This window comes from Phyllostomus discolor, chromosome 6 (assembly GCF_004126475.2).
Source record: "Phyllostomus discolor isolate MPI-MPIP mPhyDis1 chromosome 6, mPhyDis1.pri.v3, whole genome shotgun sequence".
Lineage (NCBI taxonomy): Eukaryota > Metazoa > Chordata > Mammalia > Chiroptera > Phyllostomidae > Phyllostomus > Phyllostomus discolor.
The window spans coordinates 48,487,336-48,749,171 of NC_040908.2; the positions used below are offsets into that span (position 1 = coordinate 48,487,336).

At 45.0% G+C, this 261,836-nt stretch overlaps 8 protein-coding genes and 1 long non-coding RNA gene across 19 annotated transcripts; 4 read left to right on the top strand and 5 right to left on the bottom strand.

Annotated features, from left to right (window-relative positions):
* Positions 1–42,805: 42,805 nt before the first annotated feature.
* On the top strand, positions 42,806–56,369 carry LOC118501435. The gene is made up of 3 exons (XM_036029960.1): positions 42,806–43,514; positions 54,996–55,138; positions 56,349–56,369. The coding sequence occupies exon 1, from the start codon at positions 42,806–42,808 to the stop codon at positions 43,499–43,501; it is 696 nt and encodes a 231-aa protein (XP_035885853.1). The 3' UTR covers positions 43,502–43,514; positions 54,996–55,138; positions 56,349–56,369.
* Positions 56,370–83,290: 26,921 nt separating this feature from the next.
* Positions 83,291–83,890, bottom strand: LOC114498684 (melanoma-associated antigen B4-like). Its single transcript, XM_028514795.1, has one exon. It carries the CDS (start codon positions 83,888–83,890, stop codon positions 83,291–83,293), a length of 600 nt encoding a protein of 199 aa, XP_028370596.1.
* Positions 83,891–87,535: 3,645 nt separating this feature from the next.
* On the top strand, positions 87,536–121,745 carry PAIP2B (poly(A) binding protein interacting protein 2B). 7 transcript variants are annotated; one of them, XM_036028091.1, is made up of 6 exons: positions 87,536–87,716; positions 88,359–88,415; positions 102,518–102,559; positions 112,726–112,874; positions 114,900–115,076; positions 116,263–120,645. In XM_036028091.1, the coding sequence occupies exons 4-6, from the start codon at positions 112,737–112,739 to the stop codon at positions 116,317–116,319; spliced, it is 372 nt and encodes a 123-aa protein (XP_035883984.1). In that variant the 5' UTR covers positions 87,536–87,716; positions 88,359–88,415; positions 102,518–102,559; positions 112,726–112,736; the 3' UTR covers positions 116,320–120,645. The 7 variants fall into 7 exon arrangements, 6 of the variants coding, with proteins under 6 accessions (XP_035883984.1, XP_028371880.1, XP_035883985.1 ...); XR_004903723.1 differs by lacking the exon at positions 102,518–102,559 and adding an exon at positions 120,742–121,745 and having other exon boundaries at positions 87,537–87,716; positions 116,263–117,599; XM_036028090.1 differs by lacking the exon at positions 102,518–102,559 and having other exon boundaries at positions 87,537–87,716; positions 116,263–116,347; positions 116,629–120,645.
* A 2,976-nt stretch (positions 121,746–124,721) lies between these two features.
* NAGK (N-acetylglucosamine kinase) lies at positions 124,722–133,895 on the bottom strand. Its single transcript, XM_028516413.2, has 10 exons — positions 133,784–133,895; positions 132,040–132,124; positions 131,786–131,884; positions 130,842–130,983; positions 129,946–130,056; positions 129,122–129,234; positions 127,331–127,418; positions 126,271–126,368; positions 125,687–125,765; positions 124,722–125,047 (listed from the first exon to the last, which is right to left on the bottom strand). The coding sequence occupies exons 1-10, from the start codon at positions 133,810–133,812 to the stop codon at positions 124,857–124,859; spliced, it is 1,035 nt and encodes a 344-aa protein (XP_028372214.1). The 5' UTR covers positions 133,813–133,895; the 3' UTR covers positions 124,722–124,856.
* A 21,794-nt stretch (positions 133,896–155,689) lies between these two features.
* Positions 155,690–164,485, top strand: TEX261 (testis expressed 261). Of its 3 annotated transcripts, none has more exons than XM_036028097.1 (6): positions 155,708–156,071; positions 157,400–157,479; positions 158,640–158,793; positions 160,643–160,710; positions 161,445–161,547; positions 161,737–164,485. In XM_036028097.1, the coding sequence occupies exons 1-6, from the start codon at positions 155,924–155,926 to the stop codon at positions 161,850–161,852; spliced, it is 669 nt and encodes a 222-aa protein (XP_035883990.1). In that variant the 5' UTR covers positions 155,708–155,923; the 3' UTR covers positions 161,853–164,485. The 3 variants fall into 3 exon arrangements, with proteins under 3 accessions (XP_035883991.1, XP_035883990.1, XP_028372335.1); XM_028516534.2 differs by lacking the exon at positions 155,708–156,071 and adding an exon at positions 156,282–156,477; XM_036028098.1 differs by lacking the exons at positions 161,445–161,547; positions 161,737–164,485 and adding an exon at positions 161,313–161,438 and having other exon boundaries at positions 155,690–156,071.
* Positions 164,462–172,616, bottom strand: ANKRD53 (ankyrin repeat domain 53). 2 transcript variants are annotated; one of them, XM_028514794.2, is made up of 6 exons: positions 170,759–172,616; positions 170,302–170,431; positions 169,774–169,973; positions 168,336–168,500; positions 167,798–167,918; positions 164,462–165,845 (listed from the first exon to the last, which is right to left on the bottom strand). In XM_028514794.2, the coding sequence occupies exons 1-6, from the start codon at positions 171,058–171,060 to the stop codon at positions 165,141–165,143; spliced, it is 1,623 nt and encodes a 540-aa protein (XP_028370595.2). In that variant the 5' UTR covers positions 171,061–172,616; the 3' UTR covers positions 164,462–165,140. The 2 variants fall into 2 exon arrangements, with proteins under 2 accessions (XP_028370595.2, XP_035883988.1); XM_036028095.1 differs by lacking the exon at positions 170,302–170,431.
* An 870-nt stretch (positions 172,617–173,486) lies between these two features.
* Positions 173,487–197,170, bottom strand: ATP6V1B1 (ATPase H+ transporting V1 subunit B1). 2 transcript variants are annotated; one of them, XM_028517419.2, is made up of 14 exons: positions 196,952–197,170; positions 189,544–189,599; positions 180,783–180,881; positions 180,519–180,612; positions 179,866–179,943; positions 178,803–178,942; positions 177,809–177,910; positions 177,081–177,178; positions 175,959–176,082; positions 175,649–175,799; positions 175,345–175,427; positions 174,454–174,558; positions 174,125–174,254; positions 173,487–174,042 (listed from the first exon to the last, which is right to left on the bottom strand). In XM_028517419.2, exons 1-14 carry the CDS (start codon positions 197,067–197,069, stop codon positions 173,879–173,881), a joined length of 1,542 nt encoding a protein of 513 aa, XP_028373220.1. In that variant the 5' UTR covers positions 197,070–197,170; the 3' UTR covers positions 173,487–173,878. The 2 variants fall into 2 exon arrangements, with proteins under 2 accessions (XP_028373220.1, XP_035883989.1); XM_036028096.1 differs by having other exon boundaries at positions 180,783–180,912; positions 196,952–197,091.
* A 2,271-nt stretch (positions 197,171–199,441) lies between these two features.
* VAX2 (ventral anterior homeobox 2) lies at positions 199,442–225,772 on the bottom strand. Its single transcript, XM_028517625.2, has 3 exons — positions 225,478–225,772; positions 207,980–208,167; positions 199,442–200,402 (listed from the first exon to the last, which is right to left on the bottom strand). The coding sequence occupies exons 1-3, from the start codon at positions 225,713–225,715 to the stop codon at positions 199,950–199,952; spliced, it is 879 nt and encodes a 292-aa protein (XP_028373426.1). The 5' UTR covers positions 225,716–225,772; the 3' UTR covers positions 199,442–199,949.
* Positions 225,773–225,825: 53 nt separating this feature from the next.
* Positions 225,826–236,753, top strand: LOC118501128. Its single transcript, XR_004903724.1, has 2 exons — positions 225,826–226,184; positions 236,451–236,753. It is a non-coding gene; the product is annotated as an uncharacterized LOC118501128 (long non-coding RNA).
* Positions 236,754–261,836: the final 25,083 nt, after the last annotated feature.

The window sequence follows — 261,836 nt, forward strand, 5'->3', positions numbered from 1 at the left end:
TCCATTGAAAAATATGTAATCATATATTCAAAAATATACTTGCATGTCATAAAAAGCTTGATGTTAACAGTGAGAGAGATTGAGGGGTTTTCTTCCTGCTTATTTTTATTTGTATGTCTACTTTTTAATTTTTTTATAATGACCACAGTTTTTACCTTGTGCCAAAGAAAACTTAAAAATTTATGTGTATGTCGCCCTGGCTGGCGTAGCTCAGTGGATTGAGCTCGGGCTGGGAACTAAAGTGTCCCAGGTTCGATTTCCAGCCAGGGTACATTCCTGGGTTGCAGGCCATAACCCCCAGCAACCATACATTGATTACATTGATGTTTCTCTCTCTCTCTCTCTCTCTCTCTCTCTCTCTCTCTCTCTCTTTCCCCCTCCCTTCCCTCCCTAAAAATGGATGAATAAAATCTTAAAAAAAAATTTATGTGTATGTCAAGATACAGTTCTCAGGTTTAAAATTTCACCTCAAACATAGAACATAATGGGTTGGCCAAAAAGCCCATTACGTTTTTTCTGTACAATGGCTCTAGTAGTGTTTAGTTGCTTTAAACTTCATTCAAAACAATTTTGTTGGACTGTATATTGTGACAGCTGTCATATCAGCATGCATTTAAAAAAACTTATCAAAATTGGTGAATTTTTGTGCAGCCATTTTAACATTGAAGATAGAAGAAGATACACAACATTTTCGGCATATTATGCTTTATCATTTCAAGAAAGGTAAAAACACAACTGAAATGCAAAAAAAAAGACTTATGCAGTATATGAAGAAGGTTCTGTGAATGAACATGTCAAAAGTGGTTTATGAAGTTTTTTGGTACTCTTGACATTTTGGCCAAATAATTCCTTGCTGTGGAGCTGTCATGCATTGGAAGATGTTTAGCAGTACACCTGGCCTCTACCCACTAGAAGCCAATAGTGGGAGATAGCTGACACACTCATAATACTCAAATCAATGAAGTTATTGGTGAAAATGAAAAATATGTCTTTTATTTTATGGAAAAAACTAAACAGGCTTTTTGGCCAACCCAATATATCAAATAAGAGACCCCAAATTTTGACTAAAGATTGCCAAAGTCACATAAGGATTCTTTTAAAATACAATCTCTCAGGCATATTAAATTTGTATGTCTTTTCTGGTTGGGAATTAACACAAGTACATACTAATACCATGGAAAGAAATAACTTGTCAAAATATTCACAACATCGGAAAGTGTGAAAACATTATTAAAGAGGGAATGTATCTAGGAAAGTATTTGAAACTCCTATTACAAAAGACTAGTTTCCCTATATAACACATATAAATCAGTAAGAAAAAAAATAACTCAATAGTAAAATGGGCAAAGGATATGATGAAGAAATAAAAAAAGCTCAACTTCACTTATAGGAAAATGTAAGTTGAAATTACATGAAGATACCTCCCTTACCGTATAAGCATAGATTTAAAAACATGACTATGTCGGTTAGAGTGTGAGTAATCAGCACGCCCATGTATTTCTATTTGGAGTGTAAATTCTCGTGATCTCTGTAAAAAGCAATCTGGCAATATCTATCAAAATTTCAAAAGCACATGTTCTTTGAAACAGCATTTCCACTACTAGGAATTTATCCAGCAGATATACTCATAATTGTACTAACATCCAAGACTACTCATTGAGCACTATTTGTTATTGCAAAACATTGAAAACATCCTAAATGCTCACTAATAAAAAAAATTAGTTAAACTATGGTACATCCATCCAATAAAAACACTACAAAGTTATAGAAATGAGCAAGGAATCTATTTGTATAATGATCAGGAATGGTCACTGAACTATATTTAGTGAAAATAAAAGGCAGAACACTGCATACAGTAGGTTGCTGGAGTATACTTTTTGTTAAAGAGAGAATTACAGAACCAAAATGGTGTTTCCTGTGCTAAAAGCCCATGATACCAAACCTAGACTTAATACCTCAACTAATTACAGTTTTGATCTTCACCAAAAATGTAATGTTCATCAACCTATCTGGAATTTTCTGGTCAAGCATCAGTAAGGTAATCTAATATGTGGGCTCTCATCCACTTCTTCCCCTTCTAAGGAAGAGAGGGCAATCTGCAAAGTAAAAATTTTGCTATTCCCTTTGCTTTAAAAGATGTCCTGGACTAAAAATAATCCTTTCTTTTCTTTTGCTAATGATAACCTTCCATTTTCCACAATACTTCTGTTTCAGGCGGGATGCTGTCCAATTCATGAATAGCTTAATAAGCCAATTAAATCTTCAAATTTACTCAGTTGACTTTTATACCTTTTAAATTTGAATTATGTGAATATGTTGCCTATTCAAAACAACTTTTAACAAGAATATAATAAAAATAAGATTCTTTCATATTTAAAGCTAAGGGAGGGAGAGCGTTAAATAAATAAGGCAATAATGTCAAAAAAGATAAAGATGTCCATTGCATTAGTTTCCTGGGCATGTAATAATAAACCACAAACTAGGTGGCTTAAAACAACAGAAATTTATTCTCACATGTCTGGTGGCCAAAAGTCCTAAAGCTGGGTGTTAGTAGAGTTGGTTCCTTCTGAAAGCTCTGACAGAGAAACTGTGACATGCCTCTCCCCCAACTTCCAGTGGTTGCTGAGAGTCCTTGGCATTCCTTGGCTTGTAGATAAATCACCACAATTTATAACTCCATCTTCACATCACCTTCTTCTCTTTATGTCTGTGGTATCCTTTTCTGCTTCTTCTCAGGACACTGTCATTGGATTTGGGGCCCACCCTAATCCCATATGGTCTCATCTAAATTCTTACTTTCAAATGCAATGATCCAATTTCCATATAAGGTCACAGTCTATTACATTCTAAGGTTCCAGGTAGATGTGAATTTTGAGGGACACTATTTAACACACTATACCCATTATCCATGCTTTTTTTTTGGCATTATATTAGAGGGTCTAGTTAATTAGGAAAGATAAGAAAAAATAATACAAGTATTAAAAAGAAACAGAATTATCGCTCTTTGAAGATATGATTGTATGTATAGAAAACTCCAAAGAATCAACAGATAAATAACTAAAATTTTAAAAAAATAACTAGAATTAATAAGATATTTAACAAAGTAACAACAAAGGATCAAATTACAAAATCAACCACATGCCTATACATCAATTAAAAAGGTCAGAAAGTGTAATTTAATAATAAATATTTATGGTAATGATAAAATTAAGGTACCAAGGATAAACCTTTAATTATTTTTATTGATTGATTTGAGAGAGAGAGAGATTGATTTATTGTTCAACTTACTTATGTATTCATGGATTGCTTGTGCCCTGATCAGAAATCAAACCCACAACCTTGGCATATCAGGATGGCACTCTAACCAACTAAGCTACCCAACCAGGGCCTGCCGAGAGTGAATCTTCAAAATAACATTTAAAATGATATGGAAGATTCTGTGTGGAGAAAATTATAACACTTTTTTGAAAGATATTAAAGAATATCTAAGTGAACGTGAGCTGTGTACCATGTTTATAGGCGGCAATAGTTAACAACATATGCACATATATAGCATATATCCCCCAAATATATGTATAAACTCAATTGAACTTCAATCAGAAACTTAACTGCAATTTTTTTGGAATTTGATAAGCTAATTGTAAAAGCTATGGAAGAATAATGAGCCAAGAATAGGTAAGACTTTCCTATGGAAGAGAAATTAGAAGAGAATTGCCCCACCAGATATCTAAAGGCATTGAAAATTATAATATCTAAGAAAGTGTGGCATTATGCAGAAATAAGTAAGCACTAATGGAACAAAAAGAGAGCTCAAAGAAAGACCTAAGCAATCTCATAGCATACTCCCAAATCCATTCCAGAAGATCCTTGAAAATGAAAGGCAAAACTTTAAAACTTTTACAAAAAGATATAGATAAGTATCTATGACTTCATGATAGAAAAAAATTCCTTACACAACATTCAAACAACACAGACTGTAAAGGTAAATATTAAAGAACTTAACTTAGAATTAAAAATGTTTATGCATTCTTTTCCTCTAAAAAAGAAAGAATTAAAAATGTTTGTCAGGGGGATCCAAGATGATGGTGGAGTAGGTGGCAGCCACACCCACTTTCTCCCAGGGCTAAAATATAGAGCAATCAGCCTGAATAACCCATTAGCTGAAGCAAAATCTTATAACCAAGGATTTATAAAAGAAGCCACATCGAGACAATTAGGACCTGCAGACACCCAAAAAGACCTAGCTCCAGCTCCCACAGGTGGCAACTGAGGTTCTGGAGAGCTACCTCAGCTCTGTATGTGTTGGGGGTGGGTTCACCCTGAAAAGTGTGGGATCTCAAGCCCAAGGCAGGCTCCCCAGCCCAGACCACCAGAGCCGGGAAGAGGTGCCACATAACATCTGGCTGTAAAAAGCAGTAGGGTTTCTTTTTGCCAGAGAGACCGGAGTCCACTAGAAACTCAGGCACACTCTTAAAGGGCCAACGCACAAAAACTCTTCTGCAGCCACTCACCCTGGGTTCTGGTCGAGTGAGAGTGGAACAGACTAGTGTGAGGAGACTGGGGTTTGTGGCTCTAAAAAGAAAGCTCAGGGCACAGCCGCTAGGAACCCCTGTACTTGTGCTTAGTCACTCTACCACAGATGCCATCTTTCTTGGGTGGAGCATGCCCCTCCATTTGACATCAGCCTGCGGCAAACCAATTCCCCACCCCTCCGGTCTCCCTATCAACCTAACCAGCGGCTCCTGTGCCTTGCTAAGGAGTCAGTGGCTGGGCCAAGGTATAGAGGTCTGGGCAGACTCAAAGGGTGTCAGTAACTAAGTTGTGTGGCTTAGGGACAGGGGCCATCCCTCCCACTTACCTGTGATCCTGATTGGCTCCTCTTCCTCCCAGTAGATAAGATAGTGCCACTCCCCAAGCTCCTGGTGGGCAGCCCCACCCACATAACTTTTGGTGGCTCCACCCAGCCAAGTTCCGGACAGAGTCTGGGACAATCTGAGTTGTGTGGCTCTGGAATGAGGCCACACCCTCCACCTTTCCCCAAGCCTAAACAGCCCCTCCCCCTCCCTCAACTCACAGTGGATCCTCTCTATTGAGATCTGGCTCATGGCAGAACCTAGAAGAGACAGAGTTGCATAGCTCTAGGATAGAAAATTTTTCTCTTGCATGCCCATGCCCCTCACTTCTTACAGCTTAATCTTAGTCTCTTTAGGTCTGACAAACTCTTCTGACTTACCCTGATGACTACTCCCTAGACCTCTGCTGCACCACAAATGTGTGCAAGCACCCAATGTATGGCAGCTAGATTTAGTATACCCTGGGACATAAGGTGAGTGGCCTCAAACCCAGCACTGGTTCCAAGACTTGAACCTGTATAGATCTGGAGAACACCTCTTGCCCCTACCTGGTGACTCACTGAGAACCTACGTATGCAACACAAGTATATCCCCAGAGGCTCTTTCAGTGACTAAGTCCAACAGGCAGCCAGCAGGCAGAGACAGGAAGAAGCTAACCTCAAGGTTCCTAGAAACATTTGCTGACATGCCCTCAGGTCCAGTGCTGGTAAAAAAAAAAAAAAAAAACCACAAAAAAACAACAAGCCTATGTGCACAGTTGATCCTTTCCAGACATACCCAGGCCCAGAAGAGGCAGCCACAAACTGTGGATAGCTTTGTAGGTCCAAATAGGTTTCTGAAGGCCAGTCATAGGCACTGTATGACATTGACCTGCACCAGAATCCCTCCCAAGAGACCCCAAACCTAGCGAACCTAGTGGCCAGCTTAACAACATTACAGCAGGATCTAACTAGCTTCACAAGTGACATATCCAAAGAGAGATCTCAGCAGACACCAGAACCTGCAGAGGAAAGTTCTGTACCTGCACAGAACACCCCGTCGTACACTGTTGTTGGGGTTGATCCTTGCAGTGAGCCAGCCTGAGGGTTGACCCCACTCACAAATAGGCCAATAGCAATCAAAACTAAATTACAATGTAACCCACACAAGGGACATTCCTGGAGCACCCAGTGCAGGTGATCAAGGAGACTATGCCACAGGAGCCCACATAACACCTACTATATAAGGTCCCCCTACCAAGACTGGGAGACATAGCAGATCTACCTAACACATGGAAACAAACACAAAGTGGCAGCCAACATGGAGAGACAAAGAAGCATGACACAAATGAAAGAATAAGAGAATTCTCCAGAAAGTGAACTAAATAAAATAGAGGCAAGCAATTTAACAGATATAGAGCTCCAGACAGTGGTTATAAAAATGCTTAAGGAACTTAGGGGAAGTAATGGATGAAATCAATGAAAACTTAACCAAAAAGTTAATAAATATATAAAAGGATGTAAAGCCCTGGTTAGGTGGTTCAGTTGGTTAGAGTGTCATCCTATACACTAAAAAAGTTTCAGGTTCAATCCCTGGTCAAGGTACAAGCCTAAATTGCAGGTTCAATCTCTGGTTGGGGCATGTACAAGAGGCAACTGATTGCCCTCAGATGAAGATTAAAAAAAAAGGACACAGAAAGCTTTGAAAATAAACAGTCAGAAATGAAGAACACAATATCCGAAATAAAGAATACATTAGAAGGAATAAACAGTAGGTTGGATAAAGCAGAGGATAGAGTCATTGTAGAAGAAAACACCAATCAGAAGAGTACAAAGAAAAAAAAATTTTAAAAAGGAAGTTTAAGGGACCTTTGGGACAACATGAAACATAAAAATATCTGTATCATAGGGGTACCAGAATGAGAAGAGAGAGAACAAGGGACCAAGAGCCTATGAGAAGAAGTAATGACTGAAAACTTCCCTAACTTCGTGAAAGAAATAAACACACAAGTCAGAGAAGCACAGAGAGCACCAAACAAGATGAGCCCAAAGAGGCCCACTCCAAGACACACTGTAGTTAAAATTACAAAGATAAAAGAGAATTAAAGATTAAAACCAGCAAGAGAAAGGCAATTAATTACCTAAAAGAGAACTACCATTAGACATCAGATTGTCAGCTAACTTCTCAAAAGAAACATTTCAGGCCAAAAGGGATGGCATGAAATATTCAAAGTGATGAAAAGCAAGGACCTATAGCCAAGACTACTTTACCCAGCACGGCTATCATTTAAATTTGAAGGAGAAATAAAGAGCTTCCCAGACAAGAAAAAGCTAAAGGAGTTTGTTACCACTAAACCAGTATTATAGAAATGTCAAAGGGTCTTCTTGAAAAAAGAAGCAAAAGGATAAGGAGGACACGAAGAAGGAGAAGAAGGAGGAAGAGGAAGAGAACAACAGCAACATAGTTATAAAAAATAAAATAGCAATAAATGCATACCTATCAATAATCACTTTAAATATACATGGCATAAACGCTCCAATCAAAGGCATAGGGTACCTAAATAGATAAGAAAACAAGACCCATATATATGCTGTCTATAAGAGACCCACCTTAAAAGGAAAGATACACACAGACTAAAAGCAAAGGAATGAAAAAGATATTCATGCAAATGGAAATTAAAAAAAGCTAGGGTAGCAATACTTACATCTGATAAAATAGACTTTAAAACAAAGGCTATAGTAAAAGACAAAAAGGACATTACATAATGATTAAAGGGAACACTCAAACAAGAGGATATAACTCTTATAAACATTTATGAACACAACATAGGAGGACCTAAATATATAAGGTGAATTTTGATGGCCATAAAGGAAGAGACTGACAGTAATACAGTCATAGTAGGGGATTTTAATACCCCATTGACATCAATGAATAGATCTTCCAGACAGAAAATCAGCAATAAAATGGTGGCCTTAAACAACACACTAGATCAAATGGATTTAATTAATTTCTTCAAAGCATTTCATCCCAAAGCAACAGAATATACTTCTTTTCAAGTGCACACAGAATATTTTATATGACAAACCATGTGTTAGTACACAAAACAAGTCTAGATAAATTTAAGAATATTAAAATCATATCAAGCATCTTCTGTGACCGTAATGGTATGAAACTAAAAATCAATCATAAGAAATAAAATTACTGAATAACACACAAAGACATGGAGGCTAAATAACATGTTAGTAAACAATGAATGCATCAACAATGACATTAAGGAAGAAATAAAAAAATATCTTGAAACAAATGAAAATGAGAATATAGCAACCTAAAATCTATTAGACACTGCAAAAGCAATCCTAGAGAGTGAAATTTATAGCATTACAAGCCTGTTTCAAGAAATAAGAAAAATCTCAAATAAACAATCTAAATTTACCTAAAAAATTTAAAAAAGAACAACAAACAAAGCTCCAAGTGAATAATAAGAAGGAATAATAAGGGGACTAACTAGTAATGGAAAAAATACAATAAAAATTAGATTAAAAATAAAAACAATAATGAATTAGAGCAGAAATAAATGAAATACAGTCTAAAAAAAATACAGAAGATTGATGAAACCAAGACCTGGTTCTTTGAAAAGATAAGATTTACAAACTTCTAACCAGACTCATAAAGAAAGAAAGAGAGAGGACTGAAATAAACAAAATCATAAATGAAAGAGAAGTAACAACAGACTCCACAGAAATAACAAAGGATTGTAAGAAAATATTACAAACAACTATATGCCAACAAATTGGACAATTTGAATGAAATGGATAAATTTCCAGAAACATACAAGCTTGCAAAACTGAATCAGGAAGAATCCGAGAATCTGAATAAACAGATTACAACTAGTATAACTGAAGCCAGTAATCAAAAACTCCCAACAAACAAAAGTCCTGTACTGGATAGATGGCTTCAGAAGTGAATTTTACCAACCATATAAAAAAAGGACTAACACCTATGATTCTCAAACTATACCCCCAAAATTTCAAGAGGCAGGAAAAATCCAAAACTCATTTTATGAGGCCAGCATTATCCTAATTCCAAAACCAGATAAAGACTCAACACAGAAGGAAATGTATAGGTCAAAATCCTGAATGAACATAGATGCTAAAATCCTCAACAAAATATTAGCAAACCAGATTCATGTACATTAAAAAGATCATACACCACAATAAGGTGGGATTTATTCCAGGCATGCAAGGTTAGTACAATATCTGCAAACCAAAAAACATGATATACCACATAAACAAAATGAAGAATGAAAATCACATGATCACATCAATAGATGTAGAAAAAGCATTTGATAAAATCCAGCACCCATTTATGATTTAAAAGTGGGAATAGAGGAAACATACCTCAACATAATAAAGGCCTTATATGACAGACCCGCAGCCAACATCATACTCAATAGGCAAAGACTAAAAGCATTTCCCTTAAGGTCAGAAACAAGATAGGAATGTCTGCTTTTATCACTCTTACTCAACACAGTACTGGAAGTCCTCACCACAGCAATCAGACAAGAAATAAAAGAAATCTAAACTGGAAAGGAAGAAGTAAAACTGTCATTATTTACAGATGACATGGTATTATGTACAGAGGACCCTAAAGATTCTACCAAAAAAACTACTAGAACTGATAAATAAATTCAGTGAGTAGCAGGATGCAAAATTAATATCCAGCACCCTGGCTGGTGTGGCTCAGTAGATTGAGTGCCAGCCTGCAAACCAAAGGGTGGCCAATTCTATTTCTCAGGAATTCTTAAGACAATGAAGAAAGAAATTGAAGAAGATCCAAATAAGTGGAAGTATATACCACTTTCATGGATTGGAAGAATTAATTTCATTAAAATGTCCATACTGCCCATAGTAATCTATAGATTCAATGCAATTCCTATCAAGATACCAATGGCATATTTCACAGAACTAGAACAAATATTTCAAAAATTTACATGAAATCACAAATAGCCACAGCAATCTTGGGAAAGAAAATCAAAGTTGGAGAAATCACATCACCTGATATAAAATACACTACAGGGCTATAGTAATCAAAACAGCATAGTACTGGCATACAAATAGACATATAGATCAATGGAATAAAATAGAGAACCCAGAACTAAACCCACACCTTTATGGTCAATTAATATTTGATGAAGGAGGCAAGAACTTACAGTGGAGTAAAGACAGTCTGTTCAATAAATGATGTTGAAAGAATTAGATATGTGCAAAAAAAAGTAAAACTAGGCCACCTTCTTACACCATACACAAGAATAAACTCAAAATGGATTAAAGACTTAAATATTAGACTTGAAGCCATAACAATTCTAGAAGAAATTATAGGCAGTAAAATCTCGGATATTTCTTGTAGCAATATTTTTTCTGATATATCTCCTCAAGCAAAAGAAACAAAAGAAAAAATAAACAAATAGGACTACATCAAACTAAAAAGTTTTGCATAGCAAAGGAAACCACCAACAAAACAAAAAGGCAAAAGACGATCCACTGAATGAAAGAATATATTCACAGATATATCTGATAAGGTATTAATATCTAAAACTTATAAAGAACTTATAAATCTTAAACAAGGAACAAAATGATAGCTGTCAGAGAGGGAGGGGGGCTGGATAAAAGAAGATGAAGGAATTAGCCAAAGAACATACATGCATAATTCATAGACACAGACAACAGAGTGGTGATGGATAGAGGGAATGGGGTGGATGGAGGTAAACAAGGGGGTTGGAGGGAATAGGGACATCTGTAATAGTGTCAACAATGAAAATAAAGAAACAAAAACCCAACACCAGAAACCGGATAATCAAATTAAAAAATAGGCAAAGGATCTAAATAGACACTTCTACAAAGAGGACATACAGATGGCCAATAGACATACAAAAAGATTCTCAACATCACTAATCATCAGAGAAATCCAAATTGAAACCACAGTGAGATTTCACCTCATATCTGTCAGAATAACTGCCCTTAATTAATCAACAAACAAATGCTGGCAAGGTTGTGCAGAAAAAGGAATCCTAGTGTACTATCTGTGGGAATGCATATTGATGCAGCCAATGGAAAGCAGTATGGAGTTACTTCAAAAAATCAAAAGTGGAATTGCTTTGTGACCCAGTGATTCCACTTCTGGGAATTTATTCAAAGAAACCCCAAACACTAATTTGAAAGAATACAAATATATATGCACTCTTATGTTCATTGCAATGTTATTTACAATAGCCAAGATTTGAAAGCAGCCCGTGTCCATCAGTAGATGAGTGAGTAAAAAAGCTGTGGTATATTTACACAAGGGAATACTACTCAGCCATAAAAAGAAGGAAATCGTACCTTTTGTGACAGCATGGATGACCTGAAGGGTATAACACTAAGTGAAATAAGCCAGTCAGACAAAGACAAATACTATACAATTTCATTTATATATGGAGTCAAATGAACAAAATAATCAAGCAAACAATATAAAAACAGATGCATAACTGTTGGAGTAAAGGAGGTAGGGGTCTGGGTGAAAAAAGTGAAGAGACTAAGCAAAAAGTAAAACCCTCATAGACAGACAACAGTGTGATCATTACCAGAGGGAAATGAGGGTGGGTAAACGTAGGAGAGGGTAAAGGGGGGATAAATGGTGATGGAAAGGGACGTGACTTGGGGTGGTGAACACATAATACAATATACTGATCACGTATTATATAATTGTACACCTTAAACCTACATAATTTTATTAACCAATGTAACCCCAATAAATTCAATAAAAATGTTTATCAAAAGATTGACATTAAAAAAGGTTAAACATTAAATCACAGCCCTGGCTGGTGTGCCTCAGGGGATTGAGTGCCAGTCTTCGAACTGAAAGGTCCAGGTTGGATTCCTAGTCTGAGCACATGCCTGGGCTGTGGGCCATGTCCCCAGGAGGGAGCATGCAAGAGGCTACTGCACATCGATGTTTCTTTCTCTCCCTCTTTCTCTCTCCCTCTCCCCTCTCTAAAAATAAATAAATAAATAAAATCTTAAAAAATTAAATCACAAAGTGGAATAATATTTATCACATAAGTAATTAAGAAAGGTTTATACCTGAATTTATAAAGAACTCCTGAAAATCAATAAAGTATTAAACAACCTGATAGGAAAATTAGGAAAGGATTTGAGAAGGCAATTCACAGGTAAGGAAATACAAATAACCCATAGAACTCCACTCGATCGAATTGTTTAGAAAATGCAATTGAACCCTCTATGAGACTCATTCCTTTCAGTCGACAAATATTTATTAAAGCATACTATGTGCAAGGTACTGTTCTAAGCTCTAGAGATGCAACAGTGAACAAGACACACAAAACCCCTGCCCTTGTGGAGTTTAGGTTCATCCTGGTGGGAAAAGGCAGTGTATTTAGAGCTCTGGAGAAAAAAATGAAGCAGTGAAGGCAGATAGTGAGTAGAAGAAGCATGTCAAATTTTAAAAGGGGTGGAGTGGGAATGGCTCAGAGAGAACCTGACAGTGGAGTAAGGCCTGAAGGAGGTAACAGCAAACCATGGGGATATCAGGGGACAGAACATTCCAGGCAGAGGAAAGAATAAGTGTGAAGGTCCTGAGGAGGCCAGAGTAACTGCAGCAGTTACTCTGCTTGGTACAGACCACTTGGTACATACCAGGCAAAACCTAAGAAGCCAAATGTTGGTGGGGATATGGAGTAACATTAACTCTTGTATACTCCTAATGGGAAGGCACATGGATAATAATTCCATGCCCATGAATAATCAATCACCTTGGAAAACTGGTATCTTCCAATACTACTATCCTACGTACGTAGGCTAAAAGCTTTATTCATGGGCATGTGTACCAGGACTATGAAAATGTTCATGGCAGCACTGACTTTCTAATAGCAAAATTAAGAGTCTCCTTGATTTTAATACCATTTTTCATTGACAGAAGAAAGGCAAAATAAAAGGTATATTTCATCACAGACTACTATAGAGTAATTAAAATAAATGAACTCCAGCTAAAGATATCTACATGGATGAATGTAGAAATATAATGTTGACTTTAAAAAATCAAGTTGCTGAAGAATGTTATGATTCTGTTAATGTAAAGTTTTCAAACATGCAAATCTAAGCAATATATTGTGTACAAGTATGTACATAAATGGGAAAATATTTTTTAATGTTAGAAATTAAGAGATCAAAAAGTCAGAATGGGAAGTTCAGGGAGTGGTATGGGATAAGCAGGAATAAAAGGAACTTCAAAAGTATTAACATTTTCTTAATTCAAGTGAGTGGTAAGTACATGGCATTAATTTCATACTTATGATTTTATCATATAAATATACAAACCTTTGGATATGCAATACCTTTTGGATACTTAAGATAGTATAGTTAAATTTAGAAAACTTCAGTTCTATAATACCGGGCTATCATCTATATTGCCATGTTTTACATTCTCTCCCCCCACCTTATCCACCTGAGAGTGGAAAACTTGGACCCTTTTACCATCCTTTCCCTATTTCCTCAAACTCTCAGCCCTGACAACTAATTTTCTACTCTGTTTCTATGGGTTTGAGGAGTTTTTTTTAAATCCACACATAAGTGATACCACAATATTGCTCTTTAACAAATACAAAATCCTTTGCCTAAACAATAAGCAAGGACTGCAAAAATTTGCCAAAGCAAGTATTTTAATCATTCCATAAGTTTTGAAATATAGACATTCTTAAACTTTCTTTTCCTTGTTTTATCAGGAAACATCTAATCTCCCCAAATCCAGATTTAAAAAAGAAATAAAGGTATTTTAGAGTTCTTTTGCCATCTTGTGGTGTTGTATAGTATTGCTGCTGAAAACATGAAATGCCTCTGGCCTGACTCCAGAATAAATTTCAATGCCAATTTTAGGGCTGATATTTCACCAGCTTTTAAATCATTTTGATCACCCTCAGTGGGCTGCCAAACTTTTCTATGTCTTTTTTAGAGCATGTGACTAACACTGGGCACAATCCAGTCTATTACTGACGCACTAGAGCAAGGTGAGACATACCTAAAGCCTCTCCAAGGCAAGCTGTTCCACCAAGCCTGCTCAGGGGAAGTCCGTGTGCCTTTTCACAGCTGGAACACTCTGAAGAGAGTTCTTTATGCTGAATTCATTCTGGGTTTCCTTAGTCTAACCCAGTAACACATTGCACCAAATCAGAATTCTTTAGTCACTATCAAATTTCATCACCTCAGGGTTGGTCTTCCCTCTCAAAGGTATTTCTCCTTCTCCTCCTCTGGAAGGGAGGAAGAAAATGCTGGCACTGGAGACATAAGTGCAGGTCCCAGGGAAACACTTCAGGGTGGGGGTCAGAGGCAAAGACTGAGGAGTCCCTTTGGCCAAGTCCACTTCCTTGCAGCTCCCTGGTGTTGGGAACTGCCAGCCCAACTTAAATACCAGATAGAACTTAAGTGCAACCACCTTGCCTGCCTTTATGCCTTGCTTGTGCTCAAAATAATCTTTGTAAAGTCATTAAAATATTTCTTCAAATACAGCATGCACAATTCTGTGCAACCAATCTGAAAGACCAAGTTGCCAGTTTCTCTAATTCTTCTTTACTCAGCTTTCTCTGTGACCTTATTATTTCTTCTTTTTTTCCTCTAGTGTTCTCAACCTGAGACAGTTTCTCCTAACCCCTGCCACACCCACTAATGTTTGAAGATCTGTAGGGGCGACTCTTTGACTGACCCAACAATTCAGGAACTACTGGCATTTAGTGGTTGAAGGTCAGATATACTAAAAACTCCTGCAATGTATGTGACTCTCTCTTAAAACAAATAGTCCTGCACAGTTGGTAAGAAACCACCACTGTTCACTTGTCTGGCCTCCTGAATTACACACAACTCTTCTTTATAAGTGGTCAGTAAAAGCCTAAAAATTATTCACACACTATATCCACAGACTGTTACAGGATGGATTATATACTCACAAAGTGAGGAAAAGGACAGTGGTAGGCCCCTGCCGCTGTTTAATAATATATATTTCTCTTCTTTTTACCTACATGAATTAGTTGATTTTTATTAACTTAAAAGAATATTGATGAAATTCCACTGTATCTATTTCTCTACCCATTTTTAAAATTTATTTTTCAATTACAGTTGACATATAATATTAGTTTCAACATAGTGATGAGATATTTATATACCTTAAAAGGGACCACCCCAATAAGCCAGTAAGTGTAGCACCCACCTGGCACCATACATAGTTATTACAATATTATTGACTATACTCCCTATGCTATACTTTACATGCCTGTGATTCTTTTTAAAACTGGAAAGTCCTATGTCTTAATTTTTTTTACCCTTTTTCACTCTTTCCAATCCCCCTCCTTTACCTTTCTTTCCCTCTGTTTTGTTTTTTTTTTTCATTTATTTTTTCCTCTACCCACTTTAAAAATGGTGTTTGACTCAAACTCGTTTATTAGTACTGGTAATAATAGTAATTATTTGAGGTTACTCTACATTAGTACAAAGAATTCTACATCATTCTTTTTTTTTAAGATTTTATTCATTTATTTGTAGAGAGAGATGAAGGGAGGGAGAAAGAGAGGGAGAGAAATATCAATGTGTGGTTACCTCTGACACACCCGCTATTGGAGACCTGACCTGCAACCCAGGCAAGTGCCCTGACTGGTAATCAAACCAGCAACCCTTTGCCTCCCAGTCTGGCGCTCAGTCCACTGAGCCACACCAGCCAGGGTTCTATCTCATTCTTTTTAACTACTGTAGAATATTTGATTTTATGGAGATATCCTAGCATTTACTTAACCAGTCTTTGTGGAAGGATTTTAAGCCACAGTATCACAATCAGATATACATTTAGAAAAGGTAATTCTGGCTGATAATTGCCAGATACAATTCATTGCGGACAATGGCTTGAAGATCTGCAATAGTGTATGGAGGATACCAGTGAGAGGATGCTACTATAGTATTCTTGGTGAGCAATAATTTACTTTTATTGTTAATCTTTAATGATTCCCCAGCAGAGCTAAGTCTCAGATGGAAGGAAAGAAGGGAGAAAGGAAGAAGGATGGAAGACGGAAAGTAAGGAAGGGAGGGAGAAAGAGTGGGAGGGAAAAAAGTGTATTCTTTGAAAAATATGACATATATACAAGGGAAAAAACAAAACAAAAATGTGCAACTTAGTAATTCATGACAGGATAAATATCTGTATAACTGTCACCCAGGTAAAGAAATTAAACATTAGGAAGACCTTCTCATGCCCTTTTTCAATAATGTCCCCTTTCCCTCCTCTTCAAAAGTCCACTATTGTGGGCCTGTTAGAATAATACTTCCTTGCATTTCATTATAGTTTTACCATCAAATCTTGCATTCCTAAACATTTTAGTTTCTTTATTTTAAAAAATATTTTATTTATTCATTTTTAGAGAGAAGGGAAGGGAGAAAGGGAGAAAAAGTATCAATGTGTGGTTGCCTTTGATACACACTCTACTGGGGACCTGGCCCACAACCCAGGCATGTGCCCTGACTAGGAATTGAACCAGCAACCCTTTGGTTCACAGGCAGGCACTCAATCCACTGAGCCACACCAGCCAGGGCATTGTTTTTCTATTTTTGAACTTCATATAAATAGAATCATACACCTTGTATTTTCTTGTATATTGCTTCTTCACTTAATATTGTGTTTGTGAAATTCACCGATATGGTTATATTTTCATTGTTAATTTTTACTGCTGTATAATATTCAATTTCTGAACATACTATAATTTATCTGCTCTATTGTTGGAGGACATCTAGGTTATTTCTAGTTTGGAACTATTATAAACAATTATACTACAAACATTCTCATGCACATTTCCTGGTACACATGTACATGTTTCTGTTGAGTACATACTAGAAGATCAGATGTCCCAGGGTGGCCTAAAACTCTCCCAATTTCAGTATTTAAAGTCCCATGGCCATGGCTTCATGTCAAGATGGCAGAGTTGGTAAAAGCAGTACTCGCAATCTCCCATGACCACAACAAAATTATAACTCAACTACAGAACCATCACTGAGAACTGCCTGAAGTCTAGCTGAACAGAAGTCCTACAACTAAGGATAAACGGAAAAAGCTACGTCAAGACTGGAAGAAAGGGTGGAGACGGTGAATGGGAAGGTGCCACACCCACATGTGGAGGTTAAAAAATCAGGAGGGATAGTTGCAGAGGTCCCACTTGAGGAGCGAGGAGTTTCAGGCCCATACCAGGCTCCTTAGCAACGGGTTCCAGTGCCGAGAAGTTCCAATAACTTCTGGCTGTGAAAGCCAGAAGAATATTGTGGCTAAATGAAATTGAGGGCTTCTGGAATCCCAGGCATTCCTCTTAAATGGCTGAGACTGCAAAAGTCGGCACTCACGCTGCCTGTCACTACCAGAACCAATAAGTAGAGACAAGGACTGAATCTTTATGGGAGCTTTATTCAGAGGCAGGCGATCTAAGAAGATGGTGAGTTATGTACCCCAAAACCATCTTAACATCTCATTGCAAGCCAACCTTTTTATAATGAGAAGAAAATGGTAGGTAAGGGGTTTGGAAAAGGTTAATCAGGACTTACAGTCAAGATGGAGGCAAAGGTAAACATGGCTCACCTACTCGAATAACCAGAGCAAAAATTACAACTAAACTACAAAACAACTACCACTCAAAACTGTCAGAAAATCAGGCTGTATGAAAGTTCAACAACTAAGGAATTAAGGAAGTCACATTCATTCAGATGGGTAGGAGGGGCAGAGATATGGATATGGAGAAGTGTAAAGGAGGAATGGTCCAATCCTGAACCAATGTGTGATGGATAAAAACTGAGAGGGATATCTCAGAAGCAAGGGATGCCAGCCCCACACCAGACCTCACAGCCCAGGGCTCTAGAGACGGGAAGATAAGTCTCCGTAATTTCTGGCTGTAAAAACCAGTGGGGTTGGGGTGGCACAAGAAACTGCTGGATTCTTAGCTGTCTCCTCGTAAAGGCCCACGACAGACTTAGGACTTACTCAGACTCACTCCCTCTGGGCTCCAGCAATGATGCAGTAGTTTGAAGGGCACCAGTGGCATATGGGAAAGACTGAAGTGTCTGGCATCAGGGTGCATGCTGGGGTACAGCTTCCTCCCAGACAAAACTCCAGAGGCCAGGAAGCAGCCATACTTCCTTTTCTGAGCCCTCCCCAACACAGAGACATTGTCGGGTGGCACCATGTCTGAGTCTCCATCAACCTGGTTCACACAAGTTACCCGACCCTAGTAATTACCTAAGTCTCCATCCCATTCAATGCATGGGCCCACACACACAGTTTATAGTGGCTTTTCTATATTAGCTGGCCTTGCTACTAAGACAGGGGAGTCAAAGTAGCTCTACCTAATACATAGAAACAAACACAGGGAGGCTGCCAAAATGAGGAGACATGGAAATATGGCCCAAACAAAAGAACGGAACAAACCTCCAGAAAAAGAACTAAACAAAGTAGAGATAAGCAATCTATTAGATGCAGAGAACTAAACAAAGTAGAGATAAGCAATCTATTAGATGCAGAATTCAAAACACTGGTTATTAGGTTGCTCACTGAGGTAATAAATAGGTAATAAATAAAGTAATAAACAGATCAACTTAGAATTTCAACAAAGAGATGGAAAACAAAGTAGAAATAGAAAACATTAAAGAGACGGTTAGAAATAAGGGATACAATAACCGAAATGAAGAACACATGAGAAGGAATCAACAGTACATTAGATAAAGCAGAGGATCAAACCAGCAATTTGGAAAATAAGGTAGCAGAAAACACTCAATCAGAACACCAAAAATCAAAAAATAAAATAAAAATGAGGATTGTATAAGAGGCCTCTGGGACAACTTCAAGCGTACCAACTTTCACATGATGGGGGTACTGAAAAGAAAAGACAGAAGCAAGAAATTGGGAACCTATTTGAAAACATAGTAACAGAATACTTCCCTAACTTGGCAAAGAAAGTAGACACACAAGTCCAGGAAGCACAGAGAGTTCCAAACAAGATGATCCAAAGAGACCCACACCAAGACACATCATAATTAAAATGCCAAAGGTTAAAGACAATGAAAGAATCATAAAAGCAGCAAGGGAAAAGCAGTTAGTTTATCATAAGGGAGGTCCCATAAGGCTGCTTGGTGATTTCTCAACAGAACCTTTGCAGATCAGCAGGGATTGGCACAAAATATTCAAAGTGATGAAAAGCAAAGGTCTACAACCAAGATTACTCTACCCAGCAAAGCTATCATTTAGAATTGAAGGATAAAGAGCTTCCCAGACCAAAAAAAAAAAAAAAAAAAACAAACTAATGGAGTTCACTACCACTAAACCAGTGTTTACAAAGTGTTTTTAAAAGGTCTTCTTTAAAGAAAGGAAGAGAAAATATGAAAAATATGAACAATAAAATGGCAATAAACACATATCTATCAACAGTCACTTTAAATGCAAATGGAATGAATGCGCCAATCAAAAGATATGGAGTGGCTCAGTGGATAAGAAAATAAGACCTTTACATATGCTATCTACAGGAGACCCACTTCAGATTGAAAGACATACAGACTGAAAGTAAAGGAATGAAAAAAAATATTTCATGAAAATGGAAATAAGCAAAAAAGCTGAAGTAGCAAAGCTTACACCAGACAAAATAGACTTTAAAACAAAGGGTATAACAAGAGACAAAGGATCCAGCAATTCCACTTCTGAGTATTTATCTGAAGAAACTCAAAACAAAAATTCAAAAAGACAGATGACTCGATATGCTCATTGCAGCATTATTCAGAATGGCCAAGATATAAATCAACCTAAGTCCCATCAATAGACAAATGAATAAAGAAGAGTTAGTACATATATACAATGGAATATGATTTGACCATAAAAAAAGAATGAAATCTTGCCATTTGCAACAACATGGGTAGACCTAGAGGGTATTGTGCTGATTGAAATAAGTCAGACGGAGACAAATATCATATGACTACACATATATGCAGAATCTAAAGAACAAAATATATGGAAACAGACTCAAGATACATTTTGATGGTTGCCGGTACTGAGAGGGGGTTGAGGGGATGGCTGAAAATGATGAAGGAATTAAGGGGCACAAATTGGTAGCTACAAAATAGTCATAGGATGTAAAGCATAACATAGGGAATATAGTCAATAACATTGTAATAATTATATGTAGTGTTAGATGAGTACTCGATTTATTGGGATGATCATTTTGTAAGTTATATGAATCACTGGGTTGCACACCTGAAACTAGTAAAATATTGTATGTCAACTGCAAAAAAAAAAAAGGAAAAAGAAAGTCTCATGGTCCTGTTAAAACTGATGGTTAATTTCCTAATATAAACCAAAGGAGTAAAAATGCTGCGTCATAGAGCATGAATATCTTTAACTTTAATAGATAACACCAAGTCATTTTCCAAAGTGCTTTCTACAAATTTACAAATGATGGTGTTCTGAACATGCTACCCAAAAACATGGATCTTAAAGCTGAAGGAGGTTGAAGTCACTCTGACCCACCCCTGTCCCCATCTTTGTTACCTCAAAGCAAGAGATAAATTTCCCATGTGAAAGGTAACCTCCCTGTACCAAAATAAAGGGAGGCATTCTGATCACCAGACTCAGAGAATATAAGGGCCAAGAAGGCTGCATAAACAAAGCTTGTTATTTCTTCACCATTTAGTACCCTTAGCCCAAACACCTCTGCCTTGTTAATGCTTCACAAATTTGTGTTTCTTTAAAAAGTATGAAGCTTCTTGCTCTGGTCACTTCTTTGAAACTCATATTTTTGTGGGCCTGCTGACAGTAACTATGTGTAAACATAATTAACATTGTTTTTCTCTTGTAATTCTGTCTTTTGTTACTGGGGGACTCAGTCAAGAACCTAGAAGGGTAGAGGGAAAATTATTTCCTTCCCCTACACACGCACCAGCAGCTTAAGATAGTTCCTGTTGCTCCACATTCTTACCAACACTTGGAGTTCTAAGTCTTTAATTTTAGCTACTCTGGTGAATGTATATTGATATCTCACTGAGGTTTTAATTTGCATGTCCCTACTTACTAGCTATTTGGGTAGCTTCTTTTGTGAAGCCCTATTTAAAACTGTTGCCTATTTTTCTTTTTGGGTTGTTTACCTTTTTCTTATTGACTTGTAGGCATTCTTTCTATATTCTATACACTGAGTATTATTCATTAGAGTTTTCTAAATATTAACATCTCCCTCACTGTTCCTTATCTTCTTATACTGGTTTAATGGTGCATTTTGATGAATAGAATATTTTTATTTTAATATAGTCCAATTTATCTATCTTTCTCTTTACAGTTAGTATTATTTGGATCCTATTTTTAAGGCTTTTACAATATAAAGGTTATGAAGATACCTCCTACATTATCACCCAAGAAACTTATCCTTTTGCCATTCACATTTAAAACTACAATCAACAAGAAATTAATTTTATGTTATAGTGTGAGTTTGGGCCAAGTTGTTTTTTTTATTTTGTATCTTTCTTTCTTTTTTAAAGAAATAATATCTGATTGTTTCAGCATCATTTACTGACAAAATTAGTCCTTTCCCCTCTTCCCTTCAGTTTTGTCAATATAAAGTCATTTTCATAGCCTTTGAAAAAAAAAAAAAGAAACAATAGGCCCCATGTAGATTTGTTTGCCCCAGGACAAAAATCAAGACTTACAGTTTCAATCCCTCTCAAGAATGTACTTAAACCAATCAATTTTTAATTTCTTGATCAACGCTAGTGATGTAATCTGCCTGATAAGACCCCAGTTACCCTTATCCCAAAGAAAGGTGCACTTGCCTGAAACAATCCTTTCTTTCTAAAATATTTTTATTTTATTGACATTTTTTGCAGAGAGAGAGAAAAACATATGTGCCTTTACCAGGGATCGAACCCACAACCTTGTTGTATTGGGACAACACTCTAACCAACTGAGCTACCCAGCCAGGGCCTGTATGTTTAGGTCTTACATTTAGGCCCTTGATATATTATGAGTTAAATACTGAATTGGTGTTTCAGATTCCTTAGGGTATAGTCCCAGCAGTGGAATCGCTGGATCAAAAGGCAGTTCCATCTTTAGTTTTGGAGGAAATGCCACACTGTTTTCCACAGTGGCTGCACCAGTCTGCATTACCACCAACAGTGCACTAGGGTTCCCTTTTCTCCACAACCTCGCCAGCACTTCTTGTTTATTGATTTATTAATGATGGCCATTCTGACCTGTGTGAGGTGGTATCTCACTATGGTTTTAATTTGCATCTCTCTAATGGCTAGTGATATTGAACATTTTTTCATGTGACTTTGAGCCCTCTGTATGTCCTCCTTGGAGAAGTATCTGTTCGGGTCCTTTGCCAAATTTTTAATTGGATTGCTTGTTTTCTTGGTGTGGAGTCATATGAGTTCTTTATATATTTTGGAGATGAAACCCTTGTCTTTATGCCAAAACCACACTGTTTTAATTACTGTAGCTTCGTGGTAAATTTTGAAATTAGAAAGTGTGAATCCTCATGTTTTATTCTTCATTTTCAAGATTATTTTGTCTATTCAGGATTCCTTGAGATTCCACATGAATTTTAAGATGTATTTTTCTATATCTGCAAAGAACACCATTGACATTTTAAGAGAGACTGCATTGAACATGCAGATCATTTGAGAAGTATTGACATTTTAACAATAGTAAGTCTTACAAGCCATGAACATGAATATGTATTCATTTTTTTAATGTTTTAATTCTTTTCAGTAATGTTTTGTAGTTTTCACTATGCAAATGTTCACCTAATTCCAAAGTATTTTATTCTTTTGGATGCTACTATAAATGGAATTGTTTTTGTAATTTCCTTTTCAGATGTTCATTGTGTATAGAAATGCAACTGATCTTTGTGTTTTGACTTTGTATCCTGATACTTTGCTGAATTCATTTGCAGAAATGTTTTAAACTAAGCTTTTCATAATTGTAGACTCATGTAGTTGTAAGAAAAAAATACTGAGAGACCCCTTGTATCCTTTATCTACTTTTCCCTCTTGGGTAACATCTTCAGAACTATAGTAAAATACCACAACCAAGATACTGACATTGATACAGTCCAGATACAAAGCATTCCCTTTACCAGAAGGATCCTTTGTGTTGCCCTTTTACATTCACACCTATTTTCCTCTTGTCCTTATCTCCTTCCATAACTTGGGGCATTAATTTATTCACTGTGTCTATATTTTGTCAGTTCAAGAATGTTACATAAATGGAATCATCTGGTATATAACCTTTGGAACTGGCTATTTTCATTTAGCACAATAGTCTGGAGATCCACCTAAGTTGTTGCATGTATCAATAATTCAGTTCTAGCCCTGGCTGGTGTAGCTCAGTGGATTGCTGTGAACCAAAGTGTCGCAGGTTCAATTCCCAGCCAGGGTACATGCCTGGGTTGCAGGCCGCGATCCCCAGCAACCGCACATTGACGTTTCTCTCTCTCTCTCTTTCTCCTTTCCTTCCCTCTCTAAAAATAAATAAATAAAATCTTAAAAAATATAAAAAAATAATAATTCAGTTCTTGTCATTGCTGAAATAGTGTTCCACAATATGGGTGTACTATAGTTTAAAGAACTGTGGAAGAACATCTAGGCTGTTTCAGGTCTTTGGCTATTATGAATACAAGTGCTAGGAACATAGTGTACAGATTTTTGTGTAAACAAAGTTTTAATTTCTCTAGGAAAAATAAATGTCCAAATATTATTGCTAAATTGTATGGTAATTGCATGGTTGTTTTTTTTTTAACTGCCAACATTGCCCTAACCCATATGGCTCAGTTTGTTGGGCATTGTCCTGCAAAGCAAAAGGTCACAGGTTCGATTTCCAGTCAGGGCATATGCCAGGGCTTCAGGTTCAGTTCCTGGTCAGGGCACATATGAGGGGCAACCAACTGATGTTTCTCTCCCTCTCTTTCTCACTCCCTTCCACTCTCTCTAAAAATAAATAAAATCTTTAAAACAGAAAAGAAATTTCCAAATTGTTTTCTGGAGTGACTGTATCATTTTACATTCCCACCAGCAAAGTATAAGTGATCCAGTTTATTAGCATCCTTTCCAGTATTGGTATTTGTTGCTATTTTTTATTTTAGCCATACTAATCATTGTATAATGACATCTCATTGTGGTTTTAATTTGGACTACCCTAATGGTTAATGATGTTCAACATCTTTTTCATGTGACTTGCCATCTTTATATCCTTTTTGTTGAAATGTTTACTTGTGTCTTTTGCCCATTATCTAGCTTTGGAATTCTTTATATATTCTATATACTAGACCCTTGTCAGACATGTGGTTTGCAAATGTTTTCTCCCACTCTGTAGCATGTCTTTTCTTCCTCTTAACAAGGTCTTTTGCAGAGCAGAAATTTTTAACTTTGATGAACTCTAATTAATCAATGTTTCCTTTTATGAATTGTGCTTTTGGTGTGTTTTTGGTAAGAACTTTTAGTCTAACCCTAAATCTTAAATGTTTCCTCCCATTTTTTCTAAAAGTTTAATAGTCCTTGTGCAGCATGGCTCAGTTAGTTAGAGCATCATCTCCTAACTGAAAGGCTGTGGGTTCAATTCCCATTCAGGGCACATACCTGACTGAAAGGTTGCAGGTTCAATTCCTGGTCCAGGTGCATATGAGAGGCAACCAACTGATGCTTCTCTTTCACATCGATGTTTCTCTCTCTCCCTTCCTTTCTCACTAAAAACAATGAAAAAAAAATGTCTTCACGTGAGGGTAAAAAATATTAAAAGTTTAATGGTTTTACATTTTATATTTAAATCTGTGATCCATTTTGAGTTAATTTTTGTATAAAAAGTGAGATTTATTTGGGCCCAAGTTTATTTTTTTTTTGCCAGTGGATATCCAATTGCTCTAGGACCATTTGCTGAAAAAGGTGTCTTTCCCACATTGAATTGCTTTGCATCTTTGTTAAGAGTCAACTGGGCAGCCCTGTCTGAGTGGCTCAGTTGGTTGGAACATCAACCTGCACATTAAAAGGTTGCAGGTTCCATCCCAGGTCAGTGCATACTGAATGCTACCGATCAATGTTTCTCTCTTCCCTGCTTCCTTTCTCTCTAAAAATCAACAAGAAGAAATATAGTTGGGTGAGGATTTTAAAAAAGAATAAAAATCAGTTGGGCATATTTATGTAGGTCTATCTGGGTTCTCCATTCTGTCCCATTAACTGCCTGTCTACATTTTCCCTAATACCAACAGTCTTGATTACTGTAGCTATATATTATAAGTCTTTAAGTCAGGTAGCCTGAATTCTTCCATATTAGTCTTCTTTTTCAAAATTTTTGTAGGTATTCTTGTTACTTTGCCTTTCCATATAAACTAATCTTGTCTACATCCACAAAAATTAGTGTTGAGATTTTAATATGAGTTACACTAAACCTATATATCATTTTTCAGAGGATCAACATCTTCACTATGTAGAATCTTCCAATCTACAGTATTTTTCTTTAAAAAAAGCCCTTGGATCATCTTTGATTTCTTTCATCTGTATAGTTTTCAGCATATAAATCATATATGTTTTTGTTAGATTTACATCAAAATATTTAATTTTTAGAGTAATATAAATAGTATTGTATTTTTAATTATGGCATCCATATGTTCATTACTAGCATTTTAAAATACAATTGATTTTAATATATTTTTCTTGTATCCTGCAACCTTTCTGCACTCATAAAATAGTGCTAGGCATTTTTCTGTTGATTTCACAGGATTTTTTATTAACACAATTATGTTATCTGCAAATAGGGACAATTTTATTTCTTCCTCTCTGATCTGAATGCCTTTTATTCTCTGTTCCAACTTCCAGCACTGTTATTGTTCCCAACCTTAAAGAGAAATCATTCAGTCTTTCACAATTATGGTTTTAGCTGTAGGTTTTTTGTAGATGCTCTTTACCAAGTTGAGAAAATTCTCCTCTCTTCTTATTTTTGAAAGTTTTTTTACTAGGAATGAAATGTTAAAATTTTATCAAATGCTTTTTCTACATCAATTAATATAACCATGTGATTTTTCTTCTTTACCCTATTAATATGGTGATTATGTTAATTTTGAGATATTAAACCAGCCTAGGGTACCCAGAATAAACCCTACTTTGTCATGTGCATAATTCTTTTTTATATCTAGCTGAATTCTCTTTGCTAATATTTTGTTAAGAATTTTGCATATAGCCCTGGCTGGTGTGGTTCAATGGATTGAGTGCCAGCCTGTAAACCAAGGAGTCGCAGGTTCGATTCCCAGTCAGGGTGCATGCCTGGGCTGTGGGGTGGGTCCCATGTTGGGGGTATGCGAGAGGCAGCTACCCATGGATGTTTCTCTCCCTCTCTTTCTTCCTCCCTTACCCTCTCTCAAAATAAGTAAATAAATAAATATCTGAAAAAAAGAATTTTGCATATATATTCATGAGGGTTATCAGTCAGTACTTATCTTTTTGGTACTTTTTGTCTGGTTTTCGTATCAGGGTAATACTGCTTCGTAAAGTGAATTAAAGGAAAAAAAGATATGATCATCTTTTTTTAAAGATTTTATTTATTTATTTTTAGAGAGGGGAAGGGAAGGAGAAAGAGAGAGAGAGAGAAACATCAATGTTTGGTTGCCTTTCATGTGGCCCCCACTGGGGACCTGGCCCACGACCCAGGCATGTGCCCTGACTGGGAATCAAACCTACGATGCTTTGGTTCGCAGCCCACGCTCAATCCACTGAGCTATGCCAGCCAGGTGATCATCTTAATTAACACAGAAAATGTACTTGACAAAATTCAACACACTTTCATAATGAAAACACTCACAAGTAAATGGATTGGGAGACTTAAAATTACTATGTCAGTAATTCTCAGAGTGATCTACAAAATCGACCCATAGGCAACCAAAGAAAAAAAACATACAAATTTGATTTCATCAAAATTAAAAACTTTTATGCATAAAAAAATAGTATTGTTGCCCTGGCTGGTGTGGCTCACTGGATTCAGTGCCAGCCTTCGAACCAAACTGTTGCTGGTTCAATTCCCAGTCAGGGCACATGCCTGGGTTGCTGGCCAGGTCCCCAGTAAGGGGCATGTGAGAGGCAACCACACATTGATGTTTCTCTCCCACTCTTTTTCCTCTCCTTCATCTCTCTAAAAATTAAATAAATAAAATCTTTTTTTAGAAAAAGAAAATAAGAATAGTATTGTTAACAGGAGAAACCTCATTCTTCTTGCCAACGCAGTAAAGAATTACAAATCAGAAAGCCTATTAGCATTCAGGCAAAGTTTATTAGTGCTAAAGTCTAATGGGAGAGCAAAAGCAAGAGTGACAAGAGCAAGGGTGGCCAGTGCCTGGGTGGCCAGAGGCCAGCTAGCCAGGGGCCCCTAGTGTGGCAAGAGAGCCAAGAAATGGAGACCTTTATTCTGAGGACTTATATAGCTGGCCAGATGGAGGTATAGGAGTTTATATATTGATTGACAGGTAAAAGTGATGCCAGCTTTTCCCAGGGGAGACTTGACTACCCAAAGGTAGATATGTGTGGGAATCTGTTAGCCTGAATCCTTATCTTGCTCCAGACTCTATTATTCCTTTTGTATACGTGGTAGGAGGCAGGCAATTAACCAAAGTTATTTTATGGACTTTTTCTTTGGGCACTCTGGTTCCCCTCTCCTTTCCCCTTCCAGGCCTTGGGATGAATACACAGTCTCGAGGTTTTCCTTTTCCCAGCTAGTGGAGATAATACACACAGACTTTCAAGGGCTCTCCCCCTCCTGCACTATTATAGTTTTGCTTGTGTTGTTCAGAATGCCTGGCAATCTTATCAAGCCAGACTCAGTACTGCTGAGTCAATAGGTGAGACATGTCTTCCTCCTCTTCCCTGCCTTGGTTTACCATCTTTTTTAACTAAGTGCTAAAATGTGTGGCCTGGCTACTAGGATGCTAGATGCTGGCCAGCAACAGCAGCACAGTCTCAGAGTTCTTTCTATGCTATCTCCTGCATCAGTATCAGCAAAGTAAAAAGGTAACCCACAGGATGAAGGAAAACATTTGCAAATTGCATTACTCATAGGCATTAATATCCATAATATATAAAGAAGTACTACAACTCAAAAACAAAAAATACTGTAAGCAACCCAATTAAAATCATGGGCAAAGGACTTGAATAAATGTTTATCCAAAGATGATATACAGATAACCACCAATAAGCAAGCACCTGAATAAATGCTCAACATCACTAATCATTAGGAAAATGCAAACCAAAACAACAAGACACCACTTCACATACATTAAGATTGCCATTCTAAAAGATAAACAAAAATTAACAAGGGTTGGTGAGGATGAGGTAAAATTGGAATCTTTGTGAAATTCCTTGATGGTAGGAATATAAAATTCCACAGTAACTGTGGAAAACAATAAGGCTATTCCTCAAAAAAAAATGTAGAATTACTTACTACATGACCTAGCAACTCCACTTCTAGATTTATACTCAGAAGAACTGAAAACAGGGACTTGGACAGATATTTGTATACCAATGTTTGTTGCAGTATTATTTCTAGCAGCCAAAAGGTAGAAACAACCCAAATGTTTACCTGTATGCCAATTGAACTTCAGTATATATTACCCTTGATAATCCAGTGCCTGCAAATTATTTAAGATTTAGAAAAACATTTGTTTTAGAAAAATGTTTTTCCATTGTCCTTTTTTCTCTGTTTTCCTTGGGCTAGAGTTTGGGAAATGAAAATAAATTTTTTTTCTGTGGTCTAAAGCTTTACTAGAGACTCATTAAGGCCTACAGTTCTATGAAAATGCAATACACAGCAAGCAATTGAGAAGGCAGAGCCATAGCTGCATCTGAGCCAGGGTGAGGATAACACTGCCAGGAAGCAGGGAGTACCAGGCAGCTTCTCACAGACAACAGACAGCTGCTCCCAGACCAAAGAATTTCAATGAGGCAACAAGAGAAACTCAGGAGTTATTACAGCACAGCTTCTGATTCCACAACTGAACAGAATTACATGCCTAAATAGAGTCTGGGTGGACCATCTAATCCTATTAAATCTAATGGGTATTATTTTTTAATGGTTTGCCCTGAAGCTTTCACAGGGAATTCTCAGTAAAGATTCTACAGAAGGTGACAGAAGGGTGAAGGGAAAAAAGTCTTATTACATGATGTGGGGCTATCTAACATGTACCCACAATGTTGAAATAAATAAGAATCTTTATTTTTCATTTCCTAAAACTGCCACCATGAAACAAGCCAACATGAAAATATGTTGAGTGCTTAAGTTAATGAAAAAATGGTAACAGCATAAAATTAATTAGAAAGACGTGAACACAATATGTTCATAAGCACGTTCCCTGAGGATATAACTAAGATTTTGCCTTTCATTTATGCCAAGAGTCACAAACTCAAATACCTATAGGGGACAAGCTGATAACATAAATAATTGAAGTGATCAAAATCAAATAAAATTCAAATATGAGAAATAAAATCAAACTTTATATTTAATGAACTATGATTTAGACATGTAACAAACAAGCATTTATGATGTTAAAGATTATAAATTTGAAACTGAAAAAATACAAATTTAAAAAAGGAACACATAATTATTAAATATTTCTTGTAGCTCATTACACCTTTGGTCTATAGCCAAGAGCTTGACACTCTTTTCCCTGTACCGAGATATCAAACAGTTGCATCCAACATGAGACAGAAAATTCAGACCTGAGTCCTTGAACTAAGAGCAGTACTTTTTAAAATTGAGTTTCATAAGCAAAAACAACTCCTCTTAAACACAGCCACTTGCAAACAAAGATGAAATTTTTGTGTTATGAGTTTTGAATTCAGGGTAATTCAAAGGTATTTACAAAATCCTACTGCTCTGATGTTATACTTAGTTTTTAGTGCTTTTACTTATAGCTGTCCATTTCCCATTATTGTTTTTAGTTGAGAAATGTTAGTACATTTTTTTAAATTTTATTTATTTATTTTTAGAGAGGGAAGGGAGAAAGAGAGAGAAAGAGAAAGAGAGAGAGAGAGAGAAACATAAATATGCGGTTGCTGGGGGTCATGGCCTGCAACCCAGGCATGTACCCTGACTGGGAATCGAACCTGTGATGCCTGGTTCGCAGCCCACGCTCAATCCACTGAGCCACGCCAGCCAGGGCATGAAATGTTAGTATATTTTAATAAAGCATACAATCAAAGAACATGCCTTGGAATTCAGTCTTAAACTCCATAATTTTGGGAATAAAGTTAAGGCAATAATTTAATTTTCTTTTTTTAAAAGAATTTATTTATTTTTAGAGAGAGGAGAAGTAAGGGAGAGAGGGAGAGAAACATCGATGTGTGATTGCTTCTCACATGCCCCCACCTGGGAGCCCGTCCCGGAACTCAGACATGTGCCCTGAATGGGAATCGAACCAGTGACCCTCTGGTTCGCAGGCCAGCACTCAATCCATTGAGCCACACCAACCAGGTCTAAGGTCGTGATTTTCATTGCTAGAAACCAGCTTCAGCGTATGAAAGCCATCCAGATGATTACTGATGAAAGCGATCCAAACTGTTCCTTACCAAAAAAAAAGTTTGTCAATAAGATGTATTTACTACCAATGGGAGAACTGAATCATACAAATGTGGCAGTCCTTGTGAATGTTGTCCCTGGAAAGAAATGTTTGCAGTGTTTAGATGAGCTATAATGTCAACCAAAAGAGCCACATCTTTGACATTCTTTGCTGGTAAACTGAGACAAAGATTTTCCTTTGAATGACAAGTACTGACTGATTCCTTTTAACAGTTAAAAAAGCATTTTCAGCCTAAACTACAAATAGAAGACTAGACTTGTGTATACCATGAATCCTGAAAATCCTTCAGACAGCTGAAGTTCAAGGATCCGTATCCAGTTTATGGTGATAATGACTATTTTAAAAATTTTGACCTAAAATTATTCGTGTAAAATCTATAATAAACAAATTATTAAATCCATGTCTTACCTTTTCAACATGTTATCAATATCCAGTGTTAACCTCAACTTTTCATTATTTCAGGAGTACTATCTATAATCAAGCTGATATATTTTTATCTGTTTTCATGAAATTTTGACAGATTTTTCTTTTTCTTTTTTAAAATTATATTTTATTGATTATGGTATTAAGTTCTCCCAATTTTTCCCCCTTTGCTCCCCTCCACCCAGCACCCCCCACTCCCTCAGGCAATCCCTCATCATTGTTCGTGTTCATGAGTCATGCCTATAAATTCTTTGGCTACTCCATTTCCTACACTGTACTTACCATCCCTATGGCTATTCTGTAGCTACCATTTTGTACTTCTTATTCCCCTCACCTCTTCACCCATTCCCCCAGACCACACTCCCATCTGGCAACCATCAAAACATTCTCTGTACCCATGATTCTGTCTCTGTTCTTGTTTGCTTAGTTTGTTTTTTAGATTCAACTGTTGGTAGATATGTATTTATTGCCATTTTATTGTTCATAATTTTGATCTTTTCTTAAATAAGTCCCTTTAACATTTCATATAATAATGGTTTGGTGATGATGTTCCAAATCATAGATTTGATTCTGGGGTTCATCCTCTCTACTCTTGTTTCATTACAAATTGTTCTTTATTTCAATTAGTGTATCCTTCATTTCTGAGTATATCTTTTTTATGCTGTGGAGGCTCTCTAATTGACTTGAGTATCATTATAACCAGTGTTTTGAACTCTGCATCTGATAGATTGCTATCTCCGTTTTGTTTAGTCCTTTTTTTTTTTTTTTGAGTTTTGATCTGTTTTTTTCATTTGGGCCATGTTTCTTTGTCTCTTTATTTTGGCAGCCTCCCTGTGTTTGTTTCTATGTGTTAGGTAGAGCTTTATGATTCACTGTCTTGGCAGCATGGCCCAGTATAGTAGATGTCCTATGGGGCCATGACACAGCCTCCCCTATCAGCCAAACTGGGTACTTGAGATGCGCACTTCATGTGGACTGAGTACACCTTCCTCTTGCAGTTTAGCCTTGATTGCTGTTAGCAGGTCAATGGGAGGAATTTACTTAGAACAGTCAGCTGCAAGGACTGACTATGATCACTGACCACGAGCCTCCACCTTCCATGGAGGATCAACTGTGCAAGGACAGGATGGTGGTGCTCTGGCATTGTCTGTAGCTGTCCACTGGGTGTGGAGGCTCTGGTGTTTCCTGGGTGGTGCAGACTGAGTCAGCCTCCACCTGTGTTCTGCCTCGGGCCACCCTGCACAAGCTACAAAGCAATCTGCAGATGGCTGCTACTTGTGCTGGGCTTGGAAATTCCCAGGTGAAGCCAATCTGTGAACCTAAGCTGGCTGTTGCTGTTCCCTACCTGAGGCCACTTAGCAAGAGGTAATGGGGCTGGTGGCTCACTGTTGCTTGTTTGAAAGGATTTAGGAAGTTGTGAAGAGGGAGTCAAGACCAGCTTTTCATATGGAAAGGCCACTATAACAGCTTGGGCTGGGCCCATAAGATCTGTGGGCGGAGCCTCAGGGAATCACCAGGAAGGGGAAAACAGTTTTTAGCCAGGTGGATGGGGGTCTCAGATATGGCACCTGTCAGCCAGCTCTGTGGTTCTGTTGTGGGACAGTTCAGAAGAGGAACAAGGGCCTCTGCCCACCTTTCTCTCTCAGAGAAAACTACCCTCCAGTTCTTACCTTGTTACCAGACCCTTCATTTCCTCTCTGTATGCTCGTGGTGCCTTTCAAGCTGCTACCCTGGTGCTAGAGCTGAGAGGGAGTGAGTCTGAGTAAGTCTATGTGTGGGTTCTATAAGAGAAACTGCTTGAGAATCCAGAAGCTTCTAACACCAACTCAAACCCCACAGATTTTTGCAGCCAGAAATTATGGGGATTTATCTTCCTGGCACTGTGACTCTGGCCCAGGGCCCTGGTGTGGGACTGGGATCCCTTGCTCTGAAGATATCCCTCCCGAATTTTTATCCACCACATGTGGGTGTGGAACCAGCCTGCTCTGTGTCTCTGCCTCTCCACCTCTCCTACTAGTCTGGATGGAGGTGGTATCTTTAATTCTGCAGTGGTCGGACTTCCATTCAACTTGATTGCTGATGGTTCTGAGTGATGGTTCTGTAATTTAGTTGTAATTTTGATGTGGTCGTGTGAGGCGGCGAGCCATGTTTACTAAACTAGACCTCCATCTTGACTGGACGTTCTTGACAGGTTCTTCCAACACACATACATCAGTTGTTTGATACTAGCCCTTTCATGGGCAATAAATCCAAAAGTGTTTCAACGCACTAAAATTTTCAGATACCACAAATATTGCTGACTGGGTGATATTCTATATACGTGTTTTCATGAACTAAAATTGAAAATGCCATAAATAATTTAAATTTGTAACATGACCCACCTTTAAATTTTTAGGTATATCTTCAATATGCTATGAACTAGTGATTTCCAATATTAACATTCAGTTACATATTTTTTATGTTTGAGGTACATAATTTCTGCTTTAATCAAAAGGCACTGCTTAGAAATTTACCTTACCAACTGTATAAGGTATCGATGCCCAAGAATTTTTTTTACCAAATAAATAACTACATATCATAGAAGCATCCCTTATTTAATTCCCATTCAAAAACAACCCTATTGTATCTTTTCTGTAAACTAGTTATGGTGCTTACTATGAATGGTTGATTTTTAAGAAGGCGTCTTAATTTGCATTCTTTCAACAGATATACTTTGTTTGCATTAAAACACAGAGGCCATAGCTGATGTGGCTCACTGGATTGAGTGCTGACCTGAGAACCAAAGGATCACCAGTTTGATTCTCAGTCAGGGCACATGCTGGGTTGTGAGCCAGGTCCCCGGTAGGGGGTGTGCAAGAGGCAACCACACATTGATGTCTCTCTCCCTCTCTTTCTCCCTCCCATCCCCTCTATCTAAAATAAATAAAATCTTTTTTAAAAAACAGAAATATTCTTTACTTTCACACATACATACGCAAAATACTTCCACACGCAAAAATATCCTTTTTTCTTTCAAAAAAAAAAATGAGCCTGACTGGTGTGGCTCAGTTGGTTGGGCATCATCTTGCAAAGCGAAAGGTCACTGGTTTAATTCCCGGTCAGGGCATGTGCCTGGGTGGTGGGTGAGGTCCTGAACTGGAGTACCTGCAAGAGGCAACTTCTCTCTCACATTGATGTTTTTCTTTCTCTCTTTCTCCCTGCCATTCTGGGAAGTACTTTTCTCAGTCTGTTGAGATCTTGCTTCCAGTCACATCCTCTGTTTGTCTCAAATACATTTTTATAAAATTTTTCTACAAGTTTGGACATTCTTACATCAACAGACCTGATGAAATGTTAACTTCCTGGCCAGAATTCATTGCTTCTTCTCTGTGATTCTATGTCACACTATTCCCAGGACAGTGTACAATGGTTCACTATGTATGAAGCTGCATCTCCAAAGAGAATACAGGACTGAGGCCTACTTATTCTGATGCTCTTCAAGTGCAAGATAGTGTTTTTAAGCAAATACTACATCAGTCTCATTATGAAAAGGGTCTCAGGAACCCTGTGAGACCACCCTTTGTGAACCACTCGTCTAGTTATGGGATAAGTAAACAGCAATGGTTTACTGACACAAAATGTGTGGATACCACCTTCCCCAGGCCAGCCTCCCACCTTGTTGCAGACAGGTGATTTTGTCAGCTCCACAGCAGGTGGAGAGTCTCTGGCCTCCAGGTTGCCCACAGAAGGCAAGAATAACGCATTGGCAGAAGCTAAGGAGGTTAAGTGAAAGCCTACGTATTAAATGGTAGGACTCTCAGTCCCTGTGCAGAAAAAAATTCATGTAAGTAGGCCTGAGACTCCTATCCTTTGAAAGGTCCACTTGCAAGTTTAGCTCTTGGCTACTGCCTGTTAACTTTGACTTCAGGACGGTTCCCACCATTCCCTAACTTACCAGAGTGGTTTGACATAGTTTGCACAAACAATGTGGATTGTGCTGAACACTTGCTTTCCTTGTGGGAGTCTGGTACATGGTAAGCAGAGGGTGCCTAGGTGAGCAATTTCCAATAAAAACCTTGGGCACTGAATCTTAATAACCTGCTTTGGCACACGACTTCACGCATGTTGTCACAATTCAAAGCTGGAGGAATTCAGCGCATCCTGTGTGATTCTACAGAGAACACCTGGAAATTTGTATCTGGTTTCCTTTGGACTTTGCCCCATGTACATTTTTCTTTTGCTGATTTTGCTTTGTAGCATTTCACTGTAATAAATCATAGTTGTGAGCATGACTATATGCTGAGTCCTGTGAGTCCTCCTAGTAAAATCACTCAACATGAGGGTAGTCTTGGGGACTCTCAACATATTCTATTTCATTGGCTCTGCTGCCAGAATGTAAACATCCAGGATCATCCCACACCACAAAAGACTGGAGGCTTCTGCCTGAAGATATTAAAAAGCCAAAGAGAAAAGAAGACTGAAAAAGACAGAAACAATGAAAAAAGCAAAAGAAAGGTTGATAAATAAAACAAAAATTAATATCTTTAAAAATATAAGAACTTACATTGCATTTATAAAATAAGAGGGTGCTATAAAAGGAAGCAATAAAGAGAATAAGAGCTCTATAAAATGAAAAATATGATAATCAAAATAAATTCAGAATAGAAGTGCTAGAAGTTAGAGTTGAAAAACTTGCCCAGAGAAGTAGTGAAAAAAAAAAAAAGAGAGAGATACAAAACAGAAGAGAGAAGACAAGAAAATTAAAGGATCAATCCGGAAGATCCAAAATCCAACTGAAGAAAAAGAGAGAACAGAATAAATTGAAAAAAAGAAAATATTAAAATAAATTTCACCAAACTAGAAAAAAAAGAGGCCTCAGGTTGAAAGAAGCCAAGATGCTTGCCAAGTGCGGATAGAGCACAGGGAATTAAAAAAAGAATCACATTAAGTTCATACAGGAAAATTCAGAATACCATTGAGAAGATTCTAAATGCTTTCAGAAAGGGAAAACAACCCCATAAGCAAGTTCATTACTGTTGATTCTTAGAGAAATGCAGTTTTTACCCAAAATTCATACTTGTTCAGGCATATGAAACCTAATAATATCGCTTCTTAACAGAAATACTGACACAGGCACACTAAAATTACATCTTTTAAAAATTCTGGGGAAAAACCTAGACTTCTATACTCAAACTACAATTCAAGTATAAGAGTAAAATAAAGACATTTCTGAGACAAGCAAGAACTTAGAAATTTTATCTTTTCTTGGAAATTTATTGGACTAACTGCTTCACCAAAATGACTGAGTAAACTGTCAACCAATGGGCCATGCCAATTCAACACCAACAGGAATCCCCAATTTGGAGTATGGTGAAGGAGAAGATTTTATTCCACCCAAAGACCTCACTTGTGATACAGCACAACTGTGAGAACAGCACCGCTATTAGGAGGCCCTGATTGGTCTGTCCTCATGCAAATAAGCACTCCAAATTGTCAAAGGTTGATTGATCCGAAAAGCACTGTTCTGATTGGTCATAATGGAGTCATTATGATTGGTTGATGAAGATGCTCATTGGCATAGAGCCGTGTAGCTCCAACTGAATGGGGAGAGCCTCAGTCCTATTGGTTTAAATACAATTCCCATTTTATTTGGAATTGTAAAGCATTCCAAATACAATGCTTTATAAGGGCTGGCTTAGATGGAACACGTGCCTACAGGAACAGTGCAGACAAGCAGTTCAGTGTGGGAGGCAGACTTCTCCTTGAAGTGCAGTTAGCATGAGAGGCCCCTCTTTAAAAATGGCTACTAAGCTCCACTTTTAAATTGGAGTCCAATTAGCCACCAGGAATCCTTCCTGACAGGTATCTTCTTTCTCAGGGTCTACAAAACCAAACCAGGATCTAGCTAACAGGATCCAAACCAAGACTGAGATGAAAGTCCTTGGAAAATAGCTGTGCACAAAATTAAAGAACTTTCATATTGCAGAGTACTTTCTTTTTCTGATTATTTCTTTCCATAGTGTCCAATTCTTATTTTATGGGCTTAATCTTTTTTTTTATCTCATTAAAGATGTTACTCTTTAGATCAGTGCAAATCTAGAAACAACAGATTCGAGTATGAAAAATGAGATCTACAGGAACAAAGTCTTAAGGAAAAAAAGAAACCTGATAGATTCATGTATTTGTTTGAGCATTTAACATTTGAACTTTGGAAAAAATGAACCATATGCTGATAGAAAATTAGGTAAATAAAAGAAACAATCTTAGTTTATCATTTGGCTCAAAGAGTAATTATATTTACCTAGTTATAATGATAAAAAAAAGTACCTCCTGATTTAACTAAATATTGAGACAAAACCTCAACTTTGTCTCAATATGGAAGAAGTAGGAGAAAGTAAAAGAATTGAATCTTGACCTTAATTTATCAATTCTCAATTTGTAAAAATAGGTCAGTTCAATAAATAATATCTAAATCATTAAAGCCAAGAAGTAGTTATATAAAGTTTACTTTTTAGAAAAACAGAGATAAATACTAGAAGAAAAAGTTAAAAGAGTTGAAAGTAGTTGCTTCCAAGGAGAGAAACAGGACAAAAGAGGAATGAAAATGTCTCCATGTCTCACATTTTTGGTAAATTTTTAAGAACTGCTTTATGTTTTTCAATTGCATGTATTACTACTTAGATTTTAAAGTAAATTTTTAAGAAGACAATTGAATGGCTAATTAAACTAGAAGGTTTTACTTCTCCTTATATACTGTTCAAATACTCCAAGTCATTTCCTCTTAACTCAGCAAGAGAGCTTTGTACTCAACACCCCAATAACAAAGAAAACTCTTCTTTCAATCATCTATTCAGTGTTTTGATCAAGTGTTCTATCTTCTGTTTATATTCTCTTTCTATGCTAATCACTTTTTAGGGAAAAAACCTTCTATTGAGGATGTTCTCTACGTACTGATATGAAAAAAATCTCTATGATACACTGTCACATGGAAAAAGCAATGGAAGAAAACTGCAAAAACAGCCAAGAAGGGGAAAATATAAATCCATTTTGGCTCAGATATATGTAAAATATCTCTAGAAGGATAAACAATAAACCAGTAATAATAATTACCCAGGACTGTCAAATTAGACCAATTTGAGGAGATGAGGAACAGAAGGAAGAGGAAGATTTTCCATTGTATACTTTTTTCCTTCTTCATCCTTAACACTGTGAAATTATTATCCACTCAAATTTTTTTTTAATTTTAAGTCATATTTCTTCATCATAGTACAAATTTAAAATATTATTTTCAAAACCTTGAGAAATAATGAAAATAAACAATAACCCCAAATCTCATCTCTGCAGAGATAACTACTTTATTTATTTTAATTTTTTTATCCTCACCCAAGGAAATTTTTTTCATTGCTTTCAGAGAGAAAGGAAGGAAGAGAGAGAGAGAGAACCAATGATGTGAGAGAGAAACATTGATTGGCTTCCTTCTTATACAGGCCCTCACTGGGGATTGAACCCACAACCTGAGTTTGTGTCCTAATGGGGAATCAAACTCACAGCCCTTCAGTCTATGGGCCAATGCTCCAACCAACCAAGCCACACAGCCAGGGCAAGAGAACTACTTTTAACATTTTGCTATACCTACAGTATAATCATATCACGCATATTGAACTTGCACTCTTACATGTCAATTTGAGGACCTAGCTGCCAGTCTTTTAATCCTCACAACAATAAACCTATTAACCTATATTAAGATTATAAAGGCTCATATAAACTAGAAAGCAGTAAGCCTTGTAGGTAAGCGGGGACATTAAAAACCATTCATCTGTAGGATTTGAGGATTATATCAAAAGCAGAATGGTTTCAATGCCTAGATATGTGACTATAGCCTTTTTTTCTTCTTTCAATGTAGCTCAAGGGTTTTTTTTTTAAATCAACAAATACTTGCTTATTCATTATTTCTCAATTTATTTTATTTTTAGTGTTTTCTATGTCTTATTTTAAAACAAGGCATATGTTTTCATTTCAAAGGGAAAAAGTTTCCATTAGTTTTTGTATGTTTTTTCTTTTTTTTTTAGATTTTATTTATTTATTTTTAGAAAGGGAAGGGAGGGAGAAAAAAAGAGAGAGAGAAACATCAATGTGTGGTTGCTGGGGGCCGTGGCGTGCAACCCAGGCATGTGCCCTGACTGGGAATCAAACCTGCGATACTTTGGTTTGCAGCCCGAGCTCAATCCACCGAGCTACGCCAGCCAGGGCCTGTTTTTTTTTTTTTTCTCTTTAGAAAGGTTAGGAAGATTATTGTTTTTCTTTATTTGTTTTTGTTTTTGTCATTTTATTTAATTGTTGTTCAAGTACAGTTTTCTGCCTTTTACTCTCCTTCCAGCCCACCCTCCCAGCCCTCCACACCTCCCTCCCGTTTCCAACACCCCCTTGTTTTTGTCCACGTGTCCTTTATACCTGTTCCTGTAAACCCTTCCCCTTTTCCCCTGAAATTCCCTCCCCTCGCCCCTCTGGTCATTGTCAGCCTGTTCTCTATTTCAGTGTCTTTGGTTGTATTTTGCTTGTCTGTTTGTTTTGTTGTTTAGGTTCCTGTTAAAGGTGAGATCACATGGTATTTGTCTTTCACCACCTGGCTCATTTCACTTGACCTAATGCTTTCCAGTTCCAGGTTTTTAAAGTTTACTATGCAGAAGAATTTCCCTCAAAGTGTCAAGGCTGAATATTAGATCAAGTATAATCTTTACTTCAGAGTCTCTTTATACTTCTTTTAATCAAAATGGAAAAATATTCATACTTTTAAAGAATTTATTCTTTTTACCTTAATATTGTATTATGACCATCTTTTGATTTTTGTCAGCTTTTTTCTACAACATGATTTGTAAAGGCTGCATAAGTTTACATTGTATTACTAAATGGATTAATATATAAACATAAGATGAATTATTATAGCATATATTCTAGGATTTAATTTATTGTATCAGTTTTACCATTTTTCTATCTAGGAACATTGTTTTCAAAGTTTCATTCATCATAAATAACATTAAAACAAACATCCCAGTAATTAACCCTACGCACATATAAATTATTATTTCCTTAGAATAAATTCCTAGAAGTGAAATTGTTGGGTAAAAATGTATCTAACTATTCAAGAATTTTAATGAGTATGGGCAAAATGCCCTCCAAAGACTTAATTAACTATTAATGAGGAAGTAAATCTAAGGAGAAAGTACTTAGAGGATGCTTTACTGATTCAATGTGAGTCTTCAGATACTCCAGTGAATCCCTGATTCTCAAATTGCAAAATTTTGTACATGTAACATGGCAAAGTCACAAAAGAGGGCAACGAACTTTGATATCAAAACAACTTCAAGAAAAATGTAGAGGTTTCAGAGAAAAAAGAAAAAGAGCTCTTTTAGCAATGACATGTCACTGAGAGATGACAGACCCAAGTTCTCAAAGCCTTCCAACTTAATGCCATTAAAAAATCATAGCATTTAATGTTAACATTTATAATAGTCAAAATTATTAAAGCATTTTGTCATCACATCCCTTTCGTGGAGAAGAAAATGCCATAATAGTCTCTGCTGGTGCTAACATTTCAATGAAGAAAACTGAAAGATTTAATGCAACCTATAAGCCTCCCACTCCCGGAAACTGTACATTCAACACTACTAATGCCATTCCAAATTTGGCATCTGAAAAGGTAGTTGTGGGTAAAAGCATGCTTACATATGCTGGGAAAAAACAATCTTTAAAAACTGATGATTCAAACAGTATACTTCTTAAATTTTTCTGTATTTTTCAAAATGTCTTTAATAAAAAAGTTATTACCATAAAATAAGAAAGCTCAAAACATATTAAGAAACAGAAGTGTCCATATTGCATTCAAAAACTATTTTGAGATCAGATACAGCACAGTATACAATTCTAAAAATCATAATGGACAAAACATAACATTTTACAAAAAAGAGCAATCCCCCACAAATTCTTGAAACTATTCTAGTCTCATAAATAAGTACTAAATAAGTTTTCTTGGCCATCACAAAACGTTCCCAGAGGCAAGAAGAAAAGAATTGCTACATTTTGTAGCATCTTCTCCTACCCCCCTCCATAAAATACACTTGAAGTTCGAATAAGAATTCACTAAGAATCCCGACAAGCAAGGACAGCAAAACACTACCAAAGTTCTGTAAGCTTTTGCAAAAAATATATTTACAGAAAAGATAAATTAAGGGTGTTTTATTGATTTTACAAGAGAATTCACAGCAGCATTGGCAATTTTAAAGGATGCTTTTAAGGTACCTACACTTTTCCTAATTACTGAATTATACAGTGGCATTTCTATTTTCCAACCCCCTAAAAAGAACAATTACAGTATTCTACAGTCTCCAATACACCTCATTTTAAAAATCCATAATTTTCTGATCCTCAGAAAGTGGCACACTAAATTCCAGCACCTTTTTCTCAGAGCAGCAATCTCTTTTACTAATCCTCACTGGGATAAGAAATAGGCACTCTTTTGAGAAAGAGGAAGATCGAAATAAACATCTGAGCTGATGTCCCACTTATTTATACATTCACTGGTTCTTTCTTGTATGTGCCCTGACTTGGGATAGAACTTTCGACCTTGGCATACCCAGATGATGCTCTAACCAATTGAGCTACAGGGCCAGGACCAAAGGCACTGCTTTTTTATTTAAACCAACCCACGGAAACTTGGGAAAGGGCAAAGCTGGCTGAATCAACGTCACCAGAACTTGGACCTGGAAACCAGCGCCAAGAAGCATAGCAACACTAAAACGTTCTATTCTGCAAAATGTCTACCATTCTCTCCACTCCCATCAACTCAAAAAAAAAAAAAAAAAAGCCACAAAAACTGGGAGAGCACAGTACAGTGCTGGTACGGGGTTGTCAGAGCAATTCACTTAAACTCTAAGCGTCTGTTCAGCCTGCTCCAGCGAAAGGACCCAGGCCACAGGGGTGAAAAGAAAAAGTCATTGCTACCACAAAGGGCCCGCCAGGCTGAAACGTGAGCAGGGTGTTGAGTATGCAGCTCAGTTTCCTGGTGCCTTTTGGAACACGCAAATCTCTGCACTGAACTTGGGACAGTCCCCAGTCTGCAGGCCCAGCAGGGCTCCAAAGAATGGCCCATTTTCCCTCTGCAATCCAGCGGGATGGGGCGGGGGCGGGGGCGCACTAGCTGTTCACACCACTCCAAAATCCGGAACCTGGGTATGCGGTTGTGAAAACAAGCCTAAGTAAAAGGGGTGTGGGGGGGGGGGGGGAGACTACGGAGAACCCTCAAAACTGATGACTCAAGGCACTATGCATGGTTTCTTTCTCTTATTTTTCTGTACTTTGAGAAATTCCTTTGATGGAAAACCTATTACTCTTAAAATAATAACCCTCAAAACGTGTTTAGGAAAGAAACGTGTCAATGTTGCAGTCACAAATGACTACTGTGACATCGTAAGTTATTTTTGGATGAGACACAGCATACTACGCAATTCTACAATGTTCTTTTTTTTTAAAGCAATCTTTTTTTTCCTCTTTTTCTTTTAAAGATTTTATTTATTTTAGTTTTAGAGAGGAAAGGGAGGGAGGGGGAGAGAGAGAGAGAGAGAGAGAGAGGGAGAGAGAGAGAGAGAGAGGGAGAGAGAGAGAGAGAGAGAGAGAGAAACATCAATGTGCGGTTGCTGGGGGTTATGGCCTGCAACCCAGGAATGTACCCTGGCTGGGAATCGATCCTGAGACACTTTGGTTCCCAGGCCACGCTCAATCCACTGAGCTACGCCAGCCAGGGCTTAAAGCAATCTTTAAGAGCTCGTGTTCGTCGGAGCTATTTCACTGACTTAGAAGAGAACACCAGGCCATTTGATGACCCTTCATTACCCCCACGCCACGTCCCGATACCCCTGCAGCATAAATGACCGTTGACTCATCATGGTTTCCCAAGACCTGCCCGCACCGCGCCGCGTCCACCGAGCCTGTTCAGACCCGAGAAGTGCTGCTAGCACTGCGAAGCCGAGCAACAAGTGCCTGTCAGGCGTTAAACTGCGATTCGCTGACCAGCTGGCGCTTCGGCACACACAGCTTGCTTAGTGCTAAAGACCGGGGAGAGATAATCACGAGGGGCGGGGGTAGTGATGTGGACTTGAACCCCGAGATGCAACGATGCCCAGGCGCGGACCCTGCGGCCCCGACCGCCCTGCCTGCCGACCCACTGCCAATTGCCCCTGAGCACCGGCGGGGCAGGAAGCGCTCACCGTCTCAGCAGGTCAGTAGCCGGCGCCACCGCGGGCGTCCTGGAGACGGAGCTGGGCGACGCGGCCGCGTCTGCCACCGGGGTTGTGGCCCCGCCAGGAACGCGGTTCCCGGGCATCGCCAGCGGCCCGCGCACCGCTCAAGCGCGACTCCCAGCACTCCGCAGACGTCGCCTCTCCGCCCCGAGGAGCCAGGCGTTGCTCCTCCCGCCCTGCCCACTCCCGCGGGCGGTCCAGCGGCGTGGAGCGCGGGAAACCGGAGGCGGGGCGGGAGCGGTTCCGCGGCACAGGAAGCGGCAGGCTCCGCGGTCTTCGCCCGCCAGGGTGAGCAGCCCTGGGTGCCCTGTCGCCAGGCTTGAAAACCTCTTTAAGGTGGGTGAGGACGGGGGCGGGGAAGCACACTTTGCAAGTAAAGATCTTGAGAGGGTCTAGAATATTCGGTACGGTTCTGATTTTTCGGGACCTCTCTCTTTTTTTCCTTTTAATACAAATATTCTTTGTGGCTGATAAAAAACAAGTAACGGGGAGCCCACATACGGCACATTCCGATATCAAAAGTTTCTACATTTTGCAATCTGGGTGGAGGGTTGGGGCGGAGTGGGGTTGTGGGGAAGTAGATTTCAGCCAGGGGAGAACTAAAAGGCTTGTTACCCTGGAAATCTGGTTACCATGATTCACAGTAGAGAACAGTACAGATGTCATTTTTTAAAAAATAGATTGTATTGATTATGCTATTGCAGTTGATCCAATTTTCTCCCTTTGCCCCCCCTCTGCCTAGTACCCCCATTCCCTCCAGCAATCCCCTCCACCCTTATTTCATGTCCATGGGTCATGCATACAAGTTCTTTGGCTTCTCCATTTCCTATACTATTCTTAACATCCCCCTGTCTATTTTGTACCTACCAATTATGCTTCTTAATCTCTGTACCTTTTCCCCCATTCTCCTTTTTCCCCCTCACAGCTGATAACCCTCCACATGATCTCCGTATCTACTATTCTGTTCCTGTTCTACTTGTTTCCTTAGTTTGTGTTTTTTTGGTTCAGTTTTTGACAGTTGTGAATTTGTTGCCATTTAATGTTCCTAGTTTTGATCTTCTTTTTCTTAAATAAGTCCCTTTAACATTTTATGTAATAATGGCTGGGTGATGATGAACTCCTTTAGCTTTACCTTGTCTGGGAAGCACTTTATCTGCCCTTTGATTCTAAATGTAGCTTTGCTGGATAAAGTATGGTAATGTAGGTTGTAGGTCCTTGCTTTTCATCACTTTGAATACTTTTTGCCCATCTCTTCTTGCCAATCTCTTCTTGCCTGCAAAGTTTCTTTTGAGAAATCAGCTAGAAGTTTTATGGGAACGTTTTTGCAGGTAACTCTGCTTTTCTCTTGTTGCTTTTAAGATTCTATCTTTAACCTTTCACATTTTAATTAAGATCTGTCTTGGTGTGGGCCTCTTTGCATCCAGCTTGTTTGGGACTCTCTGTGCTTCCTGGACTTGTATGTTTCCTTCACCAAATAGGGGAAATTTTCTTTCATTGTATTTTCAAATAAGTTTTCAATTTCTAGCACTTCCTCTTCTCCTTCTGGCACCCCTATGAATTGTAAGTTGGTACATTTGGAGAGGTCCCAGAAGCACCTTATACTATCCTTGTTTTTTTTTATTCTTTTTTCTTTTTGCTGTTCTGGTTGAATGCTTATTTCTTCCTTATGTTCCAAATCATTCATTTGAATCCCAGCTTCATCCCCTCCACTGTTGGTTCTCTGTAGATTTTTCTTTATTTCACTTAGTGTAACCTTCATTTCTTCCTGGATCTTTTTTATTTTGTTGCTGTACTGAATGAGTTCTTTGAACATCCTGATCACCAGTGTTTCATTTAGTTGTTTTTCTGGAGGTTTGTTCTGTTCTTTCATTTGGGCCACATTTCTTTTGTCTCCTCAATGGGCAGCCTCCCTGTGTTTGTTTCTGTGTATTAGGTAGAGCTGCTTTGACTCCATGTTTTAGTAGCATGGCCTATTGTAGAAAAGCTACCTGTAAATTGTGTGGGGTGGAGCCTTAGGTATTAGCCAGGGCAGAGCAACCCACTTCACTGCTTTGTGGCTCTGTGTGGGGGGAGGACTGTGAGAGGAGCAATGTCACTGCCTGGCTTCTGCAGGTTTGCCTCACACTCATCCCATGTAACAGGCACCCTTTCAGCTGTTGCCCGGGTATTAAATCCCAGAGGGGATGGGTCTGCCTGTGTTTTCCTGAAAATTCAACAGTTTCTTCCACTGCCCTAACCCCCACTGTTTTTTACAGCCAGAAGTTATGGTAATTTATCTTCCTGGCATTGGAATCCTGGACTGTGTGGCCTGGCCTGGGGCTTAGATCACTCACTCTAGCCTGCAAAGGTTCTTTTGAGAAATCTCTCCTGATTTTTATCCAGAACATGTGAATGTGGGACCACCTGTTCCCCGCTGCTGCCTCTCTATGCCACACTGTCTGTCTCTGCCCCTCCAACCCATCTGCATTAATGTGATTTCTTTAAATCCTTGGTTATCAGACTTCCATACAGCTCCATTTTCAGATGGGATTCTGGGTATTATTTGTTTGGGGGGCTAGCTGTAATTCTTTCTGTGGTTGCAGGAGGAGGTGAAGCATGTTTATCTATACCTCCATCTTGACCAGAAGTCTCATTTTTATATTTTGCTTAAAGACAAGATAATACATGTGACATAGTTACAATTTTCATAGCATAAAAAAATACATAATATGCAATGAAAACAAAGTCTTCGTCATCTACTGCCCCAGTTTTCTTTCCTTTTAGGCTACTACTGTTAACTAATTTCTTGCATATCCTTTCTGAGACCATATATATACACGAAACTAGTCCATTGAGAATAATTACTTATCTTTTACCCACATTGTCTTTTGGCTTAATTAATTGTATTTTTTTACAATGAATTATTTTTTGTTTTCATATAGTCACATGAATTGATTTTTATTTGTTTCTAGAATTCTCTTTTTTAAATCTTAGAAAGGCTGTCACTACTCCCAATTTTCTCCCATGTTTGCTGCTAGTATTGTTGATACTATCTACATGATTAATCTATATGCCAATAACCTACAATAAAATAATATGTTATAATAAAGAAATGAGGGCAAAGGATATATATAGGCAGGTCTCAAAAAAGGTACACAAATGACAAATAAGCATATGAAAAGATGTTCAGTGTCAGTAGCCATCAAGTAAATGAAAATCAAGACTACACTAGATACTGTGATATATCCACTAGAATGGCTAGAATCAAAAAGACAGATAATAACAAGTATTGGTGTCTTAATCCCTTCAGGTGGCTACAGCAAACATGTCAAAATCGTGATGGCTTAACTATAAATATTTATTTCTCACAGTTCTGGAGGCTGGGAAGTTCAAGATTAAGCCATTGGGCTGATTCAATGCCTGATGCTGATCTGCTTCCTGGTTCAAAAATGGCTGTCTTTTCCTCATATGGTGGGATGGTTGAGGAAGTTCTCTGGGTTCTCTCTTCTTTTATTATTATACTTTATTGATTATGCTATTATAGTTGTCCTGAATTTCCCCTTTTCTCCTTCTACCCAGCACCCCCACTCCCTCAGGCAATCTCCAAACTATTGTTCATGTTCATGGGTCATGTGTATAAGTTCTTTGGCTACTCCATTTCTTTCACTGTACTGTATATCCCCAGGGCTATTCTGTAACTACCTATTTTTCCTTTTTAATACCCTAATGTCTTCACTCATTCCCCCATACTGCCTTCCCTTCTGGCAATCATCAAAACACTCCCCATATCCGTGATTCTCCCTCTGTTCTTCTTGTTTGCTTATTTTATTTTTTAATTCAATTGTTGATGGATATGTATTTATTGCCATTTTAGTGTTTATAGTTTTGATCTTCTTTCTCTTAAACAAGTCCCTTTAACATTGCATATAATAATGATTTGGTGATGATGAACTCCTTTAGTTTTTTCTTGTCTGGGAAGCTCTTTATCTGCCCTTCAATTCTAAATAATAGCTTTGCTGTGTAGAACAATCTTTGCTGTAGATCCCTACTCTTCATGACTTTGAATATTTCTTGCCAATCCCTTCTAGCCTGCAAAGTTTCTTTTGAGAAATCAGCTGACAGTCTTATGGGAACTCCCTGTAGGTAACTAACTACTTTTATCTTGCTGCTTTTAAGATTTTCTATCTTTAACCATTGGGATTTTAAGTATGATATGTCTTAGAGTGGGGCTCTTTGCATCCATCTTGTTTGGGACTCTCTACACTTCCTGGACTCACATGTCTATTTCCTTCATCAAATTAGGGAAGTTTTCTTTCATTATATTTTCAAATAAGTTTCCAATTTCTTGCTGTTTCTCTTCTTCTTCTGGTACTTCTATGATGGGAATGTTGGACCTCTTGAAGTTGTGCCAAAGGCTGCTTATACTATCTTCATTTTTTCCATTCTCTTTTCTTCTTCTTGTTCTGTTTGGTTGGGTTTTTTCATCCTTATGTTCCAAATCGTTGATTTGATTCTGGGCTTCATCTACTCTACTCTTGTTTCCCTCTAAATTGTTCTTTATTTCAATTAGTCTATTCTTCACTTCTGGATTTTTTTATGCAGTTGAGGTCCTCACTAAGTTCCTTGAGCATCCTTATAACTCATGTTTTGAACTCTGCATCTGATAGATTGCTTATCTCCATTTCATTTAGCTCTTTTTCTGGAGTTTTGATCTGTTTTTTCATTTGGGCAATTTTTCTTTGTCTCCTCATTTTGACAGCCTCCCTGTGTTTGTTTCTATGTATTAGTTAGAGATGCTTTCACTCTGTGTCTAATGTTGTATGTGTCCTGCAGGGTCCAGTGGCGCAACCTCCCCTATCACTCAAGCTGGGTACTTGAGGTGTGCCCTTTGTGTGGGCTGAGTACACCCAGGTTCTTGTATTTGAGCCTTGATTGTTATTGTCAAGTCAATGGGAGGGATTTACCTAGGACCGTGAGCTAAAAGGACTGGCTGTTACCATTGACCACCAACATCTGCCCTCCAGGAGGGACAGCTGAGCAGGAACAGGGTGGTGGTGCTCCAGTGTGGTCTGTAGTTGTCCACCGGGTGCTCATGCTCTGGGTTTTTCCTGGTGGTGCAGGCCAAGCTCAGCCCCCACCTATGTTTTGCCAGTGGTGACCCTGCCTGAACTATAAAGCCATCTGAGATGGTTGCTACTTGTATTAGACTTGGAAATTCCCAGGCAAAACCATGCTGTCAATCTAGACTGGCTGCCGCTAGTGCCGGGCCTGGAGCTCACTGACGCCAGCTGTTGCTTGTCTGAGAGGATTAAGGAAGTTGTTAAGCATGAGCCAAGACCAGCCATTCATATGGAAAAGTAGCTTTGGTGGGCCTGTAATTTGGGTGGGGTAAAGTCTCTGGAGATCTCTGAGACAGGTCAAACAGTGTTACCTGGATTGATGAATCCTCAGAGATGGCACCAGCTTGCTGGCTCTGTGGGGGTAGGGCTTAGAAATGGGACTATGGCTTCTGCTTGCCTTGATGCCAGACATTTCAGTTCCTCCCTATGTACCACTGGTGTCTTTCAAGCTGCTACCCCAGTGTTGGAGTTCAGAGGGAATGCGTCTGAGTAGGTGAGTCCATGTGTGTGTTCTTTAAGAAGAACTGCTTGGGGCTTCAGCAGTTTCTTCCACCAACTGAATCTGAACTGGTTTTTGCAGCCAGAAGTTGTGGGGACTTATGTTCCTGGCACTGGAACCCTTGACTGGGGGGCCTGGTGTGAGACTGGGACTCCTTGGTCCCAAGATATCCCTCCCAGATTTTTATCCACCACGTGTGGGTAAGAGACCAGCCTACCAGTCTGGATGGATGTGGTTTCTTTAATTCCTTAGTTGTCAAACTTCCATTCAACTTGGAATTCTGACAGTTCTGGGTGATTTTTCTATATTTTAGTTGTAATTTTGATGTCGTTGTGTGAAGAGGCAAGCCATGTCTGCCACCATCGTGACCAGAAGTCTGGAGTCTCTTTTAAAGGGCACTAATCTCACTAATGAGGGCTCTGCCTTTATGATCTAATCACCTCCCAGAGGTCCCACCCCCAAATATAATCACATTGTGGATTAGGTTTCAACATATGAATTTTAGTCTGTAGCAATTGGCAAGTGTTATAAACTGAATTGTGTCTTCCCAAATTCATGTATTGAAGCCCTACCCTCAATGTGACTGTATTTAGAGAAAGAGCTTTTAGAGAGGTAATGAGGTGAAATGAGGTCATAAGGGTGGCACCCTAATCTAACTGGTGTCCTTATAAAACGAGGCACCATGGATATGCACACACATAGAAAAGGTTATGTAAGAGCACAGTGAGAATGTGACCATCTGCAAGCTAAGGAGAGTAACCTCAGAAGAAACCAAACCTGCTGACATATTGAGCTGGGACTTCCACCCCTTACAACTGTGAGAAAATAAACTTCTGTTGTTTAAACCACCCGTCTGTTTGGCAGTACTAGCAAACCAATGCAGCAAGAATATGGAGAAAATCGCCCTGGCTCCTGCCTGATGTGTCTCTGTAGTTGGAGTGTTGTCCAATAATGGAAAGGTCACTGGTTCAACTCCTAGTCAGAATACCTGCCCAGGTTGCAGGCTTGACTTCCAGTTGGGGCTTGTGCTGAGGAGGCAGCCAATCGATTTGTTTCTCTCTTGCAACAATGTCTGTCTCTCTCTCTCTCCTTTCTTTCTCTTTCCCCGCCTTCTCCTCTCTTCCTCAAATGAAAGCCCTCGCTGGCATGGCTCAGTGGATTTCATTCTCATGAAAGCCCTGGCTGGCATGGTTCAGTGGATTGAGCACCGGCTGGTGAACCAAAGGGTCGCCAGTTCGATTCCCAGTTAGGGCACATGCCTGGGTTGCAGGCCAGGTCAGGTCCCCAGTGGGGGGCGGGGGCACATGAGAAGCGGAAGCAACTGCACATTGATGTTTCTCTCCCTCTCTTTCTCCTTATCTTCCCTCTGTTTAAAATAAATAAATACAATCTTCTTTTTAAAAATTAGAATGAAATAAACCTTTTAAAAAGAAGAAGAATATGGAGAATTTGAAACCCTCAGACACTGCTGATGAGAATGTATAGTGTGGCCACTTTGGAAGACAATCTGGTAGTTCCTCAAATAATTAAACATAGAGTAACCCTATGATCCCAGCAATTCTACTCCTACGTATATAGCCCCAAGCATATGTCCACAGAAAAACTTGTACATGCATATTTATAGCAATGTTATTGATGATAGACAACAAATTGAAACAACCCACATGCCTATCAACTGATAGGTGGATAACAAAATGTGATGTATCCATATAATGGAATATTATTTGGCAATAAAAAAGTATGAAGGACTAACACATGCTACAATGGATGGAACATTAAAGACACTATGCTAAGGAAAGGAGCCAGTCACTAAGGACCACATTGTATGGTTCTATTTATATGAAATGTCCAAAATAGGGAAATCCATAGAAACTATAAAATATTAGTGGTTGCCTAGGGGTGAGGGTGAGATGGAAGGATTGGGGGGGGATAAAGGCTAGGAATACAGGGCTTCTTTTGGGGGTGGTGAAATGTTCTTTTTTTTTTAAATGTTCTTAAGTGTATTGTAATGATGGTTGCACAGCTCTGTGAATATACTAAAATTTATTGAATTGTACACTTTCAATAGATGCATTGTATGGTATGTGAATTATATCTCAGTAAAGGTGTTAAAACAAAATTAATATCCAGATTTAACTGGACAAGAAGTCAAAGTATATATCCAAATATTTCATATGTGAAGAAACTCAGAAAAGTAAATCTTGGGGAAACGTTTAGACTTGCTGCAAGGCTAAGTGAAAATTACAAAGGAGAATATTGGCAGAGCTAAGAAAAATGGCTAACATCATAAGTTAATAAAATAATTCATTGGGACAACTGTCTTAAAATATTAAGGCAAAATACAAGATCTATGAAATTATTTGTATGTCTCCCATGGTCTGTATTTGGGAATATATTCCCTCAAAATAATCCAACTAAGAAAAATCAATTTTTGTTAAATGTTTATAGTAGCACTATTCATAATACAAAACAAAACAAATCTGGAAATAACTCAAATACCTGATAATTCGAAGGGTGTTTGTTAAAGTAGCAAGTATGGACTGCATTAATAAATGGAAAAGTACATACAAAATAATAAGAAAAGTAGAATTCAAATTAGTTTGTAAATCCTGATGGGCACACATCAATAAATGTACATCGTTAAGTATAATGAGGAGAAAATTTAGTATTAAATGGTACCAGGATTTCTCTTAGAGAAAAAAGAAAAAGCTGTCATTGTTTGGGAAAATACCCTGACAAGCTGTTTCAGATATGAGATGAGACTCTGAAAACCTGCGTATAAGCAAAAGCTCTAGCAACACAAGAAAAGCTGCTCTGTGTGAAAATGTGGGAGGAATTTCTGTCTGCCCCTGAGAGAGAGGTGAGAAGAGGTGGGCCGAGCAAGGAACAGATGGGAGAGAGGAGTCAAGAGGAGGAGTTGCATAGAGTGAAGAGCTAGTGGGAAGTCTTGGGTGATAGGCTGGGGAAATGGACTTTTTAAAGAACAGGAGTTTCTAATAGATAAGTTTTAAGTTTTTTTCTCAAATATTAAAATATCAGTAAAACTTGGTGTGAATGAGTTTTAGAAAAACTGAGGAAAAGGCTGAATTTGAGGCCATTGGAACAGTGAAAAGACCACCCATGGATGCAGGGGCTCAGGGTCTGAGAGGACAGAGGAAATGGTAATCTTAGGAAGGGCTCCAAACGTCCAAACAGGGTGTTCAGGACAATCTTACTTAGATTACAAAGGCAAGGGGGGCTGTAGCTGACATTTGTCTTACATAAAGATAAGAAGATAATGTAAAGTAAATGTAGGTGTTTTAAGTTTATGAGAGGCTTAAATGTATGAATTTTTCAAAATTCTCATTTGTTCTAACAATACTGATACCCCATCCAATGACTGACTGAATGGATCCTGGCTAGGCCCCTGCCAAGGCAAAATTCAGTGGAAGTGGTGTTCAGATACATACATCCTCAATAATGGCTGGGGGAAATGGAACTGAATATGTAAGATGGAAAAATTTATAGCCATTCTCTTATAGCAGTAGAGCTGGAAGGAATATAGTTAGGCTGTCCAAATAAGAAAAATTGTTCTAGCCTTGGCTGGCTGGTTCAGTCGACTGGAGCATTGTCCTATACACCGGAAGATTATAGGTTCTATTCCCTGCCAGGGCACATACCTAGGTTTCAGGTTCAATACTGGTCAGGGAGTATACAGGAGGCAACCAATAGATGTCTGTCTCTCTGTCTCTCTCACTCTCTCTCTCATCAATAAACATATCCTTGGGTGAGGAAAAAGAGAGGGAGGGAGAGAGAGAGAAGGATAGAAAGAAAGAGCAAGAGAAAGAAACAGAGAGAAAGATTATTCTATGTTGAAGTGTTGTTAGAGCAAAAATAAGAAATGAAATATTCAAGAAAGCTGGTCTGTGAGAAAAGTTCAAAAGAATCACTATGTAAATGATGCTCAGTGACCACATTGAAGTTCTTAATTCCCCAGCTGCAAAACTCATGACTTCCACTGACTTAGCCAGAGGAGGGTCACTAACCAGCTCTATTTTACAGGTGGCAGGTCGGAGGCACAAGGTCTAGAAGTGATCTTCCCAAGGTTATGGAACAAGCCAGAGGATGAGCTGAAAATAGAACTGCACCTCACACTCCCGTGCAGGCCATATGATAACTTGTGTACTGTCAGCGAAGAGTTGAGGAATGAATGTCCTGGAGAGATTAGCATAGTTTTATGGCTAAAGGAGTCTTGCTCAACCATTGCTAAGGCTACTTGACAACAACAAATGACCTATCTAATCCTATAAACAGCAATATCCTGAGCACTTAAGCAAAAGTTTCAGAAAAAATTCCTCTTTGACAATTGTCATGCAGCCACCATTTCTGACACACTTAAACTACAGAGATCGTCATCTTCGACTGTCCATTCTAAAGACAAAACTTCCAATATCAGCAAGCTTACAGGATCTTGCAGAAGTATCTAAACATTTCAAAAGTGTAGGGTTTTTTGGAGACTTGGGCCCTCAGCAATAACTCTCTAAGTTTCCTTACTGAATTAAAGAACTAGAAAGTAGAATGGAATAGTCACGTAGTTAGAGCTCCAGGGCTTAGACACTAAATTTACATGTGTCTCTAAGTGCCCGGGCCATGGAGGGATTGCTCAGCTAGCTGCTATGTTATATCTGAGCTGCTGTGTTCATATTTTTAGGAAAACAACAAGAGCTAGTACCACCATTAAGTGACAGTTCTCTAGGGTAGATTCTTACCTTGCACTGATCTAGTCAACAGAAAACTAAAAATTCATGTTTTCAGGAATGCTGCTGATCCCATTCCCACTTTCAAGAAAGGGTTCTTTGTGACAATCGCTGTGTAAAGTGGGCCAGCTTTCCTCCAGCCCCCACAGGGAACACCGCAAACAGTCACAGACTGTGGACTTCTTGGCTGCGGAGTTCCTCCCCTTCACGAGAGAGGCTGCACAAGTACTGCTTCCGCTCACTCCTCAGACGTGCCTTTTTGTTATGAACAAAAACAGTAAATTAAAATGTGTGGAAAGTGATAGATCCAGTAATTATTCCTCAGCAAGCTCCCACCCAACCGATATGAGTGGTGGAAGCCAGGCCCCTTTCATAATATAACATCATATCTAACAGTATCTTACAGGGGCCACATAAAAAGAGGAACAATGGTACTGTCTGGCAAAAATGTACATCAAAAGTATCTACCAGTGAAATCAGGATTATTAGAAATGTTACCTTTTACAGGTAATCTTTTCTTTCTATATTAATAATCCAATTATTGTGAGGCAAAGGAATAACCCAAACATCCAAGTTTGCATAAAATGTTTGCTCCTTTAGACTCTGTTAGCATATATATTTTGTCTGCTGCCATTTTTTCCCTTTAAGCAGCACAGTGACATAGATTAGGACTTCCTAGGTTAAAGACACATAAATGTACAGGCTAAATACATTGGTGGTGGAAAGTGGATTCAGCTTTATTCAGAATGCTTTTTGAGTATTCTTGGCCATTATGCTGTCTAAATTCTGGCAATACACAGGATTTGTCTCTGCTTACCAAAACAGACAGGCTATGTTTCACACAGAGGGTAAAAAGAAATTTGAAAAATTCCATAGGGTCAACAGTGTATCTGGGTTGCCCCTTGGCTCACTTCCGCCCTTTCTTCTCAATTTGACTCATGTTCTGTTTTGCAGTTCTGCTTCATTTTGAACCTTGGTTTAGCAACTTCTGTATTCACAGTTCCAACATATGGACTATTTTAATTGATACAGGTATTTGTCCATCCATCTATTCACCAACGCTTTTGCCTTGATAAGGGATATCAGTACCCCCTACCCTTAATGAGGCTGCAGTAGAATAAAGGAGATAGTAACAGTGACAAACACAATGTAAGAATTTGTGAAATAAGTGCTAGAGGTAAGCTTTGGGGTCAGAAAGACTTAAGTTCAAATCCAGCTCTGCCTTTTCCTGAGTGACTTTGGTCAAATTATTGAACCTGTTTTGAGTTTCACTTTCACCATCTAGAAGAATGAGTGCTGTACTTATCTTTCAAGATGGCCCTCAAGGGTCCTATATTCATGCCCTTATATAATCCTCTTAAATGTGGACTAGACCTATTGACTTGCTTCTAACAAACAGAATATGCAAAAAGTGATGGGATGTTACTTTCACAATTAGGATTCAAAAGACTGACTTACTGGATTTTCTCTACTGCCTTCTCGGTTTACATGCTGTAATGATACCAGCTGCCATGTCAGGAAGCCCCACGTGGCAGAGAATGGAATGGGGCCTCCAGCCAACAGCCAGTGATGAACTGAATCCTGCTAGCACCGTGTGAGTCAGCCTGGAAGCAGACCCCTTCCCAGGTGAGGTTTGCAGTGACCGTAGCCCCATCTGATATCTTGATTGCAGTCTGTGAAGCAGGGAACCCAGCTAGGCCAGCCCAGACTCAAAATCCACAGAAACTATGAGATAGTAAATGTGGTTTAAAGTTTTGGGAAGAATTTATCACATAGCAACAGATAAATGATACAATAAGATAACATGTTCCTTGCAGAATTATTGTGAAGATCAGAAAATACCGTATGCTAAGTGAAATAAGCCAGTCAGTGAAAGACAAATACCATATGATCTCACCTATAAGTGGAACCTGATCAACAAAACAAACAAGCAAGCAAAATATAACCAGAGACACTGAATTTAAGAACAAACTGACAGTAACCAGAGGGGAGGTGGGAGGGGATAATGGGGGAAAAGGGGAAAGGGTTTTCAGGAACAACTATAAAGGACACATGGACAAAGACAAAGAAGGATAGGATCAAGGGTGGGGAATGGGGATGGCTTGGCAGGGGGAGTAGTGGGGGCGGGAAATGGAGACAACTATATCTGAACAACAACAAAAAATAATTTTAAAAAGTACATTTATGAGAATTAGAATAATGAGGAGGAGGAGGGTGACAATAGGGGATCCCAGCTAAGCTTATATTAAGATTCAGAACCTGAGAGAAATGCTACAATTGTGAAGAAGACATTTTTAGTGTTTGAGCCCCTGAGGGGTACAGAAGAGAGGAAGGTACGGAGAGCAGCATACTGTGTTTCTCATTCAGGCCCAGATTCTGTCTCCAATAGAAAGGAGTTTATGAACAAAACTAAAGTAGCAGGGTTGTGAGTCAATGAAGGCAAATAATGTCTGGGGGCCTTGGTGATAAAGTTTAACAAAGAACTGGGGAGAGGATTGTTCTTGTACTTCTCAAATTGGAGCCTGGAGACAGCTATAAAATGAGAACTGGGGGCCAGCGCAGTCGTTCGACTCAACGATTTCCCTCCGTGGACATGCAGAGAGCTACACCGTTGGCAGAGAGGAAGGGTTCTCACAGATGACACTGGCCACAGTGTAGGTGACAAGGCCCTGCCGCTTCTGCTGAGATTGGCACATACCTATTTTTGGGTTTGTGGTTGATGAATAATAAGGGAAGATTATGGGGGAGGCACAGAAGCACACTTCATTCCAGGCAGCTCCTGAGAAGGATAACTGAGGACCTACCTCAACATCAGCCAATGACATTTTGCATATAGGTGTCATAAAGGATGTGCAGACTTCTGACAGGCAAAGAAAGGTAAGTGGACATTCTAAACTGAGGGGACAGCACAAGCAAAGATGCAGAGCTGTGAACGTAAAAGGGAAACTTTTAGAGAAAAGAAAGTAGCCTTGTGTGACTCAAGAAAGGAGTGCAAGCTAGGTAACATTTTTCAACTCTGATTCTGATTTAGTCCCTAGAGCAGGGATTCTCAGGCATCTTGGTGTCAGTTTCCCTTTACACTCTTTTTTTTTAGTTTTTTTTTAAATAAATTACTTTATTGTTGTTCAATTACTCCCTTTATACTCAAAATTTTGATGACTTCAAAGAGCTTTTGTGGATAGTGTCTCTTGAATATTTGTACTATTAGAAATTAAAATGGATAAATTTTTAAAAATACTTAGCTTGACATCATCCCAAATAATAAATATGTTAACATAAATAGCACATTTTTATGAAAATTAACTGTATTTTACAAAACAACAAAAATAAGCATTCTCTTTTTTGAAAATCTTTTTTTGATGTCTGGCTTAATAGAAGACAGCGGGGCTTTTTTACATGTTTCTGTGTCAGTCTGTTGCGGTACCACACACCACACTGCCTCTGAAAACCGCACTGCACGCTTGTGAGAGAATGAGAGTGCCGAAGGGAAATCATGTTTTCATGTTATGGAAATGGTTTTGATCTTCCAGATCCCCTGAGAGGGTTTCGGAGACCTGTAGAGTTCCCTGGATCACACTTCAAAAATCACTGCCCTGGAGCAAGTGGAGTAGATATCACCAAGAGAAAAAGCCAGAATTTACAAATGTAGTAATAATGATGATAATAGTAATAATAACTTCAATACCTGACATATATCGTATGCTTATTATGTGCTATTCTAAGCACTTGTGAAAATCTAAGAATTATACTTTCCAGATGAGGACACTAAGGACAAAGAAGTTAAGTAATTTGCCCAAGTTTACATAGACAGTAAATGGTGGGGAAGCTGGGCTACGAACTCAGGCAGCCCTACTCTGGAGCCTGTGCTGACCACGTACAGCCTGCCTCTCTCAGGGACAAAGGCCTGCAGTGTAAATGACAAAGGGTTGAGTCATCCCACTCACCCACCCCTTCTCTCCTCTCCCTGCCATTTTAGATTTCAATGCTCTTTTCTCTTTCCCTGCCTGTTTAGAGAACTCATGTTTCTTTTCATTCCGCAGTAAGTCCTTGTCCATTACCCGTTGTTCATTATTCCTACCACTCCACAGAAACTGCTCTCTCCAAAGGCACCAGCGACATAATTTTCAGATGTAGCGGCCATGTTTCAGCCCTCATCCTCCTTGCCCTTTGAGATGTGGCAGATTATTGACTTTTTTAAAAAATTAAGATTCTCTCCTCTATTCGTTATTCTGACACTAGACACTTACTTCTATTTCTTTTACCACTTACTCATTTCTTTTCAGAAAACCCTTTGTGAGGTCCTCTTCCTTGTCCTGTCCCTTAAATATCTTTATTTCTCAGTGTTTGGTCCTAGTCCTTCTTTCTTTTCATTCTGTAACTTCTCCAACTGCCACATCATTCACCTTCATAGCTTTAAATACTAACTATCTACACTTGACACCAAAGACATTATGTACTGCCCAGCCCCCTGTCATACTGTTACAGGGTGCAGCCAAGAGGGGGGACGCCAAATAGGCATTTGAAATGGGGTCCAGAACTCAAGGTGTCCAGGAGATTTTAAGGTGTTTTCACCCCTTCCCCCACAGGTGTGAGTTTGGGGAAGGGGCACACAGAGCAAGAACATGCAGGGCAGCTTTGCAGCTAATCCATGGCATGGTCATTTAACATATCTATAGCCTTTGGCTGGTCACTTAGAAATGTTAAATAGCTATGGCCATGCTCAAGGCCAGGGGGATGGAAAGGGACCCCCCCCCCAAGATGTGACTGGGGTGCAGGTCCCCTGAGTTACAGTGCCTGCGTGGGAGCTCGGAGAAGATTGGCTCCATGACATGGGGTCACACCTGCCCAGACCCACGATGGCGACCAGAAAAGCTGGAGAAGACAGCAGATTGAGGGCAAGTGTGCCCAAGTGTAGGAAGAGTAGGAAATGGGGCTGCAGAAGAAGATTGGCACGGGGATTTAAACCCAGACATGGCAGCCATTGAGGAGAGAACCACACGGCTTTGGCAGAGTGGGGACTCCCCCTTCCCACAGCTTTGTAGGGAGGGAGAAGCATGCGGTTTTGGCTGAGTGGGGACTCCCGTGGCCCTGGGAGAGAGGACCACGTTCCTTTGCCAGAGTGGGGACCCCCACAGCTTTAGAAGTGGGAACCACCACCTGGTTTTAGTAGAGATCCCGGTGACTCAGCTGAGGGTGCCAGGAACCCAGGGAGGTCTCCCAGTCGAGAGGGATTACTAACTGGGAATAACCAGAGGACTGCCTGAGTCATGGACTTCTATTTCCTTTCCTGAGATACGGTACTCTGGACAAGGCAAAGGGGGAAGGAAGGAAGGACTGTGTCTGTTTGTGGGTGTTTTAAAGGACTTTAGGATTTTTGATAAAGACATTAGGTCACTAATTTAAGTTTGTATAGCATTAAATAAACATTTCCTTTACTTTTCACAAATCTCTGGCATTGAGAGACGTCTTTCCTCTGGTGGCTGACATAACGGACCTGGGGGCTTCTTTCAATAATAGTATATTGTTCCAGGCCCCCCTTGTTTGTTCTGTAACAATACCATCGTGCTCCATGAGCCAGATACTCGGAAGTCATTCCAGACTGCCACCTCACTCTACAATGGGCCTCATGGTTCTGCTGGATCTACCTCTGAAACATTTCTGAAATGTTCCTGACCCTGGCTCAGACCCTGCTCTTCTCCCACCTGGATTATTATGCTGGCCTCATTAGTAGTTTGCTTTCTTTTGGTTCTGGCTGCTGAGAGTTCATCCACAACAGCCAGAACTGCTATTCTGCACTTACCTGACTTTAAGTGCCAGCATTACAGCACATCCTATACAGAGTAGGCCAATAGCAGGTTTATAGTTGTGAGTATACAAGACACAGAGTTTATTCTTGTATTATTATTTATTAAGTATTATATCCATACAAACAACTATAACCCCACTTTTGCCACACGCTATATTATATCAATGCCTCCTGGACTTGTGCAGCACTGAGGCTTTGTGTTGTATACATTACTGTTGGAATCTTCCTTCTAAGTCTCTTGTGAGACTAAGCTACTCCACAGCCCGAAATCACTATGCCTATTGCCTTCAACATAAAGCCCGAACCCAGACACAGTATTCTAAATATTATGGCTGTGTCACAAACTACTCTAAATTTAGCAGTATAAAACAATAACCACTTTGTTAGATTTACAGATTCTGTGGGTCAGAGATTTGGAAAGGTCGTCGAGGGAACAGTTTGTCTTTGCTATGGGAGGTCTAGGGCTCTACCTGCAGGTGTCTCCATTGATGGTGACTGGGATGGTCTAAGGCTCATTCACTCGCATGTCTGGGACCTGGGCTGGGTGGAGATCAGGACTGCTGACTAGGGCACACATGTGCATCCTCTTCTTGTGGTTTGATTTCCCCATAGCTTGGTGGACTCAAGGTAAAAAGATTTTTTACATGGCATTTCAGAGTTGCAAGTGCAAGCACTACAGATGGAAGCTACATATCCATTTGTGACATCCTCTGAATTTACTGAGTCACTTCTACCACATTCCATCAGTTACAAGAAAATTTGCTAAGGTTCAAGGGGAGGAGACATAGACCTCACTTCTCAATTGAAAGCATATCAGGTCGCATTGTAGATAAGCATGTGAGATAGGAGACATTGTGGCCATTGATGGAAAATACAATCTGCTACACAAACTATGGCAAACCCTGCCTGCAATCCCAGCCTCCCTACCTGCCATCCCTCCTTGACCTGTGTGATTCAGTCAGACAAACCTCTGGCTGCTCCCTTCTGCACCTATCACTTCCTCTACCTGCACACTTTTACACTCCCTTTAACAGTAAGTTTTTAAGGGTTAAAAACAACAAGTGGCCTTAATGAGTTAAGCCACATTTTAGAAATGGCAGAAGAACAGAGAGAAGGATCACTTAAACAGAACACAAAATTAGACACAAGAATATACTGAAATTTAACATTTGATATATGATGGCCTTTCAAATAAAAGAGAAAGATATATGCCCAAACACCCATCTAAGAAGCAGCTTCATCTGGTAGATATTGGAAAAGTACAAGTTTTTTCAACTCTTTTATTTCCCCCAAGTTACCTGTTCTGCATGTACTCCTACTTGCTCCACCCTTGCCTGCTCCCTCCTTCTGTGCCTGGAGCTCCTGGACTCATCCCTCCCATAGGTTCTACTCCTGCGGTGTCTACACCATCACCATACAAGGCTGCTCAAATGTGTACACTCTACTGAAGGCTGGGAAAATGAAAGAAGTTACAATGTAGGAAGAACTTAAGAACTGGATGCAAAATACAGTTTTTCCCACAAAACTCTATGATATTTATTTAACATGTGAACAGTGTTCATTTAACGTGTATTTATTGAATGTCCACTATGTATCAGGCCCAGTTCTAGGTGCTGAGGATAGAATGATGTAGTAGTTGGTGGTGTGGCTCCACCCTTATACCCTTGGGCCTTATAGCACATACCATCCCACTTCTCATTAGCAGGACCTGCATCTGTTTGCCTGTTGACTCTTCAGCAGCCAGAATGTGGTATGGCTATTAGCAAGTGAGCTCATCAGGCTAGAAGTACAAAAGAATTAATACACCCAAGAAACAGCCCTTATTTGGAGATGATTAGTATATTAATATCTCAGCAACCACACCCACCAGGGTATATTCTTTGAGACCCACAGTTCTTCTGCAAAATTAAGCTCCAGTTACCCACAGTGGTAATTGGCTTGATAATGCATCCTTAATTGACTGGCTCCCCACATCTACCTCACTTCTCTACACTGCTACTGGTATTTCCAGAGATCATATCTCATATAAACAATTGCACTCAAATTCTAGTCTCAGGTCAGCTTCTGGGAAAACCCAAACTAAGATAAATGGTTTTAAAAAGTAGATATAAAAAGACAGAATCCCAACCTCATGAAGAAGATAAACAATAAATAAGTAAACAAATATATGATTTTAGGAAATGAGAAATGCTATGCCAGAAAACAAAGCAGGTAAGGGATAGAGTGCCTGGTGGGTGTAAGAGGAAGGGATAGTATTTACATAGGGTGATCTAGGAAAGTACCTCTAAGGAGGTGATATTTGAGAGTCTTAAATGAAGTGAGGGAGGGAGCCTCGCAAATGTCTAGTGAAAGAACATTCTTGGCAAAGGAACTGAGGCAAGAACAAGCCCCAGCAAGAAGGCCCTTTCCTTTTCTTCACCTACACTCACTCTTGGGTGATGTCATCTAATCACATGGGTTTAAATCCATCTATACACTTTCACCTCCCATAATCATACTGCCAGCTGGACATTTTTCCTGGAATCCAGACTCACAAATCTAACTGTACCTATTTCCATCTGTATGTCTAACAGACATCTCAAACTTAGGTCCAAAACAAAACCCTGGTTGTCTCCCCAAACTTTCTTCTCCCACTGAGATGCCTTTTCCCCATCTCAGTAAGTGTACAACTTCATCCTTCCAGTCTCCCAGACCAAAATCATTCAAGGTATCTTTGAGCAAGCCTTTTGCTCCTCCTACAATTAATTCCTTTCCAGTAACTGAAGAAATTGTTTCAAAATGAAGTCAAATTCTCTCACCCAGAGTAAAAATAAAAGTTCTTACAATGGCATACCAGATTCTACACTATCTACATGCCCACTTACTGTTCTTACCTCATTGTTACCACTCTCCCTCTTGCTTCATGAAACTCATGTAAACCTTCTTGCTTTTTATCAACTATACCAGGCAATTGGTGCCTATAGTCCAGCCTTAATACAGGATACACAGTAAGCACTCAATAAATATTTGTTGAATAAATGAACAAAAGAATGTATTAAATCAGACATATGTGACTCCTAATTCAGTATAATAAATCCTTAAAGAGGAAAGGACATTTCTTAACTTCTTCATCTAGAGCACCCTCACACTGATGTCAAGTCTTACATTATTCTGCAGAGCACTGTTAATTTCTCTCCTCTTTCTTGGGTTACAGGTTGTGCCCATCTGGCTTGCTGACAAAAAGAAGCCTGGTGGCCCATTATGGTCCTTCCTCAGTTGCACAAGACTTGGCTACAACTATGGCAGTAATTCTCCTAATGTCTACATTCCATTCTTAACTCAGAACAAATATCTTCCTTGTAGAAATAAGGGGACAGGAAAAGGGGTTGTATTATCCTTACTAAGAAACAGACTATTCTAAATCATGCTATTGGTGCAACTGGTTAGCCATCTGAGAAAAACAATTAGCTGGATCTCCTATCTCAATTCCTAAATAAAATAGATAAATTCAAGATAATTTTGTACTTAAATGTAAAACATTGAAACTGGCACTAAAAGAAAATACAATGACTATATAGATAAAAGAGGCCTTTCTAAGTATAAAACAAAAATCATAAATCATAAAGAATAGATGAGTTTAACCTTCACAAGAATTTAAGGAGGATCCAAGATGGTGGCAGAATAGGCAGAAGCTATACTCATCACTTTCCAGGACCAAACTGGAATTACAGCTAAAATACAGAGCAATCAGCCTGAATAACCTACTGAAGACTAGCTGAAGAGAAGTCATATGACCAAGGATTTATAGGAGAAGCCACATTGATGCTGGTAGGAAGTGTGGAGACATAAAAAGGGCTGGCCCCACTCTCACAGACCATGGTTGAGATCCAGGAGGAATATCTCAGCTGCAAAATTTCCCCCTGAGGAGAGTGGGGTTTTAACTCCACACCAGGCTCCCCACCCCAGAGCACTAGAGCCTGGAAGAGGCACCACATAATATCTGGCTGTGAAAATCAGTGGGGATTCTGTCTGGCAGGGAGAGACAGAAGTCTGCTAGACACAGGCATCCTTTTAAAGGGTCAACATACAAAGCCTTGTTCTCATTGACTCACCTTGGGCTCCAGCAAAGGGAAGGCAGAGCTATCCAGAGTCTTGGAAGGAGATACTGGAGTATGTAGCTCTGGGGAGAGAGCTGAGGGGACAGTTGCTGGAATCCATGGTGCTGAATCAGTCTACTGCACAGCTAATGCCATCTTTCTTGGGTGGAACTTGCCCCTCCTTACAGCATCAGCCTGGGGAATGCAATAACCCCACCCTCAGAGCTCCGTGTTGCCTCACCCTGAAGAGCTCACACCTTGCTGAGCAGTCAGTTACCTGGACTGGGGTATAGAGGTCTGAGCAGACCGAGGGGGTGTCAGTGACTGAGTTGTGTGGCTGGGGTTGGGAAATATTCCCCCCCACTACTTCCCCATGAACTTGTCTGATGCCTCCTCATCACGGGAGATTTGCTAGCCCCACCCTCTGGGTTTCCAGCAGCCACAACCTCTTGCCTCTTAGTGGCTCCACCCTGCTGAGCTCTGGGAAGTACCTGGGACAGATTAAGTTGTGTGGCTCTGGAATGAGGCCCACATTCCCTACCTTCTCCCAAGCCTGACAGGTATATCCCCCTTTCCTGATTTCTAGTGATCCCATTCTACTAAGATCAGTCTCCTGGCAGACTTTTGGACAGACAGATTTGTTTGGCTCTAGGACAGGAGAAATCTTGCATCCCTCACATGGGATGAATGGGATGCATGTTGTCACATGGGACAACATCCCAACCAGTGCAGAGCCTTCCCTTCACATAGCTAAATCTTGGTTTGTTGGGGCCTGGTAAACTCTGCTGATTTCACCCTGAAGACTCCCAGAGACCCTGCCCCACAACAAAGGTATATAAAGCACCCAGTGGTTATCAGCTAAACATGGTATACCCTGGAACATTTGCTGAGTGGTCTCAAACTCAGCACTGACACCAAGTTTGAAACTGTATCAGTCTGGTGAATACCACTTGTCCCTACCTGATGACTCACTGAGAACCTACCTCGTGCAACTGAAGTACCACCACACGCCCTTTCAGTGATGGAGACTAACAGGCAGCTGGTAAGTGGAGGCAGGTAGAGACAGATCTTGGGATGCCTTGGGACATTTGCTGACCTGTCCCCTGGCTGGTGTTAGTAAAGAACTGGCCTTGGCCACTGTAATCAAAACAGCCTGATACTGGCATAAAAACAGACAGATAGACCAATGGAACAGAACTAAGAGCCCAGCAATAAACCCATGTCTCTGTGGTCAATTAATTTTCAACAAAGGAGAAAGCAGCATAAAATGGAGTAAAAATAGCCTCTTCGACAAACGGTGTTGGGAGAGCTGGACAGCTATATGCAAAAAAAAAAAGAAAGAAAGAAAGAAAGAAAGAAAGAAAGAAAGAAAGAAATTCGAGCACCAACTTACACCATACACAAAAATAAATTCAAGGTGGGTAAAAGATTTAAATACAAGTTGTGACACCATTAAAGTCCTGGAGGAGAACATAAGCAGGAAAATCTCAGATATTTCACGCAGAAATATTTTCACTGATCCCTAGAGCAAGGGACATAAAGGAAAGAATAAGCAAATGGGGTCTCATCAAAATAAAAAGCTTCTGCATGGCTAAAAAAAAAACAGTATTAAAATGAAAAGAGAACCAACCATATGGGAAAACATATTTGCCAATGATACCTCAGACAAGGGGTTAATCTCCAAAATATATAAAGAACTCACATGACTCCACTCTAAGAAGACAAGTAACCCAATTAAAAAAATGGGCAAAGAACTTGAACAGACACTTCTCCAAGGAGGACATACAGAGGGTCCAGAGACATATGAAAAGATGCTCAATATCGCTAGCTATCAGAGAGATGCAAATTAAAACCACAATGAGATACCACCTCACACTGGTCAGAATGGCCATCATAAACAAAGCAACAAACAACAAGTGTTGGAGAGGTTATGGAGAAAAGGGAACCCTAGTACACTGTTGGTGGGATTGCAGACTGGTACAACCACTATGGAAAACAGTATGGAATTTTCTCAAAAAACTAAAAATGAAACTGCCTTTTGACCCAGCAATTACACTGCTAGGATTATATCCTAAGAATCCTGAAACACCAGTCAAAAAGAACCTATGCTCTCCAATGTTCATAGCAGCACAATTTACACTAGCCAAGTGCTAGAAGCAACCTAGATGCCCATCAGTAAATGAATGAAGAAACTGTGGTGCATTTACACAATGAAATGCTATGCAGCAGAAAGAAAGAAGGAGTTCCTACCCTTTGTGACAGCACGGATGGAACTGGAAAGCATTATGCTAAGCAAAATAAGCCAGGTAGTGAAAGAAAAATACCATATGATCTCACCTTTAACAGGAACCTAGTCAACAAAACAAAGAAACAAGCAAAATATAACCAAAGACACTGACATTGAGATCAGACTGACAGTGACCAGAGGGAAAACGGGAGGGAATTTCAAGGGAAAAGGGTGAAGGGTTTGCAGGAACAATTATAAAGGACACATGGACAATAACAAGGGGGGTGGGTGGAAACAGGGCAGGAATGGGGTGAGGGGGGAAGGCAGAAAACTGTATTTGAACAATAAAAAAAAGGAAAAAAAAACTAATTGACCTTGGTGTACAGCTTGGTCTTTCCCATGTGCACCTAGGCCCAGTAGAGGCAACCACAAACTGTGGATCACTTCGTAGCTCCAAATAGGTTGCCTAGGGCCAGTCACAGGCAGTATCTGACATTGGTCTACACCAAAGTTCCTCCCCAGGGGCCCTAGAACCAACACACTAGTGGCCATCTCCAGACAACATCATAGCAGGACTCAGTTAACTTCACAAGTGTCATAGCCAAAGGGAGATCTTGGAAGGCACCAGACCCTGCTGAGGCATATCCTGCTCTGTCTGGTCAACACCTGCACAGCAGCTCACTGTGGTCAGGGTTAATTCTCACAGCCAGCCTGAGGATTGACACCACACATAAATGGGTCAATAGCAACCAAGACTCAATTACAACAGGAGGGCACACACAATCCACACCAGGGTCATTCCTGGAATACCCAGCACAGGTGGCCAAGGAGACTGCACCACCGGGTCCCACGGGACACCTACTACATACGGTCACCCTGTTAAGACTGGGAGTCATAACACATTTACCTAATACATAGAAACAAACACAAAGAGGCAGTCAAAATAAGGAGACAAAGAAACATACCTCAAATGAAAGAACAGGACAAATCTCCAGAGAAAAAGCCAAATGAGATGGAGGCAAGTAATTTACCAGATATAGCATTCAAATGAATGGATATAAGAATGTGCAAAGAACTTAGAACTACAAGGAACTTAGTGGGAACAACAACAATGTGAAAAAGAATATAGAAACCATAAAAGCTAAACAATCAGAGATGAAGGATTCAGTATCTGAAATGAAGAATACACTAGAAAGAATAAACAGTAGGTTGGATGAAGCAGAGGATCTAATCAGCAATTCAGAAAACAATGTAGCAGAATATACTGCATCACTGCAGAAAAAAGAAAAATAGAATTTTTTTTAAAATGAGGACAGGTTAAGGGTCCTTTAGGACGACATGAAACAAACCAACATCCACGTCATAAAGGTGCCAGAAGGAGAAAAGAGTGAGCAAGGGATCAAAACTCTCTTTGAAGAAATAATGACTGAAAACTTCCCTAATCTGGTGAAGGAAAACAACAAACAAATCCAGGAAGCTCAGAGAATCCCAAAAAAGATAAACCTAAAGAGACCCACACCAAAACACTCAATTAAAATGTCAAAGGTTAAAGACAAAGAGAGAACCTTAAAAGCAGCAAGAGAAAGAGTTACCTACAAGGCAGCTCTCATAACACTGTCAGCTGATTTATCAACAGAAACATTTGAAGCCAGAAGGGATTGGCATGATATATTCAAAGTGATGAAAAGCAAGGACCTACAACCAAGACTACTTTACCCAGCAAGTCTATCATTTAAAATCAAAGGAGAAATAAAGAGTTTCCCAGACCAAAAAAGCTAAAGGAGTTTATTACCACCAAACCAGTATTACAAGAAATATTAAAGGGCCTGCTTTAAGAAGAAGGAGGAGGAAAAAAGAATTTGAGAAGCTTCTATGTGGATATTTAGGAATACATACAGATAGGATAAATTATAAAGAAAAACAAGGGAATGATTAGCACACTTCTATTTAATGGTTACCTTTGGGGAGAAAGTTACCCAGCAATTTTACTTCTATAAATTATCCTATTGAATGAGTAATACTAATTTCCAAAGATATATTTGCAAGAATGTTAATACCAGTATTTTTATAGTGTAAATAACACAAAAGTTTATTTGTAGGTAACTGGTTAAATGAACTATGACATACATGCAAACAATGGAATTTTTCTCATTATTAAAAATGATATTAATCTAGATGTACATGAAAAGATACTCACAATATTTGTTAAATAAAATAGGAGATTAGAGAATATCATGTGTACAATGGTCCCTGTGTGTGTGTGTATACGTAAGGTTAGACAAAAAAGAGGTATGTGGAAAGAACTATTACCAGGGGTTATCTCTGGATAATGGTACTGCCTTCCTTTTCATATTCTTCTGAGTCATGCGATGTTTATTTATACAACATATCTCTTTGTCAATAGTTGTTTTTAAAATCTTAAAATAATATTTTCACTAACTTTACAGAGTAAATCTAAGGTTAGAGCTGTTTGATAACATAGTTTCTGAATTTCTCTAGCAGTTTCTTAGGTCTCTCCTGATTTCAATAACCTAATTATTCATTTGAAGATTAATCTATTTTAAGAACATTGGGAGTAATGATTTTTTTCTTCTTAAGTGCTTGTATCTGTTATGTGATCCTTATCATGTTTCTTGTCTAGCATTTTAAATGATGTCATCATGACTGCTTGAATTATCCCGCAGTAAAATTGTCACCTCTTAAAGGTTTGTGTTTTAGAATTCTTGATTTCTCTACCCCACATGTAAATACCCAACAAATATTTATTTATGAACTTCAAATATTTATGCTGTGAAGATGTTTGTTGAGCCCATAAAATTTACCAACACTACCAATTTATCTTTTGCAAATCATTATTTTTATTATAATAGCTTGCATTCTGAAAGCAAATGTAGCTCATCTACATTTCCAGTAATCAGAAGTGTTCCACTATAGTCTGGGAATCAAAATTCCCAGGATGCCTTCAGGGTCCAAATTTATTCCTCCTGTAATGGAAAATCCAGGGCTGACCTCTCCTGCTGAGGTGGTAGTTTCTGATTGCACAATACTGTGTTCCTGTCCAGGGCCGCAGGAGCCCAAATACTCTTTTGAGAACCTCTCTCCTCACTAGAAACACATACTGTTCATTTAGCAATTAGAGCTGTCAGCACAGCAAGCTGGCAAGAGACAGCAGCTGCTGTCCTTGGGAAAGGAGCTGTTGGCAAAGATAGGACTTCAGAGTCTAGGGAAATAGGTAGGACAGTGATTCTTAATTTGTGACTTCCCAATCACTTACATATTTGCATCTTGTATCCTGGAAAATGACATATGTAATAATCATATGTATATGGTAGAGAGGAAGGTTAGACTGGAAGTGTAGGAAGCAAGTTCAGAACAGGAGTGGACTGTGGGTCTCCAAGGGCTCAGATCTAGGTGATGCTGTTCCATCCATTCATCCCTCCATTCAACACCCACCTACTGACCATCTATTCTATACCAGTTGCTGATCTTGGTGCCACAGACTAACTGGTGAATGTGGAGTGGTTCTTGTCTCTGAGGGACAAATAGTGAGTGGAAAAGACCAAAATATAAGTAAGAGCAACAACAGGTTTTTAACTTTATGGGACAACAAGAGGACATTTGAATAGGGATGGAACAAAATGTGGATCTCCACAGTTTCCACCTGCCCCTTTGTCCTATGGAGCCAAATTTCCTAATCATGTCAGCATGATTCCTCTGAGGTTTTCCATCATCTGACCAGGTTACCCTAAAATTCCTCAAATTTTTATGGTACACGCCATTTGTGCATTTTATTTTGGCCTGTAAATCGTATTGGCCCATGATAGCTAATTATATAATAGCTACTTGCTATACATTTTGAATTGAATAGTTACTGAATGAGAAGGCCCCTCATCTCTCGTTCTACTCCACATGAAAAAATGAAGAGAATTACCTTGCTCTCTGTACCCCTTCCTAGAATAGATGATCAAAGGCTCTGAGAAATGATATATTTTGTCTGGATAAAGGTGAATGATTAGTGTTCATCCCCTCACAGAATTCAAGATACAGACATCAGGGAAGGATCAACTGCAGTGCCTTTTGCTAGCCAAGACTCTTTAGATGGAACTGACAGAAACCGACTCCGAATTGCCTTAAGCAAAGAGGGAATTTGTTGGTTCATTTTACTGCAAAGTCTCTATGTTAAAGATCTTTGGCCAAATGTTTCTGGTCAACTTTGATAATTAATAACATATTTTCACCGGAGCCTTGATTTCTTATTAGTATAATCATGTATTACACAGCTGTATTTTAGTTTATGATTGAGCTACTTAGAAAAGCTAATGATTTAACTTTCTTATTTTTAAGTTTTATTAAGAAAATATTTTAAACAAATAGAAAAGTAGGAAGACTAGTACACTGAAATCATTACTTCAACCCCATACTAGTTAACATTTTGTTATATTGACTTTATCTATGTATGTATTACTAAACCATTTCAAAGTTAATTTCAGGTATATTAATCCACCCTTAAATATTTCATCTTGTAGCTTTAAAAAATTCAGAATATCCACCCTATTAACCACAATGCCACTGTTACACCATCAAAAGGAGAATAATTCTCTAATGCTTACTTACATTTTCCCAACTATTCCAAATTATTTTACAACTGTTTTAGCTTGTTATTTAAATGGTCATTGAAATCACTGTTAAATAACTACTGTTAGTATCACTTATATTCTTAATTGCATAATCTTCCCTCCTATTCTGTGTTAGGTTGGCACCTAACACAAAGGAACTTTGATTATATAAGCCCTCCTTACAAGTTCTACTATACAATTTCCTATTTTTTGCCATTGTTCATCTTCCTGTCACCTGGCTCCCAGCTTTCTAGCTTTATCTGCTTTTTGTCACCATTCAGACCTAACATTATTGCTCTCTGCTATCTTGACTTTGGCTTTTTCTTAGACAGCTTTTAGACCCTTCTGGATGTCTTCCTCAGCTGTTCTACTTGACCAAACTGGTGCCAACATCAGCAAAACTATGTCTTTGAGTTCTACTAGAATCCCATCTGGTGGGGGGATAGAAGAGTTTTACATTTAGCTCATGTGGGAAGAGTGGATTTCAAGCACCAGGGAAGATCTGACTACCATAGTTCAGCCATGCCAGTGTTGCCCTGTATTGCTGTGCTGAGCACTCTTCCATGGCCTTATTCCTGTTCCCATCTCTCCATCTGGCATCTTCAGGCTGAGCTTCATTTAAACATATATATTTGGTTCTGTACTTCATACCTCAACTACAACAAAGTTTTCCTGCATTACAGTTGTGCTTGGGAAGAGTCTTCCTTCTGAGGGTAGGTAGAAAAGGGCCAGCTAAGAACACTGATCCTGGGGAAGCTAATGATTTCATGCTCCATTAAATCAATGCTTAAAGAATATTTGTTCCATGTTTCTTTAGAGGAAGGGTTGTGCACTATGTAGACAGACATGGAGAAAGATTATAGGTGGTCACATATCACTTGCATACTTGACTCAGCAAAGCAAAAGCTTGTAGGTAATTGGACTCACCCTTCTTTAAAGAAAAATAGTTGAGAAGAGAAGAAGCAATATTGCTGAGGTTGAAATGGAGGGAAGGGCAAGAAGAGAGGTCAATAACCCCAAAGACCATTTCATTTCAGCTGTTCTCTAGGGCAACATGTCCTAAGCCAGCTGCTATTAGTCCCATGCTGCCCATACTGTTGGAGTTCCTTGGACTCTCCAGACTGAAGGCCAACAAGTAGAGCATCTCCTGAAGGACTCATGCCTGCCACCCACCAGCATTGCTTAGGCCCCTGAAGCCTCAGCTCCCCTGCCACCTCGATGTCAGAGATACCAGATGAACACTACCTACAGGGTGGTTGAGGAGCTGCCGGGTTATCACCCCCCTTCCTAGTACATGTATCCAATTGAACATGTGCCCAGCCTGAGAGCTTGCCAAACAGCTGCATTCCCTCTTCTAGTCTGAAGTGGAAGCTCTTCTCACAAACTGTAACACTAGTTCCCCAGCAAGACCCCAGCAACCTTTGTAAAAAACTCCTGCCAGGACTACGAAGGCCTTAACATAGTTTATGATCATATCTGGCAGTAGTGGAATTACTAATGTTCATTCACCCTTTTTCCTACTCTGAAAGCACCACAATAGAGCAACCTGGTAGTTGCTCTATAATGCAGAGGCTGCAGGCTTTGTATCTCTCTGCCCTGACCTTATCTGAGCCAATCTGGCATTTTACAGTCTTCTAGACTTTTAGTTTATAATAAAGTTATGGGGGTAACAATCTCAGAGGGACATCAAGTCTAGTAACTTCAGCCCTGTACCCATTTCTCATGGAAGATGACCCCAACTGAAGTCAAGTATTACCCCAGGAAGTGGGAATTCCAGCCTAAAATCCTCTTCTAGTCACCATTTCCTAAGGGCTCTGCATCTGTGGCTAGGGTACACATCCCATCACAGTGTGCAGCAGCTGCCACATGCAGGGAAGTTCTGTTTCACATCAGGCAGGCTACCTCATTCTAATGTTCTGAGTTTTCAATCTCATACGTTCTAGCAGCCAAATGGCCAGGTGGACACTCTCTCTAAAGCTCAGGGAGCATGTGCTCAGGGTGATGTTCTGTCACATACTTCTTGAATAGGCTCAACTGGCCCTAAATATGTTCTACAAAGTATAGAATCAAACACATCCTTCACATTACTGCTGTGTGAGACTTCCACACTGATGTCAAAAAATATGTGGGAAGTCTGAGGATTTAATGTATCCTCTTCAACTCCCAGTGCTTCCCTGCATATTTCTGATCTAGCCTCCTGTCCTGGATGTTTTTCCTAAGAAAACCTATATGCACCTCCACAGCCAATCTATTCATCAGTGAGGTTGTCTTCCTCCACAGTCATTTAATTTCTGACTTAGCTTCTGGTGTGCCTCCCAGTTTAGAAGGGTACACTCTTATCCACCTGAACACTGCCCAGCATACGGTAATGACCAAATAGCACATTTCATCTAAAGACCCAAAGGAAACCTATTAATATCACTTGGCAGAGTGCCTCATCAGTGCAGGATTTGTATTTAATAGTTTATTCCCTATCTAATCAGAGTGCCCCCAACACGTTCCTACATCCCCCTGCACTACAAACCTGAAACTCCACAGTCTCCATAGCAATGATGCTTCAATCACTCTCATGTCCACTTGACCTTGCTTAAGTCTTTAAGCCCACCAGACCAGCCTATGGATCACTATTGAGAGAATAATAAAGACAAGTATTGCTCACCTTAAATCAGTTCCTTCCCTACGAATTAACTAGCATCCTCTAAATTTTACTTCCAATCTGTTCTTCTTAGCTCTTGACTTTGCCATCCTTTAAGACTTTGTTCCTGTCCTTTCTTATTCACTGAGTGAATTTGGTTTTCTGGGTTTGACCCATCGAGTTCTTAGAGATCCTGTCTTGTATTCACTGCTCTGATACATCAGTCATGATGGGTTAAGTCAGGCACTGGTTGCAAACAACTCCAAGAGCTCAGAGTCTTTATATAATAAAATTTTGTTACTGATTCTGTATGTCCAGTGTAAGTTAGCAGGAGGCTCTATTCATTGTAGTTACTAAGAGACTCAAACCGATGGAGGCTCCATCTAAATACTTGTTACACAGAGATGTGGAGACAAAGAATGGGTAGTCCCACATACATGTGTGGTGGTTAAAAATCAGTAGGGATACTTCACCTCAGGGGCAAGGAATCCCAGCTGCACACAAGACCACCCAGCCCAGGGTTCCAATGCCAGGAAGAGAAGTCCCCATAACTTCTGGCTGTAAAAACCAGTTGGGGTTGAGGAAGTGGAAGAAACTGGGGGATTCTCAGGAGTCTCCTCTTAAAGGGCTTGCAACAGACTTAGGACTTACACATACTTATTCCCTCTGGGCTTTGGCACCAGGGTAGCAGCTGGAAGGGCACCAGTGGCTTATGGGGAGAAATTGAAGTATCTGGCACCAGGGCAAGTTCCAAGGGACAGCTTCCTCCTGGACAAAATTCCAGAGGCTGGGCAGCAGCATTGTTCTCTTTCTGAGCCCTTCCCCACAGAGAGCCATGGAGCAGTGACACCATATCAGAGACTCCATCAACCTGGTTCACATGGGTTGCCCCATCTTGGTGATTACCTAAGGCCCTACCCCATCCAACTTACTGGTGTGCTTTTCTACACTAGGCCACACTACTAAGACAAAGTCAAAGAGCTCTACCTACTACATAGAAACATACACAGGGACACTGCCAAAATGAGAAAACAAAGAAACATGGCCCAAATGAAAGAACAGAACAAAACTCCAGGAAAAATACTAAACAAAATGGAGATAAGCAATCTATGAGATGCAGAGTTCAAAACACTGGTTATTAGGATGCTCAAGGAACTCACTGAGTACTTTGACAGCATAAAAAAGACCCAGTCAGAAATGAAGGTTACACTAAGTGAAATAAAGAAAAAATTACAGGGAACCAACAGTGGAGTGGATGAAGCTGAGGATCAAATCAATGATTTGGAACATAAGGAAGAAAAAAGCATTCTATCAAAACAACAAAAAATAAACCCCAAAAAACAAGGATAGGCTAAGGAGACTCTGAAACAACTTCAAACATACCAACATTCAAATCATAGGGGTGCTGGAAGGGGAAGAGAAAGAGCAAGAAATCGAAAACTTAGTTGAAAAAAATAATGCAAGAAAACTTCCCTAATTTGGTGAAGGAAATAGACATATAAGTCCAGGAAGCACAGACAGTTCCAAACAAGGTGGGCACAAAGAGGACCACTCCAAGACACATTATAGTTAAAATGCCAAAGGTTAAATGTAAAAAAAAGAATCTTAAAAGCAGCAAGAGACAAGCAGATAGTTACCTACAGGAAGTTCACATAAGACTAGCAGCAGATTTCTCAAAAGAAGCTTTGCAGGCTACATACAAGTGACTGGCAAGAAGTATTCAAAGTAATGAAAAGCAAGGACCTGCAACCTAGATTGCTGTACCCAGCAAAGCTATCATTTAGAATTGAAGGGCAGATAAAGTGCTTCTCAGACAAGGTAAAGCTAAAAGAGTTCATCATCATCAAGCCATTACTAAAGGAAATGTTAAAGGGACTTATTTAAGAAAATGAAGATCAAAACTATGAAAGCTAAAATGGCAATAAATTCACAACTGTCAACAATTGACTCTTAAAAACAAGCTAAGAAAACAAGCAGAACTGGAACAGAATCATAGACATGGAGATCATATGGAGGGTTATCAGCTGTTCGGAGGAAAGGGAGAGAACAGGGGGAAAGGGCAGGCATTAAGAATTGCAAATCAGTAGATACAGAATAGACAGGGGAATGTCAAGAACACTATAGTAAATGAAGTAGTCAAAGAACTTATATGCATGACTCATAGACATAAACTTAGGGGTGAATTGCCAGGGGAAATGGAGCATGCCGGGTGCAGGGGGACAAAGGAGGAAAATTTGGGACAACTTTAATAGCATAGTCAATAAAATATATTTTAAAATAAATAACTGGATACAGTTTAAAAAAATGAATAAACAGCTGCTACATTGTCACTGTGGTAGGAAGATGTGTCATCTAGTGTTCTGGCTCTTAAAATACCTGTCTGGAAACAACACACATTGCTTCCATTCACATTTCATTAGCCAAAGCAAACCACATAAAGGGCAATATACCACGAGTCTAGAAAAATTAGCAGAGTATTTGGTACTGATTCTAATGACAGGTGTCAGACCCACTTGTTATGGCTCATTTGCTTGTCACCCTTAAATGCCCCAGTCCCTTCTGTCACTCCTTATTCTTGGGAGAAACTTTCATCCTCCACCATACTCACTCATCCCGCATCGGCTCTACAACCTGGCTCCTGCTCCCTGCATTGCCCCTAACATGAATTCCCTCATGTGTGATCTCTACTTTTGCCTCTGATTCTGGTCTCTGCCTTTTGGCTTTGGGCCCCATTAACACGGGAAAGAGATGCCCTGGCCATATACTATGCCTGGAAACCACCAAAACCCTTGTCTGCCCCGCTTCTGGCAGGGGAAGCTTAGACGCTCAGAGTCCCAGACTTGCAACTGGAGGACAAATACCGAAGCTGTGTCCAAGGAAGAGTGCCAAGGCTGAGAAACTCAGCCAAATCTAGTCATCATGAAAGGAGCCAGAAGCAAGTAACAAGATCCTGAGACAAGGTCAGTGAGCTGGGAAACATGAGAGTAAAGACCAGCAGGGAGGGTGGTGCAAATAGAAACTCCATAAACATGGTCTCCTATTCACACCTTAGGGTTTTCTAATTAAATATCTTGAATCAAAGGAATGCCCACACATGTTTCCCAAAACCAATTGGTTTGCCAGGGTTTCCTCATATATTAATAACTTGGTTATATATTATTCTTTGATGTTTTTAAGTTTTAGATTATCTATTTAGTCTATCACCTTTCTGCTATGTAATACGGAGAATTAGTCCTGTTATGCTGCTCACTACATACTTCCCTTCTCCTTATCCTCCCAGTGTAGTTATATCCCAAATTTTGTTAAATCTACATTGAATGTTAAAATGATTATGACTACATAAATATTCTCATAGGAGCAACAGAGCATAGTGAATAAGAGTAAGAATTCTGGAGATAGATTTGAATCCTGCCTCCACCCCTAGCTGTGTGTGATAGACGAAATAATGTCTCCCCAAAGATGCCTATGCCCTAATCCCCAAATCCTATGGCTATATTACTTTACTTGGTAAAAAGGGAATTCGTAGATATGATCAAAGTAAGGATTTTGAGATGGAGAGATCATCCTGTATCATCAGGTGGGCCCAATATAATCACCAGGGTCCCATTAAGAGAAAGACAGAAGAGTCAGAATGAGAGACAGAAGATGTGAGGCTGGAAGCAGAAGCCAGAGGGAGAGGGAATCCTATGCTGCTGACTTTGAAGATGGAGGAACAGGCCAGGAGCCAAGAAATACAGGTGCCTCTAGAAAAGGCAAGGAATGGATTCTTTCCCAAAGCCTCCAGCTAGAATGTAGGCCTGCAGACACCTTGATTTTAGCTCATTGAAAATTATCTTGGACTTCTGCCCTCCAGAAGTATAAGATAATAAATTTGTGTTGTTTCAAGCAATTAAGTTTGTGGTAATTTGTTACGGTAGCAAGAGAACACTAATACATACTGTGACCTTCAACAAGTTACTTAACTTCTTTGCCAAATATTTATTTGTGAAATGATTTACTGTGAGGATTAAAGGAGTTAATAAATATATTTATAACAGTGTCTAGCACATAGTAAGTGCTATGTGTATATTTGCTGTTACTATTTGCAACTAAGCCACCAAGAGTAGTATGATTATGTGCCTTTTGTTTTTTCTTGGAACTTATAATTTCCTCTTAGTCTTCGATGCATTTATTGCTAATTCATCCCCAGCTACCAATAAAAAAATTGCCTGTCAATATGGCCATACATATAGGTAACATATTCATTCCATTTTTTCTGGGTGACACTCCTAAAGCCTCACATTCTCCTCACCCTATAAGCAAGCAGGTTGCCTGCCACAGAGCTGTTGGCCCTTTATTGTTATTCTGGGGATTCCCTTCATTCTGTTCTGTTAGGTTTGCTTCCCTTGATTCTGTTTTCCCCTTTTTCTTTTTTTCCCCTCCATCTTTATTAGCATACAATTGTTTCTTCCTCTTTCTTGATTTTCTTTCTAACTTTGATGGTACACATTCTGAAATAGCTTCTGATGAAGGGTACCTGAGAGGTAAATTTATTGAGAACATAGTTATCTGAAAATATTTTTATTCTACCCTCACACTTAATTGATAGAATGGTTGGGTATAATTTCTGGTTCCATAGAATGAATGTTTGTGTCCTCCCAAAATTCATACATTGAATCTTAATACCCAATATGATGTTATTTAGAGGCAGAATTCCCTGCCCTGTGTGGGAGCCAGAGGTTTGGAAGACCTCTGTGTGTGCACCATAAATTTCTTCATGTCTTCTTGGTGTGTGTGTGGCATCTTCAGTATCGACATTCATCATCTGCAGAGTGACCACAACGCAGCTCCACCCCTTACTCTCTGAATGATCTTGGGTAAATTACATAATCTTTTTCCACCTCAGTTTCCTGTCTGTAATATGAGGGTAATAACACATTCATAATGGGTTAATACATGTTAAGTGCTTAAGGTGGTACTTCACACATAGCAAAAATTCAACAAGTGTTAGTTATTACTGGTGTAAATGGACCTTTTTTTATTCAAAGTTCTGGGCATCTGAGTTCTTTCAATTAAAGGACTCAGATTAATTCAATTACGAGATATATTTTTGGTATTTAATTTATATCTTTTGCTCTATTTTCTACTTCTAGAACATTTCTCACACTTTGTCTCCTATTTTCCATCTAATTTTCTTTTTATTTTGCTTTATGGGACATTTTCTCAACTTTGTTTTAGCTCTTTTGTGGCCTTTATATCCTTTGTCTTTTTAATTAACAGTAGAATCCCTGTTTTCTAAAAAGATATTTATTTATTTATTTATTTATTTATTTATAGAGGAAGGGAGGGAGAAAGAGAGGGAGAAAAACATTCACCGTTTGCTTCTAACATGCACCCTGACCAGAGACTGAACCTGCGACCCAGGCATGTGCCCTGACTGGGAATCAAACTGGCCACCTTTTGCTTTGTGGGATGATGCCCAATTAACTGAGCCAGTTGGTCAGGGCAAATCTCTGTTTTTTGTGGGTTTTTTTTTGTGGGGGGGGGGAAATAGTGATTTTATTTTTCTTAATTATATTCTATTGATTATGCTCTTACAGTTGTCCCAAATTTCCCCCCTTTTCCCTCTTCTACTCAGCACCTCTAACTCCCTCAGGCAATCCCCAAACTATTGTTCATGTCCATGGGTCATACATAGGTTCTTTGGCTACTCCATTTCCTATACTGTACTTTACATCCCCACGGCTATTCTGTAACTACCTATTTGTCCTTCTTAATCCCCTCACATCTTCACCCATTCCCCCATACTGCCTTCCCTTCTGGCAATCATCAAAACACTCCCTGCATCTGTGATTCTCCCTCTGTTCTTGTTTGCTTAGTTTGTTGTTTAATTCAATTGTTGATAGATATGTATTTATTGCCATTTTATTGTTCATAATTTTGATCTTTTTTCTCTTAAATAAGTCCCTTTAACATTGCACATAATAATGGTTTGGTGATGATGAATTCCTTTAGTTTTTTCTTGTCTGGAAAGCTCTTCATCTTCCCTTCAATTCTAAATAATAGCTTTGCTGTGTAGAACAATCTTGGTTGTAGGTCTCTGCTTTTCATGACTTTGAATATTTCTTGCCAATCCCTTCTAGCCTGCAAAGTTTCTTTCGAGAAATCAGCTGCCAGTTTTATAGGAACTTCCTGTAGGCAACTAACTTTTTTCTCTTGCTGCTTTTAAGATTCTCTATCTTTAACATTGGAATTTTAAATATGATGTGTCTTGGTGTGAGTTTCTTTGCATCTGTCTTGTTTGGGACTCTGTTCTTCCTGGACTTGCATGTCTATTTCCTTCACCAAATTAGGGAAGTTTTCTTTCATTATATTTTCAAATAGATTTCCAATTTCTTGCTCTTTCTCTTCTTCTTCTGGCCCCCCTATGATTTGAATGTTGGACCTCTTGAAGTTGTCCCAGAGGCTGTTTATAGTATCCTCATTTTTTTTGTTCTTTTTTTTCTTCTTCTTCTTGTTCTGATTGGTTGTTTTTTGCTTCCTTATTTTCCAAATCATTGATTTTGTTTCTGGATTTAATCCACTCCACTCTTGTTTCCCTATAAATTGTCTTAATTTGAATTAATGTATCCTTTATTTCTGACTGCATCTTTTTTATGTAGTTGAGGTCCTCACTAAGTTCCTTGAGCATGCTTATAACCAGTGGTTTTAACTCTGCATTTGATAGATTGCTTATCTCCATTTTGTTTAGGTTTTTTTTTCTGGAGTTTTTACCTGATTTTTTCTTTTGGGAAGAAAGAACATTCTGTGTGTCCTCATTTTGGCAGCCTCCCTGTGTTTGTTTGTGTGTATTAGGTAGAGCTGCTATGACTCCCAGTCTTGGTAGTGTGGCCTATTGTAACAGGTGTCTTGTAGTGTAGTGGCACAGCCTCCTCTATCACCCAAGCTGGGTACTTAAAGAGTTCCCCTCGTGTGGGCTGAGTACACCTTCCTCTTGTAGTTGAGCCTTGATTGATATTGGCAGGCCAATGGGAAGGACTTTTCTGGGACAGTCAGCTGCAAGGACTGGATGTGAACATTGACCATCAACCTCTGCACTCTGAGGAGGATCAGCTTTGCAGGGGCTTGGTGGTGGTGCTCTGACATGGTCTGTAGCTGTTCACTGGTTGCATAAGGCTCTGGAGTTTCCCGGATGATGCAGGCTAAGGTCCTCCCTAACCTGTGTTTTGCTCAGGGCCACACTGCCTGAGCTTGAAAGCAATCTGAGATGGCTGCCACTTGTGCTGGGCTTGGAGATTCCCAGGTGAAGCCAAGCTGTGAAGCTATGCTAGTTGCTGCTAGTGCCAGGCCTGGGGCACCTTAGCAATATATATGGGGGCAGGGGGCTTACTGAGGCCAGCTGTTGCTTGTTTGAGAGGATTTAGTAAGTTGTGAAGCATGTGTCAAGACTAGCCATTCTTATGGAAAAGTCTCAGTTAACAGTGTATGGGCCCATAATTTGGGTAGAGCAGAGTCTCAGGGGTTCCAGAGTGGGGCAAACACTTTTAGCCAGGTTGATGGAGTGTCAGATATAGCACCTGCCTGCTGGCTTTGTGGCTCTGTGTGGGGAGGGCTCAGCAAGGGGACTATGGCATCTGTCTATCTTTCTGTCTGGGAGAAAGTTGTCCCCCAGCTCCCACCTTGATGCCAGATAGTTCAGTTCCACCTGTATGCTACTGGTGACTTTCAGCTGCTATTGCAACAGGGTGCAGCCAGGAGAGAAGCCCCAAATAGGGATTTGGAATGGGGCCCAGAACTCAGGGTGTCCAGGAAATATTAGAAAGACATATAAGGTGTCCTCACCCCTACCTGCTTCAGGCTTGGGTTGGGGGAAGGGACAAATGGAGCAGGGCCATTGAGAGCTGTTTTGCATAGCAACAGCTTTGCAGCTAACCTCTGGTGTGGTCATTTAACATATCTATAACCTTTAACTGGTTACATAGATATGTTAAATAGCTATAGCCATGCTCTGAGCCAGGGGGTGAAAGTAACTCCCCCCAAAGATGTAACTGGGAGGCAACTCCCCCGAGTTACAGTGCCTGCATAAGAGTTTGAAGATGATTGGCTCCATGAAAGGGGGCCACGCCTGCCCAGACTCACTATGGCAGCCCAGTAAAGCTGGAAGGATATGAGAGTGCTGGCAAGTGTAGCCAATTGTGGGAGGAGTTGGAAATGAGGCTGCAGAGGAAGATTGGCATAGAGATTTAAACTGAGACAGCAGCCACTGAAGGGAGAACCACGCGGTTTTGGCAGAGTGGAGACTCCCACAGCCATTGTGCCAAGAGGACCATGTGGCTGTGGCAGTGAAGGAGAGCCATGCAGCTTTGCCAGAGTGGGGACCCCCACAGCTTTAGAAGGGGGAACCACCACCCAGCTTTAGCAGAGAACCCAGTGACACAGCTGATGGTGCCGGGAACTGAGGGAGGCCTATCAGCTGAGATGGATTACTGAGAAGAACCGGGGGCTGCCTGAGCCATGGACTTCTATTTCTTTTCCTGGGATATGGTACTCCAGACTGGGCAAAGGGGGAAGGAAGGACTATGTGTGTTTGTGGGTGTTTTAAGGGATTTTGGGATTTTGATGAAAACATTAGGTCACTATTTTAAGTCTGTATAGCATTAAATAAACATTTCCTTTCCTTTTCACAAACCTCTGGCATTGGGAGATGTCTTTCCTATTAAGGCAGTGGACATAAAGAACCTGGGGGGTTCCTTTTGGTAATAGTATATCACCTTTGACCCCCCTTGACCCCTTGTGTTGTGTAACACTACCCTGGTGCTGGAGGTCAGAGGTAGTGAGTCTAAGTAAGTCTATGTAAGTCTATGTGTGGGTTCTTTAAGGGGAACTGTTTGGGACTCTAGAAGTTTCTTCCACCAACTCAATCCCCACATGTTTTTGCTACTAGAAGCTAAGGGGACTTACCTTCCTGACACTGGAACTCTGGGCTGGGGGGTCTGGTGTGGGGCTGAAACTACTCACTCCCAAGATATTCCTCCCAAATTTTTATCCATCACACATGGATGAGGGACCTGCCCATTCTGCATCCCCACCTCTCCCACCAGTCCAGGTAGATGTGGTTTCTTTAATTTCTTAGTTGTAAGACTTCCATTCAACTTGATTTCTGATTATTCTGACTGATGGTTGTCCTATATTTTAGTTGTAATTTTGATGTGTGTGCAAGGAGGCAAGCCATGTTTACCTATCTGCCATCTTGACCAGAAGCCCATAACTATCAATTTTTGAATCCCTGTTTTTTAATTAGCCATTTGGTCATCCAGAACTTGCACAATCATAAATACTCTTTGAGTATCAAGAATGGATCAAATATTTGCAAATCATATATCTGACTAGGGTTTTTCTTCTTCAGTATGATTTATATCGGGTGTCAAATACATTTACACCGGGGGCAACATCAGCCTCGTGGTTGCCTTCAAAGGGCCAAAATAATTTAGGACTGTATAAATGTATCTACTCCTTAACTGTTAAGGAGTTGAAATTACAGTCAGCCCTTTGAAGGTAACTGCTAGGCTGATGTGGCCCCCCAGTGAAAATGAGTTTGACACCCATGAATATTCTCAAACATTCTTGGAAAACATGAGCAAATCCAGGTACATATTTTTACAATCTACACAACAAAAGACTAAATGTTGTAAGGAAAACAAGAAGTGACCAATTTTACATGTGTACCACATCTTTTTTATCCATTCATCTACAGATGGGACATGTAGTTTCTGCCCTGTCTTGGCTATAACAGACCAGCTGGGTACAGCATAGGTAATATAGTCAATAACATTTTAATAACTATATATGGTTCAAATGGGTGTTAGTCTTATGGGGGAGAACACTTTGTATTTTTTTGTAAATTTCTAATCATTATGCTATATACCTGAAACTAACATAATACACTATACCACTGTAATTGAAAAAAAATTTAAAGTGGCCAATTTTATCTCTATCTATCTATGTATTTATTCATCTATATATCTATCCACTTCTAAATATTTTCATGTAAATTTCTTTCATGTAGCTAAAGATATTATTACTCTAAAACCATGTTACCTTGTTCTGGATCACAAAAGTGATTGACAGTTTGCCAATTTGTATTAAAAAATAAAACTCTTACTTCTAACCTGACATAAATGTGTGATCCATTGATCCATGTCATTTTTAAACTTATATTCTGAATCTAAGGAAACATTCTGTCCTAAAGCACACCTTTTCAAAATGCACAAACCCCACAAAGATAAGCAAACAGGATATTGTGCATATTAGGAAACTGCTTAACAGGCCTTTCCAACCAAGAGGTGAAGACTCCATCTCAACGTCACTCAGGGTGATGGTAGTAACTGGATGTGGCTGTGGGGCAACCACTGGCCTTGGAAGGACATCCAGCCCTTGGTTCAGCTTGGGCTCTGGCTTGACTCTTCCTCATCTTCCAAAGCCTCTTTATAATGGGTAGAGGAGGCAGTGGGGTCCTTATCATTGAGCTTGGCCAAAAATTCCAGGATTTTCATCTTGCTGGTCTCAGTATAGGATTTTGGACCCCACAGGAACTCATAGTGTGGAGGATCACTGTTGGACACCTGCTGGTACATGAGGTATTTTTCCTGCACCAAATCTTGGGTGATAAGCTTCCTTGGATCCCCAAAAATGAAGTGACTCTTTCCGTCATAAATGCCCATGATTTTCAGGGATTCCCAGATCAAATTCTCAGAGGCCCATTTGCCATTTAAGAAGATGACACACAAGAGAAGCATCAGGATGCCACTTACAGGAAATCTCCAGCTGATGTCATCTTGATTGTTGACAAGGGTGCAGGAGTTCCCATTGGGCTCAACTTCTTTTAATTGTAGACCATAGAACAGATCCATGTGCTCAGAGGCTCTCCTGAGAATTTCAGGGAAGTTCTTGCTGCATGATTTGCAGACTAACTTCAACATGTCTGCCTTTTTAACAGGCTCTTTCATTATATACTGATGTAGCAGGCACTCTACCAACATACTCGCCTTCCTAATTAGAAGATCTTGACCTGAGCTCCCAGTGGAAGTTGAGGCCTGGGAGAAACATTTACTTTTAGGATTACGGCCTTTGGCTTTTCCAGCAGATCTTTCACATGACACACCTGCAGCAGCACTGGTGGTGACTGGGGCACTCAGCAGCACCTGGAAAGGGCCAGCACCAGTGGAGCTGGAGGGAGCATCCCCCAGAACAGAAGAGGAGGAGCAAGTGGCCTTTTCTTCCTCTCCTTTAGCAGCCAGAACACTGTTAAGACCCTGGGTCTCAGCTGTTTTTTAGCAGCATCTCTCATGAGCATGGAGCTTATTCTTCTGGCTACCAGGCATGATAGCTGTTGTTTAGGAAAGCAGACAGGAGTGTGGGCCAACAAAAAGGTGATTTTGGGCACCTTTACTCTGGGAGGGCTGTGGTTTCCACAGGTCCCACACAGGGTCCTCTCCTTGACTTGAGGCCCATCCTGCAAATCTACCCTCAGCTGGGCTGACTAGAGATTAATACCCAGAATATATGCAGAACTCTTAAAGCTCAAAAACAAAAAACAAACAGCCTGATTTTAAAATGTGCAAAGGACTGTATAGACATTTCTCTGAAGACATGAGCCTAACAGACATATATACAGATGTCTGTTAGGCTCATGAAAGCACACTCAACATCACTAATAATTAGGACAGTGCAAACTAAAACCACAATAAGATACCACTTCACACTTAGAAGCTATTAGAAAAAAAAGGACAATGTGAAAAAATCAGAACCTTTCTATATTATTGATAGGAATGTAAAATGTATAGCTGCTGTGGAAAAGAGTATGACAGATCCTCAAAAAGTTAAACAGGGGATTACCATATGATAGAGTAAGTCTGCTTCTGGATATATACCTAAAATAACTAAAAGCAGGGACTGAGCCCTGGCCATATGGCTCAGCTGGCTGGGGTGTCACCCTGTACATCAAAAGGTTGTGGGTTTGATCCCCAGTTGGGGCATGTATGGGAGGCAACTAACAGATATTTCTCTCTCACATCAATGTTTCTCTCTCTGTCTCTCTCTCTCAAATCAATAAAAATATCCTTGGGTTGTGATTAAAAAATAATAACAAAAAATAAAAGCAAGGACTTGAACAGATATTTGTACACCAATGTTCATAGCAGCATTAATTACAATAGTTAAATTCCATTGACAGATGAATAGTTAAACTAAAGGATACATATACAAATGTATACACTATTCAGTATATATAAATAGTATGGAAAACTATTCAGCTTTAAAAGGAAATGAAATTGTGATACATGCTACAACATGGATGAACCTTGAAGATACCATATCTAGTGAAATAAACCAGACACAAAGGAAAATGTTGTATAATTCTGCTATGAATTCCCCTATTGTAGTCAAATTCATAGAGACAGAAAGTAAAATGGTGATTTCCAGATAATAGGGGAAAGGGGAATGGGGAGTTTTGTTAATAAGCACAGAATTTTAATTTGAGATGATGAAAATGTTCTGGAGATGGGTAGTGGTGATGGTTGCAGAATACTGTGAATGTACACATGGACTATGATGAACTGCATACTTAAAACTGGTAAAAATAGTAAAATATATGTTATGTGTATTTTACCACAGTAAAAATTAGAAAGATACTCTTCAGGGATGAAGATTTAGCACTGTGGCAGCAATGGGATGTGGGGCAGGGTTGGTGCATTCCTTTTCTCTATCTCCAACTGACATCATCCCCTATAACTTTATGACTGGTTATTGTCTCCTATTTGTCCATTTGGACTCTTATTTATTCTGAATACCACTACCAAATATCCACATAGCTACTTCCCTCTTTGTCTTTTTTTTTTTGCTTCCATAGTTTCTAAAAAGAAGTCTGCTGTATTTCTTATTTTCCCCCTCTGTATGTAATGTACCTTTGTTCTCTATCTGCTTTTAAGATTTTCTCTTTATTATCAGTTATATCAAATAATGAATTTAGAAGAGACAATGTCAGTGGTAGAGAGGAAAACAACAGGAGCCGACCAACAACATCTCACTGCTATCCTGGTAATAAATCTTCATTGTTGAAGAGCATTTCTGGTTGTGCAGGGATACTATATGGACCAGAAGAACCTGTGTTTCAAAACTATGAGATAATGTAAACTTCTATCACACCATATGCCTATGGACCACCTTAGGAAAAGAAGCAGTGGATGGTATGGGGAAGTTATCTTGGAGACAGAGTTTTCTTTTTCCTAAAATAGATGTGTTTCTTGTAGGACCCATCTAAATTATTTAATCAGATAAAGCTTAAAACAATAGTCAATTCTGAAAGGACCTATATCTAAAAACACAAGTTGGAAATATATGAAGCAATGTAACTAATGTTCCTGGTGTTGTGCAATGTACTGGCCCTGCTTACCAACCTCCTCACTTTTCATTTCACTTTATTCACATCTCTGTTCAATGATCCTTCCTCAGAGAGCTTTTAAAGTAATCATTCTACCCAAAACAGCTATTTCCTCAAACATTTCTTAATCTTGCTTTATTTTTCTTCATAGCATTTAATCACGACATTTTATTATTTATTGGTTACTTGTTAATTGTTAGTCCCCACAACTAGAGAATAAGCACTAAGGGTGCATTTTGTCTTACTCATATCATATACTCAGCGTAAATCAGAGCATATGTTCAATAATCGTTGAATAAATGGATTTATCTAATTATTTATAATTAAAGTATTTACTTTATATTATTTACATGAAGTATACATTTAACATTTATTTCACCATTATGTTATGAATCTGACATTAACTGTCATTTTCAATTGTATCATTTATCCACTCATTGTGAAGTCACTGAGGCTCTACTTTGTGTTATGTATATAGGTAGCATGAGAGGTGTATAAAGAAAGATTTCCATAAAGAAGTCCCCACTTCCTGACGAACAAATTTAAAGTCAAAGTTTTTAGGGGGCAAAGATTGTACACCCTAAATCCAAGGGGAAAATAAATATTTATGTTTTTAAAAACACTCGAGAAGTTAGATTTGTTTCTGGAAATGTCTAAGAGTCGTTTTGCTTCCTTCCAACCCATCCAAGGAGCCCAACTCCCCAATTTTCCATCAGTGTCAAGTCAATTTTCCTAGCCAGCCTTGCTCAAAGTTCCTCCCTTGGTAATTGATAGGTGGGGAAATCCCACTAAGCACCCCCGCCTTTCCCCAGCACACACGTACTCATCTCCTTGTTGTACAGAGTGGCGCGACCTGTGGGAGGGGCTGCTGGATCGACCAATGGAAGGAACCCGAAGTAAGAGCCTGTGTAAACAAACGCAGAGGTGCTGTACCTTGGGCTCCTCCCATCAGGACGCCCAATGCGGTCCCATTGCCTATCCAGGACTAACCTAGCGTCCTTTCAGCCAATAAGAGCCAGAGTCTCCCGCAAGGAGGCGCCCCACTTGGAGGGAAAGAATGAAGGGAGCGAAGAGACAGATGTTAATACCAATCAGAAGCTGGGACTTGTGGAGGGAGTGGGTGGTAACTACTTCACATTTAAACCAATAAGCGCCACATGTGTCCTTCTAGGTTACTGAGCGGCATCCTCTTCAACCCAATAGACGAATAGGGCGGTGCCCAGCAACCAATGGCTAGGGTTCGGGGGCGGGGTGAGGAGTCAGTGAGCTGTAAGAGGCAACCTGGCGAGTGCTTCTTCGTGCTGTGGTTCACGCTTTAGTACTGGAGGCCGAGACTGTTCTGGTGACGACGACCTGTACGGCGACGGCTGAGGCTCACAGAAGAGCAACGGAATAGGGTCTGAAGGAAAGGCTTCAAGGCAGCCCAGGTGGGCTCAGTCGCCTGGGCTGCCGGGGAGGGGACCCGCGGGAAGCGCCGCTCTCCCGGTTTGGGGTAGCCCCGCGCCTCCTTTTCCGCCACCTCCGGGGTTATGAGGGGCGGCGCGTGCCCGCCCGAGCTCCAGTGGGGAAGGGAAGGCCGCAGGTCCCACGTCGTGTCAGCTGCGGTGCCCCTTCGCCCTTGGAAGCACAGGGCTTCTTAGTCCTTTTCTTCCCGCAAAGGCGCGCTATTCATCTCCCACCTCCCAAGTTCTCTAGCTACCCCCGAGCCCCCAAACCCCTTCTAACACTCGGACTGAAATCTCTGGGATGCAAGTCCCTTTACTACCTCAGTGGTACACGGTTAGGCAAATTAACCATTGCTGCATCGCCTGGTCCCCGTTCCCGCGGTTGCGCATTTTTGCCCCTCCCCCATTCGCGGCGGCCCGTGAGCTTTCTGCGTTTCTTCTATTCCTTCCTCCACTCCCTTTACTCCAGCCCTCATTCTTGATACCTAGTTTGAGTTAGGGACCATGGCCACTTATCTTCTGCTTTCCCTCACGCGAGTGAGTCCTTTACGCTCCCCCCCCTCCCCACACACATTTCATGCCCATCGCTCACGGAAACTAACATTTTCCACTTGCCTCTTCCAGGCAGCTGGAAGGTGAACACCGGAGAGGGAGACTGCATTGTACAAGGAGCTTTACAAGGTTGGAAACTTTAATCAGTTTTGTAAATGGTAAACCATTATTGCCTTCCTTAAAACGGCATTGGGTCATTATATTCTCTCTAGAACCTTTGTCCCAGTACAGTTGTTTTGGTGATAATTTCTGAAAATGCAGTTGAGAAGAATGTACTGGCAACAAGAAATTTAACATGTATTATTATTTTCAAGTAGATAGAATTGGGTGACATTTTAAACAGCTTAATTGAAGTATCAGAGAGTTTGCAGCGTGAGGGCCTGACCACTCTAGTTTGTCATAAATTATAGAACATACGTTAGCTATATAGCACAATGCAGTTTGATCACAACCAGCCTATGGATAATATGGCCATGAAACTGTTTAAAATTGACATTTCTATTCCCCTTTCACAGAGAATTTGTATTCGTCTTCATAGTATATCAGTTTGGGATTCAATAATGTTGATTCTAGCCATATGTTCTAGGTAATAATGCAAACTACATTGTTCCTAAATTAAATTATGCCAAGAATTTCATGGGGAAAAGGTAATTTGCCAACTTAGATTTGATTGAGACTTTAGAGAGGTTTAAAAATATCAACCTGGGTTCTGGAGGGTTTTGTAACTGAGAGTTATGTTTTGGGTAATGGGGGAAATTGAAGTATTGAGACAAGCCTGATGGGTCCATTAGGCTGTGTGTGTATGAGAGTGCATGTAGAAAAGGGAAAATACATGTATAACAGTGCTTAGTTTCATGATTTTACATAGTTGGAATTGTATTTCCTAGTTCTCAGTGGTGAATTGTAAGCAGTGAATTTAATATCATGTACACGCTATTTTGACCAGAATTTTGCAAGCTTCTGTGAAAAATTGTCACTGTTTTTCTTATTCTATCTGTAACGTATCAGTATGCTTGCATGTATGGCTAGACTGTATCTTGTATATTGAGTAGTACGTCTAGTAGAGTGGATTAAAAGGAATCTTTACTATGAGGAGGCAGCATTGTCTAATGGACCATATGTTTGAGCCCTATTAACAAATCACACTAAAAAGAGGAAAATTTTAAAGCTGTTCCAATAAATTACAGGTGTTTAAAATAATGACAATAAGAACAGTAAAAATAATTTATGACGGAATTATTAGCAGTCGTAAAGAAAAGTCCTGGACAAATAGCAAAACTATGAGTGGGTCACTGTTGTGAGTTGGTATAAGCTGCAGTTGGAAACCAAAATTCTTTTTGTACAGTCTTTTCATGTGGATTTGCACTTATAATTACTTGTTTGCAAATTTAAAGGACTGTAGTTAAGATGTCTTCCTAGAGATCTTGCCTTTAAGGAGTTCACAGTTTAATAGAAAGAGACCTGTAAACAAAGAATTAAATGTAGTACAGGATGTGAACAGGACCCAGAGAAGCACTGTGGCTCCGAGTCAGAACCCTGTCACATCTCCAACTGCTCTAGGCTTTCTGAAGTGCCATTTTCCTGAACTGCCTGTTTATTTCACACACCTTGGCTTCTCTCTAGGCGCTGTTCTCTTCCACAGTATAAATGCCTACTGAGGTGCTATTCAAAATCTTCTTGAAGCTTGCTGCTGGCCTCCACTCTATCCAAATAATTGTTTTCTGTATCTTTCTGTTACTTTGTTACAAATAATTATAGTTGATTCTCATTATTCACAGTAATTATGGTCTATAAAGTCACCTAGATCAACAAATTAGCAAATACAGAACCATTGCTCCCAGGGAACATATGTTCATACATACATATATGTGTCACATAGATTGTCAAATACTAAATACAACTCATCCTGGTAGATTCTGTTCTTTTATATTTACAAAAGAGAAAATGAGGTTCAGAAGTGTTAAGTGACTTGTCTGAGGTGGCCCCCTAACAAGTGCAAGAGTTAGGATTCAAACCCTTTCTTATTGGCTGCAGTGGAAAAGCTTCTTGCACTACACTGCACTGCCCCCTACTGTTTGTGTCTGTCAGTTACCTCTGTATGAGTGCTGAAAGAAAGAGCATTGCCCTTGTTCTACCTTAGCTGGAAATGTGAAGGGTGACTCAATTTTTGCCCATTCTGTGTATGTCTGCGAATGACTGCCAAAGTGCCATGAGTATTGATTTTAGGGTTATAGATAAATTTTAACAAGCAGGCAAATTCTTAAATACAGGATCCATAAATAATGATGGTCACCTGTACTTGTAAATGATCCCTGGAGTCTATTTTCTGGTACCTACCTCCCATCCACTGTAGATTCCTTAGTTTCTTTGAGAATTCATTCACTTATTCATTGATTCAACAATTTTTAATTAAGCACTTACTAAGTGAGGGTCTGTTCCAGACCATCATGAACAAATTAGATATTAAATTCCTGCCCTTATAGATGTTGTATTCAAGTAAGAAAGACAGACAACTAGCAGTGTAGAGCTCAGGGGAGAGGTTCAGGTTGGAATTATAGCTTAACTTGACCAAGGCAAAACCTAGTGTGCCCCCTCCCACTTCACATCCCCTATATACTGACTTCCAGAATATTTCTCTTCTGCTCTGTGCAAAACACTTCCTTTTGAGCCAAGTCATGCCCTAGATGATTTCCTTCAAGTTCAACCTATCCTTAGTTTGGGTTCTGAGCCCTGGTCCAGTCTTTTGTGGCCAAAGAAGTAGGATCAGTTTGGTGCTTTATCTGTCCCACAGACTATAGTATATACAAAAGGAACCCCTTGGAGGCAGTTTCTTCAGATGACAATTGAGACTACTGCATTCCTTAAAGTTTCCCAAATGTCTGCCCAGTTCAAATACCTATCACGTGATCATAGATAATGTTCAGTAAATCTTCCTTTTGGTATTGCATTTAGTATTATTATTATGTGGTTATTTTGTTCATATGGCTGTCTTCCTTCCTAGACTGAGCTCCAGGAGGCAGGATCCACATCTTCATTCTTCTGTCCTTGGCACTCAGTACTCTGCCTGTTATATATTAATAGATGTACAAATGTATGACTTGAGGAGTTCCTAACTCTTCCTAAAAGCATGGGAAAATATGAGGGCTTCCTAGAGAAGTTAGTGTTTAAGCTGGTTCCTAAAGGGTAAGTAGGAATGTCTTCCCAGTGAATAAAATCTTGAGATAGCATGCTAAGCAGGGACCCCAGGTGCAAAGGCAGAGTGATACGGAAGGTTACTGAACACTCCTAGTAGATTTTTTTTAAGCAAGCGAACAAAAAACACCTAAGGAAAAAACTATGAGTGGACTTGACCAGAGAGCATGTCACAACTGAGCAACTGGCTAACCATGACCACAGCTACTCATTAGGAATGTAAATTTTAGGGAGAAACATTCTCAACTTGTTGGCAGGGTATTAGTAATAGTTTAGAAATACAAGTGTTGAACTCTGGGAACTGTTACACTGCAGCAAAATTATTTATTTCATCATGAAGCTCATATGTGTCCCACACCGTTAAAGGTGTTCAGAATATAATCAAAGAACTCACAAGCTAGCAAAGAGACAGATGGATGGACTGGCTGATTTATCATGTGATAAGCAAGGTAGTAAAATGCTATAAGAAGAAAGGAGTAGTTAGTAATATATGAAGCACTGAGGGGAAATTTTCTCAAATGAGGTGATAATTGAGCTAGAGTAAGGAGTTCACTAAACTGAAATTGGGAACTTGTTGAAAATTCATATTTTATGGTAGGAGAGATTAATAACTATCCATTTTTGCTATATCTGTTGTGGGTTTTAATTAATAGTTATATTTATTTAAACAGTTTTTCTGAACACAGTGTGAATAGTTATGTCTTTTTTTTTTTAAGATTTTATTTATTTATTTTTTAGAGGGGAAGGGAGGGAGAAAGAGAGGGAGAGAAACATCAATGTGTGGTTGTCTCTCACATGGCCTCCACTGGGGACCTGGCCTGCAACTCCGGCATGTGCCCTGACTGGGAATCAAACTGGTAACCCTTTGTTTCACAGCCCGAGCTCAATCCACTGAGCTACACCCACTAGGGTGTGAATAGTTACATCATAGTAGAAGAATTTTGTGTCAAAATAAACTGGTTTAACCAAAGGTTTCTATAATGCTAGACTTCTCTAGAGCCTTTATTATATTATTGTCCATTGTGAACTGTGGATTTCCAAAAGGCATATATTGCATTTAACCATGGTCTCTCCTCTTTCCCCCTCCTGCTCCCATCCCCACCCCCAGAGCATACATAAACATCTTTTGGCAGTAGAATTATATGAGACATAGTTTGAGGAGTGATGAATTAAAATATATTTTTACCAAACCATGATTTATCAGTGTTCTCCATGTGCATTGTAAGATAATCTGTATAATCTTGTAGGAAGGAAGGAGAGATATTTGGAAAGAAAGAATGTATTCTAACTAAGCTATTATCACCCTCCTCATTAAAAAGTATGGCTTATTCACATTTTGAAATTTCACTGGAGACACCCTGGGGTGTTGCAAAACCAGAACAGAAGTCAGTGATGGGGACAAAGGCAAAAAGCTGCCTTGAAAATGAGAATCTTCCAACTTGAGAAGATACTGCTTTTTGTGTGTGTTCATATTAAGCCATATCAGACATTTATTTTGCCAGTCAGGTATTTCATTTAGAAACATTCTGAAAATTCATGCCCTCTTCTGACTCTGGAGTTTTGGGGGTTGTATGCCAACGTTCTCCTTTCAATAAGATTTGATTATATAAGCATTAGGGACTGAGGCCTTATACTATGTAATTTTAATTCATCTGCCAATTCTGACTGCGAGTAACTCCCGAGGAATTGTTAAAATTAAGGAAGCAATGATCATGTTTTTGACAGCTCACTGAATTTGAAGTCAGAAGATGTTAGGTTGAAATGTGTCTCTGCCAGCTTTCTATTTGATTGACCTTGGGCACAGCTACCTAACCATCTGTGGCCTCCATTCCCTTTCTGATGAAATGAAGATACATAGGGTTAGTGTGAGGATGAAGTGGTGCGCATAAATGTACTCCATAAACTCTGAAACACTACAGAAACATAAGACAGACTAAAGGAATGTATCCGGCTTAATCTGAATTCACATTTTAACTTTAGGTTTTGATTTTATATTACAAAAATAGTATGTAAAATTCTAGAGCATTGGTAGACAAAAGGGGGGGTGACTACAAAGCCCTCCATAGATCTACCATACTGAGACAATGGTTAACACTTTGATGGTTAAATTTTATACTCTCCATGCATATTCTTGTCCATGCATGTATGTCTATACACCATCAACACTCTGTCCTCAAACAGTTTGGTTCTCAACCAAGTTGTTCATGGAAAGAAGTCTCAGTTGTCAAAGAAAACTTTAATTCTCCACCCAACAACCCTTTCATGCTGGTACCTGTATGACCAGTCACGCATCTCTTAGGTGACAAGCAAAGGAGATTCCATTTTTGAACAAGGGGCTTCTCAAACAGCCTTCTGGAATGAATTAAGTTCAAGAACCGAGGTTCTACTATATGCATTTTTTTACATTAGAAATGGGTTTGTCTTGGGTGTTTGTTTAGTCATTTTATTTTTATGACATAAATCCCCTAAAAGCAGAGGCCCCTAACCTTTTTTGGCATCAGGGACCAATTTTGTGAAAGACAATTTTTCCACAGACCAAAGTGGGAGGAACAAGAGGCAGAGCTCAGGTGGTAAAGTGAGCGAAGCTTTCCTAGCTCACCCACTACTCACCTCCTGCTGTGTGGCTGGGTTCCTAACAGCCCAGGGGTTGGGGACCCCTGCCTAAAAGTACAATTGCTTGGTTCAAGTAATTATCAAGTCTTTTGCTACATGTTTGCTATATATATATATATATAAAATGAGAACTAGAAAAGGCACTTTCTTCTCAGCCTGATGAATGTGTGACCTTGTGGTAATTTAATATTCTGAATCACTTCAGGAGCTTCATCAAAGGCACATTCAGAAATGAACTAGATGTATGTACGCAGCTTTGCTTGGCACTGTTTGTAATGGCGTGATAGGAAAGACTCTAGTGTTTGTTAACAACCAGGAACTGGTTAAATAAACCTGGGTACATCCAAACCAGGGAATATTGTATAGTTATAAAAAAGAAAGAGGAAGATCTATATACTTATATAAAACCAATTTAAGATACGTTTTGATTTTTACAAAGGAATAATATATGGAACAATGTGTTTAGCATGCTTTTTGTGTTGAGAAAGAAAAAGGGTAGAGTAAAAATATATAGTCATATTTGCTTATAATTATAAAAAGAATTCTAAAGTGTTATATAAGAAGTGGAAGTGGGATTTTCTTTACATATATTTATACATACATATGAGGTCTGTACAGAAGGTATCCAGCCATGTAATGTGAAAAATAGAGACATTTATTGAAGAAAATAAAGATACAAGAACCATTGTACATAGAACAATGATGCCTCAGTCCCTTTCAAAGTAGGCACCTTGGAACCTCACACAGTTTTCCCAATTGCCATCAACTGCCCTGTCATATTTTCCTGAATCTTATGTATGGTCTGAAATCTCTTGCCTCTCAAAGGTGATTTTAGTTTTGGGAAAAGTCAGAAATTGCACGGTGCCAAATCTGGGCTAGAGGGGGGCTAAGTCACCTGGGCAATTTGACGTTTTGCCAAAAAAATCTGTAGGAGACTTGATACATGAGTGGGTTCATTGTTGTGCTGAAGCTGCCCATCACCAGTTGCCCATAGCTGTGGCCTTCTCAATCATCCAGATAGTTTCCATGGAGGAATGTTCACATTTAATGCAAAATATGATGCATATTTTTTGCTATACTCAGTCATTTTGAACGCAATGGCCACACAGTACCCATGCTCACTCAACTGTGTCTACCATTCCCATTAACTAGTACAGTGAAGTCATTGTTGTTCACACATGCACATTCCAGTCCATCCTCCTGGGCTGCCAGGTTACATTGATGTTATGCAAATCATTCTCATTATATTAACAATGGCTGGACTTTTTCTGGACAGACCTCTTACATGTATATATATGCATACATATATATTTAATCCTCAACTGAGAATGTTTATTGATTTTAGAGAGAGAGGAAAGGAGAAGGAGAAAGGGAGAGACATCGATGTGAGAGAGAAACATCAGTCAGTTGCATCCTATATGCATCCTGTTTGGGGATTGAACCCACAACTTAGGTATGTGCCCTGACTGGCAATCAAACCCTCAACTTTTTGGTGCATAGTGCTGTTCCAACCAACTGAACCACCCAGCCAGGTCTGTTTATATATATTTTTTAATTTTTTGAATTTTTTGAAGTGTTTATATTATCTTTTCATAAAATGAGTGAGTGAATGAGTGAATGAATGCATGAATGAATGAATGAGGTTATAAGATAGAGAGAAGGTAAAAGGACTAGAGGGCTGCGCATCCTTTTGGTACCTGGTGAATACATAGAAACAGTAGCAAAAATTGGAAGAATAGCCTCAGAAAGGGATTGGCAGCCTTTTTTCTTCTTTTACTCAGTTTTGTATATTTTAAAAATAAGAACAATAAAACAATTTAAAACGTTCCCAGGTGGCAGTCCCCATTGCTTTAATAGCTGTTTTCTTTTTCATATTCATTTCTAGTATTTTTCATATGCATACATATTAGTTTCTATTATAATCATACTTTTCATATTGTCAAACTAATATTTTTTTCACAGGAGGACCTTTTTAAAAAAAAATGAAGGTAGGGAAGCTTTGTCTAGCACACATGCCAAAAGTGGGATTATCTACCTCAAGAAGCAGGTATCCAAGCCTTCTAGTCTACATAAGACACATGAGAACAAAAGAAAGATTTAAATGAATATAAATGAAAGTAACATCTCTCTTGATTATAAAATAAACCATGTTCTTATTTTGTAATTACTCAGAAAAAAATACAGAGAAAAATTATCTTTAATTTTGCCACTCAAAACATTGCAGTTTTTTTGCTTTTTAGACCACTTTTATGCATATAAACATTTTAAAAAGTAGAATCATAATATATAGTCTTTTCTTCAGTTACTGTAGTTTAGGACTATTTCCGTGGCAGCAGGTACATTCTGGCATCATTTTTAATAGCTGAGTGTATATCATTAACTAACTATTGCCACCCCTGTGGTGAAATTCCTCGTACATGCATTTTAACAGACTTGAGCAAGTATTTTTGCACTGAATTCCTAGAAGTAGAATTTTCTTGAGGAAAAGAGTACAAAAGTTTTAATATAAATTTTCAAATTATCTTGTAGAAAAATTGCTCACATTTATATTCCCACACACATTTGAGAAAACTCCAGTTTCCTTCCTACATTTGTAATCCTTGCTGCTGTTTAGGCAGAAAAAAATCTCACTTTTAATTTACATTTCTTTGCTTTCTAGTGACTTTGACTCTTTTTTAATGTTTATTGGCCATTTTTATTCTTATAAGAATTGTCTGTTTCGTCATTGCCTATTTTCTATTGAAGCATTTGTCTTTTTAAAAGTAATTTTTAAGATTCCCTTATAGGCTAAGGCTATAAACATTTTGGTTGTTGTTGAGATTGTAAATACTTTCCCCCAAAAAGTAATTTGCTACTTAACTTAATTTTTGTTATCTTCGTAAATGGAAGCATTGTTTTTTCCTGTAGTGTACTCACATCTATTCATTTTTTTTCTTTTGTGACTTTTCATTTTGGTGTCTTATTAAGAAAGACTTTCATCCATACCAGAGTTAAAAATATTTATTTAAATGTATTTTTAAACATTTTAAACCTTAATTTGTATGTAATTTTTAAAAAGATTTTATTTATTTATTTTTAGAAAGGGGAAGAGAGGGACAAGGAAAGGGAGAGATACATCAGTGTGTGGTTGCCTCTTGCTCACCCCCTACTGGGGACCTGGCCCACAACCCAGGCCTGTGCTCTGACTGGGAATCGAACCAGCTGGCCTTTGGTTCGCAGGCCAGCACTCAGTCCTCTGAACCACACTAGCCAGGGCTGTTTGTAATTTATTTTTGTGTGAAGGTAGGCAGTTTGTTTTATATTTTCCCTCCCACCTTCAGTTTTGAGTGGCTGACTCGTTGTCTCAATGATTATTCTTTCTCCACTACGTGAAATCAACTTATAATACAGGCTATAACAAAAGCCCTATTTCTGGGCTTTGTGTTCCATTAATATGTTTATTTCTATGCTCATTGTGTGCCGTTTCAATTAATTTTATATTTCTCCTTATTTTTTAAACATTTTTTTGAAATTCTTTTTGAAGATTTTATCAGAATTTAACAAAAGCTTTAGATTAATTTAGGAAGAGTTAACATTTTACAGTATGCCCATCCATTTATTCAAATCATTTTTAAAAGATGTATTATTTATGTATGTATGTATTTATTTATGCTTAGAAAGCGGGGAAGGGAGGGAGATAGGGAGAGAAACATCGATGTATGAAAGACACATCAATTGGTTACCTCTTGAACGACCCCAACTGGGGGCCTGGCTAGCAACTCAGGCATATGCCTCTGCTGGGAATCAAACCGGTGACCCGTTGTTTCCAGGATGATGCCCAACCTACTGAGCCACACCAGTCAGGCATATTCAAGTCATCTGAAAATTCTTGCAATAAATTGTTTTGTGTTCTATATATTTATTAGGTTTATTCTGAAGAATTATAGACTTTGTGTGTGTGTGTGTGTGTGTGTGTGTGGTATTTGGGTCTTTTCTTTTTTATAACTGGTTGTTGTTGGTTTATATGAAAGCTGTTTATTTTGTATGTTTATTTTGCAGCCAGTCTTATTATTAAGTTCTCTTACTGTTCCTAATAGTTTTCAAATGATTCTTAGTCTTGCTGAAAAGTTAAAATCACATTGGCAAAGAAGGATAATTTTGCCTCTTTCTTTGTGATAGTTATACCTCTTATTTTGTGTTCTTGACAGATTACATTGAATGGTAACATTCAAAGTTACAAGTAGTCAGAATAGTGCATATTCTTAATCTTTTCCCTATTTTTAATGGGAATGCACTAAAGTTTTGAGATAGATGCTTATGTGAATGTATTGATTGCCTTAAAGAAACTTGATTTTATTCCTTTTTAAAATTATGTTCCTTTCCAAAATGATTTTTTAGAGATTTTATTTATTTTTAGAGAGAGGGGAGGGGAGGAAGAGAGAAAGGGAAAGAAACGTCAGTGTGAAAGAGAAACATGGATTGATTGCCTCTTGCATGCACCCCAACTGGGGACTGAAACTGCAGCCCAGGCATGTGCCCTGACTAGGGCTCGAACCAGGTGACCTTTGCTTAGTGAAACAGTGCCCAACCAGCTGAGCCACACCAGTCAGGGCTCTAAAATGATTTTTTAAATGTGTTTTTTAAACACATTTCTGGCAAATACCGACATGCTTATGTAGTTTTCTTTTTCCTTTGCCTAATATGATAAAATATATTTTTATATTTCTCAATTTTAGACCATCTTGCATTTCTGGGCTGAATCCTATTTGATCAAAGTGGTATTATTTCAAATAAATTGTTTGATTTTATTTGCTCATGTTTTACTTGAATGTATATGTTTGTAGCATGAAAATAGGTCTGTAGTTTTTTTTTAAAGGTAGAGATTTTATCCTCTTTTTTTAAAAGATGTTATTTATTTATTTTTAGAGAGGGAAGGGAGGGAAAAAGAGAGAGAGAAACATCAATGTGCAGTTGCTGGGGGCCATGGCCTGCAACCCAGGCATGTACCCTGACTGGGAATCGAACCTGTGACACTTTGGTTCACAGCCCATGCTCAATCCACTGAGCTACACCAGCCAGGGCTTGTAGTTTTCTTTTGTGCTAATTTTGTTCTTTTTAATGTGTTGGGTTATCTTTATACTAACCATTAGAGGACTCTCTTCATTTCTTTGTGCTCTGGAATACTTGCATAGGAATTACCTGCTTTTTGAAAGTAGGTGCTGTTATGGATTGTAGGCTGGTCTTGCCCAACATTTAAAATGCCATAATCTCAGTAATTTTAGTGTGCCTAGGAGCAGAACAGAATGTGATTTTATCTAGCGAGAGTTGACTTTAGTTTGATAGTGGTGTTCTTGGTGTTTTTTGATTACCAAGCTAGTACTGTGATGTCTCACTCATCCTCTGAGGGTGTATAGGACCTTTGTTTTGATACTGAACAGATACAACTGTTTAGTTCTGCAGTCTCGAAGATATCCAGTGCCCTTACTAGGGCTCTGCTTTGTTCTCACTGAAAGCAAGAAGTTATGCAGTAAAACTTTGCTGTGCTAAAAGCTTTTGAAGAATGGGGTATTCTGGTTTAATTTTATTAACTTGAAAATACCAAGGTGAAAAAATCCTAAACTTTAACTCTCTGTTGAATGCAGTTCTAAGATGGAGCAAATAATTCCACTTCACTTCTCTAGTAAGTTTGATATATTCAGACCTAGTTGATATTTTATTATAGAGGTCCTAAACTATCTGAGGATCACATTATAAAGATCCTTTTTTAAAACTTTAGGTGTATGGAAATGTATTATGTGTATTCAGGTTGGATGGGTACTGATGCCTAAGTATACATTGTAGATGAAATCTGTCATTGCACTTGTTTTCTTATTTAACTCATAAAAATAAAACATATTTGATTGAGGGTGGGAGTTGTGAGGAAATTTTGTTTTTAAATCAGTTGTCTTTATTTCATACTAAGGCTACTATGCAGTACCCTTGGCTTTAGACCTACAAAAAGAAACACATACATTTTATGTACGTATGTCCCACATACACACATATATACTTATACATATACACATATATATGATACACATGTATACACATATTTTTTAAATTATTCTTTTTATATAGACAAAGATAAATGTCCTGAACTTAGGCATCATATGGAAACTTCAAGTTGAAGAGAAAGCAAACTCTGGAAGCCATACCTTCTTGCAGAGGAGATTTGCTTTAACAAGTTTTTCTTGCTTGTCTGCTACATAATTTCTGTTGTTCTACTGCTCACTGCCTCAGTTTTTCATGATGATCAGCTGGCTCAGCATCTGTTGAAGGGATATCTGGTACTGCAAGCAGTGGGTTGGGCAGACTCCCTGTTTGGAAACACTCCTGTTTTGTTCCCTTTTTTCTTCAGAGAAGACTTTGAGTGAGAGAAAAAAGAGTAGAACTAGATTCTATAGACTAGACCAGTGCTTCTGAAGCTTGGCTGCACATTGCAAACAATTTCCAAGAGTGACTAGATCAGAGATAGTCAATCTTTAGGACTTCACAGGCTAGTAAATTTTAAAAAATATTTTTAGGACAATATACAGGACAATATAAGATCACAATATTTTTAAAATAAGGATTGTAAAAACATTCTTATTAATATCATTCTATAAAAGGATATTTTAAAACCAAAAGACATATGAAGGCCTTAATTCAGTGCAAAAAAGCAATTTAAACTGAATAAATTTAACTTCATGAAAAACACTGTTTTTTCTTATTTCACCACAGGCTGGTGAATATTCACTTGGGACTGGCACTCGTTTGGTCATTCTTACCCTCAAGAAACTTCTGCCCTGACTGGTGTGCTCAGTTGGTTGGGCATTGTTCCACAAACTGAAAAATCGCTGGTTTGATTCCCGGTCAGGGCACATGCCTGGGTTACGGGTTCAATCTCCGGTTGAGGTGCATGTGAGAGGCAAACAATCAATGTTTCTCTCTCATACTGATGTTTCTCTCCCTCTCTTTCTCTTTCCCCTCCCCTCTCTAAAAATAACTAAATAAAATCTTAAAAAAGAAACTTCTAAGGTTATAATAGGCTATTTCTAAAACAACGTATATATGTATAATGCATGCACTTGAATGCATATATAATCAAATGTGAAATGGGGGTGGAGGTGGGGGAGACCTTAGGCAGAGATTGTATTCAGGCTTCTATAGTGGCATTTCTTGTGTTATACATTTAAAAAAATAAGTTAAACTATTATCAGATCAGTTGAAGACATTTGAGACCCTTGTTTTGTTATTGATACTGTTACTGAGAAAAGTTACATGTATTTCATATGTAATAATTTGTCCATTGGAGTGTTTTTGAGTAGTGTTATCTGCTAAAGATTCTAGTTATCTGTATTTCCCTGTTAATAGCATATATCTTTTTTGGAGCTGGATATAGAGAAGTCAAGGTCTCTGTGATGTACAACCCCATTTGATGTTATCCTTGGAGGACAATTGATAGCCTTTACCTGCCAATGTGGAACTTGAGGGCAGGGCTGGGTACGAAGAGCTTGCCACTGACTGTAGGCAAGTCCATTGACCTTTAAATGCTTTATGGAGTGCATTTTATGTCTGTTCTGTACATTTCCAGTAGGACAACAGCAATGTCGCAGAACATCCTTGAGACATCATGGTTTCTAAAAGTTTGTGCATTGTTAGTAACTGTTAGATTAAAAAAATGAAATAAATACTAAAGGCAATTAATTAGGAACCTGCTTGATAGTTAAAGTTAAACAGAAGTTCTCAGAGCAATAAATTTACTGGTGCATGGATTTTTTTTTTCTTCTAACAAGCATAAGACTGGTGTTTTGTAGAACAACAATTAGGAAACTGCTCAATAGGAATTAGAACAGTTGAGATTCAGACTGTTTCATGTAGCTTTCCACTGTATTGGAAAAATTGCCCTTCGTCTTTAGTCTTTCTATAATCAGAATCACCTATAGCAATTAATAAGCAAAAATACAAATGTTGGGCCTCGTTTTAGGCCTAACGAATCAGAATATCTGAAGGGTGTGTAGTGGAGAGCTCCCACGTGACTCTGATATACTGTAGAGACTGAGAACCACTGAATAGAAATAGGCCTTCTCAACACTTGATAAACGCAGTCTTAATCCTACTTGAGTATGCTTCTATTTTATATCCTTGGCTCTGGTCTAGGGACTAGACTATGGAGTAATTATGTTTGCTGTTGTCATTCTTCCCAGAGTGTTTGCATCCAGACTTTCAGAGTCCATTTCATCAGTAGGGCAATTTTATAGGTCAGTATAGAATACAGAAGAGATTGTATGGGACAATCTCTATTGTGTCCTATATATATTGTCTTTCTTATCTAGTAGCCTTGAGTTTAAATTCTGTTTGTGATTTATTTTTGTTATTAATGTATTTTCTATTAGGAAACCCAAATAATTTTCCTCTTGACTTGTCAGGTAATAAGCTTTTGAGAGCTTCTTGTCAGCTTCTAATTTCAGGTAAGTTCAGTTTTCTGTGTGCTTAACAAGGGCATTGATATTCAATTAGCAAGCCTTTTTCTTGCATCTGATAGAAGATAACTAATGGATCATTGTGTGTTGAGGGCAATGTAGGAAAGCTTAGCAAGGTTGATGCTCCCTTATTGTCATTAAAGTTCATGCAGCTTCTCTGAGAACAAATGAAATAGAAATAGAGGAAACAAGATCATTGTAATGAGAGATGGACCTGAAAATTTTAAAACCTTTATATATATACCCTACCTGTCCTCCCTACCCACCCTCCATAAAAGCTGAACTCATCCTGCCTCCTTTCCACCTTGATCTTCCACCAAATGGTGGAGAAAAGCTGATGGGTTTGTTTACTTTGCAAAACAGGGAGACAGAAATTATTTTAGTGCAGAGTATAACATGCCATATAAAATGTTCTCCATGAATTTAAAAGGTGTTATAAAATTGTTTTTGAATTGCTTATGAAGCTTTAAAATATGTATATGTATACACACATATGTGTACATGTGCACATATGTGTATATGTATACATACCTGTATTCAATGAATACCTGTATTCATTACAGGTATGTATGTATACCTGTGAGAAGTTAGAAGATGAAAAAAAATCACAAAGCTGGAGTTTGCTAAGTTTAGCTAGCAACTGTCCAGTCAGGAAGACTTGAATTAGGCTAACATAAGCATTCCTGCCACAAGGAAGTCAAATCTGCCATGGAGTAAAGATGTTTCATGTGGCTTTGTGATGGACCACATCTCTCCCTATCACATCTTTTCCCGATTACTCTCCTTCCCTCAGATATGACTTTATGCTCACCATTGCAACTCTCTATTACTGACTAAGAATCCCAGGTGTTTAGATTTTCAATCAGGGAAATGTGTTAACTATTCAAAAGATCAAATGAGTATCCCCTCCTACCTTCCTGTGCCTGACATTATTGGTTATTCCTTCTTTCTCCTGCATGTGTAGTCTCTCCCTCTCCACTAGACCATTTCTATGAACATTTAAGCATGTTCTAGACTCTCCACTCATTAAAAAATAAAGTTTCCAGGGACCTGTCATCCCTCCAGCTTCTGTTACTTCTTATCCCTTTCCTTGACAGCTCAATTCCTTGAAAGAGTTACCTGCAAGTCACCTCCATTTGGCTTTCACCCTCTCTTCTCTTCATGGAAACTGCTCTTATGATGCTCATCAGAGACCTCCATGGCCCTAATTTCTGTGGACACTCCTCAGCCTTCCTCGTGACCTTTCAGCAGCCTTCAACACACCCATCTACTGGGTGTATTAGTTTCCTGTCACTGCTGTAACAAATTACCACACACTGGTAGTTTAAAACAACATAAACTTATTCTCTGACAGTTCAGGAGGCCAGAAGTCAAAAATCAAGGCTGGCAGGCTGCACTCCCTCTGGAGGCTATGGGAGAGGGAAAATCTGTTCTCTGCCTCTTCACCTATAGTGGCCAGAGGCATTCCTTGACTTGTGGCCACTTTACTACAATCTCTGCCTCCATGATCACATTTCCTCCTTCTCTTCCCTCTGTCTCAAATCTCCCTCTGCTTTTCTCTTATCAGGACACTTATCATTGGATTCAGGGCCTACTGGGACAATCCAGGATGACTTATTTATCTCAAAGTCCTTAATTTAGTTATATCTGCAAAGACCCCTATTCTATATAAAGTACCCTTCACAGGTTCTAGGGGTTGTGGGGGTTACCATCCAACTCACCATACTGGGGTTCTGTTTTCCCAGTATGGATTTCTGTGATGACACACTCTTCTGGTTTCCTTCTCAAAACTCTGGCTTCTTCTCAGTCTCCTTTTCTATATTATCCTCCTCCTCTAGCTGACTTTTTAAAATGTGCACACGCCATTTGTAATAGTGTCGACAACAAAAAAAACCACATTTTTTAAATGAAAAAAGCAAGTAACAAGGAAAAAACATAAATAAATAAATAAATAAGAAAATGTGCACACACATCAGGTCTGGGTTTTGGACCCTCTTCTCATCTCATTTTGTGCTTTATCCCTAGGTGATATCTTCCAGTCCCGTGGCTTCTGTTACCAGATTTTTATGTTTATCCAGACCTCTTCAGTTCTTGATGCAGATAGACAGCCCACTTAACATCACCATTTGAGTGTTTCAGAGGCATTACAAATTTAACATGCCCAAAATAGAACTCATCACCCTTTTTAAACCCACTTCCCATCACCACCCAAGAAAAGTTTGCCCTTCGCACGGAGTTCCTTAGCTCAGTGATGACATTACCATCCACCCAGTTGCTTATGCCAGAGTTATCCTTGATATTTTTCTCTTCCTGTCTCCCCACATAAGTTCATTACCACAGACAACTGAAAATAGTTTTGGAATCTGCCCACTCACTCTCTTACTACCATTACTTGGTCCAAGCAGCCACCATTTTTTTCATCTGGATTAGTACATTAGCTGCCTTACTGGTCTCCCATTATTCACTCTCGCTCTGTCCAGTCCATTTTCCATATGACAGCCTGAGCTATGTACAAATATAAATTGAATCATGTTGTTGTGCTATCTAGGACCCTTTTTAATGGTTTTCATTGCTTTTAGAATCCAAAGTCCTTTTTGTAGCCTCTAATGTCCTGCATGGTCTGACTTCCCAGTATGGATTTCTGTCTGCTTCAACACTCTTCTTTGCCTTTCTCTTAGTGGTTCTCCTTTGACCCTCCGACTCTATGCATACTCATGTCCTTTTAGTTCCTGAAAGTTTTTTCCTTCTTCTGAGTCTTTGCATGTTCTTTTTTTCTGTCTCCCTATTGCTAGCTAACTTATATTCTTTTGGTATCAATAAGTTCCTTGCTCAGGGAAAACTTTTCTAATTCCCTCACTCCTGGACTTAATTGGATCCCTCTGTTTTGTTTTGTTTTGTTTTTTTTCCACATAGTCCCATTTACTACTTCTTTTGTAACAGGGATCACAGTTTTTCTTAATTATTTGCTTGTCTCTTTCCTGAGAAAATGTAAATACTACCAGGGCAAGGACTGGGTAGCCTGTCGAAGCACCGCAAGCACAGCTGGCCAGGACAAACAGGCACTCAGATATTAATGAGCGAGTGTATCTAGATATAACCAAGAATAAACAAAACCTGAGTCTAGTGGCAGTGTATTTGAAGTAAAATAAAATTTAAAGCTGTTATTCACAATATTTAACTTTAAAAAAATGGTACTAACCAGACTGAATGAAGGTAGCAAAGCTGTAGGAAATAGTAAAGACTAGTTTTTACATCCACTGCTCAATGTACTTTTTCTAGGCATTCAGTCAAAAGTCACAAATCGCACTTAGACTTAAACAGTAGCTAGATTTTGCTGTAAGCCTGTTGGATCTGAAAGTTTGTGGGAGTTTAAAGTGTTGCATTGATGAAGCACATATTTTAGAAATGCTTTAGGTACATTAAAAGCACTAAAATTCTTTTTGTAAATAGTATTTTTAAAAAAATTTATTTATTTTTAGAGAGAGGGGAAGGGAGGAAGAAACATTGGTGTGTAGTTGCTTCTCGTGTGCCCCCTACTGGGGGCCTGGCCTGCAACCCAGGCATGTGCTCTGACTGGGAATTGAACCTGTGACCCTTTGGTTTGCAGGCCAGCACTCAATCCATGGAGCCACACCACCCAAGCCCTAAAATTCTTTATTGCCGAGAACCAAAGCCCCTATTACAAGCCATTTTAGATATGAATCCTTGACCATAGTAAAATGCTAATTCAGCTGATTGGCAGGCCTTAGCACCTCTATTTTGACTATGAACAGAGCTACGTGTTTTTCCCTCTTCTGCCAAAATGACAACTCTTTTCCATTTTTGGCCTGTTTGCTATGTATATAAGAGGGAAAGTGAGGTGGAGGGGGAATAAATTTCAAGTACTTCTTAGATTTCATATGGTAATATAGACACAGACCAGATATCAGCTCTTTTATCTACTGTTGGTATAATTCTAAAGAACTTCTTGAGCAATGACCCACTTTAAACTGCACATTTGCCCTCTCAGTAGAGAAGAAAAAAGATGTGACAACTGATTGTGTGGCAGAGCTGGTTGTCATTGTTTATTGAATGTCTGCATTAGTTATTTGTTACCATGTAACAACTTACCACAAAGATTAGCAGGTTAAAACAACAAACATTTCTTATCTCACAATTTCTGTGGGTCAGGAATCTGAGAGCAGCTTAACTGGGTGCCTCTACCTCAAACTCTCATGAAGTTACAGTCACACTGTCAACTGGGATGGCTGTCTTATCTGAAGACTTGATTGGGGGAAGACGAATTTATAATTCACTCACATGGTTGTTAATAGGATTCAATTCCTGGTCCCATGCACCTCTCCATGGCATGGCTGACAACATGGCAGCCTTCTGATTTGTGATCCTCCTTATGTAAATGAGCACTTTCCGCATCTCTGGAAGCTTTGGAGGCATTTTATTTTTTGTCCCTGCTACACTACAGTATCATAATGATGTGCATCCGTGTGTGCATTTGTGTGGGTGAGGATCAAATGAAATGATGAACGTGAAAGGTCACAGTAGGATGATGGTTAGAGAAGCTCTGCTCTTAGCAGGTAAGTATGGTAGATGGTGAGCTAGAGAAGACCTTGGGACTGAGAGAATGTTACACCTAACTCTGGAAGCAGGAAAGTCGGGGGTGTTCCAGGCAATGATCCTATCTTACCCAGTGCCTTTCCCAAGATGGAAGGCATTCCTCAAATGCCTTACTTCCTGGGGGTCTCCAGCATCCATCAAAGTCTCCCCAGTGCCACCCTGTACTAAAGTCGAGGGGCACATTAAGCACCATTTCACTGTCACCCAGTAAACCCACAAATGAGTGTTGTTCTTGAACTAACCCAGCAACTCAGGGTGCTTAACCCCTGAATCTAGTACCTTCATTGTTCTTACTATAGAAATGTCTGGATGGTTTTTTAAAGTGAGGCTGGGCAGATTATGTGCCTTAAATCAGAGCATAGATATGAAAGTACTTGTTAAGTTATTAAACACTGTTCAAATTAAGTTGTCAGATTGCTGGTATTTAGAGAAACCAAACTTCCCAATTGTGTGGAAAACACAGGTAGAGTGGTATAAAATACAAATTAACACTGTATAGCCAACTGTAATGAAACCATTTTCCTAGTACCAGCTGTCCCATATCTCAGTGTTTTCAACTTTTCTAAAGTGTGTTGATTTGGGGAACATCCCCATGTTGAGATTATGGGGATTTTCTATTCCTTTTCTCATGAACAAGTGCATCCTGCAGTTTGCTCTCCGTGTTCTGCCTTCTTCTTGAATTAGAAGTACTTTTCTGTTCGTTTTTCCTCTGTCTTCCCTTTTTCCTTATGGATTTATTTTTTGGGGAAAGCCAAATGTTTTAGAAAATTGAACTCTGCCTCTCTGTGAATGATTTTCATATTACTAAGGACAATTGTTGTACTGGCTGTAAGCAACTGGCAAATGAGTCTTTGGAAATATAATATGTACAGCCTGCTACCCAGCAAGGATCAGGGTCTCTAAGAATCACTGTGCTAGAGGTAGCCCACTTACTCACACAGTTGCCCTGTCATTTAGAGCAGATTTGTTTCTGTCATTGTTGTGCTGAAAATGGAAGTGGTAAAAATAAAGAGCTGGTTTTCTCTCTTCTATAGCATTATGGAATTACTATTATAGAGCCAGATCTGGAATATAAAGGCAACCTTTTTAATACAGAAACATTGAAAACACCCCTAACACAGTACGGCAGTATTCACATAGGAATGAGAAAAAGCAAATGATGGAGCATCATACTATTGCTACAGATTTCTTTTGTCTGTATTTAAAATATGTTAAACTGATACATTTCATACTAGGTGCCCCCATTTATACCAACAGTGAATTAAATGGGTTCTGTCTTAAATAAAATACTTTTTAAACTATCAGTAGTTGTTTTTCACTCTATTTTTTACTCTTCACAATTTTACCTAATGTCCATAATAGGTTAGAAAATTGCAAAAATTTTAAAGGGGAGTAAGCAGTAATTTTTTAGTGTTAACAAATTATCCAGAAGCAGAGAAGAACTTTTTCATGACTGCTGCCAAGATGGAAACGAATGAGGGAATAATTTGTTAAAGAAAACAAGGTGGGATAGAAAGGGAACGTTGGCTAGGTACAGTGACCCACAGGCATTTATAAAGTTCCTAACATCGAGCTGAATTACAAAATGTATTATCCTCCATCTTGCTTTTCAGGAATTGAGAATCCATTTACAAAAAGAAAAGTTTATGCATATGAAACAGAATAGCAAAGTAGTATTAACACCATGTCTACTACTACAAGAGTGTAGAGGAGGGGAGAGTTTGAGTAGAGACTGCAATGGTTTTTGAAGAATGGTTAAGACGTAAATATCAGAAGACACATTCCAGATGACAGCAAACACATCAAAATAGATTTAGAAGCCAAAGTGTAAACAATTTTTTAAAAATATGTATGTACTAGCTCTAGCTGGTATGGCTTAGTGGATTGAGTACCAGCCTGAGAACCAAAAGGTCACCAGTTCAATTCCCAGTGAGGGCACATGCCTGGGTTGTAAACCAGGAACCCAGTTGGGGGCAAGTGAGAGGCAACTGGTCAACATATCTCTCACATATCTCTTGCACATCAATGTTTCTCTCCCTCCCTTCCCTCTCTCTGAAAATAAATAAATAAAACCTTTTTTTAAAAAAAGGTCTTTTAAAAAAAAGCCATAAACAGACACTCACACAAGCTATCGATAAAAATTAAGGCCAGTAACACTGCCACCAAAAATTTAAGCAAATAAATAAAATATTTTAACTTATAAGTTATTTTGTGGAAAATTAAAATGAAAAATATAATAAAAGTTCTTCAAAAGATAAGGAAAAGATATATACTCTGATAGAAAATGGGCAAAGTACTTTAGCAGAAAAATTAGAAAACAAGAAATATAAAAGGTATATCTCAAAATATGCAGCCTCAGTAAAAACCAAAGAAATGTAAGTGTACACAAAAAATTGCAAGTTTCCTCTTATGATATTGGCAGTGGTTTAAAAAAATAATAATACTAATAAATACAAAGGAACAGTCACATACTACTGATGGGAATTTAAATTCTTATGGCAGAATGACAATAAATAAAGAGCCTTAGAAGAAAAGAACATACTTTCCAATATAGCAGCTCTATTCCTAGGAGTTATCCTAAAGCAATCATTAGAAAAAATGAACACAAGAAGTTCATGGAAACTTTGTAATACAGAAATATTAGAAAAACCCCCAAAGACCACATGGCTATATTAACATAGAAATGAGTAAAAGCAAATGATGGCACATCATGCTGTTACTATAAGAATGTATACTTGGAGAGAGTGTGTGTGTGTGTATTTGTGTATATGCGAATACAGTAGGGATATCAGGAAGGTTGTATGCACAACATTGTTAATCATTCTTCACTCTGGTTAGCTGAACAACTGGTGACCTTAATTTTCTCCTTTTTGCTTATGAATACAACGAAGATGTATTATTTTTTGAAATACATTCTAAAGAAAAACAAGCATCAGAATAAGAGACAGTTGCTTACAATGCTTATTAAAAATGCATTTTCTTAGTTCTGGCCAAGATGGAGGTGTAGGTAGAAACCCTTTGCTTCCTTGCACAACCAAAAGGAAGATTACAACCAATCTAAAAACAATAAACAACCAGAAGTGCCAGAAAATCAAACTGCATGGAACTCTGACAAACAAGGAGTTAAAGAAACATCTACCAGACTAGTAGGAGGGACTGGAGATGGGCAGCAAGGCAGGTGGAGGGGACCTGGCAAAGTGGAATACCGAGTGAGTGAGGTGGGGCTAGCTGAACGGGAAACTAAAGACTCATGCTAGCTGTAAACTACCTCAGGGGTTGCCACAGCCAGAAAAACTCCCAGTCTCACATGACAGAGCTCCTTGGAAAGTGGGGCTAGAGTCAAGCAAGAGAGCCGAAATATTCCCTCTCTGACCCCTCCCCTGCAGACAGAGCCACAATGCAGCAAAGAGGGTTGCCCTGCCTTGGAGAATACCTAAGGCCTCACCCCCTTACAACTTAACAGGTGCCCCGAGACAAAGAAATAGGGTCCAAATGAAAGAACAAAGGAAAACTCCAGAAAAAGAGATAAGCCACAAGGAGATAGACAACCTATGTGATGCAGAGTTCAAAACACTGGTAATCATGATGCTCACAGAACTGACTGACCTTGGTCGAAAAATGAAGGAACAAATGAAGGCTACCCAAAGTGAAATAAAGCAAAATATACAGGGAACCAACAGTGAAGGGAAGGAAACTGGTACTCAAATCAATGATCTGGAACAAAAGGAAGAAATAAACATCCAACTGGAACAGAATGAAGAAACAAGAATTCAAAAAAATGAGGAGAGGCTTAGGAACCTCTGGGACAACTTTAAACATTCCAACATCCAAATCATAGGGGTGCCAGAAGGAAAAGAACAAGAGCAAAAAGTTGAAAACTTATTTGAACAAATAATGAAGGAAAACTTCCCCAATCTGACAAAGGAAATAGACTTCCAGGAAGTCCAGGAAATCCAGAGTCCCAAAGAAATTGGACCCAAGGAGGAACACACCAAGTCACATCATCATTAAGTTACCCAAGATTAAAGATAGAGAATCTTAAAAGCAGCAGGAGAAAAGGTGACAGTTACCTACAAAGGAGTTCCCATAAGGCTAGCAGCTGATTTCTCAAAAGAAACCTTACAGTTAAGAAGGGGCTGGCAAGAAATATTCCAAGTCATGAAAAGCAAGGACCTACATTCAAGATTACTCTGTCCAGCAAAGCTATCATTTAGAATGGAAGGGCAGATAAAGTGCTTCCCAGACAAGGTCAAGTTAAAGTAGTTCATCACCACCAAGCCCTTATTATATGAAATGTTAAAGGGACTGATCTAACAAATAGAAGACGATCAAAAACTATGAACAGTAATATGGCAACAAACTCACAACTATCAACAACTGAACCTAAAAAAAAAAGAGAAACAAAAATTAAGCAAACAACTAAAACAGGAACGGAATCAGAGAAATGGAGATCACATGGAGGGTTTTCAGTGGGCGGGGGTGGGGGGAAGAATGGGAGGAAGGTAGGGAATAAGTATAACTGGTAGGTATAAAATAGATGGAGAGGTTGAGAATGGTTTAGGAAACAGAGAAGTCAAAGAACTTACATGCACCGCCCATGGACATGAATTAAGTTGGGGGGAGGGGGGTGGCTGGAGGTGTGGGGGATGCAGGGTGGAATGGGGAAAAGGGAAAAAATTGGGAAAACTGTAATAGTATAATCAATAAATATATACTTTTAAAAAAGAATGCGTTTTCTTTAGACATCAAGAAAGCTGTGTGATCTTGATTAGGTTCTAGAACCTACAGAATTTGCCTTGAAAAGATGCACCCCCTTACTTGCCTAGAAAGGCTAAGGAACCCTAAACATGTTATTGTTTTTCCCCTTCTTACCTCCCTCTCTCCCTCTTTTCTTCTTTCCTTCCTTTTTACAAGAGAACAAATCCGTTTTATTTATTTACTTTCAATCAATTTAAGTCCTTGAGGGGTACAGATTACACAGATTCTGTGTCCAACGACCTTAGCAGGAAGGTTGCTTTGGAATTTAGCATGAGCCATGCTACTGTTTCCATGAGCACGAGTTACCTTTCCCCAGGTGAATCTGGTTTTGTTCGATTTGCCACCAGGAGTAACCACATCTCTTGCCTAGACAGAATTCCATTTCATCTCCAGCATAAACATCTATAATTTTGAGAAGAGTTGTGTGTTCCCTCTGGTTCCAGGGCCCCCTCTTATAGCCAGCAGAAATGGCCTTGGACCACAGCCTTCCAGATGTATTTGTTGTCATGGAAGTCCTGTTCACAGCAGGCCTCCACAGGCTCCACAGTGGCAGAAAGAGGACATTTATTTTTCTTTAAACTTTTAAAGAATTATATATCTGTGTAGTTGATAACTACAGGATATAGTTAGTTTTTTAACAGGTGCAGATTAGCAGTTTGTGTTCATCTGTAGTTAATAACTTTGACTTAGAACTTCAGAAGCTTCTGGAAGAATCTGGATATTATAGGTTTTCATTTCCTTGATCCTTGTAACATTTTATTCTTTCTTTTGCTTCTGTTTAGGTTCTATCATAATGAATGGATCCAGTGTGGTAAACACATCACCCAGTGTAAAATCCAAAGAGGATCAGGGGTTAAATGGGCATGATGAGAAGGAAAACCCATTTGCAGAGTACATGTGGATGGAGAATGAAGAGGATTTTAACAGACAGGTAAAGAAAGAAATGGAAGGACAATGATGTATATAACTCGGAAGCTATAATATTTTATTGTCAGTCTGTTTCAAAAGAAATGGGCCATTGGCTTTAGAATAACTTCAAAATACATGGAGGCCAGGTCTCTGGGTCTGAGCTGACCAGGAAGCACCTTCAACTGGTAAGAGACCACAGTACTTTAAAGGAAGATTGTGATATTTTTCTACCACATTGATTGAAAGAGGATCTAGTGCCATGGTGGTCTGGTGTAGACTTCTGGGAAACAGCAGTTTTATGAAGACAGGCCAACCTGGCATGCCACAGATAGGAACTCAGGAACTGGCAGAGTGTGAGCCTGAGTTAGCTAAGGGTGTAATAGAGTGGGGAAAGGCTAGGCTGCTTCAACCAAGATTCAGCACTAATTCACCATCTTCTTGTCTCTGTAACAATGGCTCAGCCCAAGGTAAGCCATTGCAGGTAGATAGGTGGACCACATAGTTCTTTCCATGTTGCTTTGCCACCCCTGGGGTACTTACAGGTGAGTAGCTAAAGGATAACTGAAAGTCTAGCTGCTGGGAAAGGGAGAGAGCTGAAGCCAAGATAAGGGATCTCCTTTTAACCAAATGATGCAAAGTTCTCACATCCCTTCTGGGGACATTACATGGCTCTATATGGCATGGGAGAAGGGAAATACAGTATTAACTGAATAGCTTAGTGCTGTGGGAGGTTGTATCTGTGGATAAGGATAGATTTATTTATTTTTTTTATTTTGGGGGAAGGGGTAAAGGGAGAGAGAGAAACATCAGTGTGTGGTTGCTTCTCACACACCCGCTATTGGGAACCTGGCCCACAACCCAGGCATGTGCCCTAAATGGGAATGGAACCAGTGACCCTTTGGTTCATAGGCCAGCACCCAATCTACTGAGCCACACCAGCCAGGACAGGATAAGGATAGATTTAATATGGGGAACACACTGTTATGCTTTTGGAGAGAGTCAGGGCAGATCTTGAGTAGTCACATTAAATCTTGTGGCTTGGAAATATTTTTGTGGTTATTGTTATTTTAAGTACTTCATAACTTTATAATTAACTTGAAATTTTTAAAAAAAGCATTGCTAATTATAATTGTTGGAATACTATTTTTGAGTCTTGCTACCAGTAACTCTTCCTCTGAATTCATGAGGTTAACTGTACTGGCTAATTTGGGTGATTGTTTTTGCTGGACCCCCTCTGGTTGTGGCATGAGTGAGCTGTGAATTTGTCACCAGGCTCACTGTGGGAAATGGGAGGGCCAAATGTAAAACAGGAGGCCTGTTAGAATCACACAATCTGCAGAATGAACTCTTTTGTAAGAGTTAACAATGACTGCAAATAGGTATGAAATATCCTAGATATATATTGCTTTAGTTTAAAGCCATCTTTAAGAAATTTGGAGTTGTTTAAATATTCATATTATTTCTTGTTTTGAAAGAATACTACATTGATGACATTTTCCATTGATATGCCAAAAAGTATTCTTTGTAAGGTTCTGCAAGTATTTTTCTCCCTTGGGGGGCCTCATAACCAGAAAAGTGGGCCAGAGGCTGAGAGTTTGTTTTAATATAATGTCCACTATCCAGGTAGTAGTCTAGTTACAGAGTTCCTGTACCTTTTTTATAGTTGTAAAATGGGAAATTTAGGAAGAGTTGCCTCTTAACAAAATTGAGAAAAGAATTTTAAGCTTTAAAAATGACTTTTGGTAAGTGCCATATAAATGGGAAATATCTGTGTCACATATATAGAGGCCTTAGAAGATTTGTTAAGAATTTTGCTATTTTGAATAACTATTTTCTTAGTCCTGTTATTAGTGGACTTTGGTTGAAAAAATTAAAAATTATATTTTCTCCAGCTAGTCATTGGAAGCATCTTAATTCTTAGTAGATCACATGCAAGATCAGTCTTAATCTTGGAGTAATAACCTCTGAAAGAAAGAGGCGGAGGAAAACTGGAAGGGATGAGTGCCACTGGGACAGTGAGACTGAGCTCCTCACCTTTGCTTGCCAGGTGGAGGAGGAGCTTCAGGAGCAGGATTTTTTGGACCGGTGCTTCCAGGAGATGCTGGACGAAGAAGACCAAGACTGGTTTATTCCCTCACGAGACCTGCCTCAGGTCATGGGACAGTTGCAACAACAGTTAAATGGACTGTCTCTGAGCGATGGTCATGATTCTGAAGACATTTTGGTAAGAGCCATAAGTACATAAGTACACATGGGACACAACAAAAGGAATGTGGGATCTGGAGTCACAGACTTTCTTTCTGGCCCAACAACCTTGAGCAAATCTCTGCAGCCTCTGAGCTGCTATTTCTTCACTCACTATGTGGGCACCAATAAGAATGTACATTGGCCCTGACCAGTGTGGCTCAGTTGGTTGGGCACCATCCGGCAAAGCGAAAAGTAGCTGGTTCAATTCCCAGTCAGGGCACATGCCTAGGTTGTGGGTTCAGTCCCTGGTCAGGGCACATACGAGAGGCAACAAATTGATGTTTCTTACCCACACTTTCTCCCTCCCTTCCCACTTCTCTAAAACATAATAATAATTCTAAAGTAAGTAAATAAATAAGGTACATTGAAGATGCATTTCACCTGATAAAGCACTGTGAGAACATTAATGCCATAACATCACCAACTTTCATTTTCCCCAGTAGACCTTTCAAAGTAGAATTGGGATTAAGGACAAAGAATTGGAAGGAAAAGATTTGGTTTCAAATTATCATTTGCTGCCATTTTTTTACTATTCCTCAAACCTGTATTTATATTTTTGAATGATGCTGTTGTAAAAATTGTTGATTTTGGAAGGGACATATTCATAAGAGGCCATTTTCTACTTAACATTAGAAGACCAGATAAAGGAATCCCCTGCCTTCCATGTTTACATATGAATTCTGAGTGATTTAGTTCTCACACAGCCCATGTTCTGAATGATTGTTCCCTGCAGTTTGCTGAGGTATTGGGTCTTCACAAGAGAGTCGACAACCAAAGAGAGTACAACAAGATGAAAAAAAGATATATGTTTATAGGGATTGTGGTACCAAGCTGGTTTGATGGAGTTCTCTGATGTTCATCGAGTTAAGGTGCTCAATGAATTGAGTTGTTTTTGGAGTCAAACTTACAAGCCCCTAATGAAAGCATCATAAAGGGAACAGGAGTCTGAAGCAGAAAGGAGAAAATGAGGTTGGTCAGGGCTTAGTATGTCAGGAGCCATTGAGAGCAGCCCCACAGTAATAATAGCCTGAGTTGCAAGGAATTCTATTTTTTTCTCCCCTTGAAGCTAAGAGGAAGGTACTGGTAATAATGGAAGCAGGGAGAAAATAAGTTTTAAAGTGCAGCTTACTGTGGGATTTATTATCTCTTGGTTCTTATTTCAGAGCAAAAGTAACCTGAACCCGGATGCCAAGGAATTTATTCCAGGAGTGAAGTACTGAGCTAACAGAAAAGCTTTGAGGAGGACTTGTATGTTGCCACATCTGGGACAGTGCTGCATACAAAGGCAGAGCTAAAGGGGGGTGGGTGGGCTAGGGCTGCACAGTGGGGAAGGGGAATAGTGGTTTAACTTGACACTGTGACTGGAGTAGCTAATGTGCTCAGTCTTACTCTGCAAGCCTGAGTGTTTCTCTTTTGTTCTACTGACTTTCATTTTGAGCAGTTTCCTATTATTATTATTATTATTATTATTATGTTTTTGGCTTTTTGAGTTAAGGAAATTGCAATATTCTTTTTTCTCACTTCATCAGGAATGTTCTGCTATGTGTGTTTAAACAAAATAAGCTGACCAAGAAAATCTGGGTGTTTACAAATGCCCTCTCACCCTGCTGTATACTTAAAAAGGCAGTGCACACCTAGAAAACTACTATCGAGTCTGTTAAGCTGGATGGGAAGAGGGATGAGTGGAAGAAGCAAGTGTTGTAAAAGAGTCTGCAGCTCAGCTCTCCCAACCCCTGGGGGCTTCCTGCAATGAACTGGCATTACCAATGGCCTGCTGAACTCATGTCTTCCTGTCTTGAACCCTGTTCAAGAAAACACAGACTTAAGTACTGGTTTACAGTAACTCTTTTGATGATTGATTAAATTTGTGATCAGAAGGGGGAAATTGTAATGGGTATTGTCACTTGAATGGTACAGTTACTGTTCACCTACTCCTAAGCCTCTGTTTACAGCTGCCGTCAGACTCATCATTTCAAGGTACAAGAGCACTAGGGTAGATTTGCCTCTTTGCCTCTCATGGTCCTCTATCCCTTTCCACCCCCACCTTTCTCTGATTTTAAAAAAAGATATTGTTACCAAAGGTGAGTGAGAGGCATGCTATGCTGGACATAAGCTTCAGGCTGGAGAAGTCATTCTTGAATCCTGTTAGTTGTGTCTTAAGTTTATTTTGACAATTTTTTTTCACCCCTATGAAGATTTGATCCTTTTGATATCTTCCCTTAGAAAGGTTTATGCACTTTTACAAGTAACTATATTTTTTGGAATGCTAACAAGAAGCTCAGTTCACTGTTTTGATGCTTTTCCCACTTCATAGAATTATGCAAAAGAACTAAAAAAAAAAAAAAACCAATAGAGTGAATTCTACTTGACCCAAGTGACTGTGTGACCTACCAGGATAGTTTCAGCAATTACCAAATTTTGCTGTTCCTACATGCCCAGCTTTGCAAGTTTTCTTGATTGGGCTCTCTGGGTTCATTCCTTTCATCTTTCCTGCCTGTAAGTCACAGGGGTTTTTTGTTGAAACTCATAAGGAACCAAACTGGGCACAGATGCTGCCTTTGTGTGATAGAGATATAGGTGGGAGAGTCAGGTCTAAAGGACTGTGTGTCAGGTCCTTGCCATCCTCCCAGGAGGAGGACTTGCAGACACCTGAGCACAGTGGCTTCTGTGTGACCACTGCTGTGGGTGTGTGAGGCACATCGGGAAAGAGATCATGGAACTTGAAATGAAGTCTGTGAATTCAGTATGTGGAGGTGGGACAGAGGTGAGAAGGAAAGGACTAGGGTCTGGAAAGCTTAAGAATTTCTCTTTTTTCTTATGAGTTCTTTGTTGACCTTTTGAACAGCCACAGCCTAAGGTCAGATTTAAAATAGGAGCCCCCATCTTTTTCTCATACAAGTCTATTGGATGGCATTATTTGAAAACTGGCCTTTCCTTGCTAGGTCACATGTCAAAGGAGAGTAACTTAAGGAGCTTGTATTGCCAGATGTGCACATTAATTCTCAAAGCCTCTACCTCGAGGGAGAGGAACTCTAGCTTGTTTTCAGAGAGATGAATGAATAAAGAAATTTCTTTATCCCAGCTTCGGCTGCCTGAAACAAGGACAGGGCCTTGGAAATGCAGATATAGAAGTCTTTCTCTCTTCTGGGGCTGCTTTTCTTTCTGTAGTTTCCATTAGCTTGGCCAAGCTCAGAATTATAAAGACTTTTGGAAATGTGCTGTGATTGCAGAAAGAGCCATTCTCTAGACCCTGGAGATCTCCATCACAAAGAGTACAATGGATTCTTGTGTGGCTCCCCGTCTGGAAGGTGCTGCTGGAATCCAGATCTAGTCATTTCTTCATCCTGAAGAAGCCTTGCCCTCCTGACACCAGAACAGGCTAAGGTGCTAAGCGCTGTCCCTCTGGCATGGGGTTCCATTTTGGGTGTCAGTCTTCAGGGTGGTTTCACAAGGCATACTTTGTCAGGACTAAAATCTTCCAGCCCAGTGAGCAGTGAACCTGAGGGCTGGACTTTCCCAGCCTGTTCAGACACATAGTATGCTAAGTCCAGGATCAGAAAGCAGCTAGCAATGTGACCCCTTTTGAATGTTTCAGCTGATGCTTCCAATGGTTCCTCTTACAGCCCAGCTCTGTTCTCTATCTCTTTGGTTGTGAGGTGGGAACAGAGCTGTTACCCAGCTCACAGGCTCAGCTAACGTTCGAGTTTGCCAGCTCCTTAGCAGAAAATACACTTAGGTCTCATTGTACCTTGACTGGGAAGAGCTGGGAGCCTCTGGCTATCTCAGACTTTTCATCACAGCAGAGGGTCTGGGTGCAAGGCAGGCTGGCACCTTTACCCTTTAAAGGTGAGGCTGGTATTTATGTGATCATTCTGATGTTGAATTTAAGTTGTTATTCTGTTGAAACTTTCCTTATTGGCAACTGGGAGTTTGAGAATTTGTGTAAAAACAGAAGATGTATTTTTAACAGTTGCCAACCCTGGCTGGTCCCAGTGTTAGTTTATTAGTGGTTGATTTGTGATTTTTGTGATTATTGAATTCTAAAACTCCAAGATGAAAATCATTTTATCTCTTGCTCTTTAAGGAGAAAATCATGAACATAAAGGAAGTATCTTTTCAGTTTCTTCAGGCCCTAGAACTACAGCAGAGAATTTGATGGGTGCAGCCTAGACCTAAGCACCTGCACCTTTGGGTCTTTGGCCAGTTTCTGAATGCAACAGTTGACTTTTGGGATTATATAAGGTCAAACCACACAAGATCATAAATAAAAGCCTGGACCTTTATAGCACCTCAGTTTCCAAAGTCAAAATACCTGGGGATCTTTTAAGGTCCTAATGCTAACTATGGCTTAAAAATGTTTTTAGTGAAATACTAAACATTTTTCAAATTGTATGTTGCTACAATGTCAAAGTTTTGTCTTAATTTTGGAGAGCCTGGGAAGTAAGGTCATTTAGATACTCTGGAAATTACATGTCAGAGGAAAGTCGTTTGAAGTAGCCAAAGGAAACAGCCTGATTGAATCTTCCTACATTAGTGCTGCTGCAAACACCTGTAGAAACATTAGGAGCCCAGGAATCTACCTACTGTGATTGGGAGAGGCAAATGTTTGTTGATAGGGGTCCCAGCAACACAGGTAAATAATGTGTCTTGGTTTAGGTGATGTTGAGGAATGGGAACGGGCAGAAGAGACCTGACATTTGACTAAGATTTGGAGATATCCATCTTCTGGGGAAGATTGTATATCCCCCAGCACCTTCCTTAGGGATTATGCAAACCTCATCAGTTTGGGAGGTGAGTCAGGAGAACAGGGGGTTGACCCAGATCTGATATGCATCCAGAACCTTCATCTCCTCCTTCATCTGCTCACGGTTCCCAAGCAAATCATTGCTCCCTCATTGCTCATCAGGATCCTTAGCTGCTCTGGTCCCCCTGCCCTGTGTAGTGCACAGAGCGCTTTTTGCAGCCACTGCTCCCCTGCTGTGCGAAAGTCATCCACAGGCTTGGTTAGTCACAACTTTGAAAGGTATTTTTTCCCTTTGTTTTTAATGTTCTGTCTTTATTTGTCCCATCTGGCAGCTGTAATTGGTGACAAGGGACAGGGCAGTAGGAGGCTGACCAAAGGCAACATTTGTTTTTTGCTTGCTACGTGACCTTCTGCCCACTCTGCTACTCCTGTCCCCAGTCTAGTTTTTATAGGAGTCACAGGAATAGGACAGCTGAGTGCACCGATCTCCACTGGGCTTCAGCGAAGACTCTCCCCCAGAGGAGAAGAGAAATTTGAAAAGGGACAGGTGCACCACCTTTATTTCAAAAGAAAAGGCCCCCTTAGATTTTGATGTTGCTAGGAGTCTCCTTTTTGAGACTACCTCCTGACTGGCTACCTTTTTACTTTAAAATAATGAAGAAACATTCTAGGCAATTTACTATAAAATAGTACATTTTCACTCTAGCTCAACACTACGTGATAATCCTGACCTGTTGATTGAACCTCAGGAATGTTTAGCGCTTGATGGGTGGTTTGGGAGGCAGGGTCTTTTTAACTTTTATTTTTTAAAAAAACTTTGAGACATATTTTACATATAAAATTCACCCATTTCAAGTGTTAAATTCAGTGATTTTAGTAACCTTCCTGAGTGGTGCAGCTATAACTGTAACTCAGTTTTAGAACATTTTCATCCCCTGCAATAAGGTCCTTCATTTATTACACGACTGATTCCTGTTCCCAGCTCTAAGTGACACCACTTTGTCTCTAATTTATCTGTTTTGGACATGAGGTGAACGGAATCATATAAATCGGGGTCCCTTGCCTCTAACTTTTTCACTTAGCATATTTTGTGGTTCAACCATGATTAACTTGTGTTGGTAGTTTATTCCTTTTTATTGCCGCATAGTATTCCACAGAAACACACATTTTGTCAGCAAGGAGTCTCTTAAACTTGGATTTCAACCTCTCGTGGTCTGAACTCTCAGAACATAGGGCTCTAGGGAAAGCTGCTGTGCACGTCAGAGGAACTGCTTATCAGAACCAGCCTTGTCATCAGAAGCTCCACATAAGGAGCCTGAACTGCTGCAGAAATTTTTGTAATTTTGCAACTTCTTTTTTATAAGAAACTTTTTTGCTGTCTACATGTCAGGACTTTTGAAGCATCTGGTAATTAATTTATTCTAAAGTATGGGCATGTGTTTGGACAAGAAATTGAACTATTGATAATACTGTGTTGGTGATTTTTTCCTCTCCAACTGGATGAGTCTCTTAACTTTCTAAATACAGTATTGTCTCCGTCACAAAGCGGAACCTCTATTAAAGATCATGCTGCCTTTGTTGGACAGATTTTGGGGGAAGGAGGACCCTGGCAGAGTCCAGAGCAGAAATGCTGTGCAGCTGGTGAAACAAGAAGCCCCCAGAGGGTCCGTGCATGGCCCATCTTCTGTTGGTGCAGATGGCAAAGCACTAGTGGCGACCAGAGGCAGCTTAGCACTTCCAGCAGGCCTGGGTCTTGACTTTGGACCTTTATCCCTGTTTCACAAGTGTTTAAAAGCTCTTTATGTCCCCCTTTCCCTATAAATAAAATTACATGGTAGTTATTAATACTTCTTTGGAAGGGGTAGAGCTTTAAAATTGAAAAAATAATTTTCATAAAAATATCAAAAATGGAAAAAATTACTTAAAAAATTGCTATATAAACCAAATGGCAGCTGTTGAAAATTTCAATAAAAAATGGAATAAAATGTACTCGCTGGCAGTGGGACCCTTTTTTCTCAGTTTGGATCATTATATATCATATACAAGTAGTATATGTGTGGTATGTGTTTGTGAGAGAATTTTTTGTCTCAATATTGATTACAGTTTCAGTTGCATAATTTTCCATGCTAAATAGTGTTACAGGGAAGCATTGGGCGTTGGCCTGGATGTTACAAAACTGAGTGAATTCCACTTCCACCACTTTCCCTGTGATTTCAGTCTGAACCTCAGTTTATTTGTAAAGCTGCACACTTCCTTTCTGGGGCTAATGTGACAATTGTACTGAATTTAATTTCAAAATACTGCCTGGCACATGATAGGCACTTAATACATGGTGGCAATAATGTATAGTTTTGAACAAAGACATGGTAATAGGAAATCCTCGGGCTTAAAGGGAAATTGGCTAGCTCCTATTTTTCCTGTTTCTGGGCAAAACTCTTTTCTAGAATACAAGGACTCTGCATCTGCCTTTCAACTATTGAATGAGTTTGAGAAGCTGCTAAGGACCCAAGCACTGTCCTAGGTACCAGTGCCACTGGGTGACAAGATGTCCCTGCTATTGTGAAGATTACTCAGTTCACCTATAGCCTGAACCTCCCAGTCATTCTCTGAGGGGCCTTACTGTACCATACAAAGATTATGGGACCAGACCATAGCCCCTGGGTTCTGCTTTGAGTGCTGTCATTTTTTCATCTCCTTCCTAAAACCAGAAGAAAAATCTGAGCTGGCTTCCCAATTTGTAACTTTTTGAAATGCTATAGTTATGTATATATAGTGACTGAACTATTCACATCCTTGAAGATGTGAATGGTGTATGTTCATTTTTAAAATTTCATTAAGCTTATGTTACAGAAAAGCACAGATATTGTAAACATGCAGTTCCATAAATTTTCACCAGCCTTCAGTTGGCATAAGGTGTAAGAGTGTTCTTTTTTAATCCTTAGAGCACCCATCACTCAAGTCATTTGATAAATGTCTGCTGAATGAATGGAACAGATGAGGCTGTGCTGCCCACAAGATCACACAGGTGGACTAAGGCAGTGCTGGCCTCATGGGACTCCAGGTGTTGTTCTAAGCTCTCTTGCCTTGTCACAGGCATAATAGGCTCAGATGAGATGGATATATATTATCTCCACTGCCATGGCAGAACTGGATTTCATTAATCGCTCCTGATATTTGATTAGGGAAGAGTACGAGTTTAAAATTGAAGGGGGAAAACTCACCAAAAATCACTTCTTTCTGCATTACCTATGCGCAATAGAGCCTTACAAATGGAGAGTAAGCTACCTCATCACAACTCCTTTGGCCAAAGAAAGTAGGAACACACCTGAACTTATATACTTTAATAACTAACATTTCTTTAGTTTTTTTTCTGGCATTAAAAAAAGATCATGATGTCCTCCTTGCACTGTCCAGTTGTAGTAGTTGAGCCTGGACAGCAGTAAGGAAGATAAGGCTTCTATTTTAAAGTCTTCGCCAATTCAGTTTTATTTAGATTCTAAATCTAAAATACTGCTTGATCCTGATGCTGACATCATGTAAAAAATCTTCTCCAAAGCTGGCTGCTCATTAACAGGGTTATTGGAACAGAGATCTAGCAAAGGCCCTCTACTGTTACCTTTGCCTGCTTTTTGCCAGATAATGTATTGGGGACTTGCCAAGAGCTGGACCCCATTGGTTCAGACCACAGCTACATGCAAAGTGGCTGGCTGTCCCTTCAGAAGGGCCTTGGCTTGAGTTCCTATTGCTCAAAACTTCACTCTAGCCCAACCTAGAGCTGATGGAATGAGAGCTGATGCCACTACGCTGTGATGTAAGTGTTATCTGGCTTGGGAGACAAAAATATCCAAGACCCCTTCAAGAACCTCATCCAAACTCATGAACTGCAGGGTAGAGCTTCCTCAAGTACAGATCCTGGACCTCTGCAGCAGAAATTACATGAGATTTTTAGAAGTGAAAATTCATCTCATCCTTGACCTATTGAATCAAGGCATCTTACAGAGGGGGAAGAAACACAGAAATCTGAGGTTAAAATAAGGTCTAGAATAATTTATACATGTAAGTTTGAGAACTGATGTCCAGAAAACAATCCATACCTTCTAACAGCTTATACTCTAAACTCCTAGAGAGGCACCTACTATTAATCAAGACTCTGGTTTCCGTCTTCTCTAAGCAGCATAGGCAGCAGAACAGGAAGCTTTGGGCTTGTCTTAATCAATCAAACTACAGTATCCAGAGGACAAGAATCATGTCTGGTCTTCACTGATGTTCATCCTTCCTGGTGCCACACAACAAATGCAGCGTCACACCTGTTACCAGAGTCAGGCTAGTAGTCCCAGAATAGGTAGTTAACCTAGTTAAGTTGTACCTAGTTGGCCTTGGATCTCAGCCATCCTTATAAACCTCTCAACTCATTCATGCAGAAAAACTGCAAAATGTGCTGCTTACCCATAACTACCAAATTCAGTAAGGTAAAAATTCTCCCAGACAATATTTGCACCCTGTCCCCTAAAACCTACTTGGGACTAACAGGAGAGCGTGTGGTATGCCTAAGGTTATTCTTGGTGATATTCAGCAGGGAGAACATTTAATTCCACTGAAAATGCTCTGGCAGGGATCACTACCCACTTTGACAGGAAATCGAGGTCACAGGTTAACTGCAGCAGCAACATAAGTATGCTAACACAGCAGAGCAGGGTAGCACACAGATAAATTATACATCCAACTGCAGGGCAAGCAGACTATAATCCACAGGCTGAGCACCAGGGGAGGGGCTTTAAACTCTGGGTTAAAATCATTCCTGAACCCTCGGGGATACGTGCAGGCAGGTACACTGAGAATGTACACAGCAAGTGTGCCTCACAACACAATCCAAATGGGGAATGGGTAAAGTGCATTTATTTTCTTCTATACGTGTTTTTCTTTTTTAAAAAAAAGGAAACAGGAGAAAGGCCCCCTCTGTTCCAGCACCCAATGTCCACGGGGCATGGAGGGGGTGCAGCCAGGGCCAGCCCCCTAGGAGAAGGTGTGAGAGTAGAAGGCAACAGCATTGGCACTGTAGTCCATGGGGAGGAGGTGCCCGATGTGCCTGGCCCCTAGGCTGGCCCCACCCAGGGCGGAGGAGTACCTCAGCTTCATCAGGGTGAAGCTGGAGAAGCAGTTCTGAGCCTGGATCTCTCTGCCCTGGGTCAGTGCCAAAAGGAACCCTGGAGGGAAAGAACACAGAAGACATTGATGAGATAGACACTGTGATAGAGACCAGGGTGGGGACAAAGAGCGGGGAAAGATAAGGCCTGGGCCCTGAGGTATTCCTGTAGGGGGCCTAGAGTGGCCCACATGCCAAATCCCCAACAGGTGGTGCACCAGGGTGGCGAGGCCAGTGCTGAAACAAGTTGCCCCTCAGCGCCCAATGCCGGGAACTCCGAGGTAGCACCAGGGGTCTTTAGGCTACTTCAGAATATCTAATGGGAACCACAGTTGCCCAAAACAAGGCAGCAAGGGCAAAGGTGGCACATTTCTTTCCTTCTGACCAGGACTGTGTTGCCTAGGGGTATCACCACACGCTGGTCAGAAGCTCTGATTTTAAGTTAGATTTGTCTTTAATTTTTAAAAAGTGGTGCTTACTTAATAAATCCTTAGGAAAAGAACATCTTTGTAAGAGCTCCAAGGAGCTGGATGGGACCTTGTAAAGGGCTCCCTGGCACACCGAAGGTTGAGGGCCTTGAACGGAGGCATCAGTGGCCTGTCCAGGCCTCAGGTCCCACGTCCTCCCTGGAGCAGGCAGCTCTCCTGAGCCACCTCTTTTCCAGCACCATCTTTCACCCTTGCCCCCAGCCCAGACTCACCTTCCTTCAGCAGCTCCCAGCTCTTCCACACAGACCCCACACATAGGATGGGGAGGCCAATCTCCCCTTTGAACAAGACCTGGGCAGAGAGCAGAAATGGATAATGGGGGTGACCACGTCTCTCCAATGCTGAAGTGGGTACTTGCTTAAGACCAGTGCTCCCTATCTCACTTAACGCTCCCTCTAGTTGAGAACCAGAAGGTGAACTTGAGAGAAGAAAAAAAGGAGGGAAAATAGGGAGATTCATAAAGACAAGGGACAGAGCTTGTTCAAAAGGCGTTGAACAACCACAGAGGAAGGAGCAAGGAGAGAGGAACACAGGCACCCACGTGACCAAGAGGGGCAGCACGGGCACCGCAGCAAACCAGTGTGTGCTACACAAAGGCTGCGGACAAGCCGTGGAGGGGAAGCACTGGGCCAAAAACTTGTTTGTGTTCTGGACATTCTAAAAAATATTTCTCAAACCTGAGTTTTCACTTAAAATCATATCCAGTTTACAGAGTTTGAGGGGCAGTGTCACCCTTCACGGGCAAGGGCCAAACCTGCACGGCAGCTCCCAGTCTTCATCTCCCACCTCAACTCACCGGATCAATCTCAGGCAACACAGCCACAACGTGTCTGCCCAGCATCTCCCCAGCCTTCCTGAAGATGTAACGGGAGAGGGGATCTCCCTGCTGAGCACCTGAGGGAGGGAAGAGGGAAGGGAGGGTGAGTACCCAGGGAGCCACCAGTGCTCCTCCGTCCTCACTCTCTGGGGCAGGGCAGCAGCAGCTACATCTCAACCAGGAAACAGACGCCACCTCACAGCATGTGGGTAAAAGTAAGCCTCCAAAGCTGCCACTCTACCCTTACTCCCCCACCCCCACCAGGCACTTCTACCCTTGGAGGTGGCTCATTCCATGCACTTGAGAAGGGAAGCACACCACTAGAGCAGCACACTGGTACCTGGTTCACACTCTAGCTCACACGGAGTTACTGAGTTCTGTCCCTGGGGGCCTCTCAACTCTGGGGACCTAGGACCCTATTGAGCAGCTGGCCGGTGTTCCTGTTGGGAACCCCCATCCACCTCCAGTGATCTGCTGTTGGTCAGCCCCTTCTCAGCTCTGCTCTGAAGAGGCCTCAGTCCAGGAGGGCCTCAGAGGACCTTCCAATACCCTGAGTCTGCAGGAATCCAAATTAAGGGAGTATGGACCATACAGTGGAGAAAGAGTAATGTACAGATAAGCAAGCCCTATGGTTCAGCTTTTCCTGACACCCAACTAAATATGCCCAACCTCTCCAGGATCCCCTAGTTCTTTGGGTGTCATTGGTTTATAAAAAAAAAATGTTCAAGATCTTCCCAAAGGACAACTGATTCATGAGTTTCTCAGTCACAGACGCACAGCCCGCACAAGCCACAACAGCTGTCAAGAGAAACATAGAATAGACAACCGTCAATACGTCCATGTGTCCTTCTGCCTCCACCTCAAGGCCCACCGGTGCCAAGGCCCACTGGGGCACTGGTCAAAGGGAGGTCACTGGTCAAAGGGAGACTGAACTGGCTTCCAGGCGCCATCTGAGCCTTACTCCACCACGCCACCCACTTCCCACCTGGGGGGTCTTTGGGGAAGGAAGCCAGATAAAACCCTGCCCCACCTCTAGTACCTTCTGCAATTTTCCGGCAAAACCCAGCAAACCTGCATTTATCAAAGTCCCTATACAGGTGTACGAGGATTCCCAGCCGATCTGGCACCTGAGAGGAGGAGAAAAGGCACAAGACAGTCATCAGAAGCAAAGGAAGATTCCCAGTCGGCCCACCTAAGTTGGCCATCCTGATGTCTCTACTGTTAGAAAAGCTGGAATAATGTTTTGTTTTGTTTTTAAGCTCTAGAGGGTGCGAGGATTTACAATTTCTCATTTGAGAAAAGTTCTTTGTTTCCCCCAACACGAACTCCATTGCTCCTTACAGATTAGTCTGCACAGAGCACAGATCTCTGCTCACCAAAGTGTGCTCTGTCGTTCCTTGAGGTGCTCTTGAAAAGCTTCCTGTGGTCAGAGGAGTCTGAGGACTATTGCACATTCTAACTCTCCTTAGAGATTCACAACGCACATTAGCAAACTAATGCCTGAGAAGTCCTGAACCAAGAAATCTACGTATTTGTATCTGGACCACGGAAGGTCCTTCTTCCACCTCAACAAATGAACCCACTAGTAACACCTCTAAAGGTCCTGAGGAACCAGTGATTCATTCCCCAGATATGTCACTAAGGTGGAGGAAGAGGGGGCTGCTAAAATCTGAGCACCTACAGCAATGTAGTAATAAGCATGTTATACAGACTGTCTCATTTACTCTTTGTAATGACCTTATAAGAATGACCAAAGGGCCCTGGCTGGTGTAGCTCAGTGGATTGAGTGTGGGCTGTGAACCAAAGCATCGAAGGTTCGATTCCCAGTCAGGGCACATGCTTGGGTTGCAGGCCATGGCCCCCAGCAACCACACATTGATGTTTCTCTCACACTCTCATGCTCTCTCTTTCTTTCTCCCTCCCTTCCCTCTCTAAAAATAAATAAAATAAAATCTTTAAAAAAATGACTTACTTCATTTAAAAAATTTATTAAAAAAAAAAAAAGAATGACCAAAGGGTAAGAGAGGGAATGGCAGACATGTCACTGGGGTTTAGAACCAATCTGCTATGTCAGAATGCCTTATTCCACTTCCTACCACAGCCGCTAGAGAAGGTGATTTCTCTCCCTGTTCCTCAGCCTGGCCCAGGCCAGTTTCACTACAATCATCAACCCCTGAGCCTTGAGAATACAGGTCCTATTTCCCCAGCATTTCTAATCTTTCCCTGGCCCCGGCTCCAGCCCACCTAAGTGGCCCTCATCCAGAGAGATGTCTGTCACATAAACATTGTCTTCTTTCTCCTCTTCCCACCTTCCCAAACCCACTACGGATAAGCATGGCTCAGAGCAGAAGGAAACTCAATCCCTGATAGCCTGGGCAGGAGGCTGCACCTCCTGAGAACTCTCCCTGCCTACCTCCTAGTGGCTCTCCTCCCTCACCCATACAGAAGCAGCTCACTGCCTGACGCATCTGTGCAGTCTTTAGCTGCTGTCTCTGTGTCTGTGAGCACTGTTTCCTGATCTCACCCTGCACTGCTCACTCCAGCTTAGAATGTCATCTGCCCTCACCTGCCCGCAGGGTCTAGCTGCCCAAGAATGAAATCGGGGTAACCACTTGTCTCCAGCCTACCCCTCCCTCACCCTTGACACCCTCCTGGCATGCACCACCCATATCATTCCGAATCCTGTCCTCACCTATGACTTCTCCATCCTCCAGCTCTGACCCATGACTCAGCCTAACTTTCCTTTAATTCACCCAGCTTCTCCCCTGCTGCTCAGCCTCCCACTGCCCTAGCCCAGGTGTGCATGTTTACTGGGGGCAGGGGAGAATACCTGGAAATAGTTGAACATGGCCTGTTTGACGAAGCCAATGTCATGAGGAGCTGCCTCCAGGTTGTCAATGGAATCAAACACTATTTTCACTGCTTGGTGTGCAATCCAGTAGGCTGCGGAGAGCAGAAAAAGCTAGGAGATGGGGCAATCTCCCTGAGCTCACGAGGAAAAAAACCCAGACCTATACAGGGTTAATGATCAGCTTGTATATTATAGCAAATTAGGTGTCCCATTCCCAGCCTGAGGGCCTCTAAACTGTATCTGACTGATCCACATAAGGGAAAGCTGGAGGGGGAAGACAGAACAGGTGATGGAGTCACACCAGCTGCTACCCAAAACTAAAGAGAAGTTCAGTCAACTGTCACACAAATCACTGGATCACTGACGAACTGGACCCCAAGGACTTCCATGAAAATGTACATGTGCTGTCTATAAACAGGTGACAGTGGGAGAAGCTGCTATACCCCTTTCCCACCAGCAGACTAGTACAGCATCTCCTGACCTCTACTGCCTTAACCTTAATAGTGCCAATTCTTCCCCAGAGCTCCAAAAGTCAACATGGGTAGTCAACAGCTATTATGCCGAGGCATGAACCTGAATCCTCGGTGCAAATCATTGCTGAAGAGCAAGGCCAGCCACTTGTCCAGCATTTGCATCTCTATGCTGTCTCAGTCATTATTTTGTACTCAGGACCATCAGATTCAGGAACTGTCCCCAGAAAAGTCCCAAGGGTCAGCAGGCTGAGGGCAAGGGAGAGAAGGTAGAGAGCTGCAGAAAGGGAAGGGTCCAGGACCCTGAGCCGGGCCCAGTCAGCATGAGCTCACCTGAGCCCTCGTCCCCCATCATGTGGCCCCAGCCGCCACAGCCACTCTCGGAGCCATCAGGGTTGATGAGCCTGCAGTTGGAGCCTGTCCCAGAGATGAGCACGATCCCACCTGGGGAAAGGACACAGGAGGCTCAGTGTGCCCTGCACAGAGTGAGCACACAGCTTCTGACTGATGACAGGACAGAAACCAACCCTGGCCAAGGAATCACCACCCAGCCTTGTAGAGAAAATTGAGCTAGCTAGTTTCCTGCTGAAGGTGGGGGCTTGGCTCTCAGAGAAACTCTGATCATATACAGCCCTCCTCTGGGGGAAAGAGATGAATATGAGCCTGTGTCTCCTTGCCCCGCCAACCTTCAAGAGACTACCTGCTCTACTGAGTACCTACTATGTGCCAGGGATGGTGCTAGGCCCTATTCAGTGATGCTCAATACTCTAAACCACTTTATCAATACAATTACCCCCACTTAATAGATAAGGAAATTGAAACTCTTTGAGAGTTCTGTAACTTATCCAAGACGTTGCAGCTGGGAAAACAGGAACTGATATTTAAATGCCAATCTTGTGGCACCAATGCTTTCTACACTCCTATCAGTGCTCCCTCGAACTTGCTTCTCAGCACTTACTGCCTTCCTCAGCCAGCCTCAGGATGTCCTTCCTTTGGGATGGAGCCTTAAGTCTGACTCCACTTCTTGCTTCTCATCAAAATACCCTCTTGCCCTCCCTCCTAGCCAGTCCTTACTCTGGCAGGGACTTAAGCTAATTAAAAGAGGGGGGAGTGGGGAAATGATAGAGGTTGACTTCCAAATATTTTCAAGACAAGTTCTGCCAGCTACATCTAAGGAGCCTTCCCAAGAAAAAGAGTTCTCAACCTCACCCCTCCCTCCACCTCCTCACCATCTGGGGTAGCTGTGGCGATGGAGCCAGCGGCGTCGGTGGTAATTAAGTAGCTTTCACTCAGGTAGGGAAATTGGTCCCTCAGCTCCTCCATCAGGATCCTCACCGCGTCCTCCTGCTCCCCACCGCTCAGGGATAGGCCCTAGGCCAGGGGGGAGGTGAGCAAGCGAGCAGGGCCCCAGACCCAGCTCCTTTCTCCACCCTCACCCCTCCTGCTATCTGCCCCCTGCTCTCTACATCTGGGCCCTGTTTATCCAGCCTCAGTCCTCCTTTCACCCCACGTGATGACCCCTCGGAAGGTTGTGGCTGTAAGAAGAACCTGGACTGGAAATAGACAGAGAGGAGTTTCAACAATGCCAAGTTTGGAGCTTAGGACAACATTAGTGCCATTAACAGAAAAATCAGGCAGAGGAGCAAGTTGAGGAGAGAAAAGCTTGGCCTGGAATACGTGGGGTTTGCCTGTGCCTGCAGAACATCTCACTGAGGACATATCCAGGGAGTAGCCAGAGCTACAGCAACTTAGGAGAAAGGTGGAAATAACAGTGGACATTTGATAAGCGCTTATGGGTCAAGGTCTCTGCCAACCACTTTGGAAGGTATTATGTCATTTTACTTTCCCAACAACTCTGAGGTAGCTACTGTTGTCTGCACTTTCCAGATGAGAAAACTGAGGTTGAGAGAAGGTAAGTAACCTGCTTAGGGTCACCCAGATATTGAGTGACAAATCAAGGTCCCAGTGACTCTCCAAAGCCTTGTGTTCCAATTGTTGTGACTTGCAGATGACAACGATGCCACATGAACAAATGGATCACGTGAGTTTCTAGACAACAGCCCAAGCCCCCAAGGTCTTTCCCTCTGCGGTGGAGGTCATCAGACTCATTTAGTTCAAATTTGCTTTCTCAGTGTTGCTGTAACTTAATTCCCACTCTCTACCCCAGACTCACCAAGCTTCGTAGAGGTACCAGAGGATCAACCCCAGCTTTCCGTTTGGCCCTGTTCACCATCTCGTTGATCCTTTCCAGACACTTGTCTGTCCCGATCAGCTAGCCCCAACCAAGGGAAGGAGGAGTTACAAAGGCCTGCACAAACTTTGCTGCCCCTACAGGCTGTTATATGGGTTCCCAGCCACCACCTCCACAGGAATTACAGGGCATAAAACCACAACCAAGCCCACTGGTCCCTTCATTGTGGCCTTTACCCAGTGGTTTGTGCTCAGTCCATCCGCTTCTGCCAGGATCTGCCCATCCTCTGAGAGTAAAAGGACCTTGGATCGTGTTCCTCCCCTACAGAACACAAGGGGGCACTCAGTCTTGCTCAGAAAAACCTGAAGAGCTAAGCTTGTGCAATCCTTGTCACAGAGCCCAGTATCACAGAGGCTGTTTCAGCAAACCCAGTCACCATTCCCAAACGCACCTCTGTGGTTAGGTGTTGGCTGTGCTGCTGGACAGCTTCCCTTGAGGATGTCCTACTTATCCTACAAGGCCCTACTTATACATCAGCTAGCCCTTGAAGCCTCTCATGTGTGGCCCACCCACATATCAGCATTAGTTAAGCCTGGTCAGTGTCCCCATAACTTTTAAGGATTCCTCTGTATTAACAGTGTATCCAGTTGTTTTCCTGTCTACAAGCTCCAGATCATTCATACATCTCATGCCTAGCACCGGCTACTCTCAGCAAATGTGGTTAAAGACAATGGCGTCTCTCTGTGCTTCTCACAAAAGCTAAAGGCTGCCTTTCAGGATCCAGCTCTAGCTGCCAAGGTTTCCAAGACACTCTTGTGAAACACTGACCAGATGGCAGTGAGAGCGTATATCCACTTAAGCAACTAAACGGTCAAATGCTTATTACTGGGGGAAAACAGTAGTTTGGAGGGAGGTCTTTGGTGGTGTGATGTATGTGTCTTTACTGATCAGTACTTTTAGTAATAATCAGAAGAGGACATTGAAGACTTGAAGACCACACCGAAAAATGACAAGTTTCAAGGGGTAATTAATGCATGAGATTCAACACCAAAAAGAATCTTATACATATAACAGGAATGAATGCAAACTCCTGTACTTATTTTTTTCTAGGGCAGTAGTTACACGATGGGGGATATCAACCTTAACAATGCATGTGAAAAAAGACGATGGGGTCCGTGAGTCAGCAGTGAGATGTGGCTGCCAGAAGCAATCCAATCTCAGATTCATAAGTGCCCTGGCTGAGATAACAACAACCTCTAATATGCCCTATCTGGCACACCCAGATTCACAGAATGTTGTCACTGGCAGGGGACTTGGCGATCATCTCCGTCATCTTTCCTCTCACTTTATACACATGTGGTAACTGAAGCCCATGCTGAGCAAAAGCCTTGCCTATATACCGAGGGGAAGAGCTATTACAAAAAGTCCAGTAGACAAGCTCTAAGCAGGAAAAATGCAAGAATGCCTTGGGTTCTGTCTAGTGAGAAGCCTGGAGTGCTGACGAGAAAGAGTTTCAGGGGCTCTAAGCTGTTCCAGCTCCCAGATACCCTCCTGCAAAGATCTTAGTCCCTCTCCTTTCCCCCCAGTCCAGCAACTTCACATCTGACACCTGTTCTGCAAAACTCTCAGGGCTGGAAATGGGGAAAAAGAGCATCTCCAGCGGGGGGCAGAGGAGTGGGTCCTTCTTGGGGAAAAGGGGCGTGGTTCCGCCGTGAAACACAAAGGACCCCCCCTGGGGTGTGGCTGTGACACCAGCAGAGCCCCTGCAAGGCACACATCCGCGCGCGCAGAAGCACTGTGCGCGTGTACAGAACCCTGCTCCGCAAGACCCCGCGCCCCAAAAGCCCAAAGTGGCCGAACTCGGAGACGGGAGGCCACCAGCCTACCTACGGCCTTCTTTCCTCCCGCCCTCGGACGAGGGTAGGCCCAAGCCGCTTCTAGGACGCCCCTCCCGGACTCCCTCCGCCGGGCTGCACTCACCCCTCTACACCCCCGTAGAGCGCGGCCATTCTGATGCTAGTGCTGCAGCAGATCCCGCCGTATGCTCCCCTCCCGCTGGCCCTTACCTCCCTCCCGCCCTACCACTCGGCACCGCCCCACATCACGTGAAGGCTGGGGCGGACCAGCTGACTCCTAGTGCGCGCGCGCGGGGGGCGTGGCCCAGCGAGCGCCGATTGCCCCAGGTAGGCGCTGCTGGGGCGGGTCTCTCGGGATGGGCCGCGGCAATGGTTAGTGGCTCCTCCGAACCCCACCTCCTGTCCCCTGTCCCCGGAGATAGACACCAGATCCTAAGCGGCTGTGCCAGAAACGGGTGTCTGGGACGAACACGCTGGACGCGTCACTGTTCTGCCCGCCCCTCAGCACCCGGAAGTTTCTGGCAGCCTGACCTCGCGCGTGCGCACTGCTTTTGAGCCACGTAGACAGTTGGTGACAAGCAGATACCTCTCTCCCCCAGGGTACGGAGTAGATTCGTACCTAAGACGGGGGAGTCGCAGGGCCTAAAAAAAAAAAAAAAAAAAAGTAATGTTCAACCCAGTACCCGTCTGGCGATAGCAAAAGTTATACGTGCACACAAACTCCCACGCCCACTTGCCGCTGCACTTGCAGCATAACCAGGAATGTATAGAAGCAGGCTAGGGAAAGAAAAGCCCTGGAGACTGCCCTATCCTTGGTCCAGAGAAGTGGGGTTTAGCTTTTACTACCCGCCCGGTTTAGTTCTTGGGGCGGGCAGGGGAGGAAGTGAGGAAAAGAGTGGAGATAGGGAATATATAAAATAGAGTCATTTTAACTAAGCTGCTAAAATTAATATTACGAAGGTTGAGGCATAAGAAAAGAGTTCATTCTTATTCTACCCTGGGAACTTAAAGTTTTTTAAATGTTGCAGTCCTGCCTCAGTGTCTGGACATATATCTGGACTCCAGGTAACCCTCTAATTACCTCGTGAAGGACTCGCATATATATTCACCGGGCATCCATTATCCAGACTGCTGGGTGTGACCAGACCTCCTGACATCCATCTTCTGGACCACCTGGCATCTGTCAGTCTGGCTGCGTGATGCCTGTCTGTCCTGGACCAATTCTAAGGTGAAGAATGCAGGACTGATAATTCTCAAGAGTATATTTTTTTTACTATAAGAACTTTTGACTTTTCTTCTTTGGAATGCTTCTGGGATTTTGCCTAGCTGTGTTCCCGTTTTGCAAACTCCAAGACCTTTGAATAAACCTGCATAATTTATTTCTAGCAAATCCTCCAGGCTCTTTTTGAGTTCGTTTGACGAGATATTTGTGGAAACTAGACTACCGGGCAAGCTAGCTTATACAACTTTACAAGCCTTATATTGCCCTCCAGCCACCACCCTGCCAAGGGGGAAAAAACTAGCCAGGTCTGGAAGTCAAGCTAGGGCTTCTGTTCGTAGTTCTGGGCTGGTGAGGGGCAGCTTCACTGGTCAGGAGGGTGGTCTGCTGCCCTTGACATCTCTTTGGAAATATTGGCCTTCGCAGGGCAGTTCTTAAGCTGGCCTGTCCCCCATACCCCTATGTGCCTGCTGTCTTCTTACGGAGAAATCCTGCACTAGGAACCCCTTTTCCTGATAGCCATCTGGGTCTGGTTATGCTTTGGTGTAAACATTTGGCAAGTATATGCTTTTTAAACCAGAAGAGAGGAGTCTTTGCTTCACTTCTCACTTATTTGGAATGCTGAAACACTACAATGTCACCCCCAAGAGTAATTAAAAAGTTAAGTCACTATATCATAGAGAATATCAGAGAGGAGTAGGATTTTTTGTGCCCAGTCACATCTTTTACATCCATAGCACATCAGAGGTGAAAGTGCTTGATGTGGCACACACATATTTTTAGAATAATGCTGCTAATGGATTATGGCAGAGTTAAACTGGGCATGATTTTTTAAGGGAGGGGATTGTAGGTGGATTTTGAAAGAACTGCCTTTTCAGGCACTAGTGCAATTATCTTGAGACATGTATGTATGGTAATATTCAAGTTTCCCTTTGTGTTGCTTGTTTAGAAAAAGAAGCCAAAGAGAAAGTGTCAAGTGTGTAGACAAGGATTGAGTTCACCATTTACTAGCTGATAACCTTGGGTGCATTACATGTTATTACTGTTGCTTCTGCTCATCTACAAGGTGGAGATGATAAACATCTGCCTAGTCAGGCCAAGATGGGATTTAAATATCAAGAGTTTTGGAAACCGTTAAGTACTCCAAAGATCTTTAATTTTTATATACATTATTAATTAGTGTGTGCTGTCCTACACAGCAGCCACGTGTGACTACTGAGCACCTGACATGTGGCTAGCCCAAATGAGATGTGCTGTACGTGTAAAATACACGCAGGATTTCAAAGATGTAGCACCAAAACAATGTAAAAATCGCGCCAATGATTTTATGTGAATTACATATTGAAATGATAATATTCTGGAGATAGTGGGTTAAAACTATATGTTATTAAAATGAATTTTGCCAGGTAGTTTTTATCTTTTTTAAGTATAGATACTAGAGAATTTTAGAGTGTACATGTGATGCATGTTTGTGGCTCACGTGTGTCTGTTGTGTGGCGATGGCCCGTGCCTTGTCTCCTGTCCATCCAGACTAGAATGTTTCAGAGTCCCCAAGGGCCTGTTTATATGAAATTAGTAATGGCACAGGACTGCTTTAAAGAAGAAATGGCACTGAGTAAAAGATCAATAATAATACTACGTTATACATTATAGTTCTCTTTTATGTATTTACGTCTCATTTGATCATTCTAACAACAGTATGAGAATGACAGAGATTTCTAACTACATGTTACAAGTGAGGAAACTAAAGCTCTGAAATCAAAGTAATTAGCCAAGGATCACGCAGAGAATAGTTGTGGCTGATTATGGGTATGAGTAGTCACTGTAATGAGGAGGAATAAAGATGTTGCCCTCCAGACCAGAGGTTAGACTTGTGCTAACCTCTATACAGCCTCGTAAGTGTTTGATGCCCACTTGTGCTGGTCTTCAGCAGCTGCTCCCGTGATGCTCACGAGGTTAGTAAAGTGAGAAGTCCCTAAGAATCTGAAAGTGAAAGTCTTGTTCTCTGTCTTCGCTACTTTGTCCCCATGGCTCCAGGAAGGCCATCTTTCCATGGGAGTACGAGAGCAGGTAAGAGGGACAGTGGAAAAAACACTTTCCTTCCAAATCCACTTGTTTTTGGAGCAGGGACTTCAACAGGTTATGTGGCCTTGGTTCATGAAAACACAACCACATCTGTTTCTACTCACTGCTGTATTTCCAGGGCTAACCTCAATATGGGGCATGTGATAGGAGGTCCACAAATAATTTTGAGAGTGCTCATAAACTATGAAGCACTGTACCACAGCTAAGAGAGGTAGTAAATGCCCCACCGTGAACTAAAGAAGACAGCTAGCAGACTCTGTAGCAGAGACGATTTGCAGGCCAGACTGGGAGAGAAAGATGTTCGAAGACAAGAGAATTGAAAATTAAACTGGGGAAGCAGGAGTTGGACAAGTGGCTAGGGAACCTCAAATGGATCTAGCCCTACTCTGTCCTGCATGGGGAAGTTGCCAGTACCTGTGTGACCTCAGTGCTGTGCTTTAGGATAATTAATCTGGCAGGTTTATTATAGCAAGACAAATGGGAGAGAAGTGCCTGGAATAGGGAGACATTTAGAAAGCTGGGGCAATGGTCCAAGAAAGAAAGAAATAAGGAAGTAATAAGGGACAGGGAAGAGCAGAAGTCATGAGGAGGGAGCCAAGTGGAGAGTCACATTGACCTCTTGCTTTGTTGATCTGAGATGAGGACAGAGAGAGGCAGGGGTTGGCTTTCCCACAGTGAAAGAGGAGTAAGGGGCTGCCTTACTAAAAAGGGTGGAGTGGGTTTCTGGGGCTGGTAGTTATAAGGTAAGGGAAGGACTCTCCCAGACCTGCAGGACTGCCAGGGGTAACCGAGAAAGGGCACGGGGGCCCCAGAGTCTAGAAGGAGATATAGATCACTGACTGGAAATAGTCTGCCCCTCAAGTCTCCTCTGCCTTGAGCCAAAGTGGCTCTGAAAGGTGAGCAGCCTTAGGCCAGTAAACCCAGAAAATCAGGTTGGTTCATTTCCTCTTCCTGAGTGTGTGCCTGTTTGTGCATTTATTGATATATGCATGTTTTGGCTTGTGTCAATTTACATGTATTTATATATTTGAACTTGTCTTTGTATGTTTCTAAGTAACTAAATGTGTGCACAGGTATGTAGTGGAAACTATGTCTTTGTACATTTTTCTGTACTAGTGTATGTACAGAATTAGAGTTAGAATTTCAATTCTGGGCACTTCCGAGCAGATGCACAGATGTATAAATGTCACTTTGCAGCATTGTGCCAGAGCTTGCTGGCATTAGCTCCCATTTGTCCACATCTTTTTAACTTCCGTTCGGTGATATCACGTTGGTAGCTGTAAACTGCTGTGGTGGGAGTATTTACAACACAGAGATCATCAGCTGCTACAGAATCAGCTTGCTAACTGTTTTTGCAGAAAGCTGCCTGGTGAACACGCACCAGCACACACTGGATAGATGTTGCTCGGAAGGTCTGAGGTTGGTGTCTATCTGTGTAAAGTATAGCATGGAAGTGGGTACCCGTGTAGCAAGCCCAGTTTTTTACAGACTACGAGCTCAGGCTGCAAAATGCAATGATTTTCTTACAACTACACTGAATTTCTGTCTCAGTCCCCCATTCCTGATCTAATAGGCCACTTATAGGTGAATGCAGTCTTTTCAGGGTTCCACTTCAATCGAACACATCCTCTTCTTGGCCCCCAGGTTTGTGCCTGAGGGCTAGGGTTAAGCAGTGTTGCAGCAGTGGGGAGGCCCAGCTACAGGCAATTGCAGTTTTCCCATCAGGGCCTTGGCTTGTCTGCTTCCAGTCTCCTGACATCTCTTGAGAGTCCCTAGGCCCTATAAAACCTCCAGTGGCTCAGTCCACACTGCCGTTTGAGGGACCTAATGGCAGTATCAGGGATGGGGGAGTTGCAGTTACGTTTCCTTCTTGCAGCTCCTGGACTTACCTTCTAGGCTGTTATCTCCCGGAACCTGAAGAAAAGGAGGAGCATCACCTTAGCTAACTGTATAACACCCTATGAGATAAACTCTACACCAATTTTATAAAGGCCAGAACTCCCAGGGGTCAGGGGCCTCAGAGAAGGCCAAGCTGGGGTTTGAACCCAGTTCTCTCTGACTGAAGCCTTTCCACTCTTCTGGAACACACAGAGTCTCTGGGGATTATGAGCACTTAGCACATGCTTTTGGTCATGAGGGGCTAGGCCACTGGTGTTCAAATAATCATAGAATTCCCAATGCTACCACCTGTCACCTTTGCCAACACTGCGGTTTGGCAGGAAACCTAGAACTGTGTGTGAAGGGAGGGCGGTGAGGCCGAGCCTCCTCTGGGAAGTCTGTGACATACAAAGACAGCGGGCTACATTTCACAAACTTCCACTGCCAAGCATGTCCCATCCTACACCACAGTTTGTTCTCTGGAGCCTAGCTGGAGCCCCATACAGACAACTTGAGCAACCAATATTCTACGTCTCAGGAGACAGAGACAAAGGACTCAGGGTAGAGTAGGTTATGCAGACAAGACCTGAAGTCAGCTGCTTCCAGAACAGGCCTCATCTGGAAGTGGTCCCGAGAAGTCCCCCGTCGGTGGGGGGTGGGGGGTGGGAGCTGGGGTGGAGGTGGGGTGCAGATGAGGGGACAGAGGTATAGAGGGGGAATCTCATCTCTCTCAGACTCCTGTCTTGCCCATTAGCAAATGTGGGGAACCCAGACCCCCCCTTATAAAAAATTCTATTCTTTTTTTTTAAATAAGCAATTATAGTTTTTATTGAGACAACTATAGATTCACATGCAGTTGTAAGAAGTGCTGCAAACAAATCCCATTTCCCCCAATATTACAACTCAGATATCAACCCAGACACAGTCCGTCAGTCTTTCCAGTTTCCCCCCATTTCACCTGTTCCTGTTTTCACGTGTGTGTGTGTGTGTATGTGAGTTTAGTCCTGTACAGGTTGATCATGTGTGCAGGTTCGGCATCCACCACCTCAGTCATGACACACAGCAGTCCCTACCCACACAGACCCTCAGCTGCCCTGGTTTCCCCACACTCCCTCCCCCTCCCCACCTGATCCCTGGCAACCACTAAGTTGTTCTCCAATCACAAAATTTTGTCAGTTCAAGAATGTGATGTAAATGGAAACATATAGCATGCATCCTTTTTTTCAGCAGCATAATTCCTTGGAGTTTCATCAAAGTTGTGGCATGTCTCAATAGTTACTTTTCATTGCTGAGTAGTATTCCATGGTGTGACTATAGTGTATTTTTTCTAGTAAAATATTTCACACTACAAAAATCTATGTAATGTATATAAAGGTTATAATATTGCGACTCCTTCTTTCCAAATCCTGAAGACTCACAGAAAAACCTGAGAAATAAGAAGAAACTCGGGCCCTGGCTAGGTTGCTCAGTTGGTTGGAGTGTCCTCCCATGCACCCAAAGGTTTTGGGTTTGATCTGTGGTTGGGGCACATATGGAAAGCAACTGAAAGATGTTTCTCTCTCTTTTTCTCTCCCTACCTCCCTTCCTCCCTCCCTCCCTCCTCCCCCCTTCCTGTCTCTCTAAAATCAATAACCATATCCTGGGTGAGGATTTAAAAAAAGAGGAAACTCCATGGCACCTACCTTCAAGTCCTTGCAGATCAGTGTCCTTTCACAGCCCTGGAGGGACTGTCTGCTGGAAAAGGGGCTGATGAGAATCCAGCATTCTGGCCCTGAGGGGCGGGAACATTAGGAAGGAAAGAAGAGGTAAATCGTGCCCTAGACCAGACAAGTACCTGCCTAAACTAGGGCCTCTCTTTATGTTCAGACCTCTGGTGGGAGAGACTGGAGCAGATGGCTGCTACTAGGGGCTGGGCAGGGACCCCTCTCAGGGCAAGTCACTACCTGTGCCAGCAGCAGCTGCAACCCAGGGAAGGGACAATACAAGGGCAGTTCCAGAATCACACCGGTCTCTGCCAGGAGGGCTCCTGGACGTGGTGGGGTTTCAGGACAGACACCTCTGGGGATTTCTCTCCTGGAGCTGAACTGCCTAGGATCCCCTTAGCAAGCACTAAATATCTGCCTTTAGGCATATGGTAAGCAGCCTAAGCATTGGACTGGGTCAGGGCCTCTGGGAGAGGTCATACTGAAAGAAGGGACAGTCCCTGGAACCTGGGGAAGGGAGGGGAGTAAGGAAAGCAGAAGCTGGAAAATTTTCTCCCGGGGAAGGCAGCTGTCCCCACTGGCTCTGCCACTTTCTACCAAGTATCAAAAAGACTCCCCTATCTCCCGAGCTACCTCCTCCCAGAATCCTGAGGGTTTGCAGCCCAACTTATCTGTTCCAGTGGCCTCAGCTGCATCTTTGTGTGAGAGAGAGTGCACCTGCTCCCACTGAACCTCTCTCAGGACCCCCCTGAGGATGGGCCCCTCACTGGAACCCGGGAGTGGGGAGGGGGAGAGGGGCTGGGAGCAGCACCCAGTGCACCAGCTTCTGAGCATCTCCAGGTGCCTTGCCCAGGGTTCAGCCAGGCTGGGGGTGGGCACACATGGGTCTCACTGGCTGGGCGGCAAGGTGCTAACTCCTGGAGAGTTCAGTAAGAAGCCCAGAAGTCATGAGGAGGCAGTAAATGAGCACAATGAGGACAGGACTCTGGGTGCAAACGGGAAGTCAGAGAAGACAGGGGTTAGAATGGGCTGGAGCACTCAGGTAGGCTTCCTGGAGGAGGGGTGTCAAATGGGTCTTGAAAGACTGGTGGGATCTGGATGGGCAGAGAGAAGAGGAAGGAAGAGCCCTGTGAGTGAGGCCAGAGTTAGGGGAGGAGGGTGTGTGCATGGCAGGGGGCCAGATGAACAGGGTTCTTTAGGGTTCTGGAGCCATAACTCAGAGTGTCTTGTGTGGAGGTGGGGGCAGGGGCACCTTGGGGCAAGCAGCTTTCCTTTCATTCTCTCCCTGCTCAGGAGACCTGGCCAGTGTGACCTGCAGGGCAGGAGATGGAACAGAAGGGAGAGGAAGGGCTGGCCAGGAGCTTAATGAGTTAAAGCAGCCCCCCCGGAGGGTGCCCCATAGGTCTAAGGCCTCCTTGGCTCCTCAGCACCCGTCGCTGCTGTTTCAATCCCCTCTAGGAATAGCAAGACCCGCAAATCTGGTTCACTCTGACTGAGGGAGTTCCTGGGACATAGGAGCTTCAGCTGTAAAAATGTGATGAGATGGTCACCATATGGAAGACTCACTTCTGGAGAAGGGCCCTGGTGCACATATGAGGGAGTCACTGAAACAATCTGTGACAAATAATATGACCCAGTGTTTTCAGGAGAAGAGATGGTCAGTTTTCAGTGCTGTGAAATTGTCTTCCGATAATTAGGAGAGCAGGATTTATAGTGATGGCAATGACCCAACAAAGTGCTGCCTACAGGTCGCTGTAGCAGTTCTCCACAGGGTGTTTCCGCAGGATATGGCAGTCAGCACTTCAGAACAAAGGGATCCTTGGAGACACTGAGTCCTCCACAGTCCACCCTGTCCCGCCCTAACCTGGGAAGTCCCACTGCCCATCCGCACACTCAGGCTCACAAAAGCCTCAAAAGGGAGCAGCCTGTTTCCTCCTGTGGACTGGCACAATGAGCAAGGCTATTTGCACAGAGGGAGTCTGCTTCTCAAGGGATATTAAGTCCCCAGTAGACCTCCCCACCAACCCGCTCCCCTCCCCCCACCCAGCACACACACTGCAAATTCTCTCTGAAATCCAGTTTGGAAAACTTTGGAAGAGAATGTAGATCTATAGATCTACAGGATCATCTACCTTATTGTCCTAGAGACTCTCTACTAACTCAATAATCCCCTGGGCAGATTTAAGGATAACCCAGCTGGAAGTGCAATTTCTATTTTTGTTCAATTTCTCTCTTTTCTTTCTTTTTTTAAGATTTTATTTATTTATTTTTTTAGAGAGGGAAGGGAGGGAGATAGAGAGAGAGAGACAGAGAAACTTCAATGTGTGGTTGCTGGGGGTTATGGCCTGCAACCCAGGCATGTACCTTGGCTGGGAATCGAACCTGGGACACTTTGGTTCCCAGCCCACATTCAATCCACTGAGCTATGCCAGCTAGGGCTTCTTTCTTTATTTCTTTGATAATCCACTTGTTTTTAAGGGCTGGACTTCCCAACTTTCCAAGATACCTCACCCTAAGGCCTCAGGTCTGGGCTTTGTTTCCCTCTGGGCTGGAACCACCAGCGGCCATGGACCCAGGTCATCTCTGCTGGAGGCCCACACGGTGGGGAGGATGGGGCTGGCAGTCCCCCCTCCTTCCTCCTTTCCTGGAGCAGCCAGAATCCTCCCCCAGATTCTGAGTCAGCAAGACCTTGGCCTGCTCAGCCTTTTCTGGCCTCAAAGGAGGAACAACAAGGTAGCTTTCAGCTCTCCAGACCCAGAGCAGGTGCCAGACCAGGCCAGGGGTCATGGCTCAGAGCATCCTGCCTCTCTATGAGGGGTGGAATATATCAAAGGAGGCCTCTGGAGTGGTTGAGCAGATGGATTTTTTGCAGTCATGAGCACTCCAGCTGGGTCAGGGGGGAAGAAAGGCAGGAGAGGCATGCTGTGCCCAGACCCGCCCTGACCTCTGCAGTACCCGGAATGGGGCAGTTGCGACACGAATGTAGCCACAGGTTGCAGGACCAGGCCAGAGTGGCAGTGGGGGAACTTCCTGGAAGAGGCAGGATTTGAGGATGGCTTGGAGAGTGGGAAATACTCTAGGCCCAAACTGGGAAGAAGCTCAGGCCCTGGCAGGACTGCGAAGGGGTATGTTAGGCATGAAAAGTGAGAGTAAGGGAAGACACCCACTCTGGGAAGCTGGGTCTCGTGCTTTCTTGTGGTCCAGGTACTGCCCCACTCTCTACCTTCAAGCCTCACTGGAAAAAAGTCATATAAACCAGCACCCACTGAGGATCCCACTTGGCTGAGGAAAAGCCACTTACTGTCCCCCAGAACCCTAATATCTCAGATATGAATGTGTGATGGCAGTCAGCTGGGGCAGCTGCCTCTACTCTGAGAACAATCCACTGAAAATGTCTGGAAATGGGGTGTCGAGGGCATGACAATATTAAGTATAGAGCCCTGGCAGATAGTGTAAGCAAGGATCGATTGTAATGTTCCAGTTACGGATGTTTCCTCTTCCCACCCTTCAGAACCGCCTTGCCCCCAAACTGGGAGATGTGCACCTTAGGAGAAACCCTGAAGGAGAGCCAGGGTTGACCTGGAGGACTTTCCTTCTCATGGTGGCATTTCAGACACTGTAACAGGTATGTTTGGATGAGGGGCCTTCCTCATACCCTTGTTATCACACCACACCTCTTGGGTAAATGCCCACTCAAGGCCAGTCCTGTTTGCTGAGCTATCTCTGCTCTCTCCAGAGAGTGAGTGGGGTGGGGACCACCATCAGAGGGGTTTGCTGGTACGGTCTGTCCCATGTGGCCAGGCATGTGTGGTTCAGTGGCCAGCTGAGGCCTAAGCAAAGGGGACAGAGGAGCCTTTCCTAAGACAAGTGGGAAGAAGGTATCAGCCATGGCTGACCGAGCGGTGACCCACAGCCCAACACAGAGCCAATTAGCAGCCACCACAGTGATGGTGGGCTTGCTGCAGCTTCCACAGGAAGCCCCACGTGCAACCAGCGTGTCAGGCCAAGTTAGCACCAGGAGGGCTGAGTGGAGTCCAGCTGGAGGCTTCCTGGGTTGGGGAACGTGGGTGATAACGTTTCCCCTTGGGCTCTGGGGCACTGAGCCAAGTGAGACATGTGAGCATGCATGCTTTTGCTGCAAGCTTGTGTGAGTGTGTACGTGTGTGGGGGGTATGTGTTCATGCACACGATCATTGTTTAGGACTCGTGTCATATACATGTGCATGCCTGCTCATGTTCATTCAGCATGTTTAGTGCATACTTTGCATCTACTTCATGCGCACTCTGTGTGTGCTAAGGATTCTGGGACCAAACAGGCCAGAGTCCCTGCCCTTGTGGGGCTTACATTCTAGTGGGAGAGAGAAAAGAGAAATAAATACATAGTGGACACACAATGGAAAGTGCTCTGAGGAAAGGTAAAATAGGAAATGGGATGGGGTTGCTATTTTATAATATGATCAGGGAGGGCCCCTCTGAGGAGGTGACCTTGACCTAAACCATGAGAAGGCAGCCTGTTGAACATCCGGAGCAGGAGGGCTATAGACTGAGGGTAAGGACTGGAGCCAGAGGGAGAGCAACTGGAATTCTACTATGCTGCTCGTGTGTGTTGTGTCGATAGGAGGAAAAGGGAGATGCAGCTGAAGGGACATTGACGATATGGACAGCAGGACAGCCCTCAGTAAGAACCCACAAGCCCAGTTCAGTTCTGAGGGACAGCACTGACCCCTCCCCAGATCCAACCCCACAGTCCAGCACACAGTGCCCTCCCCAGCTAGTGCAGGGCAGGGGGCCATCGCCAGGTCGGCACTCTCAGCACCACCAGTCCAGCTGTGTCCACATCGCAGCCATCAATAAGAGAAGCCACTGGGAGAGAGAATAGAACTCTGGCAGCCAGGCTTGACCATGGAAATAGTGTCTGAAACTGGCTCTGATGCTGTGTGCTAGTGGCCAGAGGAAAGGCTGCCTGTGGATGCTCTGATGTGTGAGACCTGCTGGCAGATGCTGTGATGGGACTGCTGAGAGGCCAGCAGGGACACTGGAGACCCAGGACTAGACTCCCTCCGGATTTTCCTTTGGGAGGCCTGGCATGGTACAGCAACCAGGGCAGGGCCTTGGGACAGCTGGGGCCCTCGACTGCCCTCACTGCACTGCCCATCTTGTCTCCACCAGAGGGGCAGGCTGCAGAACCCAGTAAAAGTGCTGAAAGCCAGCTTCACACTTGGCCTTCCATCTCCCAGACCATACAGCCCTGGGACAGAGAGCCTTGCCGGCTCAGGAGGAGAAGCTGAGCTGACTGGCCTCAGGAGGCCTCCAGGAGAAACTGGGTGGATGAGAGGGATGAATGGAAAAAAACTGTTGTCACAGGTCAAAACACTCCAGGCTTCCTTCGAGTAGGGAAGGTTGATTTAGGTGTTTCGAGATGATGTCAGGTATGATGCCCATGTCTGTGTGTGTCAGGGAACCTGTGTCTGTGGTTCTGCTTGTGCATGCGTGCATTTGGCATGTAGGTCACTCGGGGAGCTCTCCATTGTTCACGTGCCTGTGGATGAGCCGGGTGCCTCTGTGCCTGCGTGCATCTGCCTGCGGCCCCTCTGTGGCCCTGCACCTGCGTGCTGTGTGGGGCCTCTCTGTGTAAGTGCCTTTCTGGGTATAAGTGCACAGAGAGCCTGAGGTTGGCCGCCTGTCAGCCTCGAAGCCTGTAACACCCCGTTCCAGAGTCTGACCCTGAGGCTCTCCAGGGAGAAGCTGCCTGTTCCGCTCTCATCAAGGCTGCAGATGGAATGGAGTTATTAGGGAGACGGCACTGCTCTCGATTTGCACTTAGCTCTGCTTTCTCCTCGCTAGCCACCCACACACCCGCCCCTGAGGCTGTACATGAGCCAGACTGGCTGGGAACCAGTCTCATGCTGCATCTGGCCTCTTACTGATCTCTGGCTGTGGTTTCAGAGTCTCATTGCTGTGGCTGCTCACCCTGAAGGGGCACAGAAGGTGGTGGTGAGGAAAGGCACAGAGGCTGGCTGGGACAGGCAGTGTGAGGGGGGCAGGCAGCTCATCTGGTGTATTGGGCTCAGAGGCTTCAGCTAAAGGAGGAAATTAAGAAATAATCTAGTCCCCTTCCCCAATTTATCCACTCTAGAGGCCATAGCTGCAACTCTGTGTGCGAGACAGAGTGCCTGCTCCATCTAACCTGACTCTCTCAGGACCCCTCTGAGGATGGGCCCCTCACTGGAACCCGGGAGTGGGGAGGGGGAGAGAGGGGCTGGGAGCAGCACCTAGTGCACCAGCTTCTGAGCATCTCCAGGTGCCTCGCCCAGGGTTCAGCCAGGCTGGGGGTGGGCACACATGGGTCTCACTGACTGGCTGGGCGGCAAGGTGCTAACTCCTGGAGAGTTCAGTAAGAAGCCCAGAAGTCATGAGGAGGCAGTAAATGAGCACAATGAGGACAGGACTCTGGGTGCAAACGGGAAGTCAGAGAAGACAGGGGTTAGAATGGGCTGGAGCACTCAGGTAGGCTTCCTGGAGGAGGGGTGTCAAATGGGTCTTGAAAGACTGGTGGGATCTGGATGGGCAGAGAGAAGAGGCAGGAAGAGCCCTGTGAGTGAGGCCAGGGTTAGGGGAGGAGGGTGTGTGCATGGCAGGGGGCCAGATGAACAGGGTTCTTTAGGGTTCTGGAGCCATAACGCAGAGTGTCTTGCACAAGGGTAGAGCTGGGAAAACTCCAGGGAGTTGCCCTTGGCTGGAGAGGGGCTGGAAAGGAGGGGAGAAAGAAGGGCAGGCTGAGCAGGGCCGACCACACATGCAGACCCCCCTATGCTAATGTCTCTGCAGCTCTAGCTGATGGGAGGAAGTGGGGGTGGGTGCTCAGGGCCCTGTTGACTCCATGCTCTCCTGTGCTCTTCTTTCCTGCAGGGCAGTGGTCCCACCCTGGCTGCCCTGTGGAAACCCTGTGCAAACAGGGAGCTGTCCTGTGCAAACCGGGTGCTTGAAACACTGTTGCTGTCTCAGCCCCAGCCCAGAGAGTCTAATTCCATTAGTCTGAGGTCATTACAACCTGCATCCAGGGTTGGACAGCGAGTGGGGAGTCCATGCTGCCGGCAGTGGGACAGGTGGGGCCCACACTTTAGGTCTGCATCTGTTGAGCCCTGGGGACCTTTCCTGGGACAGTTGGACCCTTGAGTTGGCAAGAGGCAGAAACTCAGTGGTGCCTTGTAGAAATCAAGGCTGGGGTAGGAAGGGCCTGAACTGGGATTTGAGCAGCCTCAGCCACACCCCACTCACACATCCCCAGTTTCACACCCTCTCCTCACCCCTTCATCCCCTGTCCCCCAGCACAGTCCTCTCAGGCCTAGCAGCTTAGCTGAAGACAATGCTGAGGCAATTAATGGAGCCCTTGGAGGACTGGTCACTAGACAGCTCTTTAACTCAGCCACCTGAGTTGGGGCCCTGGACATGTGAACCCTACTCACACCTCAGCCCAGGACCTCTGCTGTCATCCACACGTTGGGCTCACAAGTTGACATCTTAGTGACTAAGTGCCACATACGCAACTTCATACAAGCTCGTCCATCTCTCTCTGGCTCTCTTTCTAGTTCTGGGAAAGAAAATCAATTTGACCAGTTGGGGTCAAGGACCCAACCCCTGAAGGGGTGGAGGGTGGTCTGGCAGAAATATGGCTGCAGCGGTCAGTCTTGTAGACGAGATGGTTCTTGTGTGCCAGGCCCTGTGCTGGGCATCGGGTACACAGAAATAAGGGAACTGCCACGGCCTTGAGGAGAGAGTAGGACTTTGCCGGGTGGAGCGGTGGGGCAGGGGGCAGTGGGGCAGGGGGCAGTGGGTGAGGCTGCGGAGTCTGAATCTGTGGCAAGAACACCACAGAAAGGGAAGGAACTGGCCAACGCTCTGTCTCAGTGTCAGGAGAGGGGGAGAGTGCCAAGGCCAGAGGGCACCCAACCAGGCTAAGGGCTAATGTGTTTTTTGCACATGATATTTATCATACTTCTTCCTCCTACTGCTACACACCCCCCTCCAATGATTGGGCTGAGGCTGATGACAGAGAGTTTTATTTTGTTTTGGAAAAGCAGGACCCATTGCTGCTCTAAATAAGCAGAGGTTCTGTTAGGGACAAAAAAGGAGGAGACTTGGCAGCAGCCCCTCAGCCTGCACGTGTTCATTCCCCTTTATTGTAAGCATCTGACTCCAACATGTGGGCACACAGGGGAGCTGGTGATTGTTGGGAACAGCCCTGCCTGGTTTCAGAAGCTGTAACCCTCTATGGCTAAGCTAAGTAAGCGACCTTTGGACCAGAAGCCACTAAGGAGACAAAGCTTATCTCCCTGGCAGGGGCACCGCTTCTGCTCCTTTTACTTCATCCATAACTGGCCCACAATGCCTGATCGATTAGCCAATGATGGGTAAGATTCCCCAAGGGGGGAATGACCTACGACAGGCACCATCATGGGAAGGCCCCAGGGAAGGACTTGGGGAGCTATAGCAAGAGGGGGTGATGGACCCTTGCCCCTTGGCTTTGACATAGCCTGAGTCCTTATTCTGTCTTCGAGAAGTCTCCTAATCTCTTGGCTGCCTTACTCCCCTTGCCTGACTTAAGCCTGAAACAATGACAGGACGGTGCAGTCCTGTGATGGAAAGGGCAGGTTCCCTAGGGTGATCAGGCCTAAGAAAGAATATTCCTGTGAAACCTGCTTTGTTTAGAATGCTCTCAATTAAATGATAAGGGTCCAAGCAAGAAGTTTGTTCCTCAAAGTTTTATGGCTCTTTAGCTATCTGACCCTGACTCAAAATAGGCCCTCAGAGTTCTTTGTTATCTATTGTTTGATCCTTACTGCCTGACAATGATTAGTGAGCTTTACCTGTATTCCTGTGCAAAATGAACCCAATAAAAGCCCATTGAAGAAAAGGTTCTTGGCCTTTCTCCTTTGAGAGATTGGCCACCTTTCCTCCCCAAGCAGATCATGTCTTGGCAGACTTATTCTCATCTGTGGTGGCCAGGGGGGCCTTGTAGGCGGAGCCCCCCACAGGTGGTGCACATGCTGCTGGTAAAGTGGGAGGCGACAGGCAAAGGGACTGACAGTGTTCTATGTGAGGAATGGCTGCAAGGAGAGGACTTTCAGGGAGAGAGAGAGAAAGGGAGAGAGAGAGAGAGAGAGAGAGAGAGAGAGTGTGTGTGTGTGTGAGAGAGAGAGAGAGCGAGAGAGAGAGAGAGCGAGCTGTGCAAGGGTTTCATGTGATGTGTGCAAAGTCCCAACAGCTTCCCTTCCCCCACCTTGTTCTTTCCTGTCATTCTCCAGCCTCTCACCCTCTCCTCACCCTACTGCCCACCCCCACCCCCAGGGTCCTCTCAGACCTGGCAGCTTAGCTGAAGACAATGCTGAAGCAATTAATAGAGCCCTTTGAGGACTTGTCACTAGAAAGCTCTTTAACTCAGCTGCCTGAGTTGGGGCCCCAGGCATGTGACAAGGATGGGGGAGGGGAGCCAGGAACACCAGGGCAGCTGCTTGGGTGGGCAGCAGGGCATAGCAGAGAACCAGGGTCAGGGGCCTAGATTACAAGGACAAATAGATTATGTGGGTATAGCAGTGGTCATTGTTTTCATTGTGGTTTGTCTCTTACTAGAACTTCACTGTGGCTGATTTTCTGCAGAACTGAGACCTGAGAGGTAAGACACCAAACAGTAAACCTTCTGACTACATGGACCATCACAGGAAAATCCCCCCTAGAATGTGGGCACCTTAGAGAGGGGACCCCATGTGGCATCACTGTCTGTGTTAGGGGTGGAGTGGGGTGGGAGGTAATGTGTCCTTAAATCTCCCTACCCCAGCACTTGCTTCTTTTGGAGCTGCGGAGCTGTCAGGGAAAGAGCTGCACAGGGGAGGAGGGGATGAAGAGAAAGGAGGGCCCTGGGTCTCCAGGCCTGTCCCTACCTGTCTCTGACTTCACTGTGTCTCACACAGCAGCTGCCAGTTGCAGCCAGGCCAGGCAGGGCAGCAGAGGCCCGGATGCTGGTTTGGGCCCTGTCTCCAGCTGTGTGTAGTATGTGTTTGTGTGCCCTTGGGGCTTCCCCTTCTGGCCCTCACTCTAAGACTGGCAGTGGGGTCCCCAATTATCTCTAGAAATTGCTACAGGCTCTGAACCTGTCCAGGCTTACAGTCGATCCAGCTCCTCTGGTCACCACTAGAGGGCCACAGCCAACACAGCCTGGCCCAGACACCTCAGCCCTCTCTGGCGCTCTCCAGCCTTTTCATCCATACATCTCTGATCTTCCCAGCCCCTAGGGATGTACAGGCCCCCACCACATGGGCCACTGGGACCACAGAACCAACTAAACATCTGTCCCTGGCCTTGGGCACAGTGAAGGTATAAGTCTGTGACCACAGGGCATGAGAAACTGACCAGAAGTGGCCAAAGCCAGACGCTGAGGTATACTCATTAGCTCCTGTAAGGATAAAGGTAGAGGGAGAGGAGGAAGAACTGGGAACCAAGCAGTCAGTCTACAGGGATATAAAGCAGGGCTGGTCAAATGGCAGGCAGAATCACCCTGTTAGCAAAGGTAGGTGGATTTAAGAGACCAGAGGAAACCCTGTGGCTCTGGAGCTGGATGTCCTAGATTCAAATCCTGGCTCCTCCAAGTACTAGTTGTGTGACCTTAGGCAAGCCTGGGTTGTGGGTTCAATTTCTGACCTGGGGCAGGTACGAGAGGCAATCGATCAATGTTTCACACATCGCTGTTTCTCTCCCTCTCTCCCTTCCTTTCCCTCTCTCTAAATAAGTTAATTAAATAAAATAAAGAAAAAAGTTTGAAAAAAGAAATAAGTGTATGTAGTTACTAAAGTCTGTCAACATACAGATCAACAAAACTTTGACTCTATAAACCCTTTTAATATTGAGTTCCTTGAATTGAGCTTGGGAGTCCTATTCCCTCCGATCTCTTCTATAAGGGAGGCAGGATTTGTCTCCTCTTTTGACCTCCTGCCTCAGTGTAGGTCCCAAAGAGCCTCCCTGACCCTGCCTTCCCTGCTGGGTGCATGGGGCAGATAAGAGCCAGGGCTTCTGAGTTGCCTCTCGGTAAATCACAGCGTGTCCCCTCCCACCCCCGGAGGAAATGTGAGTCCTCAGCCTTGTTTCCCCAGGCCTGTTTTGGCTCTAAGACTCTGGGGGAGTGAAAGTGCCCAGCTCTGGGACAGCAATCGTGGCTCAGTCATAGGTGAATGCACTTAACTTTGGGGGGTCTCAAGTCTTCTTTATCTATAATTCTAGGGAAGAGTGAGGAAATATTTTCTATTTTCCTCCTTCTCTGGGAGGATATTGTTTAGGAAAAAGTGGGGCCAACTAAGGTCTTAGTGTCCCTCCATTTACTGATGCTTTTGTGTCTCAAACACAAATTTCCCAGTAGAAAAGACAAGAGCATGAAGCTCTCCTATTGGGCTAAACAGCAGATTACCAGGTCATGTGACCCAGGGCTAGCCAATTTATCTGTGAGGAACCACACAGTGGCTTTTATCGAAAAAGGACTAAGTACCGGCAGGAAATTTGAGGCATCCTGGCTGGTCTCATACTACAAACCTTTTCATTTTAAACTTAATTTATAAATAGGTCATACATTCACATATACTTACACAGTTTAATGTTTTATGGATGTAAAAAGAAATACAGTGGAAATGTTCTCACTCACTCTTGAACTCCACCCCTTCTCTTCCTAGGAAGCAAATAAAATTACCATTTTCTAATGGATCCTCCCTAGATACTCCATGTAAATACTTATGCAGCTTCTTTCTCCCCATGCATCTGCTTTTCTCGAAAGGAGATCCTCCCATACAGGTATATAAAGAACATCCTCAATTGTTTTCATGGCTCTGCTTTATAATGTACCACCACGTACTTATCCAGTTTCCCACTAATGGACATTTACATTGTTTTCAGTTTGTCCTAGTGCTATAATGAAGATTCTGTAAATCGGCACACAGTCATTTAAGGTGCCACTGCTCTTACCCAAAGCCTTGGGACCCCTTAGAAATCAGAAGTTATAGAATTCAGAGAGACAAACTCAAGGACCCTGGAAAGCTGGAAGGGAAAAATCTTCCATGTTTACTTGCACTAACCTCTAAGTGAAATTCAACATTTCCTTCTATTACGCATGCAGGCAATAATTTCACAGGAGTTAGCAGGATGTGAGCTTCTCATCTTATAGGATAGAAGGTATTTTGGAATATTTACATTCATCCCTACTTTGTCATTGTGGTAATAAAGGAAAACTATTTCTTTTTTTTTTTTTTAAGATTTTACTTATTTATTTTTAGAGAGGGAAGGGAGGGAGAGAGAGAGAAACATCAATGTGCGGTTGCTGGGGGCCGTGGCCTGCAACCCAGGCATGTGCCCTGACTGGGAATCAAACCTTCGACACTTTGGTTTGAAGCCTGCGCTCAATCCACTGAGCTACACCGGCCAGGGCGGAAAACTACTTCTTTACTCACAACATTTCTGACACCAAATGTGTGCATTCCCTGCCCCCCTACCACCCACCAATACACCACCACGTCAACCAGTTTTCCAACTCTTTGGAATGTTGGGAACCCCTCTGCCTGGTTTCAGGAGCTGTGACTTGCCCCCCTACCCCCCAAACCCCTGCCCCTGCCCCTACTCTCTGCCCCTGCCCCCACCCTAAGCTAAGGCTGAGTGAGAGACCTCCGGACCAGGAGACACTAAGGAGACAAGCTTATCTCTCTGGCAGGAGCGAGTGCTGCCTGCTCCATGCCTGGCCCCCATTGCTTGGTCGGTTAGCCAATGACAGATACCATTCCTCAGAGGAGGATGGACCTAAGCCAGGCACGATCACATGGGAAGGCCCTCAGGGAAAGACTCAGGGGGCTGTGGAAAAGAGGGGGTGATCGACCCCCACCCCCCGGCTTTGACAAAGCCTGAGTCCTCATTCTGCCTGCGAGAAGTCTCAAACCTTTCGGCTGCCTTGTCTCCTCTGCCTGACTCAAGCCTGTAACAATGACAAGGGGCAGTGCAGCCCTATGCTGGAAAGCGGTGGGATTCCCAGGGTAATCAGGCCTGAAACAAAAAGGATATGTAAAATCCTGTGAAACCTGCTTTGCTGAGGATGCTCTTAATTAGATTATGAAGGCCCATGCAGGAAATGAATTTAGCTCCTTAAATTCTATAGTTTTTTTTTAGGTGATAAGACCCCAACTCATTGTGAGCCCTTTGAACGTTATTTATCTGTTTGATCCTCACTGCTAGACAATGGTTAATGAGCTGTATCTGTGTTCCTACCCAATACTACCTAATAAAAAGCCTACTCAGGCAGCGGCTCAGGGCACTCTTCCCTTGAGAGAGTGGCCTTGCTGTCCCTATTCCTCCACAGGACTCAGTAGTCTGTGTGTATTTCTCTCATCAAGCATTTGCAGCGGCCACGGATACTGCTGGCCAGTATCCGCCCCACTGGACACCAACTGGGAATCCTATAACTATATTCAATTTTGACAATAATTACCTGGAGGTAGCATCAGATTTCACAAGTTTGAAAGGTTCAGTCCCATAAGACTGCCTTCACTCTACATGCCAGTTACAGTCCTGGGGCCCCGAGGTACCCACATTTCTGTCTGACTTGGCTACAAATTGGAGATTCCCACACACCCCTTCAGGTTCAATAATTTGCTAGAATGTTTCACAACACTTGGAAACACTTACTCACATTTACCAGTTTATTAAAGGAGAAGATAAAGGATAAAGTTGAACAACCAGGTGAAGAGATACACAGGGTGAGGTAAGGGAGGGTCCCGAGCACGGGAGCTTCTGTCCCCGTGGAGTCGGGGTGTGCCTCCCTCCCAGCATGCACATGCACTCACCAACCAAGGTCGCTGAACCGTTAGGGATTTATCTGGAGGCTACATGATATAGGATCATTCATTATTAATGCAGTCTCCAGCCCCTTGTCCCTCCTTGGAGGATGGGAGATGGGATCGAAAGTTCCAAGCTTCTAATCATGGCTTGGTCATTCTGGTGACCAGATGCCATTTGGAAACTATCCAGGAGCTCACTAAGAGTCACTTCATTTGAACAAAAGATGCTCCTGTCATCCAGGAAATTCCAAGGGTTTTAGAAGTGCTGCATAAGACACCCCTCTCTCACCTCCCTCACTGAGGAAATTACAAGGGTTTCAGAAGCTGTGTCAGGAACCAGGGTAGTTCCCTAGTTCTTATTTCTGTCACAGGTAGATAATGATTAATTTTCCATTAGATCTGGTTTATGTTATGCATTAATAAAGAAACACATAGATTATTACACATTACACATTTAGTTTTTTAAAAAATATTTTGACATTTGTATTTCAATATAATTTCTTTGCTTTGTCTTATATATTTCTTAATACATAAAATTGTCATTTTAACACCCCAACTGTACAGTTTAGTGGCACTAAGTACATTCACACTCTTGTGCAGCCACCACCGCCATCTGTCTACAGAACCCTTCACCTTCCCAAGCTGAAACTCTGGACCCATTAGACACTGACTTCCCTCAGCTCTCCCCCAACCCCAGCCACCATTTTACTTTGTCTCTGTCTGATTGCTCTGGATACCTCAGATGAGTAGAATCATACAGCATGTTCATGTCTGGCTTATTTCACTTAGCATAATGTCTTCAAGGTTCATCCATGTTGTAACAGGTGTCAGAATTTCATGTCTCTTTGAGGCTGAATAATAGTTCATTGTATTTACTCACCACACATTTTTACTCACGTTTTGCTTATCTCTTTGCTAATGGACATTTGAGTTGTTTACACCCTTCGACTACTGTGAACAATACTATTATGAACATTGGTGTGCAAGTATCTCTTTGAGTCCCTTACAATACTCATTGGTATATACCCAGGAGGAGAATTGCTGGATCATATGGTAATTATATGTTTATTTTTGGGGGAATATGTATTTACTGTTACACATGAAAAGTATTCTGAGATGAGAAGCACACTAGACTCCCACTATACACACTGTATTTTTGCATGCTTGTTTCGGCCACCAGATGGGGGACTTCTTGACAAAGGGTTCTGGGCTCCTCGTCCCCCTTCGGAAACACTCCCAGAAACACTCGGTGCCTAATGGGTGCCCTGCACTGGGCGAGTTGTAGCCGATACGGAAGTGCAGATGGTACCTCAAAGGAACTCAGCCAGGGGGGGAGTTAGGCTTGAGGATGGCTGATCAAAGGCGCAGCAACTCCTGCCTCTGCGGCTTCCCAGACATATATAACCTGAGCTACGGTAATCTTTCTTGGCTCCAGCTTCCCCATCCATGAAATGATCTACATCATCGAATCAATGTCCATCAAGAACATACCGCCTAATCTTTAGCACTGTGCCTGGTACATGTTAGGCACTCAACATTCTGTTCCTGTTATCTGCAGGGAAAGCGAAAGCCCTGTAGAAAACCTGCCTGGAGGCTTCTGGCCCGATGTTGCTGGGGAGAGGTCCGGAGGCCCTCTTCTGCCTTGCACACCTCTCCAGGTCGGCGCAGGATTACACAGGGAGGGACCCCTGTACTGGCCCCGCATCTTCGTCACTCTGCCTCCCCGGGGATGCAGCGCTCGGAGACCGTTCTTTGGCGGAGCCCGGGTTCCCGCGAGCGCGCGCCTCATGGGGCAGCAGCGGTTGGCCCTCCCAGCCGGCAGGGGGCGCCAGTCTACACCCGACCGGGGCGGCGCTCGGGCCCGGCTCCTCTCGGCGGCGGCGCACAGCGGTCCGGCCGTCGGTGGGGCGGGGACGCGGCAGCGGTGGCAGCCGCTCCGTGTTGCCGGAGCCCTAGCGCGCAGGCCCGTCCCGGCGGTCGGCTGCCGGGCGGGGCAAGGGCACCATGTGGTTTATGTACGTGCTGAGCTGGCTGTCGCTCTTCATCCAGGTGTCCTTCATCACGCTGGCCGTCGGTGAGAGTGCGCGACCCCGGCCTGCGCGGGCTTCCACCTCCGCATCTTTGCTCACTGGGGGTCGCACCACGCGGGCGCCGGAGCGACCTGGAGACCCCTGTCCGGTGCTGCCGGCCTTCGCATACCCCGCTACCGTCTCTCTTGTTCTTGACCCTCCTGCTGATCCCAGCAGCCTAGCCTGATCGAGGGTCCTTCCAGGTGTCGCAAAGTCCCTCCCAGCAGTGCTGGGGAGTGGCTCTCAAGTTCTCCGCGCCCGCGCGCCGCCTACCGCTGCCGCGCTCACCCTCGGGGGCCGGCTGCGCGCAACTTTTACCCGACAACTATCGCCGCCCTTTGGCCTGCGGCCCTTCCAACTTCTTACTCTGACGTTGACACGCTTCCCCCTTCCGGCTAGTTCCTACTGTGGACCTAAGCTAAGATCTCACCTCCTCCGGGAAGCCCTCTGTGTGCGGTTTGATGGTCCAGCCGTGCCCCTACTTTCTCTAAAATAGTACTTGTCAACTCTGGAATTGTCTGATTCCCTTTCCGCCTGTCCCCCTTACCTCACCGCCTCCACCCCCACCTGGGTCAGAGAAGGGACACTGGCTGTTTTTACTATATTCTCAGCATTCAGTCCAGCACTTGGCCCATTTTAAGTGCCCAACAAATGTTTATTCAATAACTGAATGAAATTCTTATTTACGGGGTCAGAGATTAGCAGAGTGCTGAGGAGCCAGATGCAGGTTTCCACTTTTATGAAATCTCTGCTTACTGCCCTGATGAAGTTTTACTTTCAGACTTTGGAGGGCAACACATGGTTTGTTCCTTGCCTTCTGGAGTCCATGAGGGGTGATGGAGAGTCAGCTGCGGAGAAAGGGATGACCATGATTGTGGAAGTGACCGAGGCTAATGTTCACTCTGCTTGCTCTTATTGTGCCCCCAGCAGCGGGACTCTATTACCTGGCAGAACTGATAGAAGAATACACAGTGGCCACCAGCAGGATCATAAAATACATGATCTGGGTAAGTGACTGCTTCCCCAAGAGTTTACCCTCTTTTGCCCCGCCTCAAAAGAAAGAAGTGGGGAGAGTGTGGCATGGATGATGAGACCTCTTTCCCTGCTGTTCCCTGAAGGTACCACTCCTACCTCCCTGCCCTGCACCTTGTTCTCTGGGCCTGCTCTCCTGGGCCCTGGTCTTTTTTCCCTCCTTTCCCAAGTGGCATTGCTTCACTGCAGACCCCATTCTTAGTTCCTTAAGGTGACAGCTGAAGGCACACTTTCTGTTGACAGGACCATGGCTTGCCTTTGCTTGGCTGTCTTCCACTGTCTCTAGTCCCTTGCTCTGCTCACAGCATTTAGGAGTGAGAGGAACCTTAAGGACAGTTCTGATTCATTACCCTCTTTCACGTTGGATCAAGTGATTTGTCCTAAGAGGGAGACACCTTTCCTGGCCCAGGCTCTGCCTTCCCCAGGTCTCGTAGAAAGCTTCTCTGTCTGAAGATACCATCCTTGCCATTGATGTCAAAGCCACAGGGGTGACTGCTGGTGGATGGATTTCTGCCAGCTGCAGGAAAGGCTGGGGGCAGGGTGGGAGCACACTTGGACAGGAGCCCAGCACCTCTCAGGTCCCCGCGTGTCAGCAGCCATTTCCACTCTGGGCTTGGCCTGAGGTTGGGAGTTAGTGCTGGAGACACGTGGCGGCTCTCAGCTCTGGGTTCAGAGGTTCAGCTAGTGGGTATTGGTACAGGAATTTGACTTTCATTTAAACAATTGTCATTGATTAAGCATTGACAACTGTAAGTTCTTCAGATCAGCACTTTCAAATGACAGGTATGATTTGTTATTGGGTTGTGTTACCAGTTCATTAGATCATGATCAGCATAAAAAATGGAATAGAAAAGACTAGAATTGAAATTTGAACTAGATCATATATATGTATGTGGGTGTTGGGGTCACGGTGTAAACTTTTCCTTACTGTGGGTTGCTGTCAAATATTTGAGAGTGGCAGTAGGGATGCTACCCTTTGGGAGCTAAGAGACTAGTTGGGGAGATCAGACCTGTGACTGAAATGAGTGAGACTGAAGCATTAACTTTGTGTTGCCCCAAGTGGGCTGGGGGTTAATGAGTCCAGGAAGACTGCTTGGAAGAGGTTCCCTGCACTGTGTGCCTCTGGTTGTTTCAGTTCTCCACAGCTGTGCTGATTGGCCTCTACGTTTTTGAGCGCTTCCCTACCTGCATGATTGGCGTGGGCCTCTTCACCAACCTCGTCTACTTTGGCCTCCTCCAGACCTTCCCCTTCATCATGCTGACCTCGCCTAACTTCATCCTGTCGTGCGGTGAGAGGGGGCGGAGTTGAGGAGGCAGCTGAGGCAGTCGGATGTGCCCAGCTCAGTCCATGGCACTGAAGGGTTATGGAGAAAAGAGGCAAACCACTGAGGTCCTCCAGGAGGCCAGGCTGATGGGGAAGATGGGGTTCTCACATTCTCACATGTGAGGAGACCAGAGCCCACCTTGGCCCAAGTGACTAGAATTTGGTGTGAGTGGGTGATGGGGGTGGGATACTCAGACAAGGAGGGCTTTCACAGAGAGGTAAGTATGGAGGTTTGGGGAGAGAACAGAGGTGGGCTGGCTGGGTAGTCAGAGCCCGTAAGAAACCACTTGTCCAGGAAAAGCTAAAGCCCTTCACTGGCAGGCAGGCAGCTCCCCATCCAGTCCTCCAGCCCAGCATCATGATTAACGCTAGGAGTCCAGTGGGCCCCTACAGACAGCTGCCTTGGGGACTACGAATGTGTTTGGAGGACCCTGACCTTCCTGCCTTTGCCCTGCCACTGTTCTGTGACCCTAGGGAGTCATCACTCCTCCCTGGGCCTTAGCCTGTCCATCTGTACAAATATATTTAGGACACTCAGTTGGCACATAGTATATGTACTTAGAGATACTTATATTTGCAGAAAAGCACGGACATTATTTGGTTACCAGGATTTCCTTTTCTTCCATTAGTCATTACTGGTCATCCTAGTCTTTGGTCAAGACACCAGATGGGATTGAAGGTTTCACAGAGCTACTTTTCTATTTCTGTGGGAGAACCTGGGAAGGGTATTATCCATAAGGAGGGTGCAGTATTAAAGCTAGACCTGGTCTCTTCTCTGCATGCCTTAGTGTGATTTTGCCAAAGGATTTGTTTACCCACGTTTGATGTGGGGATCCCTTCCCTGGAGACCAGGCCCCTGATGCATCTTTTTAGGGAAGAGGCCACTGCACCCCAGTCTCCCCCAGCAGCAGGCTTCCCTTGCCCGCCCTTTAGATGCCTGAGAGGGCTTTTCTGAAAGATTTTGCTGGCATAAGGCACCACTCTATCTTCCAGTATCTGCTAGGGCCAGAGTGTGCTTGGGCATGGTAGAGCTGTGGTCTCAAGAGATATGGCAGCTGACTGTGAGGTGTATGTGATGGGCGTTCAGTTTGGGGGGTGCTCTGTTCTGGGACCTGCCTGTCACTTCCTCATGGGGTCAGGAGGGGTGCTTGCCTTTGAGCAGCCTGTCCCCAGGATCTGCTCGCTTGCTCTTTCCTATAAATTCGACTACACACCAAGGAGGTGCAGGGTCTGAAACATACCAGTTCAGACCAGTGGGTCTTACCCTGGGGCAGGATAAGACGCCCCTCCCCCAGAATTTTGAGGAACCCTAAGACTACACCCCCCCGCAAAGTGTCTAATGAACTGTGCCCTCTTTTTCTTGAGGACTGCCCTTTACTTGAGGAGTCCTTCTCCATGCCGCCCAGTTTGGAGGGGAGCCTCTTGGGAGTACGTGACCTACACACGCATGACTTCCTCCACCCACTTCCCATAGGAGAGCTCTCTCAGGACTCACTTCCACTGGAAACCCGGTTGCTTCGGAGGATGTAATACCGAATTCTCTTTTTTACAGCATTCTAAGGGTTTTCTGACCTGCTTCTAATTTCACTCATAAAGGCCCTCTGCAGTGGTCAGGTGGGGGCTAACTCTCCCATTTTAACACTGGGAAACTGAGTCCTGAAGAGTGGTGTACTTAGCCCAAAGCCATACTCTGAGTCGGGTGTTAAGTTAGGGCTGAAATTCAGGGCTCCCCACTCCCAGGAGCCTCTTGAAGGTGGAAAGTCCAGCTTCATGTTAGTCCCCCTAAACTAACTGACTCTTCATTCCCTCAACAGGACTAGTGGTGGTGAATCATTACCTAGCATTTCAGTTTTTTGCAGAGGAATATTATCCCTTCTCAGAGGTAAGAAGTGTTCAGTACATCAAACTGTTGACAGGGACAGAAGGAACACAGGGGACTTGCATGATTGGCTTTGTAAACCCGACTATGATTTGAAACTGAGTCCATATAGGGATAACACACTTTTTTAAAACTCAGTATAGATAATTTCAGAAAGCAGTGTGGCTGAGGAGCAGGAGTCCCTTGGGCTGAGATGGGGAGGACACTGTTCTCCCCCAGTGAGTCCTCTGGGCCTTCCGGCACCCGGCCCGAGATCAGGAAGGGGCTGTGGAGTGGCCTTGTCTGATGTAGACTTTGCAGGGCTCCTGGGTGGGCTGCAGCCCTGAGCCCCAGCTGCGCCTGCAGCCAGCCAAGGCCTTCTCCTCGCAGGGTTTGCCCACACCCTGCCACTCCAGCCCGAGCCCCGGAGGGGAGAGCAAGGTCACTTCTTTGAGGCGTATGGGTCAGTCATGGTTTGGCCCTCCATTGTCTCCTTCCGTTCAGAGGAGTTTTGGTGTTGTCCTAGCAACCAAGATTTGGGGACTGTGGCCACAGTCGACTTCAGCCTCCACCTTTCCCCACTGTACTATCTCCATGTGTGAGGATGTCCTGTCTCTGCTTCCCAGGCCCCGGCCCCCTTCAGAGATGTGGGGTCTTCGGTGTACTCTTCACCACCTCTCTCACACGCAAGGTGACCACGCCCAGCCCACTCTTGACACCTCCAGGGGCACCCTCTTCTCAGTCTCTCTTGTTGCCAGGTCCTGGCCTATTTCACTTTCTGTCTGTGGATAATCCCGTTTGCGTTCTTTGTGTCACTGTCGGCGGGGGAGAACGTCCTGCCCTCTACCATGCAGCCAGGAGGTGAGAAGGGGTTGGTGAAGGGTCACGGCGGGAGGACATGAGGAAGGCCTGAGTCGAGGAAGGCCTGAGTCGGCTGGGGGAGCCGGCTCCCAGCCCGATGATGGAGGCCCTTGGGCTTCAGGTGGGGAGAGCTGTGCTCACTTTCAAACACACACACACACACTCATCTCCCTACCTGTGTCTCCGCAGATGACGTGGTCTCCAATTACTTCACCAAAGGCAAGCGGGGCAAACGCTTAGGGATCCTGGTTGTCTTCTCCTTCATCAAAGAGGCCATTCTACCCAGTCGTCAGAAGATATACTGACCCCTTTGGGGAGGGATGTGGGGGCAAGATCAGGAGAGTCGGGCCCCTGGGCCTCTGTATTAGGTAGGGGCTGTGAGCCTGGAAGGTACCTTCCCCCAGCCCTGGCCTGACTTCCTTCAGCTCTCCCTGAAGACCCCGTCCCCACCTTCCTTGGGATGCTCAGCTTGGCTCAGATCTGACGCTGCTAGAGGCTGTGACTTCCGAGGGCACCAGGGAGGGTGGCAGAGCCTGCTTAGCCAGAGGCTGCAGTCCACCTGGGCGTTTGGAAGCTGAGCTCCCTGCGGCCCTCCCCACCCCTTCCATGCTGGGTCAGGAGGTGCAGGCTCAGTTGGGGCAGGCAGGGCAGGGGCCATGACGCTGGAGAGCAAACAGCGATTAAGTTCTTTGGGCAGGTGGCCACAGGGCGGGGCCGTGGCTTGGCACTTCCAAGAGAAATAGTTTTTGTTGAACTGTGATTTCTGTCCAAGTCTGATTCTTGTTTGAATAAAGATTCTAGGTGGCACTGTTGCCTTAATACCCTGAAAATTCATCTTCCTTTCTCCCTGCTGCCCTTCTGCCCTGGACCGGATAGGCTCTTATGCTCTAGGGGCTCCTTTTCTGGGATGGGTCTTGCCTTCCTGGAAGGCCTGTTCCCGCGGCCCCCTCACGAGCAGGGGGCAGAGGTGAGGGGCGGAGCCTGGGCAGGGGGTGAGGGTGGCAGGTGTAGGCAGCCTTATTCCCCTCTTTTTCCTTCTATCTCTTCTTTCCCCAAGGCTCCATGACTGTCAAGCTAGGGACAGAGAGGGGATAGTTTGGGACTGGGTTAGATTTTCAGATCAGCATCTACAATACCTTATTTATAAGTCTTCCTCTGGAGAAAAGGCGTGGTTTCTGACAGAATTCTCTGTCAGGATCAAGATGACACAAAGTAAAACTTGGCTTCCGGGCAACCTGGGCTATAGCCTATTTTTTAAAAATGGGACTTGTAGGAGGATCCGTTTGTCACTCTGAGAACACACAGGGCTGGCCTTTTCTCTGTGCTCGGCTCCTGGGAAGGTGACCCCAGGCTTCTAAGAAGGCCAGGTCCCAGGCACAGACCAGCATTTGTCAACCTTGCACTCCCAACTACAGTGCCTTGCAGACACCCAGCAGTGCACATCAGAATGGAGTCTGCACGAGAGCCGTTCCTGGCCATGTCTTATATCTCAAGGCGAGGGTGGTGGGTGCGGAGGTGTACTGCACACATGTAGTACCTTTAAGCCCCTGGGAAGACCCCTGTGCTTGAAAATGCTCCCTCCACATCCTGCCTCAAGTCCCACTGTAGTCCTGCATTTCCTTAGCTTCAACACTTCCTGTTATAATACCAACCTTCCTCTTTTCCTGGGAGGAGCAGCACATTTTGGTCTTCTCCCAGTGGGAGTGAGATTGCCAGGCCCTTTTATCCTATGCAGACAAGTGGGAGACAGGGTAGAGGGCACTGGGGGCCAACATCGCCCTCACTTCTGGGCCAGCAGCTGGTCTTGCTGCCAGTTGCTGTCGACGTCTGTGTCCCTCATCAGACGTGGCTTTGCCCCCTGCATCCCCTCCACTGCCCATGCTCTCCTAGGAGTGCCAGTGGCCTTTTTGTGCTAAATACACTGAGCCCTTTCCATATCTTACTGGGTCTCCACAGCTTCTGACAGAGCTGGTTACCCCCAGCTTCTTGAATCACACTTCTGTGGCTTGTTCTCTTCCTACCTCTGTGGCTTCTCCACTTGCCCCGTGCACAGTGGGGTTTCTCAGGGTCCTGCCGTGGGCTCCCAAGAGGAGCCCATCCACGCTGATGGCTTTGACTCTTTGCCAAGGAAATGAGAGCTGACCTCCAGCCCCAACATCCCTCCTGGGCTTGTGAATCACGGTTTGCTGCCTTTGGCTACACAGACAGCTTGCATGGCCCAGACGGCACTTGCTGTCCTCTGCTAACCTGCGTCTTTTGGGTACCTGCTGTGGTCCCAAGACCACTCAGGAGCCAGACCAGAAATCTGCTATTCTCCTTTTGCCGCCCCTCCCCCATCCAATTCTAGGAATTGTCAGGTTTGCCTTCTTAACACCTCAGTTAGAGCCAGTCCCACTGCCATCAGCTTTCACCGGGTTATTGTGATAGCCTCCTTCTGCTTCTCTGTCCCACAGCCAGAGCTGTAGTTCTAAAATGCATAGTTGATCAAGTCACTTCCTGGCCTACAACCTTCCATGACTCCCCACTGCCTTCAGGACAAAATCCAGACCCCTTAGCATGGTTTTGAGACTCCTGGTATCCTGCTTCCTCTTCCTGACTGCTTCTCTTGTCCTCATCGCTTGCCACCTTGCACTCTGAGTCCCAGCCTCCTATATCCAGAGATGCCACTCTGATTCCTCTTTCTTCTGTTCACCTGGGCATCTTCTGCATTCATTGTTAAGACTTCACTTTGTCCAAGGAGCTCTGATGGTCCCCTCCCCGTCCCTACTCCAGCCTACCACACAGATCATTCTGGGCATGCCTACCTGTGTGTTGGTCTGTCTCCTCACCAGCCTGTAAGCTCCTTGAGGGCAGGGACTGTCCCTCAATTTTTGTACCAACAGTGCCTGGCTTGGTGCCTGGCACTTAAAAAGCATTTAATAAAGGTTTGTTTAATGAATGATGTGTAGTGATTTGTACAGCAGATAGCAGGGGACGTGGGCTAGCTTCCTGGGGGAAGTCCACGTGCTATCACGGTCTCCAGTTGAAGCCATAGGTCCTCCCTGCCTGCCCCCAGCGGTGCCACCTGTGCCTCCCTGACCTGCAGGAAGCACGGCAGCATTCCCCAGAGGCAGGGAAGCCCATGGCAGGGTGATACATTAGTTGCCTCCACCCCATTCTGGATCTGGAGACGAAGCATGAGGCTTAGGGCCTGCAGTAGGGCTTAGTCTGAACAAGAGGCAGGATTTCCCAGTGGTTCCTCATCCTGAAAGCCTGTCCTTGGTGGGCCATTTGTGGGCAAGGGGAGCAAAGGGGACACCAAGTGTTACTTTCACAATGCTAGGGCCTGGGATAGAGACTGACCCCCCTACTCTGAGCTTTGGGCTCCTGTCCTAATTTGAATCTCTTGGGGATGGTGTCCCAAAGATTTCTTTGTGGAGAGAAGAGGGACCTGGGATCTGGGCTTTTGTTGGGGGGCAGGGGCTCTGGTCTTGGAATTTGGGAATAGGAAGCTTATGGGCGCTCTTCCCCATGTTCCCTGTCTGCAACATGAATGGCCACACCTCAGCCTGCACTGGCCTGCCTCAGGTCGAGGAGAGGCTACCAATACGAGTTTATGAGAGGGGTTCGGGGGAGGGCACAATGGGGAGCCCCTGATGAGCTCGCACTGCTGCCAGGAAGGCTTCGTCAAATGTCTCGCGCAGGTTCATGGCCAGTGTGTCGGTCCAGAAGGTGCTGTCACCCAAGTACCGCTTCCGGGCCACGTCCCTCATGCTGATGGGGCGGAAGCCCTGGGGCACCTTCATCCTGCACGGCCGCACTTGAGGGTACAGCTCTCGGACTATCACCTCCAAAGGCAGCCGAGGCACAGGTGCCACCTGCTTGCCAGCCACCGTGCACAACCGCGCACCACCGTGCCCGTCAGACCTGACCTTGAGGAACCTGCGGAAGTCGTGCTCCAGGCTGGGATCTGGGTGCACACCCAGGCGGATGCCCTGCGGGAAGCCGATCTGGGTTGTGGGGGATGTGGCAGGGTTGTTGCTAATATCCCACAACTTGGGCCTCCTGACTATGGGCTTCTTGTAGACGGGTGTGGGTGTCACCGAAGGCTGAGTCTCGGGCTGTGGAATCTGTTGCAGGCGCATCTCCAAGGAGGGGTGGAATCTCTTGGGAGGTTTGGGGGTCTTGGAGAGAGGGATGGTCCAGCGTGGGGCCTGTGGCTCTTGCTCAGCGTTGTGGATCAGAGATTGGTCTCGGGGCTGTAGCTTGCGGTGGAGCCACTTTTTGAAATCAGCTTCTCTCAGAATTTGGTGTTCTTTCTGCAACATCAGAGGGCACAACACAGGTGAGCAGGGCTGTTCCCTCTGCACTTCTGCACAAAGAGACCCTGTGGCTGTAGCCCTTGTACATCTCAGGTGTGACTGATCAGGTACCGTCCCACCCCAGGGATCCTGAATCTAATGGGAGAATTCCTTGCCCTGTGAGAGCCTTTGTCTGGTGGGGAGACAACTATTACCCAGAGGGAGCCCCTGAACTGTTGTGGCAGACAGAGCCTCTCCCATAGGAGACTTCCAATTTTATGGATACCCAGCCTCCACTCTGGGTGAAGTCTTCAACTTGAGGAGGCAGACACAGTCCCTGCCCTACACAGAAACTTGAGTCTTAAGGGGGGAACCCATTGATAGTGGAGACATGTCCTTCCCCAAGAGAGTCTGCATCCGTGACCCTGGAAGGAGAAGCAGAAAGGCTTGGGAGGCCTGGAGCAGGGTGGAGCTAATCTGGGCAGGCTTCTTGGAGCAGTTCTGTAGGGAGAGACAGGGGCTAGCTCTCCAGGCTGAGTGATGATAACTTGGTCTAGCTGTCTGTTCTTGCCTCTGTACAGTTGGACCTTCAACATGTCACGAACTGTCCCCTCCTTACCCCCTGTCTCAGTGTCTCACCTCCAGGGCTGTTGCTAAGCCATCAGGTGGTTTGGAGATTGACCCAGCTCTGGTGGTAGGCTCTGATTAGGCTAAGCCCCTCATAATAATCCCATCAGCCTTGCCCCAGACCTAGGTCAATCAGCACATGGCTTTCCTTTAGCTCTAGGAATTGGAACAAGAGTGGACACATGACCTGAGGCCAATAAGAGATGAGGGTAGGTCTGCAAGGGGCTTCTGGGAAAGTTTAGAGCTACAGGAACAGATGGGCTTTGCCTCCTCTGGACAAATACAGGGTGGGGCAAAGGTAGGCTTACAGTTATATGTGTGCAAAACCATTTATTCTTATAGTATTATTGTATTACCCCCACACGACAACTGTAAGCCTACTCGTGGCCCACCCTGTGCGTAACTGGGGGCTGGGTGGCACTGACAAATGATACTCGCAGGGCTAGGAAACTGGGGAGAGGCGCAGCTGGGATGGAGCTGGAATCCTAGATCTGCCAGCCCCAAAGCCGCCCCCACTGCTGGACCCCCTTAGGGTTCCCAGCATCTTCTTTCTGGGTTTTCTGGTTCTCACATCCTATGTAATTGTACCTGCTTAAAATCCTCTGGTGACACCCTTCATCCCCAGCCAAGGTCTGTCATTGATCTGGGCCCCTGCCAAGTCTCTTAGCTTGTCAAACTCGAGCTCACATTGGACCCCCTGGCTGTACTGACTTGGTACTTCTGGGCCTACACCCCACTTCCCCATTCCCCTGGGCCTTAGCACGGGGCTGCCTGCTCACTCGGGCTGGTCAGCCCTCCCCTACTTCTTCATATGGCCAACTGCTGCTCGTCTTTAAAGACTCCTCTTCAGCATTATCCCTCTGTCACCCCCTGGACCCCCTTCTCTCTGGGAGCCCAGGGGGTGACACAGGGATATAACCTACCTCCCCTACTAAACTCAAAGCTCCTTGAGTGAGAGGACCACCTCTCATTGGTCTTTGGAACCTCAGGGTCTAGCAGGTGCCTAGCAGAGAGCGTGTGCTCATTGTCTGCTGGCAGGATGGCCCTAACCAGTGTGCTTCCCAACAAAGCAGGACCTGGGTCTCAGTGGAGATGCTCCTCCTCACCAGAAGGAGGCACTGCACCAGGAGGGACTTGCTAATTTAAGCTGCACTTGCTTTCTAACACAAGACTTTTGACTTAAAGGAGTGGTTTCTAGGGTTAGACTTTTAGCCAGAGGAGGAGAAGAGGGAGGCTCTTTCTGGATGGGACCGCTTCTAGCCACTCTCTAACCACACGTGTCAGTCCACTCACGTGCCTGGATGAGCCGCTGATGCCCGTGCCCCGGCAGCCCTGCCCCTTACTTGATGCTCACTCAGGTAGTCCTGTTCCATGAGGACCAGCCGGCCTTTGAGCTTCTTCAGTTTCCCCATTTCACAGGCAAAGTCCTTCTTGTCCCGTTTCCACATGGCATCCTTCAAGAACCTGGTGCCAAGGCGAGGGTGTGTCATCCCCCAGGCACTGGGCTTCCACCTGGGAAGACTGGCTGCTGCTGAGGGGCTATCAGAGATGAGATGAGTGAGGTGGCCCACCCCCAGCTCCCCAAGGCCCCTCTGGCTAACTACTCCTGGTGAGGTGAGGGAGGAGAGTGTCTGGTAGTCTGGTCACTGCTCTCCTGATGAGGAGCTGGGGGCAGGAGGGCAGTGCTAAACCCAGAGGTGTGAGACCTGTGGAAAGCCCCCAGGAATAGTATCCTGGGAATGGGCCAACTCCATATACATAGCAGCTAGGCAGTGGTTTTCCAGACCCTCCTCTGAAGGGTTCTGCTTTGGGAGAGGGCCCTAGGGGCAGGGCTGGGAGAGGGAAGGGGTGGCAGGCTGGAGGTGGCTCTCACATCCTCACCGAGCGCAGACACGGTGGTTCCGTATTTTGCAGTAGTCGATGGGTTTGCAGCCCACGACATCTTGGGCATGGACATTGGCGCCCTTTGTCACCAGGACCTTCACACAGCTCAGCAGGCCCTCCCGGGCCGCCAGATGCAGGGGTGTGGAGCCGTTGCATGTCTGACTGCGGAGGTCCTCCAGGGGAAGAGGTGGTAAGGAAGGATGAAGGGCATTTACTTATCAGGTAGGTGGGCACCAGCTTCCAGGCCTGCTCTGCCACCAGCCCCAGAGTGACCCCGGCATACCCCTTCTCTGTCCCTCCGTTTCCTCAACTGTAGGAGGGAGGTCAGGACTACGTGAGCAGTCCCCATCTGGTGATGGGGTGTGGGGCAGTGAAGAGCTGCTGGAAGAAGAGCTGGTTGGCCGGAATTCAGAGACCACTAACCTAATCCTCATCCAACAGCCAGTCCCCCTGCCCCTCCCCCATGCCTGGTCCTGCCCCACAAGCCTGTGTGCCCAGGTTCCTGCCTCCTCTCCACCTCGTCCTCTGACCTCGCCCTGCTCTTTCCCAACACAATGTTTCCTTTGCACACGGTGTTCCCTCTGCCTGGGACCCTTTCTTCTGGTCTTTGCATGGCGGGCTAACCATCTTCAAGTTGTATTTTAAATGTCACCACCTGAGAGGCGACTGCCCCCTCCAAAATAGATCCTTTCCATGCCCCACCCCGCCACCCTGTTTATTCCCTTCATAACTGTTTACCACACTCTGTCATTGTATTCATGTACTATGCTAATTTACCATCTGCTCCTGAACTAGGGGGTCAGCTTCATGGGCAGGGACCATTTCTATGTGTTCACTGCTGTGTCCCTCACCTCTGGCGTAATGCCTAGCACATAGTACATGCTGGGTAAACGGAGTGAATGCAGCCCCCTACGTGCCATCCACGCCCTCCCCACGCATTTTCTCAATTGTCACAGTAGTCCATGCAGTAGGCACTGACGTCCTCCCACATTTCAGTTGAAAACACTGAAGCATTTAAGTAGTTCCCAAACTTTGCTGCAAATCAGAAATGCGTGCAGACCTTTTGAGACTTCAAAGCCCAGGCCACACCCCAGACTAATTAATTACAACGTCTGCATCAGGCTTTTTGAAGCTCCCCAAGTGATTCAAAACATACTGAAGAGCTGGAAGCTTCCAATTGAGTGACTTGCCTGAGGTCTCGACCCGTGCTAACAGATGGCAAAGCTGGGACATGAACTAGATCCCATTTATTAACTAGTACACCATGTGGTAGTTCTCCCAGGGCCCAATTTATTAACTAGTGCACCATGTGGGCTCTCAGACTGCTTCATGTGGGACCCAGTTCTTGTTACCCCACAGTCCCTCAGCCTATCCTGGAAGTGGGCTCCTATGTGCCTAGCCTCCAAGCCACTCTCCTGGGGCAGGCAGGACTCACGTGTTGAGGGCCGCCCCGTGCTTAAGCAGATAGTAGATGCAGGGGAGGACCATGGTCTTGTTTTCCTTGCGGATGACAAGGTGCAGTGGTGTCTGGCCATTGTTGGTGGGCAGGTCCACAGGAAACTTGTACTCCTCTATCAAGACCTGCAGGCATTCAAGCTTGCCGCTTTGGGCTGCAAAGTGGATGGCAGTGAACCCCTGTGGGGGCCAGAGGAGGGCAGGAGGACGCTGAGCTGGATCGAGGCCCCAGGTCCAAAACCTGCCATAGGTAGCAGTTCCTTGGGGTTCCTCTTCCCTTAGACCCCCCCAGGAGTCACTCATACCCCTTCCCCACTCCTGTATGTGCTCACTCTTCCTTGATACCCCCAAATGCCCCCCCCCCCCCACGGAGGGGAGGTGAATTAGGACGATGTGCTCAGACAAGGACACCTCTGGATGCTCTTTGCCAGGTGAGCACTATGTGGGGAGCTCTTGGTGGGTGGGAGGGAAGGGCCTCGGTCCTTGGCCCTGCACTCCAAGGCCTTACCTTGTTATCTGTCGGGATTTCCCCACCGTCCTGATTCAGGCAGAAACGCAACCATTCCAGGTTGCCCAAGGCAGCTGCGAACAACTCGGAATAGTTCCCCACATCCCTCTGGTCCCACTCACCGACCAGGCTAGCGGCAGCGCGGGGGTGGGGGAGGAAAGGAGGGTGATTGGAGGAAGCAATGGCAGATCCCGGTCCCGCGTGGGCAAGGCCATCACTTAAGCAGGAGGCATTTACACAGGCTAGGCCAGCGCTGACCAGCGGCGGGGCGAGGAGGAAGCAGCCGTCCTTGCGCATCCCCGAGGGCCCCAAGCCCCTTTTGGGAGGTCAGCAGGGGCCCCTACCCAGCTCTCCTGGTTCCTCGACTGTCCTCACCCACCCCTCCAGGCCCTGCTCTTCCAGGGAGGCGCTGGGCAGGTTCCCACGCTGCAGCGTGGCCACCTATTCCCTGGCTCACCTGGGATGTTTGGATTGAGAGTTTCTCCAGGTGAGCTGCGTGGAGACTCTCTGAGCCGGCTTCATAGAGGCACGTGTTGATGGCGGAGGCTGTGAGCTCACTGAAAGGCATCGCTGTGCCCCCAAAGTCTGGCCCGCCAGCAACGACTCGCGTTGGGGGCGGGGTGGGGGCGAGGCTAGCGCCTCCCAGGCCGCCCGGAGCCAATCCGGCAACCGAGCCGCCCGGGCGCCCGTGAGGGACCCGGCTCCTGCCAGGCCTGCCAGCCCAATTTCCCCGGGCCCATACTCCTGAAAACTCAGCATCAAACGCACACAGCAGACTGGAAGACCGTAGCTTTTCTTTCTTCCTGATTATAAAATTAGTAAGTTCTGATTGTAGAAAACCAGAAAAGGATGAGGAAAGCAAAACCACAATCCCGCCAGCCAGGAAATCACGGTCTATATGTTGCATATCGTACAGAAAGTTGGTACCTCTTTTCACTTTGCGTTATAATTATGAGCTAACTTGCATCGACATTCCGCATCACAAAGGCACGTTGTGACGCGACCCTAGCCCCACATCAGAACAGCTGTGCTGTCATTTCACACGCGCTGCAGAACGCAAAATGGCACCTCTGTAGTTGTTTCCTTAGGCACGGATTCTCGAAAGTAGAATTACTAAGTGAAGGGGAATGAACATTTTTTATATGTTGATCTGTTTCCCAACTGCTCTCCAACAAGGTTGTGTATTCACTTACACACCCACCTGCAGCGAAGCAGCGCTCGGCCTCCACAGTATGGCAAGTTATGGTGGGCAAGTTAGGGACTTCCAAGTCTCTGTGCATCAGCAAAACGGGGATAATCGTACCTACCTCACAAGGAGGGAAGGGACGCGAGCGATGGGAGGAGGCTAGCTGAGTAATTTGCTCTTCTTAGAAGGAACTGCCAACCATCACTAGTACTGGGCGCTGTGATTCTAAGTAAGTGCTTGCCACTTCAGGAGTGGTAGTGGTGCTCTAATTAGACTCTTTGCTTCCCAGCAAGGCTTAAACATTTGGTTATCAGTGTTTTTCTCTTCTGGGAATTATTTGTTTATTCACATTGTTATTTGAGGGTCTTAATATGTCTCTTATTGATTCATAAAACTTATTGAAATAGTAATCATTTATATATTTTTGTGGTCAATATTTCCTCAGTTTACCTTTTAACTTTTTACAATATACAGTAGTCAATCAGTGTTGCTTGAATCAGTGTTGTTGCCGAACAATTTCTATTCTCACCCCTTCTCAATTAAAAATGGGCAAAGAACCTGAATAGACCTTTCTCTAAAGGAGGTATACAAATGGCCAATAGACACATGAACAAGAAGCCCAACATTAACCATAAGGGAAATTAAGATAAAAATCACAGCGAGATATTATTTCACACTCACTAGGATGGCGATGACAAGGGCACAGAGAGTAGGTGATGCTGAGGCTGTGGAGAAATGGGAACCTCCTCACACTACTGGTGGGAATGGGACATGGTGCAGCTGCTGTAGACGTGGCTTTGCAGTCTGGCAGTCCCTCAGAGTGTTACACGTGAAGTCACCATCTGACACCCAGTCCCTTCACTACTTGGTATTGATTTACCCAAGAGAAGGGAAAACACGTCCACACAGAAACATGCACTTGAGTGTTCATAACAGCATTATTTGTGATAGCCAAAGGTGGAAGCAACTGCGTGTCTGTAAAGCTGATAAACAGATAAACAAAATGTGGGGTACCCATGCTGTGGAATATTATTTGGCAATAAACAGGAATGAAGTACTGATACATGCTGCAACACGGATGAGCCTTGAAAATATTACGGTAAATGAAGGAGCCAGTCACAGAAGACCACCTGCTGAACGACCCCATGTATATGAATCGGTCTGGGTAGGCCAAGCCTAGGGCTGCGGTAGGGGCAGGAGAGGGCCTTCAGGGGTGATGGCGAGCAATGCAGGGTTTCTTTTTGAGGCACCAGAAGTGTTCTAAAATTGACTGTGGTGATGGCTGCACAACTCTGAATATACTGTACAAAAAGCTGTTGAATGGTACGATTATAAACAGGTAAATCACAGGGCATGTAAATTATATCTCAATAAATCTGTTAGGAAATAAAACAACCCTATGACATGTGGACACCCACAAGGTTTCCCCAAATGGCTGTGAATGTCACAGGAATGAGACTTTAATTCTCAGGTCCTTCTTTGGTATCAATTTTTGATCCAAGAATTCTGGCTGGTTCCATATCACATTGATCCAGAAATGGAACTCAGCCCTTTGCTGAAGTTCCATCCTTCAACTTGCCCTCCTCTTAGGAAGCATTCATGACCTCATTATAGGTGGCGCAGAAGAGACCGGAGGGATGATGCTACAGAAGAGCAGGCAGCTTTCAAAGCAGCATCTATGATCCTGGGTTTGTTTTGGGATGCTCTTCACCCATTTTTAATTGGGGGCTTCTCCTTGGCCTTTCACCCTACCCCCACGTCCCTCAGGCTCTCTCTCCGGCAACCCTCCTCCCTTCCTGTATGGAACACACCAAATTGCTCTCCAGCATCTCTCAGACAGAGCTGGGTAGAGTCAGACAAGTTTTTGTGGCCTAGATCACCCTTTACATGGCCCCTGAGCTCATCATCCACCCAAGAAATGTATCAAGGTATTTCTTAACGATGATAAATATCTCCTAAAGGGAAATTCTGTTGTCAGCTGTTAAGACACTACTGTGGCTGGAGAGAACAGTTTAACCAACCCTGTGTACCCATCATCCCCAGATTTAACAATGACCAGTGTTTTGCCAATCTTGTATTCACATAAGATAAACTCTTCATTTCAATTACTTCTTACCTGGGGGGGAGGGGGAGCTTTTAAAGTAAAAATACAAATGCTCCTATCAGAACAAGAAAAAGAATACAGGTTTGACAATCTGTTCTTTTCCTGTGCCAGAAAGCCAGGGAGAGGGATGGAGCATACATGAGGCCCCGTATAGCTGGTGGGTGCTGAGGGTGGCACAGAAGCGGCTGGCAGGTGAATGGAAGCATGGAGGATGGGGAGGGGTGAGAGGACACGATGCGGAAGGCAGGGGTCCCAGAACCGCACTCTGGATCCAGTTGCAGATGGGTCTAAAATGCAGTGTCGGTCGTGGTGTCCTGGGGCGCCCCCTCGCGGGAGTAGAACTCATCAATCACACTCTGCGGGATGCGCTTCAGCATCTCCTTGGGGAAGATGCGTAACAGCTTCCAGCCCAGGTCCAGCGACTCGAACACTGAGCGGTTCTCATATGGGCCTAGGGACAGAGCACGAGTGTCAGGTTTGTTGTGTACGTAGGTCAGAGGGTTACTGACGGACCACCCCACTGTGCGCCTCACCCTGGTTGATGAAATTCTTCTCGAACTTCTGCAGGAATTCCAGGTACAGCAGGTCCTCCGAAGTGAGCGCCTCTTCCCCCACCACTGCCTTCATGGCCTGCACATCTTTCCCGATGGCGTAGCAGGCATACTGGGGGAGGGGGCAAAATGGGTAGGCAGTCACCTCAGGCTTATCACCTGGGCTCCAGGGCTCCCAATATGGCTGTGATGGGGGGGACCACTTTTGGGGGAGGGGTTACCAGAAGAAAAACTCATGGTCTAGATAGGTCTCAGGCCTTCAGCACCTAAAACCAGCATCCTCACTAGCCCCTGGGTCTGCTCCTTCTTACCAGCTGGTTAGAAACATCTCCATGGTCCTTTCTTGTCATGCCCTCACCAATGGCAGACTTCATCAGTCGAGACAGGGAAGGGAGCACATTGATGGGAGGGTAGATCTGTGGGGGCAGAAGGTGTGGCAGAAGGCATAGTCCCAACTTTCATTCCCTTCCAACCCTGCTTGTCTTCCCTCCCCACCCCGGGGTGCCAGGGGACTAGTCCTCATTCACCCTGTGGAGGAACAGTTCACTACCGCCCTCTTTTATCGCTCAGACATTCTAGGGCTTCAATGTGTAGGTGTCTACACGTGTAAGGGAAGATGACATGACAGCAGTCAATGAAAGGCTCACTATTTCAAAACTTGTGATTGTTTGGACAAAACCAGGTTGAAGCTCAAGTTAATAGCTACAAAGAAAGAACTTGTGAAGCAAAGAGGAAAAGGTCCTAAGGGTTGCATTTAACCTCAGATGGGACAGACACCTTTTCCAACCCACTGGCACATCATTCACCATCTACTTGGGTCAGTTACCCATTGTTTTCAGTTCACCAGAGCAAGTTACTGGAAAGGGAAGAGAGACAGTATTTCTTTAGTATCTACTATCTTCTAGATGTTTTCTGTATGCCAACTTATTTTATCCTCCAAAATGCAACTGAGTGATAAAGTATTATTTTTCCCATTTTAGAAAAGAGAAAACCTAGAATCAGAGAGATGGGCTAATTTTCTCAAATTCCCATAGCCAGGTGGGCTGGATTCTACCCAGACCTGTCTTCTGTCTGTGAACCAGAGTCTCCCTGGGGTGTTACCTCCTGTTTGGGGTGAGCCTTGCCTGGCCATTCTGGATTCATGGAGAGATGAAGCACAGGAGTGGTGGAGAGAGCAGAAAGTGGGTGGGAGGGGACAGTACCTGTCTGTTATGAAGCTGTCTGTCCACATAGATCTGTCCCTCTGTGATGAAGCCCGTCAGGTCTGGGATCGGGTGAGTGATATCTACAAGGAGATTCGCTGGCCTCAGTGTAGATGGGGCCCAGGTTTCCACCCACTCGGGCCATCTGGGTTCTTTTGCCATCATGGGAGTGATAGGAGTGAATAGGGGCAAGGAAGGACAGTGCCTACCCTGATGGAGGAGCTACTGCACATCTATACGCAGTGGGCAGGTGGGAAGGGCAGGCAAGGGGGCTGCAGAGAGCAGTGACAGTGAGGAGGCTCACCATCATTGGGCATGGTGAGGATAGGGATCTGAGTAATGGACCCTCCACGGCCCATCACACGGCCCGCCCGCTCGTAGATGGTGGCCAGGTCTGTGTACATGTATCCAGGGAAGCCTCGGCGCCCGGGCACCTCCTCTCTGGCAGCTGAGACCTGCAAGGTCCATGGGCATTGGGATAAGAGGGCGATGAGAGGCTGAGACGAGGAATGGAGGGCTCAGGAACTATGAGAAATGGAGTGGGGGCAGGCCTGGGTGGGTGAGCTCTGTGCAGGAGCTGGGATGAACCTGACTCCCCTCGGCAGCCAGCTCACCTCCCTCAAGGCTTCTGCATAGGAACTCATGTCGGTCAGTATGACCAGCACGTGCTTCTCACACTGGTAGGCGAGGAACTCGGCAGTGGTCAGCGCCAGGCGAGGGGTGATGATCCTCTCGATCCTGGAGACACGGTCAAGGGTTAGGGAGCCTGTGCTCTGTTGCCTCCAGCACTGAGTGGAAAGTGACCTGGGAAGCTGGGACTGCTCATAGCAGCAGGGGAGTGGACACGACGAGCCCCGGCCCCCAGCCCCCAGGTCAGGGCTGTGGTTCCTGGGAGTGGGTAACTCAGCCAGCGCCCCACTCTCCTCCTGTGGTTCAAGGGCAGAAAGGAACAGAGACTGGGGCAGGGTGAGAAGTTGTGTGAGAGGGGCACAGGCAGGACTAGGAGTGTCTGATGAGGGCGACAGTGCCCTGAAGCTGAGGGATGCTGGCATGTCAGAGGGAGGCAGGTCAGGGCTTCTGCTTTAGCTCCCTCTTCCCCCAGGCATCTGCCTTGGGCCAGCTGGACAACCCTCACTCACTCGGGGTCATCCTCAGAACTCTTTCCTCCCTGGTCCTCTCACTGTTCCCGCGCATGCTTAGTGTGCATGGTCTGTCCCGGCCGCCCCTTCCTGCTTTGAGTGTTCCTGAATCTCCGGGCTCTGCACCCCTGGGTCTCTCCTTCAGTGATGTCATCACAGCCTCCAGGATTCTGTTGCTTAGTTTTTGGGTACTCACAATACCCAGGATAGTTTATTAAAATTGTTTTTTCCTAGCCACTGAACCCCCAGACTTAAGTTCACATTTTCTAAACTTTTAAAGTAGCCATTTTTCTAAACAAATGGTTTCGGGAAATATCTGTTTAGTGGTGACTTTGTGGAAGTGACTCAGGAGGAGGAGCCCTGACTTGGGACAGTGGTTGGACGCAGGTTGTGGGAAGAGCAGTGACTGCAGGTGGCAGGCAGGCTGGCGGTCCAGCTCCCTCTCTTTGTTGGCTGCTCCTACCCCTTATCAGCCTCAAATTCCCCCACCCTGGCCCTAGGCTGCAGCTCTGGAAAATCCCTGGAAAGCACTCTGGGTCTGGAAAGGGCATGAGACCTGCTGCCTGAAGGCAGTATGGGCACCAGGAGAGGACTCACGTGGGGTCATTGGCCAAGTTCAGGAAGAGGCAGACGTTCCCCATGGTACCATTCTGCTCAAAGTCAGACTTGAAGAACCTGGCTGTCTCCATGTTCACCTGGGCACACAACAGGGAGGACTGGAGACGGGACCTGAGGCCTGAGGGCAGGGGTCCAGGCTCTTCCCATCTCTTCTCAGCAAAGCCTGTAGACTGACTGTCTAACCATCACTGGGGATGAAGGTGCCACAGACATTGGGGTGACCCTGGGGCATGAGAAGGCAAGGCTGGCTTGTTGCCCAGTCCTGGGCAGGGTCTCATCAGACCCTCGAAGAGAGATTCAGGCTTCTCCAGGCTGAGCTCTGCTCAGTGCCCTCCTGTGCCTTCCTTGGCCAGCTACTTCCCATGAGCCTTCTGCCCTATCCTTGGGCCTTTGTGTTTGCCTCCCAAAGCTGTCTTGTCTCCTCACTTCCCTAGTTTCCCCACCTTCAGGCCACTCCGGGCTTGCCTTAAAGCTGCCGTGGCCTTTGGGGTGCCTTGAGGGACACGCTGCCCTGGTCACTGGGCCCACCGCACCCCTTCAATCAGTCATGTTCTTGCCTCTCCCGCCAGTCAGGCCGAGACTCTGACAGCTTCTCAAGGGGAAGGACTGTGCTTCCCCCACCAGATGAGGCCATGCCAGGGACCAAGGGAGACGAGGCTGCCCACCCCCAGTGTCCAGAACTTGCCAACCTGGCCAGTGCCTCTTACCCCCATGGCTGCAAAGACGATGGCAAAGTTGTCGTCGTGATAGTCCAGCACGGCCTTGGACTTCTTCACTAGCCCAGCCTGGCGGCAGATCTGGGCAGCAATCTGGGGTGGATGGGTTAGGAGGAAGGATGTCAGAGCCCTCCATGCAGAGTGCCATCGAGGAGGCTGGGCGGGGCCATTTCCCATCAGTTTTCCCTGCCGGGGCCTTCAGTGGGAGGGACCCACAAAGGTGAAAGGGCGACCCCAGGTCCTGCAGCTCTTCTCACAGAGCGGCTGCCCTGATCTGTGGCTACTCAAAGGCTGAGGGTGCCGGTCAGGGGGAGCAGGTGGAATGAGCAAGGGCCTCCGAGGCACAGGTTTGGGGCCGCTTGGCCTTCAGAAACTGTGCCTCCCCGCAGCCTGCTGGGTCTCTCTGGGCTCAGAGCTGCCCCAGGCCTGCGGTGGGCGCAGCCTGCAGCAACATAGGTCAGGATGTGCGTGTGTGGGATGGAGGACAGGCTGCTTCTGCCCTCTGATTACTGAGACCACTTTCAGGGTGAGCTGGGGCACATCTGGGAGCAGCTGGGGGAGGAGCATCTAGAAACCTTGTCCCCTGTGCAGCTCTGGGAGGAACAGGGCTCCGTGCACTTGGTGGCAGGGATAGGGAGGCCTCATATGGCCACGGGGCCGACATGAGAGGGTTCACTCAGTGCAGGGAGTAAAGCTGAGCAGGACCGTCAACACTGGGGTTACCCATGGGCTCTCTTGTGAGTCAGTAAGAGCCCCACTCGCTCGGCCAGAGGCTTGAGGACCTGCCTAGGGACAGTGAGGAGGTCCTGTGGAGCCCTGTGTCCCTGAGTTGCCAGAGGACAACTGCCAGTCTTGATGCTAATGACCCCAGCTCGGCCGACCCCTGCCTACTCAGGGCAGGAAGCCCTCCTCACTCACCTGCCAGCCCCGGCCTCTGCTCTGTCCCTTGCCCTTGGTTGTGCCTGCAGGCTCCCATGGGCCTCACCTCATTGTGGGGGAGTCCAGCCGCGGAGAAGATGGGAATCTTCTGCCCTCGGGCAATGCTGTTCATGATGTCAATGGGAGAGATGCCGGTCTGGATCATCTCCTCAGGGTAGATGCGGTTGTAGGGGTTGATGGGCTGGCCTGAAGACAGAAATCATAAACCTATACTCAAGGGAGGGCAGTTCAAGTCCTTCCCTGTCCTCCCTGCCCCGACCTCGGACTCCAGGGCAGCGCCGTTAACGGAATTCTCTGCCCTGATGGAAATGGGCTCTACAGGCACCGCCTAATGTGGCAGCCCGAGACACATGTGGCTATTGAGCACGTGAAATGTGGTTTTGAAGTGACATTTTATTTCACTTGAATGCATTTGTATTTAAGCAGCCACATGTCCAGTGCCCCCTTGGACGGTGCTACCTTGGAGCACTGGAAGGCAGGTGGGAACCCAGGCTGAGGCTCCTGCAATCAGAGCCGGGGCCCCCCTCTAGATTTACAGGTGCTGTACAGAGTCAGGACGACCTGAGGGTGGCCCAGAGACCTCCTGCATGAGTGGGCATGTGTTCTGTGCTCTGCCTCCAACTTGCTGTGTGGCTTTGAGCCCACCAAGGACCTCCGTGGGCCTGCATCGCATCCTCAGTAAACTGACGTGATAGGACTGGGGCACTCTGGACAGCCTCCCTCAGAGTGGGCGGGAGCCTGGCAGGGCTGTGTCTGCTTGTGCAAGCCACCTAAGCCAGCTCTTGGGGTGGGGATGGGAACCTGGAAGGCAGGAGAGTGATGGTCTTGGGGCATGTGCAGAACCCTGCACATTTTACTGGATGATGATGACATTTTACTGAAACTGGGCATTGAGTGCTGATGGCAGTACTTCAGGCTCTGTGGCTCTCTGGGGACAGAGAGGCCTTTGCTGCTCTCATGTCCCATGTGGTCGGCCGTCAGTCTGATCAGCCCTGATGGGGAGCTCTGGCCTGCTGCCGGGGCCTGTGTTGGTGGCAGAGGTGATGATGGGGTGGGGAAGGTGGTTGAGGGCTGGATTACGGGAGCCTTCAGGGCCTCTAATCACTCACCATTGATATCCAGGAAGTCCTCTGCCATGACCTTTGGTCCCTTGTCAATGGGTTTGCCAGAACCATTGAAAACCCGACCTGGGGATGAGCAGGGGGTGCTGGAGAATCCTCAGGCCCAGCCCTGGGTCTCTCACTGCTGCCACCCCCTACCACATCACCACCAGCTCTCACATTCCCCCTAGATCCCAAATGCCCTGTGTCCCCTTCCCCTCAACCCTCAGTTACCCCCAGAGAGCTGTCTATAGTGACTATCTCCTTTGGAGTTTTCCCTTCTTTCCTGGAAACCTGTATAAGCAGGGCTGTGACCCAGAACAACTACACTAATGGGGGAATTTGGGGCTGGAAGGTGGAGAGGGCCAGTAGAGCAGATAGTGGGAGAACATGAGGGGACATGCTGTCCATTTCAGGCCCACCCCAGATGGATGGCTACCTGCTGTGCCCCTAGTTTACTGAAGATGCCTTCCTCAGTTCTTAAACAGCTGCTGTGTGTCAGGCCCTGAGCCAGGGGTGAGGGTCAAAGGCAGAAGATACCACCCCTGACCTCAAAGAGTTCACAGGTGAAGCAGAGTGTAAACAGGCAGTGACAATGCAGTGTGCTGAATGCTTGGCGGGGCAGAGGGGCCCACCCTCTCTTGTCCCACCCCATCCCTCACCCAGCATGTCCTCTGACACCGGAGACCGAAGGATGTCCCCTGTGAATTCGCAGGTGGTCTTCTGAGCATCAATCCCTGAGGTCCCTTCAAACACCTATGGGACAAGAGAATGAGGCCTCCATTCTCCCATTTATGCCCAGCTCTGGGCAAGGTGCTCTCAGGGAAAGAGGACATTTCCTGTCTCGGGTGGTTATATGATAATGTGGGAACTTGGTGGGTTTATTCATTTCTTCAACCAGCCAGCATCTCATTGACGCCACTTACCTGAACAATTGCCTTGGTTCCAGACACCTCAAGTACTTGCCCGCTCCTCTGAGTCCCATCGGAGAGGGTGAAGTTGACGATCTCAGCATACTGGGCGAACTGGCAGGGGGGAGAGCAGCCCAGAGCAACGCTGAGATCAGCGGTGAAGTTACTGTCCCCTTCGCACCCCTCCTTGATTCAGGCCCAAGCTTCTGTCTCCCCTCTTGTGCTCAGACCCTCTTGGAAACAAACTCAAGGCACTAGGAAGGGGCATGTTTGAATTCTTTTTGGGAGGCAGTATCCTGAATGGGTAGGAGCACCAGCTTTAGAGTTGGAAGACCAGGGCTGGAATTGGGATCCGAGGCTTAGAAGCTGTGTGACCCTTGGAAGTTATATAATGTCTCTGAGCCTTCATTTTCTTGTCTTTAAAATAGGGGTAATAATCATAATATAATACCTACTTCATAGGGCTGCTTTGGGGAGAAATATATGTGGCGTTATTAACTGGTGTCCGTCACCTTGCAACAGCTCGATGACATTCAGTAGCTATTATGGTCGTTTAGGTCTCTTGGAGGGCACCATCGTTCCTGCCCTGGGGACTCCTGGCAAACACACTGGGCACTCTCCAGGAACCAGGTTCCCAATCTTTACCCATGTCCAGAGGAGCCTACAAGCTGAGCCAGGAGAGCAGACGCTGCACACTGACACTGGTCCTCAGCTCTTATCAGCACCGAGGGAGCTAAGCCCTGTACCTGCACTTTCTTCCCAAGGGAGACGAGGGCGAGAATGCAGAGCATCACCCAGGCCCCCTCACCTTGCTGCCCAGATTGCTGGTCTGCTTCAGGGAGTAAGTCACAGTTTTAGTCCAATAAAAATAAGTGGTAATAAAGACAACACCCCTCTCCATAAAGTTTCTAATATGCTAGAAACTCAAAGTACTCTTATAAATACTCCTTGGATATTAGACAAATGGACAATCAAAACTGCAATGACAGACGAAATAGAAAAGACTAAAAACACACCCTAACCCATAGAACACATCAAGCTGCACCAGGTTTTCCGGTCACAGTAAAAGTAAGATAGAAATCAATAATGAAAAGACAGAAAACCTTTATACATTTGAAAATGTAAAAGCATTCTAAATATAGAAGAACTTACCATCAGAATTAGAAAACATTCAGTACTGCACAATAATGAAAAACTGCATATCAACATACATGTGATGCATGTAGAGCTTTGTGCTTATATTAAAAAAGAAAAAAGGTGAAATGTAGAAAGAAAAAGAACAGCATTAGAACTCTAAGACAGTAGGAGAAATAATAAAAGGGCAGAAGTTATTAACACAGAAAACCAACATGTAATAGGGAAGGTCAACAAAGCCAACTAGTTTTTGAAAAGCTTTATGAAATAGATCTCTAGCAACACTGATTTTTTAAAAAAGAGAAAAGTCATGAATAAGTAACTGTTGGAATAAAAAAGTCAAAAGTAGCTATACTAATACTACTAAAAAGATAAAAGGAATTATGAACTATTTCATGCAGTATATTTCAGAACTTGGATGAAATGAATCAAGTGCTGGCAAAATTCAACTCAAACCAAAACCATTTAAAAACAAAATAGAAAGTCAGAATATTCCTATAACACTTAAGATATTCAATAAATATTTAAAAATCTTTCCATGAAGAAAATACTAGTCCAAGGTCATTTTACCAGTGAGTTCTAATGATTAGGAACAAATACTTTGAAGCTTATTCAAGTTTCTTAAAAGACTGGAAGAAAGGCATGGTCTGTAATTCACTGTATGAAGTATGCATGCCATCAATGCTAAAATAAGAATTGTGAGAAAATTATAGATAATCTCACTCATGAATGTGGATGCAAAAATCCTAAACAAAATTTAGCAAACCAAGTTCAGCAAGTTACAAACCAAATAATAAAAGAAAAAAGTTTAAAACGCAAAAAATGAAGATAAACACACACAAATCAAAATAATAAAAACCAGGTTGGGATTATTCCAGGAATTCAAGGTTAGTCTAATATTAGAAAGCCTATTCATGCAATTTTCTTATTTAATAAAAGGGTTTAAAAATCTGTGATCATCTAAAAAAGTTTTAGAAAAAGTTTTTAAAAAATATCCAAGATTGAAAACAAAAGACAAAGAACGGGGGTGGGGGTCAGGGCGCTGAAGAGGGTAAGGGTCAGACACACAGCGCTGGGCGGGGAGGGGACTGGGGTGGTGAGCACACAGCGCAACCTACTGATGAGGCTGTATGAGGCTGTGAAGAATTGTATACTTGACGTTTATATAATATCATTAAAATGTCACCCCAATAAATTTCAATTTCTAAAAAGACAAGAACAAAGCTACTCTATGATAGCAGAGAATAAAAGGAAAATTCTGTAACCCCCCCAAAGTATCTCAAAAACCTACTGGAAATACTATACTGAATGGTATAATGTATAAAACATTCTCTTTAAAATTGGGAGCAAGACAACAACGCCTGCTTTAATCGTGCTGTTCAGCATGCACTGGAGGAACTAGAAAAGTAATAAGATAAACAGAAAATAAAGATTAGAGACAAAACTACAAAGTGAAAAACTCCCCAAATCCTAAACCAATAAAGAGCATAGCACAGCTCACAAAAAAACCTACAGACCCATTTCTTATATAGATGCAGAAATTATAAATTGTTACTCAGTAAATCAATCAGTGTGTTAAATAAATAACAAGTATGACCAAGTAGGGTTTATTCCAAGAACGCAAGCCTAGGTCAATCAACATTTGGGAGTTTTTCAACAACTGACAACATACTTCATAATAATAGGGAGTTTGTCAACATAAATGAAAAGGAAAACTCCATAGGATTATGTAAATAAACTTGAAAGTTGGTTGATAAAGGCCAGCAGCTGTTTCTAATACAATTCTATGTAAAACAGGAGCGGCAGGCAAGTCCTTGAACACAAGACTATTCTCTAAAACCAACATCAACATCCTAGCAGATGGAGAAATTCTAACCCCATTTTCACCTCCAACAAAATTAGTGACACAGAGATGCCTGTATTGCCATTGTTATTTAATTTTGTTTTGGAAATCTTAGTTTATACAGTAAGACAAAAAGAAAAAGAGGAAGAAAAGAGTATACCAAAAACATAAATGGAGAATGTTTTATATTTTTTTTTTTAAGTGGCGAGGAGAGGAGATTGTATTCTTCAAAAATGTTAAAGAAAAGTCTCTTTGGAAATGTTCCAGATTACAGGAGGCTAAACAGACATAAAGATTAAATGCAATGCCAATAGGAAAAGACATAATTCCCTTTACTTTCACATTATATATATATATATATATATATATATATATATATATATCCCCAAGAGGATCCAGTTATAACAAAAACAACAAACTCCAGGATTAATCAGAGAACTTGGCTGTATACAAAATAAATATATCTTTTTCAAACTATAAACAGAAAAGGAAATGAAGAAAAGCATTCCATCCACAAAGCCCATAAAATATTAGAAGTAAACCTAACAAGAAAGGTACAACAAAATAATAAAATCTTATAGAAGGACATAAAACAAGCCTTGAACTAGTGGAGAGAAACACTGTTTTTCAAGACAGAATGACTTACTATCATAAAATTATAAATCCCTTCAAGAGTATATACATTAAACGCATTCACAGTGGATTGTTGTTTCTCCTGGAACTTAAAATGGTCATAACATTCACATAAATGTCTCAGAATATCCAAAAAACAGTTACAGAAAAGATCAGGGATGGAGGACTTGAGTTATCAGGTACTAAAACGCTCTGAAGCTACTGCAGGCAGGTGGGGAGTGTCGGTGGGGGGCAGACAGTGGGCAGACAGTGGAGGAGGGGGCGAGTAGACAGCCCAGAGCTGGGAGCGAGCGGGTTTGGGGGGAGTGTCACAGCACGAGCGTGGCACTTGAGTTCCCAGGGTACAGAGATGACTGAGCAAATGGTGCTAACATAACTGGGTGTCTACGTAGAAGACGCCCACATCAGAAACACAAATACGTTCCAGGCATATATAAAAGACTTAAATATAAAGCTAAACAAACAAAAACCCTAGAAGAGGAACTTTTCTTCCGTATTTTCTTTCTGGGTAATCCAGTTAAAAGCAGGATAAGAGAGATGTCTTAGAAATCCAGAAGCTATAAATGAAAAACTAGAAATATTTGATTGTATAAGCATTTGAAATTTCCGTCTGGTACAAACACCACACACGAGAAACAAAGAGCTCCGACGACTCAGGCTGTACAGCTCACAGAGGAGGGAGTGGGATCTGAACAGCTGGGAGGGTCAGCTCCCCTCTCATCAGGGAAGAGCGAGAGCACTAATGTTCACCTATCTGACAGGCGAAATTAAAGGAGAAAACGTATTCGGGGCTGGCAAGGGTGAGTCCTCTCTTACAGGTTTGGTAGGAATGTGTGAGTTGCCCCACCCTTGCTGGGATAAGCCCCAAACTGTCCATGTCTATTTAAAAATAAATATACACCAGGAACCAGCAATTTATGTCAGGGCATCTATCCTATAGCAATAAAGGCATCCGAATGAAAGGGATATATATGAATGAAACAAATGAATATATATTCATATATATATGAATGAATGAAAGGCATCTGAATGAAAGGGATATATATATATGTAGTACTATCTGTAGCAGCAAAACCTGGAAACATGATGAAGTCTATTAGTAATGGAACTGTTATTCCATAAGACACAGGACATTGCACTATTGCCTACAACACTGCTATCAAGGAGAATGAGTAAAATGTGTATCTATCTGACATGTTTTAAGAGAGTAACACCAATGTAAACCTCTGATATGCATATACTTGCCCATATATAGCAGTACCTTCACATTGGTTATTTCAATAGGTTAGGGGGCAGATAGTTAACTTTATGTGTCTTTTCTTTGTTTCACTAGTTCAAAGGAGCATTCTTAAAATATTAAAATGTAATGAAAATTTGGAACATGTGCACGTGGTTATTCACCATCATCACCATCATTATATCCCCCGCTCTCCACAAACAGGTGAACTTACCACAAACTGGTGAACTTATAGGCGAGGAAGGAGGAGCAAATGGCACAATTTCCCAACTGAGTGCGACCAGCGTGGGGTCCCCTCCCCCAGGGCACCCCTGCTGGAGTCGAACCTAAGAAAGTAGGGTTTGCAGCTCTGATCGTTACTGTAGGAAGCTCTGGCTTGGGTCCCTCCTCGTCCTGTGAAGAGGATGGCTGGAAGGCCACCTGATTCTCCTTCAAGCCACCCCTCAGACCCTTTGAAGTGGGAGTTCTGGGGGAGGGGCTCGACTCCAGAGGAAGGCTCGGTGCGCCGGCGGAGCTGCTCAAGTCCAGACGTTTTCGGCTTCTGAACCACAAGAGGGAGCCCAAGAGCAAGGACTGCGTGGCCTGGGAAAGTTCAGTTAAGAGTCCCCAGCTCTATTCCCTATGCCGCTCTGCCTGGACCTCCCCCTTCCTGAACTCGCCACTGGTCTCATTGTCTGCAGAACGGATGGTGGGCTGCTAATCTCAGGAGGAAAGTTGTTGCACAGGACACAGGCCAGAGTGGGCCCAAAAGAGATCATCAGCCAGTGGGCCCCGCATGTAGAAATCAGGTAGCAGGGTGATAAAAAGCCATTCTTTTAATGTGGGTTTATGTGGGTAGGTAGGATGACAGGAAAGAAGTGGACAGTAAGTGGCACACTGTGTGCCCCTGAAAAATGAAATCAGAGGAAATGAACTTTATATAGCAGAGAGTATAGTCAGACAGTAGGAAGAACTGTCAGAACCATCATCCCCAGCCACGGAAGTCTGGAATCCTTTAGGAAGAGAAAGCCAGACCTCTTGTGTTTCTGTGCTGGGAATTTGTTTGTAGGGAAGGGTGGTCATAGCCACTTAGAGCAGTGAGTTTGGGCGAGGATTCCAGTGTGCCACAGTGAGCTTTTACCCAAGGAAGCCCCTCTCCCAGCCCATACTGAGCAAGCCTGATTCTGTCCACCCTCACTGTTGGTTACTAAAAGCATTGCAGAGAATGGGGATGGCACAATGCAACCCATCTCTTCTGCTGGAGACTCAACTGAGTTTTCAATCAGCCCTTAATGAAGCACAGAGGAGCTGCCGAACACATTTGGAAGACTCGGAAGTTCTTAGGAAGACTGGCAGGAACTTGCACCTTGGAAAATCAGATGAAACTGTGGAAACTACCCCCAGAAAAATGCACAGGCACATGAATGCATACCTCCAAATGTCTGCATACAATTTCAAGGCCCTTATTCCCTGGGCTAAGAACATCCCATCTTAGAACACAAAATTCTCCCCTCAATATTTTTCCGTGTGAGGATGAAGCAAGTTAATTGCCTGTATGATTCCATGTGGACAGAAGGTGGCGCTGTAGAAGAGGAATTGTGGCATTTTGCTCAAACAACCCTAGAACAGGGAAAGGGGTGTGAGGCAACGGAGAGGGACAACAAAGGTGCCTTCTGACCTTATGAGACTAAAACTACCGATTCCTTTCCGTCCCCTTGCAAGCCCAGGGTTCTCTGGGTGTCTCCGTCTCCCAGTTATTCTGTTCTGCAAGAGTACCAGATGCACGCGATCATCACAGAATCATAGGTCTGGGGGTCTATTTCCAGTTTCCTTGTCCAGCCCCATTTTACAGTTGAGAACATGGGCCTCTGCGTGGGTACTGCCTCTCCATAGGGCACTGTGGCCTGCAGACTGACAGGCGCAGCAGGGAGTGTGATGGAGGTGGGCGAGGGGGCAGGGCATGGCACCAAGGGTTTAATCAGGACTCTCAGCACTTCTGCATTCCAGGCAGCACTATCGCTAGCCCTGGAGGAACAGTAATTATACATTCACCTGATTTGACCCTCACAGCAGCTCTGTGATCACTTGAGAGGTGAGGAAACAGGGATTTCCCATCCTAGACAGATGGCTCTCACACTTCAGGGAGCATCGGATCACCTGGGGGGCTTTTAAAAAGACTTTTGGGCCTCACACCCAGAGTTCCTGATTCTGTCAGTCTGGGATAGAGCCCAAGGACCTGTGTTTCTAACAAGTTCCCAGATGGTGCTGATGCTGCCGATCTAGACCCGACAGGTTGGTGCAGAAAGGGTGAGGTGGAGCTGGGATCGAAAGTCAAGAAGCCTGAGTCAGACTGTCTGACCCCGACGCGGACACACAACTACTCCGCCACCCCTCCCCCCAGGGTGTCCGCAGCATCAGTGGGTTGAACAGTAATGTCCACTGAGTGTGGAATCTGTTTTCCAGGAATGAGTGGGTCTGATTTCTTTAATGTAGTTGGCTCAGGTTTTGACATGTCCACATTAGTCATGTTAACACTTATTTATTCATCCATCTCCTTCACTTACTCACTCTTCCTTTGAACAAAGCGAGCACGCACCATGGGCTGGGTGTTCAGTGAAAGTGTGGTGTGGGGCTCTAGGAGCTCAGGACTGGTGCAACGCCACCCATGCCCAGTAGGAGGGCACAGTGAGGGTTGGGCCAGGAAGGAGACATGTGGCCAAGCTGCCTTGATGGTGACCAGCTGCCTTGATGGATGGGATGCTGACCACAAGGCAGTACACAAAGCTGAGAGCAGGGGACCGGCTCACTGCCAAGGGGGCTGGGAGCCCTCCCAGGAGGGGGTAAGCTGTTGGCTGGCTCTGGGGGTGAGTCAGATGGAGGGCATGGAGGAAAGGTAGTCAAGGAGGCAGAGGGGACAGTACGTGCAAAGGTCCTGAGACATCACATGGCAGCTACAGAGACACTGTGGGTTTCTAAGTAGACAAGGGAGAGTGATAAGACGTGAGAGTGGAAAGGTATGCAGGGCACCAGGGAGCCCTGAGTGAGTCTGAAGCAGGGAGTGGAGAGGTCAGGGCTGCATGGCTGCAGGGTGGTGGATGGGAGGTTGCCAGGCTGGGGTCCCAGAGGCCCTGGCCAGGATAGAGTAGTGCAGGGGGGTGGGGTAGAGTGCTGACAGAACATGTGCCCTGACAGAGTGGGGAGGGAGGAGTCAAGGGTGGCACTCAGATCTCCAGTTTGCCCACCTGGGAGGTGGGATAGGAGGTGGGTGGGGAGGAGGGGGGAAGGGGTGGTGGGTGCAACTGCTAGGTACAGGGCCCATACCCTTGCAGGGCTCCTTATGCCTCAAGAATCCCTCACCATAGGACTCAAAATACTGCCAGTGTCTGCCAGGGTCCTGCAGTTCCCCAGGGGACACAATGTAGCCTGCATCTCATTTCCATTCCCTTCCGCCAGGCCCACTTCACTTCCCACCCCAGCTGCTGGTTCTCAGGCTGAGACATTCCAAAGGCCTTTGAAAGCCTCCAGCTCTGCAGAAACGTTAGCTGGTGGTGATCTGCCGCCGCCTCCCCTTCACTTTAGAAGAAGAGCTGTGAGAGTGGCAGTGGGAGTGTCCAGCCTTCTGAGGAAGTTAGACACAGCCTTTCTGCTGATTTGGAAAGAGGCGCAATAGCCTGGGTCCCCCAGCTCATGGGTGATAGTGCTCCCCGAAGGCCCAGAGTAGGGTCCCCACTAAAAAAGCAAGAAGGGAGAACCTCGAGTGGCTGGGAGACAGCTGCAGAGGATGATGGGGGGGGCAGGTGGCAGGGGATTGGAAAGAACAGGACAGGACAGGCCCTTGGGGGCCATCTAGGGACAGGACAATTTAGAAGAAATTCTGCAAATCCTGCACCTATGGGGCTAGGGAGTCCTGGGATTTAGCCTTGGAGCCTGGGAAGAGATGGGAGTCTTACCTTGACCTGGTCCAGCACCACCAGGGGCCCATTGACGCTGCACACAGTCCTGTAGGCTGGGGGAGGGGTGGGAGGGTGAGGGTCTTACACCTAGACACAGACACAGACACACACACACACACACACACACACACACACAGAGGAAAGCAGCGGCATCCTCCACTGGCCCTCCCTCCCCTCCCTCTAACACCAGCCTCATCCCCTCCCGGGCCTGGGCCGTCAGAGTCATTAGCTGTGACAGAGCCAGCCACCATTGCTGTAAGGGTCGTGCCCCTGCCTGCAGGACTCCCCGCCGCCTCGGACACCTGCAGGAGGCTGGGGGAGGGCCAGGTCGAGGGCAAGGCCCCTCAGAGTCTCCCCTCCTCAACCGCGCAGAGGCCTTTCTCATCCTTGAGGCTGCTTTGCCCTGGCCTCAGCCCCTCACCCACTCCCTCCTCTCTGACCCGCAGTGTTTGCCAAAAGCTTCTGGCCCCCACGGTGGCGGAGAACCGCCCTCCCCGACCTTCAGCAGGACCACACTTCTCTCCATCGCCCCACACTGATTGAACCCTGTGTGTGTAGGGGGTGCAGGTGTCAGTGAGAAAAGCCAGCCAGCACCCCTGCTCTGCCACGGGGCCCTGCCGCGGAGGCTCCCTGGCTCCCCAGGCTCACTGGGTGCCCGTGGGGGAGGGGAGAAAGCGGCAAAGAAGGGGGAGGCACAGAAGGTCTCAGTCCTAGTGGCTGCAGAGATCCGCAAATGGGGACATGAGCTCTGCTTACCGGGAGTGATTGGATTACACATCAGGAAATACTTCTGGACGCCAGTGTTGCCCCACCCCTCCTAGAAGAAGCCATGCACTGGCAGGCAGGAACCCTGTTTTGGTTCCTCTAGGGGCTGGCTGAGGGGCCCTGGATCCTCCCCGCCCACATCCCTGGCATACTGCAGCCCCTTGCTGGGGTCCTTGTAAAGCACCACTGAGACAGCTGAGGGACGGAAGTGGGCAGGGCAGAGTGTCTGTGAAATCTTGGAGGCACTCACAGGCTGGGAGGGTGTCCCAGGGGAGAGTGGTCCAAGCATCCCTTTCACCTCGCCTCTGTTCAGGCGAGGAACAGAGGGCCCAGGGTGACACAGATGCTTGTGGCAGGGGAGAGGCCGGGGGCCCTCCCTTTGTCTCTCCCATCAGACACACTGGCTCCCAGCCACTTGCCCTCTGCTTGTAGGCCGGATGGTGCCAAGCCATACCACACCAAGGGAAACGATATCCCCGCTCACGCTCTCCCCAGTGGTCAGACTCCTTATTTTTGTGGATGTAAGTCCCTCTGATTGGGTCTTGGGCTAGGAAGACACACTGGGCAAGGGTATTTTTGCACAGATAATTGCAGGGCTTTTCTGAGCTTGAAGCTGATGAGGAGAATTTTAGAACAGGAGGAAGGCATTAGGAGATAAGCTCTTCTTGGGCCTGGAGCAGGGAGGGGACTCCCTCATGGTCCTGCCCTCAAACTGGCAAACCACAGAGCCACTCTCTCCTCTTCCCTCAGCCAGGAGGCACCCCAACTTCCATCAGAAGTCAGATGCTGGAGGTGACTGCTCTTTGGAGTGAAGGTCCAGTGCCTCCCTCTCTTTCTGGCCTCTCTATCCAGTCGGTTCTGGAGTCTCCCGTCTTGAAACCACCCCCTCAGCCCCAGTCCCTCTCCGGCTGCTGCCTCCACAGCCCAGTTTCTCACAGGCAGACGCCGGGCTCTCTTCCTTTCCACCTTCCACCCAACTCTCGCCCTCTCCACTCTGCCTGCTCTCTAGGCCACGTGTGGCTTGTGAGTTGCTAAATCTAAAGGGACCAGAGCCTGGAGGCACTGTCCTCTACAGCTCCTGGGAGGCCCTGCCCCTCCATGCCCCTTACCCCACCTCTCTGGCTGCTCCTCAACGTACTTGGAGGACCTTTGGGAGTTGGAGGGCCTCAAGGCGGGGACCTGGCTCTGGACTTCTCACTCTCCTTCCCCTGGATGATCTGCATTTCCTTCCCCCTTCCCTTTCTTTCTTCAAGCATGTCTATCAGATGTCCTATGGGTACTGACTAGGCAAATATCGGTGGCAAATAAAACAGGCAGCCTACAGTTAAAAAGAGGGGCTGAAGATCAAACAATTCAATTACAAACCACAGTAGGTGCTGTGAAGGCAGGGGACAGGGTGGGTGGGAGTGGGTGGGAAGCCTGGGCACTCAAGAGGAAGCACGCACTTTTCAGGAAGGGCCATTTGAGCTGAGGCTTCTCGGTCAGGGGGAATCATCAGCAGCCCCCCCCCCCGCCCCCTGGGCAAAGGGCACATCTGGCAGAGGTGAGGAGGCCCAGCAGCGAGAAAGAACTTGGTGCCTGCGGGGAACAGAGGAGGGCAGTGTGGCTGGCCTGCACAGGCTCACTTCTGGGGTGCAGGAGGACATAGTCCCAGGAGACATGAGAGCAGGGGTGTCTGCAGGGGTCACTGCCGAGTCCCCACCTCTTAGAAAAGTGTGGGCACATGGTAGACACTCAGTAAGTATTCACTGGGTGAGTTATGGAAGGTGTTACCCAGACCCACCAGCTTGGCCCCGTATTTCCCACATCAAAACCCACGTGTGCCCCCACCAGCGCTTCCCTAGCCCCACGCCAGATGAGGGCTCGCTCTCCTGGCCCCTGCCACTCCCGTGAAGACAGAGGGTGGACAGGATGAGAGAGAGGATGCACAGAGCTAAGGTGGGGGCACAGGAAGACCCCGATGAGGGGGCAGAGCAGAGGCTGCAGCATCCCCGTCCCCACCACCAAGAAGGACACGTGCCAGGCAGCCACTTGGTGTCCCTCTGGCTTACCTGGTATTTCGATAAAATTCTCTGGATTGCCAGAGCAGAGTGGAGCAGGTGAGCCCAGCAGAGGAAGGACAGGGAAGCAGGGAGGAGGGAAGGGATTGTGGGAATGCCAGAAAAAGCACAAGGGTGGGGAGAGTGTCACATTTAAAAATGCCCCAGAAGAGCTGGCATCTTGCTGTCTGGCCCTGTAGAGAAAATATCAGACCACCGAAAAGGACTGAGACAGCAGAAGGAAGACCCAGGGTGGGTGGGCCTCACAGGGAGGTGGGCTGAGAGAGGGGGAAAGGCCTGAGGTCCAGAAAGTCCCAGGGAACCATTTCCAGTTCTGCCAGAGGGACAAGCCTTTCTGCTTCCTCCTTGTGTCCACAGTCGGCTCCCCTCACTTCACAGCTTCTGTCATGTGAAATCCTCATTAACCCTGACATCCAACAACTCTACCTCGGGAGTAGAGCGTCCAAGGAAGGCCAAGTGGTGACGGTAATGGGCACAAAGAGGGGGTTGGATCTGCCACCCTGCCCCCAGCCCTCACAGAGAAGGGGCTGGTTTGTGGGGAGCCTAGGGGCCCGGACAAGTGCCTGCCTGCAGTGGAGCCAGGCCATGGGGCTGCCAGCTGCTCAGTTCTGTGCCTGCCCCGGCCCGGGCCGCACGGCTGACCAGCATGCACTCTCTGAGACCCTCGTCTATTCACTGTAACAGCCTGGTCTACAAGCTGCCTTCCCAGGCCTCCAGCAGGCCCTGGGCCGGCTCCAGTGGGCCTCATAAATAGCTGCTGGATGAATACACGACTCTGTGGCCCAGCCGTCACTGCAGATAATCAGTTCTGTTGCTGTTTCTGTTCAGCATCTAGCCATTCACATCTTTTAAAGCTTTGCCTTGGGCTGCAGCCAACTGGGTCCTCTTGCCTTTGAAGTTGCACAGTGCTCCAGGCTGCACCCTAGGGGGTGTCTTGTTCTCCAACTTGTCTGTTCCTTGAGAAGACAGTCTTTCCCCTCTGACTAGGGTGTCCTGCCATCAGACTAGTCTATGTCTCTTCTTAGAGGCTGCCTGGTTTGGATGCAGGCAGGGTGGTGGCTGAGCAAGGATGGTGTCCTTGACTGGAAGCCAGGCCTTGGTTTGTGCCCACCCCCGACTGTGCCTGTTGTGTCCACAGCATGGAGTGGCAAAGTGGGGCCCAGAAAGTCAGCTGATTTCCCTGGGGCACACCACCGGTCAGGACAGTATCCTGTGGCACCCATGGAAAAGGTCACTGCCCTGGCCCTGGGACACACCTGTGGCCCCGGAGAGGCGGAGAGGTGAAGGCTGGGGACAGCACTGGGCAGAGTGCTGAACCAGAAGACCCTGGAGGGGCACTTCCTCAACAGGCCTTCCTGAGACTTTGCAGACTCTCCCTCCAGCTGCCCTGCCCACCCACCCCCTTTCCATTGTCCTAGCTGACACTTTGGGTTGCACTTTGGGCTGCAGGCCCGTCCAGCCCCTCCCTGACCCTGTCTCCTCGCCCGCCTTCCTTGTCAAAGGCTCGGCAGGGGGCTCCGGCAGCCCACTAATTAGGACGGCCCAGCCACACACCTGCAGCGTCCTGGGAGAGGGCTGAGGCAGGCGCCCATGTGTGAGGCCAGGGTGGGGGCAAGCCTGGGGCAGCAGGTCCCTCACCTCCTCCCTGATCCTGCTGAAGGAATTAGGGAAGGGGGGCCAAGGGCTGGAATCTGAAGGTTCTTAGAATCAGCTCAAGACCCTTGTGGGGTGGAATCTCTCAGTGTAACCTCCCGTGCCCTTCAGTTGAGGGAACTGAGGCGGCCTGTGCTATGGCACTAAAGCCCCTGGGCAATCTGACCCGGCTGCATCCCTCCAGCCAGGCTGCCAGTCTGTCCATCATAACTTTTGCTCATGCTGTGCCCCTCACCCTACCAGCCTAGCAACTCCTGCCCCATAAGACCAAATAAAGCCATGCCATGTCCTTTCCTTGGGGAACAACTCTAGCTCCTAGGGTGGCAAAGGGGTCCCTTATTTCCATGAGTGGATATGGCTGGGGTTCACTCTCCATTCAGATTTCACCCTGTCCCCACCTTTCTGGCCCACTCCCTCCCCAGCCATTGCAGTGCCTCAGGCCACCTCCTCCTCCAAGAAGCCTCCTGGACTCACCTCACTGGCCCAGTGAGCTCCGGGGCTAGGAGCCAGCTGCCCTCTTCCTAGCCTCTTTCCTTCTCTACACAAAAAAGTTCTCCTGTCTGGCCTGGCCAGGTGGCTCAGGGGGTTGGAGCATCATCTCATACACCAAAAGATTTCTGGTTCTATCCCCGGTCCGGGAGTTTATGGGAGGCAACCAGCAATGGATGGATGTTTCTCTCTCTCCGTTCTCTCTAAAATCAATAAATATATCCTTGGGTGAGGATTAGTTTTTTTAAAAAGTTCTCCTGCCTGGAAGTGATTAGAGACCCCCTCCCCCAGTAGAAGGCCAGACTACTGTGGAGGGCAGAGAGGACGCTGGAGTCCCGCCTCCAGCCTCTGTGGGGGGCAACTCCAGGTTTTTCGCCTCAGGTTCCGGAGAAGGAAAGGAGGGGAACTGGCGAGAGCTGCAGGTGCCCTGCCTGCCCTGGGCGTGGGTGGGTGTTAAGGCTGGGCTAGGGCTGTTTCCTGGGTGTATCCTGTGAGGACACCAGTGTGTAGCAAAAGCGAAGGTGGTGGCCTCTGTCACTGCAATAACATCTTTAACATACCTGTGGAGACCAAAGTGGCTTCCCCGACACTAACCTGGCCCCTGGGTCAGCTGTTGTGTGTGAACACATTTGTCTGGTTGGGGATCACATAGAGCAATGAGCTTGCAAACCTGATCGGGGGCAGGTTTCCTGCCACCCCTGGGTTCCAGCCCCAGTCAAACTTGACTGGAGGCTTGTTGACTATAAATAAGGAACTGGCTGGGAAGTGGGGGTGCAACCTGCAGGTTCCTGGGTGGGCACATTCCAGGGAGAAGGAAGGCAAAGCATGCAGGTCCAGGCCCCAGACCCCACACCCCACTCAGGACGCTGGCAGCTCTCCTATCCCACAGGGAGGAGGGGTGCTGGGGAGGGACTGCAGGGGTGGGCCATCACTCAGGCCTGGACCAGAGTCAGCCAGCTCCTCTCAGATCTCCAGGCCTGGGCTCTGGACCCAAGATGGGGGGCCAGTCACTACATATTTCTGGGCCTCGGGGACCCCTTCTTGCCCCAGGGGAGAATCTGGGCCTCTGTCCTCTGCACCTCCACAGGCTCAGGCTGGCAGGGCCACTCCTCTTTTCTCCATAGCTGGAATATAGTCCACCCCTCAGGGCCAGCTTGGGCCTAAGGAGGTGCCTCACACCCCCTGGGCTCCTCTTGGGGCTTCACTCCCAAGTGCAGACTAAGCTCTCAGTTGCCCTTTCAGGTCCTTCCTCACCCCCCCCCCCCCCCCCCGCTGGAGAGGGGGGGAGGGGTGGCTGTGCTAGGCTGGTTTCTCCCAGTACACACCCTGTTAACAGCCTCTGGCTCACCTCAGCTAGTGCTGGACAGGCCGGTTTCTTCCAGTGAGCTGGGCTGTCTGAGAATTCTAGAATTTGCCAAGCCAGGGAGAATGACCTTGGACTAGGAGAGACGGCAAGGGCAGAGGGCTTCCTTTGACCCTGGGGGCCTTACCAGGTTTTCTGTCCCAGACTTCTGGACTTGGGCCACCCCTGCAGGACAGGCACTCAGGCCACCACAGGGACACCTGCTCTGAAGCCTACACAGGCACACTCCAGCACACACGCCTGTACCCCAGACACCAGGTGCTCCCTCCCCTCAACTGCACACATACAGATGTGTGACGTCACCTGACCACACACTTACCGTGTTCTCCCTGTGAGCACACATGCTTGAGTGCACACGCACACACACACACACACACCCTGAGTGTGCAAGCATGCACACAGTTTCCCTTTTTCACACTTTGTCCAAAATGACACATATACCCACATTTCCTCACTCTGATCACACATACTCAGGCTGTCACACACACCACACAAATCCTCACCCAAGTAAAGATGGGAACACACACACTCAGGCACATGCTTTGCCTCGTTACTTATACACACAGACATCCTCCCCCAGAATGCACACGTGGAGTGCACACATCGATATGAACACACAGTGCCAGCCAGTTCCCCATCCCGGGAATGCACACACACTGTATTGCTACATATGCCCCAAGAACACTTGATCATATATTTCCTCATGCTGAGCGTTCTAGTGCACACACGCACATACCCTCCCCCACCCCCCACCCCCATACACATACACACTCTCGGGCAGAGAGCTGGGAACTGTCTCTAGACTTGGGGTCTCCACACAGCAGCAGAGTGATGACAGGGGAGTTCCTGTAGCTACTTGCCTGTCCTCTCCTCTGGGGTAGCCTGGGCTGGGGACCCCCATCTCTCCACCAACAGAGATGGCCCCTGCCCAGGTAGCCAATGGCATCATTCTCCTGGACCAAAAGCCCTGTAGGTCTTCCCAGTTGTCTGGTCCATCTCTTTCCCCGAGGCTAAAAAGTAGGGCCTGTGGACCCAGCAGCCCACCCTAACCTCACCCACTGGGGGTCATACTCACTGACACGGGGGTGGGTGATGTAGTTTCGGGTGACCGCCTGCATGTGCTCACGAGCTGCGCCCAGGTTGCAATCACTGCTGGGGAGCCCCCCAGGCCTGCTCTCTACCTTCGTGGCCATGGTGAGCTGGGGGCAGAGTGCCTGAGCCTGCTGAGATAGGTCCACCGCTCCAGGCTGAGCTGGAACTGGAGAGAGCTGACCAGCCTGCCCCTGCAGTCACCCCTCCCCTCTCCTCTCCTCTCCTCCCACTAGTCATCTATAAACAGGGAAACTTGGTTTCCTGGTGCAATTCCAGATATGGGAGGTGCCCTAGGCCACCTGAAGCAGGAAGATGGGGGAGGGGAGGGGCAGTGGGGTCTGGCTGGCTACTCCTCCACCTCCAAATGCATGTGAGCTCATTTCCTCCCCCGGAACTTCAGGTGCTCTCACAGGCCCAGGCCCCTCACACATCTCCTCCTGGTCTCCCCACTCAGATCCTTGCACATACAACCTGCCCTCGTCCTGCACCCTTGGCCCTGACTGTACGGGGGCCCTGCTTCTACCGCACAATTCCATTATCATCTTCTTCTGAACACCTGTGGGGGATGGTTCTTGGGTCAGCTTCAGTGCTGTCTCCTACAGGAAGCCTTCCCTGATCCTTCAGCTCTCTGGACTCACCACGCATCTGGTCTCTTTCCTCTGTCATGCCCTTGAAGGGGACCAAAGTTCTGCCACCTTAAAGCTGCCTTTTGGGATATGGATTTTAAGCTGGTTATTCAGAAACAAAAGACTCAGAAAGAAACTTTGACCCTCTCTGCTTTTCTGCCTAAGAGATCAGATGGGAACACCTGCTTCAGGAAGGAAGCTCAGCACAGTCACCTCAGCCTCAGACAGGAAGACTCCAAGCCGAGCCCGTGGATTAGATTCCCCCATACTCCCTCTCGTCCCGTTGTTTCCTGGGTTGCCTAACAAAAATTTACCTGCAGTGAGTGCTCTGCTCTTCCCCGGTTACCTGCAAATCACCTGTTTTTACTTTTAAAGTCTAAGACCCCCGTCCCCCCTTTCTTCTTTGTCCAGAATGACACATACTCTAATTTTGCCTCACTGTCTTTGGGATATTCATGCTTATGTGAATTCCTCTTGTGTGTGTATTAAATTCTACTTTCTCCTGTTAATCTTTGTTAATTTGATCACTGGCCCGGCCAGAACGCCTTAGAAGAGGGGAGGAAGAGTAGTGCTATTGTGTTTTTAGCCCGCACACCCTTTCGGATAGCTCTCGTCTGCGGCGTCACTGGTCTCCGAGGCCCCAGAGTTGCACCTGTGTCTCCTCCGTCAGGCTCAGGTTCCGAGAGCCTTTCTGTCCCATAACAGCGACAGCTCCCTGGGGACCACCGCAGGGCTCTCTCCATGTGACCATGGAGCCCTGTCTCAGATTCTTATATTTCACCTCCAGGGTCCCAGGCAGCCAGCCTCCCTGGACATTCTTAGCCAGGGGCGGAAAGTACAAGTGGAGGATCAGTTTTTTATGCCAGGTGGCTAAAAGGAGCTGTGCTTCCCCCGGGGCCAGCGGAGAACAAAGGTCTGCTGGGCAAGGCAGCGTGGGCACTGGGTGGGGCCTGGACACTCCCAACTCAAGCTCTGCCCCAGCCACCCCTACGTCTCATTCTGGACTCAGGGTTTCCCTCCCAGCACCCAGTGCTGGTGACTCGGGGCAGCCAATTTGAAACCAAATATGTGCTTGACAGAACACCTGGAGCAGACTGTTACTCTCCAGAGAGCCCAGATCTTGCCCTGCATCCTCTGGACTAAGGACCTGTTTCAGGCCTCTGGTCCCCCTCTCACAGTTTGCATTCTTTCAGAGAACTCTCTTGGGTGTGACTCTGAAAGGCTAGCATGGGGAGACGTTGCGACCAGACAGTTCCGACTCGCCATTGCAGGGGTTGCCCACGAATCTCACACAGCGATGGAATGACACGGCCCTGCGCCCACACCGTCCCCGTGCAGATTTTCCGGCTCTGATGTCACACCGTTGTCACAGAAGAGCCAACCACTGGGGGAAACTGAGTGGAGAGTGCAAGAAAGTTTCTTGACTATCTCTGCAACTTCCTATTAACCTACAATTATGGCAAAATAAGAAATTTAATCAAAGTTCCTTATTTGAGCCCCGGCTCGTGTGGCTCAGTGGTTGAGTGCCAGCCTATAAACCAAAGAGTCACTGGTTTGATTCCCAGTCAGGGCACCTGCCTGGGTTGCAGGCAAGGTTCGAGGTAGGGGGCGTGAGAGAGGCAACCACACATTAATGTTTCCCTCTCTCTCTCTCCCTCCCTTCTCCTCTAAAAATATATAAATAAATTTTTTTTAAGTTTCTTATTTGAGGGAAAAAAATTTTAAGTGCTTCATATTGCTGTGTCTGTGGTGGTCGGGCCTTCTGAAGCAGATGGGCCCAACCTGGGTTTGTCTTTGATGCCCTGTCTCAGGTTCTCCGGATCCACCCTCTTGAAGGACTCAGCATCTCCCTCTTCAAGTATTTTTATATTTGAAAAAAGAGCTTGCAAAGGACAATGCCTAACCCACAAAAGCATGATAGTGCTATCATGGGCTTGCGAATTCAGGGTGGAAGTTCTAATTGGGAGTGGGAGCCAGGTACCCCAATCCCCACCCTCCCCCACTGTGAATACTGCCTCAGTTTCTACCCCTCTGGTGAGACCTACCCCTGGCCTCAGCCCATGTTCTTTCCCAGAGAGGAGAGGGACCAAGGGTGTGGAGGGGCAGTGGTGGTGCTGTGGGGACTCCATTTCCCTTCATCATTGTTTTCCTTTTATTTCAGTGAGGGGCACACACACACACACCACACTGTCACACACAAACTTTGGGACCAGCGCTGCCTGGTCCTGGTCTAGAGAGTCTCTGAGCTGGGGGGCAGGTGGGGCGGGTCATGTGGCTGCCCACCTCCACTAGGTCCGGTTGCCAGGTGGGGGTGGTGCTGTGCTTGGGGACAAAGTGTCACATGGGGGTGCAGGCTCAAGCGTTTGCTTTCTTGGCGCCACCAGGGCTGCCCACTCTCCGTTCTAGCCTGCTGTAGCTCCGGCTGTAGGGCTCGAAGGCCGAGGAGCCCAGTTCATAGCCTGAGGGCAGGTCCAGGAGTGGCGCAGTGGAGAAGCAGAGCCCCGGAGGAGGGGGTGGCAGGGGAGGTGACGTGGACACTGAGGTCAGTGGGGTGACGAGTGGGGAGGAGTTCCTGGGGTCACCCAAGGAGGTGCCCCCGTGGCCAGCAGTCAGACCTGACGACAGGCCAGGTGTCAGGGCCAGGAGGCTGGGGGCCCTGGGCACAGACAGCAGCCGGCCCTGCTCCAGCAGCCGCAGGACGTTGGAAGTGGCGAAGGCTTCGGACGCGGAGGAGGATGCCCGCTTCTCCAGGTCTCTGCTCTGGTCTTTCTTCTGTTTGGTGCGGCGATTCTGGAACCAGACCTTTACCTTGGCAGAGTCGGGGCCAGGGCGTCAGGAAGGCAGAGGGGACAGGCAAAGCAAAGCGGGTAGGGGGGAGGAGAAAAGGAGAGGAGCGGCATGGAAGTGCACGGGTGTGCGGAGTGGGGAGCAAGGGTGGGGTGAGAGGGGGAAAAAGAGCATTCAGATTGTCATTAAGTTCTCCCCCAACCAGTGCGCTCTGGGTCAACTGATAAGGGACCCTGGCCCCCCAAATCATGGACCCCCTTCACTGCTGACTCTGACCTAGGATGTCAGAATGAATTGGCAGATGGAGGGTGGAGATGGGAGGGCACAAACGAAGTTTCCTTCTTGGCTCATCATATCTTCCACTCAAGCAGGTTCAGGGTTTCAGCCTCCCCTTATGTGCTGGTAATTCCCAACTCGAGATCCAGGCCACTGTCCAACTGCCTGTTAAACCCCTTGGGCTCCCATCCAGCTCAGATCCACTCCCCCACACAGGGGCCTCCCCCACCCTCCTTTTTCCATGAGAGGCACCTCCAGCTACCCAAGCAGAAACCTGCGTGGAGCTCCCACGGTCCCCTCCCCACGCCCCAGCGCAGCCCTCCTCGCTCCCCTTGCCCCTCTCCCCTGGACCAGGGCAGCATCTCTCCAGCTGCGCCTCTACATTCCAGCTGTGCCTGGGAGAGCCCCCTGGGGGGCCTAACTCACTCCTGACCTCAGACCAGTCCACTCAGCAGGGGGGTGGCTGGGACCCTGACACCAGGAGCATTAAAACTCACGAGGTGATCCCAAGGTGAGAGAACTGCTGGCTGAAGCTCTCTGTGCCTCGCATTCAGAGCTGGACACTTGCAGGGCTGGGAGCCAGAGGAAACGGCAAGGCTGTGGCTCCTGGCAGGCCCTGACTTGGACCTGCTCAATTCAGGTGCACTCTTCCAGGAGGCACAGGTCCTATCCCGAAGGACAATGCGCTTTTTGGGTGTGTGTGGTCTTCCCTTTGTCTTCTCCTGCCCGCTGTGCTCTCCCTGGGGGCTGCCATCTTGTCTCCTCCCTCTCCTGGTTCATCTGCAGATCAGTGAATGCTTGGTGACTTCATCCCTGATCCCTTGTGCTACAACACTGCGCCCCATGGCTGCACTCCAAGGGAGGGGTTGTGGTTTCCACTTGGCTGCCAAGACTGGGGAAGCATTTTCTGGAAGATCATCTATCACCTTCTTCAGGCTCATGCACAGTCATTGTTAAATTCCAAGACTCATTATTGATTTGGAAATGATGTTAATATTTAAGAGACTGCTTCCTGTGACTGTGGGCACATACTTAATCTGAGATGAACGGTACCTGTATATCTGGGTGGCCCTGGTTTTCCTATCTCAGACCAGGAAAGTACCACCCATTTTGCTATTTTGCTTCTGGGAGAAGCCACCTGGGGCAGAGGTGGTGGGCACAGGGATGAGGAGAGCCAGAGCCACTCTTATCCAAACTAAGTGGTGATCATGTCAGTGTTGGGACTTGGCAGTTTGTCCTTAGTCTGACACCTGGTCCCTGGTCCTGAAAACATTCCTTGGGCCAGCTGAATGAGGGAGATCCTGCAGCCAGCCTTCTCTCCACAGCCACATCCACTTTTCTTGCTTCCTGCCCTGACCCTGGCAATTCGGTCATTCATTCGCACAACACATAAATAGCAAGCACCCAGTACATGCCAGCATTGCCAGGCGCTGAGACGGCCAGAATAAACAAAGCTCCTCCTCCACCCACTTGGGTCTCAGACACCAGCGGTGGGAGAGACGGACAGGCCAGTAAGTGCTATGATTTTGGTAGAGTAGCAAATGATGTAGTGAAGAAGACCCTGAGGTCGGACAGTCTGGATTCAATTCCGGTTCTTCCCTTAATTAGTTAGATGACATGGGGCAAGTTACTTAACCTCTCTGTGCCTTGGTTTTCCCATTTGTAAACTGGGGACTATAATAATGCCTCCTCATGTTTGTTGTGATGATCACTGAGCTAACAATATGGACTTAGCCTAGTGCCTGCAGACACTGATGTCTTTTAAGCAGCATGATGACCACATCAGCTGAAAAATATGTAAGGTGTTGGCCTTCCCTAGACAGTCTGACTTGAAACCTGTGGGCTGAGTGGAATCTGAGCCAGGAGTCTATATTTTAATGCGAATCCAAGGAGTCCTACATATAGGTGGTTTGCAGACTATACCCTTGGGAAACACTGCTTTAATCAAACATCAAACGTTCTCCTTGAAAACAAAGTATGGTGACAAAGTGTGTTGGGGGTGTCTAAACATAAGGGGAGCTGGACTACGTGGGACCCTTCCTGTTCCCTGACAGGAGAGGTGCTTTCAGCGCATGCGCCCAGGGGTATGGGGATGGGTGGAGAGTTCTTTTGGTGCTTCCAAGAGAGATCCCTGTGAGACCACCTCCAGCTCTCCAGGGCCTTCCTTCACTACACAGCCTCGGGTTCTGGACAAGGCCAAGGGTGGAAACCAGCTGCGCTCTGTCGTGTTCACTGTTCCCGCATCAGAAGGCCCCTTCAGCCTGCAGACTCCACGGGTGGTGGGGAGGGGAGGAAAGGGCTTCACTGTTCCGCCCGCCCTCTCCCGTACATAGGCTTCTCATCTAAAGACAACTCAAGTTGATTGGGTACAAAGAAGTTAAGGAAGAGACTAGAAATTTGAATGAGTCCTGAGAAAGCCCTGTGTTTTCTCTGCTTGAATTAGGACCACTCCTTAGCCATCCCGGTATCCAGGGGAGAGGGTTGAGATCCTGGTTGGCAGCAGGAAGAGAAGAGAAGAGAAAGGAACAGGCCCAGAGAGAAGCAGGCACTTGGAGAGCAGTTGGGCCATGTATTCAGTGGCGCAGCAGAAAGGAGGTCTGAGAGCACCTGGAGCTCACGTCTTGGGTCCACAGTGACCTTTGGCTTTCAGTCTCCACCAGACCTGGTTGTACCATGGTCCCTGTTTGTGGATTCCCAGATGACTGTGCCTCCTCTTTTATCCCTTGGGAATCCACCCCTTATCTGAGCACACTTGAAGAAATCTCTTTTCTCCCAAAAAGCCCTGACTAAGACCCCTCAGGTAAGTCAGAGAAAAACCAGCCAGCCCCCAGAGAAAAAGCTGATCCAGTTTCCACACAGCTCCACTTGGGTTTCAAACTTAAGTGATCTAAAACAAAACTCTAGCTTCCTCTCCCACTGTCCTGTTCATTTCCAACTTTCTCAACTTGTCAAGTAGCATCATTGACCATTTCTCAGCATTCACTCAGTTATTCAAGCCCAAACCACTTCCCTTTCCCTTGTCCTGTGCACAGAATCCATGAGCAGGTGCTGTCTGCAATGAGAGCATATCTCAGAGCAGTTCGCTCCTCCCTTCTACCACCACTCCTTTTAAGACAACATACAGTAGCTCCTAACTGGACCACTCTTGTTCCCATTCTCCAGCGGCAGCCAGAGTGACCTCTGAAACTGCCAATCTTCTCATGCCACTCTTCATTCAACACCTCACCACCTCTAAGTGTGACATGACCTGTCCCACCTACCTGCTCTATTACCCTCCAACTCTAGCCACACAGGCCTTCTGACACTTCTAGAACATTCTATTCCAGTTCCCACCACCAGACCTTCAGTTCACCTAAGTCTTGACTTCTCTTCTTCTGGCTCCTCATCTAGCTGTCTGTCTCTCCCCTATCATTCACATCTCAGCTCAATGTCATTTCCTCAAGAGGCTTTTCCTGGCCACCCTAATAAAGGGTTTCCTTCTAGTCTCTATCATATCATGTTTTATCTCCCTCATAGCACTGTTAAAAAACAGACAACAGGCCCAAAATGGAGTCACTTGTGCTAAGCCCACATCACCAAAATGAGACTCAATACCTAACCTAACTGCAATTTCATTCTCTCCCAGGAACATAATCTTAATCAGTCAGTCTGGAATTTCCTGGTCAGCGCTAATGAGATAATACACTGGACAGCCTCCTTCCGTCCCCCACAGGCAGGCTGCTCGCCTAAGCCTGAAACAGTCCCCTCCAGCCTACGAAAACCTTTCACTTTGCACAGCTCCTAAGAGCTCTTTCTACTTGCCAGAGGGGATGCTGCCCAACACATGAATCATTCTATAAAGCCAAAAAGATTTTTAAGTTTTACTCCGTTTAATTTTTGTTATTTAATAGCACTCATCACTTTTAAAATGCTGTTTGTCTTTCTCATGTAGAATATAAACTGTGCAAAGGCAGGTTCATGGCCTGTTTTGTTCTCTGCAGTATCCTTAGTGCCTAGAACAGTATCTGGTACGGAGTCAATAATATTTATTTATTTATTTACTTATTTATTTATTCATTTAAATTCTCACCGAGGATATGTTTTATTGATTTTAGAGGGCAAGAGGAGACAGAAAAGCATTGATCAGCTGCCTCCCCTCCTGGGGATTGAACCCGCAACCTAGGCATGTGCCCTGGCCAGGAATTGAACCCACAACCTTTTGGCATACAGGACAATGCTCCAACCAACTCAGCAACCTGGCCAGGGCTTCAATAATATTTTTGAACAAAGGTATGGGTGAATATACTGAGAATTCCACAGAATTCTAGCTATATAACCTTGGGTAAATTAACTAACCTCTCTGAAGCTCAATGTCCTGAAATGGGAACAATATTATCTAAGGCCATTTTTTATAAAAATTAGATAAGCTAATAAGTGTGCCTGCATTTAATTTCTTTGTGCTTCAGTTTCTTCCTCTTTAAAGAAGGCCCCTGGGACTTGTGACTGCCATCTGACATGGGACTGTCTTGTGAGACTGAGCCTTTATCCTGTAGAGTCTGTGCTACCTCCAGGGATTAGTGTAAGAATTAAATGGAACTGAAAGGTTGGACACCCAGTTGGTGCTGGAGAGTCGGTTGCTGTTGGTGTTGGAAAGCACCACACATTTGGCATGAGAAGCGGTGTCAGAAGAGAAACTTCACTCCTGCCCCACGAGCTTGTGGTGAGGACTAAAGGAATTAGAATACGTCAAGCACTCAGAACAGTCCCTGGAACACAGGAAGCTCTCAATAAACATTAGCTGTACTTTATATTATCCACAAAATTCCGGGGTTGAGAGGAGACAGGAGGGTGGTAAGCAAAAATCAATAAGGTGAGGACTCCTTGAGGACTCACTGTGCGCCCAGCTCTGTGCTGGGCTCTTCAAGGGGGTCTGGAGAGACACAGCCTCTGAGCATGTTCTTGTCCTTGGGAAGTGTACACTGGCTGGTGCCCACCACACCACACACAACAACCCCCCTACACACACACACACTGTAGTTCAAGCCATGTGATAAAGTTTACTTGGGAGGAGGGGAGGCTTCCTAGAAGAGGAGGGGCTTGGCTTTGACCTTCAAAGACAGGTAAATGTAGGTGTATGGGGGCAGGGCAAGGGGAGGATGAGGACTGAGAAGGAGCTGCTGACCTGGGCATCTGAGGTGCACTTGGAGAGCAAAGTCTCAGGAGAGAGTTTGGAGCAAAATTAGGTGAGGCAGAGGGTAGTCAGGATGAAGAAGGTGGGCAGGTGTTGAGGGCTGACTCTGTGCCTAGACTTCGGAATCTGAAACTGTCTCCCCGCTGTCCACCAGGAGCTCATGCCTGGTCCAGCCACTGCAGCTTCCTCCGTGAGCACAGCCCGGCTTTCTAGCCCCAGGCTGAGCCCAGCTGGAGGGATGGCCCAGCTGCCGTGGGCCCTCTGCTGGGTTGTTTGGGACTCTACAGAGGCATCTGGAGGAAAACAGGTCCAGGTGGGGAGGGTCAACCTGGGCCTGCAGGACATCAGGTCTCATCCTCCCTGCCTTCCCTGCCTCTTCTTCTCACCCATCCCCACCTCTCTCTCTGCCCCACTTGGGGTTTACCCCAGGAGGGTGAGGAAATCCAGGTGCACCTGACTGCCCCATCATGAGGGGTGCGCTGGACAGCACTCTGTCGGTGTGACTGGAGGGGCTGGAGGAATTCTGAGGAGGGAAGGGTGCGATCCCAACCTGGCTGCAGCACACGGAGTGCCAGAAGACAGCGGCTGGCAGTTCAGGGACAAGCCTCACCCCTCCTAAGTCCTTCCCCTGGAAGCGCACACGGCTTCCCTACTCCTCTCTTGCCTCTCTTCTCCTTACAAACCCTGTTTGGGCTTTGCTTGCAATACATCTGTTGACTGATCCCCCTCATACACAGGGTTAAACGACTAGGGCTGTAGCTGATGAAGGGTCTCTGAGTCAGCCTTGGACAAACCCCAGGCTGACTGCCCAGTTCACAGGCAGCATGAAGATACTGGCCTGCTTCTCCAAATCCCAGCTCTGGAACTTCTTGGTTGTATGACTCTGGGTATAATCTTTCCTCATCTGTAAAATGGGATAATACTGGTAGCTATATCAAGGGGTTGTTGGAAGGGATTAGTCATTGACATACACAGAATTGTAACCGAGAAGACACCTTATTTTCTTTAATCTGGGCTTTTATTTTGATTTTTTTCTTGACTGAAACTGGCCTCACCTAGTGCCCTGACTCACCCACCTCCCTCCCCTTGTCTAATCATTAAGTCCTCAGGGCAGTGAAGTTCGGCCAATAATCACTAGTCTTAGGAACAAGATCCTAGGTCTACTGACCACTGAGACAGAGTTTTCAATTAAACTAAACACAAATCTTCAGACTAAACTAAACACAAAGCTCCAGACCCAAGAAAGTGAACCAATCCAACAGAACAGCTCCTTGCCAAACTGGACAGAACAACTCCACGGCTGATGTCAGGACCAGATGCAACAGTCAATTACCCGCTACCCGGGCACCAGCCAACTAGTAGGGACCAGGACACTGACTCGATTAGCCACCACAACTAAGGATTTTTCCCTGCATAATCCACCCCCTGGAAGCCATCGGAGAGCCAGGTCTCTGAGTATGAGTTACCTGTGACTGTGGGCATGGTGCCACCTCCCTAATAAGTCCTTACATTCTTGGTTAAAAAAACCCCAACAACAACAACTAAAGTTGTTGGCACAAATACCAAGTATTATTATCATTGTTGTTGTCACGATGTAGCTCCATTGCCAGCTTGAAATGCCTCCATTCACATAGAGTAGGTACTCAGTTTACAAAAGCTTTTCCTTTGGGTTAAGCATACTATTGTTAAAATGCTAAGCCCTTCTTGGGTGAAGGGCTTATTCAAACCCCTTCTCTGTAACAGGAGGTTTTGAGCCACACCGGGATGAAGGGAAGGTGGCAGAGGGTGGGAGAAGGCAAGGATGGGGAAATAAGGTCCTGGGGGTATAAAGTCTCATCTCTTGCCCAATCCAACCCCTCGCCATCCCTTTCTGCAAGCTTCTCTCACATGCCAACACCCCCCTAAGCCACTCTTTGTTAGAAAACCCAAGGTTTCTCTAGCCTTTCCCCCATTCCATCCAAATTGCCTGATGTGTCCGGAAGTCAGCATGCACCAACTCTCTTCTCGTCAGCACTGTGTTTATTTTCTCTGGTTACCTGTAACTTTATGCCTGTCCCTAATGCATGTCTGAACTCCTCCAAAGTTGGTTTTCACACCCAAGGAGTTCCCAGGCGGCCAGGGCAGGGCTGGAATGGCCCGAATGTCCTCTTACCTGGGTCTCTGACAGGTTCAGCTGGCGGGCCAGCTCAGTGCGCTCCCGGCCCACCACGTACTGGCAGCGCTGGAACTCCATCTCCAGGCGGTACAGCTGCTCAGCTGTGAAGGAGGTGCGGGTCCGCTTTGGCCGGTCCAGGTCCAGGCCCTTGGGAAGGACAATTTCCCGGATGGTCCCTTTGGCATCTGCAGGGGCCATGAGAGGAGGCGGGTGAGTTCCCTAGTTAAAGAGTTAGGACACAAACAAACATCTTAATTACATGAGAACTCCTTGAGCATGGGCCTGACTGTGTGACCTCTGACAAGTTGTTTACCCTCTCTGGACCTAGCTTCCTTAGTCACTCAATGCAATATGTTGCATCTAATGGGTGTATGTATGTGAATGGGCCTCAGTGCAAACGTCAGGTCTACTATCAGTCTGCACAGAAACGACTCGTTCAGGCTCAGCCAGGGTTCTGTTCTCTCGGCAGAGTAAGGAAAACCTGGAAAGAGATATACCAAGTCTCCAAATGCAGAGGAAAAGATGGGATACTATTGGGTGTGGTCAGTCAGGCAAGGTTGCCTAGAGGAGATGTCCTGAGCCAGGTGCTAAGCCCTGCGTGTGCGCATATGGGCGAGCACTCTGCACAGTCACTCCGGGGCCCAAGGAGAGGCCAGCTGGTGTGAGGTCGAGCACATGGGATCCCCAGGAGGAGCCCAAGGACCATTGCCACTACATCAAGCAGGGGTGCCTTCCAGAGGGGGGCTGCTGCCACTCCCCATTTACCCAGTTCTGAATAGCAGGGCCACCCTCCCGGGCCCTTCATGCCCGGGGTTGCCAGTGTTCTGGGGCCCACTTGAGAAGCTGAGAACCCGGAGGCCCACATTCCCCAGATGGTCCCATTTAAATAACTCGGTAACAGCAAGAGTGTGTTCAGCAAAAATCCAATGTTTGGGGCAGAGCTGTTATTTATTTACACATCAGCTTTCACTATAGGGGCAAAGATGATCCATATTTGAAGCATACACATGGATGGCTTGAAATCTAGTTATTAGAAAATTTTGTGCCAAAAGTTAGAGTGTGGAAATGTGCAGCATTGTATTCTGTACAATTTATCAAGCCACGCCCAACACATGATGTCGATGATAATCAAGCTACACTACTAGCAGAAATTTACCAATACTTAGGAAGGTTAGCATCAGTAGGAAAACGTAACCAACTCAAGGCAGCCCTGGTCAAGACACGCTCCACCACCGCAGGAGCCCCGGCCGCCTGCAGGCGGCGTGGCGGCGCCCACTTACGTTCTCCTTACGTAGTCATGGCTGACACCTCTGCAATGCCTGCTCCGAGCCAGGCACTGTTTTAAGCACTTTAACCCTTCCGGGGTCTCGTTGAAGTTGAAACTACTATTATCCTCATTTTACAGACAGGGAAAGAAAGAAACACATTTTAAGTAACTTACCCGAGGTTGCACTAACATTGTTCAGTATATTCTAGAAAACACCCCCACTTTATTTCATGAGTACCCTCTTTTATTAAGCCTTAATGGTTCAATTGATGGGTTATAGTGAAGAAGACTTTGGTCATAGGGGGAAATGGAACCTTCTAGATGGGTTCATCATTGCCCTGGAAGGCACAGGAAAGGACACCTGCGTTTGGGATGTGTGTCTGTCAGGAGGCTCCATGAGAGCCACAAGACTGTAGACCCTACCTGGAGAATCCCTGTCCTACAGGGTGAACCTGAGACATCTCTTCCAAATCCCTCACCCTAGGATCTGAGACTGGTTCTTCCTGGCTCCTGCTAGGGCTTGTTCACTCCTCCAGGGGGCGCTTTAGGTCGTCATGGGGTCTGGCTCACACAGGTTCTGCTCTGTATCTCAAAGTTTCTCAAGCACCTTCGTGCTCACAGTCAACCCTCCGGGAGAAGAAGAGTCTGGGTGGGGGACACAGTCACCTCTCAGAGGTGGCCCTCCCCCCACCATGGTGCGGGCCTCACATAGGGATGCGGGGCAGAGCAAGACAAACAGATGTGAGCCCTGCTCTTGGAGTGCTGGTGGGAACCATGGGCTTTTTTTTTTTTGAGATGACTCAATCTTCCCCCTCCAATTCTTTCTACATTCCAGAAAGGTGGGGTAATGTTTGTGACCTTCTTGTGACTGGGTCCCCTTTGCTCAGATCCCACTATTTCCAATTGTGAACCCAGTCTGAGAATGTCCTCACAACCCCCAAGTGACTCCATCTCCAAAGGCGCTGATTTTTTTTTTTAAAGTGTCTTGGGGGTGTGGTGCTGAAAGCGTCACATCCTCTCCCCAGTAAGTCCCCAAAATCTTACCAGAAGCTTGGAGCCTGTGCTCCTAACCACTGAGGTCAGACCATCCACTATCACCTCCACACTTTCTTCCTTGTGGAAGAGCTAAGAGGAGCATTCCTACCCCAGGAGCAGCCAAAGTCAGCTGTTCCTCTCAGGGTCAGGGGAGGCAAGGACCATGTAAGAAAGGAAGCCTCAGACTTGCCCGCCAGATATCAAAACATGCCATACAGATAAGCACATGAGAAGATACTCAACATTGCTAGCCATCAGGAAAAGACAAATCAAAACGGAAACATATAAGGATAGGTAGAATAAAGAACATTGAGAGTGCCAAATGCTGGTGATGATGCAGAGAAACTGGATGTCTCAGACATTGCTGGTAGGAATGTAAATGGTTAAGTCACTCCAGAAGCCGACCTGGCAGTTTCTTAAAGAGTTAAACGTATACTTCCCATAGAACCCCACGATCACACTGCTGGGCATTTATCCTAGAGAAGCAAGAACTTAGGTTCACATCAAAGACAATTTAAAAAACAAACAAACCTATGCACAAATATTTGTAGTAGCTTTAGTTGTAATAGCACCCAAATGGAAGGAAACCCAGATGTCCTTCATTAGCTCAGGGCTTAAACAAACTGTGGTGTAGCTACAGTCGGAGACACTACCCAGCAAACAAAAGGAATAACCATTGATGGACATGACAATGGGGACAAATCTCCAGGTCATTAGCTAAGTGAAAAAAAGTCAGCCCTCAAAATTTTGTCCTGTATGATTGATTTCACTTGTATAACATCATCAGAACGACACAGTTACTGAGGCGGAGCATAGATTCGTGGTTGCCAGGGACTGGGGGGGAGGGCGTGAGTATAAAGGGGTGGTGTGAGGAAGTGCCTTGAGAATGACAGACCGGTTCTGTATCTTGATTGCAGGGGTTGTTACAAGGACCAACAAATGTGATAAAATGTCATAGGACTATATATAAAAGCAAAATATAAGTGTAGACAAAAATAAATACAATCTGTAGGTCTGTAGACTAGTCAATTATATAGTGCCAGTGTCAAGCTCCTGAGTTTGATAATATATTACAGATATATAAGATGTTACCATTGGGAGAAGCTGGTGATGGATACACAAGACCATCCTGTGAGTCTGAAATTATTTCAAAATAAAACAACAACAACAACAAAACACTCCATGAAGCTAGAATGTGGTGATGTCACAGAAATGTACAAACCCATTAGTGGAAAGAATTCCGTAGTGTTTCCCCGAAGTTTTTTTGCATTCTACTTGTGGTTTGTAAGATGATTTAAAATGGCAATGTCATTTCATTTCAATGGTTAAGCACTTAGTTTAATGTTCACTAGAAAAACAGGTAAAGCTATGATTTTATGTGCTTAGGATGAAGCTAAAGCAGGTATTTAACTTTAAAATGCATTATGCTACCATATTAAATAAATGGCATGGGAATATAACAGAAATGATGAAGATAGCATTCCCATGGCTAGATGCTGGGAAAAAATGGAATCAAGATGACACAATTAGACCCACGTATGTATAATGATAGAGTTTATGATCAAGAGAGCATTCTAAATGGGGAAATTTGATCTAGTCAATAAATGGAGTCAGGTAGATTAATGTCTATAAATTATCTGTTTGTAATAAAATTAAATTATATTCTTGTCTCATACCATAAATAACAATGTTTCAAATGAATTAGAGAGCAAATCATAGACTACGAAATGATAAAGGCGCTAAAAGAAATATAGGGGAGTATTTTACAGTCCTAAGCTGTAAAGCTCTTGATAGAAGAGCCTTCTCAGCAAGATACAAAACTGGAGCTGAAAAGGGAAAACAAAGGATGTATTTGCCTTTATTAAAGCTAAAAAGGTTTTATATGACAAAAGCACTAAACCAAGGTAAAATACAAAAAAAAAACCCCACAACAAATAAACCAGAATTGAAGAAAATACTTTTTTAAAAAGGCAAAGAAATAATATTCAGAATATATAAAATGCAATTACACATAAATGTTTTTTTTAAAAGGGAAATAGCATAATAGAAAAAAATACTCAAGTGTTAGCCATTCACAGCAAAAGATGCCGAGTGCCCAATAAACATTGTGAAAGATAAGCACAGCTTCACAGAAATCAGGTAATACAAGTTCAAGCAACAAAGTGAAAATCATTTATTTCCTTCAAGATTGGGAAGGCATTAAAAGATGATGAATAAAGCTGCGATGCATTGAAGGAAAATCTGCACTCCCATTCAAAGTCATAAATTATCATGACTTTTAAGGCTGCATTTGTCAAGATTAAAGATTCACGTAACTTTTGCCCCGACAATTTTATTTTAGTAGGTACTTTTCGAGAAAACTACAGGTTCATGTGCTCCAAGGTATGTATAAGGATGTCTGCTGCAGCATCACTCAAAATATTAAAAATCTGAAAGCATCCTCAATGTTCCCCACAAGGCAATGGCTGAACAAATTATGGCAATTCATACTATAAAACACCATATAATTAAAAAGAATGAGGTAATGTCTATAAGAACTGACATTAAATGAAAGCTATTAAATAACATTTGTAGTACTCTACCACTTAATTTATAAGTATATATATTCAACCATTCAACATATATTTCATAAGCACCTACTATGCGCCAAATACTATTATAGGGTCTGAGGATGTAGAAATAAGCAAAATAAACAAGGTCTGTGTCCCCATAGATCTTGAATTGTGGAGAAAAACAGATAATCAATTTAAAAAACGAATCCGTAAGGCAATGATAAATGCTGGGAAGACAATAAAACAAGATAAGGAGACACTACTGACCTTCACCAAATAACCAAAACTGAAGAACCATAGTGTGTGTGTGTGTATGTTTGTGCACGAGCATGTGCATACGTATGCGTGTGTGTGGTGTGTTTGCTGTTTCAGCTAGGATGGTCAGAGAGGGCCACTAGTGACAGTCAAGTCAGTGGGTAAATCACGAATGCTGTTCCCCAGTGTTTCTAACTCCTTCCTGGCACATGGTAGGGTTGTACTAATTTTCTGCCCTTGGAAATGAGATATAATCACATGACTTGTTTTAGCCAAGAGGAAAGGATGCAGGCACTTTTAGGTGAACACTTTAAAAGCTGGTTTAGCCTTGACCAGTGTGGCTCAGTTGCTTGGGCGTCATCCAGCAAACTGAAAGGTCGCCAGTTTGGTTCCAGGTCAGGGCTCGTGTCTGGGTTGCAGGTTCAGTCCCCCAGAGCATGCAAGAGGCAACCAATCAATATTTCCCTCTTATACTGATGATTCTCTCCCTCTCTTTCTCCCTCCCTTCCCTTCTCTCTAGAATCAATAAATGAAAAAAAATTTTTTTAACATGCCACACTCACTTCCGCCTACTGTGATGGTCCTTGAAGCAGGAACCAAGATGGAGCTTCATCACCTTGGGTTTCTGCATACCAAGATGAGCCCTGGGCTCACTTGTGATGGACTTACCATGGGGTGAGAAATACAATTATTTTTTATTCAATCTCTGAGACTTTGGGTTGTCTCTGCAGCAAAATCTAGCCCATCTTTAGTGACAGAGACTTTTTCTCAAAATCATTCCTTTCTTGGGTAGAGTTTGGGGGAAGCACCAAGGAGTAGGAACAGCTTTAATTCCAGGGACTCTTTGCAAGTAGGAGGTTGTTAAGGTGAAATGGAATGAGTTCTGAGACTTGCTGACCTTCCCCTTCTCCTCAGAGAAGGGTGAGCCCTAGGGGTACTGGGGAGGGTGATTCTGTCCAAGGAACTTTTGCCTGGGAGAGGTGGTAACCCCTGCCTCATAATAGTTAATGCTCCTGACTTCCAGGATCAAAATAATACTCCCTTCTGGGACCTCTCCCAAGAGACCCCCTCATAGCCCTACCTGACTTCATCCCCTAGCACCCAGGAAGTCCTTCACATGACGAGCTGTTAATGTGCTGATTTTTAATGTGTGGCAAGGTCCTTCCAGCCTTAATCTGCAAGTATAATATGATTATTATGAATATTCCTTATGAAAAACTCACTCCCAAGTTTATTGGGAACATTGAAAATGAAAGGTGCTTAAGAAAAAATGTTAAAGAATAAAGAGAAAATTCTTGCTTATCACATAGCAAAATATATCACAAATTTAAAGTAACTAAAATTGTACAATGCTGGTACAAGAGTTATGAACCAAATGCATGCATAAATTAAAATTGTTATGTTATAAAGATGACATTTCAAATTAGTTGGAGGAAAGACAGAATTAAAGATGTGGGTTTTGGACAACTAGCTCATTATTTGAAATAAAGTAATTTGTCTCACACTGCATACAAAAATAAATAAAGACGAGATGTATTAAAATTTTAAGTGTAAACTATAAAGCTCTAAAAATTAGAAAGCAGCTCTGGCTGGTGTGGCTCAGTGGATTGAGTGTTTGCTTGAGTACCGAAAGTTTGCAGGTTCAATTCCCAGTCAGGGAACGTGCCTGGGTTGTGGGCCAGGTCCCCAGTTGGGGGCATAAGAGAGGCAAACGATGAATGTTTCTCTTGCACATTAATGTTTCTCTCCCTCCCTTTTCCTCTCTAAAAAATAAATAAAATGTTTTAAAAAATTGAAAAACACCTTAAAAGCATTTTTTGAAAAGAAAGCCAATAATAGTTTTGTGTACCTAGAAATAAAAGCATCTGCAGGATGAGAGATGGTTAAGAGACAAATGACAGATTGGGATAAAATATTCATAATACATGCATAACAGAGTCTTAATTTCTAGTGCACATACAGTATATATAGATCATTGAGTAAAGCCAGGCAGTCCAGTGGAAAACTGAGGAAATTATATGATGGGTTATTCAGAGAAGAAAAATGCAAGAAGCTAATACACATAAAAATATTGGAGCTCAGAAGGAATAAGAGAAAATGAAGAAAAGAGCAATGAGATAAAATTTATATGCAGATGCCATATTCTATCTATCAGGCTGGGAAAATTGTGCTGGCAAATGTGAGTGAGGGGAAATATAGGTTTTCTCAAGTCTGTTAGTAAGAATACATTTAATACAATATGAGGTTCTTTGGGAGGGCAATTTCACAATGCCTAGCTCAATTAAAATGCATAAATTATTTGTCCTAGAAATTTTATAGAGATGTCTACTGCAGGGAAATATTATAAAACTTTGATAAAGACAGACTCACTGTTTGTAGAATAGTTTGTAAGAGAATAAAAAGGAAAAAGCTAGATGTTTATCATCAGGAATATGTTGATGAAATAACTGTACAATTGGCTATTACGTAGACATTAATGAGAAAGAGGTGCATCTCCATATCAAGACCTGAAGGGGTGTTCATTATATACTGCTACACAAAAACAGCAAGCGTATAAACCAATTTTTACAAAGAACAAAAAGTAAAACTCATAATTGTGTGTGTGTGCTTAAACCTATTTAGGATCAAGTCTGGCAGAATGAACACTTCTCTCTTCTCTTTTCTCTGGGGAGTGGAAGCTGGTCAGAGAGAGAAGATTTCTTCATTCTTACTTTGTGTACTTCTTTATTATTTGGTTTGTGGCAAAGACTAACAAAAATAATTTTGTAACAAAACTTTTAAGATATCTAAATATAATATATTTATCTTTGGTTGGAGAAGAATTTTCTAATTAAGAACTGAAAAAGAAAATGACCATTCGATGTAATTATAGTTTAAATTTAGCTCAGAAAACAACTCATAGCAAAGTTTTAAAAGAGATCTGCAAAACATCACAGCAAAAGGGATCATTTCCTTAATATATAAATAGTGTTTACAACTGTAAGAAAGAAAAATGAGCAAACCAATACAGAAATGACAGAGTTCATGAATAAAATATTCACAGGCTAGAAAATAAAAATAAAAAATAAATATATGAAAATATGCTTAACCTCACTAGTAATTTGGAATGCTAATAAAAATATTTTTTTTCACTTGAAAGATTTTACTCTAAGAGATAGAGTATATCTTGGAATGGGAGGATGTGGAGAAATAGCATGTTATACACAATGGCTGGGAGTATAAATTAGTACATTTTTGGCATTTGGAAGTATCTATCACAATTTTAAGTATATATACTTGGATTTCAAATTTTCACTTCTAGAAATTTATCCTGTAGTTATACTCATACAAGATATATGTAAAACGATGTTTATTTAAAACACTTTGAGAAAGTTTAAACATACACAACATTAGAGAGCCCTGATATACCTATCTTCTGATCTCAATGATGATAATTTCAGGAAAACACTGTTTCTTCCATATCTCGACAACCACAATACTATTATCACAAATCCCAAGTCAACAACAATTCCTTAGTATACAATGTCAAGCCTGTTCTCACATTTTTCAGACTGTCTCATAAATGAGACTTTTAACAGCCATCTGTTCAAATTAAGATGCAAAGATGTTCATTGAAGCGCTGTTTGTGATAGTGAAAGAGGAGAGCCAAGCTACATATCTATCAACAGGGAACTGTTTAAATAAATTAGATTCTATCTATATAATGGAATACTGTGCAGGTGTTTTTTTTTTTAAAGATGTGATTCTATGTAGAAAGAGTTCCACAAATGTTTATTAAGTGAAAAAAAGCAAAACACACTTTGCAAAAAAAATCCCACTTTTGTAACATATAACTTATTTTTTTCAGTTACTAGGAAAAGTTGGGGAGGTTACATCTTGGGAATGGAAGTGTATTATATGGAGAAAATAAAGAACTTTCAACTTCTACATGATATAGCAAAATAGCATGGATTGGTTTTGTAATTAGAGATTTACTTTATATTTCAGAAAACAAAAGACATCAGAAACATAATTATAAGACAAATGATAAACTCAAAAAAATTTCAACACATATTGAAAGAAGTGACCTACTATCCATAATACAGAGTTTCTACAAATCAATAAAGAAAGGGATATTTGAAAATTAAAAGTGGTTGAAGGAAATGAATTAATAGGTAGCAGAAGAAACACAGCTGGCCAATAAATATGAAAAGAAAATAAAGAGGAAAAATTGGGACAACTGTAATAACATAAACAATAAAGTATAGTTTATAAACAAATAAAATAAAAACTTCATTAATAATTAAAGAAATAAAAACTAAAATGCCAGCAGGTTACTACTTATTGCCTGTAAGATTGACAAAGGTTATATATACGTCCAATGTGGGGAGAGGGCAAAGGTGGGGGCATAAAAAGCTAAACTTTTTTTTGAAGAACAGTTTGACAATAGCCATCAAGATATAAAGTGTACACTGTGATGGCCAGATTTGGAGACACAAGCACTGCTTGTGGGGGGTGAGGTGTACCATCTATGGAGGGCACCTGGGCTTTATCTTTCAAATTACAAATACAGACAATCTTTGACCTGGATATTTTTAGGAACTTCTCTGGAAGATACACCTATGCAGGCAGAAATGACCAAGGAACAAGTTTATTCACTGCAGCATTGTATATAATAGCAATAGATGAGGAACAAGCTGCGTGTCTACCGGAAGGGCGTCCGTTCTGTAACATACACCATGGTCCACGCCAGCCCTACAGATGGAATGCTATGCATCTGTAAAAAGACCAGCAAGAGATCATTTACATCCCAAGATATAGCACTAAGTGAAAACAGTAAGGTGCAGGAAAAACAGAGATGTTACTATATGAGTTAAAAATAAAAGAGAAAAGACTACAGCTGCACTGACTTGCGTAAGCATAACAATGATGTAGAAGCACTTATTAGAAAGCATTTTTAAAAAGTCTGCCTTTGAGCTTGGGAAGCTGAGGATGGGGGACAGTGCTGGGAGAGAGATTTTTTCACTGCTTACTTAACAGCAACTTTTTGATGTTTGAATTACATGAATTACTATTTTAAAATGAAAGGAAACACGTTTTTAATTTAAAAAAATTTGTGCGTAAACATTTTCAAACAGCAGTTCCACTGCCAGGAATTATTCCTTGGAAATACTCAAAGAAGTGCACGAGGCCTGTGCCGTGCAGATTTGCTTTGCAACGTTTACATTTGGCAAAACAGCTGGAACATCCCTGCGAGGTGAGGAAAATTTGGCTTTCTTCAACCAAAGAATAGTGTGAAATGGTTGAGCCCAAAAAGATGACCCCTGCAGATTACATTTTTTTAAAAAAGGTAGAACTGCAAAACGGGTTATGTAAAATGATCCCGCCTTTGCTACTGTTTGTGTGTTAAAATGGCACATGCCTGGAAGAACAGAACGCACCTGCAACTTGGGAAGGGGGGCGGGGTGTGCTATTTCTAGGAGCCTTCTTCCGCTGGGTAGCGCTTCGGGTTTTACTTTCCGTTTTTCCTTTTTTTGTTTTTTGTTTTTGTAAGTCCCCATTGGAGGATGTGTTTACTGATTTCAGAGAGAGAGAAGAAAAGAGAGGAGAGAGACAGAGACAGAGAAAGAAACGTCGATCGGGGTCGTCTCCCGTACGTGCCCGACTAGGGATAGAACCCGCAACATTTTGCTGCAAGGTACACGCTGCAAACAACCGAGCACCCCGAGCCGGGGCTACCTTTTGTTTTTAAGTCCTCTGTCTACCTGTGAGTGTGGCTCTGCGGGGGCCTGGGTCCTTCAAAGTGTCCTCCATCCGCCCATCTCGGGTCCCCAGCTGCAGCTTGTGCGCGGGTGGGGCGGGGGGGGGCGTGCAGCGGGCACAGCAAAATCCAGGACAGACCCTGGCTTTCATTTACCCGATAACTTTGAATTCCAGTGAAGGGCTGCGGGCGTGGGAATTCGGCGCGGAGGAGAGACACGGATTTACCTGGTTATTTCTCTCCGCGCCGGCTGGCTCTGCGGGTGGAGCCGCACTCTAAGCGGCCTCAGAGAGCTGGGGGACTCGCTGCTGGCCTCGACGCCCTGCGCCTCGCCAGGACCTTCTGCTCCGGCGGCTTCTCCCCCTGGAGCTCCAGCTACCAGTAACAGAACAATATTTGAGGTTGTTCGGATTTTGTATTTCATTGGTTTCCAAAGCCGAGGATTGCAGCAAATTCCAAAAAATATGGCGCCATAAACTTCATACTTTAACGATTATTCTGTGTTCGGCATCACCACCATTTCAGATCAGGAACGACAGTTCGATGTCAAAAACAAGGAGGTCATCTTAGAACAGACGTCCCTCCCGGGGAAGGGCGCTGCGGCCTTCTCCTCAGTGGTGCTGGTGCTGCCTCCTTTCATCCAGTCCACAGGCATTTACTGAACGCCTACTGTGTGCTGGGAACACACCTGAGCGATTGCATAGATTGGCCGGTGCGGTGACAATCACCTATGCAGTCCGCGCGCGTCATCAGTGGTTCACGGCTCCAGACACCGGCCCCCCTTGAACTTTGTGCCAAACAGGGCTCCCTGGTCCCTCGGCTCCGGCCGGAGGGGCTGGTCAGGAACCCTGCAGGTCCCCGAGTACGAGTCAGTCTCTGCGTCGGTCAGCTTAGTGCCAGCTTCTGCAGCTGGTTCGGTGTAAGTAGCCGCTAATGTTTGTGGAACGAACTAGAGCAAGCGAGCAGACAAAGGGCAAGGCGGTGGGGGCGGGGAGAACTTGGGAGAGAGGATTGAACGGGCTTCGTGTGCCGTATAACCGACCTCACCCCCAGCTACACACCCTTCCCCGCCGTGGCTGCGCTCGAAAATTGCCCCCACCCCCACCTTGGCCAGCAGCTTTTCTGGGATCGCTCACCCCTCGGCTTTGTAGGCCAGATCTCTTCCCGACGCTACCACTTCTTTCACGGGAAGGGAGGTTGGAGGGTCTCAAACGGAGCACCCAGGATGCCCCCCTGGTGCCCCGTTTGAGACCCTCCAACCTCCCTCCCGGTTCGGGGGGAGAGCAAGCCAGGTGCCCAGACCACGCTGAGTCCTAGGGACTCCTGTGCAGGCCCACTCGAGCCGGTGTCCTCTCTGAGTTTCTCAAACTGGGGTATAAACTCACCTGGCAAACTGGCAAGTAGCCCCCTACAGGCTTCCCAAGGAGAGCCAGGCCGATCTTTATTTTATGTAAAGCAAACAAGAAATAAAAGGAAAAATTCATATACTTCCTATGCTCCCACTCATTTAAAATATGAATTAAGAAAACTTGGCAAACAGAGCGGGAAGCTTACGGTTACTAAGGCCCCAGGCTGGAGTAGAGGGTAATTGAAGAAATGGCGTCCAGGCATTAAAACCCTTAGACCCCTGCCCCCCTACAGGCGGTGCGCAGAGGGTGAAGACTAATTTGTTTGCCAGTTTAGGCACAGGGACACCTGTCTCCCGCCATCCCCTCCAGTCCCGAGTACTCACTGTCTCAACAATCGAGACTCAGTCTCCCAGTTTGCCAGGTCACCTGTGGGCCACACCTGTAAGCTGCAGTCCTGCAGGTGTGTGTGTGTGTGTGTGAGAGAGAGAGAGAGAGAGAGAGAGAGAGAGAGAGATTCGGCAGCAGCGGGTCCACAGCCACCCAGTCCGAGCATCCGCCCAGGGCAGCAGAACCAGCATGAGAATACAAGGGCCACCGAATGCCCTGCACAGTTCCTTGAAAATGAAAACACTCCACACAGACACACCACACAAGATGACACATTGGATTGCTGGTCTGCTCCCTGCGTGTTGTGGGGTGTGGGGCACGAGGGCAGGTATGTAAAGGGAAAATAAAGACCAACATGATGGGGCCCGGCACAGACCAGTGATGAGAATGTGTGCTCTTCAGCCAAAAGTAAACAAAGCAAAAGGAAAAACATAACAAACATGGAACAAAAGAATTTCAGGAAAATAAAGAAGAAATGAAATTCTCTCACAGAACCTCCAAATTAAAAATTAAAATTAAACCCCAAAATCTCAAAGTACAGTCCCCTGCATGAATGAACCCCTTAAATTTTTCAGCTGCTGCCTGGGGTTGTTGCGTCTATTAACAAACTCAGATAGTGAAGCTCTGGTCCTGCCGTCTGCCGAGGGCAGAAGCTCTCAATCTGGTGCTCATTCCTACACAGCACCGCGCCTGCCTTCTCCGTTGCCAAAATGCCCACCTGTGTGCCTTTGTTAGGGTTGCTGCGACCTGCAACGAGGCCTGCGAAGTCTGGGCCGAATCTTTTCTAGGTCTGGTGGCTGCTGTAAATCCCAGCAGAAAGCGAGGGGACGCAAGGCAAGCTTAGTACAGACTGGGCTGCTGGAGTGGAGAGTCTGTTTCTGCAGGCCACTCCCCCGAAGCGGTGGCACATTGCCAGGAGTCCTCAGAGGCATTTGTGGCAACCAGGACCCTGCTGGGTGTCCACCATCCTGCTCTCTGTAAATGTTCCAACGTGTGTGCTTCTGGAGCACCGGTCCAGTACTGTCCCCGGATTCTCAGGGGAGCCAGGCCCCTTCCCCACACTCACATCCACAGAGGGAATTGTCCAGCAGAAGCCAGAGTCCCTGGCCTTCTTCCATCCTCACACGTCCCCAGCCACCGAGGGCTCCCAGTTGAAAGAGGTTCAGCTAGTTGGTGGTGGTGTTGGGAGGGGATCCCAACATTCACTGTTCAAGGGGTCCAGCAGTTTCCTGTACTTCTGCTCCCAGACAGGTTGGGGTTCTGGGCCAGGTGGGGAGAGCCATAGTTGGTGTGCCGAGAGAGCGCTCTGAGAGCAGTTTCTGAGCCCTACCCAATCTGGGCCAAGGTGGCAGCACAGAGTTGGGGGCAGAGGGAGCAGCCCCAATAGGTTTTTGAGACCCGAAGGCCCAAGAGACCACTTCAGGTAAGTAGGGACCGGCACCACACTAATTGTTTGGATGTTGCTGTCAGGAAGCTCGCCGTTCCAGGCTCTATCCAGACGTATTGTTGAATTCGAGTTGGGAATGATCCGGGAATCCTGTGGGAGCATCTGGGTGCTCTGGTGCTAGCAGAGATTGTGAGGTTGCAGGAAGTATGAATTTGAACTAGTTTCCTCTTGTGGCTGCCGAGATCTTGGGTTCACCAAAAAGGCCTTTGCACTGCCCTCGTGCCACCACCACTGCAGTTAAAGCCACGGCAAGGAGGCGGCCAGCTCCTTCCTGCTGCCTCCTGCCTCTGGCTGGAGAACCCTTAACAAATATGAAACAAAAGGATCCCCCATCTCTACCCCTCAGCAGCCAGAGGGCCCTGCACACAGAGGTGTGGAGAGGCCTGCCAGGCCATTTGCTGGGAAGCCCAGCTGTGTCCGCAGAGGGCGTGCGGTGCTCCGTCGTGTGCACACGCCTGTCATCCCAGCGGCCTTGTTTGTGCAGCGTGTGGCATAAGGCAGCCTCCATTTTGAGGTGGGGGCAGCAGCAAGGTCCATCTCCCGGGTTCCCTGACCCGCATTTCCGCAGAGGCAGTCAGAACCTTGAGTGATAGGTTGAGCAGCAGTTCCTGAAGAGGACTGGGGGCCACAAGTTTGGTCTGCAAGGTGTTTGGAACCCTCTTTTCATCAGCCAGTTCTTGACCCCTTGGCTGCTCACCTCCACACCATGTTGGGCCAGGGCCCAAAGGAGACCATGTTCCCAATGGGGGGTGGGCAAGGAGAGTTGGGGAAGGCCTCTGAGAAAGGAGCCCCACTCCCAGAAGTGGTTTGTGGGTCACCGCAGAGCTCCCCCTTTGTCATTCAATGAAGTATTTCCCAAGATTCTGCTGGGTGTTTGTGGTTGTACAAACATCACTTCTGGCCCTTCGCACAGTCCTTCAAGGTAAGAGCTATGGATTTCTTAGTACAGACACGGGAACAGGCTCAGAGGGGGGGAAAACCTAGTTCAAATTCAAATGGCTGTAAGGCCAGTATTCCAAACCAACTTCACTTAATTCCAGTGCCCAAGCATTCCTCTTACTCTCTGGGCCATGGGTCTCCCCAAAAGATCTGCTACCTTGGGATGCGGCCCTTAGGGGAACAAGCGCTGAGTGGGAAGTGAAAAGAAGGGCAATGACCCAGAGAGAATGGGGCTCTTTCCCAGAATCCTCACCCCACCAGCATCCTGAAGGCTTTTGCTGCAAACCTTTAAAAATTTCCTCCAAAGATACTTAGGATGTGTCCTCAGAGGTCAAGGGCAAAATGTACTCTCTGCTTAGAGCATACAGGAGGGACATTAATCTTGGGGCTAAGGCATTGCTGACTTCTTCTCACCAATGCAGGGCCTTTCACTTGTCAGAGCCTCTGCCCTGGGCCCTGGCGGGGCCTGGAGTGACGCAGGTGACCCTGGCTAGGAGGGATTAGTGGTAAATAACACCCCGAGTATCTTGGGCCCATAATAACCTCGTTGTTATTAAATGGGAAAGGACAAAGGGATTTATGAGGGCCCTGTTTATACCTTTTGATTTTTTTAGGTGCATAAGTACCTTCTATGCTATATTTTCACTATATTGTACAAATGGGACAGCACCACTATATGTGCATTTATGAAAGTACACCTTCTGAACATCCACACAAGTCTATCCCTGCCTGGCTGTGGACTGTTCCCAGCATGGGTGTCCTGCACTCCACAGAACTCACAACTGTCCAGGAGAAGGAAATGCCCACCCATAGATTGGTGTGAGGTGCTGCTCAGTGTCACAGGCACTTGAGGGCCTTAATCGAGTAGCATGGGTTTAGCAGGTGATTTCTCCATGTATGTAAGCCCTGAGGGTTTCCGTAATGGAACTCCAAACTGGCTGCTATCACCTTGCACCCAGGACACCCCACAGTCTATGAAATGGCATCTCATTTAATCCCAGGTGCCCAAAAGGTCCACACACCTGCTGGAATCCCTGCTGGATGGGGACTACCCCCCCCCATGCCTTGCCCTGTACCTCAAGCCTGCACCCAGAGTAGCCATGGGCACCCTGTCTCTAGGTGACCACATCTGATACTAGGAGTGTTTCCCAAGACCAAGCTCCCTGAGTCTATGTCCAGGACCATCATCAGTCCACCTCACACCGAGCTGCCGCCAATGCTCTGCCCTAGCCGGGTCCCCCACTCCCAGAGCCTCCCAAACCCAGCAGCTGTGCGGAGGTTATGTTGAACCAGACCACGGCGTCCCATTCTGTGTGTGAGTAGCCCAGCTCGGATCAGACAAATTCGGGGTCCTGGAGCTGGAGTGACCTCGAGTTCGGCTGGTTCCCCTTCCCCAGGAGCTGGGTCTGGACATTCCAGAAGATCGCAGCGGGCAGGACAGACGTTTAAGAAAGAAGAGGCTGGGAAAAGGCAGCGGAAGGAAGCTGGCCGAGGGAGTTGGGGAAGGAGGCCGCGGGAACCGTTACACACGAGTGGCCTCTTTTGGGCTGTGGGTCTCTGGGTCCGGGGCTCTGGGATGCTTTGGCGGTGGCCTAGAAAAGGGCTGAGAACAAGACCCCAGGATCCGCTTCCTCCCCTCATTTTTCAGGGCGAGGCGAGATCTGGCGAAAGCTGAGCCAAGGGCTTCGCGTGAGGCTGGCTGGCTGGGAGGGCCGGGGTGCGGTGGTCAGACTAGCCCCGTTCTCGCGGCGAGGAGGCCGGGGAGAGCCGGGTACTCGGGCGCAGTCCAGAGGCGCTTGCCGGAGAGAGAGCTGAGAAGGCGAGCTCGGCGGAGAGAACCGCCAGGATAGAAGGAAGGTGGGGGAAAGGGGGAGACGCGAAAGGCCAGGCAGAAAGAAGGCCTCACCGACAGCCGGCTGGGCCCAGGCGCCGCGAGGAAGTTGGAAGCTAGAGCGAAGCACCGGCGGCCGGGCGCCGGGAGAGCCCTCCCCCGCGTCCCTCCGCCTCCCCGGTGCCTCCCGGGTGCCTCCCCGGTGCCTCCCGGTGCCGGCGCGCCGCTGACGCGGGGAAACCAGGCTGCACTGGAGGCGGAGAAGCTCCCCGGCCGCAGAGCGGAGCCCTGGCCTTTCCTCCGCGCTGCGGTTGCTGGCTCTGGTCCCTCCCGGTCCCGACCCCTCCTGAGAGCTCCCGAAGCGTTTCTCCGCGCCTTCCGCGAAGCACGAGGAGCCGGGACCCGTACGCCCCCCTCTGCCCCCGCCTCCGCCGCCGAGGGGCCGGCCCCGGCGGCTGCGACTGTACAGTAGCGGAATGGGGATCTCTTCGGCCCCGTTCGAGGCTTTGTCCTTGGCACTCACGTCAATGTCCAGCACACAATAGGCACGCAAAATAATATTGACTGAATGAATGGCTGAATGGTGGCTGATGGAATTAATATATTGATTGGGAGGTGGAGCCTGCGGGGAGGTCGGAGACCCCAGTTGGGGTAGGGTAGGGGGTCCAGGGGTCCAGGGAAGCGAGCACTTACCTCGTACCAGGATGCGGCGGCAGTGATCTGTCTCTCCAACCCCCGGCTGCCCGTCGCTGTCCGCGCCGCTCTCCCTGGAGCCCGCGGGGCTACAGGCAGAGGTCCTGGCAGTCTCCCCTGGGCTGTGGCCGCCGGCATCAGCCCTCGACTCTTCCGCTGCGCGGCTGTCCGCGCCGCGCCCTCCGCGAGACTCCCGGCGTGCAGGGCCCGGGTCGCGCTCTGCGCCCCCATCGCCCATGCCCGCAGCCCCGCCGCTTTCGCCACTGAGAGGCCAGCCTGCGCTGGCCAAGCCCGCGGCGGCGCGCCGCCACTCGCGCCCCCCTCCGGACTGGGACCCTCCCCTGGCCCCGCCCTCGCCGGCCGCTCCACCTCTTTCCGCTGATTGGGCAGGTGTCGGGGTCTGTCACTCCCAGGGGCGCGATAGGGGGCAGCGCACGCGGGCGGGCGGGGCGCCGGGGCCTCACTTCTCCCATCCCCAGTCTAGCCCCGTCGGAGCCCGCAGAAGGAGGCTGGGGCGGCCCGGGGTGGAACGCCCTACATCTCTCCTCTAGTTATCAACTCCCTCCTCCAACCGCCAGCCTACGCCCCTCCCCGCTCCCCTTGTCCCCAGGGAAGCACACAGCCTTGGAGCCCCGGCTTTTCAGCTGCATCAATAACCAAAATGCTGCAGGAAGGCGACTCCGGGGAGACGTAGCAGAAAACTGGAGGTTGGCCTTCCTCCGGCGCCTGGCGGGGTTGGGGAGGGGAGCGGCTGTAGGCGGGGACTCGCGCGGAGGGTTCAGTGCTCCACCCCCGCCCCCAGATTCAAACCTCCAGCCACACTCTTGAACCCGCACAGAAGGCCCCTCCTGGCGCTCCTGGGAGAGTAAGGCTGGGAATGTGGTAAAGGAGCCAGAAAGAGTGAGGCAAGGGAACCGTTGGAATGACACGCCCTGGCCAGGGGAAAGAAAACGGACGAGGAGACAGATAACCGGTACCAGGAGCCGAGAGGGTCGAGCGAGGACCAGACTGATACGCAATTAATGCCCGGTTCCCCTCGGGCTCTGAGGCCTTCGCACAGGGGACCGTACTCTCCGACAGGGACAGAAGGTTGGCCTTTCCTTGCGTCACGCCCCTGACCGTTGAACCCCTTCCCCACGGCGCCTCAGTCCCGAGTCCCAAATCTCGCCTTCTCTGGGCTGGAGGAAGGCGAGAGCCAGCGCGAGCGCGGCTGGACGTCCTGCCGGGCTATGGAGCTGAGCACTGGGTGACCCTGGGTATTGTGTCGTCGTCTGAGGCGCGTCCAGCTCCCCAGCACTTTCTGAAGGACCCGTGCTCACACCAGTTTAGCTTCTCCTTTGACAACGACAGGAGAGATGGTCCGGATTTTCCTTCCTTTAACTGAGAGAGGAGCTTAGGAGGAAGATTGAGAGAGCCCAGAAAAGATGTGTGTGCGCAAAAGGGCCCGTGATCCTTTCCTGTAAAGCGCGACCACAGCAGACTTTGCTTTTCCTTTTTTGGCCCTCATGCTAGGGTGAGTGAGGATGCTTCAGCCCCAGGATCTGGGGAGGACCCCTGGATGTGTGGGTGTAAATGGCTGTGGCATGGCTGAGTGCGTTGCTGGTGCAACCTCCAAGACTCTGACGAGCACGTCAGCAAGGATACGAATGTGCGTGTGTCAGTGTCTTAGTGTGCGTCCAGTGTGTATGTAAGCAGTTGAGTGTGTGTATGTGTCCGATCTCAAACACCCCCAGCCTAAGACAGGTGGGAGGGACGCACCAATTATTTGATTGAGCCACCGTGCCTCGGTGTAGGGTTTGAGACGCTGGGAAAAGGGAGAGTCTAGGGGCAGAGAAGGAGGCCTGTTTCTCTGTACTAACGGGAGGCGAGGGAGGAAGGAAGGGAGGAAGAAGGAAGGAAACTTGCCCACAAGGTAATTTGGGTGTGGGAGAGCAAGCGGCACTATTTGCTCGGCGTGTGTGACAGAGTGTGCAGATGGAGAGCCGCGTAGATCCGCTGCTGGTGCTGAGAGTTCGTGGCACCCAGGGGCCTGGGAGAAAGGAGGTTTATAGTTACAGGAGGTCTGGTAAGCCCCCTTGGGGAGTGTGACTTAGAGGGACCCAGCTTTGTTGGAAGGACCCACGCTGTTCAAGTGCGGTGAGTCCTGCACACGGTCCCTTTGGGCCTGGCCCCTGGAGGAGCAGCAGAACTCGGCGACCCCCCGCATGAGACAGTGCACCCTCCACCCTGGCCCAGCAGGACGCTGGTCTCCGATCCAGCCTGTCATCACGTCCCACTCCAATCCTTCTCTCTGGCTCTCTCAATTTTATTTTTATTATTCAAGCAAGCCATGTCCAGTATGGAAGATTTCTAAGCAGAAAGCAAACACTCCGCTCGAAATTTTGCAGCCCCCAAGCCTGTCCCTCTTGCCACACCCCAGGCCCGGGTTTCTGTTCAAAGAAAAATGAAGGAAACAGCGCCTGAACCTCGCCGGGTTTGTTTGTTTTCTCCCTTTTAAATTTTCGTCTCAAGAACGACATTATTCTGTGCGGGTAACTCAGGTCTCCGTTTTGGTGTCCTCTTCTAAGGTCCGTAGATGGGTTCCCCGGCGCAGTCACACTCACTGCGAGCTGGCCATTCTGCCGAGAGGCGCGTGGCCCCCTGCAGAGCCGCGCGGAGCCAGGCGGGGCGGTGGGCTGCCTCCCCTTCTCTGGCTGCGGGGGAGCGGGCAGGGAACACTCGAGGAGGGGGGGCACAGGACAGCCCCAGTTGACTGTGGGAAGTTCGCAGTCGTCCCCTTTCTCCCGTGCCCCTTTTTGTTTCCCCACGTTCTCTCCGCGCTGTATGGGAGTGGGCGGCCCGGAGGAGTCGCCCACCGCAGGGCTCCCTCCCCACCGCAGGGCTGCGAAGTGGGGCCCGGCCTCGGTGACAGTGCTCTGGCTTCAGTGAGGAACTCGAGGCTCTTGCGAGGTGAGACGGGGAATGGTTTGTGTGTGTGTGAGGGGGTGGGGGGATTGTTGGATCTCCTCGCCAGACCCGGGCTGGGGCCTGGTGGAGATCCGAGCTAGGCGGCTGCAGGAGGCTGGGCAGCCGTCTGACTCCAGGCTCTCCAAACCCAGGCCCTCTAGCGCCCCTCCGTTCCTCCTGCGGCGCACTGCCAGGGCGGCCTAGCTCTCCCCTCCCCAGGAGGCGGATTGTGCCGAACCACTGGGTTTCCACCCACGTGCTTCCGGGCTACCTCGTGTGAGTACTGGATGAAGAAGAGTGGGCGCGCCTGTACCAAATAAGGCCACGTGGCACGGTTGTGTAGGGGGTGCCTTGCTGGATGTGTGTATGTGCACGCTTGTCGGGACGCCATTTGACTCGGGGTACCTTCCTGCCGATGGTAATCTAGACGCAGAGCTCCAGATATCTTGAGTTTGCCTGGCACAAATTCACTAGGATTCCCCTCCTGGCAGCGGGTGGGGAAGGCCAGAGCCCTGTGCCTGCTGCCCTTACTCCCACTGTCGCCAGTCTCTGCTTCTCTATGCCTCCTCCCTTTTTGTAAAGCGATTCAGGAACTTCAGCAGGAGAGACGGGGGGTGGGGGAGTCCCAGGTTAGGGAGGGAGTGGGCAACCTAAATTGCTTTCTCAGTGGCTCTGGCCAGCTGCAGCTCCCATGTAGACAGACCCTAGATCTTTCTGGCTCTTTTTGGGTCCAGCAGGGCCACTGCAGCCTGAGGCTCAGCTGGGATCTCCTCCGTGGCCCCTGCAGGTCCCCTGGAACTAGTGAGCTTCAACTTTGCCCAATTAGCAATCTGGGCCCAGGGAGCTGTTTTGTCCTGGACTGGAGTTGGCTGGTGCGCTGACACTTGGTGGCCTAGGTCCTCCACTCACAGCAGGGGTGGGAGGAAGACAAGTCAGGAAGACGTGCCACCAACCCTAGTCCACTCAGGTGTTGCTCGGGACTAGGTCTCCTGAGGGTTTCTACGAGGATCAGCCTGAGCTGGGGAAAGAGGCCGTCCTCTCCCTCTGGCTTTGCCTTGCTCTCAGCCCCGTTGGCCATCCCTAATTCCTGCCACTTTTTGAGAGTGTGGGCCCAATCCAGTCTTTCTCCAGGGACCGTCTAGTTTCTCCCCACTCACCTTCTCTATGCCTTTTGACTGACTTCCTGACCTTCTGGTGCTGCTTAGTGCTGGGTCCCAGCAGCTTTCAGGTAAATAGGTCCCATCCCACCCCCACAACCCAAAGGGGGCCTTCTAGGGTGGGAAATGTGGCCTGTCCTGGGTTCTAGGGGAACCAAGGTGTGTATATGATTGGGTGGGAGTCAGAGTCTGGGTTCACTCAGATGCTACCTGTACAGAGCCTCCCCAGTCCTGCACTGCCAGTGGGATCGAAGCCCTGGCCAGAGCCTTCAGGATCCCCTTCAGGTGCTCAGAACCTGGAATGCAGGAGGCTCAGTCCTGTGTCTGGCTGTTCTTCCTTCTTCTGTATTTCTTGGGTGCTCTGGCAGGCAAATCCAGTCAGCTCTCCTGCCCTAGCCCCCTGGCCCCAGCCCAGCCCTTCTCTTTCTGGTGCCACTTTCCTCTGCTGAGGCTGGGGCCGGGCCTCTCTCCTGTGCTGCTGGCGGGCCTGGGTGGAGATTCTAGGCTGCTTCAGGTCACCCTCTACCCTTCTGTGGCCTTTCCTTTCCTCTCCACCTTCCCTCTTGGCCTCTCAGTCTCCACCACCCTGCTCCCCACTCTCAGCCTGTGCATCTCCCAGCCTGTGCATCTCCCAGCCAAACCCCAGAGCCAAAGGCTCAGAAGTCTGGGTTTCTCTGCCTGCCTCACCCTCTTTTTGTCTGGGTCTCCTAAATTGCTAGCTTCAGTCAGTCAATCACCTCAGTTAGTCGCTGACTTATTTCAGGCCTGTCTGCCAGATGTCAGTGTCTGAGGATGCCACAGGGAACAGGACCCTCTGGGCTTTAGGGGTGCCCATCATGAAGGTGGAGGTCATCCCTGGGTGATAGAGATGGGAACTCGAGGTGGCTGGGTTGGGGTAGCCGATGCAGGAGATGGGGGTGCTGCCAGTCCTCCTAGCTGGCATTTACCCTCTCTGGAATCCAGGTGCCTACAGTTTGTCTTTTGCAACTGGGCTCAGGATAGATATCCTCAGTTGTTGCTGAATCCTTCCCCTCACACTCACCTCAGAGCAGTTTAGGGTCTACTGGTATGAGCCTGGACCCCTGAAGCCACCCCCCAAGTGCAGCCTGGACTCCTCCTCCCCCAGGCAGCACTCCCCTCTTTGCTTCGTCCCTGGGCAGGGATCCCAGCCAGGCGGTGGAGCTCTAGGGCCATCAGGATCTGCCACTAGCGCCTGGACTGGTACAACCTGCTGGTGTCTTCTTGAGCCTGTGAGTCTCAGAAGCCCAAACGAGGGATGTCCAAGGGAGCCTGTGGGTCTAGAGCCTCACTGTAAAGATGGCCATGCAGGAGCGACTGTCACCAGCAAGGCAGGTCTGATGAAATCTTCCAGGTACCTATCAGCCAGCTGGTACAAGAAGGCAGGTCCCACCTTGACTCTGGCCTTGGGCTAGGACTCAGAGGCTTAAAGGAGGAGGCAAAGGAGTTCTCTACACCTGCCATATATTAAACCACCCAGAGCACTTAGAAAAAGTTACTAGTGCTCAGTAGCATAGCAAATGGCATCAAATCTGGTCCCAGTGGGCTCCTTATGTTTAAAAGGCTTCTGGAAACCACTAAATGGGGCCAAGAGTGGGGAAAGCAGGCATTGCTGGATAAGAGAAAGGCAGGAGTGAAGGTCTGGAAGTGGCCAGTAAGTGGTGGGAATGAGAAATGGTAGTTTTAGCTAGGACTTTGGGGTAGGGTGGGGGAGGGGGAAGCCAGCAGTGGCAGGGCCTGCAAGGGGGGCAATTCAGAGGTAGGGGGTCAGAGAAGATAAACAGGTCTGGCCTGGGCACAACTGGACTCAACTTGTAGGTTCCAGCCTGATCTGAAAAGCTCCCCACCCCGACACATAGGCCTCAGGATTCTCCTGGGGGCAGGATGCCTGGGGCTGAGGGAGAAGGCCCCTGGTGGGGCCTGGCCAGAGGTCAAGCCAACAGGCAGCTCAGCTCAGGGACGAGTGTCCCCAGGTTCTAGGACAGGAATAGGGACTCCCAATTTGGTGATCTTCTCTTCGCATCTGCTTTCCTCCATACTCCCCCCCAAAGCTTTCTCGACTTCCTTTGCCTCTTCCCAGGTAGTTCTCTGTGAATCTTCCTTTCTCCCTTTCCTCAGGTGATTTTGCAACCTTGTCCTTCTCTATTTGCCCCCTTCTCCTTCTTCCGTTTGGCCACACCATGCAGACTGGTCTGGGCCCCTTCATGGAAGTCTCCCTCATCCCTTCTCCCCATCTTCTCTCTTTCCTCCTCTGCCCTAGCTTGCACCCTATTCCCCCTATTCCCATGGCCCCCTTCCCATATCTCTTTTCAATGTCTTCAGAACTTAGCATCTAATCCAAGTGCGCTGTTTAAATGAAGGAAGGGATGCCAGAGATGCAACAGAATCATCTAAAACATTTTCTTCTTTCTTAATGAAATCTATTCACTTCTGCCACATCCCAAATTTATCTAGATCATCCCCTAAACTGATTTGTTTTCTAGCAAGGGACATGTGCTTTACTGCCCAAAGCTGTGCCGGCCTCACACTATCATGAAATAGTCGCAACATTCCTTAGGGCGGGCTTGTTCACCCCGTTTTGCAGAGGTGGAAACAGACTGAAGTCACACAGCTGGTTTGTGTGGATTCGAATCCAGGCACGGGCCTGGGGCCCTGCCAAGGCAAAAATCTCTTCCTTTCCTTTCAGTCTGAGAGCTGGGCTCTCTCCCAAGTCACGCAATGGACGGCCTGGCCTGGCGCTGTGTGGCAGTTCCTGGCACAGCAGCCCGGGTGGGGCGTTTGGATTGATAGACGCCCTCGCAGGGAGCTGTGGCCTCTGTGGAGACTGAAGGAAATATGGTCTCTCAGGACCCAGGTGCTCGCAGAGCAGAACCTGTATTGAGAGTGGCTGGGCAGTGGCCTCACCTCCTACGATTAAGTATGTCTTGTTTGGCTTTTGCTGTTTTGATAACAGCTTTACTGAAATGTAATTCACATATCATGCAACTCACTCATTTACAATGCACAATTCAATGGTTTTTAAATATACTCCTAGGTACACTAAAATATATTGCACATGCTAGTAACTATCACCACGGTAAATATTAGAACATATTCATCACCTCGTAAAGTAACCTGTACCCTTTATCTATCACCCCCAAGCTCCTAGTCAGCCCTAAGTAACCACTAATCTACTTTTCGTTTCTATGGATTTACCTATTCTGGGTATTATACATCAGTGGAATCATACAATATGCCTCTTTCACTGGGCATAATGTTTCAAGGTTTATCCATGCAGCATATGTCATTACTTCATTCCTTTCCATGGCAAAATAACTTGCCATCATTGGGTTACACCACATGCATCTACCCATTTAGATTGTTTCCATCTCACCTGCTGAAGGTTGCAAGTGTGCCTCTGATTCAGGTGCCTGGTGGGCAGCTCACCCAGAGAGGGGAGAAGTTTTCTGGGAGCAGCTGGAGGAGCCTGGTGTGGCTCAGGAAAGGACAAGCCACTGGCTGTGTACCCCAGTTGATTGTTCCCCTCTCCAAAGCCTCCTTTCTGCTTCTGTCTAGTGAGGAGAAGCCTGCTGGACTGGGGGTCTTTTAGGAATTGCAGGCTCCTGAGTAAAGATTCAAAGCTTTGACTCTCAGCTAGGTGGGGTTACAATCTGCTAACTGGTTGCAGAACAGGTTGCTTAATCTCTCTGGGCCTCATTGTCTTTATCCATTAAATGGGGATAGTATTAACTATTAAAGAAGCTTAAAAGAAAATTTAAGCTTGTATCATTTGAGTTGAAGCTGAGAGTGCACCGGTAGTACTACTGGTAGTTTGTCAGGCCAGAGTCCCCACGAGGACAGCGGGTGGTTGTCTGGCCTGCAGGTTGCAAGCCAGGGTTCCGGGACCTTAACCCCAGATGCCTGGTTAGAGTTGGGGTAGGTAGGGGTGCTGGAGAAATGGGACTCACTCACGGTTGAAGGATAGCAAATCTGCTGGTCTCCCCAACCTCCTGTTTCTGAAAAGTGCTGGGCATTGGGCTCAGAGAAGGCACTGAGCTGTGGGGCCTGGAGTCATCCAGCTGAGGGCGTTTGCATGGACATCACTGAGCTTTCTTGCTTACAGTGCCTCCCATGCCTTTGCCCTACGCCAGATTCTTCCCTTCCCAGTTCTGGACCTGCCAGCATGAGGGTCTTTCTGGACCGAGGTCCAGGGAAGGATGACTCAGGAATATGGCCAGGCAGGAATAGCAACTCGAGCCCAAGAAGGATTCATCTGAATGCCGGCAGCAGGATCCTGGCTGAAAGCATCCTGGACCCCGCACCCTTCCCACTGGTGCCCTGGGAGAGAGCAGGGGCTCCCCCTCCCCCAAGCCCCGCACCTTGTAGAGCAGCCTAGAGACCAGCACCCCCACTTGTATATCCTTTAATACCTTTTAAATTTGTAATGTGTCACAATTCGAATGAATCTACTAAAATAACTTTTTAAATGTTAGAATATGTTTGAAGAGGCATTTTGTTTCCCTGCTTCCAGCAAGGGCTACTGCTCAGCTTCCCTCCCAGACTTGGTGTCCCAGAAGGCTTACCCAGAGAGACTTTGTGTACACTGGGCTGCTTTTTGTCCTTGTGGCACCTGCCACAACACTGCACATTCAAGGTCACCCAGCCACCCCTGAGAAGTGATTACTTGAGATCAGCATCACCAGAAAGCGGGTTCTAGGCTGAGCTTCCAAAGGGAAGCTGAGGGACCCCTTCCTCTGTCGCCTTGCCTGTGGGGTCTCCCCTGCCTCACTGGCTGAGGCTACCTTGCTCTCCAGGCCAGGGTGGTCCCGATTCCAGTATCTGAGGCCTCTCCACAGTGTGGCCCTGGGCCAGCCGGGAAAGACAAGAGGCTACCTGGAAATGAGGGTGTGGAGAGCCTGGAAGAATTTTCCATCTCCTGACCCTGGGGAAGGATTCCGAAATTCAGGGGTGAGGAACTTTGAAGGAGCCCTGTTGGGACTCTATCATAATCCTGGAAATGCCCTGACCACTTGCCAAAGCACCCTCAAGACCTCCTTAAGGAGGTGCCTACCACGCCCCCTGCCATCACCACCCCCCTCGTTGGCCCAGCCAGTAATTTATACTTACTGTGAATGATTCTCCAGGAGCCCGCTGCACACACTTTGGAATATTCCTCACCCAACAGACATTTATTGAGCTACTACTACATGTTGGACATGGTACCAGGTATGGGGGAGAGTTGTGAATCAAATAAACCTAAATCCCTTCAGTGGTGGAACCTACAAGGTAGGGACTACTTACCTTCCCTTGGAAAATAAAACCTGGTGTGGGGTCCAGGCAGGGCACCTCTGAGGTTGATCTCTTGGACCACTCCACCTGGTGGCTCACAGAGATGCACTTGCCAGCCAGTGACTAAGTGCAAATTTGTTTTCCTGGCTATAAAACCACCTCTGAAGATAACTTCCCTAAAAGTGGCACTTCTGCACAGCCTCAGGGGCCCTGTAATAAACGAAGGGCCAAGAAGGGGAGCCATGGTGCCTCATGTCCAGATACTGACAAAACAAAACAAAAATACAAACAAGCCTTGACCGGTGTGGCTCAGTCGGATGGACGTCCTCTGGCAAAGTGCAAGGATGGATTCCTGGTCAGGGCACATGCCTGGGCTGCCCACTCCGAGCCCAGGAGAGGGAATCGTTGATGTTTCTCCCCCTCTCTCCCCCTCTCCCCTCCCTTCCACTCTTTCTATCACACACACACCCACCACACCCTGAACAAACATGCCAACGCATGCCTTGGGTGTGTGTTGGAGGGAGAGGGAGTTTTAGTTTGTAGGTGCTTGTGGTGTGCACTAATTTCCATTTAGTTTTAAAACAATTTATATTTTTAAGGAAAACGCTTATCTGGGGAAATTCTAAACAGCATAAAAGATTATAAAATGACAAATAGGTTTCTCTTCTGACTCTCAGTCCCATCCTTGAAAGCCCCAAGTTCGGTCCCATCGCGGACACGTATTTACAGCCCCCACGCCGTTTGAAAACAGGAGTGAAGTCACACTGTCCTCTGTTCTCCGCCCTGCCTTTTCCGCCGCCGCCAGCGCCTTGGTCTTTGGCTGACCCCTTCTGCACCGTCACTGCCGCCTTCCGCACGGCGTCGCCAGCTTAGCGTGTTACCTAGGGTTTTGTTCTTTGTAAGGGAAAACAAGAACAAGCAAGAAAGGAAAGAACGTTTGCAACAAGGGGCTGTTTGTTTAGTCCCAGGATGTGTGAGCCTGCGTTCGGGCGTTGCCCTGCGGTTCCGGCCTGCGCACCCGCTCGCCAGGCGCTCAGAGGTCCGAATCCCTGTCCTTCAAAGCCCGGCGGCGGGCAGAGAGCGCGGCGGGGCAGCAGGGTCATCGGGAATTAGCGCGCCGGGCCCAGGCGAGGGATCGCCGCGGGCGAGAGTGTGAGACAGGATTAGTGGGTTCAAAAGCAGGTCAGGGGGTGCTAAACCTAGAGACGAAGTCCGCAGGCGAGGTCCAGGCCCGCGGCTCCCGGTAACCGCAGCTGGGGGATTGCGAGCGCAGGGAGGCTACACCTGAAGGCCGAGTTCCCAGCGGAGGGGTCGTTAGGCTCTCCAGGGGAGGCCGAGTCCTCTGGCGGCCGCCGGACCCGGACACGGCCGCTCTGGGCCTGGGCCACGGCCACGGCCACGGAGAATGAGGGGCGGCGAGGGGAGCCCGGAGAGGCGTCCGAAACAATTTCAATGAATAAAGAGCAAATGTGTCTGCACAGCCGTTTCGCCAGCGTGTATCTGCGGAAGAATTTACCTACTTATCTTTCAGATTTTATTCCCATTTCTTTTTCTGAAATACCCATTTCCTCTCTTTCTGGCGAGGTGGAACGTTTCTTACGCAAACAAATAGCACAACAGACTGCACCGAACAGTGCACAGGAGTTTCTCACCAACACAGCCGCGGCCTCCGCGGCGGCATAATCGCAGAGCGTCACACCGACTGTGTAAAAATAATCACAACCCACGCTCCACGCTCCCGAGTCCTGCACGTGTGTGGAGGGAGCGCTGCGAGGACTGCTGGGAGAGACTGCTCTTCCCCGAACGGACTTGGAGGACTGTGTCATTCTGTGAGCCCCTGACTTTATGTTTGGTTTTGTTTTTAAATAAGAAAGTAATCACATATTACTCGAGTGGTCTTTCTCTGTCCCCGCCCCCCCCCCCACTACTTAGGGAGAACAAATTGGGGCATGCTGCGACACGCGGAGTGGGCGCTCCTCTCTGACATCCTGGCCTTGGCGGGCGACCCCCAAGCCCCTGTAACTGGACCGGTGGAGCGCGGGTAGGGCTCGGCGGCACCGGGTGGCCCCGACCCGGCTGCTGTCTCCAGTGCGCCCCCCCGCCCCCCCCCCCGGTCCTTCCTGCCCCGGGGACCTGCGCCACCCTTCCCAGCCTCGGCGAGGCCGGTGACGCTGGGGAGACGGAGCCGAGATGCCCAGGCTCGTGTCTGCACCCCCACGGAGGCCGCCCCTCCGGGGTGGGTCCCGCTGATTTTCCGCGGAGAGTCCTCCGGAAGAGTCCGCTCCTTAGGGGCAAAGTTGACAGATCCTCGGGGTGATCGTGGTGGCGAAGGCTGTGCTGCAGGTCGTGGGGCTGCGGGGACGCGGGGCGGGGAGGGGAGTGGGCGGCGTGTGTGCAGACCGCAGAGAGGGAAAGAGGGCGGGGAGAGGGAGGCCGGCCACGCGGGAGCAGCCGCGAAAGCTGGGTCTCGGCAGTCCGCGAGCGAGAGTGGGGTGGCGGAGTAGGAAGGGTGGGGGGTGGCCGAGTGGGGAGACCGCGTGTGACCCCCACCAAGCGCAGCGGGGTCTCGGCCGGGAGTGATCTGTCTCTTCCCCAGCCTCTCTCGAATTCTGTGATTTAGTCGGTAGGCCGGGGGGTCTTGGTGGGGACCTGAAGGCTGCTAATGGGAAAGCCCGTGTGAAGGGACCGGTCGCTGGAGAATTCCCCTTCACCCGACCAGCGGGCATTCAGCTCCTCCCAGCCGGACTCGCGTAGCCGGGCCCAGTCGGAGAGCCCTGGGCGAGGGGCCCCCTTCCTCCCGGCGCGTCCCGGTGCCCTTGGTGGCTGCAGCTTTGTTCCGAAAGACCCTGGGGATCTCATTCCGGACCCCTAAGTCCCCGCTGGCCGGTCCAGGTGCCGCAATCCCTTCATTAGAAATTCGCCCCTCTGGTTGAAGACACTCCTCTCAACTTCTGTCAGCTTTTAAATCCTACAACCAAGGTCGAGCGGCCTTCGCAACGCCCTCCCAACCTCTGCATGCTGTCCGTATGGCGACGATGGAACTGAAAGGAAAAAACTCCCACCAGCACCCAAGCCTACATTCATAACTCTCTTTCTTTAAAAAAAGAAAATTGTTAGATATTCCAATGTGTTGAGTTTTTCAGCATTAAAATAATGCTCAAAACAAAATGGTCACACATATAGCTCCTGTGGGGAGGGTTATTTCTTCAGGTCCTTACTGAGTCAATAGGGTAGAGATGTTTTCATTGCTCTTAACATACAGGGTGGGCAAAAGTAGGTTTACGGTTGTGAGAAACACAGACTTTATTCTTGTATTATTATTTATTAGTTATTGTATAATTTATTATTATTAACGTACTTTTGACCACCCCTGTATTGCTGAACTGCATTCCAAAGCAATTTGTACAGGCACTTATTTTCGGACCATTATGGGCTGGGCACGGTGCTGCTTCTCAGGCCTTAAGCTTCCCCCCGCCACCCCCACCCCACCCCCCCGGCCCTTTCGCCGCCCCCTTTGCAGCCGAAGCCTCTGCTGAGACTGGCCGGGAGCTGGACTTACTGCGCGGCGTCAAGCCCTCTAGGCAGAGCGAAGCCCAGCAGAGCGAAGACCAGGCAGTCCAAACACTAGGGTGGGGGACGGCAGGAGGTTCCTTACATTGGCCAGAGAAAGTCAGCTAAGGCTTCCCAGTGGAAGTGACACCAGACAGTCTTAGGCAGGGGTTGCCAGGTAGAAACCGAGGGGGGGACATTGGCACCTTCACGTGCACAGACTGGTGCGCTGAGGACTTCGGGCGTTTGGAGAGGCACTGGTGGCTTTGACTTGGTGGGAGTGTCCAGTGTGGGTGGGAAAGTTCAGGAGTGTTGGACTCTCACATTCCGTTCAGGAGAATTAGAAGCTGACAACCTCACCTTTGGGCATTTAAACTTGTGTTTTGTTGAAAGGGAGCTTACATTTTTTTATTTAAAATATCAGTTGTTCTTTAGCAAACAATTCCCTCTCTTAGCCATAGTGATAAGTATCTTAAATCACAAAAGCAATACATATATTATTGATTTTTTCCGTAATGAGGTTGCATTCATCATTATATGGTTAATTAAAATTATAAGTTAACAAATTTATTGCAAAATAATCAGACTAAAGTGTATGCAAGTCCCTCTTCTTAATGCTCCCTCCAGGAGTGGCATGGCTAATAGTTACAATGTTGCATATGTGAACTATATTTATGCATTTGCAACAATTGTTCGTACTGTCCCTGATACTCTGCAGGTTGCTATTAAAAACACTTAATAGGCCATGGTATTCTCATATGTCTGTGGATGTAGCTCTATCTAATTTTTATTAGCTGTCTAGGAAACACCATATGGATGTTCCACCATTTCCCTCTATTTTAAAAATTACATAAATAGTACGTGAATGTATTTTATTTATATCATGAAACAATTCAAACAGTGTCAAAATAAAAGACAAAACATGATACAGTGTGGGTTTATCTGATGTTACGCCTCTTTCTCTTTGCCTCCACTCCGATCCCACCCCATTCCTCAGATGTGCGAAGTGAGAAACTTGGCGGTTGTTCCTTTAGCCTGCCCTCCGGTCTTTAAACAAGTCGTTTTATTTACTCTCTTTAGTCCACAGATTCGCATTCTTCTCCCTGACCCGATAAGGAACCACTGGGTTGTGTTTGCAGTGTATATATCTTTGCCTATGTTCTCACAAAACATGCATTGTTTTGTGTATGTGTTATTCATTCATGTACGTTGGGTTTTATATTTCATTTTGTTTTTTTACATTACTTTAACATTTATTTTAAAATTATTTCAAATTTATTGAAAGTTTTCAGGAATAGTACAAACGACTTCAGTATATCCATTTTTGGCTGCATTTGCTTTATCAGTCTCTCCCCTATGTATTTATAAATTGTTATTGAAGCATTTGTGAAGTGATGGGAGACACCATGCCCCATTATTCTTTTTCTTTTATTTATTTTATTTTTACTTTAATTATATTTTATTAACTATGTTTTTACAGTTGTTCCAGTTTTTCCCTCTTCGTCCCCCACCACCCAGCACCTCCCACTCCCTCAGGCAATCCCCATGTGTATAATACCCATGGGTCAAGCATATAAGTTCTTAGGCTACCTCATCTCCTATACTGTACTTTGCATCCCCACAGCTGCTCCGTATTTGTCCTTCTTAATCCCCTCACCTCTTCATCCATTTCCCCACACTGCACTCCCATCTGGCAACCATCAAAACCACCTCTGTATCCATGATTCTGTCTCTGTTCTTCTTGTTTCCTTACTTTGTTTTTCAGATTCAATTGTTGATAGTTAAGTATTTTTTTTTGCCATTTTATTGTTCATAGTTTTGATCTTCTTTTTTCTTAATTAAGTCCCTTTAACATTTCATATAATATTGGTTTGGTGATGATGACCTCCATTAATTTTTTCTTGTCTGGGAAGCTCTTTATCTGCCCTTTGATTCTAAATGATAACTTTACTGGGAAGGGCAATCTTGACTGTAGGTCCCTGCTTTTCATGACTTTGAATATTTCTTGCCAATCCCTTCTAGCCTGCAAAGTTTCTTTTGAGAAATCAGCTGACAGACTTATGGGAACTCCCCTGTAGGTAACTAACTTCTTTTCTCTTGCTGCTCTTAAGATTCTCTCTTTATCTTTAACCTTTGGCATTTTAATTATGATGTGTCTTGGAGTGGGCCTCTTTGCATCCATCTTGTTTGGGACTCTCTGTGCTTCCTGGAGTTGCATATCTATTTCCTTCACCAAATTAGGGAAGTTTTCTGTCATGATTTTTTTTCAAATAGATTTCCAATTTGTTGCTCTTTCTCTTCTCCTTCTAGTACCCCATATGATGTGAACATTGGAACACTTGAAGTCGTCCCAGAGGCTGCTTGTACTATCCTTGTTTTATTGGATTTTTTTCCTTCTTGTTCTGATTGGTTGTTTTTTGCTTTCATATGTTCCAAATCACTGATTTGATTCTGGGCTTCATCCACCTACTGTTGTTTATCTGCAAATTGCTCTTTATTTCAATTAGTGTATCCTTCATTTCTGACTTGATATTTTTTTACACTGTTGAGGTCCTCACTAAGTTCCTTGAACATCCTTGTAACCACTGTCTTGATTCTGCATCTGATAGATAGCTTATCTCCATTTTGTTTAGTTCTTTTTTTGGGAGTTTTGATCTGTTCTTTCATTCGGGCCATGTTTCTTTGTCTCCTCATTTTGGCAGCCTCCCTGTGTTTGTTTCTATGTATTAGGTAGAGCTGCTTTGACTTCGTGACTTGGTAGTGTGGCCTGATGTAGTAGGTGTCCTGTAGGGGTCTAGTGTGGCACAGGCACCTCTGTCACCCAGACTGGATACTTGAGGTACACCCATTGTATGCGCTGAGTACACCCTCCTCTTGTAGTTGAGACCCAATTCCTGTTGGCAGGTCAATGGGAGGGATTTACCCAGGTCAGTCAGCTGCAAGGATGGCTGGGACTACTGACCACCAACCTCTGCCCTCCATGGAGGATCAGCAGTGCAGGGGAAAGGTGGAGGTGCTCCATTGTGGTCTGTAGCTGTCCACTGGGTGTGCAGGCTCTGGGGTTCCCAGGTGGTGCAGGCCAATATCAGCCCCCACCTGTGTTCTTCCCAGGGCCACCTTGTGTGAGCTATAAAGCAGCCTGAGATAGCTGGTACTTGTGCTTGGCTTGGAGATTCCCAGGTGAAGCCAAGCTGTGATTCTAGGATGGCTGCTGCGAGTGCCAGACCTGGGATCATTTAGCAAAAGTTACAGTGTCTGGGAGCTTACTGAGGCTAGCTGTTGCTTGTTTGATGGAATTTGGGAAGTTGTGAAGCATGACCCAAAACTAGCCATTCATATGATTAAAGTCATAGTTAACAGTTTGGGAGGACCCATAAGTTAGGTGGGACATGGGAGTCCCAGGGGATCTTCAGGGTGGGGCAAACTGTGTCAGCCAGATTAATGGAGTCTCAGATATGGCACCCACCTGTTGCCTCTGTGGGCGAAAGGCTCAAAAAAGGGACAGTAGCCTCTGCTCCCCTCTCTGTCTGGAGAAAGATGACCTGCAGCTCCCTCCTTGATATCAGACACTTTGGTTCCTCCCTGTATGCCACTGGTGCCTTTCAAGCTGCCACCCTAGTGCTGGAGCTCAGAGGAAGCATGTCTGAGTAAGTTCATGTGTGGGTTATTTAAGGGAAATTCTTGGGACCCCAGCAGTTCCTTCCACCAATGCAATCCCCTCTGGTTTTTGTAGCTGGAAGTTTTGGAGACTTATCTTCCTGGCACTGGAACCCTGGGCTGGGGGGCTTGGTGTGGGGCTGGGACTCCTCGCTCCCAATATAACCCTCCTGACTTTTTATCCACTACATGTGGGTGTGGGACCAGCTCATTCCGTGTCTCCACCTCTCCTACTAGTCTGGATAGTTGTGGTGTCTTTGATTCCATATTTGTCAGACTTCCATTCAACTTGATTTATTATGGTTCTAAGTGATGGTTGTTCTACATTTTAATTGTAATTTTGATGTGGTTGTGCAAAAAGATGAGCCTTGTTTACTTATGCCGCCATCTTGGCTGGAAGTCAGGATTCTTTTTGGCTCCTAATTCTTAAATACTTGAATGTGTATTTTCTAAGAAGGTAGAACTTCACCTACATGACCACAGTGCAATGATCAGAATCAGGAAATTCAACATTGATTCAATGGTATTATATAATCTTCAGTTCTTATTCAAAATTTGCCAGTTGTACCAATAATGTTCTTTATATTATGTTTTTCCTGGTCTAGGAATCTAGTCCAGTGATATTCAACCTTTTTTTAAATCTCATGGCACACATAAACTAATTATTAAAATTATGTAGCACTCCAAAAATATGTTTTTTGATGATCTGACAAAAATATAGGTATCAATTTGATTCCTTCACACTAGACGGCTATTGTTTTATTCGGCTGTTGTCACTTTTTAAATTTGACAATGTAAGGGAAAATAGGTCAGTGCCCCTGCCTAAATATTAAGGTATTATGTGTTTTAAAAATTCTTGTGGCACACTGGTTGAAAATTGTTAATCTAATAACATTTATTACATTCAGTTTTCAAGCTCTTATTAATTGCCTTTAGCTAGAAACAGTTCATCAACTTTTCTTTGCCTTTAGTAACACAGACACTTGAAAAATACAGCCAGTTATTTAATATACATTATAGTTTTTTGTTTTATATACGACGGAAAAGTTGTCAAATATAAAGAACTCACCCCACTGCAAACCCATTTGAGCCTAAGTTACTGACATTATTCGATTATTTTGTTTCCAACAAACTGGGACATTCTCCCTCATAATCACAATATAGTTATCAAAATCATAAAATTAACATTATTGCCATCAACTACATCAACATCCTTAAATTTCATCAGTTGTCCTGACAATAACCCCCGTAGTAGACAGAGCTCCGCTGGGACGACTTGTTGCATTGAGTTGTCATCGTCTCTTTAGTCTCCTTTTTAAAATTTTTTTTAAAATTTTAATCATTGTTCAAGTACAGTTTTCTCCCTTTTACTCCCATTCCAGCCCACCCACCCAACCCTCCCCACTTCTGTCCCATTACCACCCACCCCCTAGCTTTTGTCCATGTGTCCTTTAAATTTGTTCCTGTAAACCCTTCCCATTCTCCCCTGAAATTCCCTCTTCTCTCCCCTCTGGTCACTGTCAGCCTGTCTATTTCAGTGTCTTTGGTTATATTGTCTTTCAGTCTAGAACAATTCCAGCTGCTCTTGATGGCAAGTTGTTACGTAGAATGTCCATCAGTGTGTCTGATGTGTCCTCATGATTCAGTTCAGATTATGCATCTTTGACAGGAACTGAAGTGATGCTGAATTCTCTTTGTGTCCTATTAAGTGGGGCATGATTCTGATTTATTCCATTACTATGACTGAACTTTAATCATTTCAGCAAGGTGATGTCTGCTAAGTTTTTCCCTGTCAAGTTATTATTTTCCCTTTGTTATTCGGAAGGAACTTCAAGACCACATGCATATCCTGCTACTAATCAAATTCTCTATGCATTGCTTATATCGATATAGGCAATGGATTCCTATTGTATTCAATGGGTTACATGTCACTATCATTATTTACTTAATTGGTAAATTGTCCCAAATGTAGTGAGTGGGAGTCCCTTCAAGCTGGCCTTCATGTCATTTTTTTTTTGGTGACAACTTTATTGAGTTATAATTTACATACCATACAAGTCAATTATTTAAAATAAACAATTCAATAGTTTTTAGTATATTCACAGAGTTATGCAGCAAACCCCACAATCAATTTTAGAACATTTTCATCCCTCCAAAAGAAAACCCCATAATCTTTAGGTACCTATTTCCCATCTTTCCATGCCTCCAGGTCCTAGGCAACTATTAATCTACTTTCTGTCTCTATAGCTTTGCCTATTTGGGACATTTTGTACAAACAGAATTGGACACATATGTACAGTCATTGGTGATGGGTTTCCCTCCTCCAGCGGTGTTTCCAAGGCTCGTCCGCCGTGTGGGGTGTGACAGCACCCCGTTCCTTCCTCCTGGGAGTAATATTCCATTGTATGAACATACCACACCCGTCCAGCAGTTGATGGATTTGTGGGTTGTTTCCACTTTTTGGCTTTTACGAATAATGTTGTTATGCATGTTGTAAAAAATTTTCTGTAGGTGTATGTTTTAATTTCTTTTGGGTATACACCTGGGAGTGAAATTGCTGGGTCAAACAGTTAACTCTAAGTTTCTCTCTCCGAGGGACTGCCCCACTGCTCCCCAGAATGGCTGACCTGTTTCACACCTCCACTTCGGGTGTACCAGAGTTCCAGTTTCTCCACATCCTTGCCAACACCTACCATCTGTCTTTTTTATTAAGGCCGTCCTTCTGGGTGTCCCATGGTATCTCATTATGGTTTTGACTTGCCTTTCCCTGATCACTAAAAATGCTGACTATCTTGTCATGTGCTTATTGACCATTTGATATTTTTGGAGAAATGTCTATGTCTGTTCAGCTCCTTTGCCCAGTTTCAAGTTGAGTTATTTGTATTTGTATTATTAGGGTGGTAAGAGCTTTTTGTACATTCTAGATATAAGTCCCTTATCAGATATATGATTGGTAATATTTCCTCTCATTCTGGAGCTGCCTTTCTCTTTTCTGATAGTGTCCTTTAAAGCATGAAAATATTTCCTTTTGGTGAAGGCCATTTTACGGGGGTTTTTTTTTGCTTATGCATCTGCTATTACATCTAAGAAACAATTGTCAAATCAAACACCATGAAAGTTTACGTGTTTTTTTTGTAAAAGGTTTATAATTTTAGCTCTTACATTTAGATGTTTGATTCATTTTGAGTTAATTTTTGTATAAGATGTGAGGGAAGGTCCAACTTCATTTTGTTGCTGTGGATGTCCAGTTACTCCAACATCTTTTGTTAAAAAGACTATTCCCATTGAATTGTCTTGGCACCCTCTTCAAAAATTTGTTTCTTTATGACATGCCCCTCTTGTTCCCTGAGCATTTTCTTACTTTCCAGTACAAGACTGCTTCAATTTCACCTTGTACATTTCCATGGTCTGCCTTTTGAATCAGCCATTTTTCCTAAGGGGGTTTTCATTTTGTGTATGTATGTATGTATGTATGTATTATGTTATTTAGAAGCCAAAATCTGGGTGCTATGGCTATTATTATTGGGGGTCACAGCAACAAGACCTCCTCTGTAGACAGAATCAGGAACTGTATGTATATCCCTGGAACACATTTACACTTATTGAGACCCATACGTTCATACCAATATCTCTAATTCCAACTCAACACTGCAGGGCTCTTTCTAGTGTTCTTCTTTTCTGTATTTGTAGCCCTCATCTCCGACAGGAGGAAATGGGGCCCCTATTTCCTTCAGTCTGCTTAGGCAATCAGTCCTCCCGTGTGAACAGTTCCCTCATGCCGCCTTGCCTTTCTCAACCCCGGGCTCAAATGTGGGGACTCTTCCCACCTTGACAGAACTGTGCTACCCAGTGCTGAGCCAATGGGTCTCCCTGCCTAGACACCAACACCCACATGGGGTCAGCGTGGTGGGTGGCATGCACCTTCTGTAGTGTGGATGCTTGCCTGGCTGGGCCCTACCTAATGGGTTTTGGGTGGAGTTTTCAAGAAGAAAGAGCAACATTGTGTCTTTAAGATCTATTCCTGCTGTTCTGTACACACCCAATCTCTTTGCTTCAGACTGCTTACAACCCTCCGTGGTGTGTGACTATCTCATTTTACTTGTCTGCTTTTCCAGAGAAAGACACCCAGGTGGCTCCAGCTCCCTTGCTGCCTTGAATAATGCCACAGTGAACATTCTTGTATAGGCTTCCTTAGGCATCCATAAGAATGTCTTTGTGCGCTATACCCAGGAGTGAAATTTCTGGGTCACACAGCTTGAAAACATCTCACTTGCCTTGATGTAGCAGTTTGCTCCAGTCCACACTGACCAGCAGTGCACACAAGTCTCTGTGTCCACACTTCCCCTCTGCCCCCAGCTTTGTGTTTCCCACTCTCTAGGTTTAGCTAGTTACTAGGTGTCAAAGGATATTTTGTTGTTTGTTTTCTCTTATCTCTGATTAAGAATGATCCTCAGGATCTCCCCAAGTGCTTGTTGGCCTTTTGGTCTGTCCGTCTGCATCTCACTATATGTTAGTACTATATTTTCTTAAAACCTAAAATGGATTTGATTGCTCATATTGTTGTCTAACTCCCCCATCACCTCTTGCAGAAAATGTACTGAATCGTTTTCCCATCAGGCTGTAGGTGGGGCAAAGCCATTGGACTCTGGGACTGGAGTCTATGGGCCTGAGTAGCTGATTTGCACTGAGGTCTGAGCAGAGACCTTGTAGGGCCGTGTGTGGAGCCCCCCAACCTCATCTCATCTCAGCTCAATGGAGTCTCGTGAACTTGCTGAAGTTTTATTTATTTATTTATTTATTTATTTTTTAATCCAGGCTAATGCTGGGCACTAGTAAATGCCAGGATGACTGACTCTTTATCTACGCAGGCAGCTCCTGTGGTGGGTTGGGGTGGGAGGGGAAGGAGAGAGATGTGCAGACAGGCCATTATGGTGCAATAAGAGAAGTGCTGATGAGGGTTAACATTTATTAAGTACTTATTTGTGTGCCTATTATCTCCATATTGGCCCAATGACGAGGACTCTACTACCCTTATTTAATAGATGGAGAAGCCAAGGCTCAATAACTTGTCCAAAGTCACACTGTAAACGGTGAGACTGAAATTCTTTGCTTCCCTGACCACCGCACACCATCACCCCCTTCCATACAGTACTTATAGGGGAGCAAGCATATAACTACTCTGTCCCTGTCCCCAGTGTCAGGGACCACGAAAAGTGCAACAGGCATGCGCACTAATGCCACTTCCCTGTCTTTCCACTAATTTCAACCCGAAGCTGGGCTGCCTTTCTCTCCTCCAGGCGCCTTCAGACCAGTGCCAGCCTGCCCTTCGAAAGCGAAGCCGCCGATAGTTTTCGGGCTGCCTCCACCAAAGCGGCCTCGTGCTGCCCCCTGCTGGTCGTGACCTTACACAGCCGACTGGGCTTGGCAGAGCTCCGAACTTCCTGCACAGGTGCCATGGGTGGAGATTCTCGGCCCTCTCAGTTCCAACAGCCTATCCTCCCCGCCCAAGATGAAGAGTAGGGGTGGAGCTGGGCTAGTGGGATAGCCAAGGAATGCAGGCCCGAGAAGCTGGTTGCGTGCATCATATCTCTGGTTCACCTGTATGCACCGAGCGCGAGTTCACTCTCTAACCAAGTATCTCAGGAGGGTGTAGGAAGTGTGCAGGATGAGGGCGCTTTAGGCTGAGTCCAGAATCAAGGGGGAAAGTCCTAAATTTGTTCCTGAAGTATGTTCTGAGTACACAGTGAGGATACAAGGATGATGGAAACACCCACCGTGATGTGACGTCACCGCCCTCCTTTTAGTGACTAAAGGGCATTTTGAACGTCTGGTATGGGAAGAGAGACATGGAAGCAAACAACACAAGATGACACACAGGAGAATAACGGTGGGTATAAAGTAACAGCCTGCAACCAGAAGGGCTGGTTCACCAAGAGGGTGCGCAGGGGCAAGGCTTGGTGGGATCTATTGGAGCCTACCAGGTGGACCTTTCCTACAGAAAAAGACCCTAGGCAAAGTGATGTAGACGGTGGTTGTGATGTGTGCCCGCACGTCTGCTCTGTTCCAGGCCTCACCCATCTCTTTCCTCACCTTCCCATCTTTCCTCCTGGTAGCCTGTGGTAGATTAGGTCCTTTGAGATCATGGAGTGACAGTTACTGTGTTTGCCAACTTAAGTAAGAAGACAAGTATTACTTTGAACTAAACAGATAAAACATGGCAAAAGGAATAGCAATGGTGTCAGGGGAAGCTGGGTCCTCCTAATGCTCAGGAGGGTGACAGGCCTTTCCCAGTCCCCTCTTCTGTTCAGGGGGAAGGACACCCCAGCTGAGGTCTCCACTGCTCTCCAGGAGAGCAGTCACAGAGGGGAACTAGAGGCTGCTGCTTTCATCCCTAAATCTGACCACTTTGTGCTGTTGGCATCTGTGCCTGTTTTGTTGAATGTGCAAAGTTGGAGAAAATGGCCCATGGGCATTAATTAATTCATTGGTCTCTCTGAACGTGGGATACTGGTGGTCCTCAGGTTACTAGCCCAGGATATGGTGGCCCCCTAACTAGGACTGTAGTTACCAGGAGACATTCGTAAGGACAAATGTGTGGCTGTGTGAGTGAGAATCACCTAAGGTAAGACACTGTGCACTGTGTGTGTTCAAGATATTTATTAGCTCTAAAAAATCATGGGGTTTAAAAACCAAGAGTTACAAAACAGCCTGAATCTTAAATTCCCTACCCCCGTCCCTAGACATACAAGTAAGCTCTTCAGAGGCATTCAACAGTGTTAGTTTCTTGTGTAACTTTGCAGGTGTGTCCCGTACCTATAGAAGCAGATACACACACTCACACATGCCACCCTCTTTATACACACAGTGGCATAGTGCAGTGTTCTGTACCCTGCCTGTTCATATTTTGAAGATGGTTTCTTCTCAACATGCGAAGAGCTTCCTGGGGGGAAAACTGCAAAGCATTCCCACTGAAGCCAAGAACAGGACCCTGTGATTTTTGAAATATACCTGTAAGAACTCCCAACAATCCTGACATTAAAATGCTGCAAAGAGGTGGAGATGTCAGTTTAACTTTGAGAAGATTATTATTTTTTTCAGGTTATTTTTTAATTAATATTTCTTTTTTTCATATATTTTATTGATTATGCTGTTACAGTTGTCCCATTTTCCCCCTTCACTCCCCTCCACCCTGTATACCCTCTCCCACCCATATCCCCCCTTTTAGTCATGTCCATGTGTCATACTTATAAGTTCTTTAGCTTCTACATTTCCCATACTGTTCTTACCCTCCCCCTATCTATTTTCAACCTACAATCTATGCTACTTATTCTCTGTACCTTTTCCCCCTCTCTCCTCCTCGCATTCCCCTGTTGATAACCCTCCATGTGATCTCCATTTCTGTGGTTCTGTTCCTGTTCTAGTTGTTTGCTTAGTTTCTTTTGGTTTTGCTTTAGGTGTGGTTATTAATAATTGTGAGTTTGCTGTCCTTTTACTATACATGTGTTTTCTTTATCTTCTTTTCTTAGATAAGTCCCTTTAACATTTCATAAAATAAGGGCTTGGTGATGATGAACTCCTTGAACTTGACCTTATCTGAGAAGCACTTTATCTGCCCTTCCATTCTAAATGAGAGCTTTGCTGGATAGAGAAGTCTGGGATATAGGTCCTTGTTTTTTATGACTTGGAATATTTCTTTCCAGCCCCTTCTTGCCTGTAAGGTCTCTTTTGAGAAATCAGCTGACAGTCTGATGGGAACTCCTTTGTAGGCGACTGTCCCCTTATCTCTTGCTGCTTCTAGGATTCTCTCCTTCATTTTTACCTTGGGTAATGTAATTATGATGTGCCTTGGTGTGTTTCTTCTTGGGTCCAACTTCTTTGGGGTTCTCTGAGCTTCCTGGACTTCCTGGAAGTCTATTTCTTTTGCCAGAATGGGGAAGTTCTCCTTTATTATTTGTTCAAATAGGTGTTCAACCTGTTGCTTTTCCTCTTCCCCTTCTGGTACCCCTATAATTCGGATGTTGGAATGTTTAAAGATGTCCTGGAGGTTCCTAAGCTCCTCCTCATTTTTTTGAATTCTTATTTCTCCATTCTTTCCTGATTGGTTGTTTTTTTCTTCCTTCTGGTCCACACTATTGTTTTGAGTCCCAGTTTCCTTCCCATCACTATTGGTTCTCCGTGCATCTTCCTTCATCTCTTTTATGGTAACCTGCATTTTTTTCATCTAATTTGTGCCCAAAATCAACCAATTCTGTGAGCTTCCTGATCACCAGTGTTTTGAACTGTGCATCTGATAGATTGGCTATCTCTTAGTCACTCAAAAGGATGAGTCCTGGGGCATTGATCTGTTCTTCTGTTTGAGAGATGTCTCTCTCTCTCTCTCTCTTTTTTTTTTTGGTCTGGTCGCTCCTGTTACTGTGAGGGGCGGAGCCTTAGGTGTTCACCGGGGCTGGGAACCCCAGTTGCTAGATTGTGACGTTGTATGTAGGGGCAGGGGCGGGAGGGAACAATGGCGGTAGCTCCGTTCTCCTGGGACCTCAGTCCCTTCTCTGGGATCCTGCCCTGCTCCACAATCACCACCTCACTGGGTCTGCCAGCTGCCGCTTGCGTACTCAGGGTCCACCCGCTCTGCAATCTTGCGCTCCCCAGATGCCTTTCGCACTCCTGGTTGCCTTATGCGCTCAATTCACCCTGTTCTCCACGTGCCCTGACCCGCGCCCAGCTGCTTCTCTCTGCCCCTCCTACCCGTCTGGATGAACGGGTCTACTTCAACTTCTTGGCTGTCCGACTTCCATTCAGATAAATTCTCTGTCAGTTCTGGGTGTTACTTTGCCTCTAAATTGTTGTTGTTCTAATCTTGGTTGCGCGTGGAGGTATGGTACGTCCACCTATGCCTCCATTTTGCCAGAAGTTTCTAGAAGATTGTTATTTTAATTTTGATTTTCCCTGCCCCATACCATTGCTCTGGAACAACCATATGTACTCCTCCAGTCTGTGAAAATGGCCCACGAGGCCTGGGCAGGTGTCCATGGGGTACTGTTAGGGTAGAACACAGGCCTGCTGGGGTAATTGGGGAAAATCTTTGGGAACTGACTGGCCTCGTGCATTATCATTTACTTCTCCTTGGGGACAAGACCCCCAGTTGTCTGTCTGTCATAAGCCATTACCTGTCCCTGTTCAGAGAAACTGACAACTTTCTACACTTACTGAAATCTCAGGAGCCCTGGCCCAGGGAGTGAGGGACAGGGATGAGGTCACTAGGATTACTAGCTCCCTCTGTGGAGGGGTCTGGAGCCCCTGGAAGACACTGTAACTACAACATGTCCAAGGGTAGTGGACATGGAGACCTGGCAATGCCTGTGAAGCCAGAACTCCTACAGGTGTGGTGTCCTGGCCTGGCTTCTGGGGACTGGGTCAGGGGGCATTGGGAGTGGTGGGGAGAGGGGCTTGGAAGACCCAGGGCAGGTGGGGTTGGATCCCTTCTCTCTCATCCTCTGTTCTCTGCCCCCAGAAGCCTAGGATGCTTTCACAGCAGTTAAAGATAAAGAGAGAATCTTAAAAGCAGCAAGAAAAAAGAAGTTAGTTACCTATAGGGAGTTCCTATAAGACTGTCTGCTGATTTCTCAAAAGAAACTTTGTAGGCTAGAAGGGATTAAAGTCATGAAAAGCAGGGACCTACAGCCAAGATTGTTCTACCCAGTAGCTATCAGTGGCTATCTGATAGATAGCCCAGTGGCTATCATGTAGAATTGAAGGGCAGATAAAGAGCCTCCCAGATAAGAAAAAAAAACTAAAGGAGTTAATCATCACCAAACTATTACACTATGAAATGTTAAAGGGACTTATATAAGAAAAAGAATATCAAAACTATGAATAATAAAATGGCAAAAATACATAACTATCAACAATTGGATCTGAAAAAGAAACTAAGCAAACAAGAAGAACAGAAACAGAATCATGGATACAGAGAGTGTTTTGATTGTTGCCAGATGTGGGGGAGGTATGGGGGAATGGGTGAAGAGGTGAGGGGATTAAGAAGGACAAATAAGTAGTTACAGAACAGCCATGGGGATGTAAAGTACAGCATAGGAAATGGAGTAGCCGAAGAACCTATGCATGACCCATGGATACGAACAGTGGTGGGGGGATTGTGTGGGGGAGCGAGGGGTGCTGGGTGGAGGGGGGCACAGAGGGAAAAATTGGGACAACTATAAGAGCATAATCAATAAAAAATTTAAAAAATAATAAAGAAAGACTATTATTTCCAAAATGTTGTCTTTTTTCCCTCTGTGTAGGGAAGTAAACATGGTTTCTGTTACAGTATCTTGGCCAGAAGTAGAAATCTTCATTTGACCATTTTCATTTTAAATTAATAGTGCAAACCAAATTCAATAACATTTTGTGTGTGTGTGTATATTTTTGGAGACACTGCTAGGAGTCCCAGTGCATCTCAGTAGATTTGGGCCTAGTGCCTGTTCTCAGGGTTCGAATAGCAGAGACACTGTTTGTTCCCACAACAGCTGTGTGTGGCTGGTATTACAGGTGTGTGACATGTCTTGTCCTGTGGTCCCATAGTGGAGTCCTCCAGAGTGTATTTCCAACACTGGCAGGAAAGAGTCTATCTGCCTAGTGGATCTTCTTGGCCTTACTCAGGAGTTCCTAGGATGAGGTACTTCCTAGTTTCTGTTTTCCCATCAAGACATGTTTGCCCTGGGGTCCAGGTATCATTGTCAGAAGCCAACAAATGCTTGGTGCAGGAGCACCAGAACGCTTGCTGGCCCAGAAAGTTCTTTGTTAGGGTTCCAACTGCAGAGGGCTTAGCACCCGAGCAGCATCAGGGCTGTGGAGCCCCACGCACACCTGGGCATGGTTGGTGTGTACCTGTTGGCTCCAGCTCAGTCAGCACTCCAAACCCAGACCCTGAGTGGCTGTCAAGGTGTACTAACTGTGTTTTTAAACAGAAAGCCATGATTTGAGTTTAATCCTGGGGAAACAATCAGGCAAATCCCAGATTGGGAACAATCTACAAACAGCTGGCCTGGACTCTCTAACATGTCAATGGCATGAAAGATAGAATTAGATGTACGTGTGAGTGGTGGTACACAGGTAGGGCTGACCGGAGTATCGGACACTACGGAGTCATGCCAATCGAATGAAATGCTAATTGGATCCCAGAGTTAGGAACACCCCCGAATTACCCAGGTATAAGAGATTTTTAAAAGACATTTGTGTAGTTTAGGTATTGTATCCACATTAAATTTCTTCGGTGTGATAATAAAAGAGAATGTCCTTGTTTTTATAAGATAAATGCTGAAATACCAAATAATCTATTATGATACATTTCACTTTCAGTTGGAGTGAGAAAGGTCTTTATTCCTTTGTAGACATGTTGCTATTCCGCCACCCACCTCTCTGGTGGGCCTGGTGGTTCTTGCTCCAGGGAAAGTACCAGGAACCAGAGCGTTTCCCTATCAGGTCATCTGCTCCTGAGGAGGTGACCATAGGCCACATCCAGGGAAGGGAGCCATGCCTGCGTCAGGAGTTGTGGCTGCGTGTGGGGGAGGGCAGCCAGCCCTCTTATGGCTACAGAAGAGGAACTTAGAGCAAGCCGTAGTGCCTTGTTGGTGGAAGACAAATACATTCTCAGAATGAAGAACCTCCAGGGCAGATGGGGGCTTTTCATTCCAAAGAACTGTGTCTTTTCATCCTCCCCCACCTGGGTCTTCCTGATAGCCTTTAGCAGTACCTATCCCCATCCTGGATCTTCTTCCTCTCCTTCCCGCAGTGTCAGGCCGGAGAAAAACCACACAGTTGCACAGATTGGGGCCATAGTGGAAAAACACTGCTTGTCCCCCAGTGGCGGGTCAAAACTGGCCCTTTCAGGCTCTCCAGAGCCTACGGAGTGCATTTTTTCTCAACTCTATTCAGTGACCTCATGTTGGTAATGTGATGGCCATGATGGGAATGTTTACACAAGGTTAACTGGCAGGTATTATAAGTCAAGTCTCCTCTCTAGGACTCCAGGACCAGCTGTTAAACATCCTGGAGCATACTACTAGGTATTCCATTTGTTTAAAATTCCCTTCTATCCTTTTCCCCCATATTGAATTTTCTCAGGTCTTTTCTCCTGGACTAATGAACTTAACCTTGAGAACAGGCTTAAATCTTGAGCATGGTGCTCATAAAAAAAGATCTTAGAAACATAAGGAGAAAATATTCCCTCCCATCAAACTATAGAAGAGAAGACCTATTTAATTAAAGTCAGTTCTGATAGAGCTGCATTGGGAATATTTACAAAAGGCATCAGTTTTACTCTCCTGCCCAGTGGGAAGATTTGTTGAAAGTGTATAATCTTGTTCTGTTTTCTTATAACAAAGGAGTCTTTTAAGATGCCTGGACTTCAGAGATTGTTGTTTTGTACAGTGAAGTGTAAACTTTAACCCTTAAAAGTCCATAATTCTGATTGGTTGTCACCCAGTCATTTGATGCCCTGATAACAGTGTTTATATATACATATATGCCCCCCCACCCCAGAGGACATAACTTGCAAGGTTTTAATTTAGTCCAGAAAAGGAGCTTTGGCATTTCTCTTGCCTACCTTCATGGATGCTTATTCAAAGGGTCTGTTAGCCTTTGAAATCTGCAGATTTCATGCTGAATTGCAGGGTCACTATGTGGTCTGGGAGGGGCCTGTCCCTTTCTTTGTCTTGGTGAGTCTCCTCTTTCCTTCCCCTTTGCATTATTCTAAATCTGCACTCTCTCTCTCTTTTTTTTTTTCCAGTTTCACTGTGCAATTTCAGCAGATAATCTTTCCTCTTACTTCATCCAACAACCAAGAATGAGAGACGGGCAATTAGTGAAGAAGAATCTTACAGGCATATTTCTGGGAATAACAGTGAGGTAGGAGGTAACTAGCTAACCCAAACTAGTCCTGCCCAACTGAAATGAAAAGAACAAATAAATCAAAGTAGCAAAGAGCACACCAGCAGTACTAAAGTTAGGAATGCCAAGGACTTTGAAAAATGTCATCTAGAGGCAAAAATTTGGACTTTAAAATTGAAAGGAGATTGCATAATCTAACATGGTTCTTCTGGATAGTGGGGCAGAAGGAAGGCACACAAAATTCTGAAAGATTTAATTGCTAATAACACGCATCAGGGGAGTCCAGCCTGCGGCCCATTGGCCGCATGCGGCCCAGGATATCTGTGAATATGGCCCAATACAAAGTCGTAAATTTACTTAAAACATTATGAGATTTTTTTGGTGATTACGTATTGTAATGTATTTAATATGTGGCCCAAGACAACTCTTCTTCTTCCAATGTGGTGCAGAGATGCCAAAAGTTGACCACCCCACTAAACCCACTACCAAGTCCTGTTATTCTGTGCTTAAAAATATATGGGGTCCTCCCAATTTCTTTGCAAATCCACATTTTTAATGGGTTATTTTGGTGTACAGGAAAGATTTGTGTGGGTTCTTTTGTCTGTATGATGATTGAACTCTCCTATCAATCTAAATAATCCAGATTTTTTTTCAGACTCCATAGGTAAAAATTAATATTTATAACAATAACTTTGTCTTCTCTCCTTCAAAAAAAAAGGTTGGGACTTACATGAAGAAAACTAAAATATATTGACTGACAGATATAAAGGAAATAGGGAGACATCAGGTGCATCTAGGTATGAAGACTATTTTGAGGATATCAAACTTTCCTAAATTATTTTATAGCTTTGCCAAAATTACTAAATTTGCTACAACTAAGCTTTACTTAAAATCTCAATAGAACTCTGCTTTTGTAACTTGTCAAAAGGTAATTTGAAAGGACAAGTTAACAATGGCTAAGAAAATTGTAATTGAAAAAAAGGTTAAAAAGCAGAACAGACATATTTTAAGATGTTTTGTAAAGCAATTACTATTAGTTTTATAATATTAAAAGCATTCTAAGATCAATGAAACAGAATAGAGAGACTGTTAGCAGACTCCAGAATAAACAATGTATGAATGGCAAGAGAAGCATCTGAAATTACTGGGGAAGTCACAGATTACTCAGCAGAGTGGCATGACATTCTGTGCACAGAGTGGACACTTTTGAAGGGGATGACGATTCTTTGTGTTATTCAACTGGGGAAGTGGCAAGACCTCACAGAGTCAACTGGGGCTTGTGGGGAGCTGCAGCCTTTCTCTGGATTTTCCTGTCTGGGCTTCAGGCCCAGTGTTGCTCAGTGTGAGCAGTGTCAGCCATTAAGAAAGTATAAAAGGCAAACGGTGATGAAAACTCTGGTATAAACAACCTTAAACAACAGACTTTCTTAACACAGGACTTCTTAGAATCTTTAATACGGCTACAGTTACCATGAATCTCTAAAAAAAAAGCATACAGCATGGAATATTTACCAAATTTATTTAATCTTGGAACCTATTTTGGGCAAAGCATATTTCCGGACTAGAGCCCCATGCAACACTCTTTGGGAAAACGGGATCAGTCACACAGGAAAGGAATGCTTTGATGGGTATGTCACTCAGGGTTCTTGATTGGAAATGAGCCCATGTCTGCCTAATTTAAGCATCAAAGAAACTTACTGGGAAAGGAACCACTTGCTCTCAGACTCAATAAGAAAGTTTAGAAAATGGGGCAGGGACAAGGAAGAGTGAGCATCAGATGTGACTCCCACGACATCCCTTGAAGAATCTCAGGTATCTCTGAGACAATGTATTCTTATCTCAGTCACACAGATGGTGGCATCTGATTGCCTGAGTCTGGGGACTCAGAGTCACCTGCCAGGGAGCTGGGAAGAGCAAATTCTGACCCCATTTGTCTTTTGATTCAGAGTTGGGGTTCTGTTTACTACTGATTTTGAAATTTCTTTTTATAAAGAAGGGTATTCATATCCTGGACAGCCAAAACAGACAACTAGCTCTACAGCCCCACACCCACACACACCCTTTTCCTCAGACCAACACTTCCCCGAGCTGTGACACTGCCAAGCCCAGGATATATATGAGCACACACTTAAAAACCTGTGTCCCGGTGGCATGCGGTGTTTGGGATAGCCTGGTAGTAGTCCAGCTCCTAACTTAGGGGAATCGTTGTGCTTTCTGGTGGAAATACTTCCCCTCTAGGCGCCTTAAGTCAGCATACCCAGAGCTTCAGAAACCAGAAGTGAAGCGCTTGAGGATGGGTCATTACATGTCAGCATGAGAGATGATGCCTTTGTACCCAGATCCATGGGTTTTTGGGGAATGTAATTTATTTTATTAGTAAAATAAGAGGAAAACAAATGACCCCAATGAAATAAGCTGACAGCTTCCATAATAAAAGGCTGAGATAAGCCCTGGCTGGTGTGGCTCAGTGCACTGAGCATGAGCCTGTGAACCAAGAGGTTGCTGGTTCGATTTTGGTTGGGGCACATGCCTGGGCTGTGGGCCAGGTCCCCATTGGGGGGGGTTGTGAGAGGCAACCACACATTGATGTTTCTCTCTCTCTCTTTCTCCATTCTTTCCTCTCTCTAAAACTAAATAAATAAAAATCTAAAAAAAAAAAATTAAAAAAAGGCTGAGATAAAACAGGAAAAGAACAATAAAGATTTTCTACAGTTAAAAGTACAGGAGTAAATAGCATTAGCTAGTGCAACAAACAAGACACAGGAAATAGTAAAAGAGTGTAATTAAAAATGTGTTCCTCCAGATGGGCAGGACAGCAAGGGCTGGGGGAGCTCTGGATGGGTTCCCATCACCCACCCCCTCTTCCAGGGGCCAGTAGCTGGCAGCCCCGCTTGACAGAGCACCACAGAAGGCCTCACTGCTGGCCAGGCCCCCTGAGCCCTGGTACTGGGTTCCCAACCGTACAAGGTAATGTCCCTAGGCAGCTCTAGTCAGCCAGGAAAGGGACTGCCCGACTCTCCAGTGGTAGTGACCACAACAGCTAGAACTTACCCTTCTCTCCAGTAGTTACTCCCTGCTTCAGCACCTTCTCTGTGCCAGCCATCAGGGAGGGAGCAATCCACTTTTACCTGCATGGAGTCCCCCTCCTGGCTGTGTAACGGGCGTATGCCAAGTACCGAGTACTGGGCTGAGCAGGCAGGAGAGAAGCAGCTGCAGTGATTAGAGGCTGATAGCACTATGCTGGGTGACGTTGGACAATCGTCCTAACTTCTCTGAGCCTGTTTTCTTATCTGTCACATGAGGATGATAGAAACAGTGTGCACCTCAGAGGGTTGTTGGGATAGTTAAGTGAGATAAGAGACGAGGCACTGAGACTATGGCCCCATGCATAGTAAGTGGGTAACCAGTGTTGACAAGTGTTATGGACTGAACTGTGCCTCCTATCAAATTAGGATGTTGACATTTTAACCCCCAGCACCTCAAAAATGGGATTATGATTGGAGATAGGGCCTTTGAAAAGATAGTGAATTTAAAATGAGGACATTGGTGTGGGCCCTAATCCAGTGTGACTGGTGTCCTTATAAGAAGAGGAGATTAGAACACAGATGCTCACAGAAGAAGGACCGTATGAGGACACAGGAAGAAGACAGTCGTCTACAAGCCAAGGAGAGGGGCCTCAGAAGGAGCCACCTCTGCTGACACCTTGATCTTGGGCTTCCAGCCTCCAGGTCTGTGAGGAAGATATTTCTGTTGTTTAAGACTTCAGTCTGGCACTTTGTTAGGCAGCTCTGGTGAGACAATGCAAGTGGTAACTGTTGTTGTTGTCTCCCTGCCCCAGCACTCAGCCAGGGGGCGCACAGCAGGCACTGGGGAGTTTGTAGGTGGAAACCTCAGGAGCAGGTATCTGCAGCATAGGGACAGGCACCCCAGCCAGAGACCCGAAGGCCTCTGTGTTAAGGGAGTGGCAAGCTCCCAGGGGCATGGCCAGGGAGCTGGGCCATGGAAGAGGAGGAAGAGAAGAGGCAGGAGGAGGAAGGGGCAGAGGAGGAGGAGGCGGAGGGAGAAGAGAGAAGAGTGTGCTTCTGTTGTTAGCATCTGTTGATGGCATCACAAGTCCACAGCTGTGCCACCGACCTCCCCCACAGGACAGTGGGAGTGGGGGTCCATGCTAGCGGTCCACAGAAACTCCCTCTGGATGTGGGCAGCTTCTTCCGCTGGTCTGCTGTTCACGGGACACCTCCATTGTTCCTGATATTTTGCTATTACATGGCACTGAGGGGAGCAATCTTTTATGTGTCTCTTGGGCAGATATACAAGGTTTGTCTCACCAAGGTAGATAGGAAGAATTGTTGGCTTGTGGTGCATGTGATTGTTAATTTTAAGTTTATTAGATTTTTCTTTTAGACTCATTTGTTTAATGACATACTAAAACTCAGAGTGATGGGCCAGCAGGTTTTCTAGTCCCAGCAGCTTGGTGGAGAAAGGGCTTTAATATCTGCTCCTTCCTCTTTTCTTCGTTTAGAAGAGGGGAGGGCCCAAGGGTGAGGGCAGCGGGAGGCCATCTTTCCCAGCATACTGATAGAGGAGGTGAGGAGGGCTGGTGCTAGGTACTGTGGGAAAGAATCTGCAGTCAGCCCCACCTATAATCTGTAGCTGGGGCCCTAGGAGGGGAGGCCTCATGTTCAAGCCTCTGCCTCTTCTCCCTTCTAGTGGGGACCACACTGATGATCATCACGCTGGGTGAAAAGCCGCCCAGGGCAGGGCCTCGTAAACTGCTTTCTTCAGTGCTCATCGCATACTAGATCTGGATCCTCTCAAACTTGACCCCAGTGGAGGTTTGGCTCTCCACCTCTTCCCTGTCCATTCTGGGGAGGCCACAGTGGGCTCGCCTCAGGTGCTCCTTGCCTCCAGGAAGGACTTAAGACTCTAAATGGCTCCAAGCAGATTTAAAGGGCCAACCTGCCCTGCTTTATATCCCCCAGCAGCTTGGGAGAGGACCCATTTCCAAAGCCAGGCAATGCCATCCTCATATGAGGAGTGACATGTGCTGCCTGGTGGTCTGTCTGCCCCGTGTGAGGCACGGGGGTGGGAGCAGGCGGTGGAGCGTAGCCTGCAGTTCTGGAAGTCCAGGTGAGGGCAGAGGGAGTCAGGGAGGGGCAGGAGCAGGGTGGGCTCTCAGGCTGCTGCACCGTGCATTGGGAGCTGGAGGTGAGAGGGCAGAGGCAGCAGCCTGCCAGAGTGGCCAGAGTGTGGCCGGGCAGTGGGACCAGTGAGGAGTGGCTTGAGATGCCATGTGAGGCAACCCCAGTGGACCAGACTGGATGAGGGTGGCTTCCTTGAGAGGCAGCATGTGGGGCAATGGGACTCCTGCGAGAGAGAAGGTGAAAGGGCCATTGTCTCACGTGGCCTGACTCTTGTGATGACCTGGGGACTCCAGTGTTGGTCTTAGAGACAGAATGAAGGCATGAAAGAAACTTTCTCTGGGTTCCCAAGGGCTCCTCTCATCTATGCCTGTGCTGGAGCAGATGTTACAAGGCAAGGGGCAGCAAGTAGGACCAGCATGAGCAGAAGTGGGGTTTGCTGAGGATTACCGCGTCTCCTGGTATCCTCCCTGCACAGCCCCCTTTGCTTGGTGTCAGGGTCTCAGGTCAGGTGAAGTCCAGGGCTGGGCCTATCAGAGCCACAGAAAGGAGCCCCAGACTCCAGCCAGAGGAGTCACTAGGCCATACCTGGGAGCGGGTGCAGGGAAGTGGGGGAGTGCACCAAGGTCAGCAGCTCCAGTGGGAACCAGCACGTGGATAATTCACTCCCCTGTCCATTCACAAACCAGCATCTGGCTCACCTCAGAGAATGGGAGACTAGGTGTGGTTCCTTCACCAGGAATGGCTTGGAGCTTGGAGAAGCAGAAAGGCCCCTTTCTGTAGAAAGGCAAGGGAGGGGGGCTGTGGAGGGCTGCTGGCAGGAAGCACAGATTCTGGCAAGGGGTGGAAATGTGCAGAAAAGCAGCCAGGAGGAGGGCCCCGTATGGGCACTGGGAAGCCCACGGACTACTTTCCAATACTTCTACAGTGTTCGCACACTGAGTGTGTGGCATCACCTTGTGAGTGTGTGTGCATGCACACATGGATGGTTACAATAAGTCAGGGCTCCTGTATCCCTAGACGGAGTGACTGGGGACAGCTACCTGAGGTTCCCCTGCTCTTCCCCCTACAGAGTCCTGAGCCTTAAGTGCTGCTGCTGCCCCTGGGCTGGACACTTCCTGTTGGCTCATTCCCTCTTCCCCGTCATCCCCCACCTCAGCTCCTGCTCGGCCTAAGGGGCAGCCCAGGGGTTTGCCTTCTGGGAGCACTTTGCTCTAGATAGACTGCTTTGCTAATTGCCACTGTGGTTTTCACCATCCCTGCATATCCACCTGGATGGCATGAGGCCCATTTGTCAGATGGGGAAAGTGAGGCTCAGAAGATTTTGGCAGTGAGACAGGTAGAGCCTCCCGCTCCCTGCCCTGCCTCACCATCCTCATCCGAAAGGCCAAGGGGAAGTGGGCTGCAACCCTGGCCTCCAGAACAGAGAACTGGGAAGGACAGAGACAGCTGGGCCCTAAAGCCCAGGCTGAGAAATGCCCTGGAGATGTCAGGAGGCTCAGCTGGCAGCTTCTAGTGGGTCCCAGGCACTCATCCCTGAGGGAATCATTGGTGCTAACCTCTGCACACACGGGATCCTGAGCCATGCCAGCTTTTCTGCGGGGCCCTGGGTCTGCATCTCCTGAGTGTGGAGAGTGGGGTCCTGGCCACCAGGCCGCAGGCCCAGTGGGGGTCCATTAACTTCCTCAGGAGTGAGCTGGGTGTTGAGAACAGGGGTGTCTCCATCAGAGTCTGAATTAGCCAC

Bases quoted from the DNA above. Each gene is read 5' to 3' on its own strand.
- VAX2 (XM_028517625.2), bottom strand. From the start codon at position 225,715: ATGGGCGATGGGGGCGCAGAGCGCGACCCGGGCCCTGCACGCCGGGAG. The intron at 208,168-225,477 runs GTAAGTGCTCGC...TGGCCCCTGCAG, and splicing joins CCGCCGCATCCTGGTACGAG to ATGCCAAAGGGACCATCCGG. The intron at 200,403-207,979 runs GTAAGAGGACAT...GACTCTGCCAAG, and splicing joins TGAACCTGTCAGAGACCCAG to GTAAAGGTCTGGTTCCAGAA.
- LOC114498684 (XM_028514795.1), bottom strand. From the start codon at position 83,890: ATGTTGGTAGAGTGCCTGCTACATCAGTATATAATGAAAGAGCCTGTT.
- ATP6V1B1 (XM_028517419.2), bottom strand. From the start codon at position 197,069: ATGGCCACGAAGGTAGAGAGCAGGCCTGGGGGGCTCCCCAGCAGTGAT. The intron at 180,882-189,543 runs GTAAGACTCCCA...CCCCCCTGCCAG, and splicing joins TGGTGCTGGACCAGGTCAAG to TTCGCCCAGTATGCTGAGAT. The intron at 174,559-175,344 runs GTACTGTCCCCT...CTGCCCCCACAG, and splicing joins GACAGCTTCATAACAGACAG to ATCTACCCTCCCATCAATGT.
- LOC118501435 (XM_036029960.1), top strand. From the start codon at position 42,806: ATGACCGTTGACTCATCATGGTTTCCCAAGACCTGCCCGCACCGCGCC.
- ANKRD53 (XM_036028095.1), bottom strand. From the start codon at position 171,208: ATGCAACATATAGACCGTGATTTCCTGGCTGGCGGGATTGTGGTTTTG. The intron at 168,501-169,773 runs GTGAGTCCTGCC...GGACCTCCGCAG, and splicing joins CACGGGGCGGCCCTCAACAC to TCAGACATGCAACGGCTCCA. The intron at 165,846-167,797 runs GTAAGGGGCAGG...CTGATGTTGCAG, and splicing joins ACTACCTGAGTGAGCATCAA to AAAGAACACCAAATTCTGAG.
- PAIP2B (XM_028516079.2), top strand. From the start codon at position 112,737: ATGAATGGATCCAGTGTGGTAAACACATCACCCAGTGTAAAATCCAAA. The intron at 112,875-114,899 runs GTAAAGAAAGAA...TTTGCTTGCCAG, and splicing joins AAGAGGATTTTAACAGACAG to GTGGAGGAGGAGCTTCAGGA. The intron at 115,077-116,262 runs GTAAGAGCCATA...TTCTTATTTCAG, and splicing joins ATGATTCTGAAGACATTTTG to AGCAAAAGTAACCTGAACCC.
- TEX261 (XM_036028097.1), top strand. From the start codon at position 155,924: ATGTTAGGCACTCAACATTCTGTTCCTGTTATCTGCAGGGAAAGCGAA. The intron at 156,072-157,399 runs GATTACACAGGG...TTGTGCCCCCAG, and splicing joins ACCTCTCCAGGTCGGCGCAG to CAGCGGGACTCTATTACCTG. The intron at 161,548-161,736 runs GTGAGAAGGGGT...GTGTCTCCGCAG, and splicing joins CTCTACCATGCAGCCAGGAG to ATGACGTGGTCTCCAATTAC.
- NAGK (XM_028516413.2), bottom strand. From the start codon at position 133,812: ATGGCCGCGCTCTACGGGGGTGTAGAGGG. The intron at 131,885-132,039 runs GTAAAGGCCACA...GGTTGGGGCTAG, and splicing joins GACTGAGCACAAACCACTGG to CTGATCGGGACAGACAAGTG. The intron at 129,235-129,945 runs GTGAGCTCATGC...TGCTCTCCGCAG, and splicing joins GATGGGGGACGAGGGCTCAG to CCTACTGGATTGCACACCAA.